Source organism: Cuculus canorus, chromosome 1 (genome assembly GCF_017976375.1).
Source record: "Cuculus canorus isolate bCucCan1 chromosome 1, bCucCan1.pri, whole genome shotgun sequence".
In the NCBI taxonomy this organism is placed as follows: domain Eukaryota; kingdom Metazoa; phylum Chordata; class Aves; order Cuculiformes; family Cuculidae; genus Cuculus; species Cuculus canorus.
In genome coordinates, this window is record NC_071401.1 from 43,138,953 (window position 1) to 43,427,310 (window position 288,358).

The window sequence follows — 288,358 nt, forward strand, 5'->3', positions numbered from 1 at the left end:
TGCATAGTTTTAGGCACCGTAGTATAATAAGGATATGAAGCTACCGGAGAGTGTCCAGAGGAGAGCCACAAAGTTGGTGAAGGGTTTAGAGGAGAAGCCATATGACAAGCAGCTAAAGTTACTTAGTATGTTCAGCCTGGAGAAGAGGACACTGAGGGAAGAACTAATCGTGGTTACCTCTTCCTCACAAGGGGAGGAGGAGAAGGAGCAGGAGCTGATCTCTTCTCTCTGGTGACCAATGACAGGACCCAAGGGAATGGCAGGAAGATGTATCAGGAGAGGTTTAGGTTGGATATTAGCAAAGGTTTCTTCACTCAGAGGGTGGTGGAGCTCTGGAAGAGGCTTCCAGGGAAGTAACTACAGTGCCAAGCCTGACAATATTTAAGAAGCATATAGACAACACCCTCAGACACATGTTGTGAATGTTGGAGTTGTCCTGTGCAGGGACAAGAATTGGACTCAATGAAACTTTCGAGTCCCTTTCAACTCAGGACTTTCTATGATTCCATGATTCTATAAACTAATCTCTAACTTACTGATCTCTATTAAAGTATTCAATTCACTTTGTTTGTTTTTCTGTGTCTGTTTCTAGGGTTTGTGTGTTGGTTTCATGTTGGGTTTTGGTGATCACTACATTTTCTGAAAAGTTAGACCCACCAGATGCATCCACCTTGTTATAGAAGAGCCACCACACATGTGACTCAGACAAACCAATCTTCTGGTGTAAGACACTTTAGGTAGCTCTGAGCCAGCCCAGCTATCTTGGTTTTCAGGTAGAAGAATTCAGCTTTGTTTAATGCGTTAACACAATCTTATCTTAACTTTTGCAGCGGGGTGACATGACAGGCGGCATTTCTTTGCTCTCTTTCTAGAAGGCCTGATACTGTTAACAGAGGTTGAAGGCAAGGTGCCTGCAAGGAAAAACCATGCCATGGGAACATGTGCACATGGTTTCCTTGGGATACATACCACATGTTCATGTGTTTACTGCAGCGGTTAGATACAGAAATAACTTGCACCGTGTCATATCTAAATGTGGCCAAGGAAATTCTCCTTGGCAGTCCTGCACTTCCTGTAAAAGGGCCTGTTAAGAGTTTCTCATGGAAATCATGGACACCACTCATACAGGAATCTGATGCGAGAACTCCTATGGGAATACTGATCGATATAATGACAAATCCACTCTGCTTTTTCTCAACAGACACACACACAGATTTTTTGAACACCACCAGTCTTGCTTGGCAAAACCACATAAAATAAAAGCCACTGTAAAATTATACAGCCAGCTAAAAAAAATCAATTCCACATCCCCTGCTTAAGACACTGTCAGATCCGTATCTTAACAAGACACAAATGTCAGTTGTATTTTGGTTTCCCAAATTACTGGATCTTAAAAATACTGTGAATATAGAATCCATTCATGTCACGGATAAAACCCAGAGTGAATTATCATTTTCAAACTCCACATGTAAAACACATGTTTTTTGAGGAAAAGGAGGAAAATATTTTTGTAGTAGTCCTTTCTTTTCTACCAGGAGAAGAAATAATTTACTGCTTTGTTTATAAAGCTCAACCATTAATGAGAAATAAAGTACATGGGCTATTTTTCTGTTAAAGAATAATTTTACTCCCTCTTTCTTTTCCCCATTAGACAAGTTATTTTTTGATCTATGTAGAGTTCAACAAATGGAAATTCTTACTCTTATGCTGGCTTGGGCTACTTCAATCCATTTGGTTTTCTAAAACTGTGCTTCCAGAGACAAATGTGCAGAACTTGTTTTGATTCAGAAGTCTGAAGTGGGGAGAAAAGTAGCTTTTAAAAAGGTAGTGCTTTTCAGCAACTCCATCCAGACACAAAAACTGACTTATTTTTTAGAGTAATAAAGGCAGCAGGAAATTAGTTGCCAGCTGGCCTCTTTCCTCTTTCTGGACTACACAGCTAACTCCAGCCCACAGATTTTTTTTCCCCATTGAAATCATGCTTCAGTGCATGCCTCACAGTTAAACAGATGTGTATTTGCAGCAGAAGCTGGCATATCTGTCCTACCTTGATTTTTCTAGAACAGATTTTTAAAAACAGTAGAAAGGTGCAGCAAAACAGACTTCTACAGCTGTGCTACAGTACAAATTTAACAACATTGTCATTTGTCTTGGTTGTTACTAAAGCTGTTGAAATTACATTAGCACAGGTAGAATCATAGAATCATTAAGGTTGGAAAAGACCTTCAAGATCATCCAGTCCAACCATCAGCCCAACACCTCCATGTCTACTAAGTCATGTCCTGAATTACTCCACCTACACTTTTTTAAACACCTTCAGGGATAGTGACTCCACCACTTCTCTAGGCAGCCTGTTCCAATGCTTCACCACTCTTTCAGTAAAGAAATTTTTCCTAACATCCAGTCGTTACTCTAGGTCAGGTTATAATCCTGTCGCAATTCTGCTGTGTATCTACAGTCTTATCCATAAAATGATATGGCTATAAGATGTGTTGAGATGCTCAGTCCCATGACAGGTCTCTTAATGTATGTCTATCTGTTAGTGGCTTTGCTAATAGACAGGTTTAATATACGTGCTGCACTTTGGGGCATTGACTGGCTAATTCTTCAGCAGAATATAGCTGAGATATCCAAGTTTGTTAATTAACAAATAGGGAGTTTAATATTGCATCAAACTTAATTACACATCTGGCATGTTATCTAGGTAATGTCCAATTATACTTTCTCTGTTTTCAAATCTGTCGTGGTGCTTTTCATAGGGAAGATCTGAACATAAACAGGGATGCCAGATGTCTCCAGCCATTGCTACCGTGGAACGTGTCAAGTCCTGAATTTGAACTGATAAAGGAGGAACAGAATTTAGGTTCTACTGTCTACTGTGCAAGTGCTGAACAAGGAGTTGGGTGATGGGCTCAGATGTATAAAACTATATCTAAGACTATTAATAATTTACCCTGTGTTGAATGAACAGGCCTGGTGTCTTGAATCCTAGTTCTGAAAGAAACATGATGCATGCATACCTTGCTTAAGCTTCAAAAGACTCAGTTTTCTTCCTGAGCAAAAAAGATAAATTCTACCTAAAAGCGCTACAACTAAAAGTACTTTAATGTGAACTTTAATGTGAGTCTGTGAATTCCGGGGGATTAGTTGCTCCTAGTGGAAATCTCACATTTCCTGAATCTGATATTCCTTTTTCTGAGCTTGTATGTGCAATTTGTTAGTCTTTTGGGGCTATTCACACATTCACACAAATTACTTGTATGTAAATTTGTTTAGCAGTTATTGAAATTTGACTTGGTTGGGTTTCAGTCTTGAGAATTCAAAAGCAAACGCATTTATTTGGGGAAAGGAGAGAGAATTCTTTATTAACAATTTGCTCAGCATTTCGTGAAAGGTCAGAGAGGCAAAAGTCCATCCTGACGCTGTGAGTGATTCACTGAGTGTGATCCCATCAAGACTAAGTATGATGATCAAAAAGTGAGGAGAAGAGCATACAGTAAATATATTTATGCTATTTCTTTCCAGACTTATTGGAATATTCTATTCAATTAAAGAAAATTTCAAAGGTAAATTTAAATAATGCCTGAATTCCTAAGTGTCATGAGCTGCTACTAATGATGGATTAGAAGGTTTGTTAAAAATCACTGAAAAATAGTCCATATAAAAGTTTACCTGGAAACAGGCCTACCATGATTTATGTTTATTCAGGTAAGGTAAAAGTCCCATCAGTGCTTTGTGTAGAAGTCGTATCACGTGTACCTTTTGGTGCTTCTTAATTCCACCACAGGTTATTGTAAGTAGCCACATAGAGGGTCACAGAAACCACCAGCTAGAGATTTATCTAGCCATGCTTGACAGACTGAAACCTCTATGTGTGAGCAAGACCTTGTATCACAGAAGCTGGTTCATTGAAGCTAATAAACCACTCATATGAAAGGTGGCTTACAGGCATGTGCTTCTTATTTTTGCTGTTTTACCGGAACAGCATTGGATTTCACATGAGATTGCCATAAGGAAAGACTGTGAAAACTGTCCTCCATGTCTTTGTTGAACAAGAAAAAAGAAGTAAGGAGTATAAACACCAGTGCAACTCCAGAATGAAATGGGCAGACTGTGAGTATAACAGAGCACCGGAATGAGACTGTCAAACATGCCTAGACAGGCTGGAGAATCTTAGTCACAGGAACATTGTAAGAACAGGTTATGCAAAATTCAGTCAGGATGTCAACAGAGTAGTAACTAATCCAGTAATTTATCCTGCTTTAGGGCAGGAGGATGAGGAGGGACTTTACAGAGTGCCTCAGTGGTATTTATTTTTCTGTGATTGTAGGAAGTAATCTGTAGCTGACATCATCAGATTCTTCTTGCGTGCAGAAGTCCAGTGCACATATAAAATACACCCTGCTGATTAGAGGTATTATTGTTATTAAGCCATTGCCTTTCATCTGTTAATTACTAAACCCAGCCCAACTGTGGAGCATTAATAATTCTTATGGGTGGTAAATTCCATGGCTACAGTTGCCATGGCTTCTAAAGGAAAGAAGTCTAAAGGAGGTATTTTGTGGAAAAGAAGCAACTCCCACAAAATAAGAAATTACTAGCATCTCTAGAGGCGAAAATGAATGTGTTGTTCAGGATTAAATACAGAGCATTACTCTCACTTCCAGGAATACGGTGAAGTTCCATTCTTCATATTCCTTCTCTCTTTGATAAAAAGGGTGCAGTTTTATTTTATCTCATGGAGTCACTGATGAGACCATAGTATTCTCTGCAACTGCACTGCTTTATTATCTGCGTATCTGACTCCTAGAGAGAGTTTCTAGAGGTGAAAAGCTATGATCTGTAGGAAAGTATAGTATTATACGAAGTGAGTAGCTGCAAGTAAACCTTTCTTTGAAAGTATTCATAGAAGCCCTGTGAATGCTGCAGAGGAATCTCAAGAGACACTCTCAAACACTCTGGAAAAATCATGAAGGCCTTTTTTTTTGTCCTATTGCAAAGTGACAGAGCTATGAAACTGAGCTAGTAGAACAGATGTCCTGCTAGAAGAGGGAAAACCAGCAATGATTCCAGATGACCTGATGCATTGCTGACTTTTCAAGCCCCATTTGTCCAAAAATAAGATCTCCTCTGTTATAGGAAAAGAATGCACATCGAGGACGCTGTCTGCTTCTCCTTTCCATCCCCAAGTAGATAACATGCTAGGAAACACCGAAGCAAAGCAGAAGAATATTCTGCTTGGAGTGGAAGGGAAGGCAGAACTTGGAAATACTAGTTTCTCTGCAATGTTATTTTCTGCTTATTTTGGCTAATGCTTCATCCAGGGAAATCTGATCTCAGTGTCTTAAACAAAGATTTACTGGCTGATAGAAGAATCCAAGGGTGTGTGAAAAGCCTGACAAAAACTGCAAGAATTTATATATGGCTGCAAATATTACATCCATATGGGAAAGTTCATTTGCCTTGAAATTATTTTTCAGACACTGCAGAGACTGTTATTGATATAATAGTCTACTGGAATACAGAAAAAAAAACATAAAAGCAGAAAAGCTAATTATGATAATAAGAGCAAAACATGTATAATCCCATTAAAAAAAATTAGTTACTTCTCTTCCTCTGTCACGATTTTTCCCTAACCACAATTCTCTGTTCATTAGCAGATAATTACCTTTACTGCCAAGCAGACTATAAACTCACTAAACAGATTTTAGAGTTACATTTTTGGTCAAAAATGTTATCACTATTGAGGTGGTCTTACAGTCTTACACCCAGTAAGTCAGTACACATGCAAGCGTACCTGTGTACATTTGATAATGGTTCAAAATGCGTTTATTCCTAATGGGCAGATTTAACAAGGATGATGTTACTGATGAGCTTCTTCATTCCAGATCGTTACGATCAACACACTGAAAGCCATGCCAGCAAAAGCTCCCTTACTTCACCCTCCTCTGCCTCTCCCACTTCTCATAGACAAGAAGCTTCTGAGTAATGTGCATTATTTCCCACATAAGATTAAAAAATGGCACTACAACAATACAGCACTAAGCTGTATTGTAACCTAATAGTACACATGCTAATTAAACTTCACACCACCTATGCAGGTAGGCAGTTAATTACCATCATCTTTATTTTATTAGATGAGCAAATGTGAAACACAGGAAGTCAGAGCATGCAGCAGACTAGAGCTGAAGGTCCTCTCTTGCTCATCTCCATCATTATTCCTCTATTTTGAACTATGGTTCTGCATCACAATTGTCAGCTGCCCTGGTAGCTAGGGTGGTTTTGCACCTCTGCATGGGAAACTCTGCCTCAGTCCTTGGGCTTCTGTATTTTAGTCCACTGGTGAGAACCACCACTGGAATAAGGAAGCCCTAGATGAGCAGCAGGACATGCCCAGTCTTCTTTGCTGGACATGTTCAGAACAAGCGTGCAGATAACAGGTAACAGGCAATGCAGTGCAAATTTAGTCAACTAAGTACCCAAGTACTTAGTACTTGGATTCAGCATGCCTGAGATCTGAGTTGCCACACAAATTATATCCTCCTGTGAATAGCCTGGCTCCTAGTTAAAATATATACTGACTCTAATTTCTCCTCTCTATTATATCTCCCCTGCTACTTGTGGAATGTGTTGTTTTCATGTTGGCATCTGAATTTGCACATAGTTATAGTCAATAATCACAGTAATATGTAGTAATTCCATTACCATAAACTTTATAAACCCACATTATTCCCACATGTTCCTGGAAGGCCATTGCTGTAAACTTAGGATATGTGTCCTGCTTGAAGGATTAAAGGATTTGAAATGTTAGAAAATTATGCGTGGCACACTATGTAAAAGAGTGTAGAAATAATTGCAAAGCTATTCTATTCCGTCTTGTACAAGAAAGCATGACAGGAAAAAAAAAGTTCCCAGAAAAACAAAGTAATGGGAGAGTAATATAATCTGGGTTTGTCCCTTTCATGAGTTCTTTTTAGTGGGCCAGACCACGAGGCCATTGATTCTTGTGCAGAAACGATGATTTAAAAAAATTGGTGAGGGGCTATTAAACAAGGACCTAAATAAAAGGAAGATTCAATCACCCACTCCTATGGCGAAAAGCCAATGTAAAATATATGTTTCTCCTTTACAAATTTCCACTGGATTGGGAGTCCAGGATGAAGCTGAATAGCTGCCACAAGAATGACTTATTATTTGCTTCAGCATGCAAACTGTAAAGTTGAGAAAGCAAAATGAAAACCTGGATGGAAAACAAAAAGTATGACAGAATGAATAAAACTGTGTTGAGGTTGAGTAAAAAAATGGAAAATTTCATCCAGCTGGATGTGAGAGTTTTCTTTTCATTTCCAGATACTGCAGAGTTTTAAGGAAAAAAAAACCACCAACAACAACAACAAAAAATAACATTTATGCAAAACGTGGGCTGTGGAGCCATTCACAAACCCACAAAAATTATGTAGCAGCATTTGTTGCTTCTCTTCAGAGTAAGCTGATTAAAGCATTTGTTTCGGTCCAACTCCCCCTTACTGCAAGACTTGGAAGAAAATGTTGAGCTCAGGTTTCCATCCTCTAGACTCCCAACCTAGAGTCTCTTTCTTTCCCAGAGAATGTTTATTTATAACGATTTGATTTCAAAGTGGAACAGGTCCAGAAGAGGAAAAGAATAACTACAGATGCAATACTTGATTGCTCAATGGGAAAAGTCTCCTTAGAAAAAGACTGTAGATATCTAGACTCTCTTTCAATATCTGAGAGGGATGGGTTTTGAGGTCTTCAGCTTGTTGGGCTAGGGCCCTAATCATCAGGATTATGAGAGATGGAATTCCTTCAGCAGATGCTTTTTTTGAATCCAGCTTAAAGAAAACTGAAGCACTGTCTTTTAGAGAATGCTGAAACTAATCTTTTTGACATTGCCAAAGCTTTTTTTTTCTTTGCTTTCTTTTCTTTAGTCAGAGCTCTTCTTTCAGTTTGACCTGAATTTGCCAGTTTTCAATTTGAATTTTGAATGTTTTCAAGTCATAAATTGCCTGCTAGAAAAAGAAAGTGGACAAGCTGCAGTCAGCACTGGTGTCAGAGTACTACTGCCTCCCAATCCAAAGACTCCCTGCTCATTTACTCTCCATACCAGTCTCCTCCTAGTCTGCTAGAGTCACAGATTTGTATCATCTTTCACCAGCAGCCACTATCAGAAACTTAATTTCATCTTCATCTCACAGTGAGGGGTTAAGGAAAATTAATTTAGTCCAAAGGTGTTAACCTCTTGACAAATTTCCCATGAAGGAAATTCAGCATAAGCTTGCAGGCAGAGTCTTGAGCCCCTTGTGTACAAATGCTCTTGACTCTCAATATGAAGCCACTTCGTGAGGTGAGCAAAGAAGATTGCTCTGCTGCCACAGTCCTTCAGGCTCTGTAATATGGGAAGAAATCTCCATGAGGCTGAGGCAACGCTCAGAGTCAGCGTCTGCTGCCAGAGAAAGGGCAGCACAACACCCAGCCCATCAGAGAGGTCCTGCAGAAAAGCCCCAACCCTATGAACAAAAATGATCTGCTGGTTATTCTTCATGCTCAGACAAGCAATACTGGCAAAACTAAAACCAACTGCAGTTAATGCACTAGACCAGTCTCCCAAAAGGAGCAGTGTGCTACAGGAATGAGGAGATATGGAGCCCACTTGTGTTTGAGGAGGTGTCTGAAAATGTGTTTTGTCGTTATAGCTTGTGATGTGGTTTCAGCAATGCAGGCAGTCTCATCACTTCCATATTCCTGGAAAATGCTATGGAGACCAAAGTAACATTGGTGATCCTAGGGAGGTGGAGGTTGAAATCAAGGGCAATGGTTTTTCAAGTAAAGCATGCTGTATGTGAGATTTGTCTTCACTGTAGCCATGTAAATGTCTTCTTAATCTAAAATTCAGTCACATGGGGAAAGGTGCATCTACAAAGAATGGTTTATCTTAGCTGCCCAGGGTGCCCATTTTAGTATGGGATGAGATACCTCTTCAGAGGAACCTCACTATTAGCTAAAGGTAGGAGCAAAAGGTTTAGATTTAGGAAAGAATCATAGAATCATAGAATAGTTAGGGTTGAAAGGGACCTTAGAGACCATCTAGTTCCAACCCCTGCTGCCGTGGGCAGGGACATCCCAATAAATCAGACTGCCCAACGCACCATAGCCCCTCTCCAGCTTTCCTGTAGGCCCCCTTCAGTTACTGGAAGGTTGCTATAAGATCTTCTCTGAGCCTCCTCTTCTCCAGGCTGAACATCTCCAACTCTCTCAGCCTGTCCTCATAGGGAAGGTGCTCCAGCCCTCCGATCATCTTTGTAGCCCTCCTCTGGACCCATTCCAACAACTCCATCTTCTTCTTACATTGAGGATTCCAGAACTGTACACAGTATTCCAGATGAGGTCTCACAAGAGAGGAATAGAGGGGCAGAATCACTTCCCTCGAGCTGGTGGCCATGCTTCTTTTGATGCAGCCCAGGATGTTGTTGGCCTTCTGGGCTGCGAGCGTACATTGCCGGCTCATGTCGAGCTTCTCAACAGCTAGCACCCCCAAGTCTTTCTCTGCAGGGCTGCTCTCCACCACATCCTCCCCCACTGTGTACTGAAAACGGGGATTGCCCTGACCCTGGTGCAGGAGAAATTGTAGATGGCTAAACAAAACTGACATGGATTCCACACACAAAGTCATCTTTTAGTAAAACCATTTCCAAGTGGTGGCTGGGAAATAACTTAATCCAAAAAATGTTCATTTCCATTATATGTGAGAGACTGTATCATAAAAAGTTTTTATTTTGATTTGATATTTTTAATAAGTGCTATTATCTAATAATAAACTTATTATTCCTAGAAGGAAATTTCATCATCTGCATGCAGTGTGACTTGGCCAGCATGAAAGTTGAACATAAATAATTTTCGATTCAATTATTAAAGTTGAAGGGGAAAAGGACTGAGAAAATCACTTTGGAATGTTGAGATTTAATGTTTTAGTTGTCGCAAAATCTGATCTTTCAAGTGCTGAAAATGTGAAATACGAGGCTATTTTCAGTACATTTGTTTACATGTCACATTTCAAGCTCTCAAAAACATTTTTAGGGAGTGTCAAGTATTGCCAGTATGTATTTTCAGGCAAATTCCAGATAGACAGACAATTTAGGTTGGAGTCATCTGCTGTAATTCGGACACCTACCATTTGGGCATTTGAATCCAATGCATTTACACTATGTTGCTTTTATGACTGTGAGTGGATCCCATCTCCCAAGGGCAATTTATCTTATGCTAAGACAAGTATTTCTAATAGGTCAGAAGAATGGCTTTCCACCTATTTTCCTCCATTCGGTATCAATCAAGCCCAAGGTAATTGCCTCAGATTTAGGTGCATAACTTTTAAATATCCAAAATTAAGGAAGACAATCCTATTCTAAATATCCCAGAAAGACTCAGCTTTCTCAGGGATATGGTATCCCTGTCCCCATTAGCTACTCCCATACTCGAACATAAAATGTTCTTTCTGTCGTTTTTGGTCCAAAGGGCTTCCCACCCAAGGTCAGAAAGTGAGGCTGGAGCAGAAATGCAAACCGAGTCCTGGACAATGTTTACTTCAATGTGCTGCCTCCTGTTCCCATGCCTCTGTTTACAACCAAAACCAAGATCAAGTCCAATTTATGAAGCTATTTGTATGCAAATTGGAGGATAGTTTTCAGATGTATTCAGCTCCACATAGGAGGCAAGCAGCATTTAAAAATGTGGCTTTTTCCTGGGGTGACAGTGAGGCTTTCAGTTTCCATTTTGCTCATCCTGTGTTTGTTGGCAGACTTATTGCTGGCATTGATTTATGAGGTTTTAAAAGTCTAGTGTGTCACACACTTCATTGCATCCAACAGGGACTCTGTCTAAGTTTCTGCTCCCTCTCCCTTCTCGCAGAGCCTGCCGGCTGCCTTTCTCTCTCTATTTCAGAGCAGCCTCTCACACACTGCAATGGCAGGTGATTCACCTTCCCCTTCCCTCAACGTGGCCAACTCATGTGCCAGACCTTCCATCAATGCATTATAGGGGCTTTCTGTCAATGTTTTCTACAGTGTCAAAGTCTCCTTTCCTTTTCTTCACGTTTCCCAGACATTATAAATCCTCCAGTTCCTTACCTGAGCCTTGCATCTCAGCCTCTCCATTCTCCTCACTGGATCCAGATTTCTTGTCTGTCTCCTCTCTCCTGGGCCTCAATTGCCTACTTCAAACTGGACACACATCTCATTCCTTTGTCTGGCACCCCAGCATCTTCCATCACTACCTCATAGGCCTACTTACTTTATCTTCCTGTCCATTAACATTTCTTCATTTCCAGGTGTCCCAGCTGCTACTTGTAATAGTGTCTATGCTGTCTTGATCTTGGGTTTTTTTTCTGATCAATCTTGACTCTTTCTATGTGCATTTCTATTTCTAGTATCATTATTTCCTGTTCTACACATTTCTGCTCTTTCCTACCTCTCCACACATATCTCCCTCATGAGATAATTATTCTCTTACTCCTTCTTGATGTTTCCTCTCTTGTATTCATCTGTGCTGATTTGTACATTGCTACTAACAAACCCATTTCTACCAATGTCCAAGTTATAAATAATTTTCCTAGGTAGGGATACATTCACCATTTAGCCAGTTTATTAGCAAGTGGGGCTTTATCCATGCATTAAATTTTAGAAGACTGAGACATAAGCAGGAGAAAGTGGACATTTTTCTTCCAAAAACATGTGAGAAAATTTTTTATCTTTATCACACTAGGAGAAATGTAGAGTAATTTCAATGAAGTCAGAGGTGCTACACTAGCACAAAATAAAAATATAACGATAGTTGTACAGCTCCCAGATAACTTGTCTCAGCACTCTGTAGCTCTAAAACTACATACATAAATTAAATTAGTTTGTGTCAGGGAATGTTTCAGGGCAAAAGAACTCAATCATCTCCCACTACTGTTGGAGCAGCAGCTGGAACGATGTCAATACAAAATAGCACTCTCCCAAAACAGTTCCCTGGTGAGCACAAGCCAGCGACCATGCTCAGTTTGAGTGCTGACACCTGGTTTGTAAGCTAAAAAGTTTAATTGCATGGTCAAAAGCCATTCTATGCCAGCTGGCTTCTGTGTCAGAAAACTGTCACAAACACACTTGAGTGCCTTGCCTATATGTTCTTGATGGTGTATACCTACAGTCAGACCACTGTTTTGTGTTAAAGTCCTCTCTCCACTGAACTATCTTTGTTAGTTCACTAAGACTCCATTACGGAGCAAATAAATAGTGGTCTTGGTAAGCACATCTCAATGCATGATAACCCACCCTGAGGTCTAGGTCTCCTGAGTATGAGCTAGCCCATACTTCTTCAGTGATGAAGACAGAATAGGTACTGGTGAAGGGACAGCTGTCCAGCTGAGGAGGGTCAGGGACTGGTTCTAGCTGACCACCCAGAGGAAATTAAGGGACTCTGGAACAGCAGCTATTAGGTCTCTCAGTCCTGTACTCTTCTACCACAGTCATATTGCCTCCTTTCACATGGCTTTCAAGTTCTTCTCACCCTTGACACGCCCCATCTTTTTTTCCCTGTAACAAGTCTCCGTTGAGGAAATCAGAGGGAATGCCATTACAGGTCTCTACTGGCCAAAAACATTGACTGCCAGGATTTTGCCACTCATACTAGCATCCTACCTGATGCAGGTAAATAAAACCAAAAAATCTATCTCTCAAAGGCCTAATTTTTTAACATCACTTACTGTAGGCTATTATTTACTCATTGTATTTAATACAGTTCAATGTTGTCTTTGACAACATAATGACTGAAAATGATCAAATTATATGTGGTTTTCTTTTGCACTACAGACTTTCCTGTTCCGGTAGACTGAAGGACTGATCTTGCACCTGTCAATAACTGTTTACAGAGTCTCATTAAAGTATTTCCTCCAAGAAACAGTTTATTATGGTAGTTAACAAGCACTCACTTAGTAAACTGCTTCAAGACAAAGCTAAGGACAAGTTAATGGTAAAATAAATAAGTCATTATGTTAAATGATCAGTTTCCACTGTACTCTATTATTGCTTTATTAACCCCTACTTAAAGATTTATCATGGTAGTATTTTATTGTGCTTATAGGACACATGGTTGTAATACCATAGGGTGTAGTTTAGCTTATGATTCTGTTTTATTTTTAATTTCATGCTTGCTGTGGACAAAGATGAAAAAGTTGGAAGTGCAACAGAAAGTTGGAAGTGGACAGAGAAGGTCAATTTTGCTGAATGGAAGCAGGAGAGTAGGCACTGGGGGAGAGATGGAACTGGAGGGATGCTTCTTGGTTGCATCAGAGTTGTAATGCAAAAGCAGAACTAATGAGGCTATAGGCAAAGACACACAGACCCTTCTAGAGTTTTGACAGCCAAAGAAGTTATTAACACCAGCCACACATCCTCTATTTTCCAGGCTATTTCCTTTTCCCATACAAAGGTTACTGTTCCCTGCTATTTGGCTGGAGATCTACTTTCATTATTATTTCCTTAACTGTTTCCATCAAATTGATGCCAGATTCCAAAAGAATTACCGTGCCAGTTCTTCTGGAAGGGAATTGGCTTGTTTTGGCTAACATTAGAAAGATATCGCTTGCACCTATACTGAAAAACATGAGACAGAACTTAAACTGAAGCAAGTGCAGCAAAGAAGAGATTAAGGCTGTAAAGCCAGGAGTCATCACTGGGGAAAAGTGGGAATATCCTAAGTCATTTGCAAAAGGAGAGAAAACATTTGTATATGCCTGGGGCTTGTGATATTGGGGGGAGATCCCAGGCCATTTGAGAGGGAAAAGGAAAGGATGGGAAAGAGAAGAAAGTCAGAATTGAGAGAAAATCTACAGCAGCAATTGGTTCTTAGTGAAGCAAACCTTCAGACTCAGTGTGTGGTAAGCTTGCTTGGCTGGTTCATCAAGTACTAAGTCTAGATCAACCATCATTACATTATGCATATCACCAAGTACTCACTGTTTCATGCTTTGCCCAAGAGTGGAAGGATTAAGGTATAAAACCTTGTCTTTCTTGGCCCTAACAACAGGCCTGAAAACACTAAACTCTTCATCTGACCTTACTGCACTCAGATGAGTATGCATTTAAGGTATTCTTTTGTTGCCACTTTACAGCTAATTAGCTTTCAAGAAGACAAGATTCTGTTCTTGCTAACACAAGAAGACTGACTAGTAAGTAAATGTGGCTGAACTTGGATGCTGTGTCTGTACCAGTGAACTGAACATCTCCATGCAGTATCTCAGGGTACTTGAGCTCAGTCATCTACACCACTAAATTGTTGGAGGAATCTCTGGTGTGGCTTTGGCCCACACAAGCTAAAATACTCCCAGACATAATTCAGGATGTACCAAGGATAACCATTGTACACAAATGCAGCCTTTTAGTTCCTTTTTAGGAACACTTTCTCTGTCATCTGGCCACTGTGTTTGAGAGCAGTAAAGACCATGCCTAATTTAGTGGCATAGATCATAGAATCATAGAATAGTTTAGGTCAGAAGGGACCTTAAAGATCATCTAGCTCCAATTCTCTTGCCTTGTGCAGGGATGCCTCCAAGTGGATCAGTCTGCTCAAAGCTTCATCCAGCCTGACCCTGAACACCTGCAGGGATGGGGCATAGATGTGGCCAGAGCCTTTGAATCCTCCCACTCAAAAACAAAAAAAGTGAAACCCTAAAGAAAACCTCATGAGTTCATGGATGACTCTAAAGTTGTGGACTTGGAGAAGCAGTTGGTATACTGGAAGGCAGGGCTGCCATTTGGAGGAACCTCAGCAAATTGAAAAGTGGTCCAGAAGGAACCTCATGAAATTCAACACGGGGAAATGCAAAGCTCTACATTGGCAGGAATAACCCCATGCACCAGTACAATCTTATGGACCCACCAGCTGGAACACAGTTAGCAGAGAAGGACACAGGAATCTTTTTGGACATCTTTTTGTCCAAGGGTCACTAATGAGCTCTTGTGGCAAAGAAGGCCAGCATCATCTTGGGCTACACTAGTTGGAGCTTCGTCAGCGTGTCTCAGGGGATAATGCTGGAAAGATCAAGGAGACACTGTAAGCAGCAAAATAGACATGGCCTAAAGGCCTATAAAAAGGCATGAATCCTCCTTGCCTTCTCAGCAGGCATTTTTGGTTAAAGATCAATCTTGAGAAAAAAAAAAAAAGATGGAGGGTATAGGCAGTGAGAAGAAATACAATACTATTTTCCATCTGGTGAAATTACATGGGACAGTTTATCAAGAAAAACAGCTCCATATTTGTTTTGTTGCACTCATTAAAATGAACTTCCTTTCAAGATCTGTTGGAAAAGACCAGTTAGAAAATGATGGAAACCTGGTACACCCAATGCAGCCACAAGCCAAAAGGGCTGACGCTTGCTTCTTAACTTCTGTGTACAGCAGTAAATAATGAGCAACTTAATCACGTTATGTAAAGGGATGAAGAATCAAGTCCTTAACGTTCAGGTGGGAGGCAGCAAAAGTGGTATTCTGGACATCAATATACTAATATAGTGTTTCTACAGGACCATGTATAAATGCAAATTTTTATTTACAGGGTTCTGTGACGTTCTTCTACTTTTGTGCTAGTCAGGATCCATATTTGCAGTGGTCAAAGCCATAATTGAAACACCTACAGACGTGCTCAACCTTGTTTTAAACCTGAGCAGTCTGGTAGCAAAATCTACCCGGCAACTAACAAATACATACAGCCTGAAGTATCTTCTGCTTTGCTGGTAGCCCTACCCAAATGAGACATTGAAAGTTAGCTTGAGATATATCTACATGATCAGCAATCACAGCAAGGAGTACAGTGAAATACAGCTCCACTCAGCTCCATGCATAAGAGATTAGCCTTTAAAAGACAACATTGGTTGCAACAGATGTCATCTCCACATGCAGTCCACCTCTGGATTTTACTAATCTAAAGAGTTCAGAGCTTCAGATCACAGCCAGAGTGAAAATATAGAGAAATTTCAAATCAAGTTATCACAGCAAGACTTTTGGCTTTATTAACATTTCATGGCACTCAGGAAGAGAGATGTAGATGTTGTTTAAGTAAAGAAATTGAAAAGAAACAAAAAGAACTTTCTCTCTTTATCAGTACAGAATCCTTTAGTCTTTACAACTTTTTATCTGGAATCTTTTAGTCCTGTCCAGAGGGAAGGGAAACAGAGAGAAAAAGAATGGCCAAAATATTAGGATATTTTATGTAAAACATCAATCTTACAGAAGCAGTGGTGTATTCAGCAATGAGCTCTGGATACTTTTAAAAACTGTAATATAATTATTAATGGAGACGCCCTGTATTCAATTTGCAATCAGCTAGTTTCAACTGTGTAGTAGAAGGGATAAGTATATGACAGGAACTTGCCTAAATTGTGCAGGTTTTTTTTTTTCTATTCCTCAGTGATCCATCTCCCTCATAATCTTTAAGGTGAGTCATCCTCAATTAACCAAAGATTAGAGAGGACTGCTGAGGAGAGGGACATGTCTGCTGTGAAGTGCCTATCTGTGGGCACTACAGACATAGAGAAAACTGTGTTTGGGTGGCTAAGTTTGTAAGACCTTTGCACTGCAAAGGCACACATACCCCATCACCTCCTGGAGATGCTTGGGTCTTTGCACTGTTAAGTGGCTGCAGAAGCTGTGTGGAGGTGCCCTTCAGTTTAATTTGGGTTTTTTTCCATTTTGAGGTAGACAAAGGTTGACCTCGGAGAACCTCTGTAGAGAACTGCTATCCTACAAACACGGGACTTGGCTATGAGGAGAACGGAACAAATCTAGAACAGGCCACTCTGAAGAGTAGCATAGAATGAGCTAAGTAAGGCAGTGGAAATGGTGGCAAGCACATGAAGTTTGAGCCTGCAGGCTTGCAGAAGCTTGCAATAATATAATACGTAACAAACCCAAAAATGATTGGGAAGGTCTCATGAAACAATTTTTACCAGTTGTATGACCTAGATTTACTGAGCCCTTTGACCCTACTTACCCTTGGTGGCATGGAAAAGGAAAGAAAAACATATTTTTCAAATTATTTCCATCAGCATGCAGGCACACACCTGATTATTCACAAGCACAAAGGTTATAGTTCCCTGACTTATGGTCCTCACTCCAGCCTGCCGGCAGCAATGCCCTATGATGTCGCTCCTGGCAACAAAAAATTTATAAAGTGAAACATCGATCTGCCATGCTACTGCTCAGACTCTTAAGCAGAGCAAGATCACTAGCAGTTTGGTTACTTGCTCAGCATTGTTGCCCAAAGACGGAGTTGGGGGTTGCATTAATGTTTATCACATTGGCTATAAATATTACAATATAACCTGCCCACGACACTTGGAGTTGCGCTGTGATATATAGATCTGCTCAGGTGGACAAAACACATGGCAGTAATTCTGCCTGTAAAAAAAAACAGAGTTAAGAAAAGTAAAGAAAACAGAGTCTGGAAACTATACCTCAAATGTATAGTTGAATACATACTATGTAAGTGCCCATGTGAGAAACCATGGAGTCTGGTAACAAATGCAATTTATTACTCATATCTGACAGTTTTTCTTGAATTCTGGTCACTTATCCATCTTCCCTGGGATTACCGCTAAATGTTTCAAACTCTACTCAGCTTTCAGCAAATGGTTTAAGAACATGTTTTCCAGCTCCCCCTTCAAATATGTGCCTTACTCCATAAAATTACATGTTCTTGAGGTCTAGGATGAGTAATATTTAGTTCTGGAACAGTTGCAGGTAAAAAATCCAACACAGTGTAACTCATTCAGACCATAAATGTTTTCAACTAGAAAACTAGTAGTCACAATCAAGTCTCTTTTTTTTTCCTCCTCCTGGTGCTATATTTTAAATATAACCTAAAGAACCAAAAAAAAAAAAAAATTGGGTTCAGTTCTGTACAGGAAAACTAATATTCTTTTAATTATTAGACAGTCTTTGAAGCTTGTTTAATTGGATACCTGGCACTAAGCAAGTCTGCTTAGATATGAAGCCTGCAATGCAACATCTGGCAGTGATCAAAAAGTGCAGAGCGCAGAAACACATCATTATGCCACTGTGTAACTTCATAGTTGTGATAATCACCTATGAGTGGACGCACTGTGTAAGACTTCCCAGTTGTCAGGGGAAGGCTCTCCAGAAATCCTTGCTGCAATCAGGAGCTCCCCAGCAACTGTGGATCTGGATGATGACAATAAGACAATTGGTGATGTATCTTTCTTAATTACTATACTTATTCTCTAGTAGTAATGATTAGATGCTTTGCCTTTAAAGCTGCTATTTTTAACCTGTTAGTCACTACTAATCATTTGTTACTTTTGTTGTTTTAATAAGTAAAACTTGATTTCACATAGTATTCAAGAGTTTGGGCCTTTTATACTGGTTGCACTCTGCAGTAAAACAATATTAGAAAAAAATTCTTTACTGAAAGAGAGGTCAAGAATTGGAATAGGTTGCCCAGGGAAGTGGTGGAGTCACCATCCCTGCACATGCTGAAAAAATGTGTAGACCCATAGCAGTTCGGGACATGGTTTAGTAGGCATGAGGGTGTTGGGATGATCTTAGATGTCTTTTCCAACCTTAATGATTCTATGGTTCTATGATAGTGCAAGCATAATTCAGATACCTCCTACAGCTTTGGTCATTTCATTTCCAGATCAGTCTAACAGAGCTGTGAAAGGTAGTGAGAAGCACAACAGGGATCACTGGAAAGATAGAGTAGATCCCACATTAAGGGCCACCCCCCGAGACTATGATTCTTCCTGAAGAGAAGCATGTTTAGGAGGATATGACAAAAGTCTGCAAAACCATAAGTACTATGGAGCAGATTAAATGGGTTGTGATTCCTATTATTTCTCATAATATAAGAAATAAAGTGTTCCCAGTGGACTTACGCAAAGCAATTTTAAAGGCAAGCAGAAGGAAGTCCTTCTTTATAGGGCATAGAGTAGTATCATGACCTTCACTGTCAGCCTGTGGCGAGAGTCACACTGAAGAAGAAGGGTTTATAGAGTGGTTGGCTAAGTGAACAGTGGATATGTGGCACCTCAGTATTGTCATCTGCATGCAACCTTCACCTCCAAAACCCCAAACCAGCTGATTTCCATAAGCTGAGGTGTATAGCAAATTCAAGGTCACTCTGTCCACATCCTTCTCTTGTCACCTTTTTCCTCAGCACCCACCATTAAAGACAGCAGGAGACATTTCTAGACTGACCCAAATGTCAGTGTTTACACCTCAGAATGTATATGCTCTTGCACACTGGTATGACTATTTTGCTGTAAGATGTCTGAATACAGATGAAAGAGTAACCCCGCAACCACTCTGGAAGGCAGAGGCCTCTTAAGCTCTTGGTCTTTTCTGCAAAGCCCCTGGGGACAGTTTGGCTGTATAAGGCATTTAAGAGAGCACTGGAGATTTATATTTGTGCACCTGCATCCCTCTCAGTGAACATGAGATACAGATGCACAGAGTATACATACGCAGCACTCCTTTGGGATGAGCTGGAGAGCAGATTCCAGCTTGGCCAGACAAAAAAAAAATTATGTTTTATCTCTCCACCCTATAAAAACATATGAAACAGGGCAGGTGCAGGAGGGGAGGGAGAAGGGAGTGAGGTTTCACTCCAAATTGTAAGTCGTTCCCAAATCCAGACGGCAACCTTTGCAGCAATACTGCGCAAGAACTTGCCAGAAAACACACTGAGCTATGTATTTGGGAACAACTAATTTTGCTGGCGAGGCTGCTGGGAGGGCTCCCACCTCCTCTACTCAGAAGATGAAGTTGTTCCATGCTTTGCCCTCCTCCTCCCTCTCAGAGTAACTTCATGGGGCCCACGTGTGTTGTAAATTTGACCTAGCAGGCAGGCTGGCGAGGACAGCTAACCAGACAGAGGTGGGTACAAACAGCGCTGGGCAACGGTTCCTATTGCTACTCATTTTTCCAAAAGTCAGTGGAGGCAACTTAAAACAAAGCTGACACAATGGTGGTATAGCGATTATCCTGTTTTCTGCCAGCATTGTTGGAAACACAGCTCATAAAACACTGAATCATCTAAAAGTCTTCAAGGATTCAGCAAGAGACAGGAAAATTAATCTTTTCTTTATTGCCATCTATTTTTGCTATAATGATGAAAGCATCCTCCTTTGGTTCTTCTGAAAGTTAAAGACTTTTATTCAAAGAGGAACTGACTCTGCAATCCAGTCATGTTGAGTAACATTTCAAGGGGATTTCATCATGACAGCCTGCACAAAAATATATTGTTTTCCTACAAATCAGGCCAGCAGAAGAGTTTTCAGCTTTTGTCACTGCTCTTGTAATTTTCAAGCTGGCAATCAGGAGCAATACGAAGTGTCAAGTAAAATATTTGTATCCCTTATTCAACAGACTTCTAGAAACTATTATGCAGGCTATTCCAGCTTAGGGGAGCCATTTCTTAGGGGAGGAAAAGGGTTACAATAATACATTGCAGTTCCACCAAAAAAAAAGCAAATGCAGGGCACTCTGCTGTTACACTGCAGTGGAAGCAGAAAGCCGAGGGGTTGCACAGCACAAAGATGCCAAAATTATTCTTTTCAAAATCCATCTTATGCCACTCACACCTTCACACCTCTCCCTCCCCCCCAAAAAAAACACAAAAAAATAAATGTAGTTTCATAAAGAACTTCCCTTGTCGTGTCAGGTGGAGATGCAATCTGATGTTCTCTGATTGTCCATTTAAGATATGTTGTCACAAGTAAGAAAGCACTCTCCTTAGCTCTTTTTAAAGACTAAATAACATTGCATCCTAAAGGCAAAATTAACCTTTACACTAGCGCAAATGTGGGGTTTTTTCTTGTAAAAAACACTAAACTTTTTCCTGTAGTGCTCCAAAGAGGCTTCTCGGGGGCCACCACTTGCAGAAGGAATAAGGAAGAATTCAGCTGGTTGTAACTAGGGTGGTGGCAGTGGCAGTGCCACAGCTCGGGTTGCAAAGGGACTGATTGCAGGGTTCAGAGACAGAAAGGGTCATGACTACAGCGATGGACAGCACTGCTGCGCTGCTCCTGAGGAGGCCAAATTTCTGTCTGCTCACCTCAGCCCCATGGGGAAAGAAATAAAAAGTTCAAAGTACAGCATAGAAAGAAGAGCATTTTTTTCAGACAACATATTTCCTTATCCACTCTGGAGCACCTAGCTCTATATTCTTTAATGTCATTGGTGTTTGTCTCTATAAAACTCCTCATCGTGAGCCTTTTAATGCAAGATAGACTTTTCTACAAAATCAGTAGTAGTCACTGTTCACCTCATAAATACATGAAGCAACTGATATTTTATGATGCTATCCATGCCTCATCAAGCATTAATTTATTCCTTGTAAACAGGTCTTCTTTATTTAGTTAGGACAATAACAGTGCCAGTCGCCAGGCTTACCATTAAACCCCAGTTCTCTGACTTGTAATGGGCTGTAACAGATGTTTTCTCCTTAAAGAATATCCTTCATTCCATTTTCTGTACTAAACACACCAAAAATCCTACATTATTGATCTGCACAAGCTTTCCCTCATTGCCTTTCAAATTACCACCCAGAAAGCACTTTGCTGCGGACACATGAATAGCTGTTGGGAGGTGAGTGATTTATATCCTGGCACAAAAATGACTGAGAATCAAGTCAATGATTTAAAATGTAGCTGGAGGGAGGGGAGCGAAAGAACCCTCATAAATTACAAACATATCATCATAAAGCTCCCCAAACACCTTCCACTTTAACAGTCTGCATCAGTGCCATTTCAAGAGCTGGATGTGCCACCTCTGCCCAGGGCAGCCATCAGTTCAGTAGGTCCCACGCCCCCATGCTAAGGGTGAGCTGCTGCCAAAGCTAGGCTTGAAGAAGAACAGGTCCTGGGGTGGTTTCTATGGCCACCAATTCTTCATGTAAAAGAGACTGCAAGGTGGGTATTGGCCTCTTCTCCCGAGTAAAAAGTGATAAGGCAAGAGGAAAGGGTCAAGTTGCACCAGGGAAGGTTTAGACTGGGTATTAGGAAAAATTTTTTTTACTGAAAGAGTGGTGAACCATTGGAACAAGCTGTCCAGGAAAGTGGTGGAGTCACCATCTCTAGATTTGTTCAAAAACATGCAGACGTGACACTTCAGGACATGGTTTAGCAGGCATAGTGGTGTTGGGCTAAAGCTTAGATTTCATGGCCTTAGAGGTCTTTTCCAACTTTAATGAGTCTATGATTCTATGAAATGCCACCTTATCTTCATTAAAGCTTCAGGGGGCCTTCAGGAAACACTTGCCATGCATCAGTCATATGGAAATGCATGACTAATTGCCAGAGCGGAGAATGGACCATGAGCTCTCTGCAACCATCTCTTCTTTTTTACTTTATTTTACATGTTATGAAGACCAGAAGAAAGCAAGCTAACTGCAGTTCAGCTAATTTAGTTTCATTCAGTTCTTTCAAGAATAACTACATCATATGTTCTAGAAACTACAGCGTTTAACTCAGCCAGGAGTCTAATAAACATGTGTTCCCTTCTAACAGCCTTCCAACACAATGGATAAATCAGCTAGCAACTTTAGGTCTGGCACAAGCTCTGACCTGTTTGCGTGGAACCTTGTGCAGCTTGGCTAGAGCACAGTTTACTTAAAATTTGCTTTCTAGAAAGCTGGTGTGGAATTGAAAGCACAAGATTATAAAACCTTGTCTCTAATGCACATAAGCTGTCAAATAATCAGCATACACCACCTCATCTGTAGATAACTGTGCTGTACATCACCCTGTGAGTGAGACAAAGATACAATGTGCTGTCAGGCAGGGGAGAGGTCCCTTTCTGTGCTTTTATTAGGTTTCATTGGATAAAGCTTCTACTGCAATTGAGAAGCTGGAACTCAAATAAAAATGACTGCTATCACAAAACAAGCAAATAGATATTTCTTCTAATTTTATTAGTGGGATTCAGCTCATCAGAGTAAGCCTGCAATGAATATAATCAAGGATACACAGAGAACAGCTGTTGATAAACTGCACTGCAATTTTAATTGATGTTTCCTTACAAAATTGGGGTTTTACCTTCAGTATTTTAGTTGAGGGGTATATGCATTTACTAACAGCAACATTACATTTTATATCTAGACAGCCTTGAGGACACCAGGTGAGATACTTCTCATTCACGTGTTTTTATGATTCAGAAAAAATATCTCTGTTTACTCCATTAGTGCCTTCAGCCAAGATGCTAACTTATTTTCAGTGGTTACTCAGTTCATTTTCTGATTCCTACTTTGACTGTACAGACCCAAATAGCAATATTTATTCTACTCTGGGTGATTTACAGGTAAAATTTTAATTGGCCTCATTTGTCAGACCCAGTTTTCTCTGAATATATGTCATGTTGATTTTACTGCTGATTCTTGTTAGATGAATTTACATTCAACGTAGAAACTATAGGCTCTTAGTCACATTTTCTTGCTACTCAGATGAGTTATACACTACACAGGATAACTGCATCCTATGTAACATGCAGCATTACATATTATGATACTTAATTACATGTTGTGATATGCAATTATACCATAACATGCTAAATATGCACCATTGTGAGACTTCTGAAAAAGCCAGTGCTATTTGATAAAGTGTTCTCAGTTATTGCGTAAGAGGCAGGACCTGGAGGGTCACAGCTGTAGCTGAAAATCCAGTCAGGTGCAGCTTAGTCCTAGTCACTTACTAGATATTCCTGAACACCACAGCCGAGCCATCTCTGCCTCGTGTTGCTCATCTCACTGTGCCATCTTTCCCACTCACTATACTCTTAATCTAAAGAATATTCTTATTCATCTTCCCTATCCTCTCTCACATAAACCAGCTTCTTTTCTTCACATTAACCACAGCATCTCCAGCTTGGCACATTGCTGATTAAGTTGAGAATTATCTGTCCAATTTTCATGGAGGAAACAAACCAGCAAAATTTGTTTCTGAATTCATATGTGGCGGTAGCTGAGAATGACCTTGTCCTGAGTCAGTTCCAGTTCAAGCTAAATGAAACTTCTAATAAAAAGGCTCAGGTTCAGGGTCTGTCCTGGTGCCTGAAGCAGTTAATAAGGGTTTTCAGCATGGTATTGACTACCCTCCTCGGCCCCAAAACCCATTTCTACAGAGGAAGACAGTTATGTGTCTTGATTTTGCAGCATGGGGTGAGGTTTTTTATGACCATGAAATGTCAGCTGCTAATGTGTCCAGAATCCTATAGGACCTTTGCACTGGTGATTTTGTACCATTGTGAGTTTAGACAGATTATTATCCCATCCTTTATTCAGGTGAACCCTTAGACTGATTTGTTAAACTATATAACAATGAAATTTGTTTTTATAGAGCAAAGAAAAGAGAAGGTAGAAACCACAGATTATTATCCCATCCTTTATTCAGGTGAACCCTTAGACTGATTTGTTAAATTATATAACGATGAAATTTGTTTTTATCGAGGAAAGAAAAGAGAAGTTAGAAACCACAGTGGCTACTTTCTGCAAAAACAACATTTGGAAACTCTCAGAATAAACCATATATCCAGTGAATGCAATTCAGGAAATCAGTCTTACCAAAGAGTGCTTTATGGTGTTAGGCACTGAAATTATGGCTTTGTTTATGTCAATGATTGTTTTGCCATTAACTTCAACTGGACTGGGATTTCATCTCCTTGGTCTTGCTACCAGAAACAGAGTTTTCCTGGAGAAGTATGGAAAACAAGAGTAATGATTTCATAATACAAGACCAGAGCCTCTTGCTTTCCATTAAAGTAGCAAAGAATGAGAATTTCCATCTTGTTGCCCTGCTGAGAAATACAGGAAGGATTGTGCTTCGTGATGTGGACCAGCTGTAAGAGCAATGTCATTTGTGGCCCTGGCTGTCTTTTGCCAACACAGCCAGAAGGCTGTTTATCTTTCCATTTTTTTTCAGTGATCTAACTGGGCACCAATCCAAAAAAATAAGCTGTGCACCATTGTCTTCTACCCAAATGAATTCTGGAAGATACTATAAACATTAGCAAGATAGTAACTATTAGTCCTGTTAGGGCAAAATGTAGACTTATAGAATCATAGAATCATAGAATCATAGAATCATAGAATCATAGAATGGAGAATCATAGAATGGATTGAGTCGGAAGGGATCTTACTCATCAACCAGTTCCAACCCACCTGCCATGGGCAGGGACACCTTCCAGATTGCTCAAAGTCTCATCCAGCCTGGCCTTCAACACCTCCAGGGATGGGGCATCCATGACTTCTCTGGGTAACCTTTCTCAGTGCCTCACCACCCTCATAGGAAAAAAATTTCTTCCTGAAATATCTAACCTAAATCTCCTCTCTTTCAGCTCAAAACTGTTATCTCTCATCCTATCACTAAACTCCCTGATAAAGTGTCCCTTCCAATCTTTCTTGGGGAATGCTTAGAAATCATCACAGGCAGAAATGAGAAAAACCTGGAAACTCATACTTACAGTTCTGTGCTCAGTCCTCCAAACCAAACTTCCCCTTGGTAAACAAATTGGCTCCAAGTATTGGTGTTTACAACCCAGATTCATTTAGAAGATTTACAAATCTGAAAAGGGAAATTGATGTGGTAGAATGTTCAGCCGGTAAGCTTTACTACAACAAAATCTTTGTTATTTACTTTTGTTTCCAATTTTAAGAAAGAAAGGAGAAAGGAATAGTCATCATAAACTGGGCAAGAACATAAGAGGGTAACATCCGGGGCAAGTCACCTGTGTCTGGGAGAGAAAAACCCTGGGCCAAAGGAGGAGCCAGCCTTGCAGGAGAGCAGTCTAAAGGAAGCTGCAATGGGACGAGAGGGAGAGCAGAACTCAGTCTAGAAAAGACTGTCTTGAGAGCTCAGCATAGGAACAAAATCAAACGCGCTATATGTGCTCTATAAAAATGTCTGGCATAAGGGCATCTCAACTATGTGATGAAAGAGCACAGAAAGTACAAAAAAATAAAACAGGGTGCTATTTTGTTAGGTGTGGTTTTCCTTTAAAAATTAATGCATCTCAAAACCAGTATTTCTTACAGTTTCTCCCAGTCGTTAGCACCGGATGCCAGGAATGCAAATGAGCAGCTGCCCTTCCCAGCCTCTATTTTGGATTTTACATAGTTGAGAGAATCTTTAGACCTTAGAGCATATTTATGCTTTGATTTCTTCTGCTAAAACAGTCTGCAGCCTGGGTAAACACTGAAGAGGGCATCGAGCCAAGTGGTTTGTCTACATAGGCAGCTTTTTGTTTCTCCAGCCTTCATTCAGATTTACAGCTGAGCAGTTATAAGCAGTGGATGCACTCTGGAGAATCACTTTCAACCCACACAAACAAAGCTGAAACCCGTGAAGTTTCCTTCTCATGTCTAGATTCAACAAATTCAATGGTCGCTATGTACCTCAGAGAAGACCCAGGTAACCTGTTGAATAGCCTGTCAAAAGCACTCACCACCACCTTAGTACCACGAGGTCCAGGTCTGATCTCAGACCAGTTTATGCTAATACAAGGTTTTTAGAACTATCAAAGTTTCTTCCAATTTGTATCAATATATAGCAGGTTGCATCAGACTGACCTAGGAACAAGGTGTTGCTACGGAATCAAAAGCTCATGTCTCTACCTTATGGTTTGAAAGAAGTTCACTTAGCATCAAAATACTTAAAATTTGCCTTTCTCTTAAGCCTGATAGTATCTATTTGCAGGACTAATGAAACATAAATTAATGGTTAAGCTAACAGCTAATCCAGTGGCTAGAATGTGTGATGGAGGGTGATGAATCACTGGGTCGGGGCCCATCTCCATCATATAAATAGTTTTTTACACCGTACCTCACTTGTCACATTGGCTTGAGCTCACACTGTACCCCACATCTTACTCATACTTCCTACCCATGTGATAACACTCTGCCACTCGGGTTGGGAATGAGCTGAGAGAAGTCATAAATACTGAAGTACACCTAACTATGTAAGCCACATTATACAAATAGCTTTTACTTGTCCTGCAGACAATTACATAATGAAGAGTAATTAAATGTAAACAATTGGTATTTCCTAAATTTGAGGTTCTTCATTTTAGTAATTTAAATCATTTTAGTGAAATGTCACTGTTTGATTTTATGCTCAACAGTTCTATATTCACAGAGCTTTCCTTCATGCAGCACTTCTGTAGCTCACTGAAGTCCACAGGAGGGCTGAGTAATTGTCCTTTCCGGTGAGATAAATATACTATTTTAGCTTTTTTGAGACTGCAAATGGAAATCAACTGCTGGTCAAAAACTGAATATTGCCCAGCCTGCATCCTGAGTTAATATATGTCTATATTTAGATGGAAGAATGAAATGTATTTGCAGTAAACCCGCACTTTTTGTTTTGCTGTGAAGTTAAGAGAAAGAGCCAGTGGTGCGTTCCTGGATGGGATGTAGCTGAGACAAGTAAACCTATAAATATCTACCACCTCTTCCTGAGTGACGCATAGCACTAGTCAGTCTGTAAATACTGAAGACAAATGTGTTGACACTATCTAAAGAGAGATGAAGCAGTGAAGGGTAGCACAAAATTAGTCTTTAGGTTCTCAAGTTATAAATAAGTACGTGTGGCTAAATATATACCTCTCTTGTTTCACTTTTGGGACAGTAGGCTTACTATTGTTACACACAAGTTTGCATATAACAGAGAAGACAGACAATAGGTGAATTTACATGTCATTTAATAAATTAATATATATTATCTATATGTGCACATTATGTAAATAAAAATGTGGTCTTAAAACATTTTTTGATCCAAACCACTTTAAATAAATAAAAAAAGCTCTGCATTTAAATGCTTTACACAGAAAAATTTGTTTCATATGATTGTATTCAATTCATGCAGGCATAGCTGGTTATCTTTTTAGTTTACACAGTATGTAGAATGAGGGAAGGAAAAAAGGCAAATTTAATTTAACTCAAATATTATTTGTACAATAGATTTTCAGGTGAAGTAAACTAATCCTTAGCATCAGCATTATAGTGACTTGACTTTCCTAAGGCTTTGTTTCCTTGAGTATCAAAAGACTACAGTGTTATTTTGTTCCTGTGGGCCTGAGTAACGCTAAAGTCGCAAACGGTCCTACCAAGTAAAATGATTGTGGCAAATACGTCAAATCTGGAATACATCTCCATGAGACATAGCACTGGAGTGATAGTAGTCTATCATGTCAGACTTAAGCTTGAATGCATATTAAGTCAGTAAACTAGATTTTTTATTCATTGAATCCTTCCTAGCAAGTTATGCCTTTTGACATACAAATAACCTTATGTCATCCTCTTCTACACTGCAATTGATCTTCAGATAAGGAGATATCCAATGCTTACCATAGTTTCATAGAATCATAGAATAGTTAGGGTTGGAAGGGACCTTAAACGTCATCTAGTTCCAACCCCCCTGCCATGGGCAGGGACATCCCGCTAAATCAGACTGCCCAAGGCCCCATCCAACCTGGCCTTGAACACCTCCAGGGATGGAGCATCCACACCTTCCCAGGGCAACCTGTTCCAGTGTCTCACCACTGTCAAGGTGAAGAGATTCTTCCTAATGTCTAGTCTGAATCTGTTTCATTTTTTAGTTTACACTCTTTAGCACATCTTTCTAGTGACCATTTTTTTGCCAATTTTCCTTTGAGGAGTTGTGGTTTGGTCACGGTGATTGACTTTTTTTGTCTCAGTATATCTGAGACAGTATATCTGCCATTTATTTAAAGCAAAGGTCCAAGACTAGCCTCAAGTTCCAATTTCCCTTCAAATCCTGTGCTGACATGAAAAAACTCAGACTTAGACTACAGCTTTCGGCTAGCTCAGACACAGAGCTACTTGCAGTGGCAATGGGCTGAACACAACATCACTCATCAGCCAGCCACAAGCAGGCAACAAGACCAAATACTCCTGAGTCTCCTTCCAGAAGAGTGCCTGTGTTGTCTGACACAGAGGCACCAGGAGCCAGGGAAAATGTCAGGCTTTAACTCACTTTCTGGCCCTGGCTTTTCAGGAAGAAGCACAGGTACCAGCAGCCTCAGTCTCTCCTTTGCCCTACCACACTAATAAATTTAACAGTATAGCTATACTGCTGTAATGCACCATCAACATAGAGAAAGTACTGGCTGTGATCCCAGAGCACTACAGATGGCTTAGTACTGCATGTGGGAGCATATAGCAGAGTGTCTTACACCATGGGACATGTCAGTCCCGGACTGCAGCTGAGGTTGTATTTCATTTTGGACAGAACAAGCTGGTATCTGGCTGCTCTGGTCCATGCAGACACAGCCCAGGACTACCACACCATCCTTCTCCGGTGGGGCTGCAAAGGAAGCAGCTGCTTCCATTCCTTGTTCAGCCGCTGACAGAGAAGCAGAGAAGCCTTTGAAAATACTAGTTAGTGCCAGAACTGCTAAAACCTGCTATTAAAATTCTTGCCAAAGATTTTTTTTTTTTTTAAATGCTTGGGGATGCATATTTAATGGAAGGGAGGGGAATAAATAGGACACAAAAAAAGAAAAAGAAGATGGGTCATTTTCTCCCTTCCAAGAACCAGTGAAAGCAGTTCAGAATTGTATCATTTAAACTAAACTGTTTTAAATCAACATAAACTAGGGTCAGCTCTTCTATGAACGCTCTTAGGTCTTTTTTTTTTTTACTAGACAAATTAAGGCAGACAGATACAAAACCAACTAGAACATGAAGTGATGAAGTGAGCAAGAATTGCTTAATGCATCTTCTGCTGTTCTGTTTTTTATTTTATTTTTGCTTCGATGAAGTTAGGCTCCATTTTGCAAAGATGTTGTAGTAAAGGAGGCACAAAAATAGTAAATCTACTGACTCTGTAGAAACAGGGGTTTAATTCTGGTAAGAGCTGCCTTTTTTTTTTTTTTTTTGTCTTTCTGTAGGGAATATATCAGAGAGAAAAAGAGTCAAACCTGCTTTTTGTCAAAAAATCCATTCATTGTCTTCCAAAACATAGCACCTGGTAGAATTGTCTAGCTGAGACAATACCAAGGTAGGACACAAGAGAGACCTCTTCTATTCATCTGCTGTACACCAGTGAAAAAAAGTCATAATGTCCTCATTCTTTAGTTTCCCCAATAATCTGATCTGTAAAATGCTTGAAAATGAGTTAATGAAATACCTCTATTGCGTCTTTACTGTGAGAATCTGCAGATGACAACCAAACTGGATAAATATCACCAGCGGAAAAAATTTGCCTGTCATACATTTCAAGAAAATAAGATCAGTGCTCATAAGCAAATTAAGAAAAAAAAGGTACAATTTATCTTTCAAATCTCAGGCTGAGATTGTAATTTTGGCAGCTGGGAAACCCAAACAAATATATTTGTCTTGAAAACTAATGAGACAAAACCATAGATCACTCTAGTGCTATTTATACTATTGCTTCTTGCAGTAAAAGCATATTTTGGGCCAAAGGACTTAATGAATTACATCTGCTTCATGATGTTATAACAGGCAGGAAAATCCCTAATATTATATGAATACGTAGAGTGCTATCACACATCTTAGTTCAGGAAGCTAAAAAATAGTATTCTAATTCTCCACCATGTCCTTTGGTTTGCCTGTATTTATATTTTAGCATCAGCTCTTATTTCTCAGTTCCGTAAAGGTAATGGGAAACATATTTTTAACTGGACCTTAAGAAAACTTCTGCACTTTCATCCAGTGGACTCCATCCAGCTGACACAGTGCTCAACTTTAGATTTCTTCTTCCCATCCATCCTCTCACTCCTTCAAGGATTCATTCCTTCTTCTCTCCATGGAGCATTTAAGGTGCAAACCTGCAGCTTGCCAGCGCAGACCTGGTGGGTCAGAGCTGGTGCAGGGCCAGGACACAGCCTCCCCACACATCTAGTCTGGGCTTCTGTTAGAGAGTGTGGGGCTCCCAGCAGGGATGCACAACCCATCTCCTGGGGACCTGAAAGCTTGGGAGGTCCGGGCAACGGGAGGAAGAGTGTGAAGAACATGTATTAGGGAGCTCTTCCTATTTCTCTCTTTACCAGCAGAAATGTTTCTGCCCCCTTATTTCTACCTCTCTTAAAGCACCCACTCACAATGAGCTGAAACTCTTGACCACCCTGATGAGCGAAAGCAGACAAAGGGGGCTGGGAGTGTTCATTAGAGCTTGGCGTTGTTCAGCTTGAAGACCTTGGAAGTTGATAACAAAGGAGCCAGCTAGCAGAAGTTTACTGATAAGTGGGCATTGGAATGGAGAAAGCTGGCTGCATTTGGCTCAGGAGTTTGAAAACAGCCGGAGGAGACTGTGTCTGAGCAAAGTTCAAGAAGAAAAATATTCATCCCGAGGAAGACTTCCTACTTCACCCCTAAGACCCCAGCCAACGACAATCAGGAGGCACTACGCAGGCGCAAGACTGGAGTGAACTTTCCAGAACTAATTATAACACAAAGGGAGAAAGGTTATGAATATGTAGTAGGTGTTATATATAACTATGCATGTCTTTACACTACAAGTAGCTGCTTGTTAAGCTATACGGTGTGCAAGCTAGGAGAACCCCCTTGCACCCCAGCGCTGGAAATAAACATACCTGCTTTATAACTCATTTTGGGTTATAGGGTTTGATTCCACAAATCAACCCCAGCTTCCCCAGTGCACATATTTGCTCATGTCTCTCCAAGCAATCTTCTTGGCTCCATGCCCACATCAACCCAATGGATAGAGGTTTATACCTCTACTATACTGCTGGTGCTGAGCGGTGGTGAGGTTTTGACGTAGACAAAGCTGTGGGAACTTTTGTCAACTCATTTGAGCCCTAACGATGGTTTCAATAAGCAAGTTGAAAGCTCTGGTGCCCCTCTGAGCTCAGAGCTTCTCCAGCAGCTGAGCTGACTGCAGTTTCATGGGCTGTGCACACCAGCATTGCTGAGGGACACACCCTGTCCTCTTCCATTCTCCTTTCCATGCCCCAACTCCCTAATTCCCACAGATGTGCTGGTTCCCCTGTGCCTCAGACAAAGATCTGTGTGGCCAAACAATGAATCAGAGGAGGGAACTGACTCAGACTAAAGTGAAAGTGTGATTTTGAGAAACAGCTGAGCTGACCCAAGCAGCTGCTGCATGGCTAATACTGACCTTCCCTATCCAAGGCATGGAGTCCATCCTCCTCCATTAGGCCACCACGTCTCCAGGCAAAGGAACCTAAATTATGAGGAAACTATTCCTTTTGTTGTTTTAGTAGCTAGTTTGCTGCCAGCTTAACTTCTTAAACCAGCATACCACAAGATCAGCCAAGCTTCCTGTGCTGGTGCAAGAGAAGAGCAGGATGCGAAGGTGGGAAAAAGCAAGACCACTCCCTGCAGCAGCAGTTAGTGGTATAGCCAGCTGAGTTGATCCACACACCAATAATTGCACCCTGTGTCCAACCACCACACACTTTCCTTAGCCTTACTCTGGAGCACCCTCCCCCTCACCTACACCACACTGACCCAGTGGAAAGGACAGGCGCAGTGCAAGAGTGAGGAGGTGAGGATGGGAGAGAGCGACTTCTTCTCCCAGGAGTTCTCCTCGTTACACCAGCAGATGTGCTTGTAAAACAATGGTCTCAGAAATCTTTGTGCAGTACTACTGAGTATTTCTGATAAAGAATTTTTCTCCGATTTCTTTTTTTTTTTTTGAAAGGGTCAGATTGCTCAGTACTGGACTGTTCTCTGTGATTTTTCCTTTTAAGGGAACCTCTCTGCTCCCCTGTTTTTCATCTTTACATCCTGATTAGGGCTAGGAAAGCCTTACAGATTCTCTTTAAGACACGAAAATTGTTTCCCATCCATCTCTGGCTATTCCAGCATTAGCAACAGCTAACATGTCTTGTACCACGACCCACTGTGCCAAGGTGGGCTATGCTGGAAGTAGACACCAGTGAAGGGGGAAGAAGGAGCATGAGCTACAGTTTGGATGCACCAAAGATTGTGGAAGGTTGCCTACAACCTCCACCGCATCTCAGAGAACACAAGCATTTTGGGAGCCACTATGGGGGGACTAGGTTAGGCTTTTGGTGCTACGATCTTTAAGATCATTCTATACCCAAATCATTCTATGATTCATGTATTGCAATAATACATTTCTAGCTATCTCTAGACAAATATTTTTAGTGGGAGCCACTTGCCACTGAGGGAAAGTCCTTGAGTCAGAACTTAAAAGATAGGTATATAATCCGTGTTTAAGAAAGATGAAGTGCTGCAGGGAAACATTGGTCTCTAGTTGGCACTTCCTAGCTGCAGCAAGTCGTCTTTGTAGTTAGGCAGCTGGCAATAGATCATCTACTGCTGCAATAACATGACTCTGAAGTACAATCTCTGATGCCGGTTTGGAGTTAATAGTAGAAAATCTTTGCTTAGTTTTCATTGCAGTCTCTATATGTCTTAAACATGGCTGAGAACTACCTTCACAGGTATGGGTTTCCTGGCAAGACAGCAGTACTCGCTGTCCCTTATGATTATGAAGATGGGGCCATTTATATGAAAGTTCATCACCATCAAAAGCGGTAGAGAAATATTTCCATTTAGTCGGGGCTGGTTGTTTGAGAAATCAGTGGGATATTTTAAATCATACTTGAGGTTCCCTGCTGCTTATAATTAGACTGTAAATTAATTGGGAAAACACATAGCTAGTATGATAGATCAGATGAGGTAACAGGTATCTTTTTATCTCTGACTTAAATTATTTTACAATTCCTTGCCTAGGCATCACATTCAAGGTGATGGAGTGAAAGAAAATGTTACTTGTAGTAGCTGAAGACTGGGAAGTTGAAGTAAATAAAAGATTTACCAGAGTGCTTGTCAGGGGCACAGATTCAGGCAATAGAAAAATCTTAATGCACTATTATATAAAGGAGCAAAGGCTATAAATAAAAGTTAATCAGGTTTTCACTTTTATGGCTCTACACATCTACCTATTCACTAGACCCAGGACTGCATTATTTAAAGATAAGCTCTGGACAAAACCATAATGCTCCAAGTGCTTTTCAATTGCCTCGCATTACCTGATTGATATTAAAAAAAGAAAATACACAAGCTCCCCAAAATCCCCCAAACCAAAAACCAACCCAAACGAAAGACAGAAAAAAAGCTTGTTGAAGACGAAGTGTAGCCTTAGACTAGCCCATCAAGTGTTGAATTATTATTATTGGCAGGCCAGAATAATTTCTTTTTATAGGAAAGTCATGTGCCATAGGCTAGATTTATGTTAAAAGTGCTAATAAATGGTAATAGCGTAAGCCACATGGGCATATGTGTGGACATCTCTCCCAATCAGACTCAGAACTGCTTTGCCATACTGTTTGCAAGGAAATCATGGAAAGGAAGCCATACATGCCTGAAACACTTCTGGCTAGCTTTCAGAGTTTATTCATTGAATCCCAGCTTATGGTACAGCACACTGTCAGAACTTGATGTGCTGCATCTGCGGGCAGAGAAGAGAATCGGCAATCCAGCAATACCTTGAACCACAAGAAAGTTGATACTAACCCACAGGAAATGAATTTTCAGACACAGAAAGGTAAAAGCCTGTGTTGCTTGTTAACATTCTCTTTGCAAGCTACACTTTGCTTGCCTCTTACCACAAACATCTGAGTCAGTAAAAACTAGGATTTGTGAGTGGGAAATATTTCCTCATTTTACCCATTCCTGTTCCTGAGCACTGCAGGTCAGAAACAATAAGTGCAGTATTTAGAAAACCCAAATAAAATAGTGTTTCAAACTTGGTAAAATTAATTTATTTTCTTTGTCCTTCTGGGTGATGTGAAGTATTGAAAAGGAAGGCAGAGCAGCAAGCCTTGCAAGACACAAGATAAATATTCATTATGCAACAGGAAATAAAATTCCCTAAATAAGAAGATACAAATCTTCCCTCCATCTACTCCGAGTATCCCCTGGTGTTTTAGCTATTCCTGAGTTAGACCTTCTCACCCATTTTCACAGCTCAGTGTAAAAACTTGGTGAAAAGGAGATCCTCCCCTTGGGCTGAAGCTGGATTTTTTGTCCTCACCAAGCTGCCACTGCAGTCTTTTCCTTCCCGTGCTGCCTGTGGTGCAAGCAGGCCATGGAACAGCCACACCCAGATATCCATCAAAATCTCTTCTTAGGAAAACCCGACAACTGCATAAAATTAGGACATGCAGATGGAAATAGCTGCCACAGCCACATTCAGAGAAAATCAGCTCATAGACATTCAGGAGAGGAATCACTAGCTCCCTCGGTTTGCCCAGGTTCCATAAGGTGGTTTTTTATACAGCACGGAGCGCAGGCATTGCAACTAACCCACACAGACAGCTGCATTAGAGTGAGATGGATCGTCCTCTGAGGATTCCTACTCCTGAAGGATCTAGCGGGGACTAAGTTAGGCTTTTGGTGCTATGATCTTTAAGATCATTCTATACCCAAATCATTCTATGATTCATGTATTGCAATAAAAACACAGCTTGCTCTGTTTAGCAGAAAACATGAGCGATTCACCAGCAAGAGCTGTGTAGAAACGTAAGTTTGAAAATTATTCAGTGAGCTGACCTTGGACTTAACTTCAAGTGACTCAAATAGAGATCTACCGGCCATTCTCTGCACAGTCCCTGCCTTACTTCAGGGAAAAGACCAGGGTTTCCTATCCAGACACCTGTTGCCTGCAACAGACCTATCCTTAGCAAGTACTTGCATTTTGATGTTTTGCCTTTGAAACGCACCATTTTTGCATTTCCAGATTATTTTCCCCAGTTTTCAGGTTTCAGGAGATGCAGGAGTCCAGCCTACTGACACATCTTTCTCCTGTCTCTTCTGCCACTTCAGTGACACAAGTAAGCACACTGTGCTACACTCCCAGTGCACCTGGCATGTCATTCTTCACTAGTTTGAAGTCTACCATAGACCATCCCTACCATGCACCAAGTATTTGACAGTGCTCAGTAGTGCTAGTAAGTCTTGAAAAACTGCCCCTTAATGAATTGCAAGTGTGTCTTGGGAAGTAGAGGGCTATTTCTTTGCTTATGACAAAGGATGTTCTAAAGCTGGACACATAATAGGTTCCCAATTCCTTCTTCTGCTTATTTTTTATGTGTTCTATGTAGCTTGTGGTATTAAAGCTGTTACGATGAAAGGAAAAATTTTTGGTTTGTTTCATTTCAATGAGGAATGTCTCAGAGTACTGAATAACTCAGGTAATGTGGCTTTTGGAAATGCACTGCCACAGCAAGACACTTGGAGATACGGGGGTTTCTTCATTTCTTTTCCCTCCCACCCGCTTTCTCATTGTTTGTAATTTCTCTGGCAGAGGAGCTAAAAAATCAAATCTTACTGCCGTAGGGAAGACACTGTACATCTGTTCCCAAGTTCAGAAATTATTGAGATCATATTTTTTGTGGATCTCCAAAGACATTCCCTTGTTCTAACAAAGACTAATGCCTGTCCTGTCTTGTTCCTGCTGTACATAGTTATGTTACTGCTGTTTTATAGTTTCCTTATTCCTTTGGAAAATTATTGCACTTCATTTTGATCATCAAATTGGTACAACACACAACACCGTGTAGCTGCCTAATTATGCACGGGAGCGTTCAGTTTATCAAAGCTATACCTTTCATGTGCAAGCCTCTAGTAAGGCAATGACTCCTGCGTAGCTGACTACATATATATATGCATTCCTGTATAACTTGGCAGCTACCTGCATCAGTGTCACAATACTCACATCATAGCATGCAACAGTGTACCACCATGAAAAGCAATGAAAAAAAACCCAGGAAAATACTGCTACCATTTCATGCTGACATTTTCTAATGTAAAATTCATAGCAGCCACATTTCCCAACAAAGCACAGGACCTACCTTCTCAGAACCAGTGTCAGCATGAAGACCAGAAGTGAGGAAAGAGCCTTTGAGTGCACTGTGTAATGACTGGAAGTGCACTCAAAGGCTCTTTCCTCACTTCTGGTCTGCAATGGCACTGGGATAGAGGGGAAATTTTCCCCTTCATGAAGCTCAAGAGAAATTAATTTTCTAGTGTAATGACCCAGCACCCTGCGTTCAGACCAAAGTGACAGGCCAGGTTGGACAGGGCCTTGGGCAGCCTGATCTAGTGGGACATGTCCCTTCCCCATCACAAGAGGGTTGGAGTGAATGATCTTTAAGATCCCTTCCAACCCAAACTATGCTACGATTCTATGACAGGTCCCCATTTAAAAAATCACCCCAGATGATACTTCTGGTGGTTTCAGCATACAGGCAGTGATTGAATACTCCCTTAACTCCAAATGTTGGCTCTATGGATATGGCAAAACAGTGTATAGAGATGATACTGCCAGAGTCTGTTCTGTAGGTACCATGGGAAGAGATTGAGTCATTCTGTACAATTGCTTTACACATCTTTCAGCATTATCCAGTCAAAATATAGAATCATAGCATCATAGAAAGGTTTGAGTTGGAAGGGTCCTGAAAGTCCATCCAGTTCCAACACCCCTGCTGTGGGCAGGGACACTTTCCACTGGATCAGGTTGCTGAAAGCCTCAGCCTGGCCTTGAACACTTCCAGGAATGGGGTACTCACAGCTTCTCTGGGCAACATGTGCCAATGCTTTACCACCCTCACAGGAAAGAATGTCTTCCTAATATCTAATCTAAACCTCGTTTCTTTCAGCTAAAAGCCATTACCTCTCTTCCTGTCCCTGCACTCCCTGATAAAAAGCCCCTCTCCATCTCTCCTGTATGGCCCCTTTAAGTACTGGAAGGCTGCTAGAGGCTCTCTGCAGAGCCTTCTCTTCTCCAGGTTGATCAACCCCAAATCTCTCAGCCTGTCCTTCTATGAGAGGTTCTCCAGCCCTCTGAACATCTTCATGGCCTCCTCTGGATTCACTCCAACAGACTCATGTCCTTCCTGTTCTGAGGACTCCAGAACTGAACCCAGAATTCCAGGTAAGGTCTCACAAGAGCGGAGTAGAGGAGCAGAATCACCTTCCTCAACCTGCTGGTTATACTTTTTGTGATGCAGACCAGGACATGGTTGGCTTTCTGGGCTGCATGCACACATCGCTGGCTCACTTTGACCTTCTTATCCACCAGCACCCCCAAGTCTTTCTCTTCAGGCTAGAAGACATAGAGAAACACCAACATTACTTCAGTATTTTGATTGTCACATACCTTTTGTAGATTGCAGTATTACTTGTCTGCTGGCAGTGTCTCCCTTGATTTCTGTATTAGATATGTCTGTTCTCTTGAACAAGGTATGTTATGCTTCCTAACTATGCTTCTGCAATGAAGACCTAAACCATTTGCTTCTTTGGCTCATTAACCTGCCCTTGCTGTTGAGAAAGGGCATTACTGCTTTGAAGTCAAACGTCCACTTCAGCTATCCACACTTCATATTAAATTTTCTTGCAGATTAAGAATTATGTAAAATGCTTAAATCACTGAAGAACTGTCTTGTGTGTTCTGGCCTGTGGATAGTAAGATATAATACTGTAAATGACAGATGGGCAGAACAAAAAGCTAGAATATGGCAAAGACAGGCAGGATAATAACATAGTAATGAGCAATGCAGCGGGACAAGAGGCTGTGGAGCGATTTCTAAACGAAGTTACAGTGACGAAAGCTTTACTGAAACCAGTTGTCATTTTCCTACAGACAGGTGTCCAAGGACCAGAGTAAGGACATTTCGTGAACAGTGATATGTTTATCTTAGTGAATTACGGTGTAAGATAATCAGTTTTCCCATGACTGTTATCTGCTTTTCCATGTGCAATGGCAGGTAGCCCATTAACACACAAAAGAAACTCCAGATATAAAGCGGGCTCCAACGTTCAGCAGATCTTATCTGTGGAACTCCCCTCCTTCTCAAAGCCAGGCCCCTTCCCACCTTGACAAGCTATATTAGGATAGTGCACGCCAAGGACTCACATTTTATCTTTAAATGCCCTTAATTTTATATGTTATCCTGAATTCCTTGCTTTCTAATGGCTGCAATACATTTTTCTTAAAAAAGTAATTAGACTAGCTATGCATTCATTCCCCTTTTGGTAGGATTTTCTCTTCCATAGAGACATCGCATTTAATAACTTGAATTCTGTTCAGTTATGTCAATATAAATATGTTACTGTTTAAAAATACATAGTTTCCCACTCTTAACTTCCAGTTGAACCTACTTCTACGTTATAATTGTTTTAATTATAGCATTGGTGTCCTTAGCTTCAGGAAATTAGCATATTCGATGGATTATCTCCCTCTTTCTTCATCTTTGTATAGAACTCTCTCCTATTAAATACAGCAAATCATGATTCAGTACTAACCTCATCACTTAGACCATGAAAGCAGATTGGAAACAGGATTCCTGCTTCCTTTCACTCCCACAAACAAGAAAATCTGTCCAGTTGCTAGAATGGCTTTACAGTGATTCACAAGGAACTAATTGTTCACACAACTCTATCAATTAACAATATTAGAACAGAGATTATTTTTTCTTGTGACATTTATGCACATGTTACACTTACAAGGAGTATACGGGGGTTCCCATTAATGTACCTGACAATCACACCTTTGACTAGCTCAAGGTCTTTCAGTGAAAATCCACCAGTACCCATAATAACCTCTGTAGAAAATAATCATAAAAAAAAATACTCCAGGCAGTTGCTGCCTTTGGTATTTCACATATTAGCCGCACTAGTATTTTATATTGCAAAAATGTCCTTAGGCATAAAATACTGCCAATTGTAAATGCTTCCATTCAACAGAGCAGAGTGTGCCGAGTGTTTCTATAAGACTGCCCCCTTTAAGTCCCTGACTCTGAAAATGCTTGACTTCAGGGACACTTGAATGCGGCTATTACTCCCGCTCCTAAGGTTAAGCGCATTCATGCCCACTGGATCACTCCTTAACTCCTAAGCATCTTGAAGCAGGAACATTGCATAGAGATGAGGATACCTCTGGGAATAACTCTTCATTGTGCTTCCATGCACAATGTAAAAAGAATCAATGATGTATGTATTTCTTTTCATTTAATGAAAATAAATCCAGCCTGTGTCCTTAGCAAGACTAGTTTATCACCAGTACATCACAGCTAAATGAATCACGAGTCAGATAAGGCCAATCCTGTCTCCTCAGACCTCACTTCCATGTTGCACACTGGATTCTATCCACAAAAAATTCATCATTTAACAGCATGGCAACGGGACTTTTACTTAGTGGAGAACTTGACTGTTGGTTCAAATCTATATGTTTTATATATTTCAGGTAAATTCCTTCCTGTTTTTATAGGGATGTTTTTTACTGGCATGGGATTCAAACACAGTGTTCTGAATTAAATTACTGTGGCAGTGGACAATGAAATGAGTACAGTGTTTGGAAATATCAGGGCTGTAAAAAAAAAACATTACTCACATATCATTATTAAATATCATTGCAGAAGAGCATACGTAGAGTTCATTCATGCTGATTCAGCAAACTGAAGAATAACTGCAGTTTATTATTCTTCACATGGGCATTTACCATTTCTGAGCAACAGTATAACAGTGGCACGTGAGCAGCAGAGCAAGAAATACACAGGTTCAGGCAACTACAATATTTTTACTCTTTCAAGAAATACTCATATCTACCCAAATACACTGTTGAAACCGACAGCCAGGGTCTCAAAAATAAAGTTGTAGAATTGGGTTCTTTGTTCAAGAGAGGAAAAAAAGCCAACAACAACAACAAAACCCTCACACGCCATAACCTCCAGCACGGCACTGCACACATGCACATGCAGACACACACTCCTGCGCTGCCGATTTCATTGCCAATGCCATCTCTGCATCTGCCTCATGGCTGGAGAGCAGAACCAGAGGCTCCAAAGCACAACCCAGTCAAAGTTTGCATGCATACACACACAAACAGACAGAGAAATGTCAAAAGCGTGGCTCAGAAATAACCCTCTGAGCTCTTGGGACACAGCTAATTCGTCCTAAGGCTCAGTGTCATGAGAGTGACTCCATCAGCACTGCAGAAGAGGGGATGTCTCCGTCTCTGGAAAGCCTTGCCCAGCCCCCAAACTCCTCGGCTTCTTCATCACTGGAAACATCCTTGTTGCTGCCTACCCCATGCATGGGCCTCCTCCACTTCATCTTTCACCCCAGACAGTCCCCCGGGTTGTAGCGCTGCCAGTGCCCTCCCATCAGCAGATATCCATGGCAACCAGTCCTCAGCCCTGGAAGGAGGCAGTAGAGAAGACTGAAAGTCTCCCTTCTGCTCCTGCCTCCATCACTCCCGGCAAATGGGCAGGCGATCAGTTTCTCTGGTTCCCTCAGATTAGGATGTGCCTTTTTGCCTCCCTTTGTTCCCTTCTTTCGAGCCATCACTGGCACACTCGCTGCAGACACCCTTGCACTGCTGATATTGCTCACTTAACAAAGATACTCTCCACTGGCAGTCCTCTCGCACCCTGCTGAAATTAGCACTCAGGAGGCGAGGCTTGCAAATTACTGACAAACACAGAGGCTTTTGCCATGCAAGTCTTTTGTTCCATCACCCTCATAAACCAGGCAGCCACATAATAAATAGATTCTTGTAACACAATTAAATCATGGGATCAAATAACTGTAATCATTATAAAGCGGTTGTTGATGCCACAGATATTGAGACAAGATAACAGATTGCACATCACTTCCTCCCTGCTTGCCAGCGGAGTCCCAGCATCTGATTTGTTCGCTGTGACCCCGTGACATGGCAGTTGAGCCTTCAGTGGATTTGCATCAAAACTGTCAGCTGTGGACCATTCCGTCCACAGACAGCAAGCACGCATCAATGCATCCTTTGCACTGATTTCTGATAACTTGCAGTATCAGCAGCCCTGGACCAAGCAGGGCTGCCAAAGAATTTTGAACTCTGCTTGGGGGGTGTTTTCATCCTCATTTGTGAGCTAATATTTTTGGCTATCCATCTAAATCTGAGTTGCAGTAAACGGCTTTGCATTCCTTGAATTAAACACTTTTTCTTTCACTCCAGGGCACTTGTTGCCAGCAGGGTTTCATGGTAACATAGGATCAACACAGAGTCCTGCTTCACCAAGGCTGCAGCAGTTCAGAGGTTGATGCTAAATCTCTGTGCGGCATCCAGGTTGACTCTGACTGCTGTATTACCCTAAAGGAAGGCTGGGAGACAGACATCTTACCTTATTTTTTCCAGAGAGACATCAGTGCCAAATGCATCTGGATTTACATTCCCCAGAATTTGCCTTTCCTTTGTTTGGACAGTGAACACAAAACTCTGTACAGCTCTGTAGTCTTACAAAGGTTTAGTCACTAAATACACAGTCCACTAACATGCATCAGAATATACCTATGCAACAACTGTGGTAAATTTAAGTTTCAAGAATAAAGCTATTATAACTATTTTAAATATTAAGGGTTGTTTTTTTTCCCCTCAAATACAAAGAAAAGTAAGAACATCTGCAATCTAAAGAACCTCTTGTTGCTTCCTTTTTAACATCCAAATGCTGACAATGGTAGCAGGAGAGTTCATGTTAGCTGGGAAGGTTGAACTGCGTGGGTCATGGAAGTGCTTCAGGTGACTGATTGACATAACGAGCTAAGATGGCACCAACATCTTCTTCAGCTGCACCATGAAAAGAGCAACCTATAGCAACATCAGAAACCTCTGCTTTCCCCAGACAGATGCAGTGAAGGGGCCACATATGTAGCTTATTAATATGGAGAGATGAAATATACAGGCTTTCTGCCTCATCCTTCTAAAAAGGTTATTAACTGTCTTACTTACATCTAAGGGGAGAGATTGGACAGACCTGTCATATGTTGCTGACAGATTTTTCACACTAGCACTGCAAATTAGGGCTTTGGGGAGTTGGTGAAAAATAAAGATAGGTGCTATGGAACTGGGAGGAGGGAAATGTTGAATGCCATATTTGCATAGGTTTTAACAAAAATAGGATCAGAGCGAAATTCATCCCTGTTGCAGAGGGATAGTTTGAGTCCCATGAAACACCCCATTAAACCCTGATAGCTCCATAGCTAAGGCAGATCCTTCACACAGATAAAATAACCTCGTTAGGAAAAAAGCAGTCTGGATTGGATGTCCGCAGTGTCTCCAGCTGATTCCAAAATGATGCAATGCAGTGTCAGCATACGCTAATACCTTCTGTAAGTACTTAAGATGCAGCTGGAAGAGGGGATAGACATACCATAGCAATTTTCTTCTGCACAGGAACAGCCATTATTGGTCAGGAATACAAGGGCTCAGAAGCGATGAATTTCTGCACTAGAAGTCAAGTTACAAGAATCCTCCACTTCTCTGTGATTTGTTCACTGCACGTTCATATGTTCATAAAACCAACCTTTTCAGGTTTCATTTGTTCCTGTCAGCCGTTTCTACATGATACTCTATGTGTCACATCCTGTCAAAAGTCTACACACCTCAGAGATTGCCTTTGTGTATGATTGCTGCATAAAAAAAAAGGAGGAAGACGACCTTTGCCAGCCTCCCACCATGCCTGTCCCAGACTGTTCCCATACTACAGTGAGGCATGTGTTCCTTCAGTCAAAAGGTTCCTACTGAATTGAAATGCCTTATGATATTTCAAAATCTCCTTCATTTAGCCATATGACTTTTCTTCAGCTCTGCTTTGGCTTCCCGCTGCCTGCAGTGGTTCACTGCTTGCTCCCATCTGTGCCTCTGGTCTTAGCTCTAGTGCACTGGAACACTAGTCTCAACCCATAGAATCATAGAATGGTTTGGGTTGGATGGAACCTTAAAGTTCATACATTTCCAAACCCCCTGCCATGGGCAGAGACACTTTCCGTTAGATCAGGTTGCTCATAGCCTCATCCTACCTGGCCATCAGAGCACAATTATTGCCCTGAGTAAACTATAATAACTGCCTAGATATGACTCCCAAAGAGAACAAAAGCAGAAAAAAAAAAATAATCAGTTCTGATAAGAGTAGAATTCACATCAGGCATTGCCTGAAATTTGATGAGACTTTAAAAAGAGCATGACTCTTTCGAGGAATGGCTAAAAAAATGGAGCAAATAGTAAAAATCATTAACTGCCCATATTTAGAAGTTCAAAGTACAGAACTACCACAGGAGAGTTTATTTCCAGCCTAGCCCAAGCTTCACTTTCTCCATTGTTTAGGTGGTTCAGCAAAAACTTGTAATTTTATTCATCTATAAAGTACCACATAAATCCCTTGCCCCATACAAACAGTAAAATACTGACAGTCATTATAGCAGCAATGGACAGCCTGAGTGAAAGTTTGCTCTTTGGAGATTTCAAGACCCATCCTTACCCAGTTAACAAAAAAAAACATAATAATCCAAAGACATCTAAATAAATTACATTTAGGCACTAAAAGACTTTCCAAGGTTTAAGAGTTTCTCAAAGGTTTACTGGGCATCACTGGAAGGCTTTGCACACCAGGAGAAAGATAATAAAGCTTATTTATGCAATTAGCAATTTCACTTTATAATTATTTTTCTCCTATTGTTTTTGAAAATATTAGTGTTTTGTTAAGGAAGAGCTTCCCTAATTTGAACCTGGCTAATTCTGCTTGATCCTGCAGTGAAGTCATCATAATCCTGTTTTATGATACCACAGTCCGTTGCCATGAAAATAATTGCCATGTCATAAACTCAGCTTTGCTACTTTACTGGGAGATGGTGAAAGAGAAACCAGGCTGTGAGGTTAACAATACCTGGTGAAGCAAACAAATGCCTTTGAAAAGAAGCCACAAAGCCTTGGGGGAAAAGAAGATAAACCACCTGAAAGGTAACCAAATGTAGGCAATGACACAAGTCAAATTTGTCCCCACTGTGAAAACTCTCTTACACAAGACAAATCAGAGCATTTAGGTCACAGAACAGTCATGCCTGCATGAAGTGTGGAACATATGGAATTTTTGCCGTTAATTAGGGTGTGCCTATGGCAAGGCCACTGCAGTTGGATTTGCTTCAATTCAGAAATGCTCAGCTCAGCATAATGGTCTGGTTGGAATTCAGAAAAGAAAATCAAGGGGTTTTTTTCTTTCCTTTTCTTTTTTTCCCACAAGTGCCAGAACAGACAACATAGAAATCAAGAGGAACAACAATACAAGAAATGGAAGAGTACCCAGAGCCTCCAAGCTGGGGCAGTGATGCCCCAGGTGAGAGACCCAGGTCTGGGATGTCAGCTAGGGCACAGGTCCCATGTCTTTCCATTCTTCTTAGGGTCAGTTTTTGCCCTCCACAAAATGAGGATAGTGATGTCTGGTGTTCACTGATTTGACGTGAAGGGGATCTGGGCTCTGTTCTTGTCACTTCCGTCACTGTATGGCTGTATGATGCTGGGCCAGTTCCCTTGCTATACCCCAGTTTCCTCAGCTTAAACAGGGCTATCAATACCTACCTCCTCCATAAAGAGCTTCCCAGTCCACAAAAACCTGGATGTTGCTATAATGATTGTTAATCACATCACTAAGGTGGGATTAATTTTTCAAATTCAGATGTTTGATGGTACTATGCTGATGGTTGGACTTGATGATCTTAGAGGTCTTTTTTAATCTTAACAATTCTGTGATTCTAGGTTTATTTTCTGCATACTAATGAAATCTTGTAACCCCTAAACAAAGAAAGTCCAGCCATATAATTGTCGTGGTGACGCACTTTTCTCCAATGTGATGCTTCTTGTCACTTTGCTCTACTTCCCCCAGTCTAACTTTAGCAAAAAAAAGTCAAATTTGAGATTAATTAACAGTGATGTGGAGTTGTGTGGATCACAGTGCCATGTCCACACCAGATCTTATATAAGTATGAATGTGTCTTTCAGATGACTGTTCTTGTCACAGCCACCCATGATGTACCTTACGGACCTGACAGGGTAGGACAATATGATGCTTGGGAAAAAAATTCAAGTTTCATGAAGACCCTCAATGCTCATCATGAAATTAGGAGCTGAAAAAGGCTTCTTAAAAAGCCTTCTAAATTGTACTCTCTCATCTGAGCATGAAGGGGTCCAAATTAACGTTTTAAATGAGATGATTTGCTGTAGATCCAAGCAGGTAATCAATCACACTAATCTAGGTCTTTCCAGGGAAAGAGAGCGTGAATGAAACTGCAACATTTGGAAGAAAGAACAAAGACACAGATGCACTAGCCATGCTGCCTGTCAGCTCCAGAATAAAGAGAAAGAGATTTCAGAGAGTTTCCACTAGAAGGATATTCCCTTTTCATGAGCAAGCTTTATTTTAAGAAAGTTCACAACTTTCATTTCTGCGGTAAAACCTGAGAAATGGACCAAGCAAGACTAGACAGTTATATTTGAGACACCACTCTTCTGGTCTGTTTCCCTTTGACATTTTCTGTTACACATTTTCCATTACAGCACCTACCTGCTAGTTCGTTTGACAGCCTGTGCTGCCCTATGCATAGACCTGCTTATTATATCAGGTTTATTAGGAACTCAAATGTGAAAGAGAGCCCTTGTTTAGTTTCACAGTGGTGTTGTAAATGCTGCACAAAGGTACCTATAACTTCCTGAAGGACATATTGACCCACAGATGCTGTGGGACACCATGATTTTCCATCGGTGATTCAGCGATTGAGAACTCATGAGGTTTTTTTGTGGTTCTGTTGTGGTTTTTCTTCTGTAATGATTTAACAATGGAAATCTACATCACATGAGGTCTTCCAAATATAGTGCGCTCTGATGAGAAGAGATATATTTATCTCTCTTTGTGCTTCTCTAAGACCAACACAAATACAAAGAGTATGAGTTATTAAGAGTGATGTCCCAGCTGTATCAGCCTTTCTGTACTGCGGCTGGATACACGGAGTTGAATTTATGGACTAGATTTACATTACTGAACACAGGAACTCAGAAAACGAAGATTCCTTCACTGAACTGGGGAAAGAGATTGGATTAAGGGAAAAGTTATTTTGGCTTTTACTCAGTAAGGAAGGCTGTCCACAAGTCTGGTTTCTGTCCCAGGCCCACAGACACTTATCCCTGGGCTGCGACAGCAACTGCAAATGCCTTGGACATACAGAGCAGGTGGCAAATCCCTGATCTCTGTCAGGGCTGAGAGGACTTTATAGTTAAGGTGTTTTAGACTTCACCTGAATTCATCCTGCAGAGACAGAAGTGGCTACACAGCTTACAGGACTTAATCGGACCTGCTGCACCTGCATCAGAGCTGAATCCAGAGACACGAAATGCATACTTTGGATGCACGGCAGAGATGTCAATATAGTGACTTTCACAAAACTATGAAAGTATGTGTGTGGCAGAGGATGAAAATCCATGCAAGCAGCTGCCCATCACATAGCATGGGAGTATGCAATGTATTGGACAATAGTCACAGAGGCACAGGCCGGGTATTTTGTCCTCATTCTGTCTTTCTAGTCAGTCCCTAATAGGTGGCTGCTTCCCAGTTACAGTTCAGCCCAGCACAACTGGAAGAGTCAAGAATCACGTCCTAGCATATAAAGTAAAATACACTTTGCTGAGAAAAGGCATCTCATTAAAGACATCATTCCTCATATCCCATATCAAAGAAGAGCAATATCAAAAATGCCCCAGGTATGAAGGGCAGATATGAAAGGCAAACCTGAGAAGCCCTGTTAGGTTCCCTTGCCTATGGCAGAAAATGTCATCTCTGTCTCAAAGCAGGGGCCAGTACTGGTCCAACTGATGGATCAAAACAGAAAGATGTTCTTGCACACTGGATGGGTTAACTTTACCAGCATAATTAATCTTATTCACCTAATTGCTGAGAAACTACAACAATATTTGCTGCTAAAGACTAACTCTATCAGTGTAGTAATTTTCCCCTTGAAATACACAAGTAATTTAAGGATCAGAGACCTTTGCAAAGAGACAGGAATCTTCAGGTTTTACATATCAGATACATCTCATAGAATCATAGAATCATAGAATCACAGAATCATAGAACGGTTTGGGTAGGAAGGAACCTTAAAGATCATTAAATTGAACCCCCCTGCCATGGGCATGGACATTTTCCACTGAATCAAGTTGCTCACAGCCTCATCCAACCTCTATTTAGGTTCACTATCATGATGGTGCTTCAAAGGAGAGTTAAAATGTCATGTGCTTCAGTTTACACATCCGTGTGTGCCAAAGGTTCAGTGCTGTACCTGTTTGAAATGACTTGATTTTAGCCACAAAGGACCATGGTCTCCATGTGAGGGGATGGAGTCGGTACCATAGTCACTTCTTTTTCCCCTTTCGCTTCTATTAGCTCATATATTCTACGTATACACAAACATGGTGTCTTCTTAGACAACAGGCTTCAAAAAACAAGGGGGAAAGATGTGTTTTCCCAGTTCTAGACAGCTCAAAGGATTATACAGCTACAAAAATCTACCTACAAGGCCATTCACATGAGAAGACACACAAGATACGATGGGATGAAGAAAAACAAAAAAGTCAAGGCAGCTCAAGATACTAAGAGAAAAGAAGGTGTTCACAAAGGTAAAAATCCCCAAACATGATGCTTTTCAGGATCTTGACCAGTAACCACCAAAGCTGTGAGAAGACAAAAATCATTGAGCTGGAATATTGGTAACAGTTCTTCCACAGGGGAATAAAAGGTCATGATGACTTCCTTCCAAGATGTATTTTCCTAATTTTCTTGTCGGTACTAGGAAAGAATTCACTGAGAAAGCCTTGTGGAAGGCATGAAATCTTCTGCTTAATATTTACATCTTTACCGAGTGGTAATATGGAAAACAAGTCTTGGGAATGCAGAAGCAGACAGCTTAGGGAATACTCTGGCCTGGGTTGAGCCTTTGCAGAGGCAGACAGCCACCTACTGCCAAAAAACGAAATAGAAAGCAGCCACACAGGCTTTCCAGAAGCTGCATTACAGAAAACCATGCCTCACATGAAACAGCTTTGCTTGACACACCAGGTAATCCATACTAGCCAGCAGCAGAACAAACCTGTCTCAAGAAACATAATATTTTTTTCCTTCACTGACATGTTCATGCTGCATCTAGGGGAAAAAAATCAGAAGCAGATGATGGAGTGGAAGCCTTTTCCATATTGGTATGCTGCACGTTTTCAGTTTCCATTTGTGGAAAATCCCTTCTCCCTCTCCCTTCACCCCTCCTCCAACATGCACAGTCGAATTCACAATGAATCCCTACAGACTGAAACATTCAGAGCTCCGACAACGAAGGGCAACTAAAGGAGGCCAGCATTGCAAATTGGAGCGATGGGAGTACACTGCAGGTAGCTGAATAGCAGGTTATCCAAGCACTACGCCTACATCTTCCACCTGGAAGAGAAACAAAAGCTTCCCTTTGTGTTCTAGGGTTTTTTGCAGGAGTTAAACACAGCTCCCCTTTGTGGCTGACCCAGACTTTCACCAGGAACATGGGGCAGCCAGTAAACTCCCTAGGCTGTCCTCAGGGAATGGCCTATTTTAAGCCTGCTTGCAAACATCTCTATGTGTATGTGCTGTATTTTCACGGAAGAATAATTTAATCTTCATTGCCATCGTTAATTTTTGACAGAGAGCACCATACGACATCCTGTTTACGGCCCACTAAATCTCCATTATGAAGCCGTGCTTACAGAAAGGAGAACAATCTGAAGAGCCATGTTAACTTTTATGAGTACATTCTAGCCCTGAAATACAGAAATATGACAGAAAAAGTTACAAAAAAAAAATAGTAAAAACCTCCACAGCATTAACATTTGCTATTTTCAGGCTTCAGAAAAAGCAAATCTTGTTTAAATAACTTATAGCAATATTACTGACACCTTTAAAAATGCATGTGCAACATATTGGCATTTATCCTTATTGCAATATTTACCCTGTTGTCTCCAACTGCATTGAACAGCACAGGTTAATGCTGCTATTGAGAGCCAACAGAACTTACGTGGCATAAGCAGAGATTTAACTCTGATGTGTGAGAGTTTCCTAATACTTCTCATGCTCATATCCTTTCATTTAGAAACCTAAGGAGAATTTTGTGAGAATTGTTAATTTCTTCTTGGGAACCCAGAACCAAAACCCATCATCAGCAAGGAGAACTGAGGAGAACCAAGAGCTCCAGAAGGCTTTTAATAGGGAGGTGTCATGCACAGCCAAGGTTATGAGAGAGACTTGTAAAGCCACATCAAATCTGACCCAATGGCATCCATACATACACAAAACTCACGTCAAGACAACCTCAGCTGAGCATGTACAGTAAATCAGATCTCTGTTTGTCACCTGCTGCTGACACATAACAAGAGCACATATGCATTTCATCACCATTTCCCAGTGTAGTCACAGTAGCAGCATCAGTCCTGGCTAGGGCTGGACATTCTCGTCTGCAGGAGGACTCCACACTGAAACAACCTTCAACATTAGTGCTTGGCTGGCTACAAGCTGGTCCCGTGCATCTGGCATTTCAGCAAGAGTCCCTTGCAATCAAGTACCTCCACATTCAGGGTCTGCTCTGAAGAGCAGAAGGTCCTTGGCCTAATATCTCCACCACAAGGTTGCCCTCAGCTAGTAGGTCCAAGTAAGACGGGTTATAGGGCAGACACTTTACCTTTTTATGTACTATGTGACATGAGAGGTGTTCACCAGCCAGGATGCAGCATGCAATGATAGCACTGTTTCAACAAAAAGAGAAATCCCATCATTTAGATCTAGGTTTACCCAAGTAATTTAAGCACACTCAATTAATTTAACTCTTTCTCAAAAGTCAGTGAAACAAGAAAGGTCCCTCCAGAGAGCAATTCCAGTCTCAGACAGACTAAATTGCTTGAAAGGTAGCATAAGTTCTGGATTGTCCTGTGGAGGTCTCCCACTCCTTCCCTCCTGCAGAGGATGAAGAGAAATGTTCTAATAAGTACCTCATGTTATGGGACAATAGCTCATGTTATCTGGACAATAACTGTCCTCCAGCCCATCACCCTTCCTTAGCTTCAAGACGAGACTTCCCTCTTTGCGGTGGTTTGAAGGACATCTAAGACATGGCCAAGATTTCTAGTCTCACTCAATTATTCCAGTGGGAGATTCTCCTCTTCTATTACATACTTTAGCAAGTATAAGTATGTATTCTATTTAGTATTTTGTGCAGCATCTAAGTATATAACTAATACAGTACTTCCCTTTCGATCCTGCTTCTAGTAGCAATCATGTTTTATACACATCCCATCCCCTCTGGATTTAAGAAAGTTGAGTCATGGCTCAATACTCTAATATAATCCTCATTAATATTAGGTACCAGTCATCGGTTTCTAGAGAATAACCTCAGTGGCACTATTGAGATGACATCTCTTGACTACATAGGGCAAATCCAGGTTTGTGTGGGTATCTCCATTCGGTGAGATTCTCTGGAAAGAATTTATCTGGAAATCGAGATGATAACAATTAGACACTACAGTCAACAGCACTATGGTTAAACTAATCATCATTGATTTTTTTAAAAGCATTCTACAGACTTTGTTACTGTGTATATCTTGTGAATTTACACAAAGCCTAGCTTTCAGATCCATTGGTCTTTTCAGACTCCCAAAACCTTGCAGCAAGCACCCATAACACTTTGTTAGAGCAATGAATAAAATTCTGAATTATTTTGGTGCTATTTTTCAATGTAAGTGACAGAAACAAAATAGAGAATGACTCACAGTTTTGACTGTTTTCTACTGAGTTTCCTCACAGTCAAGGATTTTGCAAAAAGAGCAGGAAATGTTTTAATCACGACTTTCAAGTACTCCTATTCATAGCCTGACACTACTGGTGGCTATTACATATGATCATCTTTTGCCTTTTCTAAAAAAAAAAATAGTACAGTCTGCTGAACCTGGCACTCCATGTCGGCATTGCATAGCCTTCATCTGGGAAACACCAATGTTGCCCTGTTTGACACCTCCTCCACAATCCACGCATACACTTCACCAGTTCTGGTTTTTGCCTCCTCCATCCAATTTCTTAAATAAAAGTTTTTCTTCTTTCTCACAGCTTAATGTCCTTAACTTCCTCCTGCCTATTACTCACACTGATGATAACTGCTGTCCCCAGGTCTTCTTCTTCCTCAGCCTTCAAGGTTCCTATGCTCCTCTTGCCTCCCAGTCTGATCTCAGCCCTCATTATTTTCTAAGAGGCTGGAGAACCACTCCCCAGACCCCAAAGAGTCTACCTCACCTCTGCTGTCCATGGACCTCCATGGAGCTCTGCTGCTGCTGAGCTCCACCACCACCTGCATCTACCCCTTCACTTTAGGTTTCTGGGCTAGAGTGTAAGGAGCAGACCTATGAGACAGGCAGGGGGAGCACATTGAGATGGTCTTGTTTTCTCTGAAGATTACATCATTTTTCAATTTCCTGGGTCAGTCGTCACCACCTCTGCCTGGTGCCCTGCTGCTATATCCCCTCTGTCACATCTATGGTGATCTCTGTCCTCCGTGAGCTACCTTGCTTTCTCCTTCCTTTCCCTCCAGCATGCAGAGCAGAGAGTAAATGATAAAGCTTTTAGTGCAGGCTGTGGTCAGAAAGAAACTCAGTGAAATGGTTACTTCTATTGACATTTCTTTGTTTCTATGGCTATTAGGGACAAAATTGAATAAGGAGGTGAATCAGTAACCACATGAGCTCTGCGCTGTGGTTAAAGGGCTGTAAACCCTGCTGAGAAACTGGTGATCATCTTTTTGCTTTCTTTTTTGTCCCCTCTACAAGTAATGCATTTCTATTTAATTGCTCTGACAACATTCGCCTAGTGGAGATCAGATGTAGAATTTAGAATAGAAGATAACTGCTAAAGAATGTAACAATTAGGTTATATAAATGAGTACTTAACTATGTAGGCAGTAGACTTTGCAGGAAGCTCAACACTCCAAACCTTTGCAAACTCAGTTCTGTACTTTAAGTTAATCCTGCATGCTATAACAGCCATGACTCTGTGTGGCTTTTCATGTGGAGGGACAGGAAGCATTAAAAGATTCTGTAAAAAAATGCCCAAAGAAAGCAACTCTCAGCACATGAGTTTTAGTAGCTCTGCAAAACAGAAGAAATACGCTACGCATCCTTGAGCTCTCTGCACTGAAATTGTATTTATCATTTACATGCACAAAGCAATGTATATTTTAATCCTATAATGGTTGGGGTTAGAAGGGGCCTTAAAAATCATCCAGTTCCAGCCCCTGTGCCATGGGAAGGTACACCTCTCACTGGATCAGGTTGCTCAAAGCCTCTTCCAATCTGACTTTGAACACCTTCAGGGATGTTCCTTCCTTCCCTTCCTTTGGGTCACCTCACATACGCATGTCTGGAGTGGTTTCCTACTGTGCATACGCTACAGATGGTGGTAGAGCACATGATTCTTTTATGATAGATGTATTGAACCAGGCCCTGAACTCCAGCACACTATCTATTTAAGGCATCTGCAGTAGCAAATCCTTCTCCATGTTTCCCCACAGCTCCAGGAAGTTTCTTTGCTATTAATCTTCCTTTTGCACACAGGATTGACTGCAGTTCATTTCTGTGTTCAGAGCTTTACACTGAGACTTTTCAAACTCTGACTCCCCCAAGATGAGGGGAAAGAAAAAGGAAAGGAAAAAAAACACTGCTAGCTTGAATGACATCACAGCTGGAGAACAGAAGTGCCTCAGGTCTTGGCACGCATGGAGGGACAGCGAGAGAACTAAACTCCCCTACTCTCCCTCTCTCCTGCCTTCCCTGACATGGTGGCTAGAGATCCTGAATCTAGGGTCCAGGAGTAAGGAAGGGCCAGAAAATCCTGCCTGGATCCTGGCTCACCCAGGGGAGCAGGGAGAGAAACATATGCATGCTCCAAGGAGCAGAGAATCTGCCACAGCCCAGATAGCCTAAGGGTTCGTGTTTTGTTTAATAGCATGTTCATTATAATTTCCCTCAAAGTATGTCATAAATGGCAGAGAAAGTCAGTAATTGAGATCCTTTGAGGGTCTAATCATGCTTGTTATTTTAATCTCTAAGTATAAGAATAAATAAGCAGGCTGTGGAGGCTGTCCGTGTTACATATTTCCACTTGCATCTTTTTTCCAGGATGCAATTCTGACCAGAAATGAAGCCTTTCGCTTCCTTAACAACTGTGCTAACCATATGGCATTATAAAGCCGGAGAGAAAGTAGGTAACTCTGCTCTTCTCGCTGGTATTTGGAGTGTGTGAGAGAGAAGAAAGGAACAGGAAAATCATAGAATCATCAAATGGTTTGGGTCATGAGGGACCTTAAAGATCATCCACTTCCAACCCCACTGCCATGGGCAGGGACACATTCCACTGGATCAGGTTGCTCAAAGCCTCATCCCACCTGGCCTTAAATATCTCCAGGGATGAGGCATCTACAACTTCTCTGGGGAATGTTTTAGCACCTACCAAAGCCAGAGAAAGGTGGCTACCAAAATCAGATGAATTAGATTTAATCTTTGGAGGTGTCCCTCTAAAGTCAGTGCTGAGCCAGAAAGCTTGATAAAGACTAAATCAAGCCTTCCTACTTCTATAAACAGGCATCAACAATATAGTTGTATGTCTGCCTAAACTGATAATTGACCTGAGACCACACTGGTCTTCTCACCAACTCACTCTCACCCTTCTTCCCATCTCTTTGATTTAATGGTAAATTTCTTGGGACACTCTTTTGCTGTCTTGCCAGATTTATGTTGTAGCATCTGTCTAGGCCCTGTTATATCACAAAAAAAAAAAATTGTTTCCAAAATGCAGGGTTCTCCACTTAGCAACCTTGCATCATTTTAGTGCTTTGTTTCTCCAGGATGCTATGATTCATTCCAGGTGGTGCTAGGAAAAATACATATGTTTTGTAAGGAGTAAGTAGACGAATGTCAAGAAGCCAGAAATCCTCAAAAATTCACACATTATCATGTGGTTTGGTATAAATAAGCTGCTGGAAGAGTAGAAGCGTTTGTCACATCTACTTTATGATGTCCTGCCATAATTCCATTTCTTCCTGCCTACTCACACACAACAACTTTACACATCCCCACCCTCCCAAATAAACTAAACTTAGTTCCCTCCAGGGCTGTTTAACTACATCAGGCTTTCTCACACTGAAAAACAGTTTAAAAATCCCAACACCTTTGTGTACTATCAGTCTTACAGTCATCCAGAATCCTCAACATTAGAAGGATACGGAAATGCTGGAATGGGTCCAGAGGAGGGCTACAGAGATGATCAGAGGGCTGGAGCACCTCGCATACAAGGACAAGCTGAGAGAGTTGGGCTTGTTCAGCCTAGAGAAGAGAAGGCTCCAAGGAGACCTTACAGTTATCTTCCAGTACCTAAAGGGGGCCTATAAGAGAGCTGGGGAGGGAATTTTTACAAGGGCGTGTAACGACAGGATGAGGGGGAATGGCTATAAATTGGAGGACAAAAGAGTTAAACTAGGCATTTGGAAGAAATTCTTCACCATGAGGGTGGTGAGGCACTGAAACAGGTTGCCCAGGGAAGCTGTGGATGTCCCATCCCTGGAAGTGTTCAAGGCCAGGTTGGATAGGGCCTTGGACAGCCTGGTCTAGTGGGACCTGTCCCTGCCCATGGCAGGGGGGTTGGAACTAGATGATCTTTAAGGTCCCTTCCAATCCAAACCATTCTATGATTCTATAATCCAAATCCCGGGTTTTTAACAGGAAGCCAGCTGCTCCAGGTATATGAAGCATCCTTCTGCATTGCTTGTGCATAACCTCTGCAGAAGCATGCCACCTAATCCCAAGGAACTGCCAGACAAGGTGTTCCGCATTTTCCCAAGATAAGCAGCAATGCTACAGCCCATCAGGCAAACCACCCCACAGAGCTTTGATGCTATGTTTCTCCACTAGGCAGAGGTTGGCGAGAACACTGCCCACAAACCAAGGAAATGGTAAGATATCCCATCCCTTGTGAAGAATATGAGCAGGTGGGAAAGATTAAACAGTTGAGGATCAGCTGGTCTGAAAGGAAAACAAAGTACACAGCAGGATCCCATCCTCCTCCAGAGGATAAAAATTTGGGAAAATATGAGGAAAAAAGACAGCCACACACACAGAGTTTAATACTAGCTTGCACATTTTCTTTTGAGGAGAAAGTCAATGGAAACCCACCCAGATCAGGCTGTAAAAACAGCTGGTACTAAATGTCAGAGCTGCACTCTCACATTTCCCTCTACCCATTGACATAACCAAATAAACCAACTCTTTCCTATAAAGCAGAAGTTTATCGTAGTACTACGTTGTGTTTGTTCTTACACAGAATAGACTTAGGTTACAAACACATTACTGTTAAAGCAGTTATGCCACTGTAAGCAATTCAACGGTTCATCATAGAATCATTAAGGTTGGAAAAGACCTCTAAGATCAGCCCAACACTACGGTGCCTACTAAACTCTGTCCCTAAGTGCCATGGCTACACATTTTTTGAACACCTCCACGTATGAAGACTCCCCAGCTTCCTTGGGCAGCCTCTTCCAATGCTTTACCACTAAAGAAATTTTCCCTAATATCCAATCTAGACCCCTCCTCCGGCGCAACTTGATCCATTTCCTCTTGTCCTATTAATAGTTAGTTGGGAGGAGTATGACTTGCTTCCCTTCATTGGTCCATTTGGAAGAAGAACGACTATGCAGCTTTTACTTGGTTTAGCCAGAAAGTGTTAAATTGACATTCTTCCAAAAAGGCTGTTACCTTTGCTCCTTCCATAACACACAATACCAGGAGTCAGTGAGAAAATACCCGTTTCAGTCCATCAAAGCCCTCTGAAGTTTTCAGTATTACACAAGTGAAGAGGACACAAACATAGTATCATAGTAGTATCATAGTATAGTTAGGGTTGGAAGGGACCTTAAAGATCATCTAGTTCCAACCCCTCTGCTATGGGCAGGGACATCCCACTAAAGCAGGCTGCCCAAGGCCCCATCCAACCTGGCCTCGAACACCTCCAGGGATGGAGCAGCCACAACTTCTCTGGGCAACCTGTTCCAGTGTCACACCACTCTCATAGTGAACAAATTCTTCCTTATGTCTAGCCTAAGTCTGCCCCTCTCCAGTTCATACCCACTCCCCCTTGTCCTATCCCCACAAGCCTCTACAAATAGCCCCTCTCCAGCTTTCCTGTAGGCCCCCTTCAGTTACTGGAAGGTCGCTATAAGATCTCCTCTGAGCCTTCTCTTCTTCAGGCTGAACACTACCAACTCTCTCAGCCTGTCCTCAAAGAGAAGGTGCTCCAGCCCTCCAATCATCTTTGTAGCCCTCCTCTGGACCCATTCCAACAGATCCATATCCTTCTTATGTTGAGGACTCCAGAACTGGACACAGTATTCCAGATGAGGTCTCACAAGAGAGGAACAGAGGAGCAGAATCACTTCCCTCAACCTGCTGGCCACGCTTCTTTTGATGCAGCCCTGGATGTGGTTGGCCTTCTGGGCTGCGAGCGCACATTGCCGGCTCATGTCGAGCTCCTCATCGACCAGCATCCCCAGGTCCTTCTCTGCAGGACTGCTTTCAAGCACGTCATGCCCCATCATGTACTGAAAACAGGGATTGCCCCAACCCAGGTGCAGGACCTTGCACTTGGCCTTGTTGAACCTCATGAAGTTCTCACAGGCCCATTTCTCCAGCCTGTCCAGGTCCCTCTGGATGACATCCTGTCCTTCGAGTGTGGCAACTCCGTCCTTCCGGTGTGGCAACTAAACATCATAAATTCCAGTCAGGATGATGGTTTGACAACGCATCCACTTCCAACAGCCGTGATTACTCAATAGGCAAAGAAGATAGCAAAAAACACAGGAAATCACTGCTCCCTGGGCTGCACAACTCCATCACTGCTACCAGGACAGCAGACTGTGCAGGATGGAGAGCTGCTTGGTCACCAAATTTTTAAGATCCTCAGCTCTCCAAAGCCTTAAGCAGAACTGAAGTTAACATTGTTTCTAATTGTTTCTTAAATAAGCATGTGACATCAAAAAATTACTCTGAAGATTCTCCCTTATCTATATTTACTCAGGCATATACCAGCTGCCTACACAATTTTTGTCTTGCTAATGCACAGCAATAATCATAGATCCACCCACAGCCCATCTATTTTGGTAGAGTGCAGAAACAGACATTAAACCTATAAATGTCAAAGCATGCCTTCATTTTAGATGTTAGTATTATTTAAATTAGCACTTGAATGATGCTTCTACAACGTGATAGCTTTTCAAATGATGGTATATTGCACATGAAGTGCACTGGCCCTGCTTTAAGCACCTCCAACCCATCAGGCCCATCTATAATTTGGTGCTTTTAGAAATGCAAACGCATTGTAGAAGAGATGTGGTCTCTTTGTTTATGCCCAGAAGTCCCCAGGGAAATGCTGATGCCAAATTACCTGAAGCTGGTTTGAAAATTATGCTCTGGTTGGGAGGTAAACATGCTTTGCACTTGTTGTGCAGACGTATTTGAGAATAGCTGGGTCTTGGTGGCTGGAACATCACCATATTTTGATTGTGTTGTCTGCATTTCAGAGCAAGTGTGACATCTGAATACAATGCAGTTAGAGGGAAAGGTGTTAACTGGAAATTGAAAGTAGCAAATAACGTTTTCTCTGTAGCTCTGGGAAAAAATTGGAGCAGATCCTGCATTTTTGTTCTGATCACTAAAAATCCAGTAAGACTTTGTTGGTGGATGAGAAGCTCATCGTGAGCAGGCAATGTGCACTTGCAGCGCAGAAAGCCAGTTGTATGCTGGGCTGCATCACAAGAAGTGTGAGCTGCAGGCTGAAGGAGGTGATTCTGCCCCTCTACTCCACTCTCATGAGACCTCACCTGGAGTCTCGCATTCAGTTCTGGACTCCTGTCCATCACAGAAAGGACATGGATCTGTTAGAGTGAGTCCAGATGAAGCCACAGAGATGATCAGAGGGCTGGAGCCCCTCCCATGTGAGGACAAGCTGAGAGAGTTGGAGTTGTTCAACCTGGAGAAGAGAAGGCTCTGAGGAGACCTTCTAGTAGCCCTCTAGTACTTAAAGAGGGCCTACAGGAAAGCTGTGGAGGGGCTCTTTATCAGGGAGCACAGGGACAAGATGATGGGGTTTTTAATGGCTTCAAGCTGGAAGAGGGTAGATTTAGATGAGATATTAGGAAGGATTTTTTTCCTGTAATGGTGGTGAGGCGCTAGTACAAGTTGCCCAGAGAAGTTGTGAACGCCCCATACCTGGTAGTGTTGAAGGCCAGGCTGGATGAGACTTTGAGCAACCTGATCCAGTGAAAGGTGTTGCTGCCCATGGCAGGGGATTTTGAACTGGATGATCTTTAAGATCCCTTCCAATCCAAACCATTCTATCATTCTATGAAGGAAAACTTGGGAAAAAATGGTTCTTTGAGACTTAGTGGACATAGGAAAGCCTATTGCAAGGAAGCCTTAAAAAAACCAAAAACAAAACAAAGATAAGTGCAGGAGCAGACTGCAGTTAGAACAGATCAGCTCAATGCTTATTTTAAGAGACATAGAAATAAAACCTGCTTGACCAGAACAGTATAAAAGGAGACACCCAGAATCAGATTGCTGGGAACAACATGGCTGTTGTAGGGTATAAAAGTGCTTCCATAGTTCTCTCATACAAGAACAGAGACTAAACACTGCAACTGAGGCACCTGTTTCAGAGAAGGCTGTATCTGTCATCTAGTGAGTCCTCTCATTACCATAAATTCTTTGACCATGAACATCACATTTTATTAAATAGTGAGCAGAGTATCATGCGTCATCAGGCAGGAGAAAAAGTCAATTCTCCTCTCTAAAATAAGAGCTCCAGTGTGCTACTCACAAACTCTGCATACACAGCACAGGAGCAGAGCCACCCCAACACCATCACATGCTCATGAGCTCCACGTACAAAGCAGCAGTGACACCTCGTGGACGATATTCAAGTACAAATGTAGTAACTACAATTTCCTCTGAAGCATCAGCTTTAGCAGACCAATCACTAAAAGGTTACGGCAAATGTTTTTTGTTGCACTGAAAAAAAAATCAGCCTTTATTGAGTGCTGGAGAGGATAGTGCAAACAGCCCAGCAGCTTCATACAAAACTAGGCATGTCCTCCTGGAAGAGTGTTGATGGGACACTGCCTGCCTGTGGGGCCCTAGAGTAGGGTTTTAGCTAGAAATTAAACTCATTCCCACTTACTCTGATTTGGTTTACACCATAGTGCTGTCTCAGCATCTTGAGCTATAATGGAAAGCATCTTTCAGGAGCACAAACTGTACGGGACAAATGGGCACTCAGTCTGCAGGAGCAAACCTGTTCCCATATGAAGCAAGGAGCCCCGACATGCAACACAGCCGTGATCTCCAGCCCTCCCAAAGCCATGCACAGACTGCATTCCTGGGATGTTTAGCAAGCCAGGCTTTGCATAGCGCCATTGTGGCTGTTTCAAGGCTCTGGTTAGCCTGGTTCTACTCTTCATTTCACACTGTGCCCCTGAGTACTTCTATTCTCCAGGACTGCCAACGATAACAAACCAGGAGCAGCTGTGGACTCCCTCAAGGACAGAGAGGCCTTACAGAGACATCTGGATAAACTAGAGAGCTGAGCAATCCCCAGACATATGGAATTTAACAAAAGCAAGTGCCGGATTCTTCACCGGGGACACGACAATCCTGTTTATACATACAAATTGGAGGATAAGAGGCAGGACAATAGACCTGCATAAAGATATCTGGGGGTCTGGATTGATGGCAAGTCGAATAGAAGACAAAAGCGTGCCCTGGCAGCCAAAAGGGTCAACTGTGTCTTGGGGTGCATCAAGCACAACATAGCTAGCCAGTCGAGGGAGGTGCTTATTTCACTCTACGCTGAACTGGTGCAGCCCCACCTCAAGTACCATGTGCAGGTTTGGGTGCCTCAACGCAAGAAGGTGTGTCCAGAGGAGGGTGACTAAAATGGTGAAAGGCCTTAAGGGCAAGACTTAGGAGAAGCCACTGAGGTCACTTGGTTTGTTCAGCGTGAAGAAGGCTGAGGGGTGACCTGATGAGCATCCACACACCTTCCTCAAGATGGGCAGAGGAGGGGAGGTGCTGATCTCTCTCTGGTGACCAGCAACAGGACACGAGAAAATGGAATGAAGCTGCTTCAGGGGAAGTTCAGATTGGATATTAGGAAAATGTTCTTCGCCAAGAGGGTGGCTGGTCCCTGGAACAGGCTCCCCAGGAAAGTGGCCAGAGCACCAAGCCTGTCAGAGTTCAAGCAGCATCCGGATGACACTCTCAGTCATGTGATATAGTGTGAAGTAGTCCTGCGGAGGAGCAGGGAGTTGGACTCAATGATACTTATGGGTCCCTTCCAACTGGAGATATTCTACGATTCTGTTTTGGGTAGCCCATTTGCCCAGCCAAGGGAACAGTAACTATAGGCTCAAACCAGCTCTTTCTTCCTTGTGTGCTTCCTCTGTTCTGAAGCATGGTTTTCAGCTGGATGGCTGCTCTGGAAGTGAATGCTAATACTATACAGAATGCATCATTCCTGCTTCATTCCCATTCAAAACTGGATGGTACAAGCATTTTAAACTTTTTAGCTGAGAATGGCCGTATACATCTAAATACCCGCAACTCCATATACTGTGTGCAGGTGATGGAAGTAACTATTTGGACAAGTAACAGCTTATAGTACATAGAGCCAGTGCAACTAGGTCTCTCTTCTGTAGTCAGCTATAGATTTATTTCCAACCTCAAGAAGTGACAACTCTTAGTCCAACATTTTACAAGCACAAGCTCACTTGACACTTTTCCCTATGTACAATCCAGCAGGATATGATGTATGCTATTTATGTCATCTCTCAGCACACACTGTAACTAGAAATAAAACTAATATATTAAAACCATCTAACTTTCTTTTATCACAGTGAAGACTTGCAGAAGTTGTAATGTGAGCATAGAAACAGCTTCTATAAGCTGCAAGAGGAGTTCTTCGAATGGTAAGACTACGAACAACAATTCCCAATTCCCATGTTAAAAAGTGGTTGCTAAGTAAGAGCTCTGAAGAGAACAGTAAAGGAGTGGAAAACTTTCTCAACTCAAGGGAAACTCCAACACAATGTTTTGGCAAAGAAGCATCGCCAGATCCTTCCTTTGGTCCAGAATTACAGTCAATGTTAAATTAAAGCCAAGCAACACACCATATGTCAATCCATCCAGATTCACTCCATTGCAAGCCAGTCAACACACAACCCATTAGCTGCTGAAGACACACAGTAACCTCTACTTTACTGCCCAGCTATTTACTGTCACTGCCGAGTTTAATACGCTTTCAGACAAAGCGAGCGAACATACTAAACTTTGAGCATTTAAACTCTATCCCTTGCACACCAGATGTCTGGAGGAAAGATATAACTAAGCATTCAACATGCCCTTCTGGAAAAGAAAGTTAAATTATTTTCTTTCTAGTCACTAGAAAGACTGAGTAAGGCAAAGCATATGTTAAATGCATTCAACAGCAAACACTGACAGTAAAAGCTGAACTACCAAAACACAGAATCAATTACAATTCTTCAAATGGTTGGTTTAGCCTGGCATGAAGCTTGAAATGTTATGGGCTGCACATGTCTGTCAGCACACATCTATGACTACAAAGACTGAGTGGATAATCAGTATTAACAGTGCCTGGGGTTATTCACCTCAACACACAAAAGGCTATTCACACTAACACCTATGTGGTTTTAGGTTTAGATTAGGTGTCCAAATGGAGACCCTCTGGATCATACTCATACGGACTAAATTACTGAAATTCTCTCCTATGTTACACATTGTTTGGCTTGCTTGCAGTGATAATAACGAAAGCAGTATCCTGCTGAAGTGGACATAATCGAACCGTTACCATTAAAGAATAGCTAGATTTGTGATTTCAGGTCTTTGACTTGAAAACGCCAACTGATTTTTCAGTGAAATCTAATGTTTACTTAGAGAAAAGTGAACAAAATGCAACTTACATGCACCTTAAATAAATATTCCTCTTTTCTGGACAGAAATAAATACTCTCCTTTTAAGAAAAAAAAAAAAAACAAACCAAAAACAAACCAAAAAACTTCCTGGACAAGTTTTCCATCCATTCCCTACATTACCATTCTTACCAGACTGACCTATTTCAACTGTATGCCTGGCAAGCAATACAAGCTAGTTTGCTAGTTGAAAGGATGGATGTCTTCCAAGACTTAAAAAAAGTCCTCTCTGAGCAGAAACCAGCTCCTGAAAATGGCAGATACTTTCTCCTCCCAAGTTAGTTCTGCAAGTTGACTGCAAAAAAAAAAAAAAAAACCCGAGCGCACTGTTGTGCTCAGCTCAGACAGAACAATAGCTTTATTGTGAAAACTCTTTTTCCAAGCAGAAAAAAACAGACGTGAACAAATGAACAATTTGTCCAAACCCAGGAACCATCCCTTTTCCCAAGCAAATACCCTTCCAGCTCCATCTCTGGCCCACTGCACCTTAGGCTTCCCTCTTCACAGTTGCACAACTGAAACCAAAACAGAACAGCTGTGAAGCTATATGATAGACAGAGAGAAACAAACACACAGATGGACACAAACACACAAGCCACCCACAATCTTCTAGATAACCTTACTGGTTATTCATCTGAAGATGGTATGAAACATACCTACTTAAGCATAGGCTTCAAGCTAGACAGCCTAGAGACACCCCATTACAAGCCATGTCTGTGTCCAGAATACAAATGCTGTCACAAATGTCCTAACATCACAAGGCACTTACCTCACTGTTATTTTACTTCTGTAGTTTATTCCTACTTGTTGATTTGGTGTCCTTCTTCTCCTCCCAAGACAGATGTTCAGTGTAGAGTTCATCAAATTACTATTCTTAACAGGGATACGTACTAAATGAACTGCTATAGAAGAAAAACACTGTTTAATCATTTCATCTTCAGTGAAGAACAATGTAAGGCTATTTTCTCCAATAAGAACTGCTATCCTCCCTAGCCCTCTACAAATCCTGTGTTTTTTTCCCCTACAACTAGAAACTAAAGAGATCCTTTTCATCTTTCATGTAAACAGTATGATTGAGAATGAGATTAGTACCTGAAGTGTAGAAAAATGAAACTAGCCAGAGGCCATGGGAAATGCAGCAATGACATTTATTGGAATTTCTCCAGGCATTACATGAAAAATCTTATAAGTGAAACGGAGGATAAAGCACATTCAGTGCCTCTTAAAAAAAAAAAAAAAAAAAAAAGAAATGTATCTGAATAACCTTGATTCTTTGTAATACTACTACTGCAGTTCCTGGGATTGGCCTTGTGTGTACACACCAGCTAAAATGTACTCTGAACAAAACTGCAAAGAACTGCATTTTCACTTGGCATTTTCCCACCTAGTACAATACAATATTCTTGAAATACCTAGACAGATTCCACGTAATTTTATACACAGTGTTAAGATTTTTCACCCCAACTGTAAAAAGAAAGGCTGTTAAGTAAATCAGCATCTTTAATCAAATAAAACACCATGGAAGTAAAAACCAACAACAACAAATCCTCAGGACCCCCCAAGCCCCCAAGTTCCACAGCAGCGTGCAGCAAATCAACACTGTTGTTTCTCACTTTTATGTTAACATAAAGCATAATACTTAGAAAGCAGTGATATTCAGTCCTTGCTTTCTAAATCAGACAATCTTATGATAAAGACACTGCTGGATTTGGCACTTTGCTTAATTGTTATTCTTATTAAAAAGAATAAGTGTTTCCTGAAATACAGTATATAAATGGTAAAAGATAACATGAGCCATGGTAACACTCAATTAACAGTTCAGATATGCACTCCAAAACACGTAACTATTACACATTTGTCTAAGCCTTCTCAAAAATTCAACTCAAAAACATTTCCAAATCTATATGCATCTTTTTATACTTCTATAAACATATTCTCTCCCTTGAAATGATCAGAGCTTATCTCACCTTCTGCCCAGAATACACAATTTCATGACTTCTGTTTTAAAAAAGAAGACCACAAAGCAGTATTAAAAACAGGGATAACCAGGAAAGCATTATTAAAACTGCACTTGTACTTCAGAATCCCCTTTGAAATGCATATCCACTGTGTATGTGAAAACTGAAAGCTACAGAATATTTGAAACTTGCTTGGTCCTCTCTTGTGCACTTGAGCTCAACTCCCTGTAACCTGCCTCAATTTTCTTTTCAAATGCAATGTAAGAGTGGCTTCTTGGCTCCCGCTATGATAATACAAGGCTTCTTGCAGTATTTCTTTGGTTAAACGAGAACCTCTTACATGCCTAACTCTTATGACAGCCAAGTCTTCTGTGGAAAATTACTGTCAGAATAAATGCCATCCTACAGCCTTGCTTCCTTCCTCCTGTCATCATGACCAACCCCAGGAGAGGTGGAAGCAAAAAGGCTGGGAAAGAAGTAGCAGTCATTGTTAGCTCTTGCCTTGACAAGCTCTGCGTGTGTGTAATAGATAACTATTTCTTAGCTCTGAGTTACAGAGGCGGAGCTATGATGTGATGCGTTTTGTTTCCAGTTCCAACATGCATTTGAAATTATATTGCTGACCAGTACAGCCCAGGCAGAGGATGGCACTAGAGCTCTTTCTATATGAACCAACTGAAGATACTTATTCTGCTTATTGGTCTGTGCACACAACGTCAGTAGAATTAAAGAGAAGCTCGCATGAGTTCACATAGATTTTCCACAGAAAATGTGAAACATGCTGCTCTTTGGAGGGAAAATTACATTCTTTTTTTTTTTTTTCTTCAAGTATTATTCAACATACATATATATATAAAGACAAGTTATCCTCATTTCACTACAAGTACATCCAGAGTGAATTTGTAGATCACCATTACCTTGGCTTTGACTACTGAAATTTCTTTTTTCCTGTATGTCAATTCTAAATATACATCTACTCATCATAATTACATGTGAGAATTGTTTATTTCCCTCTTGTGATTTATTTACACAATCATAAAAAAATTAATAGCCTGAATTTGCATACTGACATTTGAAGGCCCATCTGTAGCTATGACCGTCCCAGCACTAGTTTTGGATGACACCATTGCCTATTGCTAAGTCCTTGGAAAGCAGCATGCTTGTCTTTTCTTTCCCTTTTTTTGAAGAAATGCTGCAGAGAAAACTCTGGTTTATGGCTTATTCCTTATTTTATTTTATTATTGGGATTGTAGTTCACTTCCTTCAGGAGCAGTTCACAGTCAGACAATGCTTCTGCTGGCAAATACTTTATTATCTGCTCAAGAGTCTTTTGATATGTTATCTTCTCCTGTTCCAGGGACTGAATTACAGTCTTCATTTTGTTCTCTCGAGTCAAAATAGTCTCCAGGCTGGATTCCAGACTCTGAATTTTAGCATGAGCAACCTGTAATCAATAACATTATTTTTATGATAAATTGAGACATTCTGAATATTGGTTTTATATTATGATATCCCATATGTTAAGGAAAAAAACATAATTACACAGGTTTCTAAGAGAAACCTGAATGGAGGTTGTAGTGAGGTGGATGTTGGTCTCTTCTCCCAAGTAAAAAGTGATAGGATGATAGGCAATGGATTCAAGTTGTACCAGGGGAAGTTTAGACTGGATATTAGGGAAAGTTTCTTTACAGAAAGAGTGGTGACACATTGGAAGAGGCTGCAGAGGGAATTGCCGGAGTCTCCATTCCTGGAGGTGTTCAAAAAAGCAGGTAAACGCGGCACTTTGGGACATGGTTTAGTAGGCATGGTGGCATTGGGCTGATGGTTGGACTGGATGATCTTACGGGTCTTTTCCAACCTCAATGATTCTATGATTCAATGACATCTGTGCAGGTAGATGATACAAGGCATGCCTACTTATCACACAGTATCTCCTTATAGTGGCCAGATCAATCTTACGGATTTCTGGAAGTTTTACAGTGAAAGGAGACATGCAAGTTGCAGCAAGCTAGTGACAGAACTGGATCTGCAGAGAAAAAAGGGATATTGGCACCTGGAGTAGCACTGGAAGAGATAGCCTGTCTGACAGTGCTGGAGCAATGGGAACCCTACACAATAAAGTAAATTAGCAGGATGGAGAGGTTAGAGGGAAAGAGAACCTCAACGTTAAGTCTAGAAGCAGACAGCCTTTCCTATTCTCTAAAAAAAGAGCTACAGTTTCCACTGGGAAAAAGTCTACTGACTAATAATCAGAAACCCTGGACCTCAGCAGCAGCAAATGTGAGAGAATTCTAACCACTCCTAGAAAAGGGCCCAAGCAGAGGAATGAAGGTACACAAACAAAGAGATAAATTACAGCATGGCACTCTGGAAGAACGGGGAGCTTTGATAAAGTCTTTCAAATCAGTCATTCATAATTATTCTACACCTATGGTGCATTTTCAGAGCAGAAGTGAAAGCACAGGTAGTAAACAATAAAACATAATAAGAAAATAGAGCAAAGATATTAATCATAAAAAAGTTGATTCCTGTTTTCAATATCAAAAGAATACAGAACAGCACCCTTAGTCCAGAAACACAAAGATAACAAGGACTTGATCTTTCCTTTATTCCTTGCTTCTATTTTCAGGTTTCAGAATCTGAAGGTGTTCTCTGAGCTCTTCTTAGTGATGTTCAAATTGAAAATATAACAAGAATGGCCTGGTGATGCAAGAGGAAGAGCTTGTCTTTCAGGAAGATGCAAGAAAATACACATTGAAACCCAAAATAAGTCTGGGCCAGGCTATGGAAGAAAGGGCAAATAGTGAAGGAGGAATAAATGACTTTTTTAAAACACTACCTTATCAGGCAGTCTGGTGGGCACTCAGCTGTATTCAGGTCTGCTAGGAGAGACCGTCTTTCAAAAGCAGAGTCTAAGCTTCAGCAGAAGGAAACAGAACAATACTGCCTACAAAGCTCTGGAGAAAGTAAGCCTACTGCACAATGAATTATTTCTTAAGACTTCCCAGCAAGTAAGCAAACAGGTGAAGGGACAGAGAACTTATTTTTCAGCAAGATACACAAATTTTGCCAACAGATTTTATGGGAGGTAAGGGTAGAGATATTTTAAGAAAAAGAAATCGAAATCAAGATGAAAAAGTCCAAGGAATGACAAAGGAGTTAGAAATACGTTTAGAATAAGTGAATTACTGTAATTGAGAGAACTGCTCAACTGCATAGGGTCTTGCAGTTAGGAAACTTTTCACGTAAATTTAAAAAAGACACTTACTCCTCTAGGCTGCATCATAAAAGTGATCTCTCCATGAGTTTATATTCTTAAATCATTTACCTGTAGCTTCTCCAACAAATCCATGTTTTGTCTCTTCAGATGACTGTTTGCCCTTTCCAGCTTCTCTAGGGGCTCACCCTCATCACAGGTATTCACGTTTTCCTGTAGCTCATCCTGAAGAACGTGATACTCAACTTCGTAGGCATGGAGCTGTTTTGAAATATCCATCTCAAACACCTGCCACCAGGGAAAACACAATTTTTAACTACAATAGAAAGCACTTTTTCCACATGAACGTTTGGCCAAGAGGCAACCCTGCATGATTAACTTAATGTTTTTTCCTGTTCCTCTTAAAAATGTATTTTAAGGGGATGTCCACAGTAAGAGCATTTTAGCATCTAGAGTTCTTAATGTAGCCATAATAAATCATAGATTTTAGAATAAATTGCATCATCACTTTTACAATTACCAAATACTATCTCTTACTATGAGACGTATCAGCAGAAAAAATCTACTTAATCCAAGAATTTTATTATGTGACCAAGTCTTATTATCTCTTGCTCAGGAATATTAAGACATTCAAGATGAAATTTTTAAATTCGGGTCTCACCAGCTTGCAATGAGAGCAGGATGACAAAATGAGGAAGAACAACCCAGAAGTCATAAGATCTCCACCCTCAAAACTAGATGTCTTAACTACAAGTGTCCATGTACAGACTTCTACAAAAACACTCTTTATGGTTACCCTTCCTTGTGTTTTGTCTCTGCATGAAGATAAACTATTTTCTTATTGGGATGCTTTTGTGACAAAGTATTGTGAAGATTATGGAACTGAGCATCTAGCAGTGATCGGATTGTATGATTCTTAAACATTTATGCATCTAGTTACAGCCTCTCAGCTTCTGAAAATTACCAAATAGTTTAGACTAGGAAGGGAAAGGTATCTACAGTGTTCCTTGTTCTAGAGATCACAAATGTGACACCAACAGAAGACATACACAGATCCTCAACAAAAGAAGTTCTGCATTATATTAAGTGTTCTTCAGGTAATTCAAATGAGGGAAAACTTTAAATTACATATGGTGTTCAAGCTGGGCAAGCGTCATTTTCCTCTATGTAGCTACCTGGTCAATTCTTCATCTCTGTATTATAGTCCTGCATAATGTCTACATTTTTCTTTCATTATCCACTATAAGATGACAATCCTGGGAACTACAATGCTGAGACAGCCAAATGATTCCACCTGCAGGCAGCCTAGGTAGAAGCAATAAGATATAGGTAGTCTACACGTGAATGCAGACTCAGACGGTTGCTCAGCACAAGACCACATTGCCAGTGTTGAAAGCAAGCGACCTTCATCTTAGAGCTGAGATGATCTGTGTATAACCATATCCACATCCACTCAGGCTACACAACCTGTTCTTTACTCATTCAGACCTGGCTTTGCACAAAGCCACTTCTACTATTCTCATCACAGCTCTGCAACCCCTGCAGACCACAGTACAGAAATTTAATTTCTAATAGCGTCAATTATATTGAACTACCATCTTTAGCATTGTTAGAATCAGTGACTTCTGAAGACAGACACTAAAGTCTATCAGGTTTAGCATGACAATCAAAATCAGCGCAATGAGGAAATTAAGATTTACATGTTGGTTAATAATGAATTCTTAATTGACAGTACTTTAAACATTCAGAGTTAACCGAGCCATTAGAACGCATCAGTATTAACTGCACCCCTGCATACTGAAATCGTTCTAGAGTTCTTCTGGTATATCCGAACTGCTACCTTAAGGGAGAAAAACTGCTCACAGGATCAAAGTTCAGGTACTAGACTGAGGTTAATTTTCATTTTGCAGCTTCAGTACAGAGGAAGAAGGTACAGAGGGATGAAGATCACAGAATCATAGAATAGTTAGGGTTGGAAGGGACCTTAAAAATCATCTAGTTCCAAACTCCCTGTTATGGGCAGGCACATGCCACTAGATTAGGCTGCCCAAGGACCCATCCAACCTGGCCTTGAACACTTCAAGGGATGAGGCATCCACAACTTCTCTGGGCAACCTGTTCCAGTGTCTTACCACTCTCATAGCGAAGAAATTCTTCCTAATGTCTACTCTAAATCTGCCCCTCTCCAGTTCATACCCATTCCCCCTCATCCTATCCCCACAAGCCTCTACAAATAGCCCCTCTCCAGCTTTTCTGCAGGCCCCCTTCAGGTACTGGAAGGTCATTATAAGATCTCCTCTGAGCCTTCTCTTCTCCAGGCTGAACACCGCCAACTCTCTCAGCCTGTCCTCAAAAGGAAGGTGCTCCAGCCCTCCAATCATATTTGTAGCACTTCTCTGGACCCGTTCCAACAGCTCCATCTCCTTCTTACGCTGAGGATTCCAGAACTGGACACAGTATTCCGGATGAGGTCTCACAAGAGAGGAATAAAGGGGCAGAATCACTTCCCTCGACCTGCTGGCCACGCTTCTTTTGATGCAGCCCAGGATGTGGCTGGCCTTCTGGGCTGCGAGCGCACATTGCCGGCTCATGTCGAGCTTCCCATCAACCAACACCCCCAAGTCCTTCTCTGCAGGACTGCTCTCAAGCTCATCATCTCCCATCGTGTACTGAAATCGAGGGTTGCCCCGACCCAGGTGTAGGACCTTGCACCGGCCTTGTTGAACCTCATGAGGTTCTCAGAGCCCCACTTCTTCAGTCTGTCCAGGTCCCTCTGGATGACATTCCGTCCTTCTGAAGTGGTACCTACACCACTCAGCTTGGTGTCATCTGCAAACTTGCTGAGGGTGCACTCAATCTCGCTGTCAATATCATTGCCAAAGAAAGGCAAGGCAGGGATCAATCATAGAATCACAGAATGATTTGGGTCAGAAGGCACCTTAAATAAAGATCATCCAGTTCCAAATCCCCTGCCATGGGCATAAACGCCTTCCACTGCATCAGGTTGCTCAAAGCCTCATCCAACCTGGCTTTGAACACCTCTGGGGATGGGGCAGCCACAACTTCTCTGGGCAACATGTTCCAGTGCCTCACCATCCTTGCAGGAAAAAAATATTCTTAATACCTAAACTAAATCTCCTTGCTTTCAGCTTAAAACCCTTTCCCAACATCCTATCCCTCCACTCCCTGATAAAGAGCCATTCCCCAGCTTTCCTGTAGGCCCTCCTTTTAAGTACTGGAAAGCAGCTATGGCAGACCCTCAGTCCTGAGGGACTTTTATCACTGGCACCAAGCACCTGCCAAACGGGATCCCTCCAAGGACAGGGTTGATGTGAAAAGGGGAAGTTGCATGAGGGCACCCTAAAAAGAAGGTAGAAGTCTTCACACAACAGAACAGCAAAAGTGTGCTTGACCTTGATTTTAACACAGATTGTAGAAACAGGGCCTCACCAACCTCCTAACTGAAGCTGATGTCAGGAAAGTTCCTGGTACCTGGCCCAGTGGAGCCAGAAGTTCGAAGGATCAGAAGTTGCTTTGATGCTGCCTCTTCCCACCAGAGCAAATTGTGCTTCCCATCACAAATTGTTGGACTGCTCATCCACTAGCAAGGAGCAAACACTGGGTTCAGCTTTGAAAAACAGGCTACTTTTACTGTTGTAGCGGTGACGTGAAATTTATTATCAAGGTCATGTTTTCCCAATAGCTGGGACAGAAAAGAATCTTGGTACTAAACCTTGAGAAAAAAACTGAAGTCTTCCTAAAATCGCAGTTCGAAACCTATTGAAATTAGCTCATATCCTATTTCTATATCAGTTACAGGGAAAATGATTCCTTTTCACTATAAACCGAAAGGAACATACTGAGAAGAGTTTTACATACACCTTAGGCATGATCTTTTATAAGTGAACTAAAGAGGGGAGGAGGGCAAGAGAAAACCAAAACTTACCTGGGTAATAATTTTTTCCATTTGAGGCTGAGTCATATCTGGAATAGTGGTTTTAAGAAAATCAACAATGTTCTCAAAACTCTCACATCCCATTATAGATGTTTCTTGACTGCTAAGTAGGCTCAGAGCTACTTTAAATATGACTTCAGTTCCTTGAAGAAAAATAATGTCTAAAAAAGAAAAACATTAAAATATATTGAAAACGAGAGCTAAAGTAATTAGCCAAATACATGTATTTGCTGAAATGTTTTAAATCAAGCTTACTGCAGATCTACCGAGTGCAGGAGAAGTGCAATCTGTCTTATTTCAACATGATGTTAAAGCATTTAAAAGCATTTTCTGTCATCTTACAGATGAGAGAGCATTAAAGAAAATACCACATGCTTGTTATGTCTGTAATAAGCATTTCATTATCATCTCCTGTAGGCTACAGATTGTTAACTAACAGCTAACTGTTGTTAAGTGCCTCTATGACTGAAAAGCAAGTGGGAAGTGGATCGCAACACAACATACTGACGTTTTACAAATCTGATCATAGTAACTAGGAACTCTTGTCTCAGTAGCAGCAGCAGACTCGCAGTTGAACGCAGCACATGAACAGTTCGAATAAGCTTCCTGTGCTGTTTGCTCTGTCACACCACCAAGAGTAGGGCTAGGAAACAACCTCAATTTCTGATCTTGATACTGAGAGGTCATCCTTGGCCCTAATCCAATATCACAGAGTAGCAACAGAATATCAGTGAGGCAGATATCTCACTCATACACAGCTCCTAGAAGTCTCCCTTTTCAAGACTATGATAGACATTCGAGCAGTGTATACAAGTCATTTATGATGGGTAGATGCTAAACACCTGTTCTAGGAGGTGACAATGACCCTTAAGACACTGAAGATGGAAGAATCCAAAGCATCACAGTGACTTTTCAATTTCAACATGTGAACATGCCTTGGCTTAGCTCGTCTACAGAGAAATGAACACTGACCCTCCTCACCCTTAAAAAAACACATCTGCAAATTCAAAGCCTACTGAAGTTATGAACAGAGACAGAAAACGAGAAAAGCACTTCATCCTAGAAAAAAAAAAATTAAAAAAAAAAAACAAACTTAAATATCCTGGAATTCAATAATCCTGCTGGGAAAGAAATGAACCCGTCACGTGAATAGCACTGAGAAACAGATACAGAAGTTGTTTTTTCACCCAAAGAGCAGTCATAAAAGTTTGCTGTAACAAGAAAGAACTTTAATGGAGAAATCGCTAAATCAAAAAGCAAAACCAAAAACCAAATGAATAACCTCCTCTTGCCCCTAAACCACCACACCAAAGTAAACTCAGCACCTTCCAGCAACAAATCATGAAACAAAACTCAGATTGAATCTCTTAAGAAAATACAAAAGGTGCCACATGGAAACAGAAAAACCAGACAGGGATGGGGGGAAAGTCTGATTTAAGTGAAAGTACATGACATGGGCCTAGCTCCTTGGTGTATAACTGAAAGCAGTGAGTTTTACATTAACAAATAGATGTTTTTAGAAAAATTCTGTATTACTAGAGATCTGATTAAGCTGGCAGTTCTTCTTGACAAGAAAAGAATACAAACCAAATACCTGACATGCTGATACTGCAAACGCTACAAGGCACAATCAATATTTAAGCTGCTGTACTAGACATTATCTGAAAAGTAGAGTACCATGAAAAAGCTAAGTGGAAAACGCAGCATTAAAAAACTGGGAAACTGTTCAATATACACATGAATAACTGAAACAGCCTTTAATTTCAAGTTCACTTGAATTTTTATTAAAAGGACTTTAGAATCAGTTATTCAGACACTTTTACTGAAACCCAGTACATCCTCTTTTTTACAATTTGCTAGTTCAACAAGATGAACTTTCCAATAGACATAGACTGAATACTTGATGCGTAAAATACATTTGCAACAATGAATTTCCTGCTGTTCACACTTCAAAAGTCTCTTAATAACAGCAAACAGACTTAGTTCTTCAAGTCTGATGTTTCAAAGAATACATTTTGTTCTTCCTCTTCGAAACCAAGCTGACACTTCACCACGAAGACCATTGTTACTTGCCACCAACAACAGTCACCCCAAGTGTCCCTAGTATGTAGAAAAACTCCCTGAGAGTTTCAAAACACAATGGACAACATTTTCTGTTTATTATTACAATAGAATAAAACTTTCTTACCAAATACTCTGGCCACAAATCCTAATGGAAACTGAGATGCGAACAGTGTAAGAAACCATGGTGCAGCATAAAGACTGGGACTGATTTCATTTTCTTCGAGATGATTATACAGGTCTCTGTGATAATCATGAAGAAGCCTTGAGAGCTGATACATCTGAATCTACAGAGAATGAGGGGATCAGAGGGGGAAGAAAGTAGAGAAAGAAAAGTTCAGCTTTAGTAATTTTTCCAAACCGCTCACCTTTTCCTCAAGGGAAATTAACTCCAATACAGAGGGCACTGCAAAATAAAGCTCAATTGTTGCCTAGGACCTCAGGGATATCTACTCATGTATAAACAACCGACCCCTAATGAATTCAAACCAACACAACAGTCAATAACAAAGAACAGCTTGAACTTGATTATTAATGTATCATTTCAGATTCACAGGTCTAACGTAAGATGAGAATATATTGATCTAACTTTATCAAGAAACCAGAACTTACAGTCTTGCAGCAACAAAAGCAGAAGTACCTTTTCCAAGATGCCCAAACTCTCCCTTACAGAGCTGAATGATTTCCGGCTAAATTTACCCTTTTCAGATTTCACCCTTTGAATTTTGTCCACATTTTTGCTGCAGTTAAAATTCATGTGCTACAGTCATCACTTCAGACAGCTTCTGTACTCACAAAGTACACCACATACAGTGAGTCATTAGAGGTTTAGCATATACATATTTCCCAGCATACCTCCCGTCTGCCAGTGGTCCAGAGAAATTTAAGATACTGATGCAACAAGTGCTGCTATACAACTTATAAAAGGTTGTAAAGAAATGTGGTTAAAAGGTGATCTTCATCACTAAAAATATTACTATGTAGCTAATTATTTCATTGAAATTTTCATAGTTTACATTCCACAGTTATGTCGTCCGTAGCCCAGAGTAATGCTTCTCTCAGAAGGCAAAAGATGAAAACCAGACACACATTGATTAGCTGTCAGGCCCAATTTTGCAGTCAACAGTGCCTTGTCCTTAGGTGAATCCATTCTCCAATGAGAAAATGACTTAGTGTGTCCTGCTATTTTCCTGCCTTTAGCGGTCATGATTTTTCCCTGCCACAAACTGACTGCACATGAAATTATCTATCTATGAGATCACTTCTCATTCAGTCACATTAGTTAAATTTGTGCATGATTCCAGTCCTTGCTTTAACTGCCAAAGATATCAACTAAGCATAGTATGGAACAGGTTGCCCAGAGAAGTCATGGATGCCCCATCCCTAGAGGTGTTCAAGACCAGGCTGAATGAGGCTTTGAGCAACCTAATCCAGCGAAAGGTGTCCCTGCCGACGGCTGTATGCTCTCTAAGGTTCCTTCCAACTCAAACAATTCTATGGATGGTACCAATAACAACCACATTTACATATGAAATTAGAATAGTATCACAGAGGCTATAAAAAAGTTGGACGGGTGCATTATGAACTAGGGATCTAGCTTATTACTTTTTCCACACAACTTGGAGGACACAGAAGTGATTAATAGCAGCCAGCATCGCTTCACCAGGGCCAAACCCTGTATGACCAACTTACTGGCTTTCTATGATGGGGTAACCGCAGAAGTGGGCACGGGAAAACCGATGGATGTGATCTGTCTAGATTTCTGTAAAGCCTTTCACACGATCCCCCACAACATCCTTCACTCTAAATTGGATAGAGATGGATTTGATGGGTGGACAGTAAGGTGGATAAGAAACTGGTTGGATGGTCACACTCAAGGAGTAGTGGCCAATGGCTCAAAGTCCAGATGGAGATCTGTGACAAGTGGTGGCCCTCAAAGGTCCATACTGGAACCGGTGCTGTTTAATATCTTTATCAACGATACTGACAGTGAGATTGAGTGCACCCTCAGCAAGTTTGCAGATGACACCAAGCTGAGTGGTGTAGGTACCACTTCAGAAGGACAGGACGTCATCCAGAGGGACCTGGACAGACTGAAGAAGTGGGGCTCTGAGAACCTCATGAGGTTCAACAAGGCCAGGTGCAAGGTGCAATCTTCAATAGTCTAGTTTGTCTTGGGCAGACAAAATTTGTATTTCTGTTTAGAACAGGATAACTGCCTGGGAGCAAACTTTGGGGAAAGAAATGTCATCTCATTTAAAGAGCAAACAGTACTACAAGCAGTAAACCTTCTCAAACTTATAAAGCATTTCCCCTAAGATGTCCTTTCAATGCAAGTTTCAGACTCATTTAAATCAAAAGCTGAAATCCTGGGCAGCTTAAATGCTCTCAAACCATCAGATGTTATCAAAAGTCTACAATTGCAGTATAACATATAAACACTAAGAAAGCATTTTTTGAGGGAAAAAAAAACCCACAACCATATATTTATCACAATTTGACACCCACTGGTTCAAAACATATTTGGGAGGGTGGAGGGGAACAAGATAGGGAAGAGGCAAAATTATGTTATTCATGTCTGTTAATTCATCACAACAAACTCATTATATTACACTTCAATCCACAGTAAAAGGCTCCTCCTTCTCATTTTTTGAATTAGCACACACAACTTCTTTAACTACAATCTTTTCTACTGTTCTGGTCATTGTCCAAATAAGCACCAAAATTGACTGGTCAGGAAAAGTGGACTGAAACTCTGAAAACTCCCCCTTAAGTTTTTACTTAAAATTAAGTGTTTGCCATGAAAAAAGAAAAAAAAAAAAAAAAGAAGCTGTCTCTTAGCTTTCTCTTTCTTCACTGTGGATTACAAGCTTTAACTCAACAGTGGTATAACCCTTCATAACATTAGGGACTTATGGAATATAATTTAAGTCAATGGACAGTTACATCTCCAGGCAAAAGATTCCTCAAGCTTTAAACCTTGAAGTTTATACAAATCTGAAAAGATTTTCTGACTCATTCCTAAGCAGCTCTGAGTATCCATTAAAGACTAATATTACACAGCATGCATCGTTTCATAAGCAAACTAAATCATTAAAAATTTGTCTGTTTTCTCTCTGTGTTTAGGGGTGGTGGTGTAGAGGACAATGAGAGAAAAGATGCGTAAACGATGAGGCAAGGCAGAGCAGTCCCAATTACAGATGCCTGTGGAGTACATTGACTGGCCACTCGGTGTCACTATTTATTTGACTTCGGAGTTACATGGAGAAAAAATCTACTTTTAAGTGCCTAAGGACTGAAGGAAAACTAAATGAAATTTATTTTTAAACTATGCCTGTACAAATGTAAGCATATCTGGGGGGTTTTGGCATAAGGAAGAGAGAAGTGAGGAAAATTAAGTGCAAAATAGCAGAAAAAGTTTGCAAACAGGAGATGATGGGGACGTGTGACAGGAAAAGTCTGCAAGTTCTGAACTTCTCTGTTTGCAAATTCAGAGTCAGAGAGGGGTTTGACAATAACATTTGCATACCCCTCAGAAACTCCAAAACAGCATAAGAAGCTTCATAAGGCCCTGGAGAACACGAGCAACCTCTGACAGCTCATTTAAGACTCGGTTTGCCTCAGAAGGACTGACTTACCTGTAATGACATCATGTCTGGCCTGTACTGCTTACGGAAGCCAAGGTCATACATGAGGAATTTCAGCATTTCGAAGGCCTGTTCCTCACTCATATGTAGAAGCAGCACTCCAGCTACAAAGCTTATACCTTGACAATAACCCACTTCTTTGTCCAGCAAAGAGTAAGCTTTCAGGAGATTAAAGAGTGATAGCTGTCCTGCTCCCAGGTGGGCAGAAAAGTAAGGATGCGTAGGGAATGTTCGTCCTGATGGAAAGAGAGAAAAGTGGTTGGTATTCAATAACATATAAAAATTTAATATAAAAACCCCCACAGATTTATCTGACATCTAGCACTTCTCTGTTTCTCATAGGCCATTTTTCTTTGCTTTCACGTGCAGTTTGTTTTTAATCAGATCAATCGTATTTTACCACTGATTTTAGACTGGATGCATTGAGCTCATTTCATATTCCCTTCTGTGCATAGAACTTTCAGAAACAACTGCTCAATTTCTGTATTTATGCTTTTCTGCATCTGTCAAAGAAATACACAAGAAACAAGTCAGAAAAATCTCCTAGCTACAAAACAGACGTACCTAGATCTACAAGGATAGCGTGCTGTTGAGCGGTCAGTTGTTTCAGGAGTTCTTTGTAAGAGATGTCGGGAGGCTGCTGCTTGTTTGGTAGTCTGTGTCTGACTCGATGTTGCACAGCCAAAAACTGCCAAATTTCTCCTCGACGACTTTTTGGTACACCTGTAGGTCAGTCAATAAACCAAGAAGCCTAAGCAAGGGCATATTTTTAGTGCTGTAACATAAGAATTTGCTTTGCCATAATCTTTGCCTGTCATAATCTTGGCTGAACCACTCTACAAGATGTCTTAGAAACAGCTTCAGAAGTTATCCACTCTGCAATTTTCCCTCAGTAGCCACAGTTCGATCCTATTAACTAAACATTAACTACAAACTTATCACAGAATTAGAGAACGCTTTGGGCTGGGAGGAACTTTTACAGGTCATCTAGGCCACCCCCTCCAGCAGAAGCAGGGACATCTTCCAACCTGACCTTGAATGTTCCCAGGGATGGGGCCTCCACTACCTCCCTGGGCAACCCGTTCCAGTGTTTCACCACCAAATTACAGTAACTACACTGAGCAGTACACTGCGAAACTGGTACAATTGGTACAAAAGCACGTTTTGCCACCTTCGAGCCCTTAGCCTCCTGCAGGAAAAGATGCACGACTATGCGCATAATGTGGATCATCCCGTTTAGAATGACTGAACTAAATTCTGAGGTGTGAAATATAGGGAGGTCCACCTCCATTTCCCCTTCCCAAAGGGGTTCTCCAGTCAGTCCATAGGCTTAGAGAAATAAGTACAGATTACAAAATGCTCAGTTCAAATCTAAAAGCATTAATGACGCATACTAAAGGGAGAACACAGAACCACTCATATGGAAAGGCAATATTTCTCCTAAGTCAGCCAAGCACCTGTGAAAGCACAAACTAAATCAAAATACTACTTTCAGACTCGTCCATACATCCCCCTGACCCTGCAAACTGATCTTTGAAAGTAAAAATAAATTGTCAACTCTCCCAACACTTTTCAGACAAATAATTACTTAACCAGGATACAAGTTAGGAAAAAAGCATATCCTTGTTCCCAACTCTGAACTGCAGTACAGCAGCAGAAGACAGGGTAAGAAGGGAAGCATTTGTTGGCAGTCTTCTGCAGGTCACTAACAGGAGCCTCCCTATTTCTCTACCACAATTTTCTTTGGTAGCAATTTAAACTTCCTTCTGTATCACAGCCAGAGTACATTGAAATATTATTTTTTAGCATCTGTAATACAGACATGAGATACTATGGAAGAGGGCACACCTGTGCAGTCAGACTTAACATCTGCATTATATTAACAAGACCCTCTGGCTCCCCTTCCAGCCTACACCTAGAATCATAGCATCATAGGATAGTTTGGATCAGAAGGGAACTCAAAGATCATCCAGCTCCAATCCCCCTGCCATGGACAAGGACATCTTCCACTGGATCAGGTTGCTCAAAGCCTCATTCAACCTGTCCTTCAGCACCTCCAGGCATGGGACATCCATGACTTCTCTGTGCAACTTGTGCCAGTGCCTTATCACCCTCACAGGAAAGAAAATTCTTCCTAATATGTAATCTAAACCTTGCCTCTTTCAGCTTAAAATCATTATCCCTCGTCCTATGCCTGCACTCTGTGATAAAAAGCCCCTCCCCATCTTCCCTGTAGGTCCCCTTTAAGTACTGGAAGGACTATGACACAGGAAGACTCATTTCAAGCCAAAACCCCCAGCCTTTCACTCAAGGAAACAAAATACTAAAAGACCATAGCCCAGACTGCACAAGATGCGGTCCTTCTGATGCTGTGAAGCTTGGTGGTGATTCCCCTAGGTTTTAGGCACCAGCAAGTAAAATCAGAGTGCCTGAAACTCAGAGTTTACGCTAACTGGATAGGAGTCATAGACCAGAAACCAGAATCCCACGGTGTCAGCTGCAGAAGCTCCAAGTTCAATCTTTGATGTAATAATACATGAGCACAACATGCTACCTTTCATGAGTATGAACATACATGTTTCTACATAGCTGACACTGAAAGCTCTAGACACAACAGAACTTATTTTCTGTTTGGCAGCAGGAGGTAAGTGCGTTTGCATAAAAAGAGGCAATTTTTTTCCACAATTTTTTGCTGCTGCAAAAAGTGTATTGCTGGCAGATTTCCTTTGGTATCAAAAGGCATTAACAACAACAAAAAAATCTTCTAACTTCACAGTTAAAAGCCATCCTACATATATACCTTCTTTCAAAGTTGAATGAATATCTTCCATGTCACATCGGATTTTGGCTCTGCAGTTTAATAACTTCTTATCCCAAATGTTTATGGCATCTTTCTGACATGTACCAACTTCATCATAGTCCAGTTTGACTTTTCTTGATTGGAGCTCATCTCTGCTTGCTGGAGGACAGAACACAAAGGAAGAGACATGAAACACTAGAGCATCAGAAAATTACAAGAAACATTAAACATGCAAAACCCATTCAAGTTAGATACATTTATCTGATAATCTGACTAGAGATAAATACGCCTTCTACAATTCATCAGATAATAGCTGAGATGGGGCCAGTCTTTTATCATAAGGTGCTGCAGGTAAAAATTTAACATATGTTCCTGGGCCATGAACATTAATAATTCATGAAGTACACGAAAACTATTTTTAAGGCTGGGGGCAAGAAGAAAAACCCACTTAACACAGTCAATTTTACCACATGTGCTGCTTCTTTCAATGGCAGATTTGGTAACTTCTCTCCTGTTTATATTGAACACTACAATTGGTTTCAGAAGGAAAGTTCCAAGCAGTTTATACTAGAGATTTAGGGAAGCAAGCTAAGTAAGTCTTTTAAACTGAAGTCTGTCACAACTGTCCCAGTTTTCCCATGTCCCTTAGGAGAGTCATTCACACTGCTACCAGGCATCATCAGGTTGACAAGAGGTAAATAGAAAGAACCAACACGAACCATATCCAGAAAGATGCATCTGTGCTGAAGCACAGAACTCGTGTTGCTGTATACTTAGCAGAGCTCCTGCACGGGTCTACCGGACACAATATATTTATTCCAGATGACTCACTATTTCTGAACTAAAGCTTGTAGAGTTACTATGGAATTTCAAAGTAGCTTTCATTTCCATTACTGAGAAATTAACTGCTGTTATCCTATTATACATGATATGATTGCAGAAAAACACTCCAATTCCTCATACTACTGGTGTAAAATAATTCGAATAAAGACCTGAATGCATCTTAACTTACAGAGACAGGTTTCATTATCACTGGACTGATTTGTACATTTCACAATGTGAGCTTTGAAATCTGTAATTGAATTTATTCCGAATTTGCCTTGATCCATGTGCAGTGCTTGCTCCTTGCAGGAGACTCCTTCCTCTTTCAGATGTACCACCCTCCCCATCACCATTTCTAGACCTCGTCTAGAGGAAGCTATCCTTGATGCAAATCATCCCGTGATTCTATGATGACTGTATGAAAGTCAATAAGCTTGCCCATTAATCATATTTGCCCTACATCCTATGCCAATTTTGGTTGCTTGCAACCATCCTCGTTAACGTTCTTCGTAATCATTGCTAGGTAGCCTGTTACTTTTTGTAGTTCTTATAGTTGATCTACTGTATAAAGAAACATTTAGCCACTCAGAAAAAATATGTTTGTGCAATTCACAGAACTTACCTTCTGTAAAACAAAGAGCTAATAGTATTCAAGTCTCCTCGACAGCAAAAAGAACAGGAAAAGAAGTTCTATTAATATTTTGCAAATGAAAATGAACAAAGCATTAACAGAAAAGCACTGAAAACAATTCCACAGCAATTCCAGTCTTAAACCAGTCCCATACAGCTGAATGAACTCATAGGTAAGTACCTGACTTCAACCAGAGAAACAGCTGCATTTGTGTTATTACATTTTGCATTCCTGAGATCTACATTTAATTGTAGGTTAGAACGTCAACCACTGCCCAAAACAGCACCTGTTTGGAATGTATCAGTTCTGTATATGTCCTGTCTATAAAAAGGCCAATGTTACAGCAGCCCACAGGAATGATGCCTAGAGATAGTCATTAAGACAGTTTATTTTTCACCCTTTGAAAATCAGACGATGAATTCCAACTAGCCAGAGCTCCAGTTTCACTAGCATTACTGACGAACCTGTATACAAAAATGGAGGTGTGCTCCTTGGAGCACAAACCAAGATGTGGGCTGGCAGATGAGTGCCAGTTTGGAGTCTCCACTGCCAAAACTCCTGTTTTCACCACAAATGATCAGGCAAGCAGAACTTATTTTCAACATATCCATTACAGAATGGAAATGGCTTATAATTAGGTGGTAAGGAACTGATTTAACAGATTTCAGTACTTCCAGCCACTCAAGGCGAGTACAGAAAAGAGTTTGTACCTCAGCAGCTTGTGCTACCAGAGGGAATAACATGATATTAGATGTCCAGCTTCCCCATCCCACAACAGCAGACTAACCATTTGCTAAAACAACAAATGAAGATTTTGGCTGAAGTTAAAACAGACTTCTCTGTATATGTCCCCTATGAATTTAGGAGTTTTCACAGAAGTGTGTGCCAACAGGGAGACAAACTGTAGACAGAGTGCACAGAGAAATACCCTACGTGTGTCAGAAATACACTCAAAGATATATGCTTGTAGGGACATGGAAAGACTTCTGTCTTGCTTTTTTCTTTCCTCTCCCTGCCTTCTTAGTAAGCACCACTAAAGAAGGAAAAAAGTTAACTGACCTTAGATCATTATGTTTTGTTTCAAGAATCAGACTACCATATAGTGGGGTTATACACCATATGGGAGAAGAAGCAGGCAGCAATTGCAGAGAACATTTGAAATTTTCAGTTTGCAGTGAAAGCTATGGGTCTATTATACTGAAGAACTTCTGTATGTTAGAATAGACATCACATCCCATCTTCTATCTGAGTGAGACTTGACCAGCCATACTAAACTGTCTTAGCCAGAAGCTCAGGCAGCTGACAAATCAGCTTGGCCAACCTTAGATGCATCAGTAACAGCATGCTGTTTTCAGTGTACAGTCCTCACTTTCTGAAAAAAGAAGTTTCTAACAAACCTCAAGAGCCAGTTGCTCAAAAATCATATTTGGATTCAAATATTCGCGAATTTCCACTGTGGTGTGGCTAATAAGGGACAGGAAACCTGGACAGAAGTGACACGCACTGCAAAGGACTGAAACGAGATATAAATTGTAAGGTTTATCATACCTAGGAGTTCACATGGCACCTGTTCTGACTTCACTTCACATTAGAATTCCTAGACTCAGTCAGTTATAACACCAACCATAGCAATCTTTGCCTAACATGCACTAAAAAAGGAAAAGTTATCACTTTCTTTTTTAACTAAGGCGACTCATGAAGATTTGGCAGGTGGACAGAAAAATTGGTAGACTGTGAGACAGAAGTGGGTGAACACATTTTTTTTCTAGTATAGTTCAGCAAAAAGTTACAGAACCATATCTCTGTTTGAAGCACCCAACACCAGTACAGTTTTCACCTCCAGGCAGTAGAATTTGTAATAGGTTTTAGGGGTATTTTCTAAATAGCTAACCTTCCAGCTTCTGGTTTTCTTTTTCCATTCGAAGTAACAGAATTTGTTGATGGATGGCTTTTCTCCACAGACTTTGTAGTTCCTCTGCATTTTTCCTCTCTCCAGTTTTATCTGGACCATCCTCATTTTGCAATACTAGAACAAGAGGGTCCTCCTCCAAAGGTGGAGCAAGAGGAGATAATGGTAACAATTCACTTCCGTCATGACCATCTGCAAAGAATCAGAAAGCTATTATAGGAAACTCAAGATTGTTTGGCATATCACGAAAATCTAAGTCACAGCAGAACAAAAATAGCTGTCCTCCATGTTTAGCAGTGAGGTGCTACTTCCAAAGACAGAAAAAATGAAGTTCAGCAGTACAGAATTATTTTTAAATACAGTCCATTATTTAAATTAATTCTATTTAAATGAAATAAAACTAAACAAAGAGTCATCCAATATTTCAACCCTTTTCCCTGCTAGCTCTTTCTAGAGTTACAAAGAAGGATTTATCCATAAAGTCTCCTTTACAGCTAAGCTTGTTCATGGGTGTGATTTGCCACACGCTCTATGCTAAAAACAATTTTTTCACACCTTCTAAGCTGCACTATAGGCAGTGCTGTAGCACTTTATAGTTACTATAAAGTTTGTCATCTACCTATGGTTGTGAATTCTACCAATGGGACTGTATCAACACAGCAGGATTTCAGATATTTCAGAGGTTTCTATCTTAAAATGACCTAAACCTATAAGAATTATTAACACACTCAACAGGTGCTGCATGCAGTACAATGATAAGGCAGAAAAATTACCATTTTCTGCAAACACTGCTATTATGTAAGCAGGCCAGGGTAAAAACTTGCTAACTATTAAAGAGGATATCTTTGTCAGCAAGAGGCAGTTCTTCATTTCCTCGCTACCAGTGCAGCCACAGCAGATTGCAATTCATTTGATTTTGATGACAGAAACCTCTACTCAAAGCTACAAAGTCAACTGAGCACAACTGTTGTCTAGTGAGGTTCTAGCATGCTCTTATCATAACAAGATGACTTCGTTCTCCCTTTCGGATTTTCACATGTTGCACTTCACTATAACAATAACTATTCAGTAACAACTGCTTGTTTATTTTCTTTAAAAGCACACACAGACCTGGATGCTGCATCTTGGAAGGAGATTTATTCAGAGGTGAAGCTACCTGCAGGAATATTCTCCGCCGCCAGGAGATGCGGCGAGGTGTGAGCGTGGCCCCCACAGTATTTAGAGATTCACTGCTGCAGATGGTTGGTGTTCTTTTCTTTCCCTCCCCATCACTGAACGAAAGAAAAAGCAGATGTGGTGATCAAAGTCAGTCATCTCTGGAGGAAAAAACTTTATTAAGTGTGTCTAATGCACAACCAAGCCTGCAGGAACATTTGCTGGGAAGCTTTAGAAAGCAAAGTGTGCTATGCGTGAGCTTCACCTTGAATACAGAAGTGCCCAGTAGTTTTCTTCTAACACAGTGCTGTAAAGTTTGTACTGTATACCACTAGGAAGAATTCATAGCCTTCATAAAATGCTAAGCTGGAAGCTCAGAATAAAAGCTAAATTTCCTGAAAAGGTGAGAGAAAAACATAGTAATACTTAGCCTCTAAAACAGACAGCAATGGGTTTTGCTTTGCCATACATTAGTCATACAAGGGCAATCTGATGCAACGCCCCCAACACCACAGATGCTGCTTTAGCAGGGCACAATGCTCCGCTTAGTGCCATTTTAAATGGCACGATGAGCTCACAGGTGAATATTTCATTGAAGGTAATGTTCTAGCCTTCTTATGTCATCTCTTTCCTACGCTTTAAGAAGCAGACACTTCACCTGCACAAATGGGGCCAAACGTCCTCGTGCTTCATCAGCATTTCCAGCGGGCAGAACGGAGCCTCTGCAAACAGAGGGCAAGCTCAGTTCCTACGGAAAGGACCTGAGTGGCCATGTAAAACTATATTTACACAGTAATTTTATAATAGTAGCTTATGCTACTGGAAGAGGCAAGGAGAGGACACAGGGAAGCTTTGCTACGAGGTCATTTTAAGAGGACACCAACCAGATCTGTCTACTGACTATCAATATCAGTGCTGTTTAATATCTTCATCAATGATATAGACAGTGAGATTGAGTGCACCCTCAGCAAGTTTCCAGATCACACCAAGCTGAGCAGTGCAGTTGCCACACCAGAAGAACAGGATGTCATCCAGAGGGACCTGGACAGACTGGAGAAATGGGCCTGTGAGAATCTCATGAGTTCAAGTGCAAGGTCCTACATCTGGGTCAGGGCAATCCCTGGTTTCAATACACGATGGGGGATGATGTGCTTGAGAGCAGCCCTGCAGAGAAGGACCTGAGTGGCTCTGGTCAATGAGAAGCTCGACATGAGCTGGCAGTATGCACTTGCAGCCTGGAAGGCTGACTGTATCCTGGGCTGCATCAAAAGAAGCTTGGCCAGCAGGTTGTGGGAGGTGATTCTGACCCTCTATTCCTCTCTTATGAGACCCGACCTGAGTATTGTGTAAAGTTCTGCAATCTTCAACATAAGAAGGATATGGAACTGTCGGAACAGGTCCAGAGGAGGGCCACAAAGAAGATTAGAGGGATGGAGCACCTCCCATATGAGGACAAACTGAGAGAGTTGGGCTTGGTCAGCCTGGAGAAGGCTCCGAAGGGAGCGACCCTCTAATACCTGCAGGGGGCCTACAAGAAAGCTGGGGAGGGACTGTTTACAAAGGCTTGTAGTGATAGAACTAGGGGGAATGGCTATAAACTGGGGAGAGGCAGATTTAGACTAGATATAAGGAAGAATTTATTCACTATGAGAGTGGTGAGGCACTGAAACAGGTTGCCCAGGGAGGTTGTGGATGCCCCATCCCTGGAGGTGTTCAAGGTGAGATTGGATGGGGACTTGGGTGGCCTGATCCAGTGGGAGGTGTCCCTGCCCACAGAAGAGGAGTTGGAACTAGATGATCTTTAAGGTCTCTTCCAATCCAAACTATCCTATGATTCTATGATCAACAGAGGAAGGACATTTAACTTCCAGAAGTACCTGAGCCACTTCTAGGAATATTTCAGCATTTTCCATTTGTGGTAGTAAAGTAGGTGCACATATCCCGTATAGCAATGGGAACATTGATTATCTGCCACAAATCCTTCCACGCAACCTCAACAGGATGACATATAACTACAGGCTTTTTCAGAAAACAGCATCAAATGTTATTGTGCTGCTGTGTCTGCAGCTTCATCTTCACCCTGCTGTATCGACACAGCAGTAGCGGCACTCAAACCTCTATCTTGTGAGGAATTCCCACACTATAACATGTCCCTAAAAACAGTTAGATGAAAGAAAAGCTCAGCAAGTTAAATGTTCCCTGTGTTTGTAGTGGCTAAGTTAGTTGCAGATGATCGCAGTTTGCCAGCTACACTCAGTCTCTCCACTCATGTGCATCTCCCATAGGAGGACAGGCTGAGAGAGTTGGGCTTGTTCAGCCTAGGGAAAAGAGCCTTTCCGGGGAGACCTTACAGCAGCCTTCCAGTACTTAACGGGGGGCCTGACAGGAAAGCTGGGGAGGGGCTCTTTATCAGCGAGTGCAGGGACAGGACAAGGAGGAACAGTTTTAAGCTGAAAGACCGGAAATCTAGGTTAAATATTGGTAAGAATTTTTTTCCTGAGAGGGTGGTGAGGCATTGGCACAGGTAGCCCAGAGAAGTCATGGATGCCCCATCCCTGAAGGTGTTACAAGGCCACATTGGATGAGGCTTTGAGCAACCCGGTCCAGTGGACGGTGTCCCTGCCCACAGCAGGCAGGTTTGGAACTGGATGATCTTTAAGGTCCCTTCCAACCCAATGATCACAGTAGTGATCATTAGAATTAAATCCAAAAAGCTCAGTCTCCTCATAATCTTTAGAAAAAAAAAGATATGCCTTTACCCACAATGAACTTATCTGGAGAATAATTTTTCTTCTACTGGCTTTAGATATAAATCCTAGAAAGTCAACTGAGGCTTCCTTTTTAATGGAGATCAAAACACTTTTAGGGCATGGTTCACTCCTAAATGAAGACGTTTCCAGTGACAGGCACAACTGGCCGTACTAGAATTCAGGAAAGAAGGTAGATAAATAGGCAGGATCAGCTCTGTAAATTTCAGAATATTAAAGACAATCACATTAGGATGAGAGCAACTGCGCTGCAGAAACACCGACTTCTCTCCATTTATTAATTTAGATGAAGATGTCTACAATCATGTGAGAGCCACTGTAGCCTGTATGTCCAACACCATAGTATCAGGTTTTCAGTTTGTGGCCACATGTAATCTAAACATGGATCACAATCATGTTCTATAGAGCAGTCAATACTTAAAGACCCATGTATAACAAGCAGAGTTGTTTCTTAACACATAGCTCCCTTGCTTTGCACAGGCCCATTTGACTGCTACAAATCAAACATCTTTCTAAAATTAACTCCAACTGAAACTTGCTCTGCTCCTGCACATTGAAGTTCACCAAACTTCAAGAAAAGCTGCCTGTTGCATTGCATGTGATCTCAGAGCCACACTTTAGGAATGTGCAAGTAAACATGATAATTCTTAGACACAAAAATGCACTGAAGTTTTAATAAAGTTTCCTAACAGTTAAATAATAATAAATAATAGCCTTCAGACTGTAAAGCATTGCCACACTGTGCTCAATTCCAACCTAACATACACTCACATGAGAACGCTAAGAACACCTCATGTTGAGCCTATCAGAGATAGGACTGTCTTCACTATGGAAAACAGTCAAAGGAAAAAAAAACCCAATGAAACAACAAACTAACACAAGAAAAAACACACTGTAAAAGACTTGAACTTCTCATTCATAAACCTTATGACACAACACACATTTGCAACCTAAATGTGGTGAAGTTTAAATAGTTTCATCCACCATAAGTTGGGTAATATATTTTGTTCTCTGTTAGCCAGTGCAAGTGACAGGTGGATTACCTTGATCATTCCTACCACATCAGCATTATTTATTTGGCACTTCTTTCTGACTATATTTGTTGTATTCACTTCATGTACCCAACTAGATCCCAGCACTTCATCTTTGCTACTACAGTTTCCTTACCATGATAGTTTAGGATGAGTTGCTCCCAGCAAAAGAGCTTTCACACAAATTCAAGACTAAATGGTATCAGAAACCTGTATACTATGAAATCTAAGTAGAAATAGTGTGGTCTTCAGGGAATTACTCCTAATTTGAAGATCTCCCCACCTTACAGTTCAAATTCCATTATAATGAAACACAGTACCTCGACTAGCATACATTACCAAATCTAGAGAGAGTAATATCTCAGACATTTCGGCTTGGAATCAGCTGACATTAAGGTGACCATAAAGACCTATGATATGTATCTCCACAACTTTCGTTTAAAACTTCAAACACAGTCCAATCTTTTCAGTTGTAAAGGATGTTACTAAATTTCATCTGGAAATTTGACTGATGCAGACAGCACAGCCTACCTGGTTCTGTAAGCAGGCAGTTCCAGTGTTTCAGCTTTTGCACAGTAGCACTTTAACAAGAAGCAGCCACGCATAATAACAAGACTGCAAGTCCAGTTACTGCTTTTCAGAAGCCTGTACCCAGCCCTTAAGTTATCCAAAACATTCATTCCATGTTGTTGCAGTCATATGACAAAAATATTAACAGCAGGAAAGTGGAGTAGGTAAATACAATGGGGATTCAGGGAGAGAAAAGAACACTAATCAATATCTACATTCCCCAAATCCAGAAAGCCAAGTTTAATAGGATCCAGCTGCTTGTACAAACTGACCTGGGCATTGGTTCAGCTTGGGCTAAGTCTGCTAACTGAAGAGAACACAGAAACAAATTTGACTGAAACACAAAAAAAAGAGGCAGTCTGTAAGAAACAGGTTAGTTTTTTGCCATTTGCCTGCACACTCTGGTGTGCACTCACTAGTTTCTTTAATTTCAGCTGTAATACATTCACCTGCTACTTAGTCTACTGTTACTGCAGTGTAGTAGGGAATGGAAAATCTAGGCATCCAATTCACTTCTAAAGTAACTATTACCGGACACAAGTTTAGAACAGGCAATATTTAAAGCCTGTTTCTACACTGGATGAGATCTCAACCTCTCCTCTCACATTTCAAAAACATGTATCGCTTATTCTTTATTCATTTATGCCTGGGTAGAACAGTGGAGGCACCTTACAGTGACTTCCTCTTAAATGTTTCTAAGACTGGCTTTGGAAAGATTTACTAAAATTAAGTAATGATTAGTATACACTACTCTTCTACTGGAAAGTGAATCTAGACAATTTAATGTTTACTTCTTAAAAACCGGGATTTGGGGGGTGGGAGGGTAGCAGCAGTCCTGCCACTTTGTAGTCCCTTTCTTGTAAGCGTTGTTCATCTTATTCCATTTATGTAAAAGTTTATTCTGCTGGAAGGACCTAAACTGTAGAAATTTCCCATTTGGTGCTTTGTAGTTGTGGCTACATTACAGTTTTTGGCTGCATGCTGTAGACCAATTATAGATTAGAGGCCAGAAAGAGATACTTAAAATATTATTACAAATAGATATATTTGTATTAGACTTCTAACACATCCAGAATCCAGATCTTATCCACACTAGGTTTTGGTAAGAATGCAACCTACTGTTATATTTCCAGGAAGAAACAGTCACAAAAGCACCTTCTACAACTCCAGTTTTCTGTGGGGAATGATCAGGGAAGAACCACACTCAGAGATGATAAGTACTAGAAACACAAGTATAGCTCAGTGAAAAAGCACAGATTGAAGAAGGAAAAAGGAGTTGTCACTGACAGAAGAGAAAAAGAAAGGCCCACAGCTGGCAAAAAAAAGACATCATCATAAAGTTGACAATTATGGCTCCACCTTTTTCATTTCAGGCCTACTTCATAAAAATAATCCATACAGTTTCCTTGAGCACCCTCCTGAAGAAGAGCCTACTCTTACAGTAAAAACAAGTATGACTTTCATTCAGGTACTCACTCTTTCAAACTGAAGTCAGAAAGCCCTTCTCATGTGTTCAATTCTTCCCCACTCCTCTTCAATGGGAAGTTATTTTCCCAGTCTTTCTAAGCATCTCACAGCTAGTATCACCCAGCTACCCTGGTGTTTTCCCTTCCTCATGCACAAGCATCCCATGTTAGTACTGTACACTCTTCACATTGTTTTTTTTCTTTGTTTTTTTTTCTTACTTTTGCATGCCAATGATCACAGCAACACATGCTGGTTTGCATTCAGCAGAGAAAGCATTACACTGGTGACATACTCCTAAAAATCGCTGTATCTCAAGTGACAAATCAGTGCAACATCACAACAGAAGTAGGTGACAGCTACTAGATGTCAGCAGACAAGCCTCTATTTTTGACAGGCTTTTCTGGCCAAAAGCCTGTTGGCCCATTTGCATCAAGTGCTTTGTAAGTCTGTTAGAAATGCAGGAGCACAAGGCAGGGTGGGAGAGATCCCATGTGCTGCACCGCACTAGGAATCCTGTTGTTAAGGTGGTGGCACTGAAGAAGGAGGCAGCAGACAATGCTCTCACCTCTTGGAGAGGTCACTTTCTGAGTGCTGGAGCAACCTTCCTGAGCCTGGGTAAAAGCTTTTCAGGAAAGAAGGGGCAGAGACAGAGGAGGGGAGACCAGGTGACGCAGATCCACTCTCACTGAGAGCGCGCCGAACCCCAACAATAGGGCTGTGCAGGCAACAAGAGAATAGAGCAGATCGGTCAGCATGGATTCAGATACAACAACAAAACATCCACATTAGCGATAATGACCAAGTACCTCATCTAGGTTTACAGCAACTTTGTCTCCCAGAAGATTACACATACCAAGTGCACTACTGGGCAACTTCCCTGATGATATTGATTTTGCTGCTACAGCTGATTTCTTTTAAGAAGTATTGCAATGACATTGCAGAAAGAGTGGACCATCTTATTACTTTAGCCTTATTTATTCTCAAAGCAAATTCAGAAAAAGAATCTCTGAAACATTCAGAAAATATGCTTAGACACCTGCTTCAATAACATGAGCCACCTTGCTCTTTCCCTTCAGTTTTCTCTTGCTCTTGTAAACTGTATGTATTGCTGTAACACTTAGGAAGCAGAGCTTATTTAAGCCAAATATTTTCGGATAAATTTTTGTGAAGTGTTTAAATCAAGATAGTACTACTACACAGTTAAATACTACGTAACTGTGACAACTGTTGGGATAACATAAGAATTAATTCACTTTCTGTCAATAAACAATTTTTATTAGTCCTCAATAGCAAAGGACAAAAGGAAAAATCCCATCTCAGAAGCAAATTGTTACAAACTGTTTTGACTGAAAATCTGCTGATGGTGCCACTTAATCAGTGACTTCTTTAAAGTTATTACAAAGAAGTGAAGTCAGCAAGTCCCTCAGTTTGAACTGTCAGGGTTTCCTGTTTGCATACAACGTGGTCAGTGGAAAAAACATAAGCAAAGTTTATCTCCACAAAAAACGCATTATTTATCTCTTCAGAAACACAATGTAACAAAGCTATTTCAAGGCTACCCTTGAACCACCTCCATTTTTTTGAACAGAATAAACTTTTTTGCATTTCTCTATGAGCTGGTATGGTATTCGTGCTGATATTTTGATCATGACATAAAACACATGAGAAATTATTACTTCAAGCCATGTTTAGAAAGAGCCCACAAAAAGCATATTTGCAGTCAAGCACTGAAACACACCAGTAGGTTGGAGAAAGGGCTCTTAAAACAAATGAGCTCATCTGCGTGGGAATCCTGTAAGGGTTTTGGAGTTGGCACTGTCACTTACTGCAGACAGCCAGGATGGAGGCAGAGAATGAAAGTACAACCAAAGAGGCCCACGAGCTGTGGGGACCTCTTCTGACTGAATGAAGGAAGTCCTGAAGCAGTATTCCAACAGTATTCCACATGTTAATAGCAGAAGAGTGTCCAGAAAGGAAGGTGAAAGAAGTTACAGAGGAAAGCCTTGGGAAAAGGGGAACAGGTAAATGACATGCTTCACAGTCCTGTGAAGATGTTTAATCCTTAAGTCCTTTTGTGAGATTCCTCAAATCCTTTAGTGAGACTCCTCACAAGTTTAAATTCCAGACATACTCTCTGGCAACTGACACTTGAAGCTGTCAGTGGATTTTTGATCCTGGCATAAAACTGTCATGCTACTGTCTCTAAAGCAGCAAACACCTCTTCTCCAAAGATCCTGACTACTCACGCTGCCAAAAAGGCTCAGCTCCTAGGTGATAAATAAGTAAAGAAATAGATCGTCACCACCATCCAGCTCGATGACCAATTTGCTGGATTGATACTTGCCCTGAATTAGTAATTCAGAGATTAGTGAGCTACTGTAAAGCAACAAACCACTCCAAGGTGGAGGAAACAGGCTGAAAATAAATAAACAGATAAATAAATAAATAAGTAAATAAAATGCAGAACGCTACAGAAACAGCTTCCACAAGAGGAAACACGGGTAAGGGCTCATGTCTTGAAATTGCAGGAGACAGCAGGCGCGTGATGCAGCATGCCCTGACTCACCTTGTTGTCTCGACGCAGCTCTGTCGCAGCAGCGGGGATCGAACACTCTGAGACCTCCCGTTCTGGAAGGTTATCCTCCTCCTGGTGCTGGAGGGTGGGTGGCTGAAAGTATGTGCGCGTCTCCTGAACTGGGGGGAATCGGAGTCCTCCTCAGGAAAAGGTTGCCAGGCTGAGGATACGGGGGACGCTGGAGGAGTAGCTGGCGGGGAATCGCCCGGCGAAGCGTCCTGAAAGGAAGTGCCGACGGAGTGAGGCCTGCCGCTGTGCACCCTACGAGATCTTTCGCCTAACCCCACGGGTTGTGCGCTGCATCGGGGCACCAAAGCCTCTCCCCCTTCTTGGTCCTGGCCTATTGTATGCTAATTATCACCAAAACCACACATCCTTTGATAATTTACTCCAAACTAGCAGCGTCCTTCTTTAAAAAAAAAAAAAAAGAGAGAAAAAGAAAGAAGAGGAAGAAATAAATATATATGCACAATGCCTACAACACACTAATTACTCTAGGCATCCTCTCTCAAGGATCAGCATTCCAGCTACCAGACTTCTGGCCCTTTCAGGAAAACACAGGAATTGAAAAGACTAGGGAAACTGTTTTTAGCTAGTTTCCTCGACATATCATGAGCATACTTCCTGTACCGTCACAGCGATATCCTGGAAAAGAGACTGTTATTGCACAGCCAGTTTATGAGTAACCGTAGCAGGAAAACCATAACAGAATCTTCACCTCCCGGGAAAACAAGCAACCAATCCTCACGTGAGGTAAAATGTTAAAAACAGGAAATAAAAAGAAAGTGAACAGCGTTCTGCCTGCTCGCCCCACACAGCATCCCAAACAGCTGGTTTTAGGTCAAAAACTTTTACTTCCCTACAGCAACTGCTACTTACAGAAAGGATTCTTCACCTTCAGAGCACTTCCTTTTGTTGAGATATGACCTTTTTTAATTACTTCAGTGAAACAAGGCACAAGCGGACCAGAAATTCCCTGCTTTTTGTAAAAGCAAGGCACGTGTAGGAAAAAAAAGACTGAAAATCAAACAATAGATTAACGCCGAGGCTTCAAGTAAACATATATGCCACCTTTCTCAGACCCTCTGCCACCCAGTGGAAACTCTTTGAGTTTTGTAAATTTATGTGCTTTATGCTACTTCCTTCAAACTGAATGAGAGTGCCATATTTATACTTCATTGACGCCTGCGCATGAAAATGTGCCTATTTTAACTAAGTTCCTTACGTACTTTGTCAGAAGCAAGACTGTTGCAGCGCTCAAAGCTGTCCACGCTTCCCAGGCGGCCGCGCATTCTGTTGGCTCCCTGCAAGAAAAAAGCCGAGTAATTTAATCTGCTCTTTTTCCTCTTTTTCTGAAGGATCAGCAAAGTTGGTAACAGCTGTGTAGGTGAACACAGGACAGTTTAGGCACGCAAAACACATGCCATAAGGCCACAGATCATGGGGAAAGCACTGGATTTTACAAGCAGTGAGATCTTCAGCTGGCAAAACCATACCTTCTCCCTGCTTCCTCCCAGGAGTTTTAAAGCTACCACTCTGTCGTTTGAAGCAACTCAATATTTCCTGATCCATTTGAAGCAAACTGAGTTAGTTTAAACAGCTGAGGTTCAAAAAGCTCCAGACTTTGGTACTGCACATGTAGTGCAGCTAACAGATGCATGTGACATGCTACAATCTAAGAGAGTTTACTCCATATCTGGACCTTTCAGAAAAATTAAGTCCACCTGGGCAAAAGTCGTAAAAGCAATAAAACCAGTGCCAGGTTTTAGGAAAACCATTGGTAAAGCTCCTCTTGGTATGCTTGCAACTGCAGCAGAAGTTTTGTCAACATCAGCAGTATTTATTTAGCCTACTTTTTCCTGGTAAAGTTTATTTTCAAGACTTATAGTGCTCTTGAACAACATCATTCCATTTAAGCTCATTACTGATGAATACTCTGCCTGAAGCATCTATTCACTGACCCTCACAATAAAACAAGAGCAAAAGATAACTTCGAAGTTTCTCACTAGCTTTAAAAACACACACTTTAGGCACCACAAGAATGGCTTTTTTGGTTCAGAAAAAACAACAGCAGAAGATGTCAGTGCAGCAGGGGCTGAAAGAAAACTGTTCATAAGGTCAAGCAGAGGTTCTATTTATTTTTCTGAGGTACCTCATTAGGAAGCCACAGCCTGTTTTCAGTTCAAACCTGACAAAAATAAGATTAGTCCAGCAAAACAAACAAGTGAAAAAGTTACATTCCTCTGGGACTAAAGGAAGCCAGAGCACACAACCCAGTATGTTTCCCTATAGTGAGTAGTGAGCAGCTACTACTTCAAGTGGCTTAAAATGTCACTTGATGCTATTGATCGAACTAAGAAGCCATCCACTTAAAGTGTTCCTAGATATTTTGTTACTACTACTAATCTCTAATTTTGCTCAGATTGAGGCTATGTAAGTCTCTCCCCCATATATCGTGACTTTTATTTTTTACTTAAATCTTTTTATCTACAAAAATATGCTGAATGCCAATTTTTTTTTTTAACAAAACTTAATTTCTTTCCTGGTCTCTCTGTTACAAAATATACTTTAAAACAAAGGTGGTAATTAGCATCTCATTACACCAATACCACGTGATTTGCAGCTTAAGGAGACGAAAAGCCACCACACCACTAGGTATTTGGTGCCTAAACACCCTTAGTAATTAGCCACAATCCATGAGGCTAATAGCCTGATAAAGAATAAGAACTATTGAAACAGTCATTTTATAATACATATGCACAGAACACAGAGTATACACACACTGAGACACTCGTCATATATACCTGCTTTAACCAAATAAAGTGGTTGAGCTGCACTGTAAATTATTTCTCTCAGTCTAGCATTGCCAAACCTTTAAATGGATCTGCAAGGATGGACTCCTATGTATATTGTGATTCACTACAACATGCTGCTGTTCCTGGTCTCTTGCAGTTTCAAGTTAAAGATGAGACAACTTTCCTCACAACAACAAGTCTACTTCATAAAGAGCAAACTTAAAATGGCCCTAATCCAGACTGGGGTATGCACTTCTCGCACTCGGTCATGGACTGTGTAAGCCTTTGTATCATAACACGCAGCATGTCACAGTGGCCCCGGTGAGAGGAACAAACCAACAATATATACGCAAAAAACCAACAATATATATGCAATTTCCCTTCAGAGACTCTTCATTTCATCTAAATAATTCCTCCTTGACATGATCAGAGTGCTAGTGTGCCCATATAAAGTAGGGCTGCTTTACTGTGTTATTCCCAGTGACGCACGCCTGTTCCACAACCATTGCAGGGTTAGTGACCCACAGTCAGTGCTAGATCGCTTGCTTTCCAGTCACATGTCCTTTAGATGTGGAAAAGAAATTGGACTCAGCACAGGCATGACTGTAGCTGTCACCATCCAATGATACTCCAGACTGCTGAAAATATCCAGATCTTCTGATTGTCATCGACCTCTTTTGCACACTCTCTCTCTCTCTCTCTCTCCAGACCGAGTCCCTAGTGTGTAAAACTTGCTTCGCAACATAGGTCAGATTTGACCAGGAGAGTTTTAACACTAGCTTCAGTTCTAGGTCAAATTCACATCTAACCTTAAATACAAGCAATTCTAAGGATTCTCCATAGCAGATAATATTTTGTCTCTTGTATAGAGAACATCTGTGGCATCCTACTTTTACAGTTTGCTTTATGACATATGCGTATGAGCTACAGGACAACCGCAACTTAGGCTTTCTTTTAGCACAGTAATTTTAAAATTACTAGGAGAAGGAACTTAATTTCACTGCTCCAAATTCTGTTTATACCTCGCTATCCAGTATTCACGGCTTCCTCTGGAACAACACTCTGGACCTTCTTCAGTTACTCCTCTATCTGCCTCTTCTCTGCATTCAGGACTCTCTCTACTGAGCAGGGGACACTAAGCAAAACTTGCAATGCAGACTTCTTATTTGAAAATCTATTTAACATAAGAGTGTTCCAGCAATTATCTGCAACTTCACATCATACTTGGCTAGCAAGACTGAAATGAAGAACTCTTTTTTTTCTTTTTAACTCCACTGCTTTTTTTTGTCCTGCAAAATGCAAACTTTCTACAAGAATCTACAATCTAAAGATTCTAAACTTTCTACAAGAATCTACAATCTAAAGATTTGCAGTGACCACAATATGACTAATTTTATCTATGAGAGGTAAAGCATTACGTCTCAGAAGAGAAAGATTTCCAGTTTATGCATGCACATTTAGTCACACTTTGAAAAAAAGGTCTCCTTATGAGATCATGCAACTGTTCCACTTAATGTTTTTATTCTGAAACAACACATACGATAATGCTCAGCTAAGTCACTTGCAACCTACAACAATCATCGAATGGTTTGGGTTGGAAAGGGACATTAAAGATCATGCAGTTCCAAACCCCGTTGCCATGGGCAAGGACACCTTCCCCTATAACAGGTTGCTCAAAGCTTCATTCAGCCTAGCCTTGAACATCTCCAGGGATGGGGCATCCACGACATCTCTAGGCAATCTGTTTCCCTCATAGGAAAAAAATTGTTCCTAATATCTAATCTAAATCTCCTCTCTTTCAGTTTAAAACCGTTCCTCTTGTCCTATCGCTGCACTCCCTGCTAAAGAGCCCCTCCTCAGCTATGAATAATAAACATTCCATATTCAGAAAAGGCTGCCTTTTCCTCCCTCTGGGCGTGTGGCCTTACCATACCTCCCTACTACAGTTAAGTCACAATCAACCCAGCTGTAACACTCAGATTTCACCATAAGGATATCACTTCATTAAGTATTTATCAAACTGAAGCCACAAAAACGGAGGAAAAGAGAAAAAAAAAAAAAAGAAATATCTGATAGGTCTTTTCTGTCAAGGATATCTGAGAGAGCTGCTGACAATGAGTTTTTAATCTTACCCTTGAGAAGATATTTTCCAGAGAGCTAGTGAAGGATTTCTTGGCCTTGTTTTTCAGAATGTCAAGTTTAAACCTGCCACCGCTGGTGGTGTTTTCTGGAATCGCATTGTTAGAAATGGTCTGTTGAAATGAGCAAGGGCACAATTCAGCTTTGGCAATTCTTTTCACAATTGCAGACCTCCACAGACTAGAGCTGAACCAAGTTACATAATAAACAACATACCCTTGGCCTTTATTTTTTTTTAAAAACACAAACAAACAAAAAAAACCAAAACAAAAATCCCACACTCCCAATAAATCATGCCCACAAAAAACAGTTAAAGGCACATTTCATCCCTAAAGACTATCCTGTAAAAGCATAACAATTTAACAATACTGTTACTCATTTCCTTTGCTAAATAAGTTTGTAGTTTACACTGAAACCATTGCCCTTTTTACCCTTATTCTCTCTAGAAATGAGCATTTCAGAGTGGAGATTAGAGAGGCAGGAAAGGACAGAAGAGGTAATCTCACACTGCAAGGAAATCTAGACCAAAAAATAATTGGTTGTCTTTATTCTCTCCCCTCCTGCCCCCCAAATTTAAAAAATCCCAAACAAGCCACTGTAAATCAAATCAAATTACTTCTCTCTCACTGTTCTCTCTTAATTACAATACTCAGCTTTCAGCTATCCACGATGAACTCTAGCAGTGGCCCTGGTAGTATTCAAGGTTGCACTTGAACAGAGTGGGAGGAGGGAGAGGAATAATACAAAAATAATCTTTACCGACGGTGTTTCACCAATGTGAACATGTGTTTTCTGCTTAGTTTCACAGAGTTGGCGTAGATATAAGATCACAAGTTCGTTTTCTTCCTGGTCATTCTCAGGCTTCATTTTCTGTCAGTAAGAGCAAAGAAAAGAGAAAAGAAAAAAGTTCTCTTTCAAGTCACAATTTACTTATTTTTCCCTCCATACGTATGTATTCTTCGAAGTTAATACACTGGTATGCCAGATGCCAAAGCACATTAGTGTGCCAAATTGCACTGCTCTTTATGTACCTTCATACTCCTGAGCAAAATAGCCCAAAACTTTCCATACGGAGAATATTACAGGGAGAAGAGAGCCGTACCTCCACACATTTTGTTTTCTATGATTGTCTGCATTGTATAGCCTTATAAATGGAATAAGGAACCCATAAAAAACAAACAGCCACTCCATTCTTCAGGCAGCTAGAAGGAGTACAAGCCTAAATTAGCTTATATACTTCATCTACCTGAGTACACTTGCTTACACTAGAATCTTGCCTCAGAGCAAGTCAAAAAACAGAGTTTCTGAAAATGCCAGACACATTCCTGCATGTCTGACCTGTTCTCAACTCACTCCCACATCACTTTGAAGTAGGGAAGTGTGTTTATAGATGAAGAACTATGCTCAGAAAAAAAAATACTCTAGGTATGAACACACAGAGCACCTCAGCAGGCTTGGGAACCAAAACTTTTCTGATAGCAGTATATGACACATGACATTAAGTTTGCATGTTATTTCAGTAAGATGTTTGGTGGAACAATAGTAAATTCTAGATCAATTAAATAACAAAACAAACATAATCAAAAGAATAAATATCTAGTCCAATATTTATCACGGTCTTTCTCTTTCTCAAATGTGAAACAACAGCTTCTAATGCATTACCTGAACACGTTCAAAAATGTCTGCTTGCTCATTATCTGTTAGTGATGACAGATGACTCTGAATTACAAGTTTGGCTCTTGGTGGGTAGAGTCCTGAGGGAAAAAAAAAATAATAATAATATTAAAGCTTCTAGATTCTAAAATGACCTCTCAAAAACCTTTGGAAAAAATGACAGTAGAAGATATAAGCCTGCATCTGAGTTTATACAAGTTTAACTTGTGACAGTCGTATATCTGCAGTATACATGATACAAAATACTTCTGGTTTTGCTAAACCACATGGTTTCGTCTCTTTTCTTTAGCAGTAAAAATAGAACTAGCAGCAGCTAAGTGTCTGTCCCCTATATAAAAGTTTGTGCTCACTACCCCCCTGATATCCTCTGTCCTAAAGATCACCAAGATGGGAGTCTGACAACTGTATGGGATAGGAGGAAGAGAGGAACAGATCAGGGATGTAACTGGAAAGATGTACAGGACACTCAGAAGTTTTCAGATACTTTTAACTGAAAAGCTTAGATGTATTCCTACACAAGGAAAGGGTAGGGTACAGACCATACTAGAGAACTGAAGAGACTTTTAAAAGCAAGAGCACCATAAAAGCTGTAAGACTAAGGGAAAGAATTTCTGATGATGGATAAAATGCATGTGTGCTCACAGAGCTTGTTCTAGGAAACTACAAAAAAAACCATGGGGGGAAACAAACCCCTCAGATCAGATGATGATATATGTTTTTCCCATCCAAGGCAGATATCATGCATAGATAACTGCATTCAGAACAAATATTTTCCAAAGTCCTGAAGCCCTGATTTTGATAAACTTTCAGACTCTAAAGAAAGCAAGCATATAAAAAGAAAGGGACGCTACAAAAAGTGTCTCAGTCACTAAGTATATGAAACTACTATTATGGGACTCAAATTGTTACCCTAAAAGAGATTTTATTTTGATACTGGAGCTTTATCCCAGGCTTGCAAGTACCTGTATTCAAGATACCTTACACTGCCTCTATAGTCTTCCATTGACAGAAGACTTTCCTAGTTAAGCTTTATCATTTCTGAATATTTGTTGTTAAACCCAGAAAATACCAGTCATGACCTAACAGAATTTTACCCTCTAAGATTTTTTGCTTTGGTTTTCATCGTCCAGAGGGAGGTAAGTACCAACAGTGACTTTTAAGAATGGGAGAACTGGCAATTATCAGCACCATCATCACCGGACCAGATGATACGAGACTAGTGTAATATATTTGGGTTTTTTGCACACAACACTTTGCAAGGAGCCATAAGGTAGTCTCGATAAAACCAGGACCCTGCCACTAAATTTTTATTTTTTTTTTTTAAATCTATCTTTTTTAGCATGTGTTCTGGCATAATTGAGTCCCACAGAAACTACAAAGGTCTGTGTATTCATACTTGAAGCCAGGTAGTTGCTTTAACAGATATTTATCGCCTAACTTACTAATTTATTTCCCATAGTAAAACTAGGTTTTGAAGTATGTTAAGAGAATAAACACAAAGAAGAAAAAAATAATCCCACAAAGGAAAGAATGAACACATGAGAAAGCAAGACCCTTTTTGATCACAACTGCCTTTTATGACCCATTTTGAAAGCATGAATCTTTGAATAAAAGAAAGATGAACTGGTGGGTTTTAATCCTCTGCTTAGTATTTAATAGAGGTACAACAATGGAAGAGCATGTATTTATGACAGTTATACTACATTCAGCTGCAATAGCATTGCCACTACCACCTCCGCTTGATTACGGAGAGTGCAAAGCGACGGTAAGAGCTGTGTATTGTGATACTTTTCCCTCTGTTCTTACACTGTCGAAGTTGAAAGTGCATGGTTGGCATAATCATAATTAACACATACAGTAAAATTCTTCTAGAATAAATCAGATAAACACAATTAGAAAATAAACTAAGCTGCTACCTTCAATTCTTTCACAAAGTTTGTGCAATGAATGCATAGGGCAGGCCTCGCATAGCTTAATCTGTGTCTTGGCATTTTGCAGAGCTGCAGCAGTGCTAAAGGCTTGTTTCAGGGTAAGCATTACCTCATCAACCTAAAGGGGACGGAGGGAAAAGACAGTATATAAACAAAAACACAAGACACATTCATTAAATTAGATTTGTAAATCACATCACAGACAGGTGCTTTACCATCAAAAATACCCATTTGCCCTCTTTTAAAGAGATCAAGGTTGTATTTCCAGCTTTTCTGCCTTTTCAGTGGATGCTCACCAACTTCAAGTTCAGTCAGCATAGTTTTGAATATCTAACTCTACTCAGGCTTACTGAGCACGCAGCTGCTGTTTTAAGAAGTAGGAATTTTTGGCTAGAATATATGCTGGTTAAATAAAAAGCACTGATTTCTTTTTCTTTAGCTTCAAGTTGCTCCTGTGAACTTCATGTGCTTCCTCTCAATGATTTTCCTCCCATTTCTGTACTGTTTTAGAATAAATCTCCACAGACTCATGCTGCCGCCAAACAGGTACTTTTCAAGTCTTATGAGGAGCACCTGAGGGAACTATGGTTGTTTAGCCTGGAGAAAAGCAGACTTAAGTGAGACCTTACAGCTTTCTTACACCTGAAAGGAGGTGTTGGTCTCTTTGCCTAAGTGACAAGCAACAGGATGAGTGGAAATGGCCTCAATGCACCAAGGGAGTTTTAGATTGGATATTACTAAAAATTTCCTCACTTAAAGAGTGCTGCAGCACTGGAGCATGCTGCCCAGGGAAGTGGTGGAGTCTCCATCCCTGGAAGTGTTCAAAAACCAGGCAGACATGGCACTTGGGACATGTTTCAGTAGGTAGAATGATGTTGGGTTTACAGTTGGACTGGATGATCTGAAGAGGTCTTTTCCAACCTTATTGATTCTATGATTCTACAAACTTATCTTTAATTACTGCTGGACTGCCTGATCTTTCCTTTGCCACTACCACAAATATAGCAGTGCTGTACTCTCAACACACCAGCACTGAAAGAGCTCAACTTTTGTGCAACAATGGTTGGTACGACAGTGCTTCCTCACACTCATTCAAATACACTTCCAGACCTTATATACCAAGCACTTGAAGTTCTCCTGTCTGTATTTAAGGGGAATAAAACCCTTATTTAAAGCTGCTTACTTGAGCCTTTGATTTAGCACGGAAAGGAGACGAGCTTCACAACAATCTTGGGAAAGAAATCAGTATCCTACTTCAGCAGCAGGTCCTTGCTGCTTTTACCTGTTCCTTTTTTTATAAGCAGGAAGATGAAAGCTGAAATATTTGAGACCAAAATAATGCAACCTAACATCAAAAAATAGACTTTTTTGAGGGTTTACCACTTGAGGAGGAAGAGGGAGAAGAAGAGCACCTGAATGAGGAAATGTGAATTAGTTTGTGTCCTGATATGTTTAGTGGTGGCTTTGTGTGGGGTTTTTGGTTGGTTGGTTAAAAGACCACAAAAACCTGTTTTAAGCAGTGCCAGTAATTTCTCAGCGCTCTCTCCTCTTAGCAATAAAGCAGGGTATGGGATAGTGAGTATCTGCCGTGCAACAAGACTTGTTTAAAATTGGCAACAATGCATCTCAAATGGAAGATGCACAGAACAGGGCTAACCATATGGATTATGACTACACTAAAATCATGAGAACTGTAGCTACAGCCTGTCGCTTAGTTAAGAGCAAATATGTACATGCCTACCAACACAACCTGGCAGCAAAGAATCTGGAAAGCATGAAGTTTTAGAGATCCACCCTGCCAGTGCCAAACTGCCACTGGGATCAGAGTAATTGCATCTGAAAGTAGCTCAGGAATGTTCATTTCACATTGCAGTGTGGGACTATGCACAGGAATCAATACTACAATATATAAAGAGGATCAAGAGTACGTGGCTCCTTTATACACCATGTTTTAAGTCTATGAAGTATGCACCATCAGATTTATCAAAAGGTCAAATGTAATTTTTTCTGTACAAAGATAGAGCCGATTTCACAACAAGTTCCCTCTTTGATGAAAGCACAGCCTCAAGTGCTGTTGTACATTTAGGACTGTTAGCTGTTCAAAGTTTTATTGGCGTAAATCTATTCACTCTCAAGCTAGTCAATGGATTCATAAGTTACATTTTCATGTAGCTAGAAGAGTGATTTTTTAAGTTTCCTGTATGTGTTTCATGTTATTAAGCTACCTGTATCAATTAAATCACTGGCACAAGGAACTTCAGTTGATTGATACAAACTTTATCAAATGTCCAATGGACTGTTTCATAGTTACACATACTATGATTTTTCTTCTTGTCTGATCAAATGCTGCAATTTCTTCTCCTGAGGAACAAAACAGGCTACAGGGAAAATGCTAAAGTCACATTCGGGCTAATTAAGGATCAGCCAGTAGTTTAAACCCTACCCTGAGAAGTACGTTTGGGTTTTACCATCAGCTTTGTTACTGATTCAATAATGGAACTACATGTTTAATAGGGAATCAAGTGTCTCAACAATTAGAAATTAAAGAGCTACAATCAAACACAGAGTCCAAATATACTCTGTATGTGTGTACTCATCCAGCTGTATTTTTTCTATTTCTTATTGACATATGCATCAGCAGAGTAGCTGAATACGGCTATATATGAGCATCACATATATGTGAACAAAATGTAGGCATTTATTATTGCATATCGTCATATTCATAACTAAGACCTCACACCTGAGAAGATATGACCACTGAGGTTCAGCTGACACAGCAGAATAACAGAGACTCCCATGGTTTAGGAAATGCCTCAAACATCTTCCAATGGAAAGGTTTGGATCATTAGTAAATACTCACCAGAGACTCACTGGCACACTGGAACACATAGCAAACATACTGGCTTAACCCAGGTTCAACAGATTCCCGGCAAATGAAACCAAAGTGATCAACGTGTTTTATACCCTAAGAGAGTTTAAAAAGAGCATTAGTAGACTATTTAATAAACAGGTCTGGTTTTCAAAGTGTTCCTAAAAATACAGATTGTAACACTCGCTAAAAATTTAAAGAAACTATTTTGAGAAACTATAAACGCATACTCCTAATGATCAATTTTACAATTACAATAGTTATCTTTCAAATTGCGTTTTGCATTTAAAAGTTACATAAGCTCTTTACACAATCAAAAGTTATATAGCAGTAGAATGGGATCTGATTTTTTTCCGTTAGAAAAATAGGACTTTCAGAGAAGCAAACTAAAAAGTCCTCAGCTGTATTTGGAATTGCCTCTGCAGTGAAAACTTGATGTATAAAGCCCACTCTAAAACATGGGACTGGAGTAGCATCAAAGTAGCAACAGAGCTTTACTTTCCTGTAATACAAGTTCAGACTAGACCCATAAGAGCAGGGAATCAGTGGTGACATGTAGAATTCCCACAAAGTTCTTAAATTTTTTGAGACTGAATTACATATCAGAAGTTTCAAGACCTACTATACATTACTACTGATATTTTCTTTCAAGATCCTCGTCTAACTTCTTGACAGGGAACACTGCCCTGCTAAAAACAGCTCTGAGAAGATCAAAGAGAGCTGCTTCCTAAGAAGTGCTATATTCACAGTCTCACTTCATGGAACGACTCACTATTGTTAAAGCTTTTGCCAATGTTTTTTATCATCACAGTATGGTAATAGTAGATTTTCTCCAAAAGAAAGCCTAATCCCTCAAGTTCAAATACAACAGAAAGCAGAGCTTGGTTACTTGGATCCATCTCCAAAGAAAACACCAATGCCGTAAAAGAGGCAAAACAACTTGCTTGTCACTACAGAAAACACTCCAAATAAAATTGGTAATGCAGTACGTGACAGACTGAATATATTGTCCCTACATGCTGTAGTCTTTAAAAACAAAATTCCAAAAGTTCCATTTGTGCTACATAAACAATGCCTTAAAAGGTGCAGAGGGCACCTAAGATGGCACAAACGGCATTTGTTTACAGAACTCCACACTAATTGTGACTTTATTGAACTTGTTTCCCTGTAACACATGAAGTCTTCAAAAGCACGAAAGGAAAAAGAACAGCTGTATACACATATGTTGATCTATAAAACAGTGACGTGTTGCCCTCTGTTTTGCAAGGAAACCATATTTATTTAAAGTGGTTCAGTAAGATGCCAGTTCCCTCACTGCTGACAGTGCCTGAACGTGTCTACTGCTGCCTGATTTCTCAACCTCCACAGGGGAACATTTGAGGGGGCAGATGGACATGACACTTGCACCACTGAAGCGTACATAGCACATTATGTTCCCCAGCTATCAGTACTTCCACCGCATTTGTTTAAGACGGTGGCAAGACTTGACAAAACCAGCAAAGTTGTTTGTTGTTCTGGGTTCCCTGAAAGTCAGGAAGGCTGCAACAAGAAAACTTCTGCAGCTGTCTGACACCTGAGCTTAGAAAGCACACACAGGGCTTTATCATCAATTATATTCACTGCTTTGACAACTGAAGTGCAGATAATTAAATTTAATGCAGATGATCAACCATTCTTAAGCTATAGAACAAAAATACATTTATCAGACCAGACTAAACAAATGGAGAATGAAAGCTGAAGAGAACATGTCCTGTTCTAAGCTTTTTTGTAAAGCTTAGAACAAACACTCCTAAGCTGCAGTCTTACAATATGCAGTAAATCACTGCCCTATAGATCCACAACAGAGAAGCCCTATGGCTAACACTGAGTTCTTAAAAGAAGTGCTGATGAGGTTTATGCAACCAAATCTTGGTCTTGAACTAATTAATGTTTCATTTCTATTGAGCATTAAAAAAAATGCTATAAACAAAAAAACCCCAAAGCATTGTTAGTGCCTGAGTTATTCAAGAATGCAAAATAACAAAAGCTTTGCTTCAAATGAAAGTGAAGAATAGAGTGAAAAACTCAATCTCCGAAGTCCAATGAAGAGCATTGCTTAACACTATTTATTGCACACAGTTATTTTACTGAAGGAAAGCCAGATCCTGAAGGTCTGCCATGTTCCTGCTGGTCTCCACTATGCTTTAAAGTCAGCAGAACAAAGATTGATCCCACTTAGGACTGCTTCTTTTTGAGTGTTATCAGTATGTAAACACACCCCAGGCCTCCGGTACATGAAACTGAAGTGTTACTTCTACTCAGCTCAGTACACCCACAAAATGTGAGAGGACTCAAACCATCTGCAGATTTTGCTTTCCAAACCACTGCTTCAAGAATCTCTTTCATCTGTTTTATACTAAAGCTGTTAATATATCATAGTTTGATTATACTGTCCCATTCTATATTAGCACTTGCTTTTTTCCTCTAACAAGAGCAATACAAATTGTAGCTAACCAGCCGACTTGACTTAAGACCTTGAGCTGGTAGCTCAAAACTCCATTTGAATTACAAGTACTGACCGCTTCTTATCTGTATCAGCAGAAGTAGCACAGTCAGGAAAGAGCAAATTTGTTATTAGTATTAAGATGAAAGCACTTGAGGGTGAAATACAGGTTCACAGCATGCCAGAAAGTGTACTTTAAACTAGAATAGTGTGTAAGGATGCCAGAAGTAATGCATGTGCATGGCAAACGAATTAATAATGTTAAGAAAATAATACCTCAAACCAGAAAGTGCCAGAAGTAACACCTGCTGAACAACAGCAGGATAGAAATACACATTCCTCTGCCCTGCCACTGAACTTTGTAAGAGACACGTATTTATTGCTGGGCATAGCTAGGTTCATCTACTGCCACATATCCCAAAAGAAATTATGCTGGTGAACCACTGTTGTTCTGGAGGGTTGATCTGATGCTCTCCTCCCTTCATTCCAGAGGCTTTCAGGGGCTTAGCTGCTCAGAGACAGCACACTCAGAACATCCTAAATAGAGATTAAGCTACCTCCAATAGAACGTCCAATGCTCGCTCGAAGCAGAACAGTTTATATATTGTTTTCTTCTCCTTAATCGAAGTTGCTACTGCCGTGGCTCAGGCTGGTTATTTTGCACTTAGGTTTTCTGTACTTAAGCCCTTTGGGAACGACATTGCATTATTTTTGTGCAATATCTACTGGAAACTGCCACCAGATAAGTGAAAGCCCCAATTTGAATAACAGCTCTTACTCTTGTAAAGGCAAATAAGTATTTCAAGTCTGCTGCAAGTGCTCATGAAGCAATCATAGTTTAATAACAAGTCTCTACAGCTGTACTGCCCAAATAAGCTGATGCATCAAACTTTACATAGAATTTGTATACACATTAGTCAATTGCTCAAAATTCCTTCCCTATCCTCTTTTTTTTTTTTATTTAAGTAGCCAATGGGGTAAAACAGCAATTTACTTTCTTTCAGGGTAATTTAGATAGGATAAATTGTTTAAAAGTGGCTTTTGAGACTGAATAATGGAAAACAGAATGCTGAAGAAGAATTCTACATTTTCCATCTGCTGCCTACAAACCAGCAAGGCAACCCAGCTGAAGAACAAATAAATTTCCTTTTTTCCTGATGATCTACAAGCTGCTTCCTATGAATGCTTACCTGAGAACATGAGGAGATATCTTTAAAATTCTTTTCCAGCACAACAGATTTAGTGTCTGGACTGATGAGGTTAACTTCAAACCTTCCAACCTTGGGGCGGGGGAAGAAAAATAGATCTAATTTATGACTGTCCTGGAGACATAATATTAACAGCAATAAAAATGTTACAATCTAGCCCCTTCTTGTTCAGATAGAGCAGCTTCAGTACCACAGCTTACTCAACAGGAACAAGGATGCCATAATTCAGGATATGTTGAGTAAGAACATTTCAGTAAGGACAATTTACTAAGTTGAATGGGAAAAAAACTTGGAAAGAAGATGGCTTTCCCCTGCACCCACCCCTCCCTTTTCTTCTCAAGCTATTTTGGTCCAAAGATCACATTTGACAGACAATATTTAAACTTAAATTTAAGCTGAAAGAGGATAGATTTACATTAGACATTATGAAGAAATCTTTTCCTGCAAGGCGTGGTGAGGCATTGGAATAGGCTGTCCAGAGAATTCGTGAATACCCCATCCCTGAAAGTTTTCAAAGCCAGGTTGGATGAGGCTTTGAGCAATCTGATCCAGCGGAAGGTGTCCCTGCCCCTGGCAGTGGATTTGGAACTGGATGACCTTTAATGTCCCTCCGAACCCAAAACACTCTATGACTCTATAATTAATATCAAAACCTTTAGTAAATAATGTGGCTAAATTAAAAACTTTAATAAAACCCAGAATTTGCAGAATTACTGATTTTTTTTTTAATTATACCATAGATCAGCTGAGAAACTACATTGATCTTAAGGTGATACATTTTGGTTTTGTCACAATTCCATATGAGAAAAAGTGGACTCTGTAGCAAGATATCATCCAGCTTTCCCAAACTCCTTCTCAAGCGTAATGAATTTATTCCATAAATAAAGATGAATTTAAATCCTTTTCTTACTAGCTATAGTTGTGGCTTTCTAAAGGGCAATGCATTCTCACTTCAGTTAGCATTTTCCCAAAAGAACAGAAGAACCATCTCTAAAGCACATAGAAAGACAAATCCCTGGCATTTAGCTCTCTTGTTATTTTAAGGTCCAAAGATCTTATCTTTTATGGGTCACTACCTTTAAGTGTCCTTTTGTTTTCTCTATACAAGCTCTGAAGATGTCAAATGCACTTCAGGCAAGAGAAAACGTAACCATAAGGCCTGAAGGAAGAAGCCTTCATTGTAAGCAGAGGCTTTGAGTCCTCATCTGGGAAAGACAAGCTGAATACCAGCACAAGTTATCATAAAAGGGCTGGCTCGAACATAAGGTTGTGAAAGCCTTATGTGAAGTTGTAAGCTTCCTTTTTTGCACAGAAAAGAGGATTCATTCACATGGAGGTCTTCATTGATTTTCATTTTGAAAGAATACTCACTTTTTTCAGCTAGGTTCTAGATCTCACCAGTACAAACAGACAAACCAGAACTGCATATGAAATAATAATTCCACTAGAAATTCAGCTCTTCTAAGTGATTACGCTGTAAGTAATTACTTTTTCCTTAAAAATAAATTAAGGTGACTTCCAGGACCAGCTATTTATGTTCCAATCATTTATGAACAGATACATACATATTTATGACAAATTATGAAACCATACTGATCCACACTACTTATCTTGCAAAACTTGTCTTGGCTTCAAATGGCACAGGAGAAGATACAGTGCAAAGCCAAAATGAAATCGCTCATCCTAGCACACACCTGGAACAACATTGTCCTGTTCTTCTCAGAATCAGAGGGCTGAACATGACTGGGTGCACTCGCATGTCTTCTGCGTGGCTGTATTTTCAGGTTTGTGTCATGAACCCTTCTTTGCATAACTGCAGTGACACTGCTGCACCGGGAGCGAAACTCCTGCTGCTCATCAAAACCAGAGTCCTCTAAGATTCGCTCTGGAAAGGAGCCACGAGTGCTGGCCAGGCTGGTCAAGTTGGTCTGGCTGCCAACTGTAAACATCGTGGCATGCCCTGTGGTGTTATTTGGACTGTCCAGCTCCTCAAATGGGCTATCCAATGGAGAGGTTGGCACATTTCCTTCACCAAGGGGTAAGTCCAAACTCGACTCGTTATTCCGCTGCTCATTTAATAGTTTCAGGCGCTGGCGTTCATGAAGGCTGAATTTCTCAATGCAATCATCAATTAGTGTGGAGGGAGCTTTCTTGTGAGCCACTGTCACCTTTCCACAGTATAAGACCTCAAATTTTTGAGAGTCATAGAAGGCATCTTCACTGTCCTTACTCGGTTTGGCATCTTCTTTCAGTGCTGCTTTGGAGACCTGCCTTATGCTGCTGATGACATCAGGAACCTAAGGGACAGTTTGAAAGGTCTGTTTAGTAGCCACAAATGAGACAGCACAGTGATACACCAAACATTTGTCAATGCAAATATTTACACAACTTATTTCTTCAGAAGAGTGCCACCGGCTTCTTGGCTGACACTATAAAACCAGTAAATTCTAAATTCTGTGCAGGAAATTTATGCAGTGGAAGCAAAGCAAATAACTTCTAAATTTTTTACTGGAATCTGTTTCAGAACATAAGATTTTTAAATTACCAGAAGGTCTGACAAATGTTCACAACCTTTTCTTTTTCCACTCTTTTTTTCTTTTTTATTGATACTCCCTTCTCTTTTCTGTAGCCCTCTTCCAACATCTTGCTGATGCATTGTGGATAGGGCCAACACTGTTTCTTTGTTTTTATTTTGCAGATGCAGATATTCCCTTCTTAGGACAACTGTGGAAATGGTTCTGTAAATGAGAAAGGAACTAGCAATCCCCATTAGCTGAAACTACAACCTGTAAAGCCAGACTGCACATTACCAGTAGAAACTCTTGATTTCAGCCCTGTATCACCTAGTTTTTTAAAGTCACCTGGTTCTTCCTCCCATTTCACCTAAGTCACCTTAGAGAGATGTCTGTCTTCAGTATCAGCATATTTTATATACAAATGTCACTTTCATTTTGCCTTCGCTGAAGAGAACAAGGACTTGTCCGACATTACTGACCACAGAATGATTCTAGTTGCTCTGTCAATACCTACCACTGCTTAACCAAACCTCTTTCTCAAAAGGTCTCATTTTCTCTGGAAGGATAATGAATGACATCACGTTACCTGCTTTGGGGAAGTTACTAGTGACAATGAGGTCAAGAGACGATATCTATCTGATTTTCTTCACAAGAGAAATGAAGTCTCAAGACTCACTTAATTCAAGGCAATTGAATACAGCTTTTGTATTCCACACAGCCTCCCCTATCTATAATATTTGTTAATGGGTTTCAAAGTATTTTTTCTATTTAAAAAAGAGGTAACTCTGAAATAAACAATCCATGCTCCCTAGAGTATGTCTTTTAGTCACACAACACCAGTTGAAATTTGCTGATGTAACAGTAATCTCCTGTACCAATACTTTTGCAAGTCACAGTGGAAAATTACCTCGTCTTAATCCCCATCTCCCATTACACTCTTCTCCTCCACTGGGCATTCAACTCAAATCTGCTTCCAGTAAATTTATTGTGAAATGAAGTTTGATTACTCTAAGATCTACTGATTGATTGGCTTCAACCCCTACAGATGTCATCATCATCTCAGTTTTCATTGAAGCCAAGAGTTAGTCTTGACATGACACAGATATTAGAGTGTATTTAAATCTTCACTCATTCTCACTACCAGGCTGCTTTCCCATCACCCAAGGTGTGCTTCTTCCCAGCCATGCCAGCTCACTTTATACACGCCAGTTCATATCCCAAGATGCAGCTCTTTCCACTGATCAGTCCTCCTATTCTTTCTAAGCCTGTGCTTAAAGAAGTTGTAGTTTAAATCTCTTAGCTCTCTATTTTAGCAAAAATCATAAGCTAGCTATCTTTTAATTAACATTTCCCTTTTCAGAACCAGAAACTGTTACAGGACACTCATATTTCTATTCAAAGCACAGTGAAAAATTATCCTTTTATTCAAAAAGCATAAATTCTACATGTAATGAACTAGAATAAGCAATGACAGCTGTGTAATTGGCAATTTGGATTTTTTAAAAAGTGTACTATCACTTCCACTCCAATAACTGGAGTCTGTCACTTGCTCCCCTCTTCTGAGATAAAAAAACAGAGAAGAAACTCTGAAGTCTTTCTAATAATAGTCAATAGCCTCCTAACACAATTATCAAGCACAGCAACCACTCCAGTGTGGCATTTTACTTTTTTTTTGGCATATATTATTGTTTTTTAACATTTTGTTCCTCTATATATGAAAAAGTCCAAGTCACAAAAGTTTTTGCCATCGAAGTTGTGTAACTTTTTTTGGATTTGGATATTACATTATTAGCTGTTAATATTGAAATTGCAGGGCAAAGTTAGACAAGACAGCAAGCACACTGGTGATGTAAAAATACTGAATTAACAGAATGAAACCACTTAAATATTTTTAGAAATCATTTTAGTAATATTAAGACAGAATCCTGAAACACTCAAAACTTGAAGTGTTTCCAAGTTCTACTATTTCCCTGCAGCAGCCTCATAAAATTAGGCAGATAAAGGGGAGAAATGGGATTCTAATTCCTGAAACTACAGAGCCATTGCAGATTTTCCTGGACATATACTACCAGCTGTTACAGTAGAGCAAGACAAAAAAGTTAAATGAGTTATCACAAAATAAAAACCACATTTCTGTATCCCCACCTTGAGCACTGTATGCAGATGTGGGCACTACAGTATAAAAAGGACATGAAGCTACTGGAGACTGCCCAGAGGAGGGCCATAAAGTTGGTGAAGGGTTTAGAGGGGAAGCCGTACGAGGAGCAGCTAAAGTCACTTGCCCTGTTCAGCCTGGAGAAAGGGAGACTGAGGGGAGACCTCATCCTAGTCTACAGCTTCCTCACAAGGGAAGGAGGAGGAACAGGCACTGATCCCTTCTTTCTGGTCACCAAAGACAGGACCCAAGGAAATGGCAGGAAGATGTGTCAGGGCAGGTTTAGGCTGGATGTTAGGAAAAGGTTCTTCAGTCAGAGGGTGGTAGACTACTGGAATAGGCTCCCTAGGGAAGCAGTTATGGCACCAAGCCTGAAAATATTCAAGAACCATTTGGACAACACCTTCAGGCAGGTGGTGTGAGTTTTGGGGTTGTCCTGTGCCGGGACAGGAGTTGGATTCCATGACCCTTTGAACTCGGGGCATCCTACAAGTCTACAAATCCTTATAAAAAGTAAGCAATTAAGATATTTAATTTACTCAGAATTTTTGTCGTCAAGCCTTGAAGATAATTACATCAAAGGGGAAGACAGGAGTAGAGGGGGATAGGCAGCATATTTGCAGGATGAGAGGCACACTTCCAGACAAAACAAACCCAGTGTTGCCAGTGCTGGAACAATGCTAGAAGACTTAATTCTCCCATGCTTTATCTCTCCCAAGTCCAGCGATCAAGGGGGCTATCACTTTCTTGGAAATATTACCAGGCAGAGAAGGAGAAGATGACTACAACCCAAAGGGAATTGCAGGCAGAGATGTAGACGGTGCATGCCAGGACAGCAGTTCTCAAACTGAAAGGAGAAAGAGTAAGTGTAATGCGTGCCATGCCTAAAGGTATTATTCATGAAGTTCCCCTTAACAGTTGAGGAGTAGCAGACAAGTACATCATCCAGTGGAACAAGGCAGTAACCCCTTCCTTTAAAAAAATCTTTAAATAAGTATAGTGATAGGACAATACAAGCTTGTTAGACACAGACATACTCCTAGTCTATGCAAATTAGCTTCATAAGCATCTTAAACTGACATTCTAAATATAAATTGTCCAATACATTGTATTTATTTGCCACAGAATGTAAAAAGTTTATTAACCTCTCACATTAATATTTAAGAGGATGAAGCTGCAAGTTCAAGAGCTAAAACCCAGGAGCACACACATCATCAGGCAAAACCTGAAAAGTTGGCAGAAAAAAACAAACTAGAATCCTGACAAGCTTCATAAGAACTACATAGGCATGGTATATTATCTAGATGAAGGGACTAAACAACATGCTTACTCAAATACATTGGAACAGCACACATAAAGCCTTGCCTAATACAACAGTGACCTCATGCTTAAACAGTTACGGGCACACTGAACTCTAACAGGTAACAGTAAACTGACACCAAACAAAATGGATCTAAGAGGTTCAGATGAGCTTTCCTCTCCTCTAGCATGCCAAGAGCTGCATATACTTGTCAGGAAACAACAGTGGCACGTAAATTTTAAGACCTTTGGAACAGCGCTTATAGTTAAGTCCTAAATCTCTGAATAGGGCCAAGAGAACTCAGAAGAGCAGAGATCCTCCTTCAGGACCTTTACCAAAACCCATACAAATGCAAGAAGCCAAAAAGACAAGGATGGACGACAGGCACCATAAGTACATAACTACAAGACCAGACCTGTGACACTGGTTCTGTTCCTTGGTGAGAAAGATGCTCCAAAACTTGAGGAGAAAAAAGAAAGCAAAACACGTAACAAACCCGAACTCCCCATAGCAAACATACAACACTGAGTTATGGGGCAAGTAAGAAGATAAGAAGAGCTTTCTCATGACATTAAAGATGCAATATTTCTCTCCAGGGAAACATGGTTTATCTAACAAGACTAATTAAGGAGAAAAAAAACTCACTTGGGAATCCAAATTAAATCTGTTATTATCAGCATTTGAATAGCCTAAGATTGTACAAATTACTCTTCAACCAATTAGGTCTGACTCAGTATGTGGCGATTCAATAAGCAAAGTTAGCTGTACTCAAATTGGAACAAATGGCACTGGTCAAGTTCTGCACCACCTACAGTAAGATTCAGCTCTGAATACAAGGTCCAACACCAAAAAAAAACCCCAAGACTGTGACTGTAACCTTTTTTATTTAACAAATTAAGAAAATAAACTATGACCACCTTCAAAACAGTTCCCTTCTGAGTTGACACACCGCTACATATGATACTACCAACATTCAAAGCAGTTCTGCAGATCATTTGCTGAAACATTTTGAAAGCAAAAATGGAGGAAGACAAGTCCGGCAAACAGTGTGGGTGTTCAAGCACAGCGATGTTGTTGTTAGCTAAAAACTGCTTCACAGACAACGCGTTGTGGGCTGGCACGTTCTCTTGATGTTAATACACTGTTCACTCTTGTACACCAACATTTTCCAACCAAGGGTAAGAAAACATCTCTATTTGAACACGCACCCACTCGTACTGAGTGAAGCGATCAAGTTGAGCCTTGTCTCACTGACAATTCACAACATGTTCTATAACCACCTTTTTGTCTCTCATCTCCCACTTTTGGTTCCTGAGCTATACTGTTAGTCTTGGGGGGGGGGGGGGGGTGTCAGACCTCATACACAATCATAAGATGCAAAGCATGATAGGTGTTATACTTCCACAAATTCTGTTTACTACAGACAGTAGAGTTTTGGTACACTGAAAATAACATCATCAGCTTTAGCAAAATCACCCCCCCTACTTGCACTTTACACTCCCTCCACTCCACCTGCCCCATAACCTTGGAGCTTATGCACTAATGTAGTACATCACCCATTTGGCTAGCCAGTGTACCATAAGGCTGCAACACTTTACCCTGGCTATAAAACAAATATATTAATTCCCTAAATCTGCTAATTCCATCTCTGTAGTTCATGGGCTCCATTCAGTTCTTCCCGCCCCTTGTGATTAGACTTACAACAGGGTGAATACATAACAGAGAGTAAACACTTTCTCTGTGCATTAACAGTACGCTATTCAAAATGAATGTGAATAGTGTTGCCAAGAACTATTCTACTATACATCAAGAAACAATTTTTTTCACACTGGAAACATCAATTTAACTGATGAAACTAATGCAAGCTCTTTAATCTGACTTGATTAAAATCAAAGAGAGGACTACAGGAAAATAATTAACATCAAATTAAAACTTTGCACGCTTTCTCATGTCATGCAACTAGGTTTTTGTTAAAATTAATTCCAACTTTATCAACCCTGCCTTAAAACCCCAAAGAAGAACTTTAGTTATGAAGTGTTTATCACCAATACCTGGAAGCTGCAAAACAAAGAGGCCACAAAGCCTACTGAATCATGCAGTGTAACACTGGAACAGTTTGTCACAAGTCCACAACAGGCACAGTATCTCCCTGGTGATACTGCATGCTTCTGGAATAACAGCGACAGAAGTTTAAGCATTTAAAAAAAAAAAAAAAAAAAAATACTGTCCCTCTGAAATTACAACAGCCTCCAGAGAACAAAGGTGGAGCTCCACTTTTTGCAGGAGGGATAACATTCAAATGCACCGCACAGTAATTATCAAGCAGTGCTTTCATTTTTAACTCAAACTTAGAACTTTTAACACTATCAAAATTGCAAATAAGAACAAAATTCATTTGTTTATATCATTATTTCCACAGCCGGAGAGAATTTTACTGTGCAGAGAAGCTGCATCTTGTTAGCTTCTTTCTAGCTTCTATCTGGAAAATTTCAGTCTGGAATTTACTAACAAAGCAAAGCCCCTCTTCATACCATAAGAATTATAAACATTGGTATGACTGTGACGTACTAATCTGACAAACACGCCTAACAAATCAGGGTACTTAGCGACAGCAGCTCTAGCAAGGTGATTATTTTCAAAGCATGGAAGAAGCTCAGCCCCTTTCACTCCATCTCCAGGTGAGGTGCAGTCAGATCCCTTCCACCACCCAGAGACGCAAGACGAGACTTCATGCACACACTAGGAGTGGTCAGTACCTTCTGGTATGGGATCCAGTTCAGAAGCACAGGCATGTCCAAGTGAAACTGTCACCAAACTTTGGTGTCATAAACATGAGAACTCAGGAGTAGATTCCTACAACGAACGAGTGCAGAAATATCCACCTCTCACAAAGGGCTGGCAGCACTATCGCAGCGTTTCCTCAGGCTCAGTTCCTGATATCACAGCACAGCCAGAGCTCACACAGTAACCGTTACATTTCAAAAGCCAAGTATTTCCTGACTTCGGGTTGGAAGCACCCGTGCTGCCTTGGATTTCAATAACGAGTCACACTCATGAAGCAGCTATGCATACTTAAAAAAGAACAAAGAAACAGGATACCATCCATAAAGCAGCATCCACCCCGACTTTTGCTAATTCCTGAAAGAATTTAACATCTGACAGTGAGAAACCAGCATAGTGGGAGAAAAAAAAAAATTAGGATTCTTTTGTACAGCAGTCAGATGTGATTCTCATTTAAGTTAGTGCTATGTTGCATGTCCACAAGACAGGAGAACCCCAGCCACAGCAGTGAAATATGAACAGAGACAAAATGAACTGCATATTACATCCTGCTATGTATTAGGCATTCAACACGAAGGCAAAGTTTTTATCTTACACAAAAACACACTTTAATGCCAGCCAAAGTGCAGATATCAATAACTATTCTCAACCAGAAAAAAGGGAAGGGGAGGGGAGGGAGGGAATAAACAATTTCTTTTAACTGCTACAAATGTTCCTACTGCCATCCAGTTAGTAGAGCACTGCTCATCCAAAGCTTTTCTACTTCTAAACTGACCACTCTGCTACTTCACACGCTGATAACAGTGCTCCATGGATCAGTTTTCACCATTAAAAATGCATCTTTGCAATAAAGATATAAAAGACCAACTTAGAGTGGTTCAAATCATGCAGTCACACAAGCAATTTGTTGACAAGCACTGTTGAGGGAGGTGATTCTGCCCCTCTGCTCTGCTCTCACGACACCTCACCAAGAGCACTGCATTCATTTCTGAAGTCCTCAGCAAAGAAAGGAAATGGAGCTGTTAGAGTGACTCCAGAGGAGGGCCACATAGATGATCAGAGGGTTGGAGCACCTCCCATAAGAGGATAGGCTGAGAGAGCTGGGCTCCTTCAGCCTAGAGAAGGGAAGGCTCAGGGGAGACCTTAAAGCAACCTTCTAATACTTAAAGGGGGCCTATAGGAAAGCCAGGGAGGGGCTCTTTGTCAGGGAATGTAGAGACAGAATGAGGGGGAATGATTTTAAACTGGAAGAGGGGAGATTTAGATTACATACTGAGAGGATATTTTTTCCTGTAATGGTGGTGAGGCATTAGAACAGGCTGCCCAGAGAAGCCATGGACGCCCCATCCCTGGACACGTTCAAGGTCAGGTTGCACAGAATCATAGAATCACTAGGTTGGAAGGGACCCACTGGGTCATCGAGTCAACCATTCCTAACACTCCCTAAAGCATGCCCCTCAGCACCTCATCCACCTGTCCCTTAAACACCTCCAGGGAATGTGACTCAACCACCTCCCTGGGCAGCCTATTCCAGTGCCCAATGACCCTTTCCATGAAAAATCTTTTCCTGATGTCAAGCCTGAACCTCCCCTGGCAGAGCTTGAGGCCATCCCCCCTTGTCCTGACCCCTGTCACTTGGGAGAAGAGGCCAGCTCCCTCCTCTCCACAACCTCCTTTCCGGTAGTTGTAGAGAGCAATAAGGTCTCCCCTCAGCATCCTCTTCTCCAGGCTAAACAACCCCAGCTCTCTCAGCCGCTCCTCATAAGACTTGTTCTCCAGCCCCCTCACCAGCTTCGTTGCTCTTCCTCATGCTCTTCCGCATGAGGCATTAAGCAACCTGATCCAGCGGAAGACGTCTCTGCCCATGGCAAGGGGGATGTAAATGGATGATCTTTAAGTTCCTTTCCAACCCAAACCATTTATGATTTTATGAATTTCTTTATGCTAGAGATATTTGAAACTAGAACAGAAGAATGTGTCTCCATCAAATGACTTAGTGCTGAATGAATACCAACCTTCAGTTTTAAAGAAATGTGGGAGATTTATAGTAAAGAGAAGTGCTATCACAATGGGTGAAGAATAACAACTGAATTACTAAGCATTTCTATAAACACCTGCACTGAGCATACTTCTAAAAGCACAGTTTCAGAAAACAAAAGTCAGGTTCTCAGCAGGCAGCAATAAACATCTGCCATCAACTTTGATTCATTCTGCTAGAAGTCTGGGCTAACACAGCACAACCCAATAGCAGGAAAGCTAGAATAGAGGAGCTTGCAAAGAAAAATCCAGTGAAAACAGCTTTTGGACTTCCAAGCTGACAGTCACCTCGGCAGCCAGTGCTTACATGTTTTTCTTCTCCACAGGTCTGAGTGTAGCCAAAGCTTACGGCAACAGAAAACACATGAGAACAAGCCAAAACTCCACACATAGTGAAGTCTTGCTTTCAGTAGACAGATTCCTTATCCTGTTTCCCTGGCCTACAATTTTTCCAGGTGACTTGTCAGGATCCAATTAGTTTTTTTTCTGAACAGCTACTACAGAGCAATACACTTGTATTAACACTGACATTCAACCTCATGCTATATATTGAAGAGATGACACACTCCTGCTAAAGGCAAAGCTGAAGACTACCACTAGACCAGCCTAAATAAAGAGATATTTTTAGATAGGTAAAGTAAAATTTAAAAAAAAAAAAAAAAAAAAAAAAAAGATTCAATTCTCAAAATAATTCTTCCTTGAGATCTACTCAGCAATTATTTATGCTGTTTAGTTTTCATACAGTCACTGGGCAGAAAAGTCACTTGTAGTTGCAGGACTTACACTCACAGACCCCACCCACCATTATCTAATTTGCCACTGGAAAATTGTGGATCACCTAACACGAGCTGTGTGCTACACACACACACACAAGATGCTGCTTTGCCAAGTATCCAAATTTAAAAACCGATAGAAGGTAGATCAAATTACTTAAGAGGAAAGAATGTGTAAGACTTGCAGGATTGTTCAGATGCCTGGGCAGGCAACAGGGGCCTTTATTTATACTTGCATGCAAGCACTGTACATTGGTGCATCAGGGAATGTCATAGATGGCATGGACAGCACAGTCCAACAGGAACACTGCTTTAAGTAAGGAAGGTTCTTGCACTCAGTAGTTTGCTCCTGTGTTCAGGCCAGCCAAACATAAGCCTTTTCACATTTATGACACAGCTCGCACTGCTTCATGACTATGCAACCCATAGAAATGTCAGCACAGCGCTCTCATGACGATCCTTATGTTCTTTGAATATGTAGAACAGCAAGTCTCAATTCATCTCCCAGTTATATACCTTTACCATATGCAAGTACTCTTAAACTCTTTCTCTAAGCCTGGGACATAGTTCCCAGCGAAAGATTTAGCAAAGTACAACTTGCTTGTAACATCAGTTCATCTTATATTTTCCAGCTGCTTTAACCCAAGGTTTCCAAACTGAGAAAGCACAAATTCAGATATTAACTAGGAATTTAGTCCTAGAATCTCTGCATTTTTAACTTAATTTCTGGTACGAGATTAAGATGATGTTTTTATGAACTCCATCACATTTACCACATATCTATTTTTATTAAAAGAGCTTGCCTGAGAAGACTGTCAGGTAGACAATCCCAAGCAATTAATGAATTCTCTGCATTCATTTCCTTTGGGGGTAGGTGGTATACTGTTAGAGAGCTCAGTGAAGTATTTTGCCCCCTTACGGTCATTATCCACTTCTCAAATACAGATTGGAAGACATTAGTTGTGGTTTAGCTCCAGTCAGCAACTAAGTATGACACAGCCACTCACTTAACTCCTTCTACTCTCTGGTGAGATGTTGAGGAGAATCAGCAAGAAAAAAGGTAAATCTTGTGAGTTGGGACAAAGACAGTTAATAGAACAGCAAAGAGAAAGAAAAAAAAATAGTAACAGTAACAAGAATAATAAAAGAATATACAGACTGAGTAACGCACAGTGCAATTGCTCACCACCCAGAAACCAATGCCCAGCCCACTACCCAACAGCAATTCCCCCTGATCGCCCAGCCAACTCCTCCAGTTTATATACTGAGCATGATGTCATATAGTATCGCATACCCCTCTGTCCAGACAGGGTCAGCTGTCCTGGCTGTGTCCCCTCCCAGCTTCTTGTGCACTCCCCACCTTCTCAGTGGCAGTCCACTATGAGAAGATGAAGAAAATTAACTCCATCCCAGCCAAAACCAGGACAACAGTGAACTTCATTTCAGCAGATTTAAAGCACAAGTGCTAAGACTGAAATAAGTGCTTCGTGCACCATGTTTAAGAAAACAGCAGTTTTTTAATTCAGCAGTTTTTGATAAAAGCTCTCAAGATTTTAAATGACAGGCCATGAAGACTCCTAAAGTGAATATCAGCCCACTTCTGGTTAAGGACCACCTGCATTTGATCTCCCTGCTGCCACCACGTTTGTAACTTATTTATAGCTACAATAACCACCTTCTCCTATCACTGAAGGTGAAGATGGTAAGTTGGTAGTAATTCAGCACTCACTCTGGGAGATGGGAAAAAATACAGACATTATTCAGTCCAAGAACCACAGAATCATTGAGGTTGGAAAAGACCTCTAAGATCATCAAGTCCAACTGCCAGCCCAACGCTACCATGCCTACACGTGGGCAGATCTAGTAGGTGTCTATATATTTGGTGCAGAAAAAGTCAGGCAGGCACTGTAATAACTTTTAGCCCCATTAATGAGGCTAGAAGTTCCTCAGGGATGTGAAAACAAGGAGTTAGGTCTTTTCCTTTCATGTTTTCCAGAAACTCTTGACTACAATATCAAGAGGTTCCAGACTACAAATTTTCCTTAAAAAAGGCTATGCTCATAGGAAGGTGGACATCAGAACTAGCGCCAAGCAGCAGGTGACACCGCAGCAGAAACAAAAAAAAAGATACTACCAGGTTCATGACTCCTTTTCTCAAAAGGTTATTCACTAAAACTGTGAAAGACAAATGCACAAAATTTATCAGACGGGGTGCATGGAGTAGGAAAAAATTAGGTTGCAACCTAATAGCCTTTCAACGGCTTCTCTATCCCTGCCAGGTAACATTCATTAGTTTTCTAGTAATTTGGGAATACGCACCTGTACAAGTTTCAGCTTGTCACCTAATCTCACAATTCACAAGAGAAACTGCATTATCTTGCAACGATATCAAATGCCAAAGCAACTAGTAGTACAATTAAGTTCTCCCAGATAACAACCAGCAAGCAACCCTAGCATAAAGACAGTGAAAGAGGACTTCAAAGCCATATTGATCCAGATGCTGAATTTCCAACCGCTTCGAAACCAGGCACTGGGCAGAGCAGGGAGCTTCCACTCAACTAGAGTTCCTTCAGCACCTAACTCTTGAATCACCACTTTGCCTGATGGAGGCACAGGAATCATGAATACCATGCCTGAAGGCAGAGTTACCATGCCACAAAACATCAAGCACTACTCTTGCTGGGAATCATAATAGTCAAATCTTGTCAATCACTAACTCTTAAAAACACTACGATTTCATCAGCTGCTTACGTTAGCTATGAAAAGAATTAAATACAGTTAGATAGTCACAGTGTTCAAAGGTAAATCCATACATAGAATCATTAAGGTTGGAAAAGGCTTCTAAGAACACCAAATCTAACCATCAGCTTCACACCACCATGGGTACTAAATGTCAAAGTGCCACATCTACACATTTTTTAACCCCTTCAGGGATGGTGACCACTTCCATGGGCAGCCTGTTCCAATGCTTCACCACTCCTTCAGTAAAGAGATTTTTCCTAATATCCAGTCTAAACCTCCCCTGATGCAACTTAATGGCATTTCCTGTCTCCTATCACTTTTTACTTAGGAGAAAAGATAAACATTCACCATGCTACAATCTCCTTTCAGGTAGTTGTAGAGATTCGTTCTCCATCCCATTCACCAGCTTCACTGCCCTTCTCTGGACATCCTCCAGCACCTTGATGTCCTTCTTGTACTCAGAGGCCCAAAACTGATTGCAGTATTCAAGGTTTGGCCTCATCAGAGCCACGTATAGGGGGAAGTACAGACGTGGTTGAATGGGTATTTCCAATTTAATAGCTTTAAGTAATTATATGCATGGTTGTTCTACATTTTCACACAGAGGGATTCCAAAAGAGCTAGAGAGTTACCATTAATAATAATTAATTAAAAAAACAAACAATAACCCAACAAAACACAAGACCCAGGGACAACAGAAATGGAAACACTTTCCCAGAAAGCTTGTAGACGAATGAGTCAATGAAGCAAAGAGACAGCAGGGCTCACTCAAAAGAACTCAAAAGAAAAGGCAAGACTCCTACGCCAATAGTGATCTACACAATAAATAAGATAAGGGATTGATAAAGATCCATGAGACCACTTGCGTATGTCCCAAAAAAGCTTCTGAGTATGTGTTTTGGTTTGGTTATGAATCTGGGTTCTAAAAAACTGCAGCGAAGAGGGAAGCACAAAAGCACTCAGTTACTGCATAAGGAAGAAAACACGATAGGTGATGAATACAGAGAATCAAGACAGATGGGAAGGAGTTGTTTCTGAGGCTACGTGGTGAGTTCCTGTTTTTCAGGCAACATTTTTGTATCCCTCAGGTAAAGTAACTTTCGTATTGGTTCACTAATTGCTTCTTCTGAAAGATAGTATTTGTTCTAGTACTGCTAAGCTTCATTTTCTTAATTTAGCATGTCTGGTACATGACAGATATCTCTGAACCAGCAATCACACAGCACTGCATGACAGCATAAACTGTAAGAGTTGGGGAACCACCTTTTGGAACTGGCTTGAGTCTACACAGGTGAACAAAACAGGTAGGTTGTATTAGCTAACTAGAGCCAACATTGCTAACAGCATTCATAGGAAGAGCATCATAGGCTCTTCTAGCAATACAATCACTCATACACCCAGGATTTGTGGAATTTAAGTTGAATATTGAAGGAAATGAAAGCACAGACTGCTTCACTTTTTTGTCAGCACCGTCATTTCACTAGTACTGTTAGCACATCTTACTTGGGTACCTATATATTAAGGTACGTTCCTTGCACATAGAGGAGAAGGGCAGCACAGCTTCAAGGTCTAGGGTTTGCCAAAAGTATTATTAGATACAACATGGCAATCCCCATCATGAGACTCCTGGGAACTAACCTCCCACTTCTGGGTTGAAGGGGGGAGGGATGAAAAGGGAAGAGTGGTTTTGCTATTGACACAAAGACATTGTCATGACATTTAAATAAGTAATTTTGAAGGATAATATAGATTCATCGAATGCTTTGGGTTGGGAAAGACCTTAAAGACCATGCAGTTTCAATCCCTCTGACATGCACCGGAAAACCTTCCACTGGATCAGGTTGCTCAAAGCCTTTTCCAACCTGGCCTTGAACACCTCCACAGATTTGGCTTTCATGACTTTTCTGGACAAGTTGCTCCAGTGCCTCACCACCCTCACAGGCAAAAAAATTCTTCCTAATGTCTAATCTTGATCTCCCCTCTTTCAGCTTAAAGCCATTACCTCTCGTCCTATCCCTGCACTTCCTGATAAAGAGCCCCTCCCTAGCTTTCCTCTGGGCTCCTTTTAAGTACTGAAGGACTGCTAGAAGGTCTTCCCAGAACCTTCTCTTCTCTAGGCTAAACAAACCCAACTCTCTCAGTCTGTCTTCATATGGGAAGTGCTCCAGACCTCTGATCATCTTCATGGCCCTTCTCTGGACTTGCTCTAACAGCTCCAGGTCCTTCCTACGCTGAGGATTCCAGAACTTAATGCAGTACTCCAGGTGAGGTCTCATGAGAACACAGTAGAGGGGAAGAATCCATGTCCCTTTAGCCTGCTGGTCACACTTCTGGTTATGCAGCCCATAAAACCCATTCATTTCAGAGTTCCTTAAATCATTTCAACTGAGGTATTACTTGTCATGCTTAGCTGCAATCAAAGCCAGATACAGTTTCAACTACCTTGAAATTTCAGAAATAAGTATTCAAATTCTTTATTAGAAGATGACAGTTTTCTCTGGACTGATGAACTTAAAACTAATTTTTTTCATCACTTCTTCATCCTAGAGCTGAAGCTATTTTTTATCCCAGATTGTGAAATATTTCTCTCTGCAACTGAAAGTCAGTTTCCTGATGAGAATTAGCAGTTAGCATGTAACTATTAGTAGAAATTGGAACATAAGCTCCCCTGAAGAGTGAACTTCATTCCTCCTGACCATCAACTCTCCCTCCCCTGGTGGAGCTTAGACTATCTGGGAATTATCTACACTAGGAATTTATTCTTGGTCATGTCTGGATGTCCTGTTCTCACTGAAGTCAAGGCTGAAACTTGTTTTGCAAAGCCAGTGAGGAAACGTGTCAGTTGTATCAATAAGTGCAAGCACATTTCATAATATATCTGGTTCTGTGCTTCCCAGCATCATAATTAGGAAAGCAAGACATGACTTACTCACCAAGCCTCAGTCTTCTCTGTGGTTCGCATGCATATATCCCAATTTCAGTTCTTACACCCACAGGGGCTTCCAAAACAATTGGAAGGCTGGGGAGGGGCTCATTATCAAGAACTGTAGGGATAGGACAAGGGGAACAGTTTTAAGCTGAAAGAGGGGAGATTAGATATTAGGAAGGAATTCTTTCCTGCGAGGGTGGTGAGGCAGTGGCACAGGTTGCCCAGAGAAGTGGTGGATGCTCCATCCCTGGAGGTGCTCAAGGCCAGCTTGGATTGGGCTTTGAGCACCCTGATCCAGTGCAAGGTGTCCTTGTCCATGGCAGGGGGGTTGGAATTGGATGATCTTTAAGGTCCCTTCCAACTCAAACCATTCTATGATTCTACGAGGAAAAAGAGAAACCTCAACTTCAAAGGTTATCCCAAACATAACAGAAATATACAGCACTAGTTAGATTTATTATTCTCTAGGGAGTTTTTAAACTATCTGCCACAGTCCCCAGGTGCTGTAGTTTCTGGTTGCTCATGAGCTCTCAGGGAGCTGAAGCCAGCATAGGATACAAGTTGGCTCATTGCTGCATTTTCACTCTCAGCACCTTGTTTTGAAATTACCTAATTATGCAGAGTTGTGATAAAATGAAGTAGGTGTAACAGTCGCATAGTTTATCGTGGAAATTCTATCAGAATTACAAAAGCTCAGAAATTAATATGGACAGTCACCTAGAAACAAAATCAGAAAAACACCTAATTCGTTTGAGAGGCCTAATTAAATTCATCGACCAAGATGACGTTTCAGTTCATAGGGATTTACAAGACTAGAAATGAGTAAAACTAAGCATACTAACATATTTTTCTCCATATTGTTAGATGAACAGAGCCAGATGAGCCAAGCAGAATTATTTTTTTGCTAAAGTTTTTGTTTGTTTTTTTCAAGTGAGGGGACCACTACAAGAGGGTTACAATGCACTGGAGCGAACAATGACAAAATTTTAAGTTAAAGTAGTAGAAAAACATAAGAACAAACACATTTGCTCCCAAATTCAGCACTTGGAATGTAAATAATTTCAAAGTAGTTTAAGAGAGCAGCTTTCTGCTCAGGCTGCTCTCCACCGATGCTTGAACCCACATCCCATAGAGATTTTTATATCCTGTTTCCCTTCATGGGAACACTGGGAATGACTGCCTCAGACTTGGATGTTCTACTTAACATCATACTAAAAGTACTGCAGTCCTGCAATTCAGAGAAGTCTATGCGGTGATGTAAAAGGAGGTTCTACTGACTCTACTACATAAGACAACTAATCCGTGTTTCACACTGTACAGAGATGAGACTTCCATTTTTCTGAATTTCATCTGTGATCACATTTTTTCAACACGCTTCCTTTTCTCAAGGAGCATGGAAGTCTGACAGAACCCATTTTATGCCAAGGTCCTTACGCTTATCACAATCATTGTTCAGCCTGTCTGACTGCTTCAAGGATGCATCACATCTTGGAATTAAACAATTTGGAACTGCTCACCAGCATGTGACATCCCATAAACTCTATTACTTTCTATTAGAGCACCTTCACAATGATGGTTAGCCTGATTTATTTAGATGATGTCTACTCTGAGGCTGACCATAGTGGATGGGGATTTTAGAAAGACAGAGAGTTGCTGCAAGAAAATTATAAGGCTGAATACAAACAGCAAATTTAAAACTTTCAACCTTGTTCTGCCTAAAGAACACAAGAGGAAAGCACTTTCAGCATCCATTAGAAATCAATCCATGTTAAGAATAAACTAAAATAAGAGCTAACCAAAAGGAAAAAAAAAAAAGACAGTTTACCTACAAATTCAGTTAATTACGGGGACACAGAAAATAGTCTGTTATAAGTTGCTGGACAGACATGTCTTTAATTTTTTAGGCACAAGCAAGGAATTATAGTCTTTTGAGCTTAAAAACCAAAATATTCAAAGCCAAGTGATCATGACTTCTTGAAATCAGTCACCGGTTTAAGTGGATAAATAGGTAACTAGGAGGCTAATCATAAGGCAGCACTTCAAAGAGATACATTTGGTAATAGCAGATACACAACATGTAACAACATCCTGGTATTACAGCAAGTGTTCTTAACTGACGTGAAGGTTAAATATAGGATTTCAGACATACAAGGTTTATTTCCAAAGGCAAGTATCTTACTACTATATGATTCAAAAACTGGCAAAGAACAATAGGCAGTGCTACTATTTTATTTGTTTTTTTCTCTACCTTTCAATATAGGTATGAAATTAAAACCAAATTGAGGTCATACTGCAGTAATATACCTTGACTACAATAAATATTTCACCAGAAATAGACAGGGCAGAGTCATCTCTGCAGGCAGCTTTTCCAAGAGTCCTGTATTGTTAATACACAGCTACGCTGATTGTTTGCTGCAGATTTCCAAGCAGCTGAGAATTGTTCATGATGCACGAGCTCCACAAATAGCCCCACCTCAATAAAACCCAAGGCACACACACTTGCCACTCAGAAATCAGGATTACCCCTAAACTTTGAATTCTTATTTCATGGTCTAGAAATTTACAGTAAAATAAGCTTTTACTTTTTTCTTCTAAGTTAAAAATAATTTTATAATTTGACTCAATTTACTGAATACCCTGCAGTTTCATCTTACAAAAAAAGCCACACAGATAGCTGGAAGAATATTTACATATTACAGTAGGATTTAAAAAGAGCACTTTTATTTGCTTTGCAGTTATGATGCATCAGCTTCAGAACTTACAAGATTCTTCGCATGGAAAGCAAAGATTATCCGGGGGCTGGAGCACCTCCCTTACGAGGACAGGCTGAGAGAGCTGGGATTGTTCAGCCTAGCGAAGAGAAGGTTCCAGGGAGATCTTATAGCAGCCTTCCAGTATCTCAAGGGGGCCTACAGGAAAGCAGAGGAGGGGCTCTTTATCAGGGAGTACAGTGATAGGATGAGGGGTTTTAGGCTGAGGTTTTAAGCTGGAGAAGAGGAATTTAGATTAGATATCATAAAGAAATTTTTTCGTGTGATGGTGGTGGAGCACTGGCACAAGTTGCCCAGAGAAATGTGGATGCTCCATCCCTGGAGGTGTTCAAAGCCAGGTTTGTACGAGGCTTTGAGCAATCTGATCTGGTGGAAGATGTCCCTGCCCATGCCAGGGGGTTGGAACTGGATGATCTTTAAGGTCCCTTGTGACCCAAACCATTCTATGATTCTACAAAAAAAGCTGTGGACAACTAAATGAATTACTTGATGGAGAAAGCAATAACCCATTGCTTTTTACTCATATTCTTCTGAGTCTTCTTCTCTCAGGGTTTTGGGTTTTTTTGACATACTATTCAAGGAGGGAAAGTAAGGATGTGCAGCTAGAATAGCTGTCAAATCCCAAGATGTGATATTTGCTAAGAACAGAGTATATGCTAATTACACTGTTACAAATCACTTATGATGTTAAAATGTAGAAGACTACAGTGCTGTAGATTCTGCAGTTCTTTGAAGGAACCTACTCGAAAGCTAAAAACATGGTTCATGCAGCTGACAGCTCAGTAATATAGGCATAAGCAGAAAAAGCACATAATTACTGAAAGAGTGCCTATCCTCTCAAACCAAGCAGAGCTCTGCCTTCAGAGCAAAGCCTGATATTTTAATGTCTGAAATGTGTCTGGGGAAGAGATTAAAGAGCAAGCAACCCCAGCTGCTAAAAGCACACTTACACTTTATGTCAACTCTAAAACTCCTGAGTGTCTATCAAAACTGCAGTGGACAAAACAGTGCAAGTGTTTTTTATCTCATAATTAAATGTAGCGAGACTATAAAGCTTCACATTTACCAGAAGAATTACTGCAGTGGTGACAAGAGGATAGATCAAACTCCTACCACAAGGTAAACCCCTGCTTAAACAGTTGGTCTTCAGAAGGGTTCCTACCTGCACCCAGAAGTCAAGATGCTGAAGAGCTTCCTCACAACCACCTTCCTGGTACTTTCTCAAGATATCACACCAAATATGTTTACTCCTAATTATTTATTGTTATAACTACATACAAATATGATTGCGGACATAGTTATGTTTCTACAAGGATTGTCAGGATGTCCACACCCACAAAATGTATTTCCACACACTTGTTTACAAAAATCACCAAGTTTTGCCACCCCAGCTGACCCCAGCACTTTCACAGGCTTTACGAGCAGGCTTTCCCTGACTAAGAACTGCTGCTGTAAGACTCTACCCAGAGGCTGCTGCTCATAAACTGTCTAAAATGCAGTTTCAGAGCTCCTAAGTCCCCAAACAATTTAAAAATATCTAACAGACTGACATATCCCTCCCCCTTTGAAGCTGCTGAAGAAGGCTGCTGTCTTTTTGAATTGCAGGGTGGAGAGGGGCCAGACGGAGGTCTGGTGGCCACTCCACACCAGCGTCCATATCAAAGCCCACCTGCGCAGCAAGGCTAAGCAGACAAGAATGAACCATTATGTCTCTGCCACTCATTTGCCTATCAGGATGACTAAACTGGCACTTGGTCATCCCCTCCCTTATCAGATTCACGCCATAGATTTCAGTACAAAAAATCCTCAAAAGAAAAGTATTAATAAGATTTGTGAAAATAAATCTACATATGTTGCACTTGGGTTATTTAGACTATGAGGTTTTGTGATGGAAACATCTTGATCTATGACCCTGGATCTTCTGGATTCCTGCACATTGGTAGGGATTAAGCAAGCCACGGTGTCTCTTACCATTGAGCTCCACTGACCAAAGTAAAGGAGATGGGCAGACTGGTACCTGAGATGTTATCACTCCAGAATGGACTATAAGAGAATGAGAGGAGCAAGCCTTAATCGGAGCTCCCTCTCAGCTGGTCTGAGATCCCCCACCAAAGTCAACAATCTACGAACACCGAAGCGTTTGCAGAAACTTCATTCACAGCAACTTCTTCAGGGAAACATCTAAAGACTTTATCACCGAATTCCATACAGGTCGTATGGTCCCTCACAAATTCTTATAGGATGCTAATATTGGTTAGACTTAACCTTAATATACTTGACTTAGAATTGTAACATTATAGGTAATAAACTAAATGTTTAAATACAGTTCTGGGTCCTACTCTGTCTCCCTCGGGGCGTGACATAGACAGAATAGGGTAGGAAGCTGCTCTTAATAATCAGAGAATCACAGAATTATTAAGGTTGGAAAAGATGTCTAAAATCATCCAATCCAACCGTTAATCCACTAAACCATGTCCTGAAGTGCCACGTCTACATGTTCTTTAAACACCTCCACGGATGGAGACTCCACTTCTGCCCTGGACACCCTATTCCAATGCTTTACCACTCTTTCAGTAAAGAAAATTTTTCTAATATCCAACCTAAACCTCCCCTGGCACAACTTGAGGCCATTTCCTCACTTGTTACCCAGGAGAAGAGACCTGCACCCACCTCACTACAACCTCCTTTCAGGTAGCTGAAGAGAGTAATAGGGTCTCTCCTCAGCCTCCTCTTCTCCAGGCTAAACAATCCCATAATACAACAGGTGCCTTTATCACATTAAGAACAAAGCTTGCTTTATAATATTTCACTTGCTTGTCTGAACACCACCCTACACTATCCAGTAAAACACATACTGTGCTTCCGTGGTAAAACACTCTGTGCTAGGGCAGCCTTAACTTCCCAACAGCATGTGAACATGTGCCCTGAGTCCCACTATATGCACCACAGAAAGAGCCAATTTCAGGTTTATGCATTCAGATTAGACTCAATCGGCAGCTGCTGAGTAAAGCCTCCGCACACCCACAAGTCTGAAAGAGCGCTAGCTGAGAAGCCAAACATTTTTAGACAGTTACTGCTTGCATTGTGTATTCATACAAGAACTAATGAAGTTATGTAATGTGTTTAACTCCTGGATTTTCTTTGACAGCCTACAAGGGAGGAAAAAACCGGCAAGTACAAAACGGACATTGGGTTGCTGGAGCATGTCCAGAGGATGGCAGTGAAGCTGGTGAATGGTCTGGAGAGCAAGTCTTATGAGGAGAGGCTGAAGGAATCAAGGTTGTTTAGCCTTTCAAAACAGATACTTGTAAGTACTCTCCCCTCTCCAAAAAGCAACAGTGACCTTAAAACACAGACAATTACAATTTTCATTACTACACACATGCTGCTAAAGAGACTTTTTCTCCAAACACAGCTTGTTTTTACACCTGGATTTTTCAGACTGTCATACAGCATAGCATGGTTGTAACAGACACTGAAACGAAAAGCTAATAAGAGCCCTACCGTGTGCCTTTGCTACTGATGGCCAACTGACAGACATACCAAGGGGGCAGACTCCAAACACTAAAGTAGAAAATTAACATTCGGCAAGCACTAATGCTGCCTCCGTGCCTGTTGCTTGGAGCAGCATCTCAGTTCCAGGCCTCACAACGCACAGCACTACTCTATTTTTATTCTAACTTGAGAGTTTTGCATCTTAACCTTTACATGTTTACATTAACAGGCACATTCAGCTGAGTGTCTTGGCTAAAAGCTTCCTATTTAGACAGTCACACACCAGACAGTGAGACTTACTTTTAAAATGAGGTCCTGAAGCCATCAATAAAGGTGCCAAGAAACACCCACATGCAAAGGTGTAGTAAATAAATGCCACAACATGGACACTGGCCTTTAGAGTACTTGGCAAAGGAACAGAGGTGCAGACAAGAGGCTACAATACCCATCCTGATTCCCATTGTTTAGTTATATTCTCAGGGTTCAGCGACCCTGTGCAAACACTTCCTACTTTAAAAGCAGAAACTACTGAAATATTCCTCATTTGATTCTGAAGGGAAAAGAAAAGAAAGTCATTTGCTTACTACAGTGTTCATTATATTTACAAGTGCAATTTCATTTATTTGGCAGATCTCTCGAGTAAGTTCGCCAGTAAAACGTTAAGGTTACAATACTGAATTCATTACAGCCTAACTGCTGGAGGGAGAAAGAAAACTTGCTTTTGTGAGATACTTAAGAACGAGATGAAAAATTGAGACTTCTGGTCTTTTTGGCAGTAAACTCTCACTTGCCCCAACAATGTTTCTCCATTGTTGTAAAGATGCAGGCTTTAATCTCTCTCCTTTCAAGGCCAGAAGAGTCCTGTCTCTTCCTCCAGAGAGGGGAAGACCTCTCTCCCCAAAACTTCAATGAAATAACAAAACCCACCTTTCCCAAGAGGAAGATGACAGAAGATAAAGGTTTTCTTCCTTTTCACCTGTGTCAGTCATACATTCAGCTGCATGCTGACATTTCCTAAAGCAGCCAGGTTCTACCAAACCTACCATAATTCATGGTGAACCAGCAGCCACCATTCAGAATCTCTGATAGTCTTTTTTTAAGTCGCCCATGCTAGCATCATTTTCCTACACATTCAAGAAATCCAATACAGTATGGAAGATGCCACCTCCCCAAATTTCAGCACTAGGGAAAAGCCAACAAATACTTTAAAAAAAAAAGATACACTACTGAGTCTTCATGCCCCGAGGAACTGAAAACATATGCAACCTGAAGGTGAACCTGGAAAGAGAAGATACACAGGCGCTTTACAGTGAATTCTGCCTGGAAACACTGAAAAGCACTAGCTAACGCTGTAAAACATTTGGTGAGAATTGCACAGAAAAATACTTAAAAGCTTTAGTTTTCTGAAGTCAGACTCAATTTGTATCCAAGTTTATTTTGGGGCATCAGGTTCTGTTTCTTCATACTTCAAAAAAGAGAGATTTCAGATACTTCATTCCCTATTAAAGTTGATTTATATTACACAACACATAAGTAGCATGAAGAGTGCAATCTGATCTGTGGTGGCTGACAACAAACAGGACATTGGCCCATTCATATATGCTACCACTGAAAGGAATGGACTCATAAATGCAGAGCAGAATGCCAAGAAAGCCAACTCAGCTCATCTTGCAAAAAACAAAACAAAGCCTTTCTCCAGTGCTTTTGCAAGGCCAAACCAAATTCTCCACAGCTCCTGTTTAATATCACGCTCTTGAAGAACTTAAAGCTTAATTTGTTCAGAAGGAAGTTATTTGCTTAACTATGGTTCTTCAGTCCAACTCAATGGGGCTAGGAGGAGATTCAGCGGTTCTCAAAATCTTATTTGAGGATTCAGAAACCAGGCAACACAGTAGGCTGCATCTGTGCATCTTAACTTTACTGAAAGCATAACCAACTTAATTATTCACAGTAGTGTTCCTACTGCTTACATTTTGGTAAACAAGTCCCTGTAGCAACAACCAGGACTTGAGACATTTATTTTTCTTACACTCTTAGTTTCCTATTAAATTCCAGGGCATTAAGCAAGGCTGATTTGTTTACAAAGCATTATCATTTACCGTTTCACACAATTAAACTATCAAAATAAAGGTGCAGTGTAACAGAACATAACTATGCTCATTTTTTTTTCCTTTTTGCATAAAACTAGTGTTTGGAAACAGATCTTGGACTGGAATTCCACACTGCCTGACTTAGTTCTGGTCTTAGACAAGCCTATCACTCACAGAGGTAACTGCGTATTTGTTACTGCTAACCGGCAGCATCTGCAGCTCTTTTCTGGGAGACAGTCAGGAATATATAGAACACAGCCTGCACACAACCATTTGTGTCCCACCCCCAGCATCATGAGGAATGGAACAATAATACTGAGAAACAACATCTTTGAGCACAGACAGAGAGAACATCAGTTCAGCGGTCTCCTTTTGCTAGAAGCAATCTGATGTGTACTGCTTCAACTTCATTCCTTGCCTTAGATATTTGATCCTATCAAGGGAAAATAGAACTCCCCAATTCCTAGACAGTAAAAGGAGAGAATATTTGGAAGGAAGCACCCACTCATTCAGAAAACAGAGCGCAAGACCTTACTGGGATCTCCACAGCTCATCTGGAGTTGCCTTATCTGCCTTTGTAAATTATCAGTGTACTGGCAGACTTCTCACAGTGGAAGAGTTGCATGCCCAGGCCAGGAGACAGACTGGAAGGAATAATCACAGGTCCCATGTGAAACATCAAGGACCACCTACAGACACCTCGTAAGCCTCATTTCCTGGCTAAGAAAAGGTTTCTCAAATTGCATCACCAGTTCCTTCTTGTCTTCCCCATTCTCATAAGCACCGAGGGCCCATGTCTTCCACCGAATTTGACTGCTATCTCACCACCTTTCTTGAGGAGAGTGGGGGAGAGTGAGGGAGAAGAGAAAGTGAGAAAGTGGCTCGGTAAAGCAGAGATGTCAACGCAGAGAACTGTCAAGCATGTACTGAAGGCATCTGTTCTGCTCAGTTGGCCAATGCACACATAACTGTGTGCACAGCAAACATCAGCTGCAGCTGACATAACACTGTTTCTCACCCAACAACTAGCTGAGAACATAGGGTAAGATGGAAAACTAAGAGTGCTTAAAAAAAACCCAACAAACTGATAAATTGCTTTATATGAAAGAATGTATATTGTGCACTTTCTTTGTGTGTTTTCCCTTCCCTCTTAGTTCTGCTTCATCTCACCGGACCATTTCATGTTCATTTTCCAGGCACTGCTAGAAGCCTAACAGAATTTTTTGAGCTATCCAGAAGATTACAGCACAACTTCCTTATCTTTTTTAACCAGGAGGAAGTAGATCAAAACAAGAAAGCCTATAACTCATGAAATGGCAGAAGTGTTTGTTCTGCAGTAATGTGGACTTTTCCCATTATGGAATGAAAAGCTGTACCACAGTTTTACATGAACACTACCACAGTATTAGTCATTTCAGGAACAGTGAAGACCACTTCGCTTCAAAGGTTCAATTCCTCCTTCCTACTCCCTCTTAGCCACACAGACGTTATGCTGTTTCAAAAATTACAGTCATAGCTCTCTAGAATATCAAGCCAAACGATTCAAACAGCTGATAAGATCACACAAAGACCACATTACTAGTAATCACACATGCTGTATCAACTCAGTGTATTAAAGCTTGACCTTTTCATATTTATGCTCTGAAGGATGTTATTCAACATTATCTGGTATTTAAGAACACTGAAATCACCAGACAACATTTCCCTAGCTTAGACTCCACCTCTGAAGCCAAACTGGCGACTTAACAGCTGGACTTTGCAAGAGCAACAGGATGGAGCTGCATCCCCAGTGGGACAGCAGTGAGCCTAACATACCTCCATTAGTTTGTCACAGTGAGTGTCCACAGCTTCTAGATGTAAAGACTTCATGTTCATAGAATCATGAAATGTTTTTGGTTGGAAGGGACCTTAAACATCATCCAGATTCACCCCATCTGCCATGGGCATGGATACACTGCACTAGATCAGGTTGCTCAAAGCCTCACCACAGCCAGGTCTTGAACACCTCCAGGGATGGGACGTCCACATCTTCTCTGGGCAACCTGTTCCACTGCCTCACCAAATCTGTTTTCCAAATATGTAAGAACTACGCTCACCTCCTTCCACAGAGTATTTTCAAGGGTGTTACACTACCAAGCTGGAAAATCTGTTGTGTGTCTTCAAGAACTAAAATGATGGAAGGGTTGAATTCAAGGAGCATTACACAACTCACACACATAAACAATTCTTAAATCTTGGCATGGATAGCAAGGATTTTTTAAGACAATGCCACAACTAGTGAAAACACCATAAAATTCAATATTAAAAAATTAGTTAAGTCGACTTTTTGGCATATGTGTTTTCAACAGAAAGATGGACTCTAAATAGCAATGACACCAATACGGAAATACTGTGTTTGGCTAGTCAAGGATCTTCAAATCCTATGCAATATTTAAATACTTGGTCTGGGTTTTACACAGATTATTTTTGACAAAATGAGCTAGGGCAATTAAAGCACACATTATTGCTGTGACTGTTCATCAAACTATAACTTTCTCTTACTTTAGACAAGACTATTTATTATGAGTAAACAGATTGCATTAATAATTTAGTGGGTGATGAATAAAAGATGGGAGAGAAATTTTATACTACAAGTGAATGAAGTACAGTGGCCATCTGATATAGGAGATGGAACTTCAACCTGTAGCTGAACCCCTTCCTGCCCTGTCCCATCCTCAATCAGCTTTCCATTTTTTCCCTCTGCAATGAGTGTGACAGAAGAGTTTGAATTCCCACAGCAGAAACACAGTCAGATTGCAGAGTGCTTCCATCTCGCTGACATCTGGTTAGGAATTAGCACTCCAGATTCCACAGACCAAATTTACTACACCATCCTATAAAGACAATTTGAACACCTCCATTAAGCCCAGGTGTAGGTGTCTATTGGAGAATAAACTCAAGACCGTGAATCACAGAATCATGAAATGGTTTGGTTTGGAAGGGACCTTAAAGATCACCCAGTTCCAACCTCCCTTGCCATGGGCAAGGGCACCTTCCATTAGATCAGGTTCCTCAAAGCCTCATCTAAGCTGGCTTTGAATACCTCCAGGGATGGGACATCCATGACTTCTCAGGGCAATCTGTGCCAGTGCCTCACCACCCTCACAGCAAAAAATTTCTTCCTAATATCTCATCTAAATCTCCCTTCTTTCAGTTCAAAACCATTCCCCCTTGTCCTATCCCTGCACTCCCTGATTAAAAGCCCTTCCCCATCTTTCCTGTAGATGCCCTTAAAGTACCGTGCTATAAGGTCCCTGGAGAGCCTTCTCTTCTCTAGGCTAAACAAGCCCAAGTCTCTCAGCCTTTAAATAGCAACTGAGCGAGAATCCAGTAACACAGGCTCAATTTTTTCTCACTCCTCCATACACCAACTCCTAAGGTTACTATTCAAGTAATCCAAACTACACAGAAGTCCCTTCAAAGACAAGTAAATGCAGTTTATCTTCTCCTGTCGCCTTCCATTTTCCAGTTTATTTAAATATCTAACAAAAAGGAAAAAAAAAAAATCCAGCCTGGCTTCCACTGAAGTCATTGGAAAGACTCATTTTTAATAAGTGCCACATAAAAAACAAGTTCACTGAACACAATCTGCTATTTAAAATGATACTGAACAGAGTGAAGGGTTTTTTACTTCATCTTGGTTATTTACTCACCATTGCCTTCCTAGTTATATCCTATTAGCTTTTTTTTGCTACTTTATGTAAGTCAAAAATTAATTTATACTTCTAAAGAAATTTATTCCTCCTAGAGCAAATCTTTCACAAATCCTCAGTTATACCATTTAAAAAAAATTGTTAAGGCAATAGGGGCATTTCCTAATACCCAGCCGCTTAATTATGGGATTTTACGTACTTCAGTTTTGGCTTCTTTCCAGAATTTCACTTCTTCTCCAGGGACGACAACAGTTTACACGGTTGCGGGGAAGCCGCATTCACATCTTCGCTTTATATTGCACCAAGATTTGGGCATGTTTAGCCTTGAGAAAGCTCCAGGGAGACCTTCTAGCAGCCTTCCAGTACTTAAAATGGGCTACAGGAAAGCTGGGGAGGGGCTCTGTATCTGTAAGTGTAAGGATAGGATGAGGGGGGATAGTTTTGAGCCAGAAGAAGGGAGAGCTAGTTTACATACTAGGAAGAACTTTCTTCTCCTGTGAGGGTAGTGAGGCACTGGAACAGGTTGCCCAGAGAAGTCATGGATGCCCCATCCTTGGAGGTGTTCAAGGCCAAGTTGGATGAGACTCTGAGCCACCTGATCCAGTGGATGCCGGCCTTGCCTACGTCAGGGGAGTTGAACTGGATGGGCTTTAAGGTCTCTTCCAACCCAAACCGTTCTATGCTTACCCAAAACTTTTTTTATCACTCTAGCATGGCTGAAGGAGGAATTGCCACTTGAGCTGCTGATTGGCCAGTGTTACAACTTGCTAACATCCAAAGCATATACAACCGGGAAGGCAAGACATATCTTACCGCATTCAGCATTACCTGACAGATGCATTTCAAAGGCTTCCACTTCAGTTTCTGGTAATAAGTAACTCTAATAGTAATAAGTTACTCTAATAGTAAGGTCACACTTCTGTACTACAGTATGCAGCACAACAACTTTCTGCTCTACCATCTCCACCGTGCCCTCATGCACTTATATAGAGGCAGTTTCCTTCTTAATGTATGAGCCTGGAAAGAGGCACTAATTTCATGGGGAGCAGTGTCCCTGCTGCAAACTCTGCATCTTTCCTGATCATAGTTTACGGTTAGGAGGATAAATCCCAAGGAGGCTTGAGCTCAATTGTGTCTAGTGAGCCTGGGATGCTCAGGGAGTCCCACCACAAAATTCTAGCAAGTCACCGCAGGATCAGCTCATATGCATCTACTGAACAAGTTATCACGCCAACAGCTCAGGGAGCTACAGAAAGCCCTGGAAGGCTGGAAGCCCTTCCCTTACAATAGGGAGTCTCTAGCTTCCAAGAAATCCTTGCTCAAGTTTTAGACATTAATCGATGTTTTTCTTAATGACCCTTGCTCACACAAATCAACTAAACATTTTAAAATCAATCTGAGATACAGAATTCCTTTGTGCAGAAGGCAGTCCTGCTATGTCCAAATTGTTAACTTTGGGCAACAGTACTGACTAAGGAAAAAATTAAAGAGTTGGCCAAAGGTTCTTTATGACAGATATTAATGAGTAGACGGGCTCCACCAAAACTGTGCCTTGCATTGACAGTTTTCTATGACAGCATATGCTATTTCAGAAAACAGTACAGTCTACTACACAAGTAACTAGCTTGCAAGTTGGAGGAAAGAAATAAAGATCTGTCTACACAGTTATCAGTTGTACAAGTAAATCCTCCTTTACCCTTTTTCTACCATCCTATGAATTTGTAGAGTCAACTTTCCAATTCAACCGATAGCGCTAAGGAAGTTATGCCTACAAAGAAGCCATTTTTGTACCCCAAAATCAGTTTCTCCAATTTAGTACCCCTACTTGAGGAAGACACATAAAGAATCTTACTTCTGTAATTGCAGCACTTTTGGTCTGTCTTGTTTTTTCCTTGTTTCAGACAAAGCAAAGGATACCAGATCTGAAAAGAGACCTCAATACCCTAATATGGAGACTCAAGAGTTCTGCAAATGATAAACCACTGTCAATTGCATGTAAATTCTCTTCCAGCTGATCTGTCTGGACTAATAGAGTAAAGAAAGTCTTTTTTTAAATCTAAGGTGGGATGAGAAAATTTTTAAAAAAATAAAAGTATCTAAGTGTGTGAGAAATTACGCAAATGAGGTCTGAGATGGTCATCTGCAAATGCTAACAATAAAATAACCTAGAAGAAGAACGTGTTTGCTGGAAGTTGCATGGCATTTTGAAGACAAACTGAACACCTTCCAATGCCATCACCTAGCAAGCAAGGTATTTCTGCAGTCTCACAAAACAAGCTATGCTATATCAGAACAATTTTTTGCCTGTAAATGCCATTATCAAAGTATTTCATCAAGTGCAACATCACCTGTACTAACTTCAACTGTCCCCCTCCCCCCCTCCTTTTTTTTTCTCTTGCCCCTATCTATGACCTGAAAGAGATTATCTATTAAATTACAACAGCTACAGAGGCACGAGTCAGACTTAGGAAGCGTACAAAAATTTTGTTCTCAGCGAGGGAAGGAAGAAGAACAGCAGCAAGTATTTTTCCAGTTCTCTGAAAAAAGCTGCACAGGCAGTAGTAAGATCTGTTGTTTACTGAGAGCCCACTCTGACGCTAAGTGGGCAGAAGCTTCTCTTTACAACACCTACATAAAAGGGCCAATAAAATAGACTAAGAACATACTCTGTCAGCCATACCTCCTACAACAGAAAATCTCTTTATTTCAATCACAAATGCCAACTATCATGTATAAATATTCCAAAAGATGATATTATTTTTTCTCAAACTATAGCTCTGGTAGGAGAGCAGCACTGCTGCTTCTGATATGTAGACACTCTACCTGGCAGCAGATAATTCCCTACCCAGACTTTTTTCTTGAAATGACAATTTCAAGAAAATGACAATGAGTCAAGGGAAAAATATCTTGCGACATCAGTGATTCAGTCTGGCAGTCTCTCCAAAAGCACCAACATAAACAGAAAAGGTCTTGTGTATCAACCAGAAATGTTGAAAAAGGTATTTAACACAGTTGTTCCTCTTACAAAATGCAAACTAGCTGAACACTCCCAGAACAAAAAGTGGTTTTGGATGGACCCTCTGTTCTGCCCCTGTGAGACCTCTCCTGGAATACTGCATTCAGTTCTGGAGTCCTCAACCCAGGAAGGACACAGAGCTGTTAGGAGTCCAGAGGAGGGCCACAAAGATGATCAGAGGTCTGGAGCACATCCCTTATAATGACAGGCTGAGTTGGGATTGTTCAGCCTAAAGGAGAGAAGGTTCCATGGAGACCTTCTAGCAGCCTTCCAGTACTTCAGCTGGGCCTACAGGAAAGCTGAGGATGGAGTCTTTATCAGGGAGTGCAGGGATAGGATGAAGGGAACAGTTTTAAGTTGAAAGAGGGGAGAGTTAAATGAGATATTAGGACGACGTTTTTTTCCTGTGAGGCACTGGAACAGGTTGCCCAGAGAAGCTGCGAAAGCCAAATCCCTGGAGGTGTTCAAGGCCAGGCTGGATGAGGCTTTGAGCAACCTGATCCATTAGAAGATGTCTCTGCCCATGGCAGGGCGATGGAACTGGATGATCTTTGAGGTCTCTTCTGATGCAAACCATTCCATGATTCTATGGACTGAGACTGGATGAGTTGATTCTTGTGGGTGGAGCATTCGTTCTAAGACTCAGGCTCAAAACTTAAATAAATCCAAATATTTGGAACAACAAAGTCGGAGCAATATGTCAACACTGAGTGGATCCTTTTAAAATCCTTTGAAATAACTCATGCATGCATCTAACTACCTGAAAGGAAGCATGCAAGCACTCTTGGGTACAAATTCTGGAATAAATTACTAAGTTTAAATAAATGCCTGAGACACACAACAGGGTAGACTCCCAATAAAGAAATCCCTCTTTAACCCTGACTCCTGTCACTTTGATTCAAATTGTCTCACCAAAGAGGCTCAAAATCTTAGTGCAATGGAGACTGAAAAATTTTAAGTGTCTCGCTAATCAGTCAGAAGTTAGAGTATGCATCTTTACTGCATAGTTATCAGGCAACTGTCATCTCTGCAGCTGATGAGCAATCATCAATCTACCCAAGCATAGCTCCACAAGGTGCTTAAACACCCTCTTTCTGTATGGCATCTCCCATGGCTGGCTGTGCTGACATACTTTATGCTCTCTGAGGGTGGGAGGGAGGTGCTGTATGCCTGCTATATTACTACTTGAGTAAAGCACAGCTATGGCAAAGCTGCTGTGGAGCTGCCAGCGCTTCACATCTCTTCCCTGTGTCTGCAAAGTAGACAGGTCTGAACAAGAGCTGGAATGTGTCTCACGCTCTAACCTGCACCTCCAACAGTCTCAGGACTGCTCTGAAATCTTTCCACATGGGTGCCACAGTCTTGAGTTTAGGATAAGGACTTGAGTTTAGCAGAGATATACTCAAAGGTAGTGCTGGACTACTTTCCTAGGTCTGCGGATCCTAGGCACCCACCCATGCACAGCCAGCAACAGGGCTGCCACCTGGCAAATCTCCTCCATGGAAGACTCGGAAGATGAGAGTACAGACATAAGGGGAAATAAGTGCATTTTCACATCTCCCTAAAGAATATATGAATATCTTCCTAAAGATATCAAAGTCTCATCATTTTCTACATTTATATAGGATCAAGACAACAACATACTTAAGCCTAAAAGAGCTTCATAAATTGAAGCTCCTTCCCAAATATCAAGAACTAGGTTGACCTAACTGGGAGCAAGGGACACATCATCCTGTTCTTTCCTCAGAAATTTCTCAAATTATCTTCTTGGTCCTTTAAAGGCAGAAGGATCTCCACCTCAAGTTTAATTAAAGCTATTTGTCTTAGTAAGCGATTTTCCTGTTTCTAAGCATGGTTTGTGGTTAAAATGGGGAAAGGTGTACAGGAGGGAAGAAAACACTCTGTGCTTTAGTCACTCCTACTAGGAAGGGACTGAAAGGAAATATCCTGTATTCTCTTTTCCCTTAATATGTACACATGCTCCAAAGCAGAGGCTAGCACTGCTGAATGCTAGAAAAGCCTGATCAGGTTTACACTGCCAGTCATTCGATGGGGAACTTCAAATTCATACCCTCACAATTTACCAGTCATATGCTTCTTACAAATTACTGCCCTTGGGGCAGGGAGGGGAAAATCACATCCTTTAAGGATTACTTTTTGCATGTACAGTGTAACTTGATACCACACACAGAGTGAAGAGAACAATGCACACCAGTCTGAAACCACTGCTAGCATTCACCAACAAAAATCCCCTTCCAGATCCAAAGCATTGCCAACAGTTTGGGGTTTTGTTACACAACTGCAAGAACTGTTTCAGCTCCCACTGTGTGCAGATTTTCTCTGCTAGCAATTGTTAAAGACTGTTTTTCCCGCTGTGTTATGGAACAATGGGAATGATAAATGTACCCAAGAGTAATATTTGAGTCAAAGATTATTGATATCAAGTGCTGTTGTTTGGCATGAGATGAACGAAGTTCTGTTATGTTAGACAGCTCCCCTCTGCCAAAACCCTAACCTCATTTTTCCAGAGGAAAAAAAAAAAAATCCCCTCAATATAAGTAAGAACATTTTTAGGAATGTTATCCACTTAAAAAGATATGGTTAGTCCCATTATATGTTAGTTATTGGTAATAAAATGTCTAAAACTAAACACAGATACATTTGGCCTGATGTTTAAAAAAATCCAGTAGCGTGAAGACCTTCATTTTATCCATAACTTGTTTCATCTAGCATAGAGCAGTAACACCAACAGTCACGACCATGCTTTGGTGCACTTTCTTTTTAATCAAAGCTGTTTGTTTATTCAGCCATTATGAAATGGGTGAAAGTATGGTTTAGCTTAGGTACGCTTTGGTCACCATCAGCTCTCCCCTAGGAATCATTGTTCACAAACACTAAATTTGCTTATCTTAATATTTCAGTGTATTCGCTTATTTGTACCGAACATCCTTTTTATCAAAAGGTACACATACCACCAAGTTCTTTGAAGCACTTCAAAGCTTTGCTTTTTGAAAGCAGCTATACAAGCAGATACCCAGCTGCAACTCACCCCTGTAAACAGCCACTTCAGACGCCTCTTTCACGCAGCATGCAACATGTCTCGTGTGCCCAGGGTGTGCATATCCAGCAGATGACACTGAGTTGGGCAGGACAGAGGGATCTGGACATGTTGGATCAATGGGCTGAGGTCAACCATATGAGGTTCGACAAGGCTCAGCGCGAGGTCCTCCACTTGGGCTACATCACCATGCAACACTACAGGCTTGGGAAGTATAGCTGGAAAGCTGCCTGGACAAAAAAAAACTTGGAGATGTTGGTAGACAGCTGGCTTAACATGAGCCAGCAGTGTACCCAGGTAGCCAAGAAGGCCAACAGTATCCCTGCTTGTATTAGAAATGGTGTGGCCAGCAGAAGCATGGAAGCACAGTGCCCCTGCATTCAGCACTGGTGAAGCTGCACTATGAATACTGTGTTCAGTTTTGGGCCCTTCACTACAAGAAAGACACTGAGGAGCTGAAGCGTGTCTTGAAAAAGGCAGCAAAGTTGGTGAAAGGTCTGGAGCACGTGTATGAAGAGCAGCTGAGGGACTTGGGGCTGTTTAGCCTGGAGAAGAGGAGGCTGAGGGGAGCGACCTTATGACTGTCTACAACTGCCTGAAAGGAGGTTGTAGCAAGGTGGATGCTGGTCTCTTCTCTCAAGTAACAAGTGACAGGACAAGAGCAAACAGTCTCAATTCGGGCCAGTGGAAGGTTTAGATGTTATTAGAAAAAAATGTCTTTACTGAAAGGGTTGTCAAGCAATGGAACAGTCTGCCAAGGGGAGTGGTTGAGGCACCATCCCTGGTGGCATCTGAAAGAGGTGCAGATGTGTCGCTTAGGGACATGACTTGGTGGTGGACTTAGCAGTGCTAGGCCAACAGTAAGACTCGATGATCTTAAGAGTCTTTTCCAACTTAAACAAATCTATGATACAGCTCCGGACAAAGATGGATAGGGTTGATAGGAGGTACCTTTCAGGAGTGGTAGCATAACGATGCTGCAGCAGGAGAGGACATGGGACCACAGCTCTGTTTTAGGAGGATGCTCAGGAATAAGGTGGGAGAGAGGGAAAAGCATGACAGAACTGGCATTTTTCTACATTAAGTGACATACAGCTGTGTAACTGTCTACTACATTAATGATAAATGCAAGCACTTGAGTAGTGAAATACAGAATACAAGCAGCTTCTCAGAAGTAGATATAGACTGAGAGGTGCACAAGTGCAGAATGTGTTTCAACTAAGGCTTTATCATTTTTGATAAATGAAACAGAATAATTGGGGACTGAAACTTCAGGTTTTGGCTACTGTAAAACGTTTTACAGTAACCAAGTTACATGTAAAGCATTTACTCGTACGTGACTACATGTTTCCATTGCTTTTTTATAACTTCAGCAGTAAAAAGGGGAACACGTGGTAGTTCAGCATCCATTTCATACGCACACTGCTTAAAGCACTCTCTGAACATTACAAAGGAACAAAGTTTAAAAAAGAAGGCCGTGTCCTGCCTTAATGGAGATAAAATCCTCGCATGTCAACTGAAAAACACACTGAATTAATATGGGATTATAAGCAGGGAATAAGACTTGTTCTTTGGTAAAGTATTGCAGTATAGTTTCAAGACTGTAGAAATGACAGAAGAAAGCAAAGACCATCCCTTAAACACAGACGCAGGCTTTTTTCCACAGGCTATTTCAACTCTTCCTGCAATAATAATCCTTCTCTCCCCATAATCCCCTCCAGCATTTATCTAGTGCATGTAGTGCAAACACCTTATCATCTATTTTGCTGCTGGATCTCTTTAATCATAATCTGAGAATGAAATACTTCTATTTACATTTCTTTAAACAGAAATTGCTGGAAGAGTGAAAGGAGTTCATCAGTGGCCAATGAAACAGATGTAGTTTATGTTAAAATACCCACTCCCTAGGAAGCTGGTGGCTGTAATTGCCGTGTACCAGATTATGGATGAAGCACGTGTCCAGGATGTTTGTATTTTGTGCAAACATTATGCACACTTTTACCACTGAAGCGGCACAAACGACCTTTGCTGTTCAGTGCAACCAAGTGAAGAAATAAACAACACGGCATGCGTCATTTATAGCTGCCACAAAGCAATGGACGCAAAGACACCTAACTTGTAAATGTTGTAAGAAATAATGCCTGTTTTCCTGGACTCTCTTCCCCATCACCATTACCACTCCATGTTCCTGTTCCATGCCTGTAGCTCATAACCAAGTATAGTTTACATCAATATCTGTGTAACAGATTCTAAAGAATTCCTTAGAATCTTGGATTCAACACTTGACCTTGTTACCCCTGTAGCACATAGAGCCTCACTTACCTACGTGCTTTTATAAGCCATAGAAGTCACAGTATCAAGACAACATAGCAGAAAATCCCTTAAAAACATCGTAGGTACCAATTAGGTGCTACAACTATTAGAGAACAATCTAGTCCTAAGGACTCAAAGATCTCAAACTAGTACTTTGCATTTGATGTAATTTCATGATAAGTGAAGCATGCATCCCTTCCCGCAGGTTATGAGACCACACATCAAAGAACTCAGGAAACAAGTGCCTGGCAGAACAACAGCACATGCCTATTAGACACAGACTATTTTTCAAGTCACAGATTAATAGTTTAATAAAAAAAAAGAAACTTCACTACATGTTCTCCTATTTTGTACAGTTACTGAGTATCAGGACAGTCAGCAACCAAATCCCATCATCATACTCAAGGACAGATTATGAGTCTACAGTTCGAGACCTCTTTTTAGTCTGACATAGAAGAGATTTCATAGCAACACTAAATGGCACTGTGAAAATTCAGAGATGCTGGAAGAAAAGATTACCATGTTTTTTTTTTCATTATGACGCTTTTAACCAGCAGGCAATTTGACATCTCTATTGTGGAAACATTTCCTGATACTATTAGGAAATACTTTTGGCTTTGAAATTCAGAGTCTAGGTTTTTTCTCATTAATTAAATACAAAGGCAGGGAAATCCAAGCATCATATAAGTATTCAATCATGAATTAAGAGAGGCACTGGCAAACTCCTTAATTGACACAAAGAATAACTCAAGTAACCTCTGTCACACTCCTGTATAATACTGGAAATAAGTCAGAACTTTATAAACAGATACATAAATTTTCTTTAGGTAAAACAAACTGGCTCTTCCTAAAGATGCAATCTGCCAAATATAAACAATTATTTACAAATATTATATTTTACGTGAATTAAATGAAATATCCTACTTTGTGCGTAAATCAAAAGGAAATTAGCCATAAAAATGGATGCCAAGAGTCCCATATTCATCAGAATGCAGAAGATGGTTCAGCATCATCTATTTGCTCTGTGCAAGAGCTCCCTCTTCATTAAGAGGGAAACTACCTCTTCATCACTAAAACTTTCATTTACATCAGTAAGCAGACACATTTGCTGTTAGATACCATCAGCTTCCTAACAAGTAACTTCACCTGAAGTTCTCCCCACACACCCAGAAACTTATCTCTGATTAATTCATAAACTCACAGAATCACTAAGGTTGGAAAAGACCTCTAAGACCATCCAGTCTGTCAGCCCAACACCACTATGCCTACTAAACCATGTCCCAAAGTGCTATACCTACATGGTTTTTGACCACCTCCAGGGATGATGACTCCACTATTCCCCTGGGCAGCCTCTTCCAATGCTTTACTACTCTTCCAGTAAAGAAATTTTTCCTAATATCCAATCTAAACCTCCCCTGGTGCAACTTGAGGCCATTTCCTCTAATTCAGTCATTTGCTTCTCACACTACCAGTCGGAGTGGCTACAACTGCCTTTAGGTTTCTCTAGAGAAATGCAGCAGTCAGTCAAAAAGATCTACTCATATGTACTTTCCTTTAAAAAATGTGTACTCAGCAATTTACTTCTTCACATCAAGCCATTCAGCAGGTTTCTCCTATTCACTGTGGGCAAGTAGCTGGCCAGATACTTTCACTGGTGCTCTTTACATCCATCAAAATAAAGTCCCTTGAAAATGCTTCTTGACGCCTTTCAGCCTGCCACTTGCTTCCTATTTTTGCACAAACATTCACCTCTGCTCCTCTACACTGTGCATACCTATTCACTTCCAAGCACCTTGTTGGCTCTCATCATCTTACCTAGTTAGTTTGCTCAAACATGAAGCATTTAGCCAAGTACTATCTGCTGCAGGACACGATGACAATAGGAGAAAACAGAGAGATAGCATCAAACTTGACTTTTTTTCCCCCTGCACCTTCAATACCAACGCTCGAATGCTGCTTTCCACCCTCAGTCACTCACTTTCTCCCTTCAGCCAACTCCTAGAACACAATATGATTACCATGCCATCATGTCACTCCTCTGGACACCAACTCCAGCCTCACATCCAAGGACTCTGAATCACACAAAGCACCTACCTATCCTGGGAGGCCCTGTGACTACTCCACAAGGGACCCAGATAAAACACTAAGCACACACTGAGCAGCGTGGACACAGCCAGGACCCTCTGGAGGGAACTATCTGGGGAAGCCTGAACGCAGGACTCCCATCTGTTTGGTGCTGGAGTCAAGAAACACTTCCCAGAGCAGATGCCTTCAGTAGGATGCACCTCAATTCAAATCGGAAGCTCTTCAAGGACAAGACTGTGCCTTTATTTATGATTGCACAGCTCCTACTGCAATGCAGCACTGACAGTAGCTGTTCAGAAGTGCAAGGGCAACTGCAACTGTTAATGTTATCAGCTTCGTTGTAATTAGATAAAATGTGCCACTCAAACAGCACACTAAAACATCCAGCAAGGTACATGCTGTTCACGATTGTCATTATCATAGCAGTATCACAGTATTATAGTATGGTTAGAGTTGGAAGGAATGTTGGAAGGATCATCTTGTTCCAATCCCCTTACCATGGGCAGGGACATCCCACTAGATGTGGGATGCTCAAGACTCCATCCAACCTGGCCTTGAACACCTCCATGGACAGAGCATCCACAACCCCCCGGGCAACCTGTTCCAGTGTCTTACCACTCTCATAGCGAAGAAAATCTTCCTAATGTCCAGTCTAAATCTGCCTCTCTCCAGTTTATACCCATCCCCCCCCCATCCTATCCCCACAAGCCTCTACAAATAGCCCCTCTCCAGCTTTCCTGTGGGCCCCCTTCAGGTACTGGAAGGTCACTATAAGATCTCCTCTGAGCCTCCTCTTCTCCAGGCTGAACACCACCAAATCTCTCAGCCTGTCCTCAAAGGGAAGCTGCTCCAGTCCTCCGATCATCTTTATAGCACTCCTCTGGACCCGTTCCAACAGCTCCATCTCTTTCTTATGTTGAGGATTCCAGAACTGGACACAGCATTCCAGATGAGGTCTCACAGGAGAAGAATAGAGGGCAGAATCACTTCCCTCGTCCTCCTGGCCACGCTTCTTTTGATGCAGCCCAAGATACTGTTGGCTTTCTGGGCTGCAAGCATACATTGCCGGCTCATGTCGAGCTTCTCATTGACCAGCACCCCCAAGTCCTTCTCTGCAGGGCTGCTCTCAAGCACGTCATGCCCCATCACGTACCGAAAATGGGAATTGCACCGACCCAGGTACAGGACCTCGCACTTAGCCTTGTTGAACCTCATGAGGTTCTCACAGGCCCACTTCTCCAGCCTGTCCAGGTCCCTCGGGATGACATCCTGTCCTTCTGGTGTGGCAACTACACCACTCAGCTTGGTGTTATATGCAAACTTGCTGAGGGTGCACTCAATCTCACTGTCAATATCATTGATAAAGATATTAAACAGCATCGGTCCCAGTACGGAAGGACACCACTTGTCACAGATCTCCATCTGGACATTGAGCCATTGACCACTACTCTCTGAATACAACCATCCAACCAGTTTCTCATTCACCGTACCATCCACCCATTAAATCTATCTCTATCCAATTTAGAGAGAAGGATGTTGTGGGGGATCGTGTCAAAGGCTTTACAGAAGTCTAGATAGATCACATCCGTCAGTTTACCCATGTCCACTGCTGCAGTTACCTCATCATAGAAAGCCACCAAGTTGGTCAGACAGGACTTGCCCCTGGTGAAGGCATGCTGTCTGCCATTAATCACCTCCCTGCCCTCCATTATCCTCCATAAATGTTACAACTAGTGATTGCTTCACATGCTTCTTGGTATCAATATGTTTAACACCTCCTGTTTTGACAGTTTTGTTCTCCTAGAATGACAGGACTCCACCGTAACACACCGAGTTTACTGGGAGTGGGCTCATAACAGATGTAAACCCTGCTCCTATTTGCGTACCAAAATGTCATTTTGGTGAACAGATGCACTCTGTATCACTGATGGAGGTCTCATTACAAAAACGTAGTGTTTCGTGAAATACAATGCAGTCATAGGATTTTCACTCCCACATAAGTCCCAATTTGAAATCCTGGCTATGAGTAAAGGTACCGGGCAGCCACTCTTTGGATCCAAGAAGGTAACAGGCTGATGCATAACCTGGTGCACTAAAGCCTATGTCTCCGTACTACAGTGGGACTTTTTTCCTAGCTTCAACTGTTGTCTTCTCCCATGACTAAAACAACAACAACCAGGCTCCACACCTTAGGCCAAAATATTAGAGGAGGAGACCCCTCTGCTCAGAGCAATTCTCCTTTCCTTTATCTCCCACATATTCACAGACCTCTGAAGCACTCAATCCATAGCACTAACACCCAAGCTCTATCAGATTATAGACTCATAGCATGGTTCAGGTTGGAAATGACCTTAAAGCCCATCCAATTCCACCCCTCCAGCCCAACACTTTCCACTAGTTAAAAAATGAGGAACAATAATCCTACAACTAGAATTCAGATATTGCAGGGAAACATAGCAGCTCCAATCCAGCAGGTACAAATAATCTTCATGGCTTTAGGACAGGCACTTTTTGTAGCTTCAGTCCCTCATTGCAGCAATAACAATTTATTTATAACCCCTAAACCTGAAAGCACTATTTGTGGATTTATTCTACACAAGAGTTTTTGCAGTTAACAAAAAAACCCAAGAATTAGGATTTAGACACTTACTCAAACAGGAAAAAAAAATCAGTTTGTGCAAAATAAACCACTACTCAGGAGGAATAAGAGGGAGGTTTACAACATGACATATTATCAACTACTTTGAGGGAACATGGCAAAATAACAAAGAAGGCATAATGCAAATCAGCTCTGGAGACATCCTAATAAACCATTAGAAACCTTAAAAGATGGCACTTACATGATTAAACCAGCTACTAAACCCACGTAATTTCTTTGATTCCCCTCCTTATCTTTCACAGCTTTATAAAAACTACGCTTAACTACAATTTAAAGAAAAAATAAAAACCAAAATAAGCTTACTTTTACGAAAGTCCTTCTTTCGTATCTATTAACATACTGAGGGACACAAAACATTTCCATTGAAACAGACACAAGAAATTGATATAGCTCAGTTGCTTTTCCAGAAGTCTGCTCTTTGTTACATATTCTATTTCTCCCCAAGAATGCTGGTAACTGAGCACTAGCGAGGTTCGGCCAAGATTTCATATAGAAAGCACCTGATACCACATTCAAAGGCATATATAAATTATCTACTACAGGTGATGTTTGCTTAAGCTGGTACTTCAAAAAGTTATTTCATTATTTTTCTATTAAATAGAGGATTTTTGATTTAGCTTTTTGGGTACCACAATTAATTCTGAAAACATATGACGTTTTATTTCACTGATCTAGAGGCTATATAAAGTATAACTATAATTTTGTAAGTTAAATTACTTTGAATGCTTGGTGGTTATAAGCTAACCAGAAAGGGATGTTCCTGAAGTTTGTCTCAAAATTTATTGATATAAGACATTACATCCTACGTTCCTAATATGAAGAAGGAATAAAGTTAACATAATAAGCAGAATCTGGTGTAAGTCATCATCAAATTAAATACACTACCACCTTCTAATTAAAGAATAAGACTTTAAATGTGAATAGTACTTTCACAGAATCATTAAGTTTGGAACAGACCTCTCAGATCATCCAGTCCAACCAACAGCCCAACATCACCAGGCCTACAGTTCAGATATCATCACCTTATAATAATGTTAAACAAAAGTAACTTTTGTTCTATCTTGCTTTTCTTGAAAGCAAATTTCAGTTTGGATACACAATTAAAAATACCAAGATCGCTTAAAATGCTTGATTCTAATTTGATTAGCTTCAGATGTGTTCCTCTTGCATTTAAGCAAGGGGAGTATGTTTGATTCTTACATCACATCAAGAAGTATCCAACTACAAAACGTTTTGCATTTTAGGCCCTTACCTTATAATTATTTCTTCTTGTTCTAGGTATTGTTTTACCAAGCCTTTATAATCCCATAACTAACCATGAGATATCTTGTTTTGACCAGTATCTTTAAAAGCTACCCCAAATAATCTCTGGACTTTTAACTGTCAACTGTGAATATTCAGCTTCCAGATATCTACTTGGCAAGGATTTTGCCACTTTTCAGCCACTGCATCAACTATCTGTAGGGTCTGTATACACCAACTGTTTCATGTTTATGTTAGCAGGTGTCTGTATTGCCAGGCTGCACAGAATTATAACGGCTGGAAAAGACCTCTAAGATCATCCAGTTCAACCATCAGCACAACACCACTGTGCCTACTAAACTATGTCCTAAAGTGCCACATCTACACAGTTTTCTAATGCTTCCAGGGATGGTAACTCCAGCACTTCCCTGGGCAGCCTCTTCCATTACTTCAACACTCTTTTGGTAAAGAAACATTTTCTAATATCCAGTGTAAACCTCCCATTACGGAACTTCAGACCATTTCCTCCCCTCTTATCACTGGTTATTTGGGAGAAAAGGCCAGCAACCACCTCGCTACAACCTCCTTTCAGGAACCTCAAGTCTCAGCTGATTTTCCTTAAAATGAGGAAGGCAAGAAGGAACTGTAACACCTTGATATTCCAAATAAAGCCTATGCAAAAATGGCAGAGGGAGTTTACTTGCTGGTACTTCCAATCACAACCAGTTTTAAGCCCACCATTTTTTGGTTCCATTGGTTCTGCCAAGTCAATCTAAAATTTAAAAATCAAGCTGTATTTGTGTTATTTTGGGAGCGTACTTTTTTCCTGTCAAATATAACTAACAATAAACTTCTGCTTTCAACTGCACTATAGAATCATAGAATACAAGAATAGTTCGGGTTGGTAGGGACCTTAAAGATCATCCAGTTCCAATCCTCCTGCCACGGGCAGGAACACTTTCCACTGGGATCAGGTTGCTCAAGGCCTCATCTAACCTGGTCTTCAACACCTTCAGGGGTGAGGCATCCATGACTTCTCTGGGCACCCTGTTCCAGTGCCCCACCACTCTCACAGGAAAACATTTCTTCCTAATCTAAGTCTCCCCTCTTTCAGCTTAAAACTGTTACCCTTCGTCCTATCCCTGCACTTCTGGACAAAGAGCCCCTTGCCACCTTTCCTGTAGGCTCCCTTTAAGACCTGGAAAGACGCTAAAAGGTTTTTGTGGAGTCTTCTCTTCTCTAGGCTGAACAAGCCCATCTCCCTCAGCCTCTCCTCCTATGGGAGGTGCTCCAGCCCTATGATTATCCCCATGGCCCTCGTCTGGAACCACTCTAACAGAATCATGTCCTTCCTGTGCTCAGGACTCCAGAACTGAATGCAAGACTCCAGGTGAGGTCTCACGTGAACAAAGTAGAGGGGCAGAATCTACTCCCTCAACTTGATAGTCACACTTCTGATGCAGCATAGACTACGGTTGGCTTCATGGGTTGCAAGTGCACATTGCCAGCTCACATTGATCTTCTCATCCACCAGCACTCCCAAATCCTTCTCTCCACAGCTGCTTTAAAGCCATTCTCCACCCAGCTTGTATTTGTGCTTGGGATTGTCCCAATCCACAGGTATGAACTTGGCTCTTAGCCTTGTTGAACTTCATGAGGTTCACACAGGTCAATTTCTGAAGTCTGTCAAGGTCACCTCTTCAGTGCTGACTATACCACACAGCTTGGTGTCACAGACAAACTTGATGAGGGTGCACTCAAAGACATGGTGATGTCCCATTCAGGAAAACAAGCTTGGATGGAAGGTGCTTAACCATTTAGTATGTTTTTAAAAAAATGCATAATACACATCCCACAGGAATACAAAAACATAAGAAATAATGTGGTAAGATACAGCAAACCATAAACCACCCTTAAAGCCTGCGTTAGGAAATGTCAGCATCTCTGGTAAACAGAGGTCTGGGGTTCTACAGCTTTTTTTTTTCTTTTTTTTTCTTTCGCCTACAGGGAAGCTGGGCAGGGGGTCTTTATAAGCGAGTGCAGGGACAGGGCATGCGGGAATGTTTTCAAGCTGAAAGAGGAGAGATTTAGATTAGGTTTTAGGAAGAAATTCTTTCTTGTGAAGGTGGTGAGGCATTGGAAGACATTGTCCAGAGAAGTCATGGATGTCCCATCTGTGGAGGTGCAAGGCCAGGTTGGCTGAGGTTCTGCACAACCTGAATCAGTGAGAGGTGTCCCTGCCCACGGCATGGGGTTGGAAGGGAATGATCTTTAAGGTCCCTTCAGACCCAAACCACTCTATGAGTCTATGATTCTTGTGTAGAGCCACAGTAAATCCATTACTGGATACCCAAACTCATATGTGAACAGTCTTTGAACTGTTTTCTGTTCTTTGGCTGTTCCCAAGTTGTTTCTTGGCAATTTCTGTTGCCATTCCCCCAGTTCTTCTGCAGCTCATGTTTCTTCACCCTACCCTCAAGAAAGGTTCAAGTTTATTTTAAAAGAAAAGCATTATAACATAATATAAAGTCTTTTTTTTTTTTTTTAACAGTCTGCTGTTACTCCATTATGGCTATCAAAACGCTTTACAAAACAACTTGCTGACAAAGCTGAGAGTTACTCTTCCAGCATTTTCTAACCTAATAGCAGAACAGCTTTTCAGACCACAGAGACCAAGAACACAGTTGTAGGCACAGAAGGTGGAGAAGCTTTCAAGTAGTGTTAATTTGCAATTCACAACACATGTAATAATCTGCAAATCCAGATTCTTCAGCAAATATGCACATCAGCTAATTTTTTTGTCCAACCACATTGCTTTAAGGCTTACTGTCAAAATTAATCCCGCCTGTCAACTATGGCATAATTTATCTGATACAGTATTTTTTCCAGGAACGAACAGCACAATGTTATTGCTTAAAAGCATCACATGTCATCTAGTAGCTGTATTCCAACTGGAACTTAAATTGCAACATAATTAAATATAGAAGCAGATAAGTATAAATAACCTCAACTGAATTACTAAAGCAGAATCATCTTCAGCATTTCCCTCCATTTTATAGGATCTTAAAATGTCAAGTCATCTTTCAGTGTATTTAGGTGATGTAAGGTCTTCAGCTGCTTGGGGAACCTTCCTAACAGCCCTTAAACAAGTGAAAACTTGGCAACTGAGAGAAATAGTCCAAGAAATACATCCAAAAGAACTAGTTATGCCCATACAGAAATGTTTCTTTGGTGCAATTAACATCATTGTTAAAGCAGGCTTAATTTCTGAAAACCCTTGGAGAAAGCCTTAAATAACTGACATCCTTCCTCTCCAGTTAAAATACAACAGCTTGAACAACATACAAATTGAAACACTTCAGCCACCAGCCTGCTGAATGCTAAAAATATGAGGAACTTCAAATCAGGATTGCCTTTGCACTAGAAGAAAGCCTGAACAGAAGCGATTCAAGTGATGCTACTACACTTTCATCCTCTTTTTCCCAGGTGAAGATGTAGTGCCTCTTCAAAGGCATTTTTCTCGTAACATCCTTATTAACACTCCACACTCCTTCCTCCAAAGGAGAAGCAGCATATGGCTTGTGACAGGAAATGACACAGGTAAGGGTAGTCAGCAACAAAACACGTGCTCACTGTGATTTTCTCTTCTCCCTATGGTACTGGACAGGGAAAATGTCCCTAATACCACTGCTTCCATTTACCTATTACTCCCCCTTTCTTCCACAAACCAGTTTTTGTTAATTTACATCTAAATGGTATGGGGAAGTGCCCAAATTGTGTGTCCAGGAGAATGAAAAAAAAAAAAAAATCATGAAAGCAATCAAAACTTTTTGGCATTTAGGAGAGGTTGCACAGAAGAGAAAGCAAGTCCTACAGTTCTGGGCCAACACTAAAGCCTCTCTAATGTATGCTAAGGAGCAGGGTGACATTTAATGTCTCCCAAGAAACCTCAGGAGTACAAATGACAATCTCCTGTTCTGCTTCTGAGAGCTAAAAGCTTATTTTGACTATGAGAGAACTTGTAACAACTAATCATAAAGCAACAATACTGACAGCTAGAGCAAACTGAGAAATATACATAGCTATGACTCTTACACTGTTGGATACTAGACACAGCCAAAGAAAGGCTCAAGTTGTATTACACCATGCTTTCGCTGATAATACATGTTCTTTTTCCTTTGGTTACAAACCAAGTGGAATCTCAGAGCTCTGAGACTTGCAAAAATTCTGAAAAGCATTTGGAAATACCCTGGAGGTGTTCAGGGCCAGGATGGATACGGCTTTGAGTAACCTGATCACGTGGAAAGTGTCCCTGCCCACGGCAGGGGGGCTGGAACTGGATGATATTTAAGGTTCCTTCCAACCCAAACTATTTGATGATTCTATAAAATCTTATGATTGTGCTTTCAAGTTATCTTTAGAGAAAACCCTTCAGAATGCATCACTGGTGTTCTTCATAGTCGCCACTTCCTTATTGGTTTCTGTGTTTTGTGACATTTTATGTCAAAAGTAAACTCAGATTGAGAACCTCTGTTCATGGGAACCACATAATGCAAATTAATATTCCAAAATTAATAATGACTGTTTCTTAGCATATACGTAGAATCATAGAATCATTAAAGTTAAAAAAGCCTCTAACGTCATCAAGTCCAACTGTTAGCCGAAACCACCATGCTTATTAAACCACATCCCAGAGTGCCACAGCTACACATCTTTGCAACACCTCCAGGGAAGGAGACTCCATCATTTCCCTGGGCAGCCTGTTCTAATGCTTCACCACTCAATCAAGGCCATTTCCTCTCATGCATGCTGCAGATATCAAGGAATGTCAATTATAGTCAGTGCTTCCTTAGATTTTGGGCTCTTTTCTCCCTAATAATTGGGAGTTTCAATTTACCCCTAGGAACTTACTAAATTTTTTTTCTCAGTCCCATTTTTCCTCATTTAATCTTCTATAATTTAAAAAAAAAAAAAGTTCTTTAAATTTTTACAGTCCATGCAGCAATGTCAATTTTTGACAGATTACTGGTAGAACAAAGTATTCTGTATCCTACATTTCTTTTTATTATTCTAGACATCTAGTACTACAGTTAATATCATAGCGAGTTACCCATCTCTGCAGTGCAACTTATTATCTAAACCCATGCTTTACCTTAAAAGAAATGTTCAATCTAAAATATAGTATGCTACATGCACTAAAAAAACCCAGGTACACACAACTCATATTTTAAAACAGTGACTTCAAAACTAAAAGCATCAATAACTGGTTTTGAACAAGTAGATCTGAAGCAAATTTATTCTTCCTCTAATAAATATTGGCAAGTTCAATTAACCTAATATTTTTGAAATTAATCAATATTTTCATCAGTCTGAATGACTACCTGTGCTTATAACTGAAAATGCATCAATGGAAAAGTAAAAGAACAGATTTAGTTTTATTTAATAATGAAGATGAAAATTCAAATAAAAAGGTTGGTCGCTTTAAATAATATCATTCTTGAAAAATATTATATTCCTCTTTGACTACTGCATTGACCAATGCCTGGCTAAATATTAAATTTATGATCTATTTTGGGAAATCTCAAAAACAGGGGTGATTATTAAATGGAGAGTGATTTTTACCTTATGGGTACAAGATGTTTATTCTTGAGTAAGTTTCTACATAGATGTTAATCTTTAATACATTAGAAACAGCTCTTGCGTAACACCATAGTTGCCCATGGTGCCTGGAGGTTATGTTCCACAAAAGTATTTTGGTGTTTCCACTAAAGGCTTGAAGTCCTGTATTCAGATTAGGAACTCTAAATCAGAAGGTACTACACACAGTCAACCTCGAACCACAGTAAAGTGAGAATATATGTTGGGTTTTTTTAAAAATATGTGTGATGGGCTAAGGAAATACACGTCAGGAATTCTCACATTCTGATTCATTACTTAGAGGACAGAACTAGTGCTTGGGGCACCAGCATCAGCTCCAGCTAACCAACAGACCTGGGACATAGCTTGGATCTTTCCACGCTGGGAATCTGGGAGCAGTTGGTTGCCAAACATCTACTTTCAAAAAGCAGAAAGCAGAAGAAAAAATCTTCTGATAAGAGAGCTGTTCCAATTTCTCAGGACAAGGGATTTATTTTGGTACATCCAGTTTTCAAAGATAGATTGGGACTGTTTTCCATAGCATGTAACAAATGGCTCTGATATGGCAGTATTAACTCTGCAAGTACGTTTGGTCCAGGGTGCCTTCTGAATAATGAGAAAGGACTCGGTCTTCAGACTGAGATGTCTTCTGGGGTGCAACACAGCTCTCCTCCTGATCAAGGGGGCTCTACCTCTAATAAAAAAAAAAAAAGATGCTAGAGGTGAACTCAGATCTTGTGCCAAAGGCAGAATAAAGCAGAATCCTGAGCTCAAAAACATTCCTGGTGTCTCCCGTATTACAAGTGCCAAGCAAGAACCTGGCTTATTTCCTGACATCAAGACAGAACCTCTACAGATTTCTCCTTGTGAAGACAAATCTGTCACCTACTTTTGATTTGAAAATTAGACTAGCATAATTCCTGCAGGTGTTCAAGGCTGGATCAGGCTTTGAGCAATGTGATCCAGTGGAAGGTGTCCCTGCCCATGACGGAGAGGTGTAGGGGGGGTGTGGTGTGGTGGAACTGCATGATCTTTAAGGTCACTTCCAAGCCAAACCATTTTATGATTCTAATTTTGGGAGCTTATCTGTGCTAAACAAAACTATTTTTCTCAATTTACATTGAAGTATATAAAACTTGCACTAAGCAACAATAATAGATTGGTATTCTGCTGGATACATACGGCAATCTCCCACAGAAACTTCCTTCCTGATGGAATCCTAGTTCCAACGATATGCTGGCAAGTCACTGTTGAATACTTAACTGCTCCAGTTACATAGTCTGTTCCAAAGGTTTCTAAACCTCATCAGCTCAAATAAAAGACCCATCATTTTGAAGGAGACTTAATGAATTAGATGTCTCTTCTCTCTAGGGGCATACATATATATATATAAATATATATATATATTTATATATATATAAACCCAGAAATGAGATTAATGAGATTTTCTGTTCCCAGTCTATGGCAAGATTCTTGCTGAAAGGGTGAGGATACGGTGCTCTGAATGTCAGTTGGATGTAGTACTTGAGTCTTGATCTAGACTATCTTAACCTAGAGGGACACTCTATAGCACATCTCTGACATTCTTCAAGAGTTAGGAAGACTGAAGGACCATCCTCCATCAAGTACGTATTTGGATTTTCTTTTTTTTGCTCTTTATAAATACAATGTTCACCCTTCACAGCATGAAAAAGAAATCAGACTCCATGCTGCTCTCTGTGTGAGTGTTAAATTCCAGCCTATTTCTGAATTTTTTGTCTGTTTGCATCTAGTTAGGTTAGATTTTTTCAAAATTATTCTCAAGTGCGATTCAGCTGGACCTATAGAGGCACACAATAAACTCTACTTGAAAGGAAAGGCATAATAACAACAGACATCAAGCAAAATCAGCTGTTTCCGTAAAGCTTAACTCTAAAATAAAGTATACAGCCCACGATATTGCAAGTTTAAACAGAACTCTGTGTTAAGCTCATTTGTCTCAGTCCATAGTAGACAGAATTTTGATCTTTGCATCTTAGCTCATACTTATTCTAACAAGTTGGAATACTGAATGGATACAGGGCATCAAGTTTGCTTCTGCCTCAAATTCAGCCTCTCCAAACCAATTTTTTCAAATTCAGGAATACCTGATAGTGATTAAAAACTGTTAGTTTGTCTGCTCTACAATAAGAATGAAAAGAAACCAAGCAGCCATTACCAATAAACATAGCTGGAAACTTCAAAGGGAAACTGAACTATGTGCAGACAGATTAACCCTGTCTTTACAGGTCATCTAGGTGCTAGAGTCACTGAAAACCCAAGGATATCTGAAGAAATGATAAAAAATTGTTTAAAAATATTCAATATATGTCTCAAAGTGATATCAGAGCATTTTACACGTAGTTTTAGATAAGTGGAGATCTTTTAATAGCTGACAGCCCTTTTCCTCTCGAAGACAGTCGTATCTGCCCTTTATCATAGAATGGTTTGGGTCAGAAGGGATCTTAAAGACCACCTAGCTCCAACACTCTGCCATGGGCAGGAACACTTTACACTGGATCAGGTTGCTCAAAGCCTCATCCAACTTGGCCTTTAACACCTCCAGGGATGAGGCTCCCACAACTTCTCAGGACAACCTGTTCCAGTGCTTCACTACACTCACAGGAAAAAACTTCTTCCTACTATCTAATGTAAATCTCCCTTCTTTCAGCATAAAAATGTTACCCCTCATCCCATCCCTGCACTCCTTGATAAAGAGCCCCTTCCTGTCTTTCCTGTAGGTCCCCTTTGAGCACACTTTAATGCATGTTAACACATTAACAGATTCTAAAAGGTAGCTGCTGTATGTTTGGAGCAATTACTAAAAGTTCGCCTATAAAAAGCTGCCCTTTATATTTAAATTTAGTAAATGACTAATCATTTCCCTTCTGAAATTCCATTTGATAAACAGATGTATTTATTAGGAAATATCTTCTAAAAATGAGATCAGTCACTTTGAACTAGACACAGTCTAACCATTGTGTCTCGAACTGAAGCGTAGCAAAGAACAGTTTTCATAGATGGTAATAAAAAGGGCAATGCACTCTTTGGTACACAGGCATGACCCAATTCATCTAACCTGTGAAATTACTTCTAATGCCTTTCTCTTTAAAATAAAATTACTCGGACTGAATTGCATAGGGCATTCATTAACTCTAGCATTTCCTAGCATCTGTAAAATTACCACTTTTGCTGGTTAGAAATATTATGCATGTAGACTGTAATTTCATCGACCATTTCCATAGCATCAAGGGAACACGCACCACATTCCTGGCTTGAGATGCTTATAGCTAAGCTGTGCTATTACCTCCTAGTTTTACTCTGATCTGAAAAGCATCTCTTTAGGGCTCTCCTGTTTTGAAAGCAGGATTGGCACTGTCCCTCACACACAGGGGTTTAACCAGCTCTCCAGGCTCCATACAATATATAGGTCAAGTATACTGCCTTTACTGACGATTCTGAAGGGACAACCAACAGGTCTGCTGAGGTTTACTTCTTCACAACCCTACCACTGCTGTGCCAGGAAGATGCTCTGTCCCCTGGTGTTTAGGAGACAGCGGGAAAATGTTTGGTAACAGCGTCACCATCATCTGTCCTGCTTGAAGATGATCTCAGAAAGAAAATTCCATTTTTAGAGCTTCTCCCACACTCAAAGAGAAGGGTTCCTTCTCTAGTTCCTCTTCTCAGTCCATCTGGAGGGAAACTACAGTCCTCCAGTGTTTAAAATATGTCAGAAAACACAACATTCTTGTAAAACATGAATGGAAACATCACTTCTGAACAGTCAAATTTCAGCAGCAGCAGAAAAAGAGAGGTCGGATATTAACACTCCCATAGCAAAACCAGCTGCCCGCCCAATCTGCAGTTGTGAGGCCATGAACATCCAATGCCCTGGTGAGTTCAAAGGAAAATATCCTCTATCCACTGTGTTTAAGAATAACTTGTATGTTTTATGTTTTGTATTTTCAAAATACAAAAAGCATCTGTGGATTTCAGTAGTAAAAAAATGTCTTTTAAGTGAAAGAAAAGCAGGGTGGTGGATTTTGCCCCTCTTTCTTGTTTTCACATGCAGAGTAACCCTGGCACATCCAGCAACAGTCAACAAGGTGTGAACACATGCTCCCACATCTGTGAAAATACATCTCATCTTGGCTCGGCGTGGCATAAACTGCTGCTGTACTTCTCTCTCAGAAAACCGGCATTGCAAACCTAGACTCCAATGAGATGCCAAAAAGGCAAGTTAGTCATCTTCATCTCTTCTAGTCTTTCTGGAGATCCATCTCACATCTAGCATTTGTATCTTACAATGAGCCGAAATTCTGATCCTGTTTGACCTGCATCGATGGGACAGATGTTCTGCGAAGGAGTTGAGATTTCAATTGATTTTAGTGATCAACAGAATTTCAAATACAGATTTTATCATTCTATGATATCGACTTGTAAGCACCAGCCAGGGTCATTTACTAATGAATAGTAGCACAAGTTTGATCTTAGAGATGGAAGTCTTTGTCTAAAGTTCAAAATAACAACAGGAACTAGCAGGGCTTTAAGTTCTATTCTCATCATAATGTTTTCTCCTCTATTACAACCTTTTATTATATAGACCTAGTATTATAGATTATATATGGAATATATAGCCTAATATTATATAGATAGTAGGAAGACATCTTTTCCTGTGAGGGTGGTGAGGCACTGAAACAGGTTGTACAGGAAGTCATGGGTCCCTCATCCCTGGAGGTGTTCAAGGCCAGGCTGGATGAGGCTTTGATCAACCTGATCCATTGGAAGGTGTCCCTGTCCATGGCAGGGGGTTGGAATTGGATGATCTTTAAGATCCCTTCTGACCCGAATTACACTATGATTCTATGAACCTCAAACACAAAAAGGAAATATTCAGCATGTTTAATCTGAATGTGTTTTCAACATATTTAATTTCTCATTTCCACATACCCATGTCTGAGACCAAATTAATTCAAAACACATTCAGCTTCATTCCTCTCCCCCCATCATAGTTCCACTAGACTGGAGGCTGGCTGATGTTGTGCCCATATACAAGAAGGGTTGCAGAGAGGATCCGGGGAACTACAGGCCTGTCAGTCTCATCTCAGTGCCAGGGAAAGTCATGGAACAGGTAATCTTGAGTGCTATCATGAAGCACATGCAAGAGAACCGGGTGATCAGGCCCAGTCAACATGGGTTTACAAAAGGCAGATCTTGCCAAACTAACCTGATCACCTTCTATGACAAAATCACTCGACTACTGGATGGGGGAAAGGCTGTGGATGGAGTCTTCTTGGACTTCAGTAAGGCCTTCGACACAGTTTCTCACAGCATTCTGCTTCAGAAACTGTCAGCCTCTGGCCTGGACAGGCGTACACTCTCCTGGGTTGAAAACTGGTTGGATGGCCGGGCCCAGAGAGTGGTGGTCAATGGAGTTAACTCCAGCTGGAGGCCAGTCACAAGTGGAGTTCCTCAGGGCTCAGTACTGGGTCCAGCTCTGTTCAATGTCTTTATCAATGACCTGGATGAAGGCATCGAGTGCACCCTTAGCAAGTTTGCAGATGACACTAAGCTGGGAGGAACTGTCGATCTGCTGGAGGGTAGGGAGGCTCTGCAAAGGGATCTGAACAGGCTGGACTGCTGGGCCGAGACCAATGGGATGAGGTTTAACAAGGCCAAATGCCGGGTCCTGCACTTGGGGCACAACAACCCTATGCAGCGCTACAGACTGGGGGAAGAATGGCTGGAGAGCTGCACGGAAGAGAAGGACCTGGGGGTGCTGGTTGACAGCCGACTGAACATGAGCCAGCAGTGTGCCCAGGTGGCCAAGAAGGCCAACGGCATCTTGGCTTGTATCAGAAATGGGGTCACCAGCAGGTCCAGGGAGGTTATTCTCCCTCTGTACTCGGCACTGGTGAGACCGCACCTCGAATACTGTGTTCAGTTCTGGGCCCCTCACCACAAGAAGGATGTTGAGGCTCTGGAGTGTGTCCAGAGAAGAGCAACGAAGCTGGTGAGGGGGCTGGAGAACAAGTCTTATGAGGAGAAGCTGAGAGAGCTGGGGTTGTTTAGCCTGGAGAAGAGGAGGCTGAGGGGAGACCTTATTACTCTCTACAACTACCTGAAAGGAGGTTGTGGAGAGGAGGGAGCTGGCCTCTTCTCCCAAGTGACAGGGGACAGGACTAGAGGGAATGGCCTGAAGCTCCGTCAGGGGAGGTTCAGGTTGGATATCAGAAAAAAATTCTTCACAGTAAGAGTCATTGGGTACTGGAACAGGCTGCCCAGGGAGGTGGTCGAGTCGCCTTCCCTGGAGGTGTTTAAGGAACGGGTGGATGAAGTGCTGAGGGACATGGTTTAGGGAGTGTTAGGAATGGTTGGACTCGATGATCCAATGGGTCCTTTCCAACCTTGTGATTCTGTGATTCTGTGATCATTTTTAGTAGAATTCTCCTCACTTCTGAGCTGAAGATGTCTTACAGAAAAAGACACCCCTCCACATCCCTAGCCCCGAAAATCCATATGAAAAAAACTCAATGACATATTTGACAATTTACGATAACGCCTATTCCTCTGTGGGGGAGTACCACCCTGGAATGTTTATCCCTCATCAGTAGTTTTAAAATAAAAATTACATATGTCTCCTGGAATGAAAGGCTGCTCAGGTGAGCCAATAATTCATCCTATAAAGTTTCAGTTTCACATCACAACTTTGCCAAGCTCTCTGGATTGACATCTTCAAAATAGTTCCATCACTGCTAAGAAAGAAATACAATTTTCCTCGGATTTTGGCTCCTGTTAAAAAAAATAAAAAATAAAAATTATTGCAACTCTTTTAAGGAATTTAGACTCTTCAGATTCATTTTTGCGTAGAATTTGTAGTTCTTGCCTCCACTAAAATATATCCCAATTATAAATCTCTGCAAACGTTGGCTAACAGATGTTTGGTAGTAAATATATGTAAGTGGTAAGATTTCCTGGATGATAACCAGACCGTGGAAGTACTTTCATCCAACATTTAGCAATTTCTGCCGGCAAATACCACTCACAGTGGATTTGCAATGTGCTCATAAAGAGGGAGCTGCAAGAGTAAGGGGGCCAAACAAAGGACAGGAGGAAGGAGGTAAAAGCAAGCAAGAGAAACTGATGAGGACCCGTGTCAGACCAGGGACTGCCAACACAAAAAGAATGACAAAACTACAGAGCTGAGAAAAAGACTCAAGAACATAAGAGCTGCATTGAGTGCTAACAAGTACAATGGCAGCAGACTTCAAGCTGGGAAGGAGCTGTGATGTAGAAGCAAAGACAATGTGGATGTAGAATGCAGTATAGTACACACTGTAATTCTCCCTCCAGCATATAAAATGTTTTATCTCAGTAAATGTCTGGTAATTTATCTGTTTTTTTCATTAGCAATGGGGGGTGAGAGTCTTGGATTGCCATCTGTTATCCAACACCTCTAAAGGGACAGAGATATACAGTGAAGCTAGTGAGGGTTTTAACAGTTTTTGTGAGTATCACATATTCTATTATGAAGCTCTAGCGTTGGGGTTTTTTTTCCTAACTTGCTTTTTCTGAAAGGCTGTTGATGCATGCAAAACCACTGTAGAACTGTGCAGCTCACAATGTCAACATTCAAGACACAGCAGCAATTGTGCAACTGTTCTGAACTTCAGGTATGCATATTGCAGTTGCAATCCATAGTTCAAGACGGTTGCTTTTCTCTCTGCAAAACCCGCAGCTCATTTACTTTAAAAAAATGGACGAGATCTCAGAACTAGGGAAGGCAGTCTGCTTGCTCCATTTATTTGCAAGCTTGTTGTATATGGCCTGAGGAAACAAAAGCAGAGAAGACTTTGTAGTTACAGAAGATAAACTGTAGTAAAGGAGACTGTCAAGTCATCTTCTACAGCTGTGGTCTCCTGTGGTACACTTCACTTTGTGCACTTCTCTGTGTCTGAGTGACTGATTTAAGGTTCTGGGGTCTGATGAGCTGGAAGGCTGGGAAGTAAGAGCTGGAATAGAAGCTGGTATAAGGTCTGAAGATATTAGGTACATCAGAACTGGATGATCTATAAGTTCTCTACCAACCCAAAACATTCTATGATTCTATGATCCTATTCTATGAAAAGAGAGTTCATAAACACTCTAATTTGAGTATTCATATAATAGATATTTTCTCTTTCTAGTAAGTTAAAAACCCCTTCCTGGGATTTGCCTCCCCCCAGATTTAAATACCCGTTACCTTCTCTCACAAATGTGAAAATATATTGAATAATGCTCTCCTAAAACATTTAGACTCTATGGTAATAAGTAGCTCAGAAAACCCTTTGAAGCAGTTAAGAAGTACATCACTGTATAACACCAAATATTTGGTAAAACATTTGGTAACATTTGGTAAAAACGGTAAGTATACAAGAAATCATAACCAGTTTATTCTTTACAGACTCATTGTACTTTCTGCTGTCTACGGGAGCTCTGGTAATCAAAAAGGGACTTCGTGAAATAGTGAGTTTGTCTCACTATTGACGGCACACCTCTAGTAAAACTCCTTTTTCCGAGATCAGAGATCCCGAGAGTTATCAGAGATCCTGAGAGTTATGAGAATGTCCCATAAAACTGCAATCTACTGAAAAAAAGCATCAGGAAGAAAGATCCAATAGCAGGTTCTTGAGTATCTGAAATTGTGGCAAATCAAGGAACAGCTTCCTTTTAGGAATATTTTGCAATTATTTGAAGTTGATACTCATAGTCTACTGAGGTTTGCCTGCTGGAAGAGGCAGGCAACAACATCGTAAATACATTCCTATTAAAGCATGTTGCAAATCAGCTAACAAATAAGTAAAAGAAAATGTCTTGATAAAAGGAAAAAATTACAAAAAGCTTTCATGTGGAAATGACCTAACTATGGTGCTCTTCAGGTTAACACTCCCAGTCAAATTTTGGGCTTGCAGCCAATTTCTGGTAAACTTATAAACATGAGCCAACTCCCTGAAGTCAGCTAGACTTGTCCAAGAACCCCTGTGCCTTAAGAAATAAGTTTGAAAAGATCATCACTTAAGTATGTAAGCATACAGATATTAGCAAAATAATTTAGTTCTGCACAATAACTGGCGTTTTTGTGCCAGCCCAGCTGTAACACTGGGCAATCATATCCTGAGTTCAGCCAGGAACTGCAGCTCAAAACAAGGCAGTGTGACTGCAAGGTCACACAGAAAGGTTGTTTGTTAGCTGGGAAATAACCTCAAGTAAGGTACTTTATTAGAAATTATATGTATGAACATATACAGAGAGCTGGACATTTTCAGAGAATCATAGAATGGTTTGGGTTGGTAGGGACCTTAAAGATCATCTGGCTCCACCCCCCCCTGCCATGGGCAGGGACACCTCCTGCTAGATCAGGTTGCTCAGGGCCCCATCAAACCTAAGGTCAAACAATACCTAAGGTCAAACAATACCGCTGGGCGACCTGTGCCAGTCTCTCAAAATCGTCATTGTGAAGAATTTCTTCCTAATATCGAATCTAAATCTACCCCCTTTCAATTTAAAGCTATTCTCTCTCATCCTATCACAACATGCCCTTGTAAAAAGTCCTTCTCCAGCTTTCCTGCACACTTCAGGTACTGGAAGACCACTACGAAGGTCTCCTCAGAGCCTGTTCTTCTCCAGGCTGAATAACTCCAACTCTCTCAGCCTGTCCTCATTGCAGAGGTGCTCCAGCCCTCTGATTAACTTTGTAGCCCTTCTCTGAACCTGTTCCAACAATTCTTTAGCCAATATATTCCAATATGTTGGGAATTCCAGAACTCAACACAGTAGTCTAGATGGGATCTCACAAGGGTGAGGTAGAGGGCGAGAATAACCTCCCTCGACCTGCTGGCCACGCTTCTTTTGATGCAGCCCAGGATATGGTTGGACTTCTGGGCTGCAAGCATACATTGCCGGCCCATGTCGAGCTTCTCATCGGTCAACACCCCCAAGTCCTTCTCTGCAGGGCTGCTCTCAATCACATCATCCCCCATCGTGTACTGAAAATGGGGATTGCACCGACCCAGGTGCAGGACCTTGCACTTGGCCTTGTTGAACCTCATGAGGTTCTCACAGCCCACTTCTCCAGCCTGTCCAGGTCCCTCTGGATGACATCCTGTCCTTCCAGCGTGGCAACTACACTACTCAGCTTGGTGACATCTGCAAACTTGCTGAGGGTGCACTCAATCTCGCTGTCAATATCATTGATGAAAATATTAAACAGCATTCATTCAGGTACGGACCCCTGAGGGACACCACTTGTCATGGATCTCCATCTGGACATCAAGCCATTGACCGCTACTCTCTGAATGTGACCATCCAACCAATTCCTTATGCACCAAACAGTCCACCCACCAAATCTCTACCTCTCCAATTTAGAGAGAAAGATGTTGTCAGAAACTGCGTCAAAGGCTTTATGGAAATCCAGATAGATCACATCCATTGCTTTTCCTGCGTCCACCGATGTGGTCAACCCATCACAGTAAGCCACTAGATTGATTGTAGGAGGATCAGTTCCTCAAACAGGAGGTTGGCATTTGTCGAAACAGGACTCATGTTGTTCAAAGCAGCCACTGGTGCCATATTTGCAGATTCCTTTATGGGAAACTGCAAAACCAAGCTAGAAAACTCAGTTACACTTGATAACATCCAGATTAGTCACATGGTCTAGATGTTCCTTTGTATTGTTTTTTTTTTAAGCACGGATGTTTCTGCTTCAAACCACTGCGTTGGGGAACTCTTGCAAAAGATGCAACTCTCATATAAACATTAGATATTCAGAATCTGAAAGAAGAAAGTGAAAGTCACGCTTAAGAAAATATTATGCAGGGAAATTTTATGGAGATAAAATCATCCTTCACAAAAAAGCTGGAGAAATACACAAGCATTAGAGCTCCCCGAAGACTTGAAAGAGGCATTTTTGTTAATGTGGACTATTAAACATTGCTAGTGACTTAATCTACTCCTTAAAATACATGATCTTTTTTGTAGTCCTAATAAGCATTCTGCACATAAAGTCAAAACTCCCACGCAACCATTACTTTCTTTTAAATTTACTCATCTCTGAAAGATTATATGTAGTCTAATTAGACAAACTTATTTCCAATCTATTAAAAAAAAACAAAGTAGCACAGAGAAATAATACTTTTGTGAAAGGAATTTCCAGGCTTGAGCAATTCAAAAACATCTTCATGCAAGAGCACCCTTTAAAATATGTGATTTTTTAATGTTGTTAATATCTTCTCTTCCCTTAGCTGATGCCATCTGTTAGTTTACATCCTGTTGGTTGAAGCAAGAGGTATGCACTGATGTATACTGTCATATACACTACTACTGTAAGACTGAGACCATTATAGTTGACCGAAAGAAGAGACTGGATGAAATGAGCGACAAAGACTCATTGTTACACTCTGAACAATCTGGTCAAGGTACATGAACAAGGGTTTGGCTCTTTATGGTACTTAAAGGCCTAGAAATAATTTACTTGAATAAATTACTACTGTGTTTTGGGTTTTCCTTTCTTTCACATCACTATATTCAAACCATATAGATTTCATTAAAGTAGAAAAACAAATTAGTAATCATGACATTAAACCATTCCGATCAATTACCATCCAAGTCTGATGAGAAAATAGCACCAAAAGTAAAACTGATGTCCAAAAAAGTATTTAGTGACTTAGCCTGTGAAGTTGTAAAGCCGTGTGTTAGCAAACTGGCAGCTAACCATGCCTGGTGTTAGAAAAAACACGATTCAAGAAGTGGAAGGAATATATTTGTCAAAGTCACTTGTTAATTACTCAGGAGCCCAATTATGATGGAGGACACCAGAAGCATCATTTTCCTCCAAGCTGCCACTAGTTGTTCCTCCAGCAGACCACAATGGAAGTGTTACAGTTCCCTGATGGAGAAGGGGAATTTCTCCCTCTTTTCCCCTTAACTTTAACCTAGACTGCCATATGATCTTGGAAATGACAGCCTGAAATTTTGTGATACATGGTTTCATGTCCTCATCAACTTGTCAGCTTCTTTAAGATTAGCAAAAGAACCAAGGGCTTGTTAAAAACTCTAGTTTCTCACCCTTGCCAGAACGCACCAGGGCAGAGCCTTAAGAGTTATTCTTGATGCTCGGGCTTGAATCTGCTTGCTTGGAAAAAAGCATTTAGGAGCTGGGAAGCAAAGGCACTATTAAGGAAGGTAAAAGCCCTCATAATCTTACAATCTAATTTTAGATAGTATCTTGTATTTGATTGATATATTTGATTGATAATTAGCACAATGCCTTTCTTAAGAAGTTAAACATGCTTAAAAAAATAATTACTAACAACTAATCTCTCAAAAAAAAAGCTTCCAATACAGAGGATGCTCAAAGACCACAAACTGAACACAAATTTTTGAAAGGATTATTTTTACATGGTTGCAAGGAAAACTCACATAAAACACATTTAGACCTCATTAGGTACACAGAAAATCAGCAGTGACCTACAATAGCAGCCCTGAACTACATTAGGAAGCAGAGAAGTAATACTTTGGATTTTCAAGTAAATGGACTTTCAAGGACAGATATTAACTTCATAATTTGACATACGAACTATAACTTTTACTAGAGTGAAAGTGTCCTCTGCTACTATTACTAGTGGATTCACAGAGAAGAATAAATTAGAAATTGATAATTATGTCAATGTCATTAATATGTTTGAACACCTGAAAACTTCAGGCACTAGAAAATGCTGTTGAACCAATTAAATGTTCCAGAGATTAAAATGCACTTATCTGGAGTGTACTTTTTCACAGCAGTTCTTATCTGGTTCAAGTTTACTTTGCTCTTAACCAGGCAATCCACCAGCTGGAGCAGCAGCCATGCAATACCAAGTATCCTTCAGCAGCAATCTGTCTCAGCCTCAGCTATAAATGACTCAGCTGTTCAGGTTACGCTCCAGGGGTTACTTTGCTAATATTAAAGCCTTTTACTATACAGCACAGCATCTTTTCCCTCCGTAATAAGGGCTGGGGTTTGTTGGGTTTTGGTTTGGGTTTTTTTTGGGTTTTTTTTACTACTCCCACCTTGTTTCAGAAACGTGATACGACTGCCTTGGTCACCCAGGAAGCAAACTTTCACTTCTCATCAGCCCTACACAGTCTCAAATTAAAAATAAGCATGTGTCAGGTTGCGCGTTTTAAAAAAGGTCATGAAGACAAAAACAAACTTCAAATGTAAAGGAATTTTGAGCCAGGAAAAACATTAGAATAGCCGTATTAAAATGGAAATAATTGTCATGCATTCTTATTTTTACATAAATTTTCTATTCAAATTTTTATTCAATGAACATCAGTTAACAGAACATACACTAAAAAAATAGTTTAAAGGCAAAAAAAAAATAATAAAAGAAAAAAAGGAGAGATAGGAGTTAGTCCTGGTGATATTTCTAAAATGTAAAACTTGGAACTAGAAATATGAAAAGGAATGAAGTTAAATTTTTATAATCTTGATAGCCATATCTGAAAAGCTCAGCTCCTAGCAACATGTTTCTAGAATCCTAGAATGGTTTGGATTGGAAAGGACCTTAAAGATCACCCAGTTCCAATACCTTGGGGACAACCTCCCACTGGATCAGGTTGCTCAAAGCCCCATCCAACTCGGCCTTCAACACCTGCAGGGATGGGGAACCCACAGCTTCTCTGTGCAACCCATACCAGTGCCTCATCATCCTCACAGGAAAACATTTCTTCCTAATAACTAATCGAAATCTCCCCTCTTTCAGCTTAAAACTATTATCCCTCGTCCAATGCATGAATGCCTTTTTATCTTTAAAGCTTTCAGTGGAAGTCAGCGGGTTTCTAGGAAGCAGTGGGGAGAAAGGGATTATTATCTTTTCTTCCTATGGTTAGAATCGTGACTTTATATGGTTAACAGTACTGCATGCAGTACAGACAACTCCTGCATAAAACTGATTACAATCCCGGATTGAGACAATTTCACGGAGCAGAGAAAAACAGAAGAGCAAGAGACATGACATGAGAAAATAATAAAAAGTATCCTTTTATACAGATATCGTAAAAAGACAGGAAAAGCCTGCAAATGTGAAAAATTACGCATCTGTTGACAAGCTGTAAGAGATCTTACAGTGATCTGTGTTCTTTATATTTGCGTGGGCAGCTCTGATTCCCCATTAGCTTCATGCCGCAGTTCCTAACCCTGACTTCACTGTGGTCATTCTCATGAAACAACCAGAGAAAACATCCCTTTAAGAACTGAGCTCCCCTGGCTGAACGCTCCTGGTGCGTACAACAACAAGGTCAGCAAACCCATGCGCCAACAAAAACGGTTACGTTTTCTTGGGTCTCTGCACGGCTCCAAATGACAGTAGCACCACATACCGAATCTGAATTAGAAACCTGTCACATCCTCACGTATCTGCTTATTCAGTTGAGCTGAAAGATATTTTGACATTTTAATAGGAACAGTACTAGCAGAAACAAGAAACTTAAAGACTGTTATTTTAATGAGATAGTAATAGCAAGGGACTGCTGTATTTGACAGTAGGATGAGATTTACGGCATTATTAAAACCAAAACATGCTACAGACTCATAAAGCAATAGAGTCTTCTAGCAGCTGGTGATCCTACAGGAAAACAGAGTGCAATTTGGGCAGAACGACCTGTGTGACTTGGTTCCTATTTAATAGCAGGACTCTCTGGACAGAGTCTTAAGTTGTGAACAACAATCCCTGAAACCAACCCAAAGCAATTAAGCCCGGGATGAAAGCATGAAGCAGACCCTGCATAGCTTCACGCAGGGCACTTGTGGGTACATAACACCAGCCTTTCTAGGAGCAGTGATCCATTACAATTTAGGTACACTGCTCCCTGTGACACAGCTGGGGAGCCCACGTGGCAGCAGTACAATCAAATGAATTAAGTGACCTCTGTAACACAACACCAGGAAGCCTACTCTTTATTCCCAACAAACTGGCCCAGTACAGGCTTGAAAGGAAGTATTTTCTATATGTTACAGAGGAAATAGACTTAAATAATTTATAACTGATTAGCAGAAGTCTACCGTACAGAAACAATATTTGAAATTTCTGTAAAAAAACCTCAGGTGATCCTAAGTTTAAACCTTACATCCTATCTTGTATTACTCAAAATCAGCAATCCTACTCAAAAGCATGACAAAAATGCAAGCACGCTTCAAAGGATTATGTAAAAGGCTAAAATACATAACAGAGCTGAGCATTTTACTAGCGTGTTTTTATCTTATTATCATAGAATCATAAATGGTTTGGGTCAAAAGGGACCTTAAAGATCATCCAGTTCCAACCCCCCTACTACAGACAAGGACACCTTCTGCTGGATCAGGTTGCTCAAAGCCCCATCCAACCTGGCCTTCAACACCTCCAGGGATAGGGCATCCATGACTTCTCTGGACAACCAGTGTCATATCCTCCCAATACCTACTCTATCTCTACTCTCTTTCAGCTTAAAACTGTTGCTCCTCATCCTATCCCTGCACTCCCTGATAAAGACTCGATCCTCAGCTTTCCTGTGGGCTCCCTTTAAGTACGGGAAGGCTGCTAGAAGGTCTTCATAGAGCCTTCTCTTCTCCTCCAGGCTGAACAACATCAACTCTCTCATATGAGAGGTGCCCCAGCCCTCTGATCATCTTCCTGGCCTCCTTTGGACTCGTTCTAACAAAGGCTGACACCTCCATAAGTAACAGAACTCAGCTGAAGCATCCACTCTGCTGTGCTGCATAAATCCAGTATTAACTGTTTCCTCAAAATCTGACTTTTTTATGGTATTCACATGAGATCTTGGAGCAGAAGCAAGTCAAATAGCCTGTCCAATCTGAAAAATTTAAGACTCAGATAAGAAATAAAATGATCCTACTATGCTCAGCTTTCCATTGATGGCATCATTAAAAATGATTGCTGAAGTTTTAACCCATAATTTTCAGTAAACACAGAAAGTTCCCTCTGAAATTTCCATACAACAACAACCAGCAAACGTATGATACTAAGTAAAACGGATTTAAGTGCAAAAATAGTGTGTGAACATACAGAAACAAAATACCTGGTTGCCTAAAGAAACACCAAGCTCACCAACCCAGCAGCTTGGGCTGGTCTCCGCATTTCCTTCACTCCAAACTATCATGCTGTATATTTTAAGGGCATATTGAGTGAAATAAAAAACAACCCCAGCATTCATACAGATTGACTGATGTGCTCTCTCTGTATTTTTCACACTGCCTTCTTCTACAGTCATTTTACAGACACAAGGTCACTATGGAAGAAACACTCATTTTGTAAACTTCACGCCACCCCACTAAACTGCAGATGATATTTTTAGTTCTCCCTTGCACTAAGCAGACAGGGAATCTGTGGCACCATGCCAGGATGTAAACCCACTCCTTCTGAGCTGGTTTTAATCACATTGTCTTGCTCCCACTCTGCTCCTGTGTTTAGGTCAGCAAATTTCCTCAAGGCTAAATCTGAATACATGCACACATATGCCATGGATAATCTGGGTGTGTGTCTTCATGAATAATTCAGATAAAAGTATGATGTGCTGCTCCTACTGAAAGGCCCACTTGATTTCCTCTCTTGGCGAGGTTTGCCAAAAAAAAGTGCTGCTGAAGAGTAGCCAACATCTTGCCTCTATTTATAATGTAGTGGGTTTACAAAAAAAAAGTGGATCCTCTTTACAAATTATTTTGTACCACTCAAGCTTGCAGTCCTGCTGCCCAGAAAATTAACGGATTCTCATGGAGTATGACCACAAAGTCAGACCAGAAGTATTTTCTACAAAAGGGATACTTGTTTAAAATCTTTCTCCATTAAAAAAAAAGTCTTGTAAGCATTTGGTTTAGGTCTATGTACACGAAGAGCACTATTTATGTTATAGGATATGTACATTAAAGCAACATTCCAGCATCTTAAATTATGCTTTTGTTTTGTTTGATTTTTTATTTTTTTTTTTACAATTATATATCAGGAACAATTTTTTTTCCTCTGTGGATGCCCCATACCTGCAGGTGTTCAAGGCCAGGTTGGATGGGGCTTTGTGCAACCTGGTCTACCGGAACATGTCCCTGTCTACAGCTGGGGGGTTGGAACTCGATGACCTTTAGAGTCTCTTCCACCCTAAATCACTCTATGATTCTGTTCTATGATCGTTTGTCAATTTGTATCCTAAAGTGCTTAGACTGCCACAGAAGTCTCATGACACTGAGGGCAGTCCGGTACTTATTCCCATTGCCAAGTACAGCAGCAGGTCACGCACACAATCCCTTCTCTTCTAATCTGCACACTAGCAGGAACAAATTTTTTCACCTTAGACTACGAAAGTCCTAATTTTGTATGCTATGGCCAAGCTGAGGCAGGCAGGAATCAGAGAGCTTTGCATGTGGGTGTCACCCACCCACGGACACCAACCTGAAGGTCACACTAGCTTTCAACACAGGTTTTAGCAGGTGTTTACGTTCTGCTTTCTTTCTACCCTTCCAGCTGAGCAGTCCTAAAGAAAGCAACAGGTTTCTCTCTGGCACATACAGCTCTGTTAAATATGTACTACTCTACTTCTATTTTTATTCAAAACGCCTACCATAGCTTGAGATCAAGTTGTTTAATGAAGCCAAAGCAAGAAAAACTATGAGGAAGCATATAAAAATACGTTCCAACAAGCTGGCATTGCACGTCCTAATCTTTCATTGCTCTGTTACTGAATATTTACTCTAGTACAGAAATATTCAAGAACCCACAGACCGCTGACTGTTCCCAAAGTTCCTGGGACATTGCTCTTTTTTTGTCTGTTTTTTGTTTGGTTTTTTTTTGTTTGTTTGTTTGTTTTAAACGAACGTAACAGGAAACCCATAGCGGCATCATAGAGCAGATAAAATATATTTAGCATCAGCATCTTAAAAAATAAATACTTATTAATCTTGCTAGGAAAAACAAAATTATGAATAGTCTGGATGGCAGTCATTGCTATGCCCCACGGGATAATACTCTGACTTCCTACAGTATGTTTTTTGATGCATCAAGGATCTCTGAACAGTACTGTGCAGATCTGCACGTTCTTGCCAAGAGGAGTAATGAAATAAAACATAACCCCAGCCATTTTAACAGAGCAAGCTGCTTGTTAAGGTTTATCAATGTGCAAAAATGTGCTGCATGACTGAAAAACACTTCAAATAAAGTTGTAACATGAGGGGGAAACCACAGAAGCACTTCTACAGTATTGGTTTTCTCTTATCTATTAGCTTCTGCAAGTCTCACACACACAGGCTTTCAACAGAGGTCTCTCTCATGTTTGCATTTTAAATTAATTTAATCTTTCAGAAAAGTGCCACATGCCAAATACCGTAAAATCTTACTTATTTTCAGTGGCTCCAGAGACACAGAACAAGAAAAACCTTATTATGTTGTCCTTCCAAGTTTCCAGAAAGGATCATTTTTAGATTCCTGCCTAACTCTGAAGAGATAAAATTATAAAAAAGGAAACTATGGATTCCATGACAAAGCAACCAGATTTGAACAGAGATGAAGACAACTCACTATCACAAGTAACTTATAAAGTCAGGAAACGTGGTTTAGTAGATAGCATTCTTCCAAAAAACTAAGTAGAGTTTCTAAACAGATTGAGACCCCATTTAAATATACATATACATACACACACATACTTTTTCCTTTTTTTGCAGTGGTTCTACTTGCCTCTCTTACAAATGATCCTCACTAAAAGAAACAGTAATTAGTTCATGACATCTTTCAGTGGCTCTGAACAGAAAAATAAAATGTAAGACAGGTTATACATGTGCTTACTATATATCATCTACTACGTCCAAACAGCCTTCATGGTTTGACAGCCTTTGAAGTATGTATCCCTGCTTCTTGTTCAACTGATCTAAGTAACTAAAATCACATAGGACAGAAAAGCCATGTTTAAGCAGCTGAAGCCTATGAAATGGTACTAACAGACTCCACTGTTGCTAAGGGGTTCCTTTTTTTTTTTTTCCCCTTCACTCAGATGGGGTCTGCTCAGGGAGCACTGGAAATCCCAGCAGCACCATCCCCTCCAGAAGAGGCTTGAGTAATTAACTTCTTACTGAAAGTCCTAATTCCCTGCAGCAGCAGAGGACAAAGCAGCAGATTTCACTTAGGAGCAGGGTGGCTTTAAGTAGGCTTTGATCCAAACAGCAGGACGTAACACTGTCCACTTCAAGCAGAATAGCTGCTGTGGAGAGGTGGAGGTGAAGGAGAGCAGCTTCAGGCAGTGGCAGGTTTTGTGCTGGTAAAGCACAACTTTGTTCAAAATGAAGACAGACTGGATTATCCAAGATATACAGTTAACTTCTATAAAAAAAAATAAAATTAAGACTCTTGTATGGGCTACAGTGAGCCCTTTAGGGCTAATACATGTGGTTTGGTTGCTTGTTTGGTTTTTTACGTCTTCTGCTTTGGAGTCCTAAATGTACTACTAGAAATTGGCACAGGGAGGAAGTGGATCTGTTAAGAGTGAGTCTAGAAGATGACTATGAAGATGATCAGAGGACTGGAGCACCTCCTACATAAGGACAGGCTGAGAGACTTGGGCTTGTTTAGCCTGGAGAAGACTCCAAGGAGACCTGATAGCAGCGTTCCAGTACTGAAAGGGGACCTACAGGAGGAACCTGGGGAGGGGGTCTTTATCAGGCAGTGTAGATGACCTATCTCTGGAGGTGTTCAAGGCCAGGTTGGATATGGCTTTGAGCAACCTGATCCAGTGGAAGGTGTCCCTGCCCATAGCACAGGGCTGGATCTGGATGGACTTCAAGGTCCCTTCCAGCCCAAACCATTCTATGATTCTATGAACTACTGCTCTACTGCACAAACAGGTTTACCTCTGAACAACGCCAAGAAGAAAACTGAATTATCAGAGTACTCCAAGATCTACAGGACCTCTAAGTATGTTTGTTTGCATGCCTCATTGATCTGCCACTTGTCACCTAGTTAATACATATGGAAAGGGAATAGATAACATATTCACGGATGAAAACATGCATATCCACAACTGATGCATGTTCTCTAGTACCCCAAACAAGTCACAAAACAGGAGGCCACCAACTTCTTGCAACCCTGGGGAAACTACTTCCTCACTTTGTGCTTTCAGCCCTCCTCTGACACTCAGCATTGTCTTTTTACCCTTCTCTTCAGGGCAGATACAGCTGTTCGCGACATGATCATACACCGTCCTCCATTAGTGATGCTCAAATTTGTTTCAGAACCCATGTTTCAGCGTCCATGGAGTATGCATGGACCTGATGTATCTGTTTGCGTCGGAATGGATATTACAGTCTATACAGAACAGAAAAGCACAGATTCTGCTTATGAATTAAGACACTTGACTCCGTTGCCTTAAATTTACTTTCCAGCTGCCCGCAAACACCGCATTATTTAATGACCTCTACAAGACTTACAATACAACTTTTTCTGTCTTTTTAAACAGTAAGTGTCTAAAGGTGCCTCCAGACACTGCAGAACGTGAAGGTAGATAAGGCCACAATTCCCAGTTATATGGGACAAATAATAAAAGCCGAATGGAAATAAACACTTCCCTTTTTTCTTGTCTCTGAACTTGAAACAGTATCTGAAACCACAAAGTAAACAAACCCAAGTGGCAGGGGACGGTTTGTGCCATGAGGGGACCATGCCAATGCAGCTGAAAATCCTGTATGACCTACAGCCTACACAGCAATCTTTGTCATCAGTCTCCAAAATTCTTTGTCGTGTGCATCATTTTACTTCAGAGAAGCTCAAGATGTTTAGGGAGTTTCAAGCAAGCAGAGAAGACAGAAGGAAGAGACTCAAGGAAGGGTGAGCCATGCACATCAAATGCTAAACTCTAGTACCGAGTAGAGACAAGAAGGAGAAAGCTACACTACTGTTCTGCTATGACTGTTTAGAAATTCAATGGTTTTTAGCACTCACTCTTATAAACACTAACTTCAAGTATTTTGGTCTGAGATCTTTACCATCCATAAAAATCAGACTCTCCTTGTTGCCAAGACACACACCAGCCAGCCACACCTTTTGGCTAGTCAGTTTTGATTATTTTTAAAAGTAACTGCCTCTACATTTGAAAAACAGGACAAAGAAACATAGAAACAGAAGAGGAGCTTTGATTTGGTGAATACAATCTCCTTCCTTTGAATAAAATAGCCTTATTATCTGGTCCCTGTATTACCTACAGCCACTCTCAGCGAGTTCACACCATTTCATATATTTATAATTCTATATTTTATTTTGCCTTTCTGAAAATACACCCCTCCATAACATCACTTCTACTCCCCAAATAATAGAGTAGTTTTCAGGAACTCGAAAGGAAAAATGAATTAATTCTTGTTATAAATACAGCAGATATGATAGTATTTAAAACCATACCCTCTTTTCTCTCATAAACATTAATTTGGAATAAAATGGCTACACATCAGCATTCAGAAACAGTTCACAACTGTAATGTTTTTATTATTTCTTGTACTTGAGACATGGCACAAAATTATCCTGGAGACGTTCAAAACTAGAACTTAAAAAGATAGCTTTACAAGCCCAAAATAAGAAGTGCTCTCAATTTCAGAAAATAAAAAAGTGAGAAATCTATCATTAAGGAAAACAAAAATGAAACCCTATTCCCTCAGCTTTTAGTTCCACTTCCCAAATTTTATGTCAGACACTGTTTAAACAACCAAAAAAAAAAATCCATCACCAAAAAAGGGAGCTCAAGACTTTTCATCTGAGGCTGCATAGCCCATGTAGGCTGGAGATAATGAGGTCGCTCACCAAACAATTCTGCATTCATTGCAAGCCTTCAGCTTCCAGGCTTTGTTTTCAGTCATCGTTTTTCAGTTTCTCACCTCATTAATGAAATTCTGACCCCTTAGAGAAAATTTCTTTTGGTCTTGTTTTCTTGATAAAACCAGGACAATCTGTCTTTCTCATGGAAAAAGTGTTACCTCTTTCCTCTGCAGTCCAAATGCGCTCCAGTCAATCTAGCAACAAAGCACTGCATCTCTCCCATTTCCTCCAGAATTCATCAAAACTCAAAGTCCATCTTTCTTATCATCTCTGTTATACCTATTCCAAACAGTTGATGACTCAACCTGTGCCATATTTTAATATGAACTGCAACAACGCTGTACATACTTAATACACCAAGAATTTGATACCATTCAGCCCATACTCACATAAAAATCAAAGCACAAAAGAAATAAGAAGGCGAAGTTCATGAACTTTCTTGCTCAAATGTTTCAAACTCATACTCTTCTATAAGAAACCCTACAGAACATATTACCACAGCATAAAAGCCTCCTTTAAGTAGCTAAGATGCAAGACTTTGTACTGATGATTCTTTTCCAGAATAAACCATTGTACAGCCTTGCTTGAAATAAGGTTATCTAACAGACAATTAACACATCCTTGTACCAATCAAACGTTTTTGTCTTTTAGCCCCGTGCAGCGATGACAGAGCAGGGACCTGGGTTAGGACCAAGCAGCCCCTGGCTCTTGTCTCTGGCCCTCTACTTCTCCAGTTCTTAATACAGCTTTTCATTGACAGCAAAACGCTCTATTGTTTTTTCCTTTGCCTCGAGACAGCCTCGTCTCCCAACGAAGTGGTTACAGCAGAACACCACAGCTACAGATGATACACACAGAAGCTAAACCCTATTGAGGTCTGTGCACCAGAACATATTTCTTTCACAGACAGTCTGGAGTAGTTTTGACACCCCATAATGATATATGTGGATCACTGCTTACAGGGTTTCTAAAAGAAATCCCAGAATCATAGACTTGTTTGAGTTGGAAAGGACCTTAAAGATCATCCAGTTCCAAACCCCTGCTACGGGCAGGGACACATTTCACTGGATCATGCTGCTCAAACCCTCATCCAACCTGGCCTTGAACACCTCCAGGGATGGGGCTTCATGCAATGCATCAAATAAGTTCTTGCTTAACTGGAGGACACAACTATCTTCACTAATAATAATTAATTATAGTATAATTAGGTTTAGGATGCCAGTTCAGGTAAAAAAAAAAAAGAATCCCCAAAAGCAGGCTTATTCATGTTTCAAGAACAAAATGCACAGTCTAGACCAGTACAATAATGGAAAAAAAATTGTGCAGAAAGAGATCAGACCACAAGCTTCTCCCCCAGAGAACACGGAACTCAAGGCAATTGTCAAACAGCATTGATTTGTTTTGCACAACTAAAATCTGATTTTAGAATAAAATCAGTATTTCATGGTAAAAATGTGCTAAAGTTAAGCTTGAAAAGGGTTGTTCCTGGTGGCTGGGAGAAGGGTATGCCTTCTGTATTTATAAACTCTAACTTTTGGTTTAAAAACAAAACCCATCTGTTCCTGGGGTTGTGAAGAAAATCTGCCAAATATAAAACAAGACAATGTTGTCATCTGATGTCTACAAAAGGAATTCATCTGATGTCTACAGAAAGACTCCATGAGAATAAATAATTCTCAAATGACAGCAATACAAGACTCAGATCTCTGGCTGCCATTCAGAAGGCATTAGCCAGCACTAAACAGACCACTACCCTCATCCACTTCAGCTGGTTGCTGCTTTGAAAAGTTATGAGGAGTAGCAAACGCTGTAATAGCTGAGTAAAAAAAGTCAAAAACTTTTGTTCCCATCCTCATCAGCCAGATGGCTCCAAAAGTTTTCATTACCCTTGTAACAGAAGGGCAAAAGAGACACCCCTCACCCCTCCCCCCCCAATAAAAGCATCTTAGCATCCACCCCCATACTGACAGCTGAGCTCTTGGCTTGACCCTATGCCAAAGCACTATTCCAGAACAGGAGTCGACCCACTGACTCCTATTTTTCAGCTCTGCTTACGATTTGCAGGCTTTCAAATAGATCTTTCATACTGCTCAACTTTTTCAGAAATTTTCCTTCAGTCACAGCAAGTCACATTAAAAATGTTATCTTCCAACATGATGTCTTATCTTCCAACATAGCACGTGTCACACTGGCCTTTTATTGATCATCCGCTAAGGAAATTCGCAGGGACTGGCAAAAGTATCACTTCTTTCTGCGTATAAATCCCCTTCCATGGGCACATGAATGCACATGCATCCTAGACCAGGCAACACCGCTGGTGGACAAAGCAGTGGGCTCAAAGCCAAAATTTTCATTCTTAACCACATTTTTTTTTATTTAATGTGCTAGCACTGCCCTCCTGGAAGTCAATTATTATCCTCTCACTTTCATAATTTACATCCATTTTTATGGCTAGCTGTCTTCTAACTCAAAGACCACATGACATCTCGTGTACCCTTCCTTCATTCCAGAATGACTTAGCATGCTTCTGTATTTAATACTGCAAGATGGATAACACCATAGCTTTCTGATCATCTCTGGGTAGCCTGAAGTCAGTAAAACCACTGGAAAGGCTTTCTTCCCCTTCTTGGCCACTCATTGCTACCTTGTGCCTACCTACAACGTACCTGTCTTGACATATACTTTACTAGGGTTGCATAGTAAATCAAATGAGTAAAGCTGTTTGGAAGTAATCCAGTAAAGGTGGGATAAAAACAAGTTTAAAACACCAGTGATTTTCCCAATTCTGTTCACAGTGTGGCTGCACAAACAGTTGTGCTGCTGTGAGGACAGAGCCAAAAGGAAGGAACGAGGGGTCGAGGCTTGAAGAGGACAGGATCACTCCCATCAGTAGCTTTGCCAACTTACATTGGCTGGAAGTGACTATGGCCTAAGACGGAAAATGAGGTCGTCTTAAAATAACAGCTGTGAAAAATACTTTCTCAGCTAATACACACTACAAAGCTCACATAACCAGTATGAAACAGAAGCACATGCCTAAAGATCTTGCAAGCGAGCATTAGTAGCACCTATTTTATTTTAAAAAAAATAAAAATTAAGAGCTTCAAAAGATTTTTCAGAGCTAGCAACCTGCAGCCTGACTTCATCTGCTCAGGACTAGGCTTAAGCACAGACCTACAGTTAGAGACCTGTACAGACTTAGCCAACCAAGCCTCAACAATGAGTAACAAAACTCAGGAGGAGAAAAAAATATCTGCTTTCTGTTCCTTTTGATACCTTAAAAAAACCCTCCTGTTAAATACTCATGAATCACATCACTGGCTGTGCATCTATTACCCTTATTGTAGTTTTTTGTCTGGGAATCATGAGCTGAGTAACTCTCATGTGAGGGACTTATTCTTCATTAATGATAACAAGGCTAAAAAAAAAAACAAATATTGCCAGAACAAGATCGGCATTTTTAAAACAGAACTTGTTCATACAAATAACTTCCTTAATTAGGAAGGCTTTACCTATAGTATCAATTTGATTTAATTTCATGCACAGAAGGACATGTTCCTCCACAGCGAAAGAAAGGAAGGCATATGGATGAAAGGCATAGTCAGACACTGCCTTTCAAATGTAAATGCACACAGTATTTCGCATGTTCAGAAGAGCAACAGGGATCCACTATCTTACAAGCACAAGGTTGTCTTACAAAGTCATGGTACCGAGCAGGCTCTATCCCAGAAATAAATTTGATTCAGCATCTTCTGCCAACAACATGAAACTTGGTTCCTTTCAGTCCATATGGTCACACTCCTAAAAGGACATTTTGGCTCCTCCCTTGCCAGACATGATCCTCTCCATTTCACGCTCCTTCTGCGTGCTCTACCCTGACCCCGAATGCCATTATCCTGGCACAGCACAACCACAGCAGCAGTTGCCAACAAGTTCAGCACAGTTACCTCTATTTAGGATACCTTCTGTCCTATCTTTGATGATGGCTCAAACCACAGCTATGCATGCAACCTAAATCCCTCCAGTGTTATAATCTACGGCACTATGTAGACTCAAATTAAAATTAATATGCTCAGAATTTTTCAGTCGTTTTCTTCAAAAGAAAAAAAAACCCAAAGCCATGGATTCCATGGAACTGTTCAGCAGACCTAAAAAGTCAGCTAAGTGGTTCCACTTTTTCCTAGAAAGGGTCATTGGGCACTGGCAGAGGCTGCCCAGGGAGGTGGTGGAGTCACCATCCCTGGAGGTATTTAAAAGATGGGCAGATGAGGTGCTCAGGGACATGGTTTAGTGGCAGATAGGAATGGTTGGACTCCATGACCCTAGAGGTCTGTTCCAACCTGGGGATTCTATGATTAAAACCCAGCATTTCTAATTGCAAGTATTCTTCCTCCATACCTGCCTGTGAAAACTCAGCAAAGGTATCTTAACTTACTCAACCAAAGGCCTTTTCCTTGCCGTTACCATGCCAAACCAACGATCAAACCTGTGCACCACCCCTCACACGCTCTAAACACGGAGGAGAAGGAACTCTGCGGCACATGCAATGGGTGAGCCGAAGCCTGCTAAAACATCAGGAAAATACAGTCTTACTGTTCTGTCTTTATTTTTTTTCCCTGTTGGCACTTTACCAACAATGTCTCCACCCAAACCCAGGGCTGTTTGCAGCACCACAGCGTGTGCCTGAGCGCAGCCAGGTGTCCTCACCGTGACCCGTGAGCAAAACGGGACCCACCGGCCACCACCGATGGTTTCCACACCACTGAGGGTCTTGAAGCCTTCAAAGCACGATCCCGACATCTCCATTGGGACAGCTGTAAGGACGGTCCAACACCAATCCCGCATCAGTCCCACAGAGCAGACTGTGTGCTGGCCACCGAGTGGGACGCAAGGTGTTCCCAAGGGAAGAGGGACCAGGGAGACACAGAAGGGGCTCCATCTCTCAGCGCCCCCGCAGAGCCTGGTACCCCGGTGCCCCCGGTGCAGGGGGCGATACAGCACCCCACGGCCGCGGGAGGGATGGGGGGTGTCTGTGCACACATCCATCGTTCCGCGGGGTGGGCGGGTGCCTCCGCGGGGACACGGGGGGTGTTTTCCCACGGGGTGGGGGGTGTTCTCCCAGGGGTGCGCACCCGCGGCGGGGAGAGCCCAGCGGGTTCCAGGCGGGCTCCGCGATGGGCGCCGGGGTGTTGGGGTCTGGCAAGCACCGTCCCGCTCGCGAACGCACCGATCCCCCTCTCCCGATTGCGGAGGGCAGCGCCGGGCGAGAAGCAAAGCACCGTCCCGGGCATCCCTCCCTCCGCCCACTCGCCTGGTTGGGGTCGGTGGCTCGGAAGACGTGGCAGGCCATGGGGGAGTCGGGGTTGTCGGGCTGCGCCTTGATCAGGTAGGCGAAGTAGGTGAGGTCGTGGCTGTTGTGGATGAAGCGGGCGATGTGCTGAGCCTTGTGCTCGAAGATGAAGACGGCGGGCGCGGGGCTGCCCGGGCGGGCGGCGGGCGCGGGGCTGGCGCCGGCGGGGACGCAGCGCAGCGTGGGCGACCCCAGCACCAGCAGCACCTCTCGGGCGGGGACCCCGCCGCCCAGCGCCCCGCCGGGCTCCTGCCTCTGCCCGCGCCGCCGGATCTCCGCCACCAGCCAGGGCAGCATGGGCAGCGTGGTCCTCCTGTCCAGGCACGACGAGCCCACGTACCACAGCCTGAAGCGCTTCTCCGCCGGCTGCGGCTCGGGCTGCGGCTCGGGCTCCGGCTCCAGCGGGTGGGAGAGCGCCTCGCCCTCCCCTCGCCGCTCCATGGCCGGTGCCGGGCGCGGAGCTCCGCGGCTGCGCTAAGCGCGCATCCCTCCCTCCCCACGGCCACCAGAAGGACGGCGGAGTCACCCTTCTCCTCCTCCTCTTCTCCACGCCCCGGGGAGGAGCGGGCACCGCGGCCGAGGGGCGGGACGGTACCGCCCCGGGCTCCCGACAAAAACACCACCTGGGCTCCGCGTCCCTGCGGCTCCGCAACGCGACCGGCTGCGGGGGAGAGGAGGAGGAGGAGGAGGTGGTCCCCGAGTGGAGGAAGGTTGCTGAGCGGTGGAGGAGGAGGAGGAGGAGGAGGAGCTGGAAGGGCAGCTCTCTTTGCAAAAGCCCCGAAGCTTTTCCCGAGTTGCAGTTCCAGAGGGACATGTAGTGGGGGGATGCCCCCACCTGAGAGAGTGGGGCTTGTTCAGCCTGGAGGAGAGAAGGCTCAGAGGAGATCTTATAGATAGAGCTTAGAGCGACCTTCCAGTACCTGAAGGGGCCTACAGGGAAGCTGAGGAGGGACTTTTCCCATGGGCACGTAGTGATAGGACGAGGGGGAACGGGTATACACTGGAGAGGGGCAGATTTAGACTAGATAATAGGAAGAATTTCTTCGCCATGAGAGTGGTGAGGCACTGGAACAGGCTGCCCAGGGAGGTTGTGGATGCCCCATCCCTGGAGGTGTTCAAGGCCAGGTTGGATGGGGCCTTGGGCAGCCTGATCTAGTGGGAGGTGTCCCTGCTCATGGCCGGGGAGTTGGAACTAGATGATCTTTAAGGTCCCTTCCAACTCTAACTATTCTGTCATTCTATGCTCCCTGAGGCTGCTCCGTTCTCTCCCCACTCCGGGCAAACAGCAAAGGTGCTGCCGTGCTTTCAGCCAGCGTCTCCCTGCCGAGTCACTGCTGAGTCAGAGTTCCATTAAGACTGGGTTTAAAATATATTTTTTTGTAGATTTCCTGCTAGACCTTTTAAATGTTTGGTCTTGTTTGGTTTTTTTTTTTTTTCACTCAAGAGCGCGAGAACGTCCCTTTTGTCAACGAAAACTCTGCCACCTACTGTAAATGTTAGTAATGAGTCTTCCCTACGCGAGAAATGCCCTGGACAACGCTTTTCCAGTCATCTAGCATTCATACGCATTTTGTAACAGTCAATTTTAGTGGCTGTCCTTGTCCTTACATCCGTAGCACCAGCGGCAGTAATTCCTAGCAACATGGCTATTATGGAAACTGCTTTAACGCTGCCTAGAAAAAAATAGATCTGCAGTTTGTCCTGAAGAAGAGCTGCTCCATGTAATTTGAGACTGCGTGCTAGATTATTTGGGCAGAGAGGGGTCACGCAGCACAGCAGGACACAACCCACAACAGGCTGAACTGACACACAAACACTCATGGTGGCAATATTTTAAGAGTGTTACGAGCTGAGGGGTGCAGAACCAAGGTTGACATCTCCACTCTCAGGACCTTTAGGGCTGTCAGGCTGATTCACAATGAACTGTTGGCATTTCAGTTAATGCTGTTCAGTGAAAGTCTGGTTTTCTAAGGTCAGCATGGTTCCACCAGCTCTTCCTGCTGGAAATCGTCCTGGTCAAGCATTGGAAGAGGCTGCCCAGGGAAGTGGTGGAGTCACCATCCCTGGAGGTGTTAAAAAACTGTGTAGATATGGCACTTTGGAACATGGTTTACTAGGCAGAGTGGTATTGGGCTGACAGCTGGACTTGATCTTAGAGGTCTTTTCCAACCTTAATAACTTTATGATAAACAACTGTGCAAATTTCCTGAGCATTTTGCTCTTCTTCTTCCAAGTTTCATCATCTGGTTGAATGCATTTTGATTATCAGTTGTAATTTTCAGTGTTAACATTCTGACCTGGAAAGACCTCAGATACACCTCCTCCCACTGCATCCTGAAGTGCACTTTTCTTAGAATAGGGCACCTAACGCAAAAAGTCTTATGGAAGCTGGACGCCAGCTTTAATATTTGGTAAAATGGTACAAGTCAAAGCCAGTGTGGAATTGCTTTTCCAGGCTAACCATTTTCATACCCCTTAACATCCAAACTGCATTGTTGTACCGTAGATTTTACAACTGGGGTAGTTAGAATAATAATAGCCATCTTTTTTTATCATAGACCTAAAAATTCTCTTGTCCCTCAGTCTCCACAGTCAACACTAGCCCTTCAGCTGAGAATCTTCCTTGAGATTTTGTGCTCCAGCAATGCAAGGTGACAGCTGGGGAGCTGCTAGGATCCTCCACCAGCACACCTGGGAGAAGACCCATTCGCTTCCTGGCAGCAGTGCTGGCACCGGTTTCATGCTGCACTGAACTGCTCGTTTTCTGCCAGTTCAGTTCTGTGAGCCGCCTCTAATCTATGTGACAGCACTCACACAGACGACGCTGTTGGCACAAAGGAAGCGGGAATAGCTGCTGGAGGGTGAAGAGGGCAGGAAGACTACGCGCTTCTTTCAGGAATGGTTGGTTAGGTGATTTATCTGGAGCGTGAAGCTGCAATTCAGTCACTTTAGCACAAAGATCAATTTAAATTACCAAGGAAGTGAACTGAACACTGGGCTTGCACTTAAAACAGTGGAGAACCCCCCCTCATATATTCTGTTGTAATGATTTTAGATGGGATAATCATGGTATGGTTCTGAAGAAACAGCCTAAGGGGGAGGCTGCAATATACCGAATTGCTGCAGCTGCTTAGAAACAGCATCTCCGAGACTATAGGAACTCTTCGTATTATGTTTGTGTACCTCCTACACAAACCAGGTTGTGGACAAACACTTAAGCTTTTAGGTAGTGTGGCAATACAAATAATTCATTATAGTCAGGAAATTTGAAGACAATCATGTGAATACATTTAAAAAACAGCAAAAAGAGGCAGAAATCTTTTGTAAGTAATCGCAGATCCACTGATGTTCTCACATTGTTCAAACAGAACGAGAAGCCTTTAATTGAAGATGCTACAGAGCAGAGTTTTCAGCTGCTAAGGATGCACTTCAATTTTTACCGATTATTTTGTCAGGTATAACTGCGAGGAACAAAATGTGGAAAATTAATCAGAAGTTCTTAAATTGTTATGTAAAGTTGTTTGCTTTCTTCTTCAGTTGGGTGATTTGCTTAATAGGTCCCTTTGTTGACAAAATTAATCTATATAAATTCTACCACTAATATTTTAACTACCTTCAAATCAAACTCTTAGATGTTAATCCAAAGTTTTCATGCCTTCTTCTCACTTCAGCTTTTTATGTCTTTTTTAATCGATTCTTCATAGTAATCCTTCTTAGCTGTCCATTTCCTTTACCTATTTACTTCATAATTTCTTTCTTATCCTTTAATCTTCCTGCCACTTTTGATCCCTCCCATCTAGTTAATAATGCTTCATTAGAAACTCATTCCTTTAGTTACATAACTTTTCCTCTTGAAGAAGCTCAGTATGAGCCAGCAACGTGTGCTTGCAGCCCAGAAAGCCAACCATAACCTGGGCTGCATCAAAAGAAGCATGACCAGCTGGTCAAGAGAGGGGATTCTGCCCCTGTACTGTGCTCCTGTGTAACCTCACCTGGAGTACTGCGTTCAGTTCTGGGGTTCTCAGCACAAGAAGGACACAGATCTGCTAGAGTGAGTCCAGAGGAGGCCTCAAAGATGATCAGAGAGCTGAAGCACCTCTCATACCAGGACAGGCAGAGAGAGTTGGCCTTGTTTAGCCTAGAGAAGAGAAGGCTCTGCAGAGACTTTTCAGTACCTGCGGGAAAGCTGGCTAGGAGCTCTTTATCAGGGAATGCAGGATAGGACAAGGGGTAATGGTTTTAAGCCAAAAGAGGGGAGATTTAGATTAGGTATTAGGAACACATTTATTTCCTGTGAGGGTGATAAGGCGCTGGCACAGGCTGCCCAGTGAAGTCGTTGGTGCCCCATCCTTGGAAGTGTTCAAGGTCCAGTTGGATGGGGCTTTGAGCAACCTGATCTAATGGAAGGTTCCCTTGCCCGTGGCAGGGGCGTTGGAACTGAATGATCTTTAAGGTCCCCTCCAACCCAAACCATTCTATGAATCTATGAAGTTGTTCCTTTTTTCTCATTTCTTTTCAGTTATAATTTTTACTCACCTTGAAGTTAAACTTCCTAATTTATCTCATCTTGAGCACAGTATTCCTTTGCCCATCACCTCTGACATGCTCATGTAATTTCTCCCCTAGATGTAACAGGGACTAGAGCATCATCCCCTAGTTCTTTGCATAATATAGTTAGGAATTGTCCTCACTTAGAATCTTATAGCTCAGTTAATGGGAATCAGAAACTTTGGGACAAAGAAGAAAGCAACTTTCTATAACTCTTATCCACAGAGGTTTGAAAATATGTGTCTGTTCTTGACAAAAAAGCAGTCTCAGTCCAGGTCATCCCAAATGGAAAGATGTGAAAATGTTGCACCATGCAGAGACATGACAAACAAAGCCCCTGACAAGAGGCTGCAATTTTTTATAAGTTCCTTTTTATTATTATTATTATTATTATTATTATTAGCCAAGCTTCTTGAAACAAACTAAAAAATTCAAAGTAAAAACTATATCGGAAGATCTAAAATGTATTATGCTCAATTATTGCCATATCATGTGCTGCAAAGACATGTTCAGTTGGTCAAATAAAACCGACCACATACTCAGTGAGACTTATTTGAATTGTTGGTAGCCTGCCATTGATTTCTGTTGACTAAATAAGCATTAGATGCAAAATCTCTTAAAATAAGCTATGCAGTTAACTCAAAGTAAGAAAATGCCTCTGAACACTTTGAATTCAATACGCTTGTCAATGGAGTTCTACAAGTAAAGACAATTTTTCCAAATAAAATGGATAAGAATATTTTCCTTTTGTTTATCAAAGGAAGTATGTTTTGTTCATTAAGACAATACCTTGATAATGTATTCTGTTTCTGTACAGGGCACCACAGCAGTTATTTCATTTATCATAGCTAGATCACCAGTTCAGGCTCAGTGTTAAAGCATTTAAACCTGTGAAATGGTAAGCAACCACAGTTCTCAGTAATTTCTTAGAAGCAGAGAGACTTCAGCATCTCACATGATCAGACTCTTAATTGCTAGTAATTATCCATCCCCTTAAGCTTTATAGCCACAATTTTAATTGCAGAAAAAATATTAAGTTATTAGAGGAGCTGTTGACTTGACTTTACAATCCTATAATTTATGCTTAACTTCAACCAACTTGGACTAGAGTACTTTATATATGCCCTGTAGTTAGAATTGCTTCTCATCCTATTGGTTTTCCAAGAATGCTCTCACTTAACTCTCTGGGATTTCAAAGTCCACTACAGCACTTGCATTATTTTTAGCTAGTCAAAGTTTATTTTACTGTTAGATTACCTTTTAGTAATATCTGAGATACAGACATTTTTACTTAAGAAAACATTTTTCTTGATTTAAACTATGCAGTCTTATCTGAAGACTCTAATGAATTAACTTTTGCAAATATAATTGAAGCATTAGAAAGTAAGTCCGGTAGGCTGGGCACATTACCAAGGTTTTGAACTTTAGCTGCTGGAGAAACTCTGGTGCCTCCTTTATTAAGTGTGTAAAAACATAACCAGAAATAATGAAAACTGTGTTTTCACATAGAGGTTATAATAGTTTAAAATATAATGTCAAAGGTTTGAGTAAGACAGATCAGTCTTGTAGAGATACCTGTCCGTAGCAGGAGACACTCACTGTGATTTGTACACAAAACAATGATGAAAAATTAATCTGATGGAGATTGGATGGTTTGGGTTTTTTTCCTTCTCAAATGGTACTAATCTTTTTTTGATCATAATGACAGATTTTCATTTGTTCTGCCAATAAGAACCACTCCAAAACAAATTTAGAGGAACTGGAATGAGCAGTGTTCGTAAGAGTATAATCTCTAGCTAGACATTTCATAAACATCTCTGGAACTTTAAGCAAACCACTACCTTTTATGTCTGTGTTCTGTTTATTGTTATTCACTGATTAAGAGAGACAATGCATTGAATTATTATATTTGTTTTCAAATAAGCATTTGATTCTGAAACAGATTCTTGTCATTTTTCCATGTAACAGTCATCCCATGACACTTTCTGACCCAGCAAACATTGAATCTAGTGAAGAACAACAATGCTTTTTGATTAAAGCTAAGTTTTAATCTCAAGTCCTGTGTGCTTACATGTGATCAGAGCATCTTTCCAGGTGAGAACATTTGCCATTTTATTTTTTTTTTTAAGGTTTCTCCCCCCAAAAAATATTAGATAAGCTTACTAAAATCCCCTGTTCTTGAGATAATACAGGGTGTAGTGGCTGTTAGCAGCTCAGGCCAGTTGCAATGGAGATAGAACAACTTCTGCAACAAGAACTTCCACATTCCCAATTATTTCTGCTTTTATATAAAGGAGACGTTTACTTTCCTACTATTCCCCAACCACTGCAGTAACATATAAAGAATACAAAAAAAAAAAATGAGGAAGAAGAGAGCACTGCAGCTGCTGGAGTCTTTCCCTGGCAGTGCTCACTACCCCCACCTCATTTTGTGATTTGGAAGGGATCCTGGTGCTCTCCAGAAATGGAAACTAAGACAGGATTTATAGTCATCACCAAAGCTAAAAGAAACATCTAGAATTACAGAATCATAGAATGCCTTGGGTCGGAAGGAAGAGTTTGGCTCAGTGCTGGGTCCAGTTCTGCTCAGTATCTTTATCAATGATCTGGATGAAGGGATTGAATGTACCCTTAGTAAGCTTGCGGATTACACTAAGCTGCAAGGAAGTGTCTATCTGCTTGAGGGTAGGGAGGCTCTACAAAGGGATCTGAACGGGCTGGATCAATGGCCTGAGACTAAGGGGATGAGGTTAAACAAGGCCAAGTGCCAAGTCCTACACTTGGGACACAACAACCCCATGCAGTGCTAAAGGCTTGAGGAAGAGTGGCTGGAAAGCTGCCTGGCCAAGAAGGACCTGGGGGTGTTGGTCAACAGCTGACTGAACATGAGACAGCAATGTGCCCAGTAGAAAAAGAAGGCCAATGGCATCTTGGCTGTATCAGATACAGCATGGCCAGCAGGACAAAGGAAGTGATTGGGCCCTGTACTCAGCATTTCTGAGGCCGCATCTTGAATTCTGTGTTGAGGTTTGGGCCCCTCACTAAAAGAGACACCAAGGTCCTGGAGCATGTTCAGAGAAGAGCAATGAAGCTGGTGGCGGGGCTGGAGAACAAGTTTTACAAGGACCAACTGAGGAAACTGGGCTTGTTTAGCCTAGAGAAAAGGAGGGTGAGGGGAGATCTTATCACTGTTTACAACTACCTAAAAGGTGGTTGTGGAAAGGTGAGTGTTGGTCTCTTTGCCTAAGTAATAGGTGATAGAATGAGAGGGAATGGCCTCAAACTGTGCCAGGGGAGGTTCAGATTGGAAATTAGGAAAGAAAATCCTCCCTGTAAAGGGTCATCAGGCACTGGTAGAGGCTGCCCAGGGAGGTGGTTAAGTCACCATCCCTGGAGGTATTTAAAAGGCGAGTAGATGAAGTGCTTAGGGATATGATTGAGTAGCAGACAGGTACGGTTGGACTTGATGATCTCAAAAGTCTTTTCCACCCTAGTGATTCTATGATTCTATGAACCTTTACACGTCATACAGTCTGACATCCCTGCAGGAGCAGGGAGATCCTCAACTAGATGAGTTTTCTCAGAGCCCTATCTAACCTGACCTTGTATGTCTCCAGGAATGGGGTTTTCACAGCCTATCTGGGCAACCTCTTCCAGTATTTCACCACCATCATTGTAAAGAATTTCTTCCTTAGAGCCAGTCTAAATCTACCATCCCTTAGTTTAAAACTATTACTCCTCCTGTCAAAACAGGCCTCACTAAGCAGTCTGTCCTCATCTTTCCTATAGGACCCTTTTATGTACTGGAAGGCAGCTCTAAGTTTTCTTTGGAGCCTTCTCTCCAGGCTGAACAGCCCCTACTGTCTCAGCCAGTTCTTGTATGGGAAGTTCTCCAGCCTTCAGATCATTTTCGTGGCCTTTGATATTATACCGTAAATATATTATTACAAAGGATGAACCACAGGCTAGAAAGGTTAGCAGATCTGTAGTGGAGTGCAGAATAATATAGAATAGAGAAGCTTTGGAAGGCAAGAGTACTGCAACTTCAAAAGTCACAAATTGTACGTCTTTGAAAGGAAAATGTAAATAATGTTAAGACTTCAACAGTGTATTACTACTAAAAACGTTATTACAACTTCACAACTCAGTACTGTATGTCTGGTAATCATAGAGTGGGTTGGGTTGGAAGGGACCTTGAAGACCATCCACATATCCCAGCATAGCAGTGATTCATGCGAGACACACTTATATTCTTGTTCTCACTTCAAATGTAAATTTTAGCACTCCTCTCAAGTTTCGTACGTGGCTGCAGCACCCAGTACTTGCTGGTTCAGAAGCATCACTGGGAAGCATCACTGTCTTGCTTTAGTTTGGTCAAGCTCTCAGATGTTTAAAAACCCACCTGTAACCTGGCTAATACACAGTAGTGATGACCTTCTGACCGCATTAATGGGCAACAGAAAAATCCTTTACAGCTTCTGTTATATTCAGTAGATGCTCCAAGAACATCAGAACATTACTTTTCAGATTCAGAAGTATTTCACAGGGGAATTAAGCAACAGGGCCACTTGGCATAAAGACACTGAAAACTAGACTGCCTAACAAAATACGGAAGAAGGATTTTAGAGTGGTTAAACTGCACAAAAACCTTGGATACAGAAAATGCAAATGTTTATTTTATGAATAAAATACAGATCTAGAAAAATCTATTTGAGAGATGTATAAGCAAGGAGAGAATGTGGAAGGACAACAGGCCCCAACAGAAATGTAACATGATACTATTTATCCAAGGCGTTTGAACACCTCCAGGGCAGAGTTACCCTGGAGTGTTCAAAAAGCACTTAGACATGGCACTTCAGGACATGGTGTACTAGGCACGCTTGTGTTGGGCTGATGGTTGGTCTTGATGATCTTAGAGGTCTTTTCCAACCTTAATGATTCTATGATTCTGTGAAAGAGCAAGTTATAACACGAAAATGTGAGTATAATTGAATCCTTGCTTTAAGCTACTGCAAATATACAATGTATGGTATATATTCTGTTCTCATTAAAAGGCTGAATGTTGTTTATCTCACTGGAAATCTTTACACTAGTCTTTTTAATAATTAACACACAAGATAAGAGTAATTCTCTACAATGTAAGAAGTAGGATGGAACTTACGGTGCCAACGACATGTACAGTTCCAGACAGAAGCTACACAGGGACAAAACCAGAAGTCCTTATCCCATTGTCAGCGCTCTCTGTGGATTACTGTGTGTTAACACTATATGTAGCAGTGCCACCTGGTGACTGATGCTATAACAAAGTCCTCTTAAAACACTATATAGCACAGTAATTTATTTTATGAAGGAATAGAATTTTCCTTGTTTTTTAATACGCACATTAAAGCTTACTGTTCCATTGTTCAGCATCTGAAGTACCAAACTGACACTGAAATTTCCAATTTCTAAATCTAGCAGTAATGTAAACATTAATTACTTGTAAACAATGGCACCTGAACATATTGAACAGAAATGGTTCTCAAGTTAGGGCAGCTAGACCATAACTAGCCATGGGAGGAAAATGCAGCACAGGGAAGAGGAAACCCAGAAAAACTAAAATGAGCCTTCATGGTGAAGATCAGCAATCTCAGCTTCCTTACTTTCTCAGTGTCACAAAGTCATAAATAACTAACAGACATTTCATAGAATCAGAATCATTGAGGTTGGAAAAGACCTCCAAGATCATCAAATCTAACTCTCAGCCCAACAGCACCATGCCTACTAAACCAAAATGACACATCTACACATTTTTCTCACACCTTCTCTTCTTTCTCCACTTCCCTGGGCAGCCTGTTCCAATACTTCACCCCCCTTTTGGTAAAGACATGTTTCCTTATATCCAATCTAAACCTCCCTGGCACACCTGAGGCCATTTCCTCTCATCCTATTACTTGTTACTTGGGAGAAGAAAGCAGCATCCACCTTGCTATAACCTCCTTTCACGTAGTTGTAGAGAGCAATGAGGTTTCCTCTCAGCCTCATCTTCTCCAGACTAAACAATTCCAGTTCCCTCAGCTGCTCCTTGTAAGACTTGTTCTCTAGACCCTTCCCCAGATCCATTGCCCTCTTCTGGACCCACTCCAGCTCAATGTCTTTCTTGTACTGAGGGGCCCAAAACTGAGCACAGGATCCGAGCTGTGGCCTCACGAACACCAAGAACAGGGGGACAATCCCTTCCCTAGTCCTGCTGGCCACACCATTTTTGATCCAAGCGAGGATGCTGTTGGACTTTTTTGGCCACCTGAGCACAATGCTCACTCATACATTTCCCAGTAAGTCAGTTCAAATAGTAGGTCATTTCTCCACCTTCCTTCAGAACAGCCTTGGAAACAAGGGTCAGGAAAGCTTTCAAAGCATCCAGGACTAGAGAGAGAGTACTGAGCATCACCCCTCTGACACATACACTTCTTCATGCACTCAAGCACCAACAGTGGGACTGGATGAGGATGTATGGACAGTGCTGTATGGGAGAAGCAAAAGTAAAGGAAACTTTTGGTCAAAATTTCAGTGACAAGCAAATCCAGTTGTTTATAAAGTAACCATGGCTCAGGAAGGAAGGACTGTAGCAGCATCTTATTTAACAAATTAATAAAATCAACTACAATCACCTGCAAAAGTTCCCGTCTGAGATGGCACACAGCTGCACACAATGCTGCCAACATTCAAAGCAATTCCACAGATGATTTTCCAAAAGGTTGTCAAGGACATCTCTTGGTTTGTATCTTCTACTAACAAAAAAAAGGGTTCCTTTGAGCACCAACTTGATCTGTGGGATCTCTTCGTTGTAAGCCTCAGTCAATAACTAAAAAGTTTCCATTGCAGATTTCTTCAGTATCACAAGAAATGTTACTTCACTGTTCACTGTTGCACACTGCTATTTTACGACTGAGGGTAAGAAAACATCTGTATTTGAACATGCATCCACTCATACTGAGTGAAGTGATTGAGCTGAACCTTGTCTCGCTGTGACAGGTTAGAGCATGTTTTGTAACTATCTTTTTGTCTCCCTCTACCCCCCCCAATGCTGGTTCTTGAGCAATAAGGTTAGTCTCATTTTTTTGTCAGACCTCATACGTCATGTACTGACCTGGACAGATCTGACTGCCTGAGTGAATGCCCAGTAAGCCAGCAGCACAATCAACAGGCATAGGACATTTTATTAAAAGTCTGCTTGGGAAATGAGCACTAAACAATCAACCACAGGGTAAGGGATAGGGTACAGGCTACCAAATTTTAAGTATCTACCACTGTGGCAAAGGTTCTTCAGAGTTGGGGCATTGTTTGTTGCAGGGAGATTAAATGACTCTGGTGCTTTTGTGTGTTCTTCTAGTACCCGCAATGGCTAAACAGAAGAACCTTCTCATTATACCCACAGTTAAAAGAGTAATAAAACATTCAAATATAACAGGGAGCAGGGCAGGCAGGAAGAAGAAATGGCATTCTTCTTGTCCCCCAATTGATCATCTCTCTACCTTTGTTATTAATTAGTCCAAGCTGATATACCTTCAGGTGTTCAAACAGAGAGTGAAGGCTTGAAAACGGGAAGGTAACAAAATAAATGGGGATGCACTCACAGTGAACAACAAGGCTACATGACTTTAAGATGTGATTAAAGAAAGGCAGTACAATTTTGTGGAAGCAGGAACAGAGATATGCTTTCGCTTTGGCCATGACTAGGCAAAAGCGTGCAGAAGCTAAATATATGAAGCACAGACATTACTACGGCCACTTGTGCGCTCCCTTCTGTGGGCTTTTCAGCATTTTTCTAAAAATTGCTTTCTGCAAGTGGGCTGGTGTGTTTGAAACAAATGCAACATGTGATGAACATGACAGACAGACATTGCTAGGAGATTCATTATTCCCTCACTTCTGTTTGTTTACTGTGTAAGAGCCTTTTCCCCCTGGCCCCTCTTCATCTTTCCTTTTGCTCTGTTCCAGGCAAATGTTGAAAAGAAGCATTGTTTACTTGTCTCCTAAACACAATTAAGGAAAGAAAACCACTTGAATGCAATGTCCTGCAAAATTTCATTAATCTCATGTGCCCTCTGCCTCTTCCTCATTCAATCTACTTACAGCTAGACAAAATGTTAATTCATACAAGTAATCCTTGAAGCCTGCAGTTGTGCCTCAGCTCCCTGGTATTCCCTGGTTTCTCCCAAGCACAGAGAAAGACTGCAAATGTCTGAACTTCATCCTAATTTAGTAAAGAAAGAAGTTTAGTTATAGTCTAGTCCTGAGCTAGTCGGGCACTGGAACAGGCTGCCTAGGGAGGTGGTTGAGTCACCTTTCCTGGAGGTGTTTAAAGGACAGGTGGATGAGGTGCTGAGGGGCATGGTTTAGGGATTGATAGGAATGGTTGGACTCGATGATCCAGTAGGTCCTTTCCAACCTAGTGATTCTATGATTCACCCACTATAGTGTTTATAAGAGACTTTCATGCAGTAGTCTTGAAACAAAATACAGACCATCTTTCTTTGTTACTTCTATGTTTAATGACTGTGGACATAACAAAAATATTTGTTATACAATTTTGTATCAACCAACAAGTAGAATTCGGAACACGCAAGGACTTCGCATTCTCTATGAAAAGATCTGGTTTCGGCACATACAGACGAACAAGTCAACAGCTTGTTTAAATATGTTAATATTGCTACCCTGAAAACTGTTAGGTTTTGAGTTTGTTTGTTTTTTAAAAAGTACTTAATTCTGCCATTACTCAGTATAGGAATTCCTACCGATAGCGATCAGGACAAATCTCAGAAGTTTGAATACATAGCCAACTCTTAATCACATCTCCTAGACATTCATAAACACCTCTGAAAATTCTCAGACAGTAAACCGGTATAGCACACATGCCCAGGCATCTTCCAACCATAGTTCCATCATGCTGGAGTTAATGGATAGTTTTTAAATACCCCTGAATATTTCTAGAATATCTGACTTGAAAAATATAACACCTTTCAAAGGCTGCCAACTTTCTCCTCTTGGTGATGGACCAAGCAAAACAGTACCTGAAAGCTTCTTCATTACATTCCAGCATCTACTAAATTATTGTTTCTAGAATTCAAGATGTAATTAATGAAATATTATTTTCCATCCAGTTCCAAGGAAGGCACAAGTATTTCCAGCTACCTGAAGAATTTAAGTGCATTAGAACAAATGGGAAGTCTTTGTAAGGCTCCAGTTTTACTAGAAAACATATTCTTTTTCTGGAACTCTTGCATTGATGTAAACCAATTAATTCACTGCCAACGCATGGCAATGTTTTCCAGTTATAGCAGCCTTACACTCTGACTTCTGCTAATTAAAAAGAAATCACCTGGTCATATCCCTTCTCCATGCACAGAAAGATGATTTTTTGCACTATATTCAGCCCTGAGCCCTTGAAGGCAGAGAAGGGAACAGGCAAATGGGAGATCTGTTCCCAATACCACTTTGTGACATTCCATTGTGAGGGTTGCAGAAAAGAGCAATCTGCTCTCCCCAGACATCTCAGACTTCAGCAGCCCAGAGGAGGCATCATCCAGATCAATGCCAAGGCCCAAAACATTTACTATCTTTTGTTGAAGCCAACAATGTTTCACTTGTTGGGCTTCTAACAACTCCAAGTACTGTAGTGAGGATGTGTCTTTATTGAAAGGATTGCAGTGCATAGCACACACAACGTGCTACATTCTATTTTCATGACACAAAATGGCAGGCATAGCCTGCATCAACAACTTTCAGCCAGCTTCTAAACAAGGTTAGTGAAAAAAACCCCAAAATGTCAAACAGAAAGGCAGATATTGTCACTTAAGGGTGCCTGAAATCACTTGAGGATCTGTCCCAGCAAAACTGGTTCTCAGTCTCTATCATTCTGAAGTTGCAGCATGAACTTCAGTCTGCTTTATCAGTATGAACGGTTTCTCTTCAGATTTACTTGCTTTACTCCACCACCATCACATCTTGAAATGCAATAATATTGTTTTTATTACCTCTCACTATATTTGCAGTTGGCATTATGTTTATGCAAAATTCAAGAAGAAAAAAAACCCAAACCAAATGAACAAAAAAGAAGAGAGCATGCAACCACACTGGATTTACCACTCTCTCTTTGGGAATGTCCTCATTCTCCTTCAGAATCAGAGTCAAAATTTTGCTGGTTAGGACATTCTCGAGAGCAAGAGTGACCAACATGGTCCAGTGGGCTCCTGCCACGCAGTACAATGACAAGCAAAGAAATCTTGTGGACCTTTATTGTCGTCTTTTCTCTGATGTGCTTTGCTAAGACTACAGCCTGAGTTTTTAAGTTTTCTCTTGGCTTTTGTAGTTCAGAAGCTGGAGTGAGGCAAGTACATGAATACTATAATTTAATTAGAAAGCAGACTGCTGATCAACATCAAGCCCAGTGCCACAGATGAAAGCTGGATTAAAATGCAAAGGCAAAATGTATTTAAAACGCATTTGAATTAAATTCACCTTTCTACCTTTATTTAAGATTAGCCTCTGGGCTTCATTTTAGAGAGTAAGTTTTGGGTTTCCAGAAAAGCTTAATGCATTAACACATTTTTATAAGCCAAGGTGGTGGGAAATAAGTATTTGAAATAAACAAGCTGTTAGGACAAGTACATTGTCCAGTTATTAAAAGAGGAGTGGAAGTCAGATCTGCAAATACCTGCAGCTAACTATGTGACACTGCAATTCTGCAAGAGTAACTGTATGCTTTTTACCAGTAACTTCATATACGCCATATACTTAATATTACTGTTGTGTGCAGGCACACGTCAATTTTACAGATAGAAGTGTTAACACTGGATTTACACTTCTCTCATTGTTAACTTCCCATGCAAGATTTTCAGGTGTCTTTCCACACTCCAGAGTTAAATGTGTAGTTTCTTACACAATTTCTTACTCTTTGATGTTAGAAAGTCTACAGCGATGCTTCTCCATGCACATCTGAATCTTTTGTCCACCCAAATGAACAAAACCGAACACATTTTCATAAACACTGCAGAGTTGGCTTCAACTATTCAAAAGCGAAGAAATCTTCACAGCAATGCAAGGATACATACCTTGCTGAACAACGGCACTTGATTGCCTGTGCAGAACGTAAAGTTTACTTGATCCAAGTCTGTCCAGAATTTCAGTGTAAATAAGAGCTCTCTTCAAACTGTTTCAAGAACAGCTGCCATTTCCTTGAACTGTCTGAAGAAGTTCTAAAATGCAAGAGTTAAGATAAATTTCAGTTGCTTGAAGAAAAGGTCAACCCGTAGTACAAACCAGCACGTTAGACAAAAATGAAAATCCATGTTTCTCACATTCCCCCCTTTCCTCCAGCTACAATTTTCAGCTTGAAGTGAAAGTTTACACTTTTCTTTTTGTGGGCTGGTTGGCAATTGGGCACATTCATTATTAAATCTACACAGGTGATGCGTTATTTGTGTGGGTTTGCCTGTTTATGGGAGGCAATACTATGCAAGAAATCCAAAGTAATTCTCATGCTACAACAAAAAAAACACCAAAAAGCCTTCTTGTGCACGTTTCTATTCCCAGCTGAAATTATCTAGGCTTCTCACGCATAGTATTCATTTCTTATAATAGTTAAAAAACAAATTATATTAGAGGTTTCAACCAGAACGAACACATTTCACAACACAAGGACTTAGAATATCCTTCTCAAATTCGTTCCAGTGTAACTCCAAGGATTTACCTGTAAGCACGTACAATATTCTAAGCTGTGCATTTGCTCTTTAGTGACAACAGAACTGCCACATTTCTGCACAATTAAACAAAGTTACGTAAGTTCACAGATGAAGGCATAGCAATTAAGAGCCAGTGACAAAGCAGCCTGACCTCCATTCCTAATCATCAGCAAATGTTAGGCTTAACCCAAGCTTTAGATTTTGAGGCTAGGGAACTGTTCCCTAGATTTTGAATATTCCTCTTTTAACAAGGCAGAGCGACAGCTGACAAGAAAGGTCTAAAAGTCCTCAGTTGTTAGCTTATTTGTAAGAGAGCAGAGTGATGACTGCTAAATTAACATTTTTTGCATAAGTGATGTGGAACTAAATGCTGTGCAATAAGTACTTAGCTTCAGCGTTTTAAATAATTATTAAATGCTTCAACTTCTAATGACTGTATTAGTAAATAAGCACCCCACGTGTGTGCATCATGGTCTACAGTTGCTCCTTTACAATAAAGGTCAGTGTTGTTTTTAAGAGCATGAATCAAGTAACGCTGATTTACAGACCTGGAACTGTGGGATTGTCATTTCGAAAGACTTGTATGTTATTTGTCCTGAAGGGTCTGCCACTTTTAGCATCACTGTAACATAAGGGAACTTCAGAGACCTGCAGGAGTCAGAGCTCGTTGCAACACCCAGTTTCCACTTCATATCAACAAACTACAAGGGAGAAAATAATCGGAAACAGAGTTAATGGAAGATCTAGCCTACTATTGCTGTTCTGTTGGATGGATGTTTTACAGACAACATGGGACACCTAGAGCTCCTATCCAAACAGGAAACAATCATACAAACTCAGATATTATTTTCAATTAAAAAAACCTGCCCTTCCTTTAAGGTGTATGTGTGTGGAGGGAAACAATCTTATGAGTTACTTCACTTAATCTGCTTTCCTTATTCAGTTACTGTCAATGTTCAGGTACAGTCTATTTCAAGAAGTTACAGTAGTAGAAGCATGAGTTCACCTGGCTTGTATATAACTCATGCTTCTGTCATGGGTTGGTTTAGGGGTTTTTTGAAGTTTCTAAATCAAGTGGAAACATAAAAACCTCAGACAGAGCACAAAAAATTTTATAATAGCAATAATGGAAATAAATTAATGCATTTCAGAACTGTCTTTTAGGTAAAAGTACATCATAAATACATTTCAGACAGGTAAGTTATCACTTTTAGCCTTTTATGATAGAACTGTTGAATGAAGAGGTTAAAAAAGCCTTTAAAAGCTTATTGTCGAGATTTTTTTTCTAACTCCGTACTTTTAAACCACTGTTGATAGAAAAAAGATCCTAAAAGGCAAATATCCTCTGTCTTATCTTTTTCAAAAAGGGAATGCTGGAAATTGACAGGAAGTATCTTTAAAAGTTTAAATTTAAGGGAGACAAAGAATAAAACAATCAAGTACTGCTGTTATCAGCTCTAAAGAACACTTCAAATTACATGTAAGCCAGATCAACATAAACAACTAGTTTCACACAACTGTTGTCTACCACCCTGACTGCCACTCACTTTCCCTAATAATACTATGAAGCATTAATTTTTAAAAAGGTATGAAATGTGCTTTTATGATCCAAACTGTCAACACAGAATCATAGCATAGTATGGGTTGGTAGGGACCTTAAAGATCATCCAGTTCCAACCTCCCTGCCATGGGCAGGGACATCCCACTAACGCAGGCTGCCCAATGCCCCATCCAACCTGGTCTTGAACACCTCAAGGGATGGAGCAGCCACAACCTCCCTTGGCAACCTGTTCCAGTGTCTCACCACTGTCATGGTGAAGAAATTCTTCCTACTGTCCAGTCTAAATCTGCCCCTCTCCAGTTTATACCAGTTCCCCCTCGTCCTGTCACAAGCCTTTATGAATAGCCCCCCTCTGATCTCTCTAATAATATTAGAAAACTGTTCAGCATTTAGATTACCTTTATTGAATACATTTAATTATCTGGGTAGACATTTGGCAACATCTATAAGAAAGTTTTCAGCAGTCAAGATACCATCACATGCGTGGCAATACAACATATACAACGAAGCACTGACATTACTGAGAAGTTAACAGATTGCTCAACTGCACCTGGGTCATTTAGTTACCTGCCCCACTGTGGCCATACTTGTTGCATCTTCTGATACACTAATGGATTTGCCCCGTTCATTCCATACGTGACGAATAACTTGAACCGCATGTTTTGGCAGTGTGCTGACTGCATTGCCCAAGGTGGTGACAAGTTCTTCTGTACAGAGACTGTTTCTCGCCGCTGTGCTATAGGTATATCCAAAGAACACTGAATCAATATAATTTAATGACATTTCTCACTCTACTCCAAACAGGCTTTTTTTTTTTTAATTTCTGCTTTATGCTTTTATGTACTTCACAATAATCAAGCAGCTTATGATTTTTTTATTTCCTGGAATATTTCACTAATCTTTTGTATCCGCATACAAAAACCAACATGACTCGACTTTTAATGTGTCCTAATACATTTTGCTGGGCTTGCACAACATGCAACACTAAAACAAAAATAATTATGGACTCCAAGCGCTATTGCAACTGAAAAAAGTCATAATGCTGTGGAAGATGTTTGCATAGAGCAGGTAAACAATATTATTATTCTAGAAACAAGGCAGTTCAATTAAACATTTAGGAAAGATCATTTAAGTATCACCAAAAGGCAAGTAAGATAATCATATAATTGGTACTAACAGGAGTGAAATGATACAATAAGTGTTCGATTGAAAAGGCAGTGTCTAAAGGAAAACTGCCACTTGATTTCTTCTACAGAAATAGGAGGAAAAAAAAAGTTCCACCATAGGTTTGTTTATGCAGATTCACTCCTGTTAAAGAGACAATAAAAAAAAAAAACCCAAGAAAAAAAGTTGGTCCTCCAAGTAGCATGGTCTAATATAATTTTAAGGTGTTATGTTTTACAGTGAAAATAATAGCTTAAGTTTCTACTGGTATATTTTCTCCAGTCAAACTAATCTTACATATTTATGTTTACATACTAGATATCAAAAGAACAAGCAAGATCTTGAAAATGTTACCTTTCTGAAAATAGAAAAACTTTTCAGCCAAACAGTAGCTGAAAACACTACCTAAAATCTCTATCACAGCAGAGTTCATTACAGAACTGCGTGCCCTTCAAACAGGCACAAATGCTGGTTTCCAGTCTCTAAGAAACATGAAATTTTTGGAACTTCCTTCTTCAAAGAAAAGGCACAGCTGACTTAGCTTTAGAACTGAGCTTTACTTAGTCTTTTATTTCACCAGTAGTTCTAAAGCTTACAGAGAAGATCTCAGAAAAAAATTTCCTCTCTTTATGAGACTATCAAGTAACTACACATTTTTTAAGAGCATAAACTAAGCCCCAAGGGTTTTTTTTGTGTACCGAGTTACAAACTTTTGCCTTTTTCCCCCCATCAGTTCATTTAATACCCATATTTGATGTCACTTTTTAATACCACTATAAGTTAGGGTGGAGGTAAAAAACACATAGGCCAAGGTAAATTATTTTGTGCTTACCTAAACAGAAAGGAAATAATGTTAGCTATTTTTTCCAGATCACCAACAGTAATCTCAATCCCAGATGTCTGCATTCTCTAAAAACAGAATGTTCACAATTACAAATAATAATAAATTTTGCATTAATAAAAACCTCTTCATGTATACACACACAAAAAGTTACTCTGAGAATCTATCTTTTACGGTTTGCTTATAACTACTGCTTATAACTACTAGCATGCTAACTTACCTGACACAGTTCAGCTGTATTTACACCTGGGATCTTATGGTTCAGATGCTGAATTATTTGTTCACACTGTAAAGAAAACAAGTTTGCAAATATTCTTAATGCAAATTTTAATATACAAGACAAAGCAAGTTTGACTACTCAGAAAACAGGTTAATGCAAAAATGGACAACAGGAGGATGCTTTAAATGCAGAGTGAAGTCAATGAAATGACTGATTTTAAAATTACATCAAATTCAAGAAAAGCAAATAAACTCAGTCAAGACTTTTAGTTACTACCTCTCTAGCTACTCCTACTTAACATACCATTTCATACTAATTGAACAATGCACACTACAGTAAACAAGCTGAATGTTTGCTAGACAAGCCAGCTTGGTACCTCACTTAGATTAAAGGCAAAAATACATTTCAAAATGCTTCTGTGATAAAAACACAGACCTCAGCAGGACTGGTCCATTATGAGTCATGTAAATCTAAGCCATCACATACATAAGATTCCCTTTGTAACAGACAAAAACCAGAAGAGCTTAAACAAAGTATTCCTAGAAACAAAATGTGACAGAAACACTTCCACATCCCATTTATCAAAGAATCATTAAGGTTGGAAAAGACCTCCAAGATCATCAAGTCCAACTGTCAGTCCAACATCACCGTGCCTGCTAAGCGATGTCCCAAAGTGCCACAATTACACATTTTTGAACACTTCAGGTAAGGAGACTCCACCACTTCCCTCAGCAGCCTCTTCAAATGCTTCACCACTCTTTCAGTAAAGAAATTTTTCCTAATACACAATCTAAACTTCCCCCGGTGCAACTTGAGGCCATTGAGGCATTTACTTATGAGGCATTTATTGCCTGTACTTACCAGTTCTGCAAAAAAGTCTTGAGGTATTAAATCAATCTTATCTGCTGTACCATCAACATCTGAAAAATACAAGCAGTAGTGATCAGAAGCAAACCTTCAAAGTGTTATAGAAATAAATATAATCTTGCTCTGACTAATCCCTAGGTATCCCACATACATTTCCCTTAAAAGCCAAGCTTTCTTTAAGGGAGTCATTCCTGAATTTCATTAGTATAACCTGCTCACAGTATTCCAAGTCAAACACAATCAACTCAAAGGCTTCCGACCAAGTCTATGCAACCACAAAGCCTGGCAGTCCCTGACCCTGTGAAGCAGAAATGCCAGCAAATAAACTCTCAAAGACTCATTTTGGAGTTTTAGAGAGCAAGTATCCTTTTAATGCAAGCCTGGGTAACATGAAGGAATGATCTCCATCAAATATGTGCAACGAGACAAATGCTGGTTACAGAATATATTTCCCACTTATATGCCTAAGTATTAATTTTCCCAGAAATCTTATGCATGTTCTATTACCTTCCAAGAACAAATTTTAATGCTATTACAAACTTCACAACAGTCAAATCTCCTGCTAATTTGGAGTTGGCTCCAGCTCTCCATCTGACCTTGCATCTGATACAGGGAAAGGCTGCAAACAAATGTGATTATAGAAAAAGACACATCTGCTCAGCACAGATCACATTAACACAAGACGTAACAGTGTCTGGAAAAAGACTATTTCAAAAGCCATGCTACAAAAAAAAATCCACATGCTATCAGAGGGATATTCTGTCTTAACTTCCAAAAAACACAGTTGCTTGGATGAACGTAACTCTACTTCAGATTAAATCAAAGATATTCCGCTTTTTGTAATAGTAACTACTTCTTGTATCAGCTACTTATATCAACAGTGTGGATGCTGTGACACAAAAAATCTTTGATATTTTTTAAAAGTTAAGACAGAATACCTCTCCAATAGCATGTTTTCTCTAAAAGTGTTTTTTCCAGACACTGTTTATTGTTTGGAGACGATAACGCCTCGTGTGCAATATGATCTGTGCTGAACAGATGTTTCATCTTTAATCACCTCTGTTTGCAGTGCTTCCCTACCTCAAATACAAGGTCAAGCAGACAGCTAATACCCGCTCCAAATTAATACGAGTTTTGACTGTTGTGAAGTTCATAATAACATTATAATTAGTCCTTGGAAAGTAAGAGAACATGCATAAGACTTCTGAGAAAAATGACACATATGCATGGAAGTGGGAAATATATGCTGCCCTAGCTCTTGCCCCATGGCATGTGACTGATGGAGATCACTCCCTCATGTTGCCCAGCGCCCATTAAAGGATGCTTGCTTTCTAAAACTCCAAAACGAGAGTTTATTTGCCGGCCTTTCCTGCCGCGCACCAGGAAGCCACCTCATCCCCACCTTACAGTACAACACCCACCGTTGCTCTCCCCGAGGCAGCCCAGCCCTGCCAAGCCCAGCTCACCCCCTTCCCGCTAAACCCATCACCGCTAAGCCCAGCCCAGACCCGCTAAGCCCAGCCGAAGCCCGGCCCCGCTAAACCCAGCCCAGACCCACTGAGCCCCGCCCAAGCCCAGCCCCCCTCTGCCAGGCCAGCCCAGCCCCGCACAAGCCCAAGCCCAAACCCAGCTCAGACCCACCCAAGCCCTGCCCAAGCCTAAACCCAGCTCAGACCCGCCCCGCCCCGCCTAAACCCAGCCCCAGCCAACCCCAAGACCAGCCCCGCCCCAACCCATCCACGCTAAACCCATCCCCGCCCAAACCAAGCCCAGCCCAGCTCTGCCAAGGTAGCCCAAACCCGCCCAAGACCAACCCAGCCTCACTAAGCCCAGCCCCGCTAAACTCAGCCCAGCCCCGCCAAGCCCAGGCCAGCCCAGGCAGCCCTAACAGCCAAGGCCAAACCCAGACAATCCCAGCCGCAGCTCAGCCAAGCCCAGTTCAAGCCCGCTAAACCCAGCCCAAACCCGCCAAGCCCCGCCCAAGCCCAGCTCCGACCCAAGCCCCACGCAAGCCCCGCCCAAGCTCAGACCTAACCCACCCCAAACCCATCAGGCCCCGCCCAGACCCAGCCCAAACCCGCCAATCCCAATCCCAGCCCTTGCCGGGCCCCACAGAGAACGCCTCGCCCCGGGCGGCTCAGCCTCTCGTCTAAGGAATCAGGAGGGGCCGCGCTCCTCCCCCGTCCCGGTCGCCTCCTGGCCCCTCACCCAGCGCCGCCAGCGCCCGCGCGGCTGCGGTCCTGCTGGCCATGGCCCCGCGCAGCGCCGAGGCCCGGCTTCCGCCGCACAGCGCCCGCCCCGCATTGGCTGCGAGAGGAGCCAGAACGAGGCAGGGGCGGTGGCCTCGCCTCTGATTGGCTGTCGGGGAGGAAGGGCGGGGCGTCGTGAGCGCCGCGGGGTTCCATAGGGTGGGTTGGCCTGTTCAGTACTATCTACCCCCTTCATGGGCGGTGTGAGAAACACTTATTCACTGGTCAAATATTGAAAAGCACAAAGTCTATAAGAAGGACGTTGAGGCTCTGGAGCGTGTCTAGAGAAGAGCAACGAAGCTGGTGAGGGGGCTGGAGAACAAGTCTTATGAGGAGCAGCTGAGAGAGCTGGGGATGTTTAGCCTGGAGAAGAGGAGGCTGAGGGGAGACCTTATTGCTCTCTACAACTACCTGAAAGGAGGTTGTGGAGAGGAGGGAGCTGGCCTCTTCTCCCAGGTGAGAGGGGACAGGACAAGGGGGAATGGCCTGAAGCAGTGCAGGGGAAGTTCAGACTGGATATCAGGAAGAAATTTTTCACAGAGAGGGTCATCGGGCACTGGCAGAGTCTGCCCAGGGAGGTGTTCGAGTTACCATCCCTGAAGGTATTTAAAAGGTGGGTAGACGAGGTGCTCAGGAACACAGTTTAGTGGCAGATAGGAATGGTTGGATTCAGTGATCTAAGAGGTTGTTTCCAGCCTAGTGATTCTATGATTCTAAGCATATCAAGAAAAATCTTGCAGCCCTAAGACAGGTTATATCTTGACCTGAAACAGCTGCATCTTACTAGACAGCTAAGCATACTAAGTATATCAATAAGTTCTTGTAACTCTAAGAGAGTGTTTATTCTTTAAGGTTATTTATCCGTGTCTGGAGATTGTCTGCACATTATGTCTTCATACAAGATAGTTTTATATGACAAGACAATTAAACACACAAACCAGCTGCAGCAAAACTTATCAATTAATTTTCAGAGCAGGGACACATTCCACTGGATCAGATTGCTCAAAGGCCTATCCAACCTGACCTCGAACACCTCCAGGGGTGGGGCATTCATGACTTCCCTGGGCAACCTGTGGGCTTGTTGTGATAAGACAAGGGGTAATGGTTTTAAACTAAAAAGTTTAGACTAGATATTAGGAAGAAATACTTTACTGTGAGGGTGATGAAGCACTGACACAGTTTGCCGAGAGAGGTGGTAGACGTCGAAACATTCAGGGTCAGGTTGGATGGGGCTCTGAGCAGCCTGATCTAGTTGAAGATGTCCCTGCTTACTGCAGGGGGGTTGGATTAGATGACCTTCATAGTCACCTTCCATTCTATCATTCTGTCCCTACACTCCATGATAAAGAGCCCCTCCCCAACTTTCCCATAGACCCCTTTAGGTACTGAAAGGCTGCTATAAGGTCTCCCTCAAGCCTTCGGTTCTCCAGGCTAAACAATCCCAGCTCTCTCAGCTTGTCCTTTTATCAGAGGTGCTCCAGCCCTGTGCTCATCTTCATGGCCTTGATGGTCTTGCTCTAATAGGTCCATGTCCTTCCTTTACTGAGGTCTCCAGGAGTTTGTCCTTTTTGAAGTGAACATCTTAAACAGATACAAGTAAAACTGGGACTGCCTTTAAGAGAATGTTTGGTCTCTTAAAATGCTCTCTGCAAGCAGTGGGTGGAAAAGGTCACCTGTGGATGGTGGCTCAGGGCTTGGCAGGAAAGGGCTCGCTTGTGCCTCACCTCAGACCAGCAGTGCCCTCCCACTGCAGCCCCCTGTGCTGGTCTAGACACTAACAATGGCTTGAGAAACAGAATCATCTAGGATGGATTTTGGGAATGCCAGGTCGAGTAACACCTTGTTTGCGCAACTGGTTGTTTACTCACTTTGACTTATTGTTCACTGAGTTTTTGTGGTGCTCCTTGTTACACTCTCTGGTACATAAATCATGGACTGTTCTGTGTGCGTGTGGCACATTTAGTGTATTGAACTCAGTACAGGCACACGGAGCGACCATACTTCATGCAGGTGTGTCATGGAATCGGCCTGTATACCTGCAAATAAACAGTGCAGTTCATGGGTGATTTGTGTAGATAAACTATGTCTTCAGTTTAATGGCAAAATGGCCATTTACTGTGAAACTACAGCTAGAACCACATTCGATGATCTTTGCATACTGAATTTCATGGAATAAAGTTTGGGATGTGGCTAGAGCCCCAACAGAATTCTGATTCTTCACCAGTTTCATCTTTTAAAAATAGCAAATATTCTTAGATTTCTCTAATAATTAGTTCTACATTTGTTTTTAGGATTTGGTTTTCTATATTATAATGTTATAGTGTCAGTATACAATCATAGAGCTATAGAATGGCCTGAGTTGGAAGGGACTCACAAGGATAGTCAAATCCAACTCCTGTCCCTGCACAGGACAACTCTAACATTCACACTATGTGTTGGAGTTGTCCAAATGCTTCTTGAATATTTTCAGGCTTGGCATGGTGACTACTTCCCTGGGGAGCCTGTTCCAGTGCTCCACCACTGACATATCCCTCCCCCTCTTGAATCTGCTGAAGAGAGCTGCTGCCTTGCTGAGTCGCAAGGTGGAGAGGGGCCAGATGGAGGTCTGGTGGCCACTCCACATCAGCGTCCATATCAAAGCCCACCTATGCAGCAAGGATGAGTAGGCAAGAGTGAGCCATTATGTTTCTGCCACTCGTTTACCTGTCAGGATGACTAAACTGGCACCCGGTCATCGCCTCCCTTATCAGATTTACACCAAAGCTACAGAATGAAGAGTCAAAGGAGATCCTCAAAACAAAAGTATTAATAAGATTTGTGAATAGAAATCTACATATGTTGCTCTTGGATGATTTAGACTATGAGTTTTTTGTGATGGAAACATCCTGATCTACCACCCTGGATTTTCTGGATTCCTACACATTGGTGGGGATTGCACTGACAGGAAGCAATCCACTGTGTCCCTTACCATTGGGCTCCACTGACAAAAGTAAAGGAGATGGGCCAACTGGTACCCTAGATGTTATCACTCCAGAACGGACTATAAGAGAATAAGAGGAGCAAGCCTTAATCAGAGTTCCCTCTCAGCTGGTCTGAGATCCCCCACTGATGTCAACAATCTACAAACACCAGAGCATTTGCAGAAACTTCACTCACAGCAACTTCTTCGAGGAAACATCTAAAGACTTTATCACCAAACTCCATACAGGTCATATGGTCCCTCACAAATCCTTATAGGATGCTAATATTGGTCTAGACTTAAGCTTATACTCTTGACTTAGAATTGTAATATAATAGGTAATAAACTAAATGTTTAAATACAGTTCTGGGCCCTACTCTGTCTCCCTTGGGGTGTGACAACCACCCTCTGAGTGAAGAACCTTTTCTTAATATCCAGCCTAAACCTGCCCTGGCACATCTTCCTGCCATTCCCTTGGGCCCTATCATTGGTTGCCAGAGAGATAAGATCAGTGTCTGCTCCTCCTCCTCCCCTTGTGAGGAAGCTGTAGGCTGCAATGAGGTCTCCCTTCAGTCTCCTCCAGGCTGAACAGACCAAGTGGCTTTAGCCATTCCTCATACGGATTCCCTTTTAAATTTCACCAACTTTGTGGTCCTCCTCTGGACACTCTCCAGTAGCTTCATATCCTTTTTGTACTGTGGCACCCAAATATGCACACAGTAGATCTATTGTAAGCTCTGTATCCAGAGCTGTAAAATACAACTTATCATGCAGTAGTGCTGGCTAGTTTAAAATTGTTTTCAATAAATGTTAATGAAAGAATTTCAAATATACTTCAGGAAAAGGATAATTATTTCGGAACATGGTGTGTGTTTATGAGCTTTATACATTTGTAGTCTGTCTGATTGCAGCCTCTCCCTTTTAAAGTATCTAATTAAATGCGCAAATGTTTTCAAGTGGTATGTGGTTTTTATGACCTCATGATTACCGGAACGCTAGCAATGTATGTACTGGTAAGATCTGTCTGTGATAGCAAGGAGATGACTTAACAATCTGTTTGTTCTTAACTTAGGTAACTTTATTACATTATTACCTAGACAACTTTATGTATTATTTTATATTACAGTTTTGTCAAGTCTCTTAGTAGAGCCTTTAGCAAAATGACTAATATTTGTTATGTTAGTTTTCATTCTTTTTCCAGATATGGAGATAGTTGTGAAGTTGAATGTCTTAGTGGTTTGGTAATTACAGAATCATTTGCTGAAATTTGGAGTTATTTGGGGGCTAAATTTTCATCGACACATAAACATGTGTTTAGTTCTTTGAGTCTGGAACAGGAGGTGGTGAGGTATGTAAAGACTTCATCTTGTCTGCCCATCCACAGAATTAAACTGTGTTTCTTAAGAAAATTCTGCCTTCAGTCAGTGTGCTTTGTGAAGCTTTTTGCAGCAACAGAAGGTAGACGTGGACTATGATGGTGCTCTGACAGTACAGGCCTACCTTTTACCTCCATATGGACTGAGATCTTGATAAAAGAAGACACTTGGTAATAAAACCAGAAAACAAATCTCATGAGGTACAAGTAGACTGGATTGTTGAAGAGAGACACTGCAGTATTGTTGTTAATAGGTCAATACAGAAACTTCAGGCACAGGCATGTAACATCACCACAGTCCTGCTAAGCAACTACAGGGAGTGAAATAAAATGAAAACATCGTTAGGTAATTTACTCCATTTCATAAGCTTCACATAGAATCATAGAATGATTTAGGTCGAAAGGGACCTTAAAGGTCATCCAGTTCCAATCCCTGCTAAAAGCAGGGACACCTTCCACTGATGAGGCTGCTTGAAGTCTCATCTAACCTGGCCTTGAACACCTCCAGGGATGAGGCATTTATGAATACTCTGGACAACCTGTTCCAGTGCCTCAACAGCCTCATGGTAAACTGTTTATTCCTAATATCTAAATGAAATCACCCCTCTTTTACCTGAAAAATGTTCACATGTACAGAACAGAGCATCATTGGCATTGACACTCTCTAAAGACCTTCTAAGTTCTTTATTTTATATTTTATAAAGGACTTAGAAGTTCTTTATTTTATATTTTATATTTTATAAAGAACTCTAAGTTCTTTAGAGTTCATCCAAGTTCTTCTAAAAGCTCTTCAGGCAGACAGGCAAAAGTATATCTCTGGACTGGGTTTCTTCTGACTCTGGACTGTGTTGTATCTTCAAAATCCTGCCTTTCTGGCTGCCTGGGATGTTGGTACCCCTGTCTCCATTCTACCCAGAAATGCCATTCTCTCACATTAAACTGCTTCTTTTTCTCATGGGACTCTCCCATTTGCCTGTAAAGGCACAGTTTCCATCCTGCCTGCAGCCTCACTGTCCACTCCAGACATACAGGTATGCTCCACCACCTGCATCTCACTGCCACAGGTCCCTCTGATCAGGTGCTGGGCAGACCCAGAGGTCCTGCTCATGGGCTTCTACAAAATTCCTTGTCTGTACATCAGCTTCTGAGGATGCAAGAAGACCCACACCGCTGCTGCAAAGGGTCTTGTCGGTCAGCTGCAGTCTGAAGAGTGGCAGGCAGAGCAGTTGAGGAGGGCCAGTCCAAAAAAACAACATGTTCCATCATCATCAGCTCTTCTGAATTAATTTGAAAGAGGGCAGAGAATCATAGAATGATTTGGCTTGGAAGGGACCTTAAAGATCATCCAGTTCAACATCCCTGCCATGGGCAGGGACGCCTTCCACTGGATCAAATTGCTCAAAGCCCCATCCAACCTGGCCTTGAACACTGCCAGGGCATGGGTATAATGTTATGTATAAAATATAAAATGTATATTAAGCTGTATATGAGAAGTATGTATCACACTGGGGTTGATCTTAGCCAGAAGGCCAAGAAGTGGTGTGTTGATACTCCTGAAGTGGGAAGGTTTTAGCAGTTCCCCTCAAAATGCTATTTGTAATTGAATCATAGAATCATTAAGCTTGGAAAAGACCTCTATGTTTATGAAGTCCAACTGTCAGCCCAACATCACTATGCCTACTAAACCTTGTCCCAAAGTGCCACATCAACACATTTTTTGACCACCTCCAGGGATGGTGACTCCACCACTTCCCTGCACAGATTCTCCTAACGCTTCACCTCTCTTTTGGTAAAGAATTATTTCCGAATAGCCAATCCAATCCTACCTTGGCACAACTTTAGGCCATTTCCTCTTGTCCTATCACTTGTTACTTGAGAGTGTTAACTGGCTTTATTGCATCTTATAGTAATTTTCCGTGGACCACACAAGGACTTCACAAACCCACGTCCTTGCTGCCACATGTACTGAATGATGTGGAGATCGCCAACTGCCTGAATTCATGGTTCCACCTAAATGCTGTTGTTCTGTCTTGCTCCCTGGCCTCTCCCTTTCCTGTGGGTGTATTTCCTGTGGTGAACCTCCCGCCAGGGGAGGTTCAAGCTGGATATCAGAAAAAAATTCTTCACGGAAAGTCGTTGGGCACTGGAACAGGCTGCCCAGGGACATGGTCGAGTCACCTTCCCTGGAAGTGTTTTAAGGAATGGGTGTATGAAGTGCTTAGGGACATGGTTTAAGGGAGTGTTAGGAATGATTGGACTCAATGATCCAGTAGGTCCTTTCCAACCTGGTGATTCTATGATTGTATGATTTATGAATGTGCCCTGGTGAACGGCTGTGGTTGCTGCTGAGGGGCTGTTGCAGAGCGGCCCAGCTGTTACTGGCACTTGGCTCCCGCCTCCCATTCCCCTTTCCCCTATTCTCCTTTCTTCATTCCCTATTCCTCTTCCCTACGTCCCCTTTTCCCCTTTCCCCTATCCCCATTCCCCTTTCCTCTATCTCCTTTCCCCTTTTCCCTATCCCCTAACCTCTTTCCCCTAACTCCTTCCCCTATCTCCTATCCCCTTTCCTCTATCCTCTTTCCCCTTTCCCCTATCTGCTATACCCCTTCGTCTATCGTCTATCGCCTATCCCTTATCGCCTATCCCTTATCGCCTATCCCCCATTCCCCTTCCCCACTCCCTCCCCATTCCATGCAGGGACAGTAGCAGAGCGCCCCCCTCAGCGGCTACTGCGCGCCACGCACCTCCCGGCGGTCTGGACCAAGCGCAGGGCGGGGTGGCGGAGGCACCACCCCTTGCCCTGCTGGGAGAGTCCATTACCGGCGGGGGGGGAAAGCCAAGAGGAAGGTAAGGGAGAAATCTTCAGGCCACCCTATAGGGCTCGCAATGAAAGCTTGCATCGCCCTGTGATCCGTCGCCCCGTAGCTAGGGAGAGATGTGCGTGAGAAAAGCTAAAGGAGGTTCGTTTCTTCTCGTCTCCTCCCCTGCGCCCCCCCTTTCCCGCGCGGCTTTGTGGTGCCGCCCCGGGTCGGGGCTGAGGCGCGGCGGCGCGGGGCGCTGTCAGCGCGCACCTCGAGGCCCCGGGAGCCGCCCCGCCGCCATGGAGCCCCATCGCTGGCTGCCCCTGGAGGCCAACCCCGACGTGAGCGCCCGGTCCGGGGCGGGGGGAACTGCCGGGGGCCTGCCCGCCTCCCTGCCAGCGGGAGCGGGGCTCGGGGCAGCCCGGGCTCAGCGTGGGGGGCGGCAGGGTGACTGCTGGGGGTAGGGAGGGAGTGGTGCAGGGTAGCGTGGGAGGTGTCTCAGGCTCCGGGTCTGACCGGGGTCTTAACTTCTCTCTGTTTTCTGCTTGCTTTACAGGTCACCAATCAGGTAAGCAGCTCACGGGCACCTCCTGAAACCTCCGAGTATGTAAGGTCTTGTTAGGGTACCACATGAAAGAAAAAAAAAACCAGCAAAGCAGAAGAGGATAGATATGGCCTTGGCTATTAATGTAATGTAATATCGGTAATGTAGAATCAGGTAAGCAGCTCTTCTTTAAGGTAACCTTTAGGTTCTCCACAGCTTTAGAATCATAGATTGCTTTGGGTTGGAAGGGACCTTTGCAGGTCATCCAGTCCAACCCCACACCTGTAGGAGCAGGGACAATTCTTTTCGTTTCCATGTCCTTTTCTCTGGGAGTCTGCGCTGAGTCTTCTCACCTCATGCACCTCATGGGCATGTCCTGAAACCTCCCAAGTATGTAGGGTCTTATGAAGATACAATGTGGAAATAAAAATAGTAAAGGAGAAGATGATAGATGTGGTCTAGCTATTAATGTAATGTAATCTTTGATGTGTTTCAAGATGATTTTAATTCATTTATTAATTATTAAAATATTCTTATATATTTATATATAATGTATGCTAATTCTAGACCTGTACATGATGGTTTTGTGCACTTATGTGGATCTGCTTATCAGCTATTACTGTGTCACTGCCTCTTTCTTCATTAGCTGACCATAACAAATCATGTCATTTTACCATATTTGCACTTTGCTGCTCATTCATGACAATATCTGCGTGATTTGTTATTGCTGGTTTTGTAATAGAATACACACTAGATAAAGAAAGCTTGTCCTAGTCCACACAACAATGTAAAGGAAATCACTGGCTGAAAGGAAATCACATTAACTCCAACCCTACACCATGTTATCAGTGATAATTTTTAGTATCTTTTAGCAAGCGTCAAAGGTCAGTTGTTGATCCCTGCAGGCCTAATGATTATGTTAAGGATGGAGTTTGAGCCAAAAGACTGAAGCTTCCAGCAGTAAGATGACATTCTTAAATCTGTATCGTTGAAATGTTTTTGAAATTAGGAATTTCTGTGTGCAAAATGTAATTTTTTTTGTTATTGCTGTTGTCTGCCAAGTCTGCAGAAGAGTGAAGGGTTGTTTTGGGTCGTTTTGTACTTGGCTTTATAGTTTCTTAGGACAAATAATTTAATCCCACTTTTGAGTTAAAAATTAAGAACATTTCTTTGGAGCTTTTCTTAAATGTGTGCCATAATTTCCTCATGTTTTATTTTTTGTTAAATTTTGAAATTCGGAGATTAAATTCTAGTCTGTAAGAAAATTAATGTCAATAAATAACTAGTAGAATTTAAAAATCTCCAACTTCTTCTCACTTTCAGGTGTTGAGACGGCATTATCAGGGTACAAATAATCTCCTGTTTGGTGTAAATTAGAAATTGAGAAGGAAAAACTAGTAACTTTTTCCAAATACCTGAATTATCTCATGCCACTACAGGTTTATATTATACGGAGAAAAATCCTAGAAGAACATTAAGTGAACTATTCTAAGTGTGTTCAAAACCTCTCTGTCTTGCCCATTGGCTTTGCATTTGATGATGTATGATATCTATTAATTTTGGATGGTGATAGCAACTTTTACTCTACAAGGACTTTCTTGCACAGAAATCGTTCTGTACAGGAGGCCACTTAAGACCAGTTAAAGTTCCTTTTTCACTATAATTTGCCAGTCTGAACTGAGAAGCAATTGTTATTATCTAGACTGGATATATATTTAAAAAAAAAAGAGAGAGGGAATGGTCAGTACTGAATATGAATACACCTTGTACTATTAGTTGTTGTTCTTTTTATCACATCATTACACTGGTAATCTGTGTAGCAGGGCTGTTAGTCATCAGTTACTCATATCCTTAAAAGAAAAATAATAGTAATGTGAGATTCAAATGAAGTTCTGAACACTTTTAAAGAATCATGATAGTTGCAAGGACATACCTTTTTGTGGCTCTCTGTGCTGTCCTCTGTGAAATATTCTAGAGTTCTCAGGATTAAAAAAAACCAGTGATGTCCCCTAATAGCTGTAGTATATGTGTCTAGTAGCAGTTTAATACATGCACCTCTACACAGACAGCCATCTGTGTGTTTCTTGGTGGAGTGTTTTTTTTGTTATTTAGGTTTTTTTTACTTATGTTTTATTTGCTTTACTTGAGTATTAGACTGTTCTTGGAAGATACTCATTTGGTTAGTGTTAATGTTTCTGCTAGGTGTCATAGTGAATTCTCAACCTTCCCCAAATTCCAGTCACCCGTCAGATATATGAATTCCTAAGTATTATAGTCAGATCTGTCATTATGATATAACAAATGCTTATCTTATTTTGATTATTGTATCAATCAATTTATTCCCCTTTTTTAATAGTTACTAGAAAGGAAATGCACTAAATGCAGGTTCACCTGTTTTCAGTATGTTGTTACCATACAGTATGCTCTCTAGATTTGAACTGTAAGTTGCAAGTTCTAGACTCTGTCAGTCTTTGTGGTAGAAGTTCAGACCATAATGGAGAAGAACTGGTATTTCTCAGTTGTAAGGATGTGAAATGTTTCCAAAATATATTGAAAGTTTTTCTCTATTCAAAAGCATTTATGTTATAATACAAGTCTAGGAATTCCTAAATCCTTGGTGTATGTAAGATTTCTCTTACTGCGTATGCATTAGAGTTATTTAAAGGTTCAGAAACTGCCTGGTGAGAGCAAGTGGGAGTATTCTTTCTTGGCTTTATAGATTTCCAGTGGCAGTGTCTTACTCAGAAAACCACAGCCACATATCTGTAGTGATCTTTTTATGAGAGAAGTCAGCATAGTTAAATGTACCAAACAGTGCTAACTTAATTATCACAATGCTTCTTTATTCCCCCTCTCCACAAGTCTGATAGAATGGTTAGTCCACCTCAGATATAGAAAGAGTTTATGATTCAGCAATTACAAAGCTCCATGTTGTGTACAATGATGACAGAGAATGGTTTCTTCTTGCTGACCTTCAGCTGGGGGAGCCTGATGTGACCAGTGCTGCCTTTCTTCCTGGATCTCTTTTAAGAATTCCCCACTGACAGGAGAGGGAAAGCAAGAGAACAGGATTTATCTGCCTGCTGTTTACCAGATGATGTTTGGCTCTGTGTCTTGTTCTCAATTTCTTCTACCACCAAAAAAAAGTCAGGCTGCATACAGATTTTTGGGGTGAGGAGATCGGACACAAGCTGATTATTCTTCATCATGATGTTACTTCAGTCTGGCTTGCAACCCATGATTGATTCCCTAGCAAATGTAGATAAACAAAAAATGAGTTTTGGTGGATATCTTTCTCTGTCTCCCATGATCTCTCCTACCTATCTTCATCTCACATGTTCCAAGAAATCTCCTTACTTCCTAGATAAGGCAGCATGTCAACTCCTGCCTTCATTATATCCAGGTAAAGGTAGAGTAATGGCATCTGCTGATGGAGCTTGAGCACTGACTGCAGGTCTACTGATCAAAGCCATTGAAAAGGCAGTGCCCATGATTCCTGAAGTGTGTTAGGTGGTGGTACTTGCAGATGAGCTACTGTATGGGAATGAAAGCTTGTCAGATGTGAAGAAATGGAGTAGTCCTTCTGAAAATGTTTAGCTAAGCTTACTTTTTTTTTAGTTTGGGGTAGGGGATTAGAATTTAACTCTTCTGTTGTAAGCCAAGTGGAAGTAGCAGAGATAGCATGCGTGCTTGGCAAACAGCCTCTTAGGAGTGTAGCTTCCGAAAGTGGAAGACCAGGACTCACTTTGTTTCTTTCTGTAAAGAGAACGCCCTGGAAAGGCTTCCACAAAAACAGCAAAGGGAGGGAGGGTTGAGACGTAGCACAGCATAGCAAACAAAAAGCACAGGAACAAACATGAAGGGATAGTAGACATCCACTGTGAGATCAACTGTTGAATGACTGCTTGTGATTTATAATCTCTCAAGCTATATAGACCTTGGATTGAGTTTAAATAGGTAGATGTGTCACAAAAGGAAAATTGCAACTTGTTTTGGGGTTTAAAGCATTATCTGTCTTTGTATCTTAGTAATTGAAAGCTGAGAAAACCACCTATTTCATTCTATTTGAACTTGCCACTTCTGACCTTTTATATACTTTGACCGTCTCGAATAATCTTTAAGTGAATGAGATGCTGCAGAGTTGAGAAAAAGCAGTAGTACTTCATGCAATGGGTTATCTTGTTCAACTGAAGATGCTGTTCCTTCTTCATTGTCCTTCCCATAAAGAACTAGCAGAATCTGTAGAATCCAAATGTTGCTTTAGTACGCTGTAAAAATAGCATGTTCAACAGCTTATTTTGGAAGAGTCTATTGGTCCAGCTGGTGCCTTTATGAAATAACTGTTTACATAATGGAAACAGGTCTTGAAGTGTGTTTCACAGCATGACATGGTGTCCCGTTTTGAACTGGTGGCTCAGAACTTGGAAGCATTGTATAGCTCTTGCTTGCTAGGATGGTTTCAGAGAAAGCCTGGCTCAACTGACTGGCCTGGCTTTCTGTGCACTTTGTGTTGCTGCCTGTGTGATCTCCTGGTTCAATATATACAGCAGTGCCTGGTCATACCGCGTATTAAGTTTCAAAACTACTCGATGAATATGTTTACAATATATACCTCTTACTGTGAAGATTAGGAGAACTAACTGTAAGTCAGTGCTGCCCTTTTAAACAGCCTGAAGTAACCACGACAACTGGAAGAATAAGCATTTGTGGGTGTAGTATTTCTGATTTTTGATGAAGTCAAAAGTGTTCTCTTTTTCTCCTCCTTCACTGCAAATTTTGAAACAAAAAATATTTTAAAAATTGTGATGAGAAATGGGCTGTATTCAACTTTATTATGAGGTCCTGAAATACAGTGCTTGAGGGTATTGAAAAATTTGTAGTAAATCTTGAATTTTCAAAGCAAGTTTATTATAATGGAGCATCTCTTCTTTAAGCAAGACCATATTGTGGCACTAAGTGAGCAATAGTGGGTAAAGAAGAATAATGCGCCTCATGTAAGTTACAGACATATATTTGTTATGCCTTTTGACCTGTACAGAACTGGAGTTTATACAGCTGCTGCCATCTTGTCGCTTCAGTCATTTTAGTTACTGATCTGAAAGATGCCTTCTCTAAAACGTATTGAAAAATAATCCCTTTATTTTAATTCCATAAATGTAATAATGAAAGAATTGAGAAATATATCCCTATAATGCTCAACAAAGGAAATAATCTTTGGATGATTCTCTTATTTCTATAGAGGAATTTCACTTCTGAAACAAATGGGGTTTTTTTGTAATATGCCTAGAAATTATGTATAAGGAATCAATATTGTGCATTTATATTTGTAATATAGATTAGTTTAATAGGAATTGGATACTTAAAGGGCTGATTACAATAATCTGTTTGTGGATTTATATTGTAATATAAGTGCTTTTGTGTTGTTTTTTATTTCTTGATGATAATTCCATCATATTTTATACAGTGATTTACTACTTTCTAGGCAAAAAGATTAGTTTCAATTTAACAAAGTGCTAAAAATTCCCGTGCTTTCATGAAAATGTAACAAAATATTGGTAGTCTTAATAGATTTATTTAGATGTAGCCTTTCCAGTTTCCTAAAGTCATAGACCGTTTCGTTTTTGCAGAGCATCTTAACTGTGGTTTTGTTGTGATACAGCGATGCTTTAATCCAATGAGCAGAAGCACAATAAAATGTATACTCTGTGGATGTCTTGGTTTGCATTTGGAAAAGGACAGAAAAGCTCTTTCACTTCTGCATTGGGGTGTCTGAAAGTGGTTGTGCAGTTTTCCACATTTATGTTTTCATGGTTTCAACTTGTATAGTAATACCACAGTAAAATGTGGAAAACTAAGTCTTGAGTACAATGCCTTGGTATTCAGAATGTGGTGGTTCTGAAATATTTGCAAATGCTGTCCAACTTTATTGAAAAAAAAATAATTGTTGTTGGCAAAAGAAGTATTTTAAACTGCTGAAATCAAGTTTTGTGGGTCAAGATGTTGCTAGGTTGCCTTTGTGCACTGTTCTATTTGGCTTTTGATGCTCTTCAAAAATGTATAAATAAGCCCGAACTCTTTTTTTTTTTTTTTAAATGAACCTTAGAGGTAGCCATTGCGCTTCACAGCAGAGTCATGTATTAAAGATAATCGCTCTGTGCTTCTTTCAATGCCTGACAGTTAGTAGGTGAAGTACTGGTACCAACAAAGAAAACAGCATAGATTATACCACATACTGCATAGCTAACGTGCCTGAATGTGCTAATTGTAATGTTTTTTGCTATCAACTAGCATTTTGACACACAGATTTACAGTTTGTGGTTATTTAGAATAGAATTGGGTAAGCTGGAAAGGACCTTTAGAGTTCTGCAGTACATCCACGTTCTGTTTAAAACAGGTTGCTCAGCAACTTGTCGAGTTCTGAACTCCTCGAAGGATGGCTACTCCAAAGCCTGACAGGCAGCTGGTGTTTGACCGTGATTGTTACTTTTTAAAATTTATTTTTAAATGCTTTCCTTATCAATTTCAAATTTCCTGCGTTCAAACCCATGCCTGTTGTTTCGGCTTTATGCTGCTGACATGAGTCTGTCTTCATCATCTCTATCCTCTACCTTAGCTGGTTGAAAACAGTAATGATCAGGTGAGAAATAATTACCTTCTGTAATATTGAAGAAAAAAGAAATTAATAAGCAGTGCAGATAGTGTGTGCGTGCACGTGTGTGTGTGTAAAATAGTTTCAAAAGAGACTTTTTGTATAGTGGTAGGTGAACCAGTGAAAAAACAGGATGTGTTTTTCAGGAAGGTATGTTAATATAATAGCAAAAGAGACAACTGAAATATGACAACAATCAGTAACAATGAAGTAATGAAAAAATTAATAAACTAGATACAGATTTTTAGTGGATTTTGTTGTTGCTGCTGCTGTGTTCTTCCTGAGTCCCTGTAAGACTTGCGTAATGTAGGCAAGTATCTATTTTTTTCTTTTCTAAGGTAAATGCTGAGACATATAAATTAAGAATAGTCAGCAATGTGATAAGCGGTGACTGGAAAGAAGTTTGTAGTACTTTGTTGTGCAGATGTAGGTAAATGTAAAGCTGCTATTTTATCTTCTGTATGTCTTATCAACAAGTTAAGAGAAAATAAACAGGTGGAAGTCAGTGAGGCCTCAGACACAGTGTGAAGTAGCCCAACTGCTCCATCTGGTAGGTGTCAGCAGGATAAAATTGCTTGGATAATCGCTGAATAATTGGAACGTAAAGCAGCAGAGTCCCCTCTCTATGAGTGACATTGCCTAAAAAGCATATGGAACTGCCTGCTGTCCTAAAACAGGAATGCTTTTGTCAGCAAGGAGGGGGTTGCTTTGCCTCCTGTACTGTCATCTTCATCTGGCCTAGGAAAGGGCTAGAAAAAGACTGAGGGACAAAAAAAGGAGGTTTGACTTAGATAATACTAAGGTATTTGGTTAACTTGCCAAAACTTAAGCTGGTGCTTGCGACATCTCTTTTCAGATCTTCCTGTGTGAATTTTTGTCTCTTTGAAGAACTTTCCCTAGTTCTTAGCAACTTGGTTTTATTCCTACAAAACTTCTTCTTCGCTAAATGCAGTCTTACATTGCTTTTAGCCATTCAGTACACATTTACAAAAGCTTACTTATCTGTCTGTGTCGCTGATTGAACTCTTTTTCTTTGCATGTCTCCACATTAGAAATAGACTCCATATAAGTTTTAAGAGTTCTTCCATCCTGCCATCTATTGCTCATCTGTTGCCCATCTGTCTGTCTCTTTTACACAAGAGCTTATGGTACCAGTTTTTATTATCTACTTAACTAAATTTTCAGAAGGATATCTCCAATTTTTTTCCCAGGCCTGAATGAAACTCTCTTCCTTAATCTTTAGAAATACTTGTTGTCTATACATTCAGCCTTTGTAGGTGCTCCTTTATATCTTAAATACTGAGAGTCAGCCCCTTGGCTGTGCCTTCTGAACAACAACTACCTTGCCTCTTGCCCAAGACAAGTTGAAACTGGTATTTAAAAGGAATTTCATGTTAGAGGAAGACACTTGTATTTTGTTGTATATTCTTGTGCTTCATTTTAATACAGAACTCATTTTGGGTATTTCTTCAAGGTATATCTATATAGGTATGAATCCACTCAAACACAGCGTAACTGTTCCCGAATTCTTGTGCATATGTATAAACCTGCTCAGTGGGTGGATTATGGAGAGAAAAATGCAATCTGTTTATCATTTTGGCTTATCATCCTATGTGATTCTTAACATCTCTACTGAAAATGTATCAATAGATCTATTTCCTCAACTAGAGTTGGGCAGAAAGTATGGTGAAGCTTTTAAAATAATCTTTCTCCCCTAAGAAAGATAACAAGCAAATTACTCTGGTCTTCTACAGCATTACTTTTGGGAACAGTATTGGGAACTGTAGAGTTGAGTTTTGTTCAGACCTGGCTAAAGAAATGCTTTTGGAGCCCATTGTTTCCCTTTTAAGTAGGGTAGAGAAGTATTATGTGCTGCATGTTTGTTCAGGCATTTAAATTTGCAGGTATTGATCAGCTGTCTTTCCTTATTTTAAACTTGAGAGCACCAGGTGACTGTAGAATGTTTTTTCCAGCAGAAATATAGTAAGTTGTGGAATGGTAAATCTTTGGAAGATGCATAGATTTCTCACATCTTTAAGTTTTTCTCCAAAATGTGTTTCTTTAACCAGTAGTAGTGTTTCAAAACAGGGTTTGTATATGCTGCAGTGTACAGTTAGCTTTTTCTTATGAGTGGTCAGTGTGTGTATAGTAACAGGAGTTTCTGGATTCAGGTAGGTTCTTCTAGGCTCTGATAACAAATAATTCAAATTGTTTTATATCACATATAGCTATTAATTCTGCAATTGTTGCTGTAGTACATAACTTATTTGAGTAGAAGAATATCTGATTTAAAAAGTGAACACCCAGTTGTATGCTGAGGTTGTTAGAGCTTAGTAGGTGCTGCAATCTCTCTTTTTAAGTGGTTTAACATTAGGTAAAAGATCAAAAATCACTTTGTATTGTGACATACAGCTGTAGAATAAGAAAGGTGATCAGAAAGCCTTTGGCTTAGACAATGTTCAGAAATTCTAAGGAAGCAAATGAGAATTACTTGAAGATGCATGGTCGTTGTGTGGCACCTAATCTTTGTTGTCTTAAAAATATGTTGCCCTATCATAGTTTGGAAGGATTCATTATGTAAAAGAACACCTTAAAAAGTACATCTACAAAAATACATATTTTGTGTCTCTTTGCTCAAGAGGCCATTGACGATCACAGGTTTTTTTTGAGTTGTTGAAACCAAGCAATTCCAATGTAAGCACTGGTGCCAGTTGTTCTGCAGCACTCACGGAGTCAAATAATATCATAAATCTATTTATATCTGCTCTGACCCATGATTTGTAGTTAAACTGAATATTCAATAATTTTCTGTTTTGTGACAAAACACATAAAAAGTGTCTGAAATGCTTTAATGCTTTAGTAAACTGTGCAGGGAGTGTTTTTTCTTTACTAAAGCTATTGAATAGATATAGATACCAGTGTAGATACCAGTGTAGATATCAATATTAAATAAAACATGGAGATTTTGTGTGTCTTTGTTAGCACCATGAGTTATCTGGCCTTATTTATTAAACCTTGAATCTCACTTATTCTCCTTTATTCTCTTTAAATTTTGGAAAGTATGGGTTGTTACAGTGCATTTCACATTGTAAATATTCTGTTAGCTTCAGAAAATCATGGGTATATGAGCGTACTCATTTAATATTACTCTTTTTTTTTCTTTTTCAGTTTCTCAAACAGTTGGGTATACATCCTGACTGGCAGTTTGTAGATGTTTATGGTATGGAACCAGAACTGCTTAGCATGGTGCCAAGACCTGTCTGTGCAGTCCTACTTCTGTTTCCAATAACTGAAAAGGTAAATGTTTGTTTAATAATCAGCTCATCACTTTTATTGTAAATGAAATTGGAATGAACAGTTTGAATCTTGTACTTCGGTATCATAATAGAATCAAGATGAGACTCAAAGCTTGTTGAAGAGACTTGGTAATTAAAACCACCAACAACAAAATGCTTCTTCCAGAACCTGCTTTTGATAACCTTAGACTGTATCTCCAATTTCTTTTCAACTTGGAGTGGGAAAAGCTAGGGCAGAAGCACAGAGAAACATGCCACACATTTTTCTATTACAGACAATTTAAGGCTTTTTTTAAAAAAAAAAAAAGTGCACTGTAGGGTAGCTCAGTTCTACTCCTAGCAGAAAGCTACAGCAGCACATGCTAAATAAGAGGTAGGATGTAGGACTACAGCAAATGCAAGTATTTTTTGAGGTTTTGTACTATTGCACTGACCAAACTTCAATCTGACTTTAGTTCAGTTGTCAGTATCAGGACGGCTTTCACTTCATGGACAGATGGGGCGTATTTCTAAAATGAAAGATAACTTCCCTGCTTCTTCCTCTGTGTTAGAGTTTGAAATACTTGACTTGGTTAAATCTTGAAGTCTGCTTATTTCGTGTCATCTTGTGCTTCTACATAGAGAAGGCATCCATCTTGCGTATCTCCTTTGAGTGTTGTATAGGTTGAAATGTGTGATTCGTATTGATCTTTCAACTCATAAAAATCTTATGTGCTTGTGATAAGATCAGCCAAAATGTTTGAGGTGAATCTGCCCAAATCTCTTCTTTTTAATGTGTCTCTTCTGTAACAAAAGCTACTTCTGTAACAAAACCTGTTTGGATAGAAAGAAGAGAGACTAGGTCAGTCCTCTTACTCATTAGGTGCTGTAAAGCTTTGCATTCTTGGTTTCTCCAGAACAGCTCTGCTGACAGTCCTTTTCAAGCTTGATTTCAGATACCATGGTAGTTTTGAATTTAAGCAAACTCTTAAATGTACTCAACCTGTCTTCAGGAAGCTTCCTTTATTGCCTTTGTGGTCTTGTCTTCCGTGTGCTCTGGTTTCTGTATGACTGCTTGAGCTACAGGTCTGGGCTCCTTCTGCGACTATCCCTCTTTTTTTTTCTTTTTTTTTTTTTTTGCTGTTGCCTCCCTGCCTGTGCAGGCTTGGATTGTGCTATGGGACCATCATCCCATGGGGGAGAACAACTTTCCTCTTGTTTGAGAAGATGTATCTGATTTCACCCTGAAGCAGCATATCCTCTGTGTCGATCAATCAAATTTGACCACCAGCTAAATATTTGAGATTTTCTCCAGTGTGTTAATCCTTCAGCAGCATAAAGGGCACAAGTGTTTCTGTCAACTGTTTAGCCTGAGTATGTGAAGGGTGAATGTTCTTGAAGCTTTTGTTGTTCAGGGTGAAGTTCACAAGAGTCTTGAGTATTATTTTGTTTTTCTGGAATACTTATCTCCTCAGTCTGCCATTCAATATAGCCTGTTATATTTTGCTTTTATTTAACATCTATTTATATTTATTGTTCTTATATACATATTATTTATATATTTATATAATGTTTGTGAAAGTGTGTCTCAATTAATTTTCCTGCCTTTAAACACTTTTCTATCATGTCATTGTTCTATCTAGAAGTTCCTTTCCTTCATGTTTCCTGTATATCAATTTGCTTGAACTTGCTTTAGGGCAAGATACTCTTGTTAGCATACAGATAATCTTAGAGTTATTGTCCGGGTTATTGTCCAGTTTAAAGGTCAGTGACTTTTTTAGTCTGCATTGTGAGCTCTACACAGAGTGAATACTGTGAGCATTGGGCATTTTGGACACGGTCCAATGAGTGCATATCATGGGTTAGCTCAGGCTAGGAGGGACTTTTTGAGGCAATCTGGTCTGACCCTGGCTCAAAATATTTTCAGTATTCTCACCATTTATGTATTTATTTTTGCTATAGAGTTTATTTTGGTTGGCAGGGAATGAATGGCATCTATACTGAATGGCAAATATACTATACTTCTCTAATCTGAACTTTTGCCCGGTTATGCTCTGTGAAATTTTTTTCTCAATAAAGACTATTTTTGTTAACTTTTAAATGCATGGTGTCAAACTAAAATGCTTCATGAATACTCTTGCTATCACTTAGACCATTCAGAAGTTCAGACAGGCTGCAAGTGGGGAATCATGATGCTGGGAAAATATCTTCTTTGTGTTTGCCACTGACAGTACATACAAACTGAGAGGAATTCCTCATGGGTTTTCAGGAAGAGTTCCTTGATAACATTCCACATTCAAGCTTTACTTTTGTCATATTTGTGTAAAATGCTCATCTATTTCAATTTTTTTTTATCTGCAAAACTACCTAGTAAAAGAGGCAAAGGAGGAAGAAAGAACAGCATTGTCTGGAACATCCGCAGTTTTCTTTCATCCTTTTTCTGTTTGAGATGGAAATCTTAGAAAACAGAACAAAACAAAACAACAACCGAAAAAAAAACCCCAAACCACAGCCAAAACAAACAAATAAAAAACCCATACAACCAAAAAAAAACCAACTCAAAAACCACTACAAAAAACAATCACCTGCTAAAGGTGACAAATGAACCAAAAACCAGCAGAAACCACAAAACCGACGCTGTTGCACAGCATACTACATTTTAATCAGTTTTGCTCTTTGCAAAACAAATACTTTAGATTATTCAACCAAACTAAATTCTTTCTTACTACAGAAAATACTACAAAAAAAAAATTCACTTTATGAAGGTGGCTTTTGAAGGGCCTGTTTTGAGTTTGTGAGCATTATATACATCTTATTTGATTTCCTAAAAAAAAATGTAAAGATTGAGCTTGTAAGACTGCTTCATGCTGATAAAACACCTGAAGTATTACAGTTTGCTTGATAGAGCTTTGAGATCTCTGTCTTCAAAGTTTTTTAGTTGGATTGAGAAGATACGAGGGCAGGTGCTTGGATCAAGGAAATATTTTTAATGTGTTGGAAATTGTGTTAGGTGACCCATATTTCCAAGTCATGTTTTAAAAAATGACTGCATTTTGGCTAGCGTAAAGGCTTTGGTTTAAGAAATTTGACTAAGTTTACCTATATGTTAGCTGGATGACACATGTTAAGTGTTTCAAATTGCAAGCTGAGTTTTGTTGTTTGTTAGGGAGCTCTTGCCTTTTAAGGTTATTTTTTCTTGGGTAATGTAACCAGTATCTGTTTGTTCTGTTTGTGAAATGTTTGTAACTTTCCTTCTAGTATGAAACCTTCAGAACAGAAGAAGAAGAGAGAATAAAAGCTAAAGGTCAAGATGTCAAATCATCGGTGTATTTCATGAAGCAGACCATTAACAATGCTTGTGGAACAATTGGCCTAATTCATGCTATTGCAAACAACAGAGATAAAATGAACTTTGGTAAGGTTTTTTTAGTTGATTGAGATTTTTTTTTGTTGGCTTTTCCCTTTATTTTCCTTAACTGTGGGGAGGCGTGGAGGGAAGGGTAGGTTTTGTACTTTTTTCTCTGAATAGAACCATTCATAAAGGATAGTCTTTATTCAAAGACCATTTCTATTTATAATTATAAAAAACAGTGTTTCATACTAATCCAAGAACTAAAGCATTTAAAATATCACAAACAGCAGCAGGTCGCAATTCCTCTTGCATTAGCCTTCAGTGTCTTAAAGATATGATGCAGTTATATCTTTAAATCTTCTATTGGCTATAACTATTCTGTAAGCTTTGAATGATGTTTGTGTTTAACGAATTTTGAGTCATGCTTTATGTTATGTCCTTTTTTCTATTTTTAAAGAAACTAATTCTTCACTGAAAAAGTTCCTAGAAGATTCATTATCTATGACTCCTGAAGAGAGGGCCAAATATCTAGAAACTTATGAAGTTAGTATCGTATTTTTTAATTTTATTTGAAATGGTTTAAGAATTGTTTGCATGAGAAGGTACTTAGGATTTGTTGATCCAGTGAAACACTTAAACCAATTCAGTTTTACATATGAGTTTGTGATCAGCCAGTTGCTACAAAGAAACTACTGTGTTAGTTTAGAAGTATTCCTGCCTGTCCCTAGTCAACAGAATGGATTTTGTCAGTGTTCCTCATCCATATTAATTCACTGGCTTAGTTTAAAAAGACTTTGAAATGGATGAGGAATGTGTGCATAATGTTTATGGTGGATTCAGGATTGGTGTTATGGTCCATTTAAGCTCCTCTGGGACTACTGCTGAAGGGAAGGTTCTTCTGTTGCCTCCTTTAATTTGTGCCTTCTGGTCACCTCTCTTTGGTTCTAGCACTTTGGGGCACACAAAGAGCTAATTTTGCTGAAATATAATCTCCTCCCCCCCCACCCCAAACAGATGAACTAACTTGACAGTGTGGTTAGCCAGATCATTAGTGTTGTTTGGAAGGATGTGGCAGAAATATCTGGTCAGTGGTGCAAGGGGAGAATGGTGCTGCTGCTTCTGATAGTAATGATGGTCCTCTCAAAATAAGAACCTAGATGATTTCCAAGTCTGAGTTCAATTTAAGCTTATTGTGAAACCCCCAGTAATAAGGATGTTATCATGTGGCTGAGGGAAGTAGTAGCAAGCAAACAGTTGAGGTTCATTTTCTGTATAAAGGCTGGACATAAGATGCCTGATCAGAGCTTCTATCTAAAATATTTTGTCTGCTCAGGACCTGATATATATTAAAAAAATACTTGACAGTATTGTTTTCTGTATGTGAAAGTGTTGTTACAAACTGTTAGGTATTTGAATTGTCCGTGATGGAGCTTAAATATTAATCTCCAAAGATCCTTAGAAGTGGAGATTATTTCTTTATTTTTTATTTATTACAAGTATGGAACAAAACAATGAGAGCTGCAGCATTTGCTAAAATGAAGAGCATACAATGATTCTTAAAACACTAAAAGTCTCTCATTTAAAGTCTAATCGAAATATGTTTTAATTTTAGGCTATTCGTGTCACTCATGAATCCAGTGCCCATGAAGGTCAGACTGAGGTATTCATTTTTTAAAGAAAATCTTTGTTAAAAGTACTTTGTTTTCATTTAAATTACATTCAACTCAATCGTATACTAAGGGCTTACAGTGAAATGGAGATCATTGCTTTGTTTGCGGTATCATATCATTGATCAAAAATTGGGGCACAAAATAAAGTGGCGTTGGTGGTTGAAGGTTTTTAGGTTGCTTAGGTGGGATTTTTTTTGTTTGGCTTTGGTTTTAAGTATTTGTGTAATGGGTGATCTTTTCAACCTTCACCTCAGAGTAAATCAGCCGGTAGTAGGATTTATAATGAAAATTGAGATTTTGATGCTGCAGATTCATAACTGAGACTGGAAGATCCATAGTAATCGTTGAAGTGGAACAAACATTCTGTGACAGTCTGAAAAGTTTCACTTCAGGAAAAGGAATAGTACAATACTTGGTCTGCCATTGCGTGTATGCTGTTTGTATACAAATAATAATTCACGTAGATTCTCACTAATGCATGTACTGATAAGCCTCTATCCCCTCAAGATGTAAAAAAAACCCAACAAACAACAACTGCAGAAGTGGAACCAATAAAAAGACTTAAAATAAACTTAACACTCAACATTTTCTGCTTCAATTGTACTAAGGCAGTTTTCCATCTTTCCAGTTTGGATTTCTTTGTGAGTTTCATAAAAACAAAATTGGTTGGATTGTTGCTAGCACTGCTTTGTTTGACAAAGAGAGGAATCCTCCCTTGTTTAGCCTGGAGTTCAGTGACTCATTCACTTCTTTTTAATTACAGTAGGTGAGGTTTTCTTTCTTCTTACTGCTTGTACAGTGTCTTCTTCATGCTGCAGGAGAAAGCAAAGCAATCCTTTCTGCTTCCCACTCACCTCACCATCTGAGAACCTCTACTACTTTGGTCAGCTGAAGGGTGGATGAAATTTAAGAGAACTGTTTTAACCATTTCTATTATAGATATTCAACTTCTTTTATGATACTTTTCTTTCCCCCCCCCAGTACTCTTTCTTCTTATCTCATTCCCTAAATTAAGGGAAGTTCTATGATTCAAGAAGAGGCATAGAAGAACTTCAGATTTCTCTTCCTTTTTGAAGTAACAGACTCAAAAAATTCTCCTCTCTTATTCTACAAATGACAGTGTCCTTTTTAGGTATCCTTGGCAAGTTCAGTAAAGAGGTGGCTGTGGGGTTTATTTCCACAAATTCCCAAAGACTGAATCTTTTCCTAAGATCCTGTTGAAAGAGAAAAACTTCTTAACTTTAGTTGTTTTGATGTACTGTGACATTAATCCAGGGAATGGTTTGTCTATGCGTTCTTCTGGCAGAAGCTATGGAATGGCTGAGAAAGAAAATACAAGGGCTACATAGTTCTTGAGAGTCTTTGTAAAGATTCAGGAAGCGTCTAAGTTATGATGAAATCTCCAAATAAGGGACAGTTCACTTCTTGAACTTCCACAGATTAATTGGTTTCCTGATCAAAATAACTCCAGTACAAAAGATTAAAAATTGTGTGGAAAGATGAAGAGGTTTTTTTCATAATAAAAATTTATAAGATTGTCTTAGCAAACATCTCTAAATACAGATATTGAATAGGTAGTTTCCTTGCCAAATATTTGTTGTTCTTTTTTGCATAACTGACTCTGGAAGTAATTCAATATGGATATTCCTTAGACTGCTAAAATAACCTTCTCCTGTCCTGTTTCTGAAGTTGAAATAGTACAATGGCTGAACACATGTCCTAGGACCATTTTTCCAGAGTAGCGCTGATCTATCAGCCGAAGAGGGAAGAAGTAAGCAAGTTATTGTACTGGAAAATCTAATTACCTGAAGATCCTGCCCTACCATAATGTATCTAAGTTAGGGGCAAGGCTTTCCCTCTCATCTTTCGGTACAGGACGAAGTGCTTTACTGGAAAGAGAAATCCTTTTTAAGCAAAAATTTGAGTATCTTAAGGAGCGTTATTGAGAGTTGGAGTGAGTTAACCTCTTGGTCTTTTTTCTTCCAATGGTACATTTCAAATATTGCTGTGTACTTCTTCATCTCAAGGTGAAGGGACTGACGAACAGCTTGCCCTTGAAGATGCTGAAGTTAGCACACGCTGGTCGTGCAAGAATATTGATTTGTCCTGCAGGTTAAATCGATCTTTTGTAACCTCTTTGGAGCAAAAGAGAAGAGAATCCCATTTCCCTGCAAATCTGGTATTGTTATGATTACTATCCTAAGAATTTAAACTTCCTTTTAGAGCTCTGGAAAGGAACATGTTTGCTTCCCCATGTCTCTCTTGGGTTTCTGTTCGTCCTCCCCATAGAAAAGCAAGGGCATTTTGCACAGAAATGTTTCCTTTGAATAAAATGACTTAGGTAGTTGCTTAATGATAGTAAGCACTGTAGTTTTGTGAGCAAAAAGTCCTTTCAAGGTCTCCTACAGAATTAAAGATTAGGAAAAGATGCAGGCTTACTATTTTAGGATGATTAACTTGGCTTGTGTGCTTCCTAGGTACAACCTGCTCTGTGTGTAGCTCTGTCCCTTAGATAGGTATTACAGATTCTACTGTCCACTCAGTTTTTTTCTGAAAATGTTGCTTCAGTGCAACTGTGTTTTAGAGAGAATTACTTTCAGTTATTGCACGTGGGATGTTCGGCTGTTGGCCTTGCTGATTTGATTGAGAAAGTATGTAACTGCTTTCAAGATGCCATTCTTTCCTTCTCCCATACAAAACATACCACCACACCATAGATCAGCATGAGGAGATAAAAGTAAAATTTTCTGGAATCTTGAGATTTAGAAGGCTTAAAAATAGCAAAGAATACAGACAGGTTCTCTTCTGATAATTTTTTTTTTCCCATGGGCTCTAGTTTCTCAGATCTTTAAGGATTCAGCCTTTAGTGCTTTTAAGTAAAGCCTTTGTTGATCACTCTGACAGTCTTGTTAAGCCATCTCAGTGGCTACTGGATTTTTGCAGTATGCAAGTGGATTTGCAGCTTTTGTTCCTGTTCTCTGTATGTGGGTGTTTCAAACCTTGTGAAATAAAGCAAGTCTCCCTAGAAATAAAAGATTAGCAGTAACAGAGTCAAGCAATGCTATCTTTCTAGTATCTGTTAATCTAATCTATTTGTCTTTTCCAGTGGGTAGGAATTCTTTCTGATTTTAGAATAGTCTGTCATCAGATTAGTTCTGTTTTAATTTATGTTTTTAAGAAGAGTCATATTTGGCAAAAAAGAGTATTTGACAAGCTATTACTTGTACAACTTTAATATTAGTGGACTATTAGATTCTATGTTCCAGTTAGTGAATCCTGGAAGAGAATTATGATGATCAGTCTGCCTCTGGCATTTATCACTAATAATGTGATCAACTTAGATTAAGCTTTAAGATGAATTCCTAAGCAAATGGATTGAAGCTGAGAGCTACAGTGCTGTGCCTTGATAGGCACTTCCAAGTTTGATAGCTGTGATTAGTTTGCCTAGTTAAAAAAATAAAAGGCTGTGCATTTTATGTTACTTTTGGTAACACATTTAAAACTCTCAGAGGCCATCTATAGACTGGGTTAGAACTGACTGTTTGGGGGAGTTATTTTTCATAAATATAGATAGATTTTGCATAAATATAGATAAAGCAGTCCTATGGGTATCTCTAGGTGTAAGAAATACAGGTCTGTTTAAAGTTACTTTAGTAGAAAGCAGTAAGGTTGGGAATATTTTGCAGGAGAAGTGTGGTGTTGGTTTTGGGAGTTTCTAAGGTGATTTGATTCTGCTCCCCTATTCCAGTACCGTAATGAGGGCAATTAATGGAAGACTCTTGTAGCAGTCTTTCTGCTAAACTTTACGCTGCTGAAGCTTATACTTTCTTAAGTGACAGATATTTCATATCCAAAGCTGCCAAAACTAGGTCTTCACAACACAGCTTTCATGAATCCGGTTTGCTTGCCTTTCTCTGTGGCTCCTGAAAGGCAACTATTGCTGATACGAGAGTAGCTGCCAGCTCTTCAAGAGCCTCTTTATTCTTTCGTGAGGCTTCTGCTGAGCATGGACTTTTGTTAATAATATCCAGGACATCTGAAGATGTGGAAATTATAACCTGCTTCTTCACAGAAGTGTGCACACTTTTTTTTAGTCCTTACGTTTTTGCTTCATACTGGGCAGTGTTTGTGTTTTGTTTGTTTGTTTTGCATTTGTTTTTTCTCTTTTTGTTCTTCCTTTGCCTCTTGCAGCCATTCGTGAACTGCTGAGACCCTGTACCACCATGCATCTTAACATTTCTGATACCCCCTTATAAAAAAATCAACAAAACCAAAAAGAAACTCCAAAAAACCCACAACCTTTAAAACATATTCATAGAATACAGTTTGCGGCTGCTAGAGCATCCACGTTAACTGTTTAATCTACAATGATCATTAACAAATAAGTTGTGGCAAAATCTGAGGGAAGAAAAGTAGCAATAAATAGCAATAAATAAACCTAATTCTGATCAGAATTAGGTTCATATCTAACTTTCTTTGGACTGCTTTACTTCAAAACAATCACAGTAACTCTCTTTTCAAGTAAGACATCAGAAAAATTGAGAAGAGAGTTTTTTGGAAATGGGAAAGCACGTCATTGAATGAGAGAGACGTCCCGGTCTAGAGTTGTTTGCAGAGCAAGTAGCCTTCTTGAATTTGGAGTTGGGAAGGAAACTTATTTTGTCTTACGTATTTATTTTCATTAATAATAAAAAGTTACTGTATAGTTTTCTGAGAGAGTAGGAAAGGAGTAAAATGTGAAGGCGCATTGTTACAGAAATAATCCAGCAGAAACCGTTTAACTCAATTAAACAGTAGCATGCTACAATAGCTTCAGGGAAGTTATTCCAGGTAAAAAATATTATCTGTACTGATACTTGATATAGATGACCTTTTTAATATGTGAATATAATAATGTGAGTAGCAAGATATTTTTGTTCTGCTCTCATATTACTGACATCCGTATCCACTGTTTTGCAGCTATGCTTCATTACAGCTGAGTTCTACAGTAGGAAAATGGCAAGTTATGCCATATTAAGTACTTCTTAAAAGATTAGTTGGCCTATAGTCAAGGAATTATATCTAGAGAATAATCTCTATTCAGTTTCTGCGTTTCTCAAGGTTTCAATGTGCTTAACTCTTGTTCAAATACTATTCTGGTAATAGTATATGAAGTTTTAGCCAGCTGCGTGTGTCTGTAGCTGTTGAAAGAATTCTGAATTATGAGATGACCTGCAATATCTTCAGTCTCCCATCAGCTTCCTAAAAAGCTTCCTGAAACAGCTCATCCTATAGCCTTGTAGGAGCTAATGCTGGCACAAAGGTGTTGGAAGCACACTCCTGAGGAGAGGAGAAGGCTTAACACACTAGGCTGAGATCAGCTTTTGCTGTCGTGGACAGCAAATACTCAAAATAGTTGTGGTGTTAAGTAATTCGCTGTTTGTGCAACATCAAGGTATCATTACCTGCTAATACAAGGCCTTCCATATCACTTTTTGTTATAAAGTTCAAATGTTAGAGTGAACTTTTTGTTTTGTCTTGAGGTACTTGCAGAACATGGAACAGCTTCTGTGTTTGAGGTGGATATTTTTTCAGATGGGAGTTTTAGCGTAGTTTGTGTTAGTGCTTAGTAGAATGTGATTTGTAGTCTTTGGGAAATGTACTTCTTTAAATGTTATTACAGCATAGCTCAAAATAATATTTCAATTAAGCAAATAAGTACAGGTGAAATGGACACTTGAAAAACCTGTGTTAGATATTGGTTAAAGTAGTAAGAGCCTTTGATTTTGTTCATGGCCGAAATTCTTAAGAGAAAACAGAGCTCTCCAGTTCCTGTTTTTAGTTTCCTCTTCCTTAGATGCTATTGACAATGTCCAACTAAATGAAGTTTAACCTACAGTATTTCAGTTACTAGTTATTGTGGAAGAGAGAAGAAAATAGAACTGGAATATAAAATATATCAGCTATTTCAAGGAGTGCAGAAAATACTGTCTTTGGTTTTGAAACTCCTGCTGGTTTTGTGTTTGGTTTTTTTTTTAATTAGTACACTTGATACATCTATTTCTCAACTTACAGCTCTGGCCGCTAGAACTGTATGTTGGGCTAAATGAGCCTCAGAACTGAGCAGACTGAGGTGCCGCATCTGAGCTGCTATTTCAAATAGAAACAATGTTCTTGCACTTCATTAGACCTCTACTAAGAATATGGACGATTGGAAAATCAAAATTAGTGTTTTACTTTGTCAGTATAAAAGCTACAAGTAAGAAATGGTCTCAGATGTTCACAAAAGCCTTGAGCACATCAGTATATTTACTTGGATATACTTCTTGTTCACCAGTATGATCAAGAATATTTTTAACATGGCTTGAACTTGGCAGCCACTGAAAAAGCTACCGCAGCTTGATTGGTTCCTTAACTCAAATTGTGACTGCAAACTGTAGTCTATAAACTTGTTTACTGTGCCTTGAGAACTATAATCATGCTTGGAATGCACTAAGTTAGACTTTGATCGCAGAAACAGTCATTAACATTGGCAAGAACTAAGTAGAGTCAATGCACTCTGTTCTCAACTGCTGTAAAACTTGAACTCCCAAAGATCTATGATTCTGTGGGGCGTTGTGATTTATTGTTGGAGAAGAAACATAAAGGAACTTCCCTTTTGCTCTTGCCAAGAACACATTGGGGGATTTTTTTCTTAGGTAGCTTGTATTCCTCAGGGTTTCTTCTGAGTAATCGATAGTCTTGTAAAGAAAACTTTGCATCTCTAGGAGAATATAAGATCAATTATGTAACTGTTTCTAGGATGAATTTTGTTTAGCTTAACATTGCATAACAAGCATCTATTATCTCCTGGAAAGGCGATGAAGTTGCCTGAAAATGTTAGCTATAGCTTTTTCTCTTTTACAGCCTACGTAGTAAAAGTGTAAAAATGAGCTTACTAGAATCATGTAAACTGTTTTGGGAATTATAACTGATTAGTCTTTCAGTCATTGCATTGCCCTGTTATTTAATGTGTCAGTGTTTCAGACATGCATCAATCTGATTTCTATACTCTACTGAGCAAATAACTAGTAAGGTACTAATACAGTATTGTTCTGAATTGTTATTCTGAGTTTTATGCTAAACTGTAAAACCTGTACAAAGGAACTCTGGTTCCTAGGATGAAACATAAATATAGAGGATATTCGCACCCATAAAAGCAGCCCGTGTTTTTGAATAATGAGTATATAATAAATAACAAATTTTTTTGCAGTTTTGCATCCAACATCTCTACCAATCCACTGCCATAAGTGGTTTGGGTTTCGTTGGGGATTTTTTTTTTTGCATCTCTCCACTCCATAATGCTTTCAGTGCTGCTGTTGTGCTGTCAGTGTAGGAGAGAGTAGTGGCAGGCTCTAGCTGTATGTTTGCTCACTGAAATTTTAGCAGGCTGATTGTGACAGGTAATGGTTGAGTTCACACTCAACTGCTTTCCCTCAAGCAGAAGAAAAACTAATTTGTCTCTCTTTTTCTTTAACCAGACACTAATTTCAAGGGGGAAAAAAATATAAGAACTTATAATCATTAAAACTGCTAACTACTAGCTACACAGTAGGCTAAATCTATTTAGAGTTTTGATGTTCTGTCAACTGACTTTGCTCAAGGAAAGACTCTAAAAATTCAGTCATTAGGTGTGCAACAATGCTGTTCAATCTATTTTTAAGAAAAAAAATATTGCAGAGGAAAAACTACTTGAAAAGTAGCTTAGGTTTTGCAGAGCTTCCTAAGTTTTTGAATTTTCAGTTTTTTGTAATTCCACTAATTTTTTTGATCACAGAAGTCACCATTGTGATAATCTAACTTGACTTTTGCCTAACATAGGCCATAGAACTTAAATTTAGGTCTTCAGAGAGAGGTAAATTATCACTAATTTTGGAAAGATTTTCTTGAGTTCCCTGATCTTACTGTTTTTTCTGGTCTTTAAGCTCTGGTTTTACCCATACGTTTAGCAAAGTAATGCTCTTGGGATACTGTCCTTTCTTAATGCTGGATTTAACTGACGTGGAAAATACTGTGATGGTGTTCTTTTTAGCAGCTGCAGAAACAATAATTAAACTTACTGATGCAGAAGTTGATCAGCTAGTAGATGTAGCCCAATTCAGTTAAAAAAGAAAATGGCAGTCTCTGTTTCAATACATATTTATGCTGATAATGGTAATGTTGACAAAACAAGTAGGTCTGTGAGAAGTGGAGTTCATGAACCTTAACTTTCTAAGGATTTGCATGTTACGCAGGCTGTTGTTGCATGTAAGGAAGTTTTAAGTAGGAAAAAGGCTTTTCTTGCAGTTGAAATATTCGTAATGTTTCTCCTTTGTGTGAATTTCATGTTGTGCTATTGGAGATGAGCCCATGAAGCAGCTTCTGCCTCTGTGGAATACTTCCTTTGTCAGGCTCCTCTTCCCTGTCTAGCTGCTTATCTTCTTATAAAAACTTGAAGGAACTTAATCTCTCTCTCAGGATTTCACAACCACCACCAAAACAGGCTTGAAATGCTGTTAAAAGATTAAAAACACTTGTGCAGGAAGGAGGAGAAGAGGATCTTGTCAGACAGTGTGATTTATAGATTTAATTTGCATGTAAAAAACCCACTAACTATAATGACTTTTAAAGAAGAAAAATGTGTTACACTTTGAACTTCTATACAGACCCTTTAAAATATTGTGTTTAGTACAGAAGTGAGCAATTACTTAAGCAGAAGAAAAAAGCCTCAAAAGGTAGTGGGGAGAAATGATATTAAGTACATCGTCTTTGAATATCGTCTTAAGGCTACAATAACTCTTATATTGCCCCTTTGACTGGAAAAGTTGCACTTTTTATTGTCACTTCAACATTCCCCCATCTCTACTACAGGGCTGACTGTACAGAAACTGTATAATGAGGCTACAAACATGTAGTCTGTTGGGAAGAGTTACCGCACACATGGATCTACTCAGTTGATCAGATGCAGAATATGTGGTAGGGCCTTTGATCCCAGTGCTGTGCCTCTGAAATAAAGACCAGGACTAAAAGTATTGCATCTTCGTCTGTTACCAAAGTTTCTAGAGATGTTGGTATGCAGTTAAAGCGTGTTTAGTCTCATCTCAGTGCAGCTAGCACTTCTTTCTACGCAGCGACAGAATCTCAAAATGGAGGAAAGAAAGCCCCAGTTCCAGCATGGTTTGTCAGCTCATAGGCAGGGAAGCCTCCTTAGAGGAAGGTGACATGGGCTTGAACTTTCCGCTAAGAGGATGCCCTGAACTTGAGCACTGAACAGGTTGCCAAGAGAGTCATCGAATCACTAGAGTGGAAAAGACCTTTGAGATCATCAAGTCTAACTGTACCTATCCACTACTAAATCATATCCCTAATCAATTCATCTACTTGTCTTTTAAATACCTCCAGGGATGGTGACTCAACCACCTCCCTGGGCAGCCTGTTCCAGTACCTGATAACCCTTTCAAGGAAGAATTTTTTTCTTAATGTCCAATCTGAACCTCCCCTGGTGCAATTTGAGGCCATTCCCTCTTATTCTATCACCTATCACTTGGGAGAAGAGACCAACACCTGCATTGCTACATCCTCCTTTCACATGGTTGTAGACAGTGATAAGGTACTTCCTCAGCCTCCTTTTCTCCAGGCTAAACAACCCCAGTTCCTTCAGCCACCTCTCATAAGGCTTGTTCTCCAGCCCCTTCACCAGCTTTGTTGCTCTTCTCTGGACATGCTCCAAGACCTCAATGTCTTTCTTGTAGTGTGGGGCCCAAAACTCAACACAGTATTTGAGGCGCAGCCTCACCAGTGCTGAGTAGAGGGCCACGGTCACTTCCCTCGCCCTGCTGCCCACACCTGTTTCTGATACAGGCTAAGGTGCTATTTGCCTTCTTGGCCACCTGGACACACTGCTGACTCATATTCTCTGGCTTTCAACCAACACCCCAAATTCCTTCTCTTCCAGGTAAGAAGGTCCTTCTGTGCCAGAAGTTGTGGATGCTGCAGCTCCCTAGAGGTGTTCAAGGCCAGGTTGGGTGAGGCTTTGAGCAACCTGATCCAGTGGTATCCCTGATTATGACAAGAGTTTGAAACTTAGATGTTCTATAAGGACCCTTCCAACAGAAACCATTACGATTCTATGATTCTAGTGGTTGCAAAAATTCATAACAAGTACATCAGTAATAAATATTTATTCTTGGAAAGAAATGGTCATGCAATACCAGATGCCGCTTTGTCCTGTCAGGTCTTCAACGCTTGAGATGTAAACTGAGATACTTTGCTGGATTGGAGTCCTCAAACCAGATGAGCAGACAGATCCCTGATGGGGATTTCTAGGGTTGGGCGTGAGCCAAGTCTTGAGCTACTCAGCACTATCAAAATTCTGCACTTCTTGGAATAGGCAGCTCTCGGTGCCTGATGAATTTCATAGGTATTTCCTTTAGATCTTAAATCTAATTGTCTCTAAGCTTTAATAACAGCTATATAAGGAATGAGTTTTGGATTGGGGCAGATGATAATTGCCTGAACGTTTTTCTGGACTTATTTCATGAAGCTTTTAACTTGTTTATGATGCATTTTTTTTATTACAAACTATAAAAATAATTTCCTTACTGGTTTATATGACAATAACATTGAATTCTGTTTCAAGGGTTTTGTTCTACCACTTCAGATTATTTGACCTGCTACAATTTTCAGCACAGAAATATGCTCTTGTGATCTTTTAATCTTTTGAAGTTAGTCTAATTCTCTCTTCTCTGCAGTTTCTAGCTGTCACTGAGTCTTGTTTGAATAGAGCATCTCAAGTTAAGGATTTGTTTTCCACCTTTTAAATTAAATGTAAAGCATATAACTTTGTATCCTTTATTTGGGGATGTGTATTTAATATTAATTTAATTTCATATTAATATTGACATGTAATTCTATTTTTTTAATAATCAGTTGAAAACAACTTCAGTAGATGCAGCTTAATCTGTGCTTATTATTAAAGCGTGGAATTTTAAGGCTATTTAGAAGTAGTCTAGTATTAAGTTTGCTTTTACAGAATGCCTGTGTACTATGTGTCAAAATTTCACTCTTACAAATGTGAAAGTATATTTTCAGTGGGGTGGAAGTTTCTCTTTTCTTTTTCTCACAAAGGGACACATTAGTACCAGGAAACAAAAGATAAAATGATTCAGTGAATGGAATTTCAAATGAAGGCCAATACTAACCTAGCAATATTAAAATATTATTTGCCTTAAATGGCATTCTAGGTTGTAAATCCAGTTTTGAGAGCTTAAAGTCTTTTCTGATCTCATTACATTCAGGCAAGGGATGTTTTTAACACATTCTTATTATTTTAGCTGTATTAGCCAGAAACCAAAGAAATAAGTGCAATCACTAAGAGCCGTAAAAGTGAAGAAACATGGTAAATATGGTAACAAAAGTAAAAAAGGCTTCCTATAAAACATCTTTCAATAGTCTGGTCAGCCCTGTACTGTTAAACAAATATTAAATTTCCTGTTGTTGAGGTCTTACTATTGGTTTCATACTAATTGCATCAGGAGTGTTAAAAGATGGGAGTTTTTTAAGAGCAGAAGTATGCAGTTTAACAGCTTCCAGTCCATGGAATGCATCAAAGCTGAGTAATTTCCTACTCAACAGGTTTTTCAGTTTCATTTTTTAAACTGTTTCAAAGTAAACAGCTACTATATGGCAGATTCCAGGAAGACTAACAGTCTTGTCTGTTTTGATAGCAGCAGCTTGCAAAATTGTAAAACATCATGTAGCATGTCGTGCCTTTTATAGTGAACTCTCTAGTCAGCAAAGCTCTTAAATTTCTGCCCCACAGCAGGTTCTAATCTTACAGGTTCCTCCCTTCACGGAAACTGTGGACTGTGAGGCCTTCTAGGAGCAGTGTTTTATCAGTTGTCTTTTGGAATTTTCTTAGGCAAGCTGAGAATTAATTATTTTTAAAGCCATCTGATACTTAGTTAAATGTAAAAATTCTCATTTGAAATCAGGTCTTCAAGTGAAGGATTTGAAAAATAACAACAAGTGTTACAGCTGTTAAACTCTTGTAAGCTTCTCTGACTTGTAGAAGTATTGTCAGCACTAAATTCCTCTGTCTTCAGATAATTGCATTCTTGGTCTGGAAGTTTTCTCATTTTGTTGTCTTTTATGTTGAGCTGTGGAGATTTAGGGGAGGATCAGAATGCTTGAAAATCAGAAGCTAACTGGAAAAAAAAACACCTCCAACCCGTGGAAAACTCTATTCTCTGGACGGGTTATGAGACTTGATAACACTCCACCCTTGTCTCTGTGCTCTGCAGTTTCTGCAGTACTTGATGCTTGCTCTTCATGAAGAATTTCCATCCCTGCTTTTGTTCTTTAAGGTCAGCAATATGGGAGCAGAAAGAACCAATTCATTGTCCCAGTCTTGATAGGATAAGGAAAAAAAATATGAAATGGGAAAGAAGATTAATTGCTTCAAAATTAATACAAAGTAAATGCTTTTGATTGGCGCTTATGCATTGATTAAAAAGAGTGGAAATAATTTTTTCAGAGAAGCTCGGTTTTTGAAGCCTACCAGAACCGTTGAACACATACTATGGGACATAACAGTTCTGCTTGCATAGGTTTAATGCGTTCACAAGCCACTGGCAAATCTAAGTGCAGATAAGTGGGATATCATTGATGAAGAAGCATTTGCTAGTGAGTCTTTGCAAAGATTGGTTCCAAGACCTTCGTTGTTAAACAGCTCCTATCCATGGCGTGGGAGACAACGCACCTCAAAATCTACAAGCAGTGTGAAAATACTGAGATATTAAAGCACAAGACATCATCACGGGACAATCGGATTGCCCTTTAGGTTAGCTTCAAACAGTGGAGTATTTTTGTGAGGCCAAATAAAAGCTATGTAATTAGCACAAAATATAGTTTCTTTCTTGACAGAAGGTGAGGGGTTATCTGAAAGACTGAGGGTTACACTGGGGACTTTTTTAAGTGCTAAGAGGAGAAAGCAGTGGTGGATGATGAGCTGAAGATGAGCCTCCCGTTTGACATCATGGCCAGCTGAAGTAATGTAATCCCTTGTTACAGGTTCAAGTCATCGTGAAGCAGGACTAGAAATGTTGCCTTTTCATTTAGCACTAATGTATTTAGTAAACTGAATGACTATGTTACTGTCTCTGTAGCTACAGACAGGATTGACTACAATTTTAATTTGTTCTGATTTATTTTAGTAGTAAAAAATATTATTACTCTTGGATGTTTATTTTTGTTTTGTGAGTATGTACTGATCCAAAAAAACCTTGAACTTGATTGGTCCTATGGCCTGTATGGGGCAGAAGATCAAAACTAAATCATCACAATGGTCCTTTCTGGTCTGAAATATATTTACTGTAACTTTGTTAGTTGCAGCTGAGAGTCATTTTTAATACTTCTGTGGTCTTTCTTCTAATAGTAACAATTTGAATGGTTTAACATAGTCCTACTGCTTCCACGGATACTAAAGGGATCCTGAGTGTAAATGGCAGTACTGCCACTGGCCTGCTATTTTAGAAGAATAGGTGAAAAACTTAGGAAGTTGCATACTTCACCACGGTAAGCTTCCCTTTTCCTTTGCTTTCCTTTTATGTTAGACATGGAACAGTAAAGAAACACTGGCTTCTATTACAGTAGTTACTTGATTAATTTCAAATCCCAGAGTAGCAAAACCTAGCTTTCCCAAACTACCAAAGAACTGTTGCTTACAATTTTTGTAGAATAAAACACTATCACTCTGTTCTCAGTTATTCCTTCCATGAAATGATGCTTAAATCCTCTCCCTCCTCACTTTTCAACGGCCTGTCTCTTGAATGAGTTGGTTAACTTTTGTTCATATTATGAAGTTCACTGGGTGTGAATAACCTCTAGCTTATCTGGTGATAAACTTCAGATTTGGACCATGTCTTTGCTTATTTTCATTGTTCTTTAGTCTTCTCATTCAAATTCAATGTGTTCTTGATTATTATCTATGTGATTTGATCAGTTAAAGGACAGTATAATGAATAGCAGACATCTTTGCAGTTGCCTTTTTAGGTATGTTACTTCAAGTGTAAGCGGGCTAAGTGTGTTCTTTTTTAATGTTTATGTAGTCGTCATCGTCCTCGCTGTCTTCACCACCATCCTCATCGCAGCCTCAGGTTAGCTACAGCAGAACGAAGGCTTCACCATTGTGTCACTCTGCATCCCTCTCCTGGGCCAAACGTAATCATATAGGTCCTGCAAAGGCTACCAGTCCGTCAATCCGTCTTCGTCGTTGGCGGCCCTTGATACGCCTTCCATCTGTTGGGCTTCATTCTGTTGTAAGTGTAGTCCATCTTCAGTCTTTTCTTACTCTGACACAACTGGCCTTCTGCCATGTAACTTCGGTCTTCAAGGCATCATTTTTTTGTTGGGGTCTTTTCTCAACCATTCTTAGGATTTCTTTCTTCCTTTTCTTTATTTTACTTTCCCCCCATGTCAGACAGCAAAAGTACATCACTTCATTCTTTGCTGTCCAGGTATTTTTGATTCAATACACGTGCCAAATCATTTTCAAAGTATAGATGAAGCTTGCCCTTCATGAAGTGGCTTTTATTTTCCACCATAGGCTCCACATCCAACTTCTTCTTTTCACCTCATCTTCATGATCTTTCATTTGGATGTGCTAAACCAAGGAGCTTCTGATTCTTTGCCACATGATATTATTTCTTCTGTGTTTGAGACCTGGTTTATGTTCTCATATCCTAAACCTCGTCTTCTTTTCTTTCATTGAAGTCTTGCTTAACGATCCCTGGGTATTTCAGGAGCGATGAAATGTTTCCTTTAATCCCAATCACTCGACATCTGTTTCTTATCCAGTTTGTATGCACATATTTTGTTGAAGATGAAGACATTCTAATCAGAAAAGCTTGTCATCAAATGGCATAGTCTACTTTTTTTTTTCCTTCTTCATTCACAAGGCACGTGAAAACATAGAAGAAAACCCTGCATGCACAGAATAGCCAGTATTCCTAACCAGTCCTATGACTACCGTCAGAAACACTGAGCTGAAAAAATAGTTTAGTGGTATTTCATCCTGCCTTTAAGGAGCGATCACACGTTCAGTACACATAGACAGAAAAAAAATAATCTTGATATATAGAAGTACCTGATCTTAAATTAAAAATTGGGACAATTATTTTGTTTTTATGATTCTTTGGTAATGACCACATTTCACCTGTGTTACTAGAAATTCTAATTTGATATATGTGGATTTTTTTACTGAGGTGAAATAACTGTTCTGACTGTGGTCCAAATAATTTTCTTTTTCATACAGATCTTTCTTTCCACATGTGGAAATCCTTCTTAATGTTTTATTGCTATGAAAATTAGTGTCCAAATGCTTCCATTTCTTTATAGCTTTTATATTTTTATCCTAACAAGTATCTGAAGATGAGACCTTTTCCTGACACCTTTCTCTTTCTGTGAATAATTGCTACTATTAAGTATCTAGCTCTCTTGTAGTCTTCAGAACTACGGAACATTCTTGATGTTATCGTTTGGAGCTAGTTAAATACCCTGGGATTTGAGGAGGTATGGTGTTTAGCACAGTTAAGTTCTCCCCAACTCATGTTTCTCCCCATTTAATATTTATGCCATTATCATTGCCAACCCCCTGATGTTTTACCTGGGGACTTTTTTTGTTTATTTAACAAAACTTTGTAAACATTACATCCTATTTCTGTAATTTGAAACTAGACTCTTCTATGAATTTGACCTATATAAGCTTATTATTGACAAGAGACTTACTGAGGAATATTTCAGCTTGAGTGTGCCTGAATGTTTTGAAACATTGTTTCAAAATTAATAGCAGAAGTTTTAATGATGGGAGACTGCATTTATGCTCCTTTTCCTAGTTGAAAACTTCCCTTGACTTTTTGCAGTGGATCTCCAGATGAGTTAAGAATATATAATAGAAAAAATAACTGAAAATACTGTCCTGAAATATTCTAGTCAAATCTGATAAATGGCAGTAGATGTGGCAATTTTTTAAGCTATAGGTAACAGTATGCTTCATTAGTAATGTTGACTTTTCCTCAATCCTTCTACTGATCACTCATTCTTCTAGCTCATCTGTTCTTTTAGTTTAGTGTCTCTGCTTGCCTTAGGGTCATTTTGCTGTTTTTTATACGTCAAGCTCATCTCCTAATTCTTTTTTCTTTACTGCGCTTCTTGGGTTGGAAAGCATGCTCTTTTTTTTTTTCTCCCGTTTACTTTATGTCAGACTAAAGTTCCTGTTCTTTAATAAGTATTTCTTGAGGTTTTTTTAGAGCAGCGTACTGCGAAATAATCCCTCTTGCTTATGGATCTAAAGGGAGAGTTGTGTTTTTATAAACATTCTGTATCCAAATACTCTGGTCACTGATAGAGCGTGTCTCTGAATTTCATCTTACTTGAGATCCTCCCATTCAAAATCAGATGCTGTTGTCCTGCAGCTTGGTACTTCGCCCTGATACTTGAGTATTCTAGCTATAATTGAGGGCATAGTGCTAATAAGCTTGAGACACAGCATGTCTATCATGACAGCATGGTAGAAAAATACGTAAGGTGACGCTTAGCAAGGGAACTTCCTGTGCTTTCTTGAGTCTGTGCTCAAGATGGTCCCTCAGCACCATCCTTATAGACATTCTTTTTCATTATTCTGGACAAGGGATACCTTGATCTAAATTAAACTATGTGTGTTCGGCTATGAATCTTCAGAGCATTTCACCATAAACTCACTCCAGTATTGAATGCAAATAGAGATGTCAGTGTTTTGTGAGTATAAGCCAGAAGTAATCTTGCTGAAACTTGTGATTGTCATTCCAGTGGTCTTTGTTTTAATTGCAATATTTTAACCAGAATTTAAATGCCCTTCACGGGCCTGCACAGTACATTTGCCCAAGCATGTTCCCTGCTGCAAAATGGAAATTGCAGATGCCTCATCCACCCAATAGCAATTGCATCACTTTTTCCCCTTAACTTCAAAAGTTATTGAATCCAAACCGTACCTAGTGTTCTGCTCTGTAAATGTAGGTTTTTAATGGTTTTCTTTGGCTTCTTGTAACTCCATGTGAGTGAAATTGTATAGTTAAACCCCTAAGTTTTTTTCTTCTCTTAGACCTCCGTTACTTTTGTCATGATCTTTCAGTTTGATGCATCTGAAACTTTTTGTTCCTCAAGGTTCTGCAACATTGTCTTTTCCAGAACTGGGCAGAGTCTAGATGCCAATTTCTTGATTTAACACAAGTGGTGTTTTTCTCTTTTCCTGTCACCATCTGTAATGCAAAGCATTCTGCTAGACTGGTTTGAGACTTCTTGCTTCACTGCTCTCTCTCAAGAGCAAGTATAAGGAAATAATAAAATTACAAGGTTTAGTTTGAAGAAGTTACCTGAATCATCATGTAACATCGAACCTGTTTTTATAATGTGTTTTTACATAAATTTTGAGAAGGATGTGGTGAAGACTAGTTCAATATTCCCACGAGAGCAAGACAATTCTTTTTAGTTGTGTGTTTGTTCCAGAAATGCAGTTTTGGGTCAAAAAAACCACTTGCACTTGATAGAACAAAACTGTTCAAGGTGGCAAAATTTTAAGATGAAAAGATTTCAAATGCATAAAAATTGAATGCTGACTTTTAGAATGGGATAATGATATAAATGCATTAGCAATAAGCTATGTAGGTGATGAAATATGAAATATACTTTATTAGAGCAGCTGGTACGATTGGGCAAATAGTGATATAAGGGTATCTACTGAGTTTCTGAAGGTTAGTGCGACAGCAAGAATGAAGACTTGCGGTTTATGAGGAGAGGGCAGAATGCGGTGGTGAAAAGTAAAATGAAGGAATTTCTCAGTGCAATAAGGGAGTAGGAAGGGTTATCTTTTGTAAAGTTAAAAACTTGAGGAAGTGTCATTTTAGAAGTTAATGATTGGAAATCTGCTAGTGAAGGACAAAGGAAGAAACGTAGAGATGCTGCATTGATAACATGAACTAATGGGTATTGAGCTGAGACAAGCAAATTAAAATTAATTTATCACAGCAGTCAGCAATTGTTTATTATTTAATTTGAATGCCCAGGTTAGCGGAGAAGGCAGCCAAATAGTCTGAAAAATCAGCACTCTCATTTAGGCACTTTTAATGCAGTGTCCAAAATTAGAGGGCATGACAACCTTGGTTATCATTTTTGTATATGAGACCGAGTATTCACAAAGATGCACTGTATTATTAATATTGAGCATTGTCTCAGTACCTTGAGAACAAATTACAGCTGAGAAGGCGTTCTGAGAACCATTACTTTGAGTGCTAAACTTGTATTTTTTCTCTTCAAGTCGGTTTCAAGTCTACTGGTCATTGTTTTTCAGTCCTGGGTTTGTTTTTCTTTTAAAGAGATAAATTGGAAAAGTGATGTCTGCTAATCCATGCTACAAAAACTTGTTTCTTATACTAAGGTTGAAACTATTACATAAGCTTCTTTAGGCTATCCCAGATGATGGCATTTGTCCTCTTTCTGTCCTTTCTGGATGGGAAAACAGTATAAATTTTCTTCACTGAGTGTTACAGCTCTTCAGAAGGTTTGAAAAAATGAGTCCTGAGTCCCACAGGTTAGTTCCAGATTCTGATTAGATAGTTATCTAGAATCTTTTGTCTTTCTCCTTCCTTTACATTCATACATGTAATGATTCAAATCTGCTGTCCTCTTTTGCACAGTGAGTGGGCTTCTGAATGAAGAAATCTAACGGAGCAGGTCACCCCAACACTTGACTGACATTTGTGTTACTGTGGTCTTTGACAAGAGGAGTAATCATGAGAAAATCCTCTGTAATTGTTCTGAAATTGCTACCTAGCAGTGAACATGCAGGCAGGCTTTTTAAAGCAATATTCTTTTGTTCTGCATTCACGCGGACTCTTTATTAGAAGCTGAAAACTTGGCCAAAGGTGTAGCTTTTCAAGGAAACCAGAAAAGACAAGTCCCTGAAGCTGACATTCCCTCCTCTTTCCATTCCTTTGAAATTTAAAATCTTCTGGTTCAAGTGTTAGAATTTCTAGAACTTCCCAGTGGAGTAGAAATTGGCCTGACAAGTCTTTTTTTTATGTATATGTGTCTCTGTGTGTATGTGCATGCATGCATATGCAAATGAGTGTCTTTTTTTTTTTTTTTCCCCTAAGGATGGGTGTGGGGATTTTGAATTGGTTTTTCACATGTGGAAAGTTTAGTCCAGTTACTCGTTTGCCTAAATCATAAGCAACAGATTTTTACGATATAAAGTTTCAGGTCATCTTGACTATTTACACCTTGTTGTTTCTTTGTGCTTATGGTTATGCAAATAATTGTCTGTCAAAAATGACTGAAATCCTGATTTTTCAAGAAGTGTAATAGATCTACTTTGTAGTAAATTTACTGCTCTCTACGTTAGATGAAAAGAAATCACAAGGGAGGGAGATGGTCTACACTAGAACATGGGGTAGAAACTTTCATAATGGCATGGCACTTTTCATTCTCTGCCTGAGGTTGGGGAATTAAATATGTAAAACCACATTTCTCATGGGCCGTCACAATAGTACTTAATAAAACCATGTTATTTAGATTAGGCCTGTACAAAAACTCAGCAGGATTCTTTAGGAGTCTGTCTCCAAGTAAACTCTATGAAAAGATAATTATGCTTTTTTTATGACTTCTCTATCCATCTTCTAGCTGTGTATAAGCTCAGCATTCTAAGCATGCCAAGTGTGTCTCTATAGAAAAGGTGTTGATTAGAATCTGGTAAAGAACATGACCTTCAAAATGGTCAAAGGGGCAACTGTATGTTGCTTTAAATGGAGTTGAAACCAAATCCTGAACATCTCTAAGTCCTCTGAAATAGCAGTACTTTGAGCTCATCTCATCAATGTCAGTTTGAGCCCAGGTAGCCTATCTTCAGATCCAAGCTTTTAAACGCTAAGCCATTTCCTTCCGCATGTGATTCTAACTGGCCGTAGTCTTTCCCCTAGCCCTGAAATTCCTTAAGACTAATTTTCCCATTTGGTAACTTTAACTGATAAGTAAACAGCTGTGAAGTCATATCTCTACCCAGGCATTAGGTTGCAGTGTGGGATTTGGCAAGGACTCTCAGCTTTGCCTATGTGCATACTTGTAGCACCATGGTTTAGATGCCTCTAAACTATTAGTTGAGCAATGGCACCTTGTTGTTATACCTATTGGTTGTCAGCTACTGTCTTGTGTGGTTTTCAGAAAGTTAAACATCCAAGAACCACAGGTTTCCTTAAAGTTGGTGTAGCCAAACTCTAGAAGCTGCTTGTTTTTTTCTAAGCCTTGGCTCTGTTTGGCCTTCTGTAAAGCTAAATTCTCAAAGCCAATTACTTATGTCATAAGGGAAAAAGACTCCTTGGAGTTCTGGTGCAAAGGTTCTTGCTATCTTGTCTTTAGTGGCAGGAACAATCTCCATTCTAGGCCTTCTGAAACATAGGTGAAATGGGGTATTGGGTTTTTCAGACTTTAATTGATCACGGGAATGAATCTCAAATGAAGATGGGGGAGATTGTGTGGTTTGTTTCTCTCTTGCATTTTTGAGCTTGCTATGTATAATTTCTGTAAGCTGCTGGCAGTTCCTGTGTAATGGGAGATAGAAGTAGTGCAGGGATAAGATGAGGGGGAACGGTTTTAAGCTGAAAGGGGAGATTTAGATGAGATTTTAGGAAGAATTTTTTTACTGCGAAGGTGGTGAGGCGCTGGCACAGGTTGCCCAGTGAAGTCATGGATGCCCCATCCCTGGAGGTGTTCAAAGCCAAGTTGGCTGAGGCTTTGAGCCACCTAATCCATTGGAAGATGTCCCTGCCCATGGCTGAGGGAGTTGGAACTGCCTGACATTTAAGGTCCCTTCCAACCCAAACCATTATATGATTCTACGTAGTGCAGTGTTCTTTGGTGTTCTTGGTGTATTGAAGGACTTAGAGTGGCTTCTTGTCTTTTGCTTTATTATTCTGATTACTTGCTACGTTTTTCAATTTAGAATATTTTCTAAAGTGTGTTTTCATGACCATCTGTAAGAAGGAAACTTTTAACTCCATCTTGAAAACATGATATGACTGTAAGGTTCTAGAACTCATTTTACACAAGGCTAATGGTGATTGCAAGATGAAAGAAAACTGCATGAAGTACATTTTCATGGAAGCCAGATTATTTGTAGTTTAAGAAAACTGAGGTGCTTTTTCCCATTCCTTCACACAATATCATCTTAAATTGTGGATGAGGGCTCAGCTGTTGACTGAGCAGGTCAATGAGGAAATAGATCATGAATTGTTACTGAACAACACAGCAGTGATGCACTGTTTGGCTCAGAAGTTTGAAACCCACCACTTAGCAAATACTGGGAACATGTGCTGGCAGAGTTCCATTCTCTGCATGCATTGTTTTCTTCTGAAAATGCTTTTGCTTGCTGTAGTTGCCAACAAAGGATCAGGCTAGATAGATCCTTACTAACTGCAACCTTCATGTTGTATTGCTTGAAGCTGTCACTGCACTCCAGTCCTTTCTTGGTATGCAGGGAGGACACCTATGATGCTGCTTTTAAATTTCAGAGGTCTCTGAGACAAAAAAAAGCTCTAGGCATGTCTGATTATTTTCCTTCCCCCTCAGCTAAGGTGCCTGAATTGTAGCTTGGGAGTATCTGTTTCTTTTGGCTGCCTCTGAGGAGGGAACAGGTTAACTGTGCTGTATGTGTCTTAGGAGGAAAAATTATTTTGACCAGGAGAATATTAGTATTTTTAAAATGCTACAGTTTCAGCATTCAGACCTGCATTGCTTTGTTATGGGAGATGGGTTATTGGAGGTGTTTCCATTTATATGAATATCTATTTTTAACTTTCATGTTTGAGCCAATACTACTTCTAACTCAGTAATGAAAAGTAAAGCTTTTATGTAGAGCTATACTTGGAAATACTTCCAGATACTTTATTGAGAGTTTTCTTACTGGTCTGTGCAATTGCCGCAAGCTTCTTCGAATTCCAAAATGTTCTGCACTGTGCCTTCTGCCATTCTGTATAGATCCAGAATGTACTTCTCACTTGTGATTTCTCTTGACCAGGTGTTTTGCATATTCTGATTATTTATTCTCATTAATCATATTGTGATAAGAGTTTTAGTGAACACAATTTCTTTTTGTTTTGTTTTGCAGGCACCAAGTATAGATGAAAAAGTAGATCTTCACTTTATTGCATTAGTTAACGTAGGTGGTCATCTCTATGAATTGGGTAAGAATGGTTTTTATCTGCTCTCTCCACTTGCTTGAAACAAATACTAGTTTTAACAGTAACTATCGACGTTTGAAAGAGATCACTTGATTTAATGGCGGGCGTAGGTTCTCAGCTGCATCATAGGGCCTGGGTGGTGGGGGATTCCATCAAACAACTGCAGCCTTCTTCCCATTATTTTTGGCGATTGTCCTTCCCTCAACTCCCTCCTGTTAAGATAAAATGGTACAGAATACTGGACTGCCTCTGGGTTTCCCTTATGATTTAAAATGAGAGGAAGCAAGAAAGAAGTATGAACACAGAAGGTTTCAGAGTGGAAGGCACTATTACACTTACGTTCCTGAATTGCTTGTGGAGTTCATAAGTGAACTGTATGCCACTTCAGGAGTGTTAGCTACATTATTATAGCATGATAGACTTTAATCTGAAATTATGTGGTTAGAATAGAGGCAGATACTAATATTCTGCAACTCATTTGTTACAGGCTGGTTGTTTTTTCTTCTACTTTTTTTGTGGTCACTAGATAGTTAACTGTAAACCAGTAATTTCTGTTTTCTGTATTACAGCTATTTTGTCCCTCTTTAGATTGTGTAGCATCAAGTTCTGCTCAGATACTCTCTAATGACTTCAGTTTTAGATGTGTTGCTGGGCAACTAGGTTTTGCTGGAGGCATTTGGGAATGCTAGCAAATCAGTATATTAAAATTACAAGTCACGGGTCATTCCTAACATCATTTTTTTTCAGTATTTTATGGTGAGAAAATTTCAGTCTTTTGAAAATCAACATGGAATTAAGCCATGCCATCAACATAAACAGTATATAAGAAGTGCATATGTTAATATTAAGGCAATCTAAGGGGTATTGTCAGTAGTAAGTCAAGAACATTAGTCACACCTTTCTGTGTTTTTATGATGCTGTATGTCTGTCAGTGAAGTAGATCAAACAATGAGGCAAGTGCTGCAGGATGTAGTGTAAATTTTTTATGTCTGTACAGTTTCCAGATGTGATGGATGGATTGTTCTTCTATTGTGTGCTACTATTTCCATCTTACCTTTTCGTTGTGTATGAGTTTGGTCTGCTTAACTAGCACGCTACAGACTGATTACCATGTTTAGTTATCTTCCATAAGAATGATGCAAAATAAAACACTTGAATTTTTTGCTTAAATTAAAAAAACCAAAAAGTCATTTAGCTCAACTGTATAGTGGAGTGCCAATACTGCTATTTCCTTTGTTCTTAAAATACCTTCTCTCTGTACCAGCAGAAGAAAGCAAAAAAACCACCAAAGTGCTTAGAAGTAGGAAAATGGGAGAAGGTTTTTCAATTAATTCCCTGACTTCAGTTACTGTGGCCAGCAATTGGGCTTTGGCAGGCTGAACGTGCTAAGGAAGCACATTAGTGTTAAATGCTTATGATGTTTTTGCCATAGAAAACACATTATTTATAGGCACATAGAATTAAAATGCTGTTCTGCCAAGATGTATGTTGGAAAAAAAAGATAAAAATCAAACTTGGCTTGCAACGGTACAGTTTCAAGTACAGAAAAACAATCAGTTCCATATCCCTGGCACATTCCGAGGGTTTTGCCTTGTTGTTTCTTCAGTCATGGTGGTTACAATAATGAACACCCTCTTGTTTGTGTAAATCTCAAGGTTTTCTAATGTCGAATCTATTTTTAGTTATGGAAAATGTAGTTTGGAAATATTGTCAGATTTGATGGAATCCTTGGGAAGGGCAAAGCCTTTGAAAGAAAGGACAGAGACAAAAGGGAATTTGGTCTAGCAAATACTTAGGATATCACGCCATATGTTCTCATGCTGTTAGTTCTTAACAAGTAACCTGAAATCTATTTCTAGGAATAAAATTATTTAAGAAATGCTGAGATTAATAGCACTATTGCATTGCAAATGGAGAAAAAAATAACTAACAACTATTTTTAAATGCTGTGTAAGTACTTAGTAGGTTTATTTGCTTATTTATTTTAAATGAGAGTAACATTTCAGTTATGCCAAACTCTTGAAACTGGTAGGTTTGGGTTTCTCTTCTCTTGTGGAGTCCCTGCTCACAGCTGTCTTAAGACCACAGATGTAAATCCATAATGTCTAGTCGAAATTGTTCTCTCTACTTGAAAAACTGAAGTACTATACCAGTACTAGAATAATTGCAACTTGGAGCCCTAAAGTTTTCAATTAAGGTATTAAAAACAGTATTTCATCGGTTGAATTTGATTTTGTCGTCAGGAGTGGAGGAGAGACCAGGGAATAGCTAGCTGCATGTGTGATGCTTTTATGAAAAATGAGCTAGTGTTTTGTAAGTGAAACGCAAAAACTCTGTTCACATAGTTCTAACTGATAAAATGAAGCTTTTCTAATTTTGTAAATGTGTTGTTCAATTCTGTTTTGTTTCAACAGATGGACGCAAGCCATTTCCAATAAACCATGGGGAAACTAGTGATGATTCGTTTTTAGAGGTAGGAATAGAAAACTTCCTGAAATGATGTTATGCAAAGTTATTGCTATATTTCCACAAAAATTATTAAAAAATATTTACACAGAAGTTTTGCTATGTTTATGGTTGGACAAGCAGTAGCACTAGTGGGATGGTGAGACAGAATTAAGTTTACTCAGTTTTAAATCAGGGATTTTAAAGTGCTCGTGTTGTGGTTCTGAACAACAGACTTAACGTCGTAACAGGAGATGTCAGAAGTATGGGCTGTAACAGAAGATAAGATTGACTTTTCTTCTGTGCTAAGATTTTCATATACCCTTGCTACTTCAAAATTGCACGAGACAAAGTCATTGGATTGATAACTTAGGGTAATTTTTCATTCTCTTTCCTTTGACTTATTTGTAATTTGGAAGGTGCCATGCTAGACAAAAGTCAATTTCCTTTCTGACAGTTGCTAATCATCATTATTCTCTAGTTTCATGGCTTCTTTTGGGTGCCACTTTGTGTTAGAAGCTGTTTAGTTGAGAAATTAATTGGAAAGGAATACTCTGAATTGGAAGGGTAAACTGGCATCCCCACAGACTGATGCAAAGTTGAAGCTGAGAGAAGACAATGCAGAGACCTGACTCTTATGGTATCAAGACTGGATTAGCTTTACAAAAGGAAGAAATCAAAGAAACTGAAACACAACCATACAAAACCTTCTATAGTTTAGTAGCATCGACTAATGTTAGTGAAGTTTGTGTATGGTTTGTGCTTGTTTGGGCAGGGGGAGAAGTTGGGTAAAGCTTTTCTTTTTTCATATGTGGCTTTTTTCCATATTACTGATACCATGTGTTCTCCAGATTGCACCCTAAAGCTAGATGAAGGAAGTACTCGTAATCTCTCACTTACCCCACACAGCTTAGATTCATCTTGAGACAAAGGAAATAATTCTGAATACAGCAGCACCAATAAAAGCAAACTTCAGAGATGCTTTTAGAAAGTCAGACAAAACACATCTGTTGCACAAAGGAATATTCAGTCACAAAAATAAATTTTGCTCAAGTTCTCCACACAAATTTTCCTCTCTTATGCTGCCCATATGAGTGCTGTAAATAATAATGCATAGTGGTAACTCAGATCAGAAATACAGTTTATGTAGATTTGGCACACTAGTTAGTAATCCTTTATGAAAAAATCCATTTTGAGCATAGTTTGTGAATAGCATATCTTAATATTTCAGTTATGTTTGGGGCTTTTTTAAAAATAAGTATTATTTATGGTGTTTTTTTGTTTGGTTGTGTTTTTCACTTTTTTCCCTAGGATGCAATAGAAGTTTGCAAGAAATTCATGGAACGTGACCCAGAAGAATTAAGATTTAATGCAATTGCACTGTCTGCAGCTTAAAAGCCTTTTTCCAGTGGGGATAATCTCTTGCAATGTATTGTGACAATAAAACTGTTGCCATATGTTAATAGTACAAATTTTGATACTTACCTAACATGTTGATTAATTGTAGCATATGTGGAATAAACTTTGCATTTGTCTTTGCTTTATCTTGCTGCTTGTTCCTAAAGCAACTTCAAGAATTTATATACACGCATGCATTTTGTGCAAGACTTGTATATGGTGGAGTTTTCCCCTTCCACCCCCTTAAAAATTTTGGGAATTTCTGTCTGTCATATTTCAACATAACAATGATGAGTTAGTTCAGAGCAGGATTATCATTTGTATCATTCACAGATAACATTTTGAGTGGAGTATGTGGTATGTTGACGGGTAAAAACTTGAAATATGAGGCTATCTGCATCTTTTAATTAAAATGATACAAGAGTATTATAAAAACTTTGCCAGGTGACTCAAAAGGCAAAGGCATTTTTTTTTGCAGTGCGTTATTTATAAATAAATATATGGAAGAAAAAAAAAGGCAGAAAAAGGATTGTTTCTTCTTACTGTTGGTGAGCACTAACGTTTTAAAATATTGATCCTTACATTTTGAATAAAAGTTTTGTTTCTCAAGCCTAATAATGTTAATAAATTGTTAAAAATCTTTAGTTAAACTGATGTTTGCTATTTGTGTGTATGGAAAAGCAACATGGATTTTTTGCCCCAAAAAAGGCACGCAAGTAATTAAAGCTAGTTCAGACGGTGGGACTGTAGAGGGAACATGCAGGTGAACACAGCAATGTTCTCGCCTAACTGAAATAAATGATAGAGAAGTAATGATTGTTGTGAAGAAGTTTTGTTAACAAGAACAAACTAAAGATTTTCAGATAGCCATGATGGTCATTTACTTTTTTTTCCCCTTTAGGAATATCTATTTTAAGTTTGTCAGGTGGCATTAGTGAATGCTATGTGATACCTTTTCCCTGTGCCATCCTTCCCACCTCACCCAGTGGATCTTAAGGTACTGTTGACAAATTTCTGCCCTTCAATTAGTAAAACTTGGTTGATTTGGGGATTTGTGAGACTTGGAGGGGCTTTTAGGCTAAGCAATCTTACACATTAGGATTCTTATGAAGGTTGATTTTGGTTTATGCACATGCTTTTGGCATTCCAGAAAAATATTCCTTATTTGTTGCTTTGAAATGAAATAATTCAGGTTTGCTTCCAATCAAGATTTCTGCCAATGGAAACTGAACCCTCTGTGTTGCAGAGGGTGCTTTCATTCTCTGTCAATTGTCATTGCATGAAAAAGGAATAGGAGTATGCCAGAAGCAATCTGGCAGGGTTTCCTTCTTTATAGGAAAGAAAGAGGCCTGGGAGTTTATCACTTAAGAACATCTTTTGAACTCCAAAGTAAAAGTTGGAGTGTCTATCTAAAACATCTCACCTGGAGAGTCTACTAACAACAAGGGTCTATTTCCTGTAAGTGAGCTGATTGGAAAAGTGAGGGGAACAACACTAATGAGCTTCTCTTCTTGAGCACTTTTTCACCCCAATAAAAGGAAGCATTGTGAAGACTTGCCTTATGTTACCATGCTCATTAGTAAAGCCCTGAAACTTGCTTTTAAATAAAAATTCAGTGCTTTAGTAACCAAAGCAGCTGCATTGTCTTCCTGCTAATGTCAGAAAAATCAGACTTGTCACAATTTAATTGGGATGTTGCATATTTTATGCTAAAGGTGACTCAGAAGAATACATATGGAGTAAGCCATAGTTTAAGTAGGTAAGGGTTGGGGGAAGAGTGAGGAAAGAAAGGAAGAGGAAGTGCAGTTCAAAGCTGTTAAACTCGCTACATCAGTTGTTGCTGTAGGGAAATATTCACACCATGTATGCTCTTCAATGTTCAGATGATTTCACTGGGTTTAGGTAATAAAAGGGAGGGGCTCTGTTTTTGTGCAATTATTTATTGCAAAATGACTTCAGAACTGGATCTTTAATTATTACAATCAATTAAGTGACTTCATGACAAAGGAGATCAAGGTTAGAATAGTGAACTTGGAGTGGGATTTTTTTGTTTTTACACTGGAGAAATACATCTTGAATCTTAAGAAAAACTTATAAATAAGAATTCTTAGTATTTTGGCAATGTGGTAGTTTTGCTTAGCATTTTTTATGTAAATCCGTTGTCCTGCAGGGTAAGGCCTCCTTCTATTTTGTTTTACTTTCAGTGTTAATTTCCAGTTTATCAATACTTAAGACGATACCTTTTAGTAAACATTGCTTTTCAAAAGATTATTAAGTATTTGAGGTGGCAGAGGAAGAGTGGTGCACCAGCCTTTATGCTGAATTGTATTTGCTCACTGCATGGTCCCTTGAAGACTGAAATTTTGAAAGACCACACTGCAGAAATACTGTTTCACCTAACGTGTGCAATGTAACAGTCTTCCTCTTCTAGTGCTGGGAAGACCATGCCTTGAGGCCTGCAGGAAAGCTGAGAGGGCGGCCTCTTTGTGAAGGAGTGTAGTGGTAGGACAAGGAAAAAATGGTTTTAAGCTGAAATAGGGCATATTTATATCAGATGTTTGGAAGAAATACTTTGAGGGTGCAGGAACACTGGAACAGGTTGTCCAGAGAAGTTGGGGATGTGCCCTGCCCTGGAAGTGTTGAAGGCCAGGTTGGATGGGGCTTTGAGAAACCTGATGCAGTGGAAGGTGTCATGCCCATGGCAGTGGGGCATTGGAACTGAATAGACTTTAAGGTCCCTTCCAACCCAAACCATTCTGATTCTGTGATTCTGTGCTTTGGGATAGGTGACCATCTTGAGCAGCGCAAGAAGTAAAGGGATCTACAAGATGCTGGAATATCTTTGACATTGACAGAACCTGTGTAAATTGGATACAAGGAGTGGGGCACAAACACTTGGATGACCTATGCAGTCCAGCAAAGTCCTGACCAGGGACTGGTGAGCTGGACAGAGCTGCACGGTGCTTCTGGCTCGGTGATGCATGCGCAGACATAGCCTTACCCGTACAATCTCTGCTTACTAGCTCAAGCTCTGTGGGAAAATAACACCACTTCCAAATACTTGCAGCCCTGCCAGAGCCTCACTACCTTTGTGTGGAGCAGGGCTTGACCAGAGGCATGCAGTGCTAGTGACTGCCAGGAAATCTCTTTTCAGCTCCTGCAGCCTGGACTGGCCTTGCACATCGCTTTATGGAGATGGTGCACCGAGGAGTGAAGTGATGATGATGAAGTGATGCTCAGAACCTGCATTACTTCTATCTGAGTGGAGCTGTTGTGCTATTAATCACTCGGCATCACTCCAAGCTCTTCTAAGTTTTCCCATTTTATTGAGAAACTGTAAGAATTTAATTAATAGTACAATACCCTTTCCTTTCAATCATGGTTGCATGATTCAGTTAAGGAAAGAAGGAAGATGAGGTGTTGAAATGTATGTTTTAGAAAACAAATGCGCTCAGCAGCCAGCACTTAAAAAATAAATATGGTCTTTACTAAAGGGAAGAGGGCTGCCTTGTTAGAAAATATTATTGTATCAAATATTTGTAGAACTCTATGAAAAAAACATGACTTAAACTGTTGCTTGACTTATCCTTGGGAGCACCCAGTTGCTGAGTTAGAACCATACTATGGTTGCTACTTTTGACACCACCAATTAGCAGTTCTGTGTAGTATATGTAGTCTTTTTATGATCTAGGAGTCTGGTGACTTACCTACTTAGCGCAAAGGAATATTAAACCCTTTTAGTTGTTTGGGCCTTCATAGATAAATTATCTGTGACAGTTGATTTAAAATTCACTTTGGGGAAGAAATTTGTTTGTTGGAACTTTCTTCATGAATAACCAGCTTGGAAGCTGCTCTGATCCATGCAGCTTAGTCGAAGGAGAATTTAATAAAATTTCTTGATTTCTTGAATTACTTGTATTACTTGATCTGAAACATTAAACACTTGATTCGTAGAATCATTGATTCATAAAATGGTTTGGTCTCAAAGGGATGTTAAAGATCATGCAGTTCCAACTCCCCTGGATCTGGTTTCTTAAAGCATCATGCAACCTGGCCTTGAACATTTCCAGAGATGGGGCATGCACAGTTTCTCTGGGCAACCTGTGCCAGAGCCTCACCACCCTCACAGGAAAAATTGATTTGATTTGCTATTAAGTAAAATAAAACAGCCATAAATAAGCTGGAACTTGGAAACTGTTTTTTAAACATGACCTCTTCTGAAATTTGGTTCATAGAATTTTATTCTCAAATGCTTTTCAGCTTTTATATCATTCATTGTTACTTCCTCCTACTTGAGTATAAGCATTGTATTTTCATATGAAGTGAAAAGGCAGACCTTAAAAATCTGGGAAAGGCTGCAGTAGTTCTCCAGAAAAATGTGTAGCTATGACAGCCTACGCAAAGTGCTGTCAGCCAACAGTAGCAGCACGCACATGCTTTATTTAGACTTCTTTTTAGCCTTTGTACTCATAGATGTTAAATAGGGAGATGAGAGGTTTTTTTTCCGGTGCTCAGGCTTCCCACTCAAGAAAAAGGCAAATTCTTCATTTGTATAGGGTCTTGTGGCTGATCCAGCTTGGAGCAGGGAAAAGGAGTAGGATAAAAATAGAATTTATAGCTTGGATTATCATTTCATTCATAACTGACTCTAGCGTAGATGTCTCAGATCATACCACTGTGAGGAGCTAACTACATATCTTCTATGTATAACTAATAAATGGTAAACATCTCCTGTAGAACTTATTTCAGCCAGAGTCACTGAGTTTTCCTTCTTAAATGTGCCACCAGTAACACAAATGTCCATGTACTGCAGAAATTGATTGCAAATAGCTTCTTGAACTGATCTCCTGAAGTCTTTCCTGTTCTGAGAGGGTTGTTTACAGAGAAGCTAATTTGTATGCAGTATGAATATTAAGTTATCTTTTCTCAGTAGTCCTTCAAAAGTTACAGGATATGTTTTGCCATGGTCATACATGCAGAAGATGTTTGCAGCAACTCCATTTTGTTTACAGAAGAGGTACAAAAAGTAAAATATTAATAGTTTAAGTAGAAAAAAGATCATCTTAAACACAATGCTAAAAGGAAATAATAGAAACATGGAATCATTAGGGTTGGAAAAAACCTCTAAGGTCATCAAGTCCAACCATCAGCCCAACACCACCATGCCTACTAAACTATGTTGCAAAGTGACAGATCTACATGTTTTTTGAACCCCTCCAGGAACGGTGACTCCACTTCCTTGGGCAGCCTCTTCCAATCAAGTGGGTTTTTTTAAAAAAAAGTCTGAAGTTGTGCATGAATATTCTGGAAAATAGATCTTTTTCCTAGTATTTCATAAACTTTCCTGCTCTGTGTGTGTCTGCTGTGCACTCCTGTACTGGAAGAAAGGGTTTTGCTGTTTGGCCAGTGCACCTGCCCTCTCTCCGCTCCAACTTGAGCTGCTCTGTCAGGGTGGAAGAAACTTCACTGGGGCATAGCCCAGTCCCAAGGCACCCAATGTTTGGGGTTATTATAGGGTCCAGATCCCAGCACCCATCCCCCTCAGACTTGGAGGAGTTAGGCTGAGGGTGGCCTCACTAGGATGGGGCTTTACAGAATGATTGAGGTTGGAAAAGATCACTAGAATCGTCAAGCCGAACTGTCAGACCAACAACACCATGCCTAGCTCTGAGCCTGAGCCCAGGAGAGTGGGTGGTGTCGCAAAGAAACTTGTTTCAGAGTGGAAGTACTTCACAGACGTAAAATAAAGCAGTGGGTACTCGTGGGTGAACCTTATAGTGACCTTCCAGTACCTGAAGGGGGCCTACAAGAAAGTTGGGGAGGGACTGTTCACAAAGGCTTGTAGTGATAGGACTAGAGGCAATGGGTATGAACTGGGGAGGGGCAAATTTAGACTGGACATAAGGAAGAATTTCTTTGCCATGAGAGTGGTGAGGCACTGGCACAGGTTGCCCAGGGAAGCTGTGGATGCCCCATCCCTGGAGATGTTCAAGGCCAGGTTGGATGGGGCCCTGGGCAGCCTGATCTAGCAGGAGGTGTCCTTGCCCATGGCAGGGGGGTTGGAATTAGACGATCTTTAAGGTCCTTTCCAACCGAAACCATTCTATAATTCTATGAACTGTGGACAAAGCCCAAACTGCAGATGGTCTCCAGGGCAGGAGGGAAGCAGAGGGGCTGTGCTGCGCGGCCCCAGCTCTGCCTCACGGGTGCGTGAAAAGCATTCAAAAAGGAAAGCGTGTCTTCCAAAGCAGCGGGAAAGGCTCCTAACTTCGTTCCCGAACGGGACGACGCCGCACAAAGCAAAGCGCGGGGTCGTTTCTCCCCGCCCCGGCTGCCCAAGGGCGTGCGGGACCCTCGGGGACCAGCGGCTCCCGCTGCCCCGGCCGGGCGGGGGCGGCAGGTGGCCCTGAAAGGTGCGATTGTCCCCAGCTATTCCTGGTATGCGCCGGGAGCGGCTTCCCCGGGGCGGGAGGGCGAGGAACGGAGCGGCCGCAGGGGAGGCAGCCCGAGTCCTGCTGCCCCCGCGGGGGGAGCGCGGCGGCTCCTTCGAATTCCGAGCTCCCGGGAGGGGGAGCTCCGCGGGGAGGAGGCGGAGGGGGAGGAGACGGAGCGGGGAGCGTTAAAAGAAGGCGGCTGAATGACAGCGGCTGCTCCCCGTTGCCCCCACCCTGCGGGAGGACCAGCCGCCCCCCCTTCTTCTCCTCCTCCTCCTCTTCGCTCATTTACTGCCGGCCATGGAGGGGAGAGAGGACGCGGAGTGCGACTGCCAGGCAGCGTTCGACGAAGCTCAGCGATGGGTAGAGGTGAGGCGTCACCCTCTTCTCTGTGACAACCCCCCCTTCGCCCCTTGCCGTCCCCCATCGCCCCTTGCCGCCCCGTCCCCATCCCGCGGGGAGTCGGGGGGGGGGGGGGGGGTGCCCCCCGTCCTGGGACGAGAGTAAGGATGCAGCTCCCAAACTTTGGGTCTTTGTCAGCGGCTGCTGGTTTTAGGGGGCATCGCCAAAGCTTGTAGAGATCTCCCCTTTGCAGCATCGCCAACACCCCCTCCCCAAAATCCAAATCAAAGGTTGGGAGGGCCACCTTCCTGTAATTAAGGCTTATAATTCCTTGCCATCTCGTAAATTACTTCTCTAGTGCTTGCTTGGAGACAGTCTGAATTAAAGGCACTCCTTCCCGACTGCAAAGAGTCCGGGACAGAGAGTAACCCGAAATCACAGTCATTTTCTTCCTCTCCTATTTTTAAACATAAGCGTCTGACTGCACAGAGTGCTTGGAGTAAATATCCGTGTTTCTGTAGCCTCCCTCGAAACCACCCTGTTGCGGTGGATGTTGGCACGTAGGGAAGGTCACACACAGGGGTACCCAAATGTGTACGTGTGAGCGCCGTGGAAGGTGTTCCCAGAAACTTTAGACATGTCCAACAGCCTCGCTTAGAGTTGGTGCGCGCTTTTAAAGATGAGCTTTAGCAGCTGGTTTATGTGTATTTTAACAGCTCGATAACCTAAGCTTATTTCTTTGCACCCATTCACTCCAGGTGAAACTCGTCAAAAGTCTATCCTAGCAACTCTGAAAGAGCAAATATGCAATTTGCTACTCTTTTTTTTACTCCCCATCTTACTGCAACAGTGTCAAGACCCGAGTCAGAGCTTCTTTGTTTCTTCTGTAAAACGGTGACATCTAGTGCTTAAAATCTATTGAAAATTTTGAGCTGAGAGTACCCTAGGCGAGGTATCGCAACTGACTTCTACAGGTGTCAATTTTGTAAGTGCTAACTGTGAATGTAGGTAATTAAAGCAGTCCTGGCTTTCCCAAGTGTCAGTTTGGTAAGAGCTATCCATGAGTTGGCATAATTAAAGCATTCCTCTTTCACGTACACATATCTTGCATTGCTTTTTCGAAATGGGCAAAGCTTATTTTAAATAGTTTCCTTAACGTGGTGCAATATCATTGCTGAAAAGCCTATTTGAAGGCTTTGGGGATTCTTATTGTTATTGTTAGTTTGATGCTGCTGGTTATGCTGTTCCTACAAAGGGCTCCCTCTTTGCCTGCCGGTAGCACATGGGAGCACTAGCAAAGCAGTGTCAGTGTAAAGCGTGTTCTGTTTGTATAGTGGAAAATCTTATGTTCAGTTTCCCGCCCTTCCCCATCGAATCTGTGTGGCTCTGCTTTGTTTCTGATACATGAAAGCTGTTCTCCTTTTAAAGTATCTTTTACCACTTCAAGTAACCTTTTATTTTAAGTAATGTGACTTAAAATCTTGAAGATATCGATAAACAGGATGTTATGAATTCTCTAATGTTGAAGGAAATGTAAATATTTATTTCCCTGTGAAATAAAGTTTGCATTTTGGATAGTCTGCCTGTCTCTACTCTTTAAATCCCTATGGATTAAAAAGCCAAATCCAACCATTGCCGTTACTGTATGAGAAGAGTAAAGGTATTTTTAGAATAGTGAGACATGTCTCAAAGTTTTGTGGGTCTGATGAAATGCAGTGGTGTGTACATGCCTGAGAGTGAAGCTCTGTGAGTCCTAATGATTAAGCAATTGGTTTTAAAGATGAGGCAGACTTCCAAATATTTATGAACTTGAAGTTCTTATGTTTTGGTAAGGTTTTGTGTGCCAGCTTCCCCTGACATTAGAGGACGATGAAAGCATACAAACACTAGCTACTATATATTTAAAAGAACAAGCAAAAAACTCTTTGTAAACTGTTAAAATTTCCCTTCACTAATGAAATCTGCATAAACATATTTCTGCATTTCAATACAGAGCTTTTTGGAGTCAGAATTAATAAAAAAAAGAAAGAAAAACTGAGCTGAAACTCTGAAGCTGAGGGCTTTCTGTAGAGGTAGTTGTGCAGCTGTATTTGTCAGATCTTGGAGCAGGGGGAATACCCCGAAACATCAAAAGTTTTCACTGCATCTGTTCTTCAGGCTTTCGGTGAGAGAAAATTGTCTGGTCAGATCCCTCTTCTGCCTGTTCCCAGCTGGAATGTCCATGTTGTGGAGTCTCCCAGCTGGAGTCTCCACTGGGTGGTGGGAGCAAAATCATTTGATCCCAGCTCTTATGCTATTAATAAACCAACCAACAACTTGATTAAGAGTAATAGCAACAAAAAATTGCATTTGATATCTGATGTTGGTTAATGAAAGACTTTGTTCTTTAATTCAGATTCGTGTCGAGGCATATTTTATGATAATGCAGGCAAGGCAGGTCTGTAATCTTCACAGTGCATAGGCTTCTTCAAGCGTAGTCCCCAACCTCTTGCAAAATGTGCTTTGTGTGCTGTGGCGAACTGGGGAAGGGGATATCATTGCTTGTCTCTGTATCGGTTACTCCAGCTGGAGGTGGTTAGTCACTCTGGGAGAGCAGGCTGTTGAGGACATCTAATTCTTTTGGGGAAAGAGGAGTCCCTTTTTGTGTAAAACTGGCTCTTCCAGATGTCCCTTATCCAGCACTGGTTAGTGGCATTATTTTTTTTTGCATCTGGGACTTCTGAAGTTTTCTTAGCTCTGCCTGTAACAACTGGTGCTGGTCAAGCTCATGTGTGGCTTGGCCTTTACTTAGCACCTCAGCTGGGCAGATGGTGTATGCTTAGATCAGAATAAAACACTGAAACACCGCAATGTAGAAATAGTTTCTCTAAGGTAGAGCTGTGTTTGCCAAAGCTAGAAATAGATGGGTTAAAATTATTTTACTGTGTTCTGTTCCATATTATAACTTAAGCAAGCCAAAAGCTGTTCCTCAAAACCAAAGCATTCTTGCCCCAGCTATTAAATATCCCAGACTGCCGAGTCTGTTTTCCTGCCTCAAGATGGGGGAGGGAAGTCTGCCTCTTCCTCTCTGCAGTCCAAGGTGGTGTTGATCCTTCTGAATGAAGGGGAGAGGTGGTCATTCTCCCCCAAAAACACCCTTCACCACTTGAGGGGTAATGCCTCTCTAAGAGCTGAAGAAAGTAAAAAAAAAAAAAAAGTGTGTGCTCTTTTTGTGTAAAACCTCTTAGCTTTTGATTCCTGCTCTGTGTCTTAAATGAACCCTAATCCTCAGGTAAATGTCTGGGGTTTGAAATTGTTTGCTAAAGCGACTTGAAACCTGACCCACCAAGTCTGTAAATCTTTAGTTAGAGTGCCCTGAGGCAAATAAGACTTGAATATTTATTTTTTTTCCCCCTGCAGTAGTTGAATGCACAGATCCTGTCCGAGGGAGGGTGAGCAGCGAGCATGTGCCTGAAAAATTATTAGAGGGAAGCAGCAAAGCTGTAGGAAAGCACATGGAACAACCTTGATAAATCCACTGAAGCGAAAAATAGGCGTTGGGCCAGGTAACTCTGAATATCACCAGCTGCTATGAGGCCTCTATGGGAGCTGGATTTCTTCTAGTAGTAACTTGTCTAGAGTAGTTGACGTCAGGTGTTCTGAGAGCTACTAATTTCATCTGATTCCATCATTGAGAGTGTCAGTCTTGGTCACAAGCAGGTATCCAAGACCTTTCTTCACGCAGGGACACTGCATGTCATTTCCAGTGCTAGCACTACTCAGTGTTGATGGAGAGAGGTGTTTCACTGTTAGGATTTGTGCAGCAAGATAAGATTTTTGTTATTTTCAATAGACAGCAATAGAGAAAGCGGGCTCAGCGTGTGTGGATGGTAACTAAAGGTACTTCTGCTGTTCACGTCTGCCAAGGCCATTAAACAGGCAGTGAAACAGCCTCATCTATCTGAACACTGTTGTGTGTGCTAACAGTTTCAGTTATCATTGCATTACAGTGTGCTTTTCAGAGTGCAAAACTATGTTCCTTTGTGATTCAAGAGTATCTATTACATTTTGAATGTTGGAAAATCATTTGGGGGCTGTTGTTCTTGTCTTTTTCCAGGACAAATGTGTGTGTACACCCTCCCGCCTCCTCGCCTGCTCAGAAGATTAAAAACGCAGATTTGCAGAGTAGCTTGGTAGAAGAAGTCAGCTTGAGGATAAAAGTTGAGAGCCAGGAGTGCTTACTGAAATCTTTTGGTTTGGACCAACAGTACAGCAATCAAATTCAGTGATGGTCTCTGACATGTGGTCACCAAATGTGTCTATTTGTTTGAAATCTGCATTTCTACTGTATATTTTTATGGCTTCCGCAAATGCAGCGAGAAGTCTGGCAGCAATGTTTTCCCTGTATTTGCATAGAGATCTTACCTCAGTGATTATTTTGTTGTTTTTTTTTTTCTCTCCCAAGCATGAATCTAATACATACAGTCTGGAATGGCAGATGGGAGTAATAACTGTAGAGATAGAAGACTAGTCTTACATCTCAAATCTTTTCTTGTAGGTACCTTTATTTCAGCCAGACTAATCATTATGTGAAAGTTTTTCTCGGTGCTGGGTAAAGTACTCTGGGATTGAGTGTAGAGAGCCAGTTGATGTCCTGGATGGTGTCAGCATGAAGAATGTGTGACTGAAAAAACAGAATCTATATATAGTGTTTCTTAAACCATGTCTGATACTGGGTAATTCTGTCAAGTCATAAAACCTGGGTGGGCTGGTTTCTGGAGAACTTCTTGCAGCACTGCTGCCAAAGTCCTGGCTCATGGCTACATAAGGGATGTATTTAACCCGCCTTTAGGTGGATGCATCAATATTTTATTATTGTGTATAGATTCTTGGCAGTGAGTCCTTGCATGGAGTAAATTGAAGTTTATCCAATTAATATATAAATATGAGTTGATTCATAAATATACATACTGCAAAATAAATACTGTGGGAATGTAATCCTAGAAGTAATGTTTTCCACGGGCTGCAGACCCTGAAAGCACTGTGGCAAAACACCATATAAGAGGACTGGCAATACTATTTTAGAAGGAGAGGGTGGCAGTAGTACCTGTTCCATCTGGCTGAACATTGTTCTCTCTGTTATCTTGTCCCCTTCTTGCCAGACCTCAGGAAAGGTGTCTGTGCATTTAGTGATGTGTTTTTAAGAGAAAAAAGGGACTGAGTTTTACTTGAGAGTAAAATTGATTTCCTGGTTTCTGCAAGGTGGTTTCATGTATTTTCAGGTTAAGTCCATATTCAGATTTCTTGGAGATGCTCAAAGTCTTCACACAGTCCTGTGCAATGGGCGTGCATGACTTTGAGCTGAGTTTGCAGTGTAGTTTCCTTTGTGGATAGTTTTTCTTGTAGTTTCAAATGCTGTTTTAAAATTTCGCATGAAAGCAGTGTCTGCAGGCACTTTAAGAGGAAGAATTGACTTATTGACTATAGAAGTGGGTACATCTTCTGCATTGGGGAAATGCATTGCAGCTTGAGGATCTACAGGCAGTTCTGACCTATCTTTTTTCGGTTCTGTTCTGTATTTTGTGGTTACCAAATACAGTTAGTCATGGCTTACTTCTGTTCTTTTCCTCATGTCTTTTTGTTTGTTTCCTTTTTGAACTCTGACCCGATCCTTTCCTCACTTTTGTGAGGTCATGTATTTTTATTTTTTTTTCTCCTATAATTTGGGGCGGAGGTGTGATCATGATTTCCATGTTCAGCATTTTCCCCACCTCCCGTTTCTATGGACTCCCTTTTAGCATCTTTTCTTTGTCAAACATCTTTTTTTTTTGGTCTAAATTTTTAAGTTTTTAGTGAGCACTTGGGTCTACTACATGGGATGATGACCTTGCTGAGCTTTTGGAAAACACATTAGTTTTACTGCGTTGTAAGAACCAGATACATTCCAGCTGTTTTTTGTACCTACCACTCCTTGTATTTGAAGTTCCTTTATCCAGTCCTGGAGGAGATATTCTGCTTTGTTAAAAAAAAAACCCAAACAACCACAAACAACTTTTTTACCACTCAGCATTTTCTGCTTAATGAGACTAACATAACTTTTAACTATAATTTTTAAAATGGACTTTCTGACTTCAACAAACTAATGAAAAGCGCATGCCCTCAGACCCACTGTACTAGAAATGCTTCTACTTGTCTAAGGTGTGCTTGACACACCTAATGTATTAGTCAAATTCCCTTAGGAGGAGTGTTTTGGTTTTGCTGTTTTTCACATATCTGAATACTGTCAGTCCAAGTTAAAAACTAACTTTAAAGGAAGGTAGTGAAAAAGCTACTTTAAAATAGATTCTTTAGTTCCTCATGCTGTGAGCTTCTGCAAACAGTTGTAAACATAGCATTTATGAATAGTGCTAAATTTCTGATTTTCCAATGAAAAGAGGTGTATGGATCTGACAGTGCTTGCTTCCAGTTGGATATTTAGCTGTAAAACTTTCATTTGTCTTACATCGAATAAAGAAACTTAATTTCAACAGTGTTTTGTATTTGTGGTACAAAGCTTCTGGGACTATTTTAGAAGGGCATAAGGATATAAGACCTGCTTTATTTTTTTTTGCCAGTGCTGAGCGTGTTGGCACATTTTTTTGCATAAGCTCATGTGAAAGTCCTAACTCTTGTTTCTGGATGGGATTCAGCTTTGAGTCGTTGCCGTTAGAAAAGAAACTGTGTAGTAATTTTGAGAAATAGTTATTACTACATTGGCCAAAAAAGTAAAATACATTGTAATCTAACACAGCTTTAAAGCAATATCTGTGTTGGGATGAATTCAGCTATCACAGACAATGAAAGTGTTAGGTATTGGGCCAAGCTGTCCTCGTGTTGGGCCAAGCTGTCCTCGTGTTGGGCCAAACTGTCCTTGTGTTGGGCCAAGCTCTCCTCGTAGTACGCAAGTCCCACAACAATGTGGTTTGGTGTTAATGCCAGGCCATTATCACAACAAGGTGCCACTGAAGCTCCTGTGCTTGGCATGACCTTCTCTTGCGTTTTTGGTGGTAGTAGCAGTGTCTGACTGACCCTCCAGTGATGAGACTCAGGGAGTTCATCTGATGGTGGAAACTCAACCTATTCTGTGGTATTTGGTACTCCCTCAGTTCCTGGAAGGCAAGATGGGCACTGGTGCTTATGTCAGGGAAGAGATGGTGATGGTGGAGTTTGCCTTTTGGTGGCAGCTACCTGTTGGGATGCAGCCAAGATAGTGAGATGAAAAGGCAGACACCTGAATTTAGACAAGCAGTCTCTTTCCCTGAAGGCCCCTCAAGTCAATTGCTTCTGCCCATTGCTGGGCTCTTCCTAGTATGACTTCGGAGCTGTTTGCTATGTGCCTAGGGTTTAGGTATAAGCTAGACACCTGAATTAGGGAGGCTGACTTCCAGCCATTAGTAACTTCTTCAGGACAGGTTTTGTAGGGCTTACAAATACAGTTGGAGCTGTTTTAAATAGAAGGTCTATCAGGTGTTTCTTGGCCAAAGTGTTGGAAAGCATTTGATATGCTTATATGCTGACTTCTGCTGTGACAGAAGCAGCCCTTGAATCTTGCTGGTGTATAATAGTCACAGAACGGTTTGGGTTGGAAGGGACCCTAAGGATCACCCAGTTCCAAACCTCTTGCCATGGGCAGGGACACCTTCCACTGGATCAGGCTGCTCAAAGCCTTGTTCAGCCTGCCCTTGAACACCTCCAGGGATGGGGCGTCCACGGCTTCTCTGGAGAACCTGTGGCAGTGCCTCACCACCCTCAGAGGAAAAAAATTTCTTCCTAATGTTTAATCTAAATCTCACCTCTTTCAGTTTAAAAACATTCCCCCTTGTCCTGTCCCTGCACTCCCTGATAAAGAGCCTCTCCCAACTTTCCTGTAGTCCCCTGTAAGTACTGGAAAGTTGCTCTAAGGTCTCCCTGGTGCCTTCTCTTCTCCAGGCTAAACAACTCCCTCAACCTGAGTTTGGTTGGTTGGGAGGTGGTCCTTCAGAGTCATTGGACCATCTGGGCCAGCAGTTCTGCAGTGATCATCGTGAGCCCTCAGGAGTGCAATCTAATCCCAGATCTAATCTCCAGTGTTATTTGCAAATTCTTTTCCTGGAAGTACTTTATTGTCCCCACTATTTGTTATTTATTATTCTTTCCTTCAGAAAAGAATTTGAAAAATCTAGCTTGTGGAACTTGATCTGAGACTTTCTATGCGGTTAAATGACTGTGTCACTAGTAAATCATAAAGTGATAAAAACAATAAAACAAAACCAGGTGTCAAAGTGTGTGTGGAAAAGAGGAAGAAAAATTAAAATCCATATTTGATACTAAAGAGGTGTGGGGTGTAAAGCAACAGCCTTTACACTGTCTTAAAATGCTTGCTTGGATACTATTTCAGGTTAGGTGAAGCTGGGGACCAAGTCAGGTATTGCCACATTTCAACTCTACGAAAACCCTTTTCTTCCTTGTGTTACCATGCTCTGTTTGCCTAAACAGTGTCACTGGCAAAATGGATGTTTTTGATGCACCTGAAAACGTAATCCTGAGCAAAAATTGGCCAGACATTTGGTTACAGGTTCTTTTGCAAACAGAAGGGGTTGTAGCAAAGTGACATTGACTCTATTACTAACTACAAAGTTCTTGCCTTTGTATAATATTTGTTTTAAACATCAGATGGGCATTCTTATTGCAAGTTCTCAGCATTCAATACAGAGGTTGCATGGAGTTGCTTTTGTTTGGACTGAATGAAAACAACAGACTCATAGAATGCTTTGGGTTTGAAGGAACATCTACAGGTGATCTAGTCTGACCCCACTGCAGGAGCAGAGACGTCTTGAGCTTGATCCTGTTACTCAGAGCCCTATCCAACCTGACCTTGAATATTTCCAGAGATGGGGCCTCCACTACCTCCGTGGACAACCTGTTCCAGTGTTTCACCATCCTCGCTGTAAAAAATGCCTTCTTTATATCCAATCTAAAACTATGTCCCTTAGTTTTAAACCATTACTCCTTGTCTTGTCACAACAGACCTTACTAAAAAGTCTGTCCTCATCTTTCCTGTGGCCCCCCTTTATGTACTGGAAGGCGAGTATGAGGTGATGGGGGTGAGGATGAAGGCATGAGCTCCAGGTACAGCTGGAGATCTTTCACAGACATTTGTCTGATGCTGTGGAGGGAAAAAAAACCCAACATCCTGATACGATAAACATCAACTCGATGATTATTCAGGAGGGTATTTCTTCACAGCTATGAGTCTTTTTCTTTTTTGAGCAGAAATCTCCTTTGAAATGCACAGACTGAGTTGCTCACTAATGACATGGCTTTCGCGCATCCAACAGTCCTCTGTGACACTGGGGTAGGTCTTACAGACATGGGCTGTAACCTTATTTGAGAGCATCGTTAAAGACTCCAGGAAGTTCTGCATTTCATGTGCAAGTGGCTGGGGTTGGGAGCTGTGTGCTGTGGGGAAATGATAGAGGAGAGAGGCTGAAAGAAAGAGAGAGGAGAAATGTGCACCTAAGTTTATTTGTAAATAACTGCTTTTCCTTCTTACTGGAGTAAATTTCTTACCTCATAAGTATTTAAATTATGACATTTTGTAGAGCTTACTGACTTTTAAATCTGGGGTTTTTGCATTTGTTTTGCATTTTGGTCATTTAAAAGGTTGGGTTAATACAGTCTCACACTGTTCTGAATTTCTGAGTCTCTTATTTAACTTATTTTAATTTCTTTCACTAATGTATTTATAAAATCAGTATCTCATCTTCTTTGCCTGCCATGGGGCATGGAAGCCTATTGTTAGACCTGGCTGAAAAATCTGGTAATGTGTTTACCCTTGCTTCCTTTTCTATTTTTTTTTCTTTATTACCGCCCCAGCTAAGAATTTCTAATATATATATTTTAAGTGGCAACTAAAATCTTGTGGCCTTCCATTTCCCAGTGGAATCTTTGATCTTTCTTCATGACAGCTGCCTTCCCTTGAAAATTACAGTAAAAAGGTGAATATTCTTTTTCTAAACTTCTGTTGATACACCATAGTTAGGAAGAATGCCATTAAATTGTGTCTGGTTCTCGGTGTAATGGTGTTAATTCTGACGTAACACAAAACACTTAATATACCCATTTCAGCAACAAGACTTAGTCTTTGCCTGTGATCAAGTCTCTTGTCACAACCATATCTAGTGGTCGTGGCAACAGTGTAAGGTTGGAGCAGCGTTTCCCAATGTACCAGCAGACGTGGTCAGGAGGATGGCATTAATTTGGTTTCCTGTGCCTGATGAGTAGATGGGTTAGATGCAATTCAGCAGTGCAGATTTCCAACAGTGACTCACAAGATTGTTTTCTCTTTCCCTTGTGATCAGCTGAGGAGTTTGGATAGTGGAAGGTATCCCTCAGGCAGTAGAAGACACCTCGAGTGTCTCTCTACCTTTCAGATGCAGAGGAATGAAAGAAAGGATATTGGTGTGTCTTGGCTGGTTTTAAAGGTATACCAGCCTTCCTCAGCTCGGTCTTCTTTTTTTTTTATAATTCCTTTTGAGTGTTATCCTTAATCCAGCTGTGCAGCAGCTGTGGTTCGGTCACATCTTATGTTTATTCTTGCGCTACTGCACAGGATGGGAACGGGTGAATCCATTGCTCTGTTAAACAGACATTACTCCGGGGGGGGAGGGTACAGAGAAGAGATCTGGATGTCTAGATTCTTTTCATCCCATCTGCAGCATGTGCTTCTCCACACAAGTAAAGAAGCATATGTCTCTGTTTCCTCTTGAGGCAAGAGATATATATTCTGCTTTAGGAAGGGGCAGTCTTTGCCAGCTGCTGATGGAGGCAGATATGACATCCATCAATCTTTAGCCAATTTAACCATTTTTTTCACCTGCTGGTGCCTATAGTCATAGAATGTTTTGGGCCGGAAGGGACGTTTACAGATCATATAGTCCAACCCCCATGCAGGAAATGAGACATCTTTAACTAGATCAGTTTACTCAGAGCCCCATCCAACCTGACCTTGAATGTTTCCAGGGTATGGGGCCTCCACTATGTCCCTGCACAACCTTTTCCAGTGTTTCACTACCCTCATTGTAAAAAAAATTCCTCCTTATATCCAGCCTAAATCTACCCTCCCTTAGTTTAAAACCATTACTCCTTGTCCCGTCACAACTGGCCTTGCTAAAAAGCCTGTCCCCATCTTTCCAATGGGCCCCCCTTTAAGTACTGCAAGGCTGCTCTCAGGTCTCCCCACAACCTTCTCTTCTTGCTGAACAACCCCAACTCTCTCAGCCTGTCCTCACATGGGAGGTGCTCCAGCCTTTGGACATTTTTGTGGCCCTCCTCTGAACCTGCACCAACAGCTCCATGTCCTTCCTGTGTTGAGGTCTCCGGAGCTGGGCTGATTACTCTAGGTTGCTTAGGTTGCACACAGTGGCTTTAATTTTTGTCATAGATGCAGATTAAGACCTTTAACAGCTTTGATTGTGCCTGCCTGCTTGATGTAGGCTGGGAATTGGAAGTAGTGTGGCAGCTGTCATAAAGAAATCCATGTGAACCAGTTTAGGTCTGGCAGGAATGCCCACGTATTCTATGGCATTATGCAACATAAATGTCCTTTGAGATGAGGATGCTATGAGTTGATTGCAGCCAGACACAGCTCATCATTTTCATTATCTAAAGAGCCTGGATACTGCTCATCTTTTTGTTTTGTGGGAGAAGATTTAATGTATGAAACTTGCTTCTATGTAACCTCTTTTGTCTGTCAGGAAGGCTGTTTCCTAGTGTAGTAGTAATAAATAGGCTCCTCAACTATTGTAGAAGTATAATGGCTGATCATCTTAGTCATAGAATGCAACATCCTCACCAGGAGATGTCTGTTGGAGAAGCTTCTCTTGAGAAAGCTGCTTTAAATCCTCTCATGTTTAGAGGTAGGTATGAGGATTTCATGTGCCCCTTTCTTTCCTGTATTAGATGTGATAAAAGGATTCAAGTGATACAAGAATTAATAGCGTGATAGAAGAATTAAAGTCACTGTGCCAATGTTAGCGTTATACGCCCCCTCCATATTTTTAAACTAGTTTTAAACCTGTGATTTGGAAGGGAAATAGGTAACATAAGGAAGGCGCAGATAAAACTCCATCCTGTGTTTGGGACCAGACTGATGGGCAGCATGGTGTATTAACAATCTTAGCATACAAAAAGGAAGCCTCTGGGGACTGAATATTACCATAACACCAGCAATCAGGTACTGAATATTGTTACGCATGAAACATGTGGTGGTGTCACATTTCTCAGCCTAGCCAGAGAAGTTTTGCCTACCTTCACAACTTCAACAAGAAGCACCTGTTTACTGGTTCAGTTTAAATGATCATCTTTTTTTCTTAGCGTAGGTCTTATGGCTGTGATGTTCTCTGGTTTTCTGCCAAGAAAAGTCTGGTTTTAATCTTGAATTCTAAGCAGCAGTTTCGGAAGGTGCTCAGAAGTATGTATGAGTCTTCAGTATGAACTATAAGTTTGATAGTTTCCTGGTTATAAGTGCCAGGACACTTTCTACTTTACACTGAGTTTGACCAGGGTCTGTTACAGCAACTCCTAGCAGTCATTAAAGCAGCACCTCTGCTGCTGATATTTCTACATGGAATCAAACTGACATACTTTGGAACAGTTACATAGTACATTTCTCTCTTTAACTGTTGGCATAATTAGGCTACAGCACTGTCATGAAGACATGGTTTTGGTTAAACACTACAATGAAGTGATGTATTTAATGACCTCTGGAACATCAGAGAATCATGGAATCTTAGAATGGTTTGGATTGGAAGAGACCTTAAATATCATAAGGTTCCAACCCCACTGCTGTGGCCAGGGACACTTTCCACAGAGGTTGCTCAAAGCCCCATCCAACCTGGCCTTGAACACCTCCAGGGATGGGGCATCCATGACTTCTCTGGGCAACTTGTGCCCGTGCCTCCCAATCCTCCCAATAAAACATTTCTTCCTAACATCTAATCTCCCCTATTTCAGCTTAAAACCATTACCTCTTGTCCTATCCCTGCACTCTCTGTTAAAGAGCCCCTCCCCAGCCTTCCTGTAGGGCCCCTTTAAGTACTTGAAGGAGGCATCGTGTAAGCTGGAGTTGTCCCAGGTGTCCCTGAGCACTGGAGCACTGTGTAAGCACTGTTAAATCATAGCTGTCAGGCTGGAGTTGTGAAGAAACCTCTGAAACACTGGCTGGTTTCAGAGACAGAGTTCTCCAGCAGTAATAAAATTAGTATAATCCTTTTTAGATCTTGAAGACCCTTTCTTTTATTTATATGTACTGTCAGTACTTGTTGATTCTGCTGCTTGCAGTTCCCACTCGCTCTAAACTCAGATGATGGGGAAACTGCTGCACAGAGCAAATGAGCAGCTCATGTTCTTCCTCTGCATAGATTCATTACTCTAACCAAGTCACTCACATATATGCAGTCTGGAAATACTAGAGGTCTTTGATCTTTAAAACTTAATGTTTGAAAATGTAAATGATGCATTTCTTTGATCTGCTTCTTAAATTAAATGGTAATTGTGAAAATTACATTAGACAGCTTTCCACTTAAAGGCCTGTGCTTTTCATTTCACACTACGTTAATTTTAAGCAGTACATCCTTGCTGGTTTTTCATCGGTGATTTCTGGTAAGGGGGAGATCTTTATGTTTTGACATGGCGTAATTATCAACAGTGTATTTAGTCATTAGGCATTAATATGCAATTACTCTAACACTGATAGCAGGGACTGTCAGTTTTGCCTGTATATTCATGACCAGGTAAATAGGAATTGTTAAGGCTGAGCAGCAGAAAATGAAGAGAGTTGGAGTTGTGTGTGCCCAGGATGGGAGACTGACTTGTTTGCTTCAGGTATCATAAAGCACTTGGGCACATGCTCCACTGCAGTGTGGTGATGTCTGCTCTCAAGCATCCACCCATAGCAAAATAGCAGAAACTCTGTCTGGGTCCTTCTGTGCTACTGAACTCCAAATTCTGTGCTCTTGCCACTCCAAATTACTGTCATCTTCTAATCATAAAGATACTGGGTAATTTAGGGCCTCCTGAAACGCTGATGAAGCTCATGCAAAGTTCCATCTTTTCCTTACATCAGCTTTCTAGTATGTAGTAGATTTGTCTATCTTATTTACCATAAATGATGATAGAGACCTCACTGCTTTTGTCCTGTTTTCTTATGAAAGGGGCCTTTGAAGTCTGACGGTCACATCAAGCTGCCAACTAGTAACTCACAAGGTTATTCAGAATCTTATCCCTGTGGTAGGTTCTTTCAAGCTCCTGTTGGTTTAGTGCCAACTGAAAATCAGCTGCTAAACTGAGGTGAAGTTGTTAATTATACCTTGATTAGAATCACTTTGTGTACTTTTCAATTATTAATATTTGTTTAACTACACAGTGACTAAGTTTGTGGGGGAGAAGGTTCAAGGTAGATTGTACTGACTGTCTGCCACAACAAATTTAAAATGTACTTATGGCTTGAGGAGTTTTTCTGTGGGTTTTCTGTTTTGTTTTTCTTTATAGTCAGGTAAAGATTTTTTGTTCCAGAGCAAAAAGTCTACAGAGTGGGATTTTTCTGTTTTGAATATCATCATGTGGACCTTCTGCTGCAACTCATGCTACAGTCCCTAGATTTGTCATGCTTCCTGTGTTCTGTTGACTTCCTTTAGTGATGTTTGTATAAAGTTCAGCATTGTGCTGAATTACCATTTTGCTGCTTTTTGCTAATTTCCATCTCTATGTGTGCTGGTGGATTTGAGCTTTCATCCCAGTAATTTCCATAGGATGTTAAACAATCTGATTGGTTTAGTGGGACCCATTAGAGTTAGGAGATTTCCCAGCTGAGGTGAACAGGAAGCCTCTCAACTCAGAGCTGCTACAGCAGCCTGCCTGTGGATTGGAACTTTTTTCTTTAAACACAAAACCAGAGAGAAGTTATTTCCAACTAGGGATAAAAAGAGTTGCCAGGGAAAAGAAACCTGAAATACCTTTTCTGAGGTTGTAGAAACAGAGGAGGAGGCAATAAAAATGATCAGGTGGCTGGAATACCTATGGTATGAAGACAGGCTGAGAGAGTTGGGGTTGTTCAGCCTGGAAAAGAAAAGGGTCCAGGGAAGCTTTGTTGTGGCCTTCCAGTACTTAAAGGGAGCTTAGAAGAGTGATGGAAATAAACATTTTAGCTGGGTCTGTTGTGATAGGACAAGAGGTAACGGCTTTAAACTAAGGGAGGGTAGATTTAGACTGGATACAAGGAAGAAATTTTTAGAGTGAGGGTGGTGAAGCACTGGAACAGATTTCCCAGAGATGTGGTAGATGCCCCATCCCTGGAAACATTCAAGGTCAGGTTGAATGAGTCTCTGAGCAACCTGATCTGGTGGAAGATGTCCCTGCTTACTGTGAGGCAGTTGGACTAGATGGCTTTTAAAGGCCCCTTCCAAACCAAACTGTTCTATGATTTTATGAAGTCATTTAGCTTTGGTTTCAGTGCTTTTTTGTGATACCTTCTTCATTAAAACTCCTTTTAGGTAGATAAGGACTTCTAAAACTTCCAGTTAACTGTTTAAAATGAAAGTGAGCCCTGTTAGATTTATTTTTTTTTTTAAGTTAGGAATTGGATGCTTTCATTTTACTTCTCTTTGTCTAAGTGTGGAGGATTCTAGATGATCCTTGCTCAAAAGTTCTCTTCCCTGATATGTTCCTTTAACTTCCATGTCCTTTTGAATAAGTACAACCTGTAGAATTATTAAAAAGCGAATTCTTGTGTACATGTGAATTAGAATTATTTGATCAAAATGTTTGGATTGGGTCAGAAGGGGATGCAGGAGCCTTCTGTCCTCTCCTGCTGTCAGGACAGAGACCCCCCAGCAGAGAGGATGGCCGGGAGTGGGATTATGCAGCAGGGCTGTCCACTGCCTCTTGCGGCTGTTCAGCCTTTCTTGTTACCTAAGTCTCAAGAGTTTGATGTGTCAGTGTGGTCAGTGCTTTTATTTTCCCTTATTCTTGAAGACTATTATGAAGGTGCTGTGGCTCAAAGTTGGCCTTGGTTAACCAATGAAGTAGCATTTTGAAGCTGTTACTGTAAAATATCAGGTGATGCTGAGCATTTTTTTTTTGTTACTGCTCCTTCATAGTGATTAAACTAATTTAAAGTCAAGTGAGAGCAAGTCATTAATTAAAGTGAGGAATTTTTGAAGTCCAGATTTTTTTCTCAGACTTGTAGAGCTTGAAACAAATGTACTTCATAGGTGCCTAAGAGCATGTAACTTGTATTTCCTGGTGAATGATGTTGACAGTTTTAAACTTCTCTCTCTGCTCCTTTAAGGCTTGCCTAGAACTAAATGAAATAAAATAAGACTTCAAGCTTCAGACCAAAGCTTTGACTTCGAATGAGTTGCTGAAGATGAAGAGAGAAGTGGTAGATGCTTTCTGTTTCGTGAATGTGAAAAGCACATACTAAATAGTGTCTGCTGCCCCATGCCCAGCAGTTTGCTGTCAGGAAAGCTTCTGTAGCCGAACTTTCATAGAATCATTAAGGTTGAAAAAGACCTCTAAAATCAAGTCCAGCTGTCAGCCCAGCACCGCTGCGTCTAATAACCATGTCCTGAAGTGCCACGTCTGAAGTCCCCAGGCATGGAGACTTCACCACTTCCCTGGGCAGCCCCTTCCAGTGCTTCACCACTCTTTTGGCAAATACATTCTTATTAATATTCAAGCTAAACCTTCCCTGGTGCAACTTGAGGCCATTTCATTTCTCCCTCTCCTTTGTTACTTGGGAGAGGAGACCAGTACCCACCTTGCTACAAACTTCTTTCTGGAGTGCCTCATTTAATTTCATAATTTGGGTTTTAGCCTCTTTTGAGGAATCTGTGGCCCCTTGCGAGTTTAAGGCTTCTCCAGAGATCAGAACTGCCTCAACCGTGTAACCATTCATGCAGTCCCTGATGATGGAGCACAATGGCCAAGGAGTTGCTATTTTCCCATAAAACTCATCAGGAACAGGAATTTAAGAGTACAACTGTCTTCTGTCTTTAAGGTGTAAGGCTGCTGTTGAATACAGGAATCTCCTGTAACTAGAAAAATAGATATTTAAATAGCACTGTGCTTCACTGTATTCTTTCTCCCCTCCTCCCATTGACACCATAGAAAAAACGTTTGTGGTGAGATCTCAAGCTAAACTTGCTCCTCAGGGGCTTCATTACCAGCTGAAATGCCCTGGAAAGCGATGGAGTCTCCTACCGTGGAGGTGTTCAGAAGCTGTGTAGAAGTGGCACTTGGTGATGTGCTTTAGTAAGCATGGTGGTGTTGGGCTGACAGTTGGAATGGATGATCTTAGAGGTATTTTCCAACCTTAATGATTCTGTGATCCTATGATTGCTTTAAATCTCAGGAAACTGAGAGGGCCAAGCTTTAGGCTTAAAAAAACAAAAACAAAAACAAAAAAACCCAAAAAAACTAAAAAACAGTGGTTCTTGTCTTTTTGTAGATCTATATATCCATCAGGCTTCTTTTTTAATTTTAGGATAAATAGCATATGCTGGGTTTTGGCATCAGAACTTGAAACTGTGTTTAAGTTAAATGCTAGTAGTTGGATGAAATGGGCTTAGACAGGCTTTACTTTGTTTTGGTGCTCTGCAGCTAATCATTTACAAATTGCTGAGCTAAGGGGCACAAATTAATGACATTCCAGCGTCCTAAAATAGCCCTTCCTATGTCATACTGAAAAAATGTGTTTGCTGTTCAGATACTATGAATTTCACAAAGTTTCATTTATGGGGAAAAAAAAAAAAAAAAAGGACGCTCAAGACCCAGAAAGGAGTTAAGTTGATGTTTCGTGTCAGTTTTTCTTCTGTTAATCAGAACACTGCAATGCATTTTTGAGTAGCCCAACATTCTTTACTATAAAAAGCTACAAAGTATTTTCTGCAATAGCATTTTTTTCTTTCTAGCACAAACGTTGCTATCACAAGTTTGTTCAAGATCTTACATTAGCCAGAAAAATGTTCGTTGCTTAGTCCAGTTTTACTTTTTGCAAAATTTTCAGATATGATTAAAATAATTTCTTTGACTCTAGTGTTTATGAGGGCAATTCCATCATCAGAAGTTTTCAAAAAAATAGAATCATAGAATGGTTTGGCTTGAAAAGGACCTTAAAGATTATGCAGTTCCAACCCCCCTGCCATAGGAAGGGACACCTTTCACTGGATAGGGCTGCTCAAAGCCTCATCCAACCTGGCCTCCAGGAATGGGGCATGTGACTTCTCTGGACAACCTGCTGTAGAGCCTCACCACCCTTACAGGAAAATTTCTTCCTAATATCCAATCTAAATCTCCTTTCTTCCAGCTTAAAAATGTTCCCCCTCGTTTTATCTCTGCATTCCCTGATAAGGAGTCCCTCCCCATCTTTCCCATAGTCCCCCTTTAAGTACTTGGATAGTTGTACACTGAATAAAAGCTTCAGAATTGTTTTATTGTACTTGTTTTTGTAGTAAAAGGTGTTTTGTGAAGTTCTATTGTAGATTTATTCTTGTCTATATGGAGGAAAAAATATTCATAAGCTTTTTGTTCTTGCTTTTTGGACATTAATTATAATTTGCTTCTTTATAGCTGTTGAAAGATGAACTATTCCTATGGGTTTGCTTTATTGACCTCAAATCTGTCCTTTGATCTCTATTGATAAATCTAATACAAGAACTAACATTCACTTTACATAGACATATTTTCTGACAGAAACTCTTTATCGGTATGAGTTTGGCACATGTTCAAGCGTAGCCTTGACAAAGCTTTGTTCAAACAAAACCTGGGAGGGTTACTTCTGATCTGACAGCTTTTGACGGTTTTATTTGGAATCTTTTGTAGTTCTTTTGCCAGACACCATTGCTATGAAATTCTTGGTCATGAAGCTTTTGGGTTTCCTCAGTTGAACAGGTTTCTGTGACATCTCCTTAATTCAGTGATCATGTTGTGCTGGGCTCCTGGAAGCAGCAGTGGAGCTGCTGTTGTCTGGATTTGCACCTTGTTCAGTGCTAGGCACAGACAAAATCAGGAGGCAAAGGTGAAGCGAAAGTCATTTCCCACTGCCAGCGTTAGGTCTATGGGGGTCCTGCTGGACTTGCTGGTAGGGGGTGAGGCAAACAACAAAAATGGCTGATCTTGTCTTTTCACCTCCATTCTTCCAATGAATATGAGAACAGCAGATCTTTCAAGGCTCTCCTTTTTTGTCCTGTGTTGCTCCTGTTCCTTCCTCTGTCAGCAAGATTCTGTGGTGTTTGGCATCTTCTTCCTTGAGGTGGCAAAAACTCGTTTGTTTTTTTTTTATTTTATTTTTGTTAATGTCTACAATGACGCCTTGAGCAGCTGGATTCATGTAGCACTTGTGGCTGAAAGGTATGTTACGAAGTCCAGACCTGTTTTTATTTTTCCTTCTTAAAAATACGTTTCTGTTATTTTTCTTAAATGGTTTCTGGAGGTTCTTCAAAGAAAACCCGGCAGTAGCTGTAGCTATTCTCTACACTGTACCTGCTCTATTCCCAAATAACTCTGTCATCGGAGGTGCCCTGGAGGAGTCCTTTGTCCTTCAAAACTTGTAGACCAGTCATTTTATGGAATCATAGAATTGTTAAGGTTGGAAAAGACCTCAAAGATCATCAAGTTGAAATGTCAGCCCAACACCACCATGCCTACTGAACTGTATTCCGAAATGCCACATCTGTGTCTTTTTTGAACACCTCCAGGGACGGAGACTCCATCACTTCTCTGGGCAGCCTCTTCCAGTGCTTGACTAACCTTTCAGCAAAGAAGTTTTTCCTAATATCCAGTCTATGCCTCTCCTCGTGCAACTTGAGGCTATTTCTTCTTGTCATATGGCTAGTTACTTGGGAAAAGAGACCAACTTCCATCTTGCTACAACCTCCTTTCAGGTAGTTGTAGAAGGTGAAAAGGTATCTTTTTTTTTATTTTTTGGATCAAGACAGGCACCAAGGAAAAGGAAATGAGATTTTTTTTTTTTTTAAATTTTTATTTTTTGCCTGACACTATTGCATAATCTCTGTGGAAATGTAGAAAGTGCCAACAGTGCACGGGCAATGTCAGCACCACAACCTTGTGCTCTCCCATCTCTCTGTAGGCATCACCAGTGGTTCCAGGGCAGCAGGCCACTAGAGGAGCAGAGCTGGATGACCAAGAGCTTCTCAAAGCAGTGTAAAACTAATAACCTTGCACATAAAGACAAGTCAATTCCCTCCTCCCTATCGTCAGCAAGTGATGAGAATTAACAGGCTATACAGAGGAATTTATTTTGCAAACAGGCTTTATTAGAGAGCATAAATTGGATACAACCAATACCTTAGCTTTGAAATTCTAATAAATCATAGTTCCCCATGCAACTTCTATTATAAAATTAGGGTTATTGTCTAGTGTTTGCGTTATATATGATAGTGTAAGTGCTATTTAAACTGTGTGTCTTCAGAGTTAATAATTATCCTGATCTGAGTAATTATAGTTACTCGAGGGGGAATACTTGTGTCTGTGTCTCTCCCCTCGCCTCCCCCTCCCGTGAGTATACAGGTTTTTTTCTTTTGTTGTTTTACAGTATCAGGTCATAGTAGGCATTACAGGTTTGAATTTCTGATTTGCAACTTAAAGTATATATCCTAAAATAATCTGGTTTATGCGTAGATATTTTTTGCGTCTATGCTATCATGTGTTTTGAGCAGTTACTTGTGAAATATCTCATTTCCAAAACATTAAAACTACCCCAGAAACTCAATTTATTCTGTCTTATGCCCTAAGAAGATGCATACATGCTTAACTAAGAATTTTCACTTAATTTGTTAGTCAGATGATGAGACTGAATGAGTAATAAGTGCTTTCATGTGGAAATTGTATATGTGTCTGGAAGGATCTCAGAGGTCACGTAGTTCATGACTACTCTCTTGTAAGACTGGATATTCTTATACCTAGACCATCCCTGGCGTGTGTGTGTATATATATATTTAACCTCTTAAAAACTGGCAAACTGGTCTGTAGAACGTATCTTTTATGGTTATTTTTTTCATCCCTAATATGTGACAATTGTATTAATTGGTTTAATTTGCAGCAAATACAACTTTTGCTTTGATAAACTTGGAAGAGAATTGTTCCATTTCAGTCTCATTTCTTCTTTATCATAACAAGTCTTCATACCATTAAGCCTTTTCTGTGTCTTGTCTACAAGTGCAATACATGCAATAGCAGGTACCAAACTTAAGAACAACTGCTGTGCCAATTCAAACTGGTAAATAACCACTTAAGGCAGTGGCACTGCATAAAAAGATGTGGGAGTGACTGACTACTGAGGTAAAGTCTGTTGTTTGAAAAAAAAAATCTTAACATTGTTTTGAGATGTACAGGGGCATCTGATTTTTCTGTTGGTCCGTGTTCTAAGAATAAGATTTTGTAACTAAAGTCTGATGAATTTTCACTTGCTGAACTTTAAATCAGTGCTCCAACTAGTAGTCTCATTCCTACTGTCACATAATGGCCTTTTGAACTTTAAAAAGATTTAGATTAGATAGTAGAAAGAAATTCTTTGCTATGAGAGTGGTGAGGCACTGACACAGGTTGCCCAGAGAAGTTGTGGCTGCCCCATCTCTGGAGGAGTTCTAGGGCAGGTTGCATGGGGCTTTGAGCAGCCTCATCCAGTGGAAGGTGTCCCTGCTGATGGCAGGGAGGTTGGAACTGGATGATCTTTAAGGTCTTTTCTGACCTAAACGATTCTATGATTTTATGACTTTCCAAACTGAAGTGTTATCTCCCTTCCGAACAGCTATGGCTTGGTGGTGGTGGTGGTGAATCAGCTGTATTTAATACCTCTCTAGAAAAGAAAGTTGTCGAGAGTAGTCTGAATGTTTTTCTGACTCCTACTCTGGTTTCTTCTTGTGTTGTCACGCCTCTAAAGGGCATCTTTATTTTTAATTTTTCAGTCAATGAGACCTTTCCAGCCCTTTGAGTAGAAGATAATTGCTAATGGCTTAGAGAATGCTTTAGAAGACAGAAGAACTTTAATTAAGCAGATTCTTCCAGGCGTTGCCATCTTCAACACTTTTCTTCTGCTCTCAGTGGTTGTTTACCCAGTCTCACGCTTCTCTTTAAGCAAACTTCATAGCCATCCTGTTATTAACTGTTCATTGACCTTCATCATGCCAAATCTGTCCTTTCTTTTTGTTCTAGCATGGAATTTTGTCTTTAGTTTTTCTCTTTAACTTGCCTGACTCTTTCTATTTTGCTAGTTATGTGAGTTTTGTTTACTTCTATTTTTGCTAATTGGTTTCTTGAAGAGTTCCTGTTTAATCATACTGTGGTTTGGTTTAGACTATTCAGTTCTCATCACATTTTTGCCAGATTTGATTGAACATCCAGCAGATCCTGCAATTGCCTTTAAAACAAGAAATAAAGCTTTAAGCCCACTTGCAAGCTAATGCCGGGTAGCATATTTAGACAGCAGAACTGAGGCTTCCTTCTTTTATCATGCAAAACTGTTGCCTTGAATACTAAATTCTATTAATAGAAAACTGAGCTGTCTTGATATGCCTTTTTTCAAGTAGTTCATGTTTTAAATTATCAATTGTACTGTTAAAACCTACAGGACACTAGTGGTATGTTGTATAACCTGTTGCCTGGCATCCCTGCTGGATGCCCTCATGAGACCTTCCCTGGAATCCTGCATTCAGTTCTGGAGTCCTTAGCACAGGAAGGACCTGGATCTGTTAAGAGTGAGTCCAGAGGAAGCCATGGAGATAAGAGGGCTGGAGCACCTCCCATGTTTGGAAATGGCTGAGAGTTGGGATTGTTCAGCCTGGAGAAGAGAAGGCTCGGGGAGACCTTATAGCAGCCATCCAGTACTTAAAGGGGACCTACAGGAAAGCTGGGGAGGGGCTCTTTATCGGAGAGTGCAGGGAATGGGACAAGGGATAATGATTTTAAGCTGAAAGAGGTGAGATTTGTATTAGATATTAGGAAGATTTTTTTTTTTTTTTTTTTTTTTCCTGTGAGGATGGTGAGGCACTGGCACAGATTGTCCAGAGAAGTTGTGGATGCCGCATCCCTGGAGGTGTTAAAGGCCAGGTTTGATGGGGCTTTGAGCAACCTGATCCAGTGGAAGGTTTCCGTGCCTGTGGCAGGGGGGTTGGAACTGCATGATCTTAAAGGTCCAAACCATTCCATGACTCTGAGGAATGTTCTTTGATCATTTGTGATAAGTATAGTGAGGGTCCATGCCTTAATCTTCAAAATCTGGGAGAATGCTTCTTATGCAGGAAGGAAAGAGAAGTTTAGAAGCATCATCTTGGACACTCCCTTGTTTCTTCTTTTTCCCCTCTGAGTGTACTTATCACTTAAAATGTGATGTTTTGCTGTCTTCAAAATCTTGCCAACCAACATAGTCATAATTCACTCAGATTTACACTTTCAGTGATGTTTATGTATTGGATATCTAGAATATGATTTTATTTACTAACAGTACTGTCAAAATTCAGCATAGTGTCCTGGACTTATACATAATTTAAGAGAACTTGCTAGTCTACTGTAGAATATTTTTGAAATGAAAATGTAACTTAAACTAAGAAAAAAAAAAAGGGCTGTCTAAAGCTATTTGTTTGCATAGTTTCAGATTGGCGATAGTCTGCATATTGGTGTGCTCAGTGGTTTTGCCAATACCCATCATAAAAAGCCTAACCCAATGTAATGTCAGAGAATGAAGATGTTGGAACAGTTTGGTAGTATATGTAGAGGCCAGATGCTGAAAGAGCAGGGTATTTGTATTTATGTAATAGTCAAACATGCAGCTTATAATAAATAACAGGATAATAGGAATGTGGGCCAGGGGCAAAGTTTGGACACTTTATTTTTGTGCTTCATGGTATGAAATAAGTGATTTTTCTCATCACTTCTTTACCCTAGATAACTGTAGATGTTGAAAATTCTTATTCAGCTGTAAGGCAGTGTTTTTAAAGGAAGAAGTTATTGTCAAAATAAATTCCACTTTGTAACAGCAGAGGTCAGAATATGTCAGGAGATACACGAGATCAGTTCTGCAGTGACACTCAGATTCTATGTGAGTTCACACCCGATGTGACTACACCCTTTGAAACTGAGGCACAAGTCTTGGAGAACATTGGCCAGCGTAAGATACCTGAGTTTTTAACAGCACATTAATGGTTATATGCCTTAGTTGAAAGGCATCATATAGATTTAACACTTTGGATTTAACGCAAGTTAGACATATGTCCAGCTTTTTCTGGATACGTGCTTCGTATCTTATTGCGTATTATAAACAAAGAAATCTTTAAGCAAGCAATTATTAAAAAAAATGGTATGTGGGGGCAGGAGGAAGTGATGGGTGTTATTTCTCCTTTCTGTAATGATTTCTGATGCAAGCAAATTGTTTATGAAAAGTGTTGTCCTCCCTATCTATGTTTTTTACTATTTAATTATAGATAAGGCTAGAATTCCTCTA

General features: G+C 40.6%; 4 protein-coding genes across 20 annotated transcripts in view; 2 read left to right on the plus strand and 2 right to left on the minus strand.

The window, feature by feature from the left end:
• Nucleotides 1-64,231: 64,231 nt before the first annotated feature.
• TBC1D4 (TBC1 domain family member 4) lies at nt 64,232-185,688 on the minus strand. Of its 2 annotated transcripts, XM_054056911.1 has the most exons (20): nt 185,127-185,688; nt 110,350-110,952; nt 108,638-108,727; nt 104,957-105,061; nt 102,082-102,214; nt 100,154-100,245; nt 99,251-99,361; nt 98,485-98,604; nt 94,787-94,861; nt 93,549-93,775; nt 91,548-91,697; nt 85,102-85,262; nt 83,974-84,183; nt 80,630-80,788; nt 78,394-78,552; nt 77,821-78,065; nt 74,310-74,469; nt 72,113-72,282; nt 68,278-68,454; nt 64,232-66,393 (listed from the first exon to the last, which is right to left on the minus strand). In XM_054056911.1, exons 1-20 carry the CDS (start codon nt 185,604-185,606, stop codon nt 66,175-66,177), a joined length of 3,846 nt encoding a protein of 1,281 aa, XP_053912886.1. In that variant the 5' UTR covers nt 185,607-185,688; the 3' UTR covers nt 64,232-66,174. The 2 variants fall into 2 exon arrangements, with proteins under 2 accessions (XP_053912886.1, XP_009554336.2); XM_009556041.2 differs by lacking the exons at nt 83,974-84,183; nt 85,102-85,262; nt 91,548-91,697; ... (8 more) ...; nt 110,350-110,952; nt 185,127-185,688 and adding an exon at nt 82,074-83,924 and having other exon boundaries at nt 64,234-66,393.
• Nucleotides 185,689-199,375: 13,687 nt separating this feature from the next.
• Nucleotides 199,376-208,396, minus strand: COMMD6 (COMM domain containing 6). Its single transcript, XM_054056912.1, has 7 exons — nt 208,298-208,396; nt 206,084-206,142; nt 205,223-205,288; nt 204,994-205,070; nt 203,565-203,733; nt 201,985-202,137; nt 199,376-200,950 (listed from the first exon to the last, which is right to left on the minus strand). Exons 1-7 carry the CDS (start codon nt 208,338-208,340, stop codon nt 200,900-200,902), a joined length of 618 nt encoding a protein of 205 aa, XP_053912887.1. The 5' UTR covers nt 208,341-208,396; the 3' UTR covers nt 199,376-200,899.
• Nucleotides 208,397-225,834: 17,438 nt separating this feature from the next.
• On the plus strand, nt 225,835-258,626 carry UCHL3 (ubiquitin C-terminal hydrolase L3). The gene is made up of 7 exons (XM_009556038.2): nt 225,835-225,963; nt 229,200-229,356; nt 229,751-229,836; nt 230,906-230,953; nt 253,153-253,228; nt 255,640-255,698; nt 256,982-258,626. Exons 1-7 carry the CDS (start codon nt 225,889-225,891, stop codon nt 257,063-257,065), a joined length of 585 nt encoding a protein of 194 aa, XP_009554333.1. The 5' UTR covers nt 225,835-225,888; the 3' UTR covers nt 257,066-258,626.
• Nucleotides 258,627-263,683: 5,057 nt separating this feature from the next.
• Nucleotides 263,684-288,358, plus strand: part of LMO7 (LIM domain 7) — a 145,571-nt gene continuing 120,896 nt past the window's right edge. For 4 of the 16 annotated variants that reach the window (XM_054063686.1, XM_054063697.1, XM_054063714.1 and 1 more), the window contains exon 1: nt 263,687-263,871. In XM_054063686.1, coding sequence (XP_053919661.1) covers nt 263,803-263,871 — 69 coding nt within the window. In that variant the 5' untranslated portion in view covers nt 263,687-263,802. Of the gene's footprint in view, nt 263,872-288,358 lie in introns of all 16 variants that reach the window. The other 12 variants (XM_054063782.1, XM_054063738.1, XM_054063746.1 and 9 more) reach the window with 9 other exon arrangements.

Coding starts and splice junctions, on each gene's coding strand:
- UCHL3 (XM_009556038.2), top strand. CDS start 225,889: ATGGAACCAGAACTGCTTAGCATGGTGCCAAGACCTGTCTGTGCAGTC. Junction 225,964..229,199: donor TGTTTCCAATAACTGAAAAG/GTAAATGTTTGT, acceptor CTTTCCTTCTAG/TATGAAACCTTCAGAACAGA. Junction 229,837..230,905: donor AATATCTAGAAACTTATGAA/GTTAGTATCGTA, acceptor TTTTAATTTTAG/GCTATTCGTGTCACTCATGA.
- TBC1D4 (XM_054056911.1), bottom strand. CDS start 185,606: ATGGAGCGGCGAGGGGAGGGCGAGGCGCTCTCCCACCCGCTGGAGCCG. Junction 102,215..104,956: donor AGTGTGCCAGTGAGTCTCTG/GTGAGTATTTAC, acceptor CGTCCCCTTTAG/GTTGATGAGGTAATGCTTAC. Junction 100,246..102,081: donor ACTTTGTGAAAGAATTGAAG/GTAGCAGCTTAG, acceptor TTTTTCCCTCAG/GACTCTACCCACCAAGAGCC.
- COMMD6 (XM_054056912.1), bottom strand. CDS start 208,340: ATGGCCAGCAGGACCGCAGCCGCGCGGGCGCTGGCGGCGCTGG. Junction 205,289..206,083: donor AAGACTTTTTTGCAGAACTG/GTAAGTACAGGC, acceptor TTTTCTTTACAG/TGTGAACAAATAATTCAGCA. Junction 200,951..201,984: donor TGACAATCCCACAGTTCCAG/GTCTGTAAATCA, acceptor CTTGCATTTTAG/AACTTCTTCAGACAGTTCAA.